We start from the raw sequence: 278,188 nt of genomic DNA, 5'->3' as shown, positions 1-278,188 counted from the left end.
AGCTGTTTGTGTAATTATTTTTTTTGGGGGGGGGGACTACAATTAAACTAAAGGTATTTAATAAATAAAGTTTGTAATTAAAATCTGTTTTTGCAGAGGTCACAGACATGCAAGGGTCTCCGTGTGGAAGTGTATTGGCCTGCCTTCAGTGAAGGGGTGAATGCATATGTAAATATTTACTTGTTGAATATGAATGGAATGTGTAGAAGTTGGCTGTCCCACTAGAAATGCATTGTTAGATGTGTGTGTAAGTTATTTTGTATGTAGGATTTTCTTTCTAACGTTGTATTTATAAGTGTTTTGTTTGTTTGTTAGTAGGCTACCTCATCTGATTTTTGCCTAAGATTTTCAATAAATATCCTTTTTTTTTAAACTTTTATATTCTACTCGTGCTACTTCTAGGGAAATAAATGCCACATTTCAAGCACAGACACGAGGATCCCACTACACTCCCACCTACGGCTGTTTCCTCGATATTAGTTATTACTCTGCAATTGTGGGCCTTTTGTGTGTACACACTCTCTTTTCTCTCCAAGAACACTTTAGCACATCGTAGGCATTTGTGAGGTGTGAAATGAGTAATCCACTCGCTCCTTATATAGGCCGAGTCGACAAATGGATTTTATAACTCCACTAGACGCTAGTTTTAAAATAACTGAGCTCCGTCATGGAAGTAGTCTCTTTATTCGACAGCGTTGCTTTGTGTGAAGTTCGCAGTTTCCCTATTTATATCGTATATTACTCTCCGTGTGTGGATTTCATACATTGGAATTAAAAATAGCTGTGCATGTGAGTAATGACCCACTTGTAAAAGTCTGTACATAACCAGGAGTCACACATTAGATTGTCTCCACTCTCTTCAGGCGTGACCTCTGACCTCTGTGGCCCCGGTGAGGGCCTCTCACACACACACGCTGTTAATCCTTTTCTAGTCGGACGGCTCCTCCGGGGTTCCCGTGATGTCAGAGTGTCGTTTCTCACACGTTCTGAGAAGATCTTTGGTGAAATGACGAGAAAAAGGATTAACACAGTGAGCATCATAGTTTAGCACTTTTTTATCTGGCTTTCAACTCTGGTGTCAAAAAAGCAAGTAGTACAAATACTTTGTTGCTGTACTTACGTAGGATTGTCATGACTTGAGTATTTATTTTTGATATATATTGTTTTATCTTTTACTCCACTACATTTTAAAAGAAATATCTGTACTTTCTACTCCTCACATTTACAGAACAGGCTTGTTACTTACATTTTAATGCATTTGATTTTTTTTAACTGTATTATTAATACGACGGAAGATTCAGTTATTGCTGCAAAGAAAAAAACACCCTGTAGAAAGTTTCTTCAAAGTGATACTTTTGAGTACATTTGTATCCTTCAAAGTGATACTTTTTACGTCATACTTTTGAGTACATTTGTATCCTTCAAAGTGATACTTTTTACGTCATACTTTTGAGTACATTTGTATCCTTCAAAGTGATACTTTTTACGTCATACTTTTTATCCTTCAAAGTGATACTTTCTTACTTATATCAGAGTCTGTACTTTTTACTTCTACTTGAGTAGCCTATATAGGATGTCTGTACTTTTTTTAGCCTACTTGTAGTACTTTTGTGTACTTCCACCACTACTTGGCCTACATTTCAGGGTGACAGCTATCAGTTACTTTGCAGATTGTTCAAACAGAACATATGATAAACGATCAACAAAGTTTAAATGAGCTCTACCTCAAGGAGCCACACCATATGTCATATACTACATAAGTATTCCCACTTTGAGCTACTTAAACATAAATGTTCCTCTTTTTTTACTCCACCACATTTCATTAATAGCTGCAGTTGCTTTGATTGAGCCTTAAACCTTTTAAAACATCTGAACCTGCTCCTCCAGAGTTCACACCACGTGACCAGAGCGACGACGACCTTGATATCCAGCCGCGCAGACAGTCGCGTCTGTGCGGGGACCAAAACCGGATTTGCGGGTCTCCAGAGGTGCAAATGTCCGCTGCGGGAGGGGGCGCTTTGTTCATTTGGCTCAGGTGTGAACAGTGGAAGGAGGAGGGGGGGTCGCTTTGATCCGGTCTACGGAGGCCTGGACCGGAGGATCCGACTGTCTGCAGGGAGAGACTCGGATTACATCCCAGCTATTGTTTCAGCAGGTCGGGACAGACGAGACATTTGCATCGGGAAGGTGAATGTCACGACCCCAGGCAGGAGAACAAATACGTTTTTTTCCTTCTTTTTTTAAACATAAGATCCATATTTTTTTCTTTTTTTAAAGCTGCATTAAAAAAAAAACGTTATTTTCCTCCAGCTCACGTCTTAATGAAGACTCCCTCCTCCATCCATCCAGGCTGCTCATGCAGCTGCACACTTACATGCGTGAACTCATAATTATAAATAAAGATTCATATCTGTAAACTCGGAAAAATGTCTTTTTATTTGAGTACAATTCAACAAACATGACACATGTTCGCCATTGAAATTAGAAAGAGAGAAAGTTGTCAGGGTCTGTTCAAATAACAGAAAGACGAATGACAAAATACAGTTTCAACTCGTCGAGCTTCAAAGTGAAGTGAAGGTCACGTGACGTCTGTCCGAGCAGGTTTATACCTGCAATAACCCTAAACTTCCACTTCTGAGAGGTGACCACACAGAACGGTAATGAGCTTCAGACACTTCCACAGGATGCTCGGGAGGATCCTCCACTCATATTTATGAGGGGGGGACATTTCAAGTGTCACATGACACACTTTAAAAAAACTCTCCTCACTTTATATTCAGCCCCGCCCACCATAAACAACACCACTCTTGTCCACCTGTATATTATTATCCTATTATTTACAGAACAATATTCATCTTTTCCTGCACGTTTTTTTTTTCTTAAAGATGAATTTTCCATCAAATAACTTAAAAAAAACAAACAATTTACTTTACATAGAATCCATTAGTGCATGTAAAAAAAAAATATATATATGTATGTATATACAGTACGTTTGGATTCCAAGACACTTACATTAACATTCACACGAGTATTAAAATGCTTCTTTAAAATGAGAGGCAAGATTCACGGCTGATGCTGAAAACAAAAGGCTGTGTGGAAATATGCATAAAAGAATGAAAACTTAGGAGTTGCATTCTAACATGGGACACAGGCGGCTCAAAAACAATGCAGTTTTAAACATATATATATATATATATATATATATATATATATGTGTGTGTGTACTGTCTCTTTACAGTGAGTGTTTCACCTAATTGTCCTTTTCTCAGTGCAGTCTCAAAGGTTTTCACCACCCCCACCGTGTCTAACATAGGCACCTAGGAATTTCCTTTATACACTTTACACCTCTACTTCATTCGTTTCAGAGTGATTGTACTAGAAATGTACATTTTGCATCATATTGTATTTATGTTCTCCACTGGGGATGGAGGTGACGGAAACGTCAACCTCTGCCGGTGAGTACACGCACGCTCATATACAGGAGCAAGAACTTTTTTTTTTTGCTCTTTCATTTCCTATAAATGGTGAAATTACACTGGTAGGTACATTGGCCCAATACAACAGACGTACATGTGTGTTCTTCCAGTGCAGCCCCCCTTACAAAGTGCCCACGTGCATTCATTTGGTGCTAGACGTCTACTACCCATGATACGAGTGACTGAAACGTAACTTAGCCTCCTCTCACCACACTGCTGCTGTAATAAGAGGAAATCACATCGCTGGATGCTGAATTCGCTCATTTACCGTAAGCAGAACACCACAGAGGCCACTTCCTGGCATGTAGATGTTAGCTGCAGCCTCCAGACGGCTGGTGGGGTTTGACCTCCGACGTGCTGCCTGGTGTTTCAGAGCACGCGGTCCCGTTTCAGTCATGGGTTCTCAGGATGTCCTGATCGCTGCGTACGCGGCGTTTTGTTGAATGCGACACAGAAACAAATGAATGAGTCCGTCACGTTCTACTAAAGTCTTGACTGTTTGCGCCGGTCTATCTAGCTGGCTGCGTCTGAGATAGGGTTTGAGGGTTCCTCTCTGGGCCTCCGCTGGCAGCCCGTCTCCCCCATCTCTGTATCACCGATACCCAGGTCTGGGTGGTCCTCTGCTGCTGCTGCTGCTTTCTCCGAGGCGGCGTCACAGCAGGAACAGGCCTGGGCAGCACAAACAAAGAGAGGGTGAAAGGTCACCTTCATGTATCTAAAACAGCCAATCGTCTAAAATGAATTGAAACTAAAACGCTGATAATCCAAGTATTTAATTTAAAAGCCAAACAAAAATGATATTAGTTGAGCAGAATTCGTATTTTAAATGCCCTCCTACCTTGACATCTATGACCTTGGGCAGAGCTCCCTTCTTAATCCAGGGGTGAACCGCCGTGAGCTCCTTCTTCTGCTCCTCTGAAAAGTGTGGCTGCTTATTCTGCAGCAGCCTCAGCTTCTCTCGGTCCTCTCTGAGCACGCTCTCGATGTCACTGCAAAGACAGAAACCCATTTGATACTCCACCCAACAGTCACATCTGACTAACCTGCATGAGGGTTGCGTTTGCAAATAAGTGGGTTGGATGATAACGGCTATTAAAGTCATTAATAACGATCGAGTGCACCAGGCCCACTCGCCTATTGACTGTTAATGTTAAGGGTGCCATCTAGTGGTCAAAAACTGCATAGCGTTCCCAATTTCTATGAAATTTTCATATAGGCGGTCCCTCACAAATATGGGCGTGCAAGGAAACACCAACGGTTTAACAACTTTTGCCTGAAACTTGTGAGGGCAAAGAGCTGGATTGAGGTTTTTTCGCAGTTTTATCATTCCCCAATGAGTTGTGGTATTTCTAAATGCAGCCACAGAGAAGCTATCACAACATTTTCTGATGTTTTCTGTCTCTAGGCTGCAGACACATCTTCCATCGTCTACAAACAGGACACTTATCTTTTAATGAGGAAGAGAACTTAACTATGAAACACTGGTTTCTGCTGGGCCTCTATTCTACGGCTCACTGGCCACGCTGCCGTCCTCCTACTCACCGCGAAGGCATCTGATAGGTCATCATGACCTTGTCGTCCGTGCTGGCCGACAGCAGCCACAGCGGCTCCTGCTGTCCGTACTTGGTGTAGTGTTCCCTCTGGTCCAGCTCCATCGGCCTTCCCTCGCTGCCGCTCAAGTGACCGTTGACCTTCTTGCTGTTCTGGGACGAGTCCACGCTGCCAAAGTAATTGCTGCTGTTGTTGCTTCCTGAGAAACAAATATCACGGTATTAATACTATGGAAACGCAGATTTTAACTCCAAAAAATGACAATACACCATTTCCATGTGTAAATATTATGATATGGGTTGTTTATTAATAAACCTGTGACTATAAACATGGGCTAAAAGTAAAAGAAGAGCCAACGCTGCTACATAACTGAATATTAAAATCAGACCAAAGCTGTTTCATGTTTTCTTTTTTCCATACATGTATTCTGCTTTTTCCTCCTAATTCATGAGAATGTGTGAACTTGAACTTATTGAATCATATCCATGAGATTGAAACTGAAGTCCAGACCTGTTCCACTGCCGGAGGTCCCGCTGCCCGACGTCCTGCTTTTAGACGTCCCGCTGGCTGAAGTCCCACACCCGTTGGACCCTGAGCCCACGGACCCCGAGGTGGCCGAGCCGGTCCCCGAGCAGGAGTCCTCGTGGAGAATAATGTCCAACATGTCGCTGGACAAAGAGTTGGCGTCGCTGTTGTTTCCGTCTCCAGGTGAACTTGCCTGCAGAAACAAAATATTAAAGCGATACCGTTAAGGTGGAGCGTGACTTCATAGCTCCTCCATATTTACGACAGAGGCAGCAGTATCATTGGCTGTGTTGCATCCAGCCTCAGTATTTTTAGACTCAAATATGAGCATATTTCAGGAGTTAGGGGTGGTTCAAGTCCTGGTTTGGTTCCCTGGTAGATATGTTTAAGTTACCAATTCATTTTTCATTTTTAAAGTTTCTCATAAAGTCTCATACTTCTGTAAAATCAAGGTCACTTGTTGGCTATAGCTTTTACTGGATAAAGTGTGGAGGTTTTCTGATGGTTGGCCTACCTCTTTGCTGTGAGCCCTCAGCCTAGAGCACACTCTGTCCCAAGACAAGCGCTCAGAGACACAGGGCGAGCCCTCGTAGTACCCGGGTCCAGGTGGACCAAGGAGACTGTGAGACGACTAAAGGGTGTAAAGGATAAAACAAAATGTATTAACACTCTGAGTAGTCAAGACTGACTTGATAGCATAGCAATACAATATGATTACTGTGAATAATGTGGAGGGATCACTGTGACGATGTTCTAACAAGCTTCAATGATTACATTTCATTCTTACTAACTCTTCTTTAAGAATGTTACAGGTGAAGAATATTAGTCACAGGCATTGGGGGGTTTAAAAAGGGAATAGGAAAGCAAACAAAAAGGTTTTCCTAGCTCACCTGCTTCAGCTCCCTCTCCTTGGCCTGGATGCAACTCGCTCCTTTCTCCCGTTCAGCTGTGTTGTTCCCTTGTCCTCCAGAGGAGAGCGCTGTGCTGTCCTGCCGGTCCACAGACAGCTCCAGCTCCAGCAAGTTGAGGGGTGAGCTGCAGCGAGACTGGAAGAGAGGAGGAGACGCCGGCGCTCCCCCTCCTCCAGACTGTGGGGTGGAGGAGCGAGACTGGCCCTCCACCACGGGGGCCTTCGAGGTTTCCAAGGACGGGGGGAAGTAGAAGGACGGGGCCAGGTAGCCCGGTTGGAGAGCGTAGTGGTCCTGCGAGTTGAACTGGGGCTGAACGCAGAGGGGAGGCGGAGCCGCGAACGGCACCTGGCCTGGAAACGCAGCCGGACCAAAAGACTGCAGTTGGGTGGGGAAGCCACCAGCAGTCGCTGCGTGGTACACCGGCTGTGGAGGGGGCAGTCCGGGCGCCATCGGAGGGTAGGGCATGGGCAGCATTATGGCCATGATGGGGGTGACCATGGGGGGGTGGATGGATGGGGCACAGGGAGGAGCCTGGGTGACCTGACTGCCCCCGAAGCCTTGCAGAGTGGCGTCTGGGAGGGCAGCGATGGAACCGGCTCCGGGGTAAACCTGGACGGGGTAGCCCGGCATCACGGACGGGTAGGCCATGGGAAAGGTCGACTGCGAGGTGTCGGAGCGAGACCAACAGGTCGGGTTAAGGCCGTGGATGAGAAGAGGAGGCCGCGGGTGTTGCAGCCTGTGATGGGACACTGTGCTATCGGAGGACTCCATCTGTTTCGCTCGCTTCGACTTCTTCTTGTTGCGCGTGCCTCGCCGAGCCGTCGGCTCTGCAGTCGGGACGCCCTGCTTGGAGGATCGAGCAGCCGGTACAGCTGGAGGTTAGAGAGGACAAAAAACAAGAAGTTAAAAAGAATAGAGTGAACGTGGCAGTAAGAGGCAATGTGCGAGTTAACAAAGAGAGAGTATTTAGGTCTGAAAAAAGTGATGTGGTGCAACACAAGCAGGCAGTCGGAGAAATCCCGGCATTTAACTTGGGAAGGGAAATATTAATATCACACATGTAGGTACCATCGCCGGCGAGCTGTTCCCTCTGACGTTCCAGGTACTGAGAGCAGTTCTCTTTGATCGCCGTGAGTCCCCGAATCTCCTTGAAGTGACACAGAAAGGTCTGCTCCTCCTTTTGGGTGTGGGCCGCCAAAACCTGCTTGGTCAAGCCGAGTCTCCTGTAGGAAGACTCCCTCTCCTGACTGGGAGGTGAAACAACAGAAAGAGGAGCCCTGGGGCTCTGGCTGGACTCTACCGTCTCTCCTGTTCCTTGGACATCCTCTATGATCTCTGTCAGAGGGTGAGAGTGGAGAAAAGACTTTAACACACCACTAAAGCAAACGACAGTGACACCAACACAAGTAGCACTAATCAAGCATTGGAAAGACTTGAATTTGGGACACTTATGGACACAGATATTATTCACGTACATATTCCCATCACAAGGAGAATCATTTAGCCGCGAGTCTGGCTCACTCATGGGCTATAATGATAACTCAAATAGTGGTGTTTTGTACAGATTTGTTGCGTCTCTCCGTTCATCGTTGTTGAGAAAACATTAAATAATCCAGTGAGGTTCGAAGTTCTGGAACAATTAAACGTTACATATTCCAAGGTGGTGGATTACTGGTTACACATTCGTTATAAAACAGAGTAGCCATTGAACAAGCAACTTCCTTGATGCTCGCTGATTTGCCGATGCTCGCTGCATCATGTTACCCAGCAAGGTACTCAGCTGTGGACCTGTGGTTCCAATTGTGTCCATCATGATCGTAATCATCATTACCACCACCACTGCAATTATTGTGAACGGGACCCAATAACCCTGCAGACGTTTTGTGCACATTGAGCAGAACTAAGCCAAGCATCCACTGTTTAGACACACACACATATATAGAAAGATACATATAAAGAAGCACGTACACACACATACAGGTGTAAAGTTGAATTTACAGTGCTGTGAAAAGCCATTTGCCCCTTTCCTGATTCCTTCTGTGTCTGCTTATTTGTCACACTGAGTAGTTTCAGCTCTAAAATCGGAAGTTACTGCAGCTGATTGTGTTTGACGTGGTTCATTTTCAAATGGGTGATATGCTTTGTTCCTTATTTAAATAAAATGAGCAGCTTCATTACAGTGTGTTAGTTGTCTAACATCTCTGTGTGATAAATATGCAAACATAGAGGAAATCAGGTTTGAAGCGAATACATTCCCACGGCACTGTACCTGACTCGGGTTGAGGTTTCTTGTCCCCAACGTGCACTATGGTGCTACTGTAGCTACACTGGCTGGTTATGGACACCACACTTTCTGGTTTGTTAGGTACTGGTAAGGGCAGCGAGGTGCCCACCACCGCTGTGGCCGCGTCACTTGACTTTTTGTCTCGATCGTCCAAAGCGGAGGTATCAGAATGATCCTTCAACAAGGCTGGTTCTGCCAAAGAGAACAGAGAACAAGAGATACTGACAAGGAACTGGCATTGTAGAATCTGAGAGAGATAAAGGAAAAGGCCGTAGTTTTGTATCATCAGTTTGACACTGTAAGTGCCTGTGCTATCCTTACTCAATGGAGGTGACACATACCTTCAGACAACTTCATGCGGTTTGGTCCCTTCTGTTTGTCCTCGTCGGAGGACGTGGTGTTGGAGGAAGACTGGCACTTCCTCTTCATTGTGATGGGAACATTACAGCTCTCCAAGTACCTGAAGCACACATGACAAAACACCAATCATCATCAATTACAGTCAAATATAATCGTAATAATAGTCTGCAAGCGTATCATTTTTGGTCTGTGTTCTACGATAACATTTAAGTTGGCGAGGCTGGGTCAGGATCAGGGCTACGAGTCTTCAAGTGTACCTGACAACGCTGTCCATACAGCTGATCTGCTGGTAGGAGTAGGTCTGATCATTGACGGCCGCGTCCTCCTGGAAAGAGGAGCTCCTCTCCTCGCCGCTGTCCTTCCAGTTGAGGGGAGCCGCCGAGTCTTTGGGCCGCACCACTGCCGAGCTCTTCTGTGAAGACTCTACTGAAGGAAAGGCCGGGAGTTAGGAGCTACTCCAGGATGCAAGAGGCCATTTTTACAACAAACGTGACATTATCCCAACACATTTGTGACCGTCTCTACTTTCACAGGAATAGCAGGTCAGCTAAACTTACTGCCAATGCTTTTCTTGGTGTCTAGTTTGGTCGTCTGCTGCAGTTCCTGGCTCTTCTGACGATGTATTCCTTTACAGACTTCCTGAAAAGTCCGCTGGGAAATAGAGACACGGGGCTCTGATTTTAAATATGCTGGTAAGATATTTCAATACCAAAATACCGTCATATAGAATAAATTGAACCAAATTCAACTTCATATCAGTCAGTTATTATAGTTATCTTCTATTGGCGAGTCATGGATGAAGCACCACATAAGCTGGAACACGCTGGACTAGTTTTTGGGTCCTACTCACCGGTCTGACTTTGTCGCTCACTTCCTCCTCCTCCTCTTGTTGGATTTTGCTCCCGCCGCAGTCGTTAAGGCTCTCGCTAGAGGACCTGACGCCCACAAGGTGGTCATTTCTGCTCAGAATCCCGTAGCCACTGTTATGGACCGGCTGATATGAGGAGGGAGAAAAGTCCAATTACCACTCTGTTTCTGTTTTTTGAAATATTAAAGTAAGATGTTTTAATCCCTCAGTTGTATGTATTAGCTTCTAGGATTCATCATGGCTTACATAAACGCAGTAAACTTTCTATACGCTCTGATCCTCACTCACCTGTAGCAGGAGCCGATGGATCTGCTCAGTAATCTCCTGGATGTCAGAGTCCATGGTCTTCATCTCACGGATGGTGGAAACCGGGGCCACAAACACATCTTCATTCACGGGGCCGCTGGTCAAAAAGAAAGAAAGCACATTTAATCATAAATGTCTTTTTTTATGAAAAGGGGACTTATTGAAAGCCACGATGACAGACTCGGCAGGACAGTAACACTCACATGCGCACTTTGTGTCTTCCAATAACGAAGGAGACTTTGCGGCTCCACGGGTCGACGTAACTGGACCAGCTGGTGTCAAGAATGATGTATTCTCCATTTCGAGCACGGAACCGGACGGACGAGTGGTCAAAAGGTTGTCCGGCGAACTGAAGAACTGCAGAGGAAGCCAAGATATCATGGATATTAATGGATTTCCGGGGCACAGACACAGGGAATACCAACATGTATTTCATTTTATAGACTCACTCTTTCTGTGAATGGCCAACATTATTGGTCGGTCGTTGGGATGAAGGTGGAGGAGGAGTGGTGTGCCAATCAGGTCCTGGGGGAGGTACCCGAGGAGAGGAACCGCCCTGAAGCACACCAAAAACACATCTGTTAGTGGGCGAGCAGCAACACCGACATTATTATATCCTCTGATAGTCGGGGAATTTGTGCTCAGGAAGTGAGTAGAATGGCTTACCTCTCATCCACATCCTGAAACACACAACTCGGAGTGTGTGTGGTGGTGAAGATGCGTTTGTCTGTTGGAATTCTGGGTGCTTTAAGGAAGGTGAAAAGATTTGAATTGTTAAGGTCTCTTCTATTTAACATAGAATTTGGACTAGTTTAGAAAGCAGGAGTGAAACCTACACATGGCTTTAAAAAAAAGATATTTATTTAAAAGATAGAGGAATTCTGACATTTTTTGTAAATGTGATTAATCCAATATACAGAAAGTGTTCTTACCATCATAACCGGAGTGAACTCTCTCAGCCAGCAGGAGGCAGCAGAACTGGTCTTCGGTGTGTACGGTGTCTTGGACCTTCATCCTATAGGGCGTCATGCGGAATGGATAGTACTGCAGGTCGCCCTCACACTCCTTACCACCGCTGCAAACATACAAGGATTGTTGGGATTTTAGATTTCAAGTTATTGAACACAAGGGGGCAGTATTTAGCTGTGTCTGTGTACGATTAATGAGAGTGGGGTGTGTTGGTCAGAGTTTGAGGACATTTTGCAAAGCACAATCATCTCTGGTCTGGCAGAGGAAGGTTTGTTGTGAAAGATCAACAAAGTGGATGTAAAGTCCTAACAAGTGGAGTAAGGTGTGTCTGACTATATGTATAACACTGGCCTGGAAAGATTCACAGGCTCACAAGCATATGATGTCATCAGCTAATTCATAAACATCGCGGGTGGAATGACAACATGAATAAAAACTACAAAAACGGGTCCGAGCGGCAGATGGCCCCGACGCCGTGCTTCAACCAACAAACACCCACCTGATGCGGCAGAAGAAGGACTTCTCCTGCATGCAGTCGCTCGGCGATGACTCTGAATCGAGAACAAATAAAATGTGTTAAAACAAAAGCAACACGATCCCGCCGAATGCTCGATGGAGGCCTTGGCTCCAGCAGGCGAGGAAGATTAATTTCCATCAAAACACATTTAAACACAATGAATTTAAACAGAGTCAAGGCTTCCGTTGGTTGGGGCTTTTTTTTGTGAACTTCCAGCACAAAAATCATCATCATGGACAAACATCATCCGGTTTATGAATGAATTCTGAACTTATAATGAACAGCTATCCTTGGATCTCTTATGTACTGTGTAGAACTTGACAGTCTTCCTCCATAACGACTACTATGATCTATTAGTATTACTGTGTACCTGCTCCAGTGCACATGCTCCAGGAGGGCAGGCGGTACGGCGTGGTGAAGCTGTAGAACACGCTAACGTCCTGCGGCGTCAGGAACTCCACAAACTTCCTGTTCTTGAACACCTCTCTTTTGCAGTTGAGGATGGAGGCAGCCTGATCAGAAATGTAGACAATCCTTCCCGTGACCAGAGACACTGCTACTGCGAAGATGTCCTGTTGAGTGGGAGAAAAAAGTGCTCAAACACAAAGCATTTTTAATATTTACAGCAGTGTATGCAGCTAAACATTTCTGTTGGTTTTAAAGTTCAGTGACTCACATTGTTTTTGAGGGTGTATTCAGAAGTAATGCTGTCGATCTCCTCTATCGTATATGAGGATACGTCCATGCCCGAAGGCTGACTGTCACTGGTCATCAGCAGCTGGTAATACTCCTCATTGGCTGCAACACACAGACAGAGACTTTATAAAAGTCAACCCGGGTTAGGAGTCCGACCAAAAGATGACTTCATTATTAAAGTGTCTCAGCAGCTACGCTGGTTTGCGTCATATTTTGTAACAACCAAACTCATTGTGCTGTTGCACCTCAACCCACCCACTTACATCTGTAAACATTCAGGCAGGCACTAATTAAGCTTTTACAGACCATTACCCATAGTTCTGCTAATACAAAGTTCCCTCCAGGATCTCATTTAGCTACCATGCTTCCTGATTTTCAACAACAACAAAAAAAGACATTCTTGATGTGCAAATAACAGCATGTGGTTTATGAACCTACTGACAGCTTAATGAAGATAAATAGGAACACATATATACATATATATATGAATTAACCTTACCTTCCACTTGTTTGACACAGCGCAGTGCGTACTTGAGGGTGTTCACTGTGGAGGACTTGCTATTGTGCCTCTTCTCGGTGGGCAGGAGAAGCTTCAGCTCTTTCAGGATTTTAATCATCTCCTTCTGTGTCTTGGCTTTGGCAGATTCTTGACTACTGCAAGTTGCACAATCACAACGGCGAGTCAGATATCGCATTCCCTAATAATAATAATAGCTAATAATAAACGATGTAAAGGTTTGCACAAACCTGCAGCCGCTGGTCGAAGGGTTGTCCTGCTCTGAGCTCAGCAGACTGAAGGCGTTGGAGCTGCTGGGAGGAGATGGACTGTGAGAGTTCGAGCTAGAGAAGAAGAAGAAGAAGAAGAATGATTAACGGTGTTGGCATCATTTCTGTCCTTCTCACCTGGCTGAGATGTCTACCACTGCTACGGTGTTACCGGATAATGAAAAGCACGAGCACTCAAGCTCCGTGAAAAGTGAGCCATAAAAAGATACGCCCGTTTTTGCCTTCGTGGAAGTGAATGGGGAAGAGTGGAGACGCTGTTGGCTCTCACTTAGCTGCCAGGTTACAAAGGTAAGTACACTGTGAGGTCAGCCTCACCTCTGTAGCACAAAAAGGTCCACAGCAGGAGAGCACCGGTGGAACAAGCATTAGAGGCTCAGATGCAACTTGAAACAGGGGATTGAAAGCATGGGTCTGTTGAAAGCAGCTCTCTTGGTGCCCTGAATCACCTCAGATCTCTGCTGGTCTCAGCCCACTTGGTGGCTAAATTGACCGTTTTGTTATATTTTGTGGTTTCAATATGTCCAATCTGTATCGTGTCTGTTTCTGTATGTCTGTCAACTCTAGTTTTAAAGCATAAAATTATGTATTTATGAATTAAATGAAATAAGCTTTGTGTAGAAGGCCTGAAGAGTGTGTGTGTGTGTGTGTGTGATCCATTGCATTAACCTACAAGCTTATCACTGGACTCAAATCGAAAGCCCTCTGAGACACTGACTCACCACAACTCAGATTGCTATGTATAGCCTGCTTACCTGGCTAAGAATAGAGAACACCTTTACATATAGCCTCTTTAAGCTAATTCTATCAAATCGGTGCTCGGGAACCCAACCGCTGGTTTAAAACTGGACAGACTGAGCCTGTATTAAGAGTGCTACTCAGAAGCAGTTTATCCCAGTAGGCTAATTGGCAGCATGGCAGTAAGTCTGTGTGCCACCTCCTGCAGACATGTATTACAAAACAGGGGGGTTTCCGTTCTTGGTTCTCCTTCGTAACCAAGGTGAGGAGGACTACCTGGCTTTGTTGAAAGACTTTTATCACAATGGTGAATTGTCCAAAACCACAGCGTGGTTTCAGAATATGCTGTAATGTGTTCCAACTGGAAAAGTGACAAAGTCAGGATGTCAGAACGCTGTCAAAGCACACTGTTGTCCCTCAACGCAGTGCACAAAGGAAATAAAGGAGCTACTCACAGCAGCAGCAAAAAAATATATATATTATATAATCTCTGGATTGGCCAGGAAGGAAAATACAAAAGTATTTACAAAGGAGACAATTCAGTTAAAACAATTAAGACATTACTAACTAAATGAGATACTGGCTCACCTGAGCTACAACTCAGGTTACTATGAATAATCTGTTTACCTGCCGTGGAGAGCACCTTTATAATCAGCCTGTCTAAGCTCTAGCAGGCATCTAATTCAACCACATATAGCCTGCAGTGCTTAAGAATGCAACAGCTGGTTTTAGTACCAGTTAACGTGTATTAGCGGCCGATTGGCTAATTCGCTGAACGTAGGTAAGTCTGTGGGTCATGGAAACACTTCCCGAAACAGCTCTCTCAAATTGGCAGAGGAAGTTTCCACTTTAGATTCTGCTTGAGGGTGAAGATCAGGGAATGATGGCTTCTTTAGTGACTGGAAACCTTCCTGTGTGTATATGTGTTGCTGTCTCACTGCATTGAAGAGACACGGATAACTGCAGGGAATCAACTGCATAAATTCATTTTGAGTCAAGAAATGATAATAAAAACCAGAAAAGGAAACCCTACACTGACGATGTTATGAACTCGATCAACAATCCAATAAATGGTTTCTTTATTCAAAACAGAATCTGGTGAAGTTTGTGTATATGTGGCCCATTGTATTATCCTGCAGGTATATCACTGCACCAATACACTAAAATCAGCAGCTCCCAAGAGACACTGACTTGCCTTTCACATACAACATGTTGGCATAGATAACAGGCTTAAATGACTTAGTATAGACATAACATCCACAAAAAGCCTCTCCGAGAAAGGAGGGATCCAATTCTACCAATTACACCAGGGTAAAAAAAAGGGCAACTTGGCCTGTCCCGAGATCCCCGTCTCAGGGATTTGATGGAACTCAAACTTAGGACTGTTTCTTTAAGAGGTACTTCAGCCTACGCCACTTCTGCCTTCCTGCCACATACAAATGCACAGCTGAGCACCACAGATGGGCGGAGCGGGGTCTTTGTGACGCGAGGAAATTACACTTTGGCCTTTGTCCACAAATTAAAAATTAAAAAAAAAATCACAGATTACATGCTGGTTAATGGACTGCAATGAATAGAGATAGTTTATATTGGTGTTTGAAATTGTCTATCAAGAGTGAGACGGGTGAGAGAGAAGTAGAAAAAGTGGGGAAATTAGTTTTAAAAAAGCAATAGAGAGAGACAGAGTCTATTTGGATTTGAGAGAGTAGTTTACAAAACATGGGTATAAAAGGTTAGAAGGGTGAGAGACAGAGGGAATGAGAGAGAGAGCCTAAGAAGTGCGTGTGTGTGTGTGTGGGTGTGTGTGTGTGTGTGTGTGTGTGTGTGATCTATGTTCTATACAAACAAGAAGAGGGAGTGGCTTAAAAAATGTTATGGATTCAAAGGGTCAAGCTAGGTAAGGGAGACTGAAGGAGAGAGAGAACATTAAAATGGCTTGCGGCACCCAGAGACAAACAGAGGCAAACATTGCGTTTCCATGGGAACAACAAGGAGTTGGAGAGCATGACACAACCCGTCTGGCATTGAGAGAATGCCAGCCTCTCTAGATGACATCAATCCAGTCTTCCCACTGGAAGCAACAGTCATATTATTTCTTCCACCCCCCCCCCCCCCCATTGTTTCAAGACCCGCTGCGGTCGTCTCGTGAGTCGACCGCGTCGAGCCTGAGCCTATTTTTGGTATATTTGGCCAGGATGTCGTCACGTCAAGGCCGGATTTCGGAAATGTTCTATCAGCACAGACTGAGTGCAAAGGAGCTAGCTGCTGACAGATGTTTAACTCAGCTAAAATTCTTCAAAAACGCTGGCTCAGTAATGTAAGACACACTAAAAATCCATAATCAAACACATCTTATATAAGATAAGAAGTCTCTCTCACTGACCTCTTGTTGCTTTCAGAAGACTGCAGCAGAGCCGAGTCTTTACTGGTCCCATTGGAGCTGCCCATCGACTCGTGGCCGTGGCTCTCGTTGCCGTGGCTCTCGTTGCCGTGGCTTTCATTGCCGTGCGACTCGGTTCCGCTTCCGCTGGAGCCGCTGCTCTTCATGTCCACGTCCTCCTCGGGGAGCGAGCGGGACCGGGCGTTCTTGCGATGCTTGTGCGGCTTTGTGGGCGGGTCCTGACCGCTGCTGTCGCTGCCCTCTGAGCGGAGGCCGAGGTCGGGCCCACCTTGGCTGTAGCCGGTCATCCGGTGCAGCTGAGCCATGGAGCTGCAACCCGTGGCCCCCCTTGGCATGGAGCTGCATGAGGCTCGGTCCTGGTCCTCCAGGACTGAGAAGCGATAGGGCTTGAGGTCTGAATCTTCAGACATCAGGAAGGGTTTTCGGTGCCGAGCTTGTTCCAGGTAAGTTGTAATTGGATGAGGTTAGAACAATATCACCCCATTTTCACAAGGACTTTGCCAGAAAGAATGGAAGAGGACACGGATTGATCTGTTGAGAGAAGATGATACACGTTAGTCATGAAGTAATGCCTGTCAAATAAGTTTCAAGTCTCTGCAAAATGTAAACTTAACTGAAATCAGTGGCCAAAAGCACACATGACTTGTAAGACATCATTTAAAATATGCAAAAACACTGTGATGGTGGGATTTGCATGTGCATTTGCACACACAGACACCCACACAAGCATGCACATCAATGCTTCTTTGATTCTCCTTCAACAATATGTCTTTATAAGAGCACATAGCAGGATTCAAGCCCAGACCTCTGAAGTTCGTTCACTTTAATGTACAGACAGTGTGGCCTTTGGGAACAGCGGGTCCGTCCCATCTGAGCTCTCCGAACCCTTTCAAAGGATCGTCCACCCTGGGACACAAACACTTTACAGCTGTGATCTGAATGTCACCATAGGTTGCTGGCCGACGGTGTGGAGATTTGGCCGTGTTTTCTTTGGATCCAAGTAGGCTTGACAGGTTTGTCGAACTTTTCCCTCCTCCCACCGTCGAAAAAACAACTCACATTTCTTGCATGTGTGAACGCGAATAAACAGACCACCCATGTGCAGCTTTCTCTGATTCTATATTTAAATATTACTAATAAATGAATTAAAATGTATATATTTCAAGGTGCACTTTTCGATGTTTGCTGTCTTGGTTTTTTTATGTTGGTTATGTTTATGTTTTTAAAGTGGTTGCAACCGATGGCAACCAAAGATCAAGAATTGGTTGCCAATGGCAACCTAGCAGAAAAACAAACAAACACAATTTTAATCAAGTTAATTTCAAGTTAATTACAGGGATATGCAGTTCAACCATGACAACAACTATGTATTCATAAGTTTGGTTAATGACGAACTAAGGAACAATGGAGGAACGGTAAATGGACTTTCTCGTCTTCCAACCAAGCCAATGTCAACATGCACCCTCAGGATCAGCATCTAAACACATTCACACACCCACTTTGACATGCGGAGCTGGTGGAGCCGGGGATCAAACGGCCTCAGATCAGAGGACGACCCGCTCTACCACCCAGCATCAGAGAGACTGACAGATTATTCCCAAGAGAATTTCTGGCATCTATCTAGCAGACACCGCATTGAGAGTTACATGTAGTAAAGAGGTCAAGAGCAAATCATTGAGATGAAAAGCTAGTATGAGCTGCTTCGTCCCATAATTATAAAACTAATTACACCATAGATGTATGATTGTCTCTGTTTCTTTGAAACATTATTCTCACCTGATAATTAGGATCAAACTGAGAGGTTTAGAGCGCAGGTGGAACAAAAGAAAGCTCGTCTTCATTCTGCTCCTAGGCAGCATGTGAAGGTTCACAAAGGCCCCAGTGTTGTGAATAGCCTCCAGCCTGGCTGTTATCAGGGATAACCCGACTGCCTTCCTTCCTCTCTGCCTGATAATGGAATAGCATCTATTTCCTCCTGTGACTGAAGAGACCCTTTGCTCTCCTAAATGGCCTTTAGGGGCAGATGAGAATGTGATTATTTTCTCTTACCAGGTTAGCGAAAGCGTCATACGAGCACAGACATTTCTGACGTAGGCTTTTCCTAGTGCGATGCTCACAGATCTGCTAATGGTCCATTGAAAGATGTGTGTGTGCATAGTGTGTGTGTGTGAGTGTGTGTGTGCAATGTTGAAAAGTTAGAAAATGTTTGACAACAAACAAACACGGTTGACTGAAGGGGAACTGCTTTAAGCCTTGGTCCAAACATTTAATATTGTTAAATGTCATTTAATGTCGGTTCTTCTGTGTCAACAACATACTGGCTGAGACATGCTGAGACAACCAAGAAGAAAACAAGTTTGTTTTATATTTTAGAGACTTTCCTTCCGTGTAAAGTGCAGCACTTGAGCTCGGCGCTGTGTTTAAGCCATTTTCTGCAGAATAAAAAACACAAGCCACATTGTAGAAAGCCTTCTCTGCACACAGCGGACCACAGAATAGAGAGACCACTCTGCCAATACTGTTCATACTCAACATTCTGCACAGGAGTGTGTTATCAGGAGCTGCTACTCAGTCTGGTCCAAAGTTAATGACTGCCATTGTACCGATATCAATAAAGTTCAAGAGTTCACGCTAGTTAGCAGCTACAGTCACTGTGAGACAGCAACCTCGTTTGCTCTTCAACGCGGCAAATCTGTTGGCACGGCAACTTCAATTATTTAGACAGCAGGTACAGACGGAGAAGTACGGCAGAGTGACCTGGATTATATGTGGGTACGACGTGTAACAGGTGGCTAACAAGACACAATGAGAAACATAACTCAATCACAGGTTATGTATTACTCCTCTTGGGCTCTTTCAGTCATTTTAATGCAATTTAAAAAACTAATTCTGAGCCATCTAGAGTTGAAAACGAACCTGTTGGGAACATGTTGCCTACTTGGCCTTTTCTGAATCTGAGACTTTTAAGGGAGATCATTTAAAAATAAATCACCTCTTCACTGTAAAAAAGCATGCAATTTAAGATTGTAATCAAGGTTTGGAAATTACATTTAAATTCGGTCCAATTTGTTTAGTCGAGCCTTGGTGAACGGACTGTCTCGTCGTTTCTGTTCTCATCATTAAATATCCTTATCCTCTCCTCTGTGCTGCAAAAAAAAACATTCATGTCACAGCGCTCTGATCACTTTATCTAATGCATCATCTTATACAACAGCTGTAGTTTTATAACTGCAATTCACGTTGGGAGCATTCGTTCCAATTACAGCGTGTGAGCCCCACTCAGTTTGCATGCTGGCTTACATAAGTGCACAGTGAGTGGTTCGTATAGAATAAAACACTGCATGCCTGCAGTTATTACAGCATTAGAGGACACCGGAGAGGGTTTCCATTCACTGAGATTGTGGAAACGCTTGTTTAAGAAAACGCACATGTTCACCAGATTCCAAAACTTGAATAACGTACTTCACAACAACAAAAAAATGTAACATGCAAGCACCTCCTGTCATGCTGTAATCATGGGCGTGGAAATTTAGACCCTGTGAGAAGTCGTATGTTGATTTTATTACAACAGTGAGACGCACAAGTTCAAATGACTTCTCCCTTGCCAGCCATGTGTGCGTCAGCCACCACATCTCCTCCCTTTTCCAGTCGCCCGCTGCCAGATCAGACTCTGGGGGGTGCTGGTCTACTTCTCACACACAGAATCACCAGCACCTTGACTTTGGCCCTGAACAAGCATTCACGGTAAAAGTGCAGGTATACAGAAGTATTAATACACTCGACCAGTAAAGAGGATGTTGATATGAACTCCAGTTTGCTGCTGTCACTTTTGAGGGTGGATTGTCATGCTGGTCGTGGTTGAGACAATAACCACCATTTTAGATTAAAGCTCTTTACATAATGTAAAAAGAATGCATTGTGTCATCAGGCTTAAAACAGGCTGACATGAGATACAAGATATTTTACTGGAACAATGTAATCCATTACATTGCTTGCAGCCGAATACTGCTCTCACATAAAGTAAATACTTGAGCCCCAATATCACAAAAGTCAGGTGACTTTAAATACTAATTTTGCTTTATGATTTTCATTTCTCTGCAGATATTGCTTGGAATGTCTAAATGTTTGACTATTTCGATTTTTGTTGTTTTTTTATTCCTATTTTATGTCTTTCCGATTCCAAAAAGCCATGCTTTCTTTATGTAAGATTTTTTTATTATTATTATTATTTTTTTACCTCATAGACAAATACGCAAACTGCTGCGTTAAACTCATGTAAGGCGACTATATCGCTGCACCGACGTCACTCGGAGATTCCCACCAGTTATTGCTCCCCAGCTCGCTGCAACTTGGCCCACATCGTTATGCATCTCTGCTTCTTATGTAAAAGAGTTCATGTGAGCGCAGGTCACAGGGTGACATTAATGGGTTTACGTCATGTGGGCAGGGCTGCTGTAGTCTACTGACCGGGATCGAGTCTCACACTGACACAGTTATGCAACTTTCACGCTTCACGTTCACAAGGTAGTATTTTACATAACTGGGGCAGGGGCGCGGTAAACGGCGAGGTTGTCTCCATCTCCATTTATAAAACTCAGATAATTAAACAGCGACGCAGATAATACACGTTTGACAAGCTCGAATAAATAGTTTAAATGTCACAAACCTCACACAAATGCGAAAAATCCTCGCTGCGTCCGTGGAATAAGAGTCTGCTATTTGTTTCTTTAAAGGTCTTCGTGGTCCCTGTTAGAGAAAGCGAACCGGGTCCCGTCCTGTGGTGGGATCTGAGGCTGATCTGGTCCGGGTCTGACACACTGCTCTCTGCCGTGCAGGTCTCAGGAAACGCTACTCTGCCCTGGATCTTCAACGAAGGCAGTGTCCTCATTTCAAGACGCCCGCCCGCAGCTCTTCGCCCATTGGTCCAGAGAGCCGTCTTTCTCCGCCCCGTGGCGCTGCGGGCCAATGGGCGGCGTCCGCACCCACGGGGGCGGCAACGTCACCCGGCGCCCTGCGCTGCCATTCGCCTCTCGCGCCGCCACTCTTTTTACATAAGGCTGTCACCGCGTTCACGTGGAAACCCACGGCTCCGTCCCTCATGTCCGAGGCGAGAGCAAATCACTACGACGCAGCTGCCGGTGAATGAAGCGGTGCCGATGGTTGGCTCCGCGCGCCCGACTGTTACCTAAACGGTTATACAAGTGTGTGTGTGGCCAATGTGGGGGAAAGTGTTCGGTGCGCACTGCGCAACCGCGCACGCACACAAGTTCCTTGACTCTGCAAAAATGTGTGATATAACGCTGCTGTCCTTACATAAAAGTAAAAAAATAATAATAATAATCACCGCAGCGTTGTTATTGCAAATACATTGCGTGTATGTTTGTGATACATCAGAGTAGTTAAGACAAATAACACTTCTCTTAATAAAATTTACTCATTTTTAAAAATGTGTTATTAAAGATGTGTTAATGTTGAAACGCCTGTGGTAGATGATATATATATATATATATATATATATATATATATATATATATATATATATATATATATATATATATATATATATATATATATATATATTATATGTATGTATTTGTTTAAATAAGCGTAAAATATATATATACATCATCTACCACAGGCGTTTCAACATTAACACATCTTTAATAACACATATATATATATATATATCCATTGGCCCTCTAGTGGTTGAGTTTGGTTTCACACTATTACTACTACTAGTCAAACCACTGTCAGTGATTAATGCTTTTCACATCCCTCAATTAAACATATTGTGTGGTTGTGTTAATGCACGTATTATGAGATTATGTTAAACTTACCCTGTTCAGAGTAGTGAGGGGCTGAGAGGCGGGGTCCTTGGACAGGTCGCCAGTCTATCATAGGGCTGATACATGCGCACACATCATTTTTGTACATGTACACATTGCAATTTGGAATTGACAATTAACCTGCATTTTTTTAAATACATTTTTCAAAACTTCACCTCTTTAACTGTACATATCCTGCGGGTGGCAGCCGGCCTTCAGTGTGGAGTTTTCATTGTTCTCTGGCTTCCTCGCACTCATCCAAGGACATGCAGGGGAGGTTAATTGATGACTCTCTACATGTGTCAGTGTCCAGGGTGTCAGCTGGCATCACCTCCAGTCCCCCATGCATAATACCTGAAATAAATAAAAAAAACTATAAGATCAATAAAAATATACATCTAAGTTAAATAAAGCAATTGTTAACTGCCATAAACTGTCAACTGCCTCAACAAATACTTTTTCTTTTTACCAAAAATGCACTGGTTAGAGGGTACTTGACCTGAAAATATATAAAAAATTGGTACGTTATTGAAAAAAGTTCTATCAGAGATCAACTGAAAGTGTATCTCGCCCGTAGCCAGTCAACACATTTCCATCCTAACTCACTCATTAACACGTGTCACATTACCGTGACCCCTGTTCACACATTTAGAGACACTGTTGTGTGACACTGTCTAACCATCTGCTCTCCAGAGACGCTTTGCATGAACTGAGCGTCGAGACAAGCCGGATATAGATTTTTTGTTTTGTTAAATTTGCATTGATAAATGTTGTAAATGTGAATGTGGCCTATGTTGCCATGGACAAAAGCCACAAAGATAGTTCTGTATGTTGTATGAGTTTGGTGGTCAATTAAGTCGAATAAAGCAACATAAATATGTTTTTTAAAGCATATTATATTATAAACCAAACAAAGCCAATCAGATTGGATGTTGTCTTCATCACTCCACTGGGTCAACAGATGGAATGGAATCTGCAGTGTGATCTATACACAGAAAAACAAGTTTCCACATAAGGAACCGACCAACACCAGATGGTACCAACAACTAGCCGGTCTTGCCTGGGACTGGTTGCCTTGTGCTCGGCGTCAGGCTGAGCCAATGCAAAGAGAAAAGGTGAGAAGTGTGCATAGCATGTGCAGCTTAAAAAAAACAAGTAGGATGCATGATCGATGTATACATAGATTTAGACTACTGCTACTACATTAAGAGAATACACAGTAATCTGTGCCCCATTTAGATGTTTTTCAGACACCATCGTGAGGTACTGTAAAAAAAAAAAAAAAAAGGAAAATCCTGAATTAAAACTGGTTCTCAGCATTTGAATAAAACCAATGAGTTAACAGGAAATGAATACGTTAGGTGTTTGGAGTGCCACTGGAAACAAGCCTCCGGTCATTACAGCTACTCCACCATTACGCAGCCAGTGACGCAGACATCCTAATATGTCCCCGGACTGGCAATAAGAATATTCATGAAAACCACTGATGGCTAAATAAATACATGATGAGACACGATGATTAAATGCAAGCGTTTCCCCTTGTTTGATGCCTGAAAGTAAAAAGTGTGACAGTGACGCAAATGAGCTCAACGTTGTCATTATTGATTATGAAAGGAAGGGCATCCCTGCTATGAGGAGGTGGAGTGAATCAGCTACCATATAAATATATGATTATCAGTATCACCTCTAGTATCGCTCAAGCCAAATGCTGACGGCATCGAACATCATCTTGCAAGTTGTTTACTGATATGATTGTGTGTTTAAATAAACATTTATCTGATTCAAAAGGTGTAAAAGTCTGGAAAACACATATACCTATATATACATACCTATACATATATATATACACCCTGAGGCCAGGTCGGTGTCTTTCTTGGAGAGGCTGCATATTAAGCTCCAAAGCTGGTCCTCAGTAGCTGAGAATGTGGAGGGCACTGACCCCGGGAGTCATGAGGTAAAAAGAAAGAAAAGAAAGAAATGTGATAATCCAACACATCTTTGTGAAGAGATTAAAGCAATGCAATTTGGTATATTATTGTCAAATAAAAGCATAATATACACCAAGGCTGTCAGTCTTTATATTGACCACTAATGTGCCAAATGATCTCTTTAGTCATTTTAAATCTGTCTGGAAAACTGACAAAAGGAGCAAAACAATATTCACATTCAGTTACATTACTTTCAAGATATTTTTTTGACACTCTTTTAACCAGAAGAAAGAAGAACTGAAATTATGTTTTATTCTGAATTAGACACCCAGGGGCTCAGTGTGCTATCACACGGTAAGACGACGCAAGAAAGGGTTTTTTGACAAAACTGACACACATTATATGGTCAGTGGTAAAAAAAACAAATCTGTATTATTCGTCGACAAATAACAACGGTGTTTGAGCGTGCAGTGGGAGGAAGAAGCAGCGTACGCTCCCACAGATAAACAAAACAAAACAAAAAAAAGTATGGCAGTCTTTCTCCCACTCTCACATGAAGTGGTGCTATTTCAACACGAACGCCAGTTTGAACTACGTCACTAGTAGAGATGCAGAGACTTACTGCCGGATAACGTGGGACACTTATCACACCAGGCTGGAGGTATTAGGAGCTCTAAGGGATGGACCGCTGCCAGCTCCCACTCCTTCTATTCTCACTTTTCAGCAGTGAGGAAAAACGGAGCCTGAACGATGACAAAACAAAAAGAACAATTTACAGATAGTGACAGAAACATATAGATGAACGGGTCGATGCTATATGTCAGATTGTGGCGGCCTGAAATCCCCCCAAAAAAACACACTACTTGGATTAAAAACGGTCTATATTGGGGTTCATGGTGGTCTTAAAGTGTGTCTTTCTTTGGTGACCAAACAGAGGAGGAAGAATTAAACACAAATTCTCCGTATTTTATATGCCATACCGTCTATTTACTATATTCCACCAGAGCAATGGATGCATGCCAATACAGTTGCCTTCGAGTACCAAACATAACGTTTCATAGTGTTTTTTACTACTTGGCACAAGTGCCGGCCAATTAAAGGTCCACAGTCAGTTCCTGTCGCTTCTCTTCCATCAGCATCCCTCCATCTAACAGCCATCCAGCCGGAAGTGACTCAGTTCCTTCATCACGTGTGATGCATGAAGGGATCACCCTCGAACTGACAACTGTGGCTAAGAATAAAATACGGGCAGATACATATGTTTTTGTGTGCGACTACGACAAATGTTGCTTTATGTAGTGAGTGAGTTTAAACCCTTTATATTTCAGCAGGAGTCTGGGGACTTGTTTACTTGCATGTCTATCAACGTGGTATTCTTGGAGCCCAGACAGCCTCCTCCTGTGAACACATTCCCTCCCGCATGTAGTTTTGTCAGTGACTCGTAGGCGGGTGTCAGTACACCTATATGAAAACTCAATGCTGCCTCAAACGTGACGTGTACGCCACAGATGGCGTTGTCTGTTCGTCAGAAGGCACGTTGGGAGCCGTTGCCCATCACGAGCACACCGGAATGCCAACGATAAATTGCGTTAGCCAGATTATTTTTCGTGCCAAACCAAAGCAGGTGACAGCTGATGCATTAGACTGTAGGAAGTGGAAATATGAAACATGTGTTTAGGTTTATTTTAAAAATTGAGAAACCTGTCAATTGAGCAAAAATATTCTCCCATTTTTAAGCCTTTAGCAATGAGCATGTCGATGTACTTTTATGTCAATAAAATCTTCATATTACATTTTTTCACAAGTCATTTGAAAGGCTAAGAGCAGACATTCCTGTGGCTAAATTAAAAGCTTTGATTGGCCAGTGTGCTGAAGGTAGAAAGGTCAGCAGTTCAGAACAGTGCCTTATTCCTCCAACTTCGATTGATGTAACAGGATGTCCATGAACCTTTTATGGCTAATTCCTTCTATTTGATCAGCGCACGTTTTATCAGCATGCGGATTAAGAATGATTTCCACGTGTGGAATCTGGGAGGATCCCACTCCTGACATGGTAGTCGGAATTAATGAAAGATATTAGTCAGCATGCTACAAACGCCAACTCACACCTCCAAATTCACTTTTGTTTAGCTCCTCTTTCCGATGATTATACACATAAAAGGGTTTCAACGGGTACAATGTCAATCATCTCATGAAACAAAAGGTTTGGAATGAAGTCTGGAGCTTCTTTACACACAAAGAATGGGACACTGATTGTGGAGCCACATACTTTTTTATTATTATACCCAAAAGAGCTTTATTCTGTTGTGTTCTTACCTCTAAAACAGAAAATGTATACACATCTATAGATCCAGAATTGGTCCCATGCTGGATAAGCTTCTGGGGGCAAGAGGGCTATATTTCTGGGGTTGCATATCCGAGCCAAGACTTCCCTTACAAGAGATTAGATTCATTTTAATATTCAGTTTAGCATGCTTTTCCTGTGGCAGCAAATCCCCCTCTCCAAGCCAATCACCGGATGGAAGTGATTCAGTCTCTCCATCTTTCCGCGTAGGTGGAAGAGAAGGATAATCTAACCTATCTAACCTCACATCAAAAACTGCCCTGACAACATTTGAATGCATCTACGGGGCTTTTGTGATGTCCAAATGAAAAGGCAAGTCTTTAAAAACACGTAGAAGAGATGGAGCCCACTTTGGGTTAAATGCCCATGTTTCCTGCTCGACTGTGAACTCGGTATGCATTTTTAGCGCTTGGAGCCCAATCTGCCTCCATCTGTGAACACGCTGCCTCCCACATGCAGGTTGTCAGCGATGTGGAGGCGGGCGTCAATAGTCTCAAGTGCTAACTCATGGAATTTTCTCTAAACAAATGTGACCTGTGTCTCCATCAGCAGGTGCAGTCTCTCGCCCACCACACACTTCCCATGACAAATGATGCACTGCACCATTCAGGTATTTTTCAATGAATTAAAACCATCTAATGTAAGAGCCCAGGTGGGAAGGTGCTTCAATCAAATGACACACCAGGTTATGCGGATAACATAACTAGCAAAATGTTCTCTTCAGTTCTGTAGACGAGAATACCTTGTTCTCCTCTACAGGAAGAGAAAGGTGAAAATATTAGGGCGGTAACTCAAGCTATCCCCAGCATAATAATGTAGAATACCTGTTTAGAGTATACAGTATATATATATATATATATGTGTGTGTGTGTGTGTGTGTGTGTGTGTGTATATATATATATATTTATTTATTAAGTATGAGAAAAGATTTTACTGAATCTTTTTTTTTTATACCTAAAGGTTTCTTCCTCTTGCCAAACCAAATCAAGCTATTGATATAGCATATACACACACACTACTCACAAAAAGTTAGGGATATTCTCTAAACTTTTGAATGCACATGGCCAACTGTTCAATGTTTCAGTACTTTTTACTTTTCACAACAGGTGTTTGATCCTTGAATCAACCAATCAATGTCCTGGTTCAATTAGAATTGGTATTTAAAGAGTTCATCATGCCGTTCACATTTTGACGTCATGAGACTGAGACGACACCTGACAAGTGATCAACAGTACATCGCCATTGCGATGCTTCAAACAGGATGTTGTCAGAGGGACTTCCAATGAGCTTAGAGCATCACGGAGTGTCATCAGCAGGTTGCATCAGAGATACAGAGAGACTTGAAGAGTCCCAGAAAGGCAGAGAAGTGGACGTCCTTTGGCCACATGACAAGTTGAGACATTGACATGTTTTGTTGTGGTATGTTCTTTTAAATAATTGTTTGCCATATATGACGCACTAACCCGCATAGGGGGGTAAAAATAACATCTCAACATGTTGCAAAACATGTCAATTCTGGCTTTGAGATATTGTTTAGTCCAGCATGAGAGCCAGACAGCAACAGGTCAACCCTGCTGGTTTATGCTGAGTCAGTGATGGTGGGGCTGCTGGTTTGAGAGACACACACAACCTGTGATGCATCCCATTGGCCTACATATGAAAAAAGCACAGAATCATAGTCATCAACTGGCAATCGCACTATTACTACACTACACCAGCACACTAGAGAAGGCAGACTTCCTGCAGCACTTTAGTGCAGATATGACCACTGGGCATATAGTGCCCTCTGCAGGCATCCAACAGCCAAGACTCAGGTGTGCTTCATTGGCCATCTAAATAGATTAAATTGAATAAATGTATTAAAGAACATCTTTGAAAAAAATACATTCAACTACTGAATAGATATTTGCAGCTCTCTTCTCAACTCTAAATAAAAACTAGAAAATACATTTGATGTAATACAATTAATTTAATACATTTTTTCAGCAAGACAAGTTGTACATGTACAGAAAGACAAACTGCATGGGCCAGAGGATTAGCAGAGGAGTATTCTCTCAGATTTGAATTAAGAGGACTTCCCCCTACTTTTACTCAACATGTGGTATTTATGCATGTATATGCCACTATAGCAGTATCCAAGTGATGACTAAACAGCCTAAAACACTCATCATTTTGATAACAACTAAACTTGAGGTCATCAAATCCACTTTTCACTTAATAAGGGAAATATGAACTGTATAAATGCAGAATGTGTGTGGTTTGTTGTAGAGGTCTGATGTTATTGACATCCTAAATGTCAGGTAAATTAACTGAAGGCACAGTCCCATGGACGAACAAAACCAGATGAGGTTTTTTTTGATGGATTAAGAGTTGATCGGTACATTTTAGAGGTCAGTAGTGACCACAGGAGTGACCCCGTGAATCAGCAATGTTGGGCCCAGGTCACGACTCAACACATCCACCTGGTGCCGGTAGAAACGGTAACAGCTCGTGTCTGCTGGTGGCCGAGGCAAATACAGGAAGCGCACAGCAGGCGGAGGGGCACAGTGCTTGCGAATCAGACCGTTGACAGCGCCGATATACTCATCCGTCAGCCAAGTAACATTATTGGGGAGTGCTTGGATACCACATTCTTCCCCAGCCTCCTCTTCCTCTGGTCTCTCCCTCATCCTCCCCTCATTTTGTGAATTCTCTACCAGATTCTCACTCTCTCTGCTGCCTTGTCTCTGCCAGTGAAGCGCCACCACCTGGTCCCACGCCACCATCTGCACCTTAGCTGGAATCCTTAGCTCCTTGAGCATCACCTGGAGCTTCTTCTCCTCCTTTGCCTTCAGACTGCAACCAGCCTCCACACACAGGAAGATGCGGAGCCTTGCCTGGCTCCAGGCACGATTCTCTTGAAGCACACAGGCCAACTGCAGTAGGAACAGTGAGCAGACGTCGATGTATCCACAGCTGTCTGGCTCAAGCAGATTTAGAGGCCACACGTCAACAAATGGCCCCGTCGTGCTTCGCTGCCCAATCTTTTTTCCTGACTCCAAGACCCCCTCCCGGTTGAACTGGTCGAAGTAACGAGCCAGTGTCACATTCTTCCCCATTTTCACAGCGTCAGCAATCACCGACACATATTCCTCTTCCTGAAGGTCTTTGAGTGCCTCAGCACCCCGCACATTAGGGAAGAAAGGAGAGTGTTGCTCTTGGGAGTCCATGGATGGACTGCCTGAATCCAAGCCATGGTCTGCAGACAGAAACATTTGACCTTGGAGGTGGTCTTGAGGGGCGCAGTCGTCATAGAAACCCAAGACAAGGGTGTTTGGCCTCATTCCACCTAGATGCAAACGGATGCATATCAAATGTGTGTTTTGGATAGGAAGTGTAAAGTGTGTAAGCAACACAATCACTGTTTTGGACACAACATCCTCATACAGCAGTGAAGTAAACTTGCCCACCGAAGCCTGTGATGAAAAGCAGGTTCTGAACGCCGTGTCGGACAGAGTCTGCCAGGGTTAGGTTGACAAATGCCTTGAGGTTTAGATGGTCCACCAGAGACAGCCAGGAGTCATAACGGCTCTGGAGAGGATCGGAGAGCAACTCATCTGCAGAATCACAAAATATTTAGGAAAGACAACAATCTCATACCTTCAAGGGCAGCTTTTGTTCGTTGCAAGTCACAGACATAATCAGCTCCCCGTGTAGACAACAAAAGGCCAGTGCATCAAGGTGTATTTTGGTGAAAGTATGACTGAATGGAGCAGCCGTCTCCTACCTACACCGTTCTTACCCAGTAAACCCAGCTTTACATGTCCAAGCACATAGAGGCCACTCTTCTTCAGGTCATTAATGAACGTCATGAGACCCGTACAGCTGCGAGGGCTTGCCACCATCAGCAGAAGCTGAGGCCTCCAGAACTTCACATGGTCCTTACGTTCATCCAACATCAACAGGTACTTGCGCACCTGAGTGAATAAAGATGCGACAATGTAGGTATTCATGCAATCATACTGCATCCTACTGTTGCTTCAGCGAGACGAGATGGCTTGTTTGCGACACCTGGTGGAAGATGAGAGCCTGGCTGATGTAGCCCCAGTTGCTGATGGGACCGAGGTAGGGGATAACCATCAGTAGCAGCAGCATGAACGCTATGCTGGCAAACGCATAAATGGGACTGATCAGGAACATCATGACCAGGCAGCCAAGAATGCCCAGAGCGCAGGTATGCCATGTAAAACAACGGAATGAGGGTCTAAATATGAAAGGGAAAAAAAGAAAAGAAAAATGAAAATGAAAGAATATGGAATAAAAATCACCTTTTCAACCACAATAAAGGGAAATTCAGCACAGAAAGCCTGCAACGTACCTGAAGTTTGGTGCAGAAGCCCATTCGAGAGCCAAGCAGGCCAGGTTCACAGCAGCATAGACCAACAAGAAGAAGATAGTTACAATACCAGCAATGGTGTTCAATTTACCAGCAAACAGTACCACCTAGTGGAAGAAATACAGAGCATTATTTGGCTTGCACATCATCAATATTTTCTACCTTGTGCTGCTTAAATCTCATTCAGGTTGCAGCTACAGCTTTAATCATTAGAAATCAAAATATGTAATAAAAGCGTGCACAAACATTACTTTAGCGTTACAAACAATACAACTCCCTATATATACACACTACACAATGATGCCCCCTGACTCCAATATGAACCACATTGATAGAAAAGTTTAACCAGTTTAAATTACAGCTACATGCCCACGACTTTGTAGGATTAAAAGTAACAAACCTTGCTATCTAGCCAATATGCTGATGTTAATGGGTGTGAAATGAGAAGTTCACTTACAAGAACAACAGGACAATATAGCTGTCTACCTGCCAAAACCTTTCAAGCTGTCAATGTTCTTCATTTCACAAAGGATCAGCCAATCTGAAGCGCTGCACAAAATCTTCTGCACCGTCGAGTTGCAGGTCGAAGGACCAGTAGATCCAAATCTGACAGTTGTTCATTAGATGGTCAGCTACTTATTTATCCGTCTCCATTCCAGCTCTACCCAGATTTTTTAACTTTCTCCTCAGTGCAGCGGTGCAAGCAGTGGTGATGTATAGTACGATGCAAAATGTTGATTCAAACCCAGCAATTGTGGATGAAAAGATTAGCGCAAGAAGGTTTAAACTTTGTCCACTTTATCTTTCACATTATTGGAATGGAGAAGATAGAAGTAGAAAGCAAAACAGCAACAACAGTTAAAGACAAACAGTAAGGGTTAATATAATAAGAGAATGGTTTATGGTTAGCCAGCAATGTGAAATGATAAAAAATGATCCTGTTAAAAAGTAATTTCACAGGACAAGGGTTGTGAACTTGATCACTTATGTAAAAGAGTGGAGGTTAAGGGCAAGAGAAGTGACTGTTTAAGCATTAGTAGAGCTCAAGCAGAATCAGATCAAACTGATGACACTCTGTTGCTCAGTCAGTGTAATAGCCAACCTGCACAAGCAACCACGAGACGAGCACCGAGGCCCAGGGGTTCCCACTGCCAGACCTTTTCTTTGCCAGAGACAGGACACCACCTGTGGACATTTCAAACATCAACAAAAGTAATAATATCACTCCCGTTACTGCTCATCAGAAAAACAACTGAGTCATCCTACACTCCTCCTCAAGCCAAACACACGACAGGCTTTTCCCCCCCTTTTCTGTCAACACTGCAAGCCATCTGTTGTCAAATGATGCTTTCAAATGAACATGCCTCCACTTGGAAAACGACACATAATGACATTAATAACAAGTGTCAGTTTCTCACATTTGAGATGGGAGGCCCCCCCCCCCTTCAACAGATGGCCAACTATTAAAATGTTGACTCTGCTTTATAGAAGACCAGCTGGAGTTGGATATGCTTTCATATACTCTGGATCAACCATTAAGCCCCGATCATAACCAAAACAAGCAAGATTAGTAATTCAATCCTTCTCACTACAGCAATGATCACAGATGAGGCCACATCAGCTATAACACCACCGTGCCAATAAACAAACAGTAGTTTGCTGCTCTTTGGTATACAATTCTAAATGTCTAAATGGGACAATAATCTTACCAAACAGGTTGTCTAGAGACAGGGCAAACAGGATCCTCGAGGCCCCTATCAGGTTACTCATGGCAGCAGAGATGGCAGAAGAGTAAATCCCAATTGTCACAAGTGGTGGCCATATATTGATGTCTCCCAGAAAACTGTAGTCTCTTTGGAGGAGGCGACTGAGGATAATGGATAAAAACCCAAAATGAAACAATGACAAATCCTTGTAAATTGATTATTTCAGCCACCCATTACATATTTAAGTGACCACAACAGTGTTGGTAATGTTTCTATAGTCAATATAAAGGCTTGTTTTGTATATTTCAGGTCAGGATGTTTGTACCACTTCATATGTTTGACTGTGTGTGTGTGTGTGTGTGTGTGTGTGTCTCTGTCTCTCTAACCGGTCACAGGACCACGCAGCCAGCAGACTAAGCAGGTTGTATGTGATGAAAGTTGTAAGAACAGCTGCAATCGTTCCTCTTGGGATGGAATAGCTGGGATTTTTCAGGTCACCTGCAAATAACATGACAAAAGTTACATCTTCATTCTTGAAGTGACACATCTACAAAAAAAAAAGGACACCGTGTGTCTTACCCGACATGTTGGAGCCTGCCATGATTCCTGTGCAGCCGTTGAACATGACAGCAAACACTGTGGCAAAGCTCATCGTGGCGCCGGTAGTGTAGTCTACTGTGTAACTGGCTAGAAGGAATAACGGGAGGCTTGATTTTTCATACACATCAGGGATGACCAATACAAACAGGGATATCTTAAATAATCGAAGTCCTGAAGTTACACACCGAGGCTCATATAATGAAGGCTTTTTCTACAAGTCCAACATTGTTTAAAGTCGAGCTGACACGGCATTTCAAGAGTATCTAGCTTCGGTATGGTGACATATTTCCCCGTGAATCAGGATCTAATGTCGGAAGGCATTTGATTGTTCTTCTTCCGTCTGTGCAGAGCTGTCGTGCAGATTGATTGATGGAAGGCTGTCATGAGATTATTCAAAAGAAGTAAAAATAGGTTATTTGTAGCTGATGGAAGCACGCATTATTTTATTTTTTTCCAGGAAGAATAAATCATTGGATTTTGATATTTAAAAATGTGGCAGTTTTGGGGGGCATAAATTGTTGGATAGATCCACAATATGACTGCAGATGATCTAAAAAGGGTAAAAAAGGAATTTTCCTTGCAGCTCGACTTGATCAAAGCATATGAAATCCCTAATTATCGCATCCAACAACATGTCAAACACTTACGCAGTAGGTTTTCCTCCAAGGTGCGGAGCTGGAAGCCAGTAAAATTGGCGGTGCTTAAGCCGGTACCGTTTAAATCAGCACTATTAGGCAGTGTGACCACAGTGGGCCCCACAATGAAAAAGTTGATGAAGATAGTAGCCAAAACTGCAATGACTATGATGACAATGACGAAGGTGGCTTTGGCATAGATGTTGGCACCCACCTGTAACGACAAGCCATTTAAATGTAAAGTTCGTCAAAACTGCAACCCTAGAGGAAAGGCCACAAATAATTAGAATTTAAAAAGTCAATCTTCTTCAGAGCATGACTGCCTATATTAACATTATATTAGCACCACTTTCAAGTCCAATTTTCTCGTCACTGTCAATTTGGCACAAGTCAAGTTATCTAGCAGCTATAAAGTCTGCTTGCAGAGAATCGCTGTCCTCAGCGGATTACTTATAAAAAGTCATGACCTTGTTACCGTTCCTTTAACACCATTATCAGGCCCGAATTTTCCAGTTTTACACAACACATTTAACCGGAGGGAAATTGTTGGAATTGATTGAAACATCTTCCTCTTTGGGCACCATGAAGCAGAGAAAATTGCACTCAAGATTTCTCAGCTAACAGGCAGACTGCCATGAAATGTATTGAGCACAATAATGCTCTGAAGAAGATTTACTTTTTTATGTTCTAATTATTTGTGGCCTTTCCTCTAGGGCTGCAGGCATACTTATTACCAATTAAACACTGGAATTTGATCGGTCCTCTGTATCAGCTCAAAAAACGACCTCTATTTGTATGGCATAGATGAGCAGACAATAACAATCAAGTCTCACCAAGCAGACAATGAGACACAGGAAGAGCAGCCCAGTGCCATATAGCAGAGACCACCAGTATCCTGAGGGCAACACCTGATGGAGACTTGCAGCACCCTCTGGGGACAGTAAAACAGCGTCAATACATGTAATCAGCACACTCGCATGCCAAAATGCCACGTCCTAATGCACCTTACCGTCTGGGACGCCAAAGACAGACATGATAGCCTCGACCAGACCCAAAACATAGAGAGCACAGCCACACACATTGGCAAAGAAAAACATGATCCCAATGCTGCCGCCAAACTCTGGACCCAGGGCTCGGCTGATCATGTCTGGGGATCTGAATTGAGGAATTTCTGTCTCCAGATTTATAAATTTAAGACTAAGATGAGACATAACAATATCCAACCTAAACAAAGGCCTTTAAAAGCTCAACTATGGGTCAGCTTTAAAACCAAGATGTGGGGGGGGGGGTGCCATTGGTGGATAAAGCAACTCATGGGGAGGAATTACGAGAAGTGACATTTTTTCTCAATCCATTAGTCAGGCTTAGTCACAGACAGACATACTCCCAAGTGAGGATATAAAAGCTACAGCACAAGTCTCTCTCAGAAGTAACATACTCTTAATTATTGGGCCTGGGCTCACTGATGGGCATCAGAGCACCATCTAGTGGGTCATGGAGGGACTGCAAAACTGTTAGATTAATTCATAATTAATTTCATTCGCAATTTACAGCCATCATCAAGTAGACAATTTTTTTTGCCTAACATTCCATCGGATTAAGAGACAAAAAAGCAGATTATTATAACAAATGCACAGTTCGGCATAAAATGAGCAAACAGGACTCTGAGTGGGAGAAATACCTCATCTCCTGCTATACTCAAAGTAAGAATTTTTCGGAAAGTAGGGAAAGTGTGTAGTTTGTCATTTTGTCTGAAAGCCTACAATGTCAAATGTAAAATACAGTCGTCAGCCTTGCCATGAAGTTCACAAAGACACTGAGACATTTAATGATTCTTAAAAATCAAGGAATATTTAAATAAAATGTAATATAATCAATATTATCTTCTAAATGTATTTTCGCCATTACAGCTGAAAGAGGCTTAACACATTAACAGCCTAGTGTGTTTTCTTGTTAAACCTTTTTAGGAACGTGAGCCTCAGAATTGTTTAAACAAATCAGAATTGGGGCCTCGAGTCACAAAAGGTTGAGAACCCATGCCGTAAAGGATACAGTAGGCACCTCCAGCGTCTAAAGCCCCATTGGTGGAGATGGCACAGATAGACAGGACGGTCATCGTGATGATGAAGTAGGCCACTAGGAACATGGCAATGGACTGGTAGAGCCCTGCTTGGCCCACAACAAAACCTGTGTCCAAGAGGTAGAAGAAAATATATAATGTTAATTTACACTGTTCACCTCAGGGGAAATTAACACATGGGGAACATTGATTAACAGATTTATTTAAATATACATTATGAGAAAACAGATGTAATAAAAATAATTATTGTAGTTAAACGGAAGTGCCATGTGCTGCTTTCAGCTCCCTCTTTAAAATAGAAATAAAAATCTGACTTGTTTTACTCATTATAAACTGAATATCTTTGGATTCTGAACAAACTTGGACCAAAGTAAGGAGGTCACCGTGGGCCCGGGGAAACTGCCCCCCCACCACCACCACCAACTGCAATGGGGCCCACTTGTTAGCATAGCATCCAGCTAACCACAACCTAGCTTAAATTGAACCGGAAGGACATTTCCCTCCCCTCCTTCCCGAAGATATTTTATTTATTTATGTGTTTTTTTAAGCAACTTTACTTTATTTGCCTGTCTTCCACTCACCAATTCGCAGAAACACGACAATGCTGAACATGGACAGTAAAGTTGGCACGATAACGCCGAACACCACTCCGAGCTTCCGGGCGGCCTTGTCCTTGGTCCGTCGCCCGCCGCTGGCCTCCTTGGCCCCGCCGTGTTCGGACGCATCTCTCGGCTCCGGACTGGTGCTGGCGGTGAGGCGGTAATGAAGAAGAGGAGCCTTTTCTGACATGGTGGTTGAGTTTAAAGCGGGAAATGACGGTAAGTTAAATGAAGCTCGCGCTCGGCGTCCCCGTTTTCAACCGCGCGTGCTCAGTTTAAAAAAAGAAAGAAAAGACCAACGTCTTTTCGGTTGACATTCGAGAACATTCGAATCGGCGTTTAGCTAGTCGAGTGACGCTAGCCGCCGTTAGTCGCCACTCTGCGACCGCCACCGAGCCCGGTTCTTCGCCGAATCAACAGGTAATGACGATTAGCTAAAAACTAAATGACGTCACCTCGTTGACGGGGCTCATCCAATCAGTTAACGTCACCCGTTTCCACCTTGATTAATCCACCAGCGACGTTTATATCTGATGATAGCATTAGCAAATAACAGGTTAGCATGCCTATAAAACCATTTCTAACTAGCTAACCAACTAAGCAAACAATTAGTAATTTATTAAATGGCTATATGAAATGAAAATTGAGTGCATATTATATTGCAGAGGTTTTATATCATAAACAACATTCACAATGCTATACTATAAAGTGTAGTACAAGTTTCCCTGTAAATGCAAAATGTGGATATTTGGCTGTATACAGAAATTCACAGATACCTAAGATAGATTTCCTTAATTGGAAAAAAAAAAAAGCAATACATAGAAACATGCACACATCTATACAACAAATTAAAATGGCAAACAAAAATGTAAACAGAGATAAGATCTAAAAGTGCATTAAGAAGAAAAAAAATGTGGTGCTGACTAAATTCACACCAGAAATATATAGCAACACTTTTCCATTCTACATTTTTTTTCAAATCTGGCATTAAAAATGAATAGAAAACTAAGTTTACTTTTAAGATGGATAACAACCTCTAACGTGAAACATTTATTTGGATTATGATCATTTTGCATCCAGTGGAGACTTTGAGCTGCCTGTAGGCTGCATATATATATATATATATATATATATATATATATATATATATATATATATATATATAAACTGCCTTCCTGTCACACATTCATTTGTCTATGATGCTCACGATTGCACACATATTGCTGTTTTTCATTTCCCTCTACTTCTCCAGCTGAAGTTCATCTTAATTCACTCAATTTTAAACACGTTTTTGAATGACCAATTTTTTTCTGTTTACTCTTTAACAGTCTACACATCACATTCTACAAAAACAGGTGAGGAGTATATCCAGCTTTGGAGTTTTGCTCTGCTGTATTTGAATCCTCTTTTATTCCCATGGGGCCCCATTCTAACCCGTCCCCCAGTTTGTGAAGAGCTTTGGGTCCAATGAAGTTGCACTTGTGTCACTTGTGGGAATTGCATCTGTCTTCCAGGTTAACCATGAACCGCTCCAGCTTGCCTGAGATCAGTTGGTTGTAGTTCAGTAGGACGGTGCTCAGACTCTGTGTGCTTCGAGGGACACAAGACAGTGCTGGACTCACCACTGTCCCCTGCTGGTCCAAACAGAAAATACAACAATGAAGATACTTTTAAAGATGAAACAGAAAGAACACGAACAAAAGAAAAGGAGGGTGACACAACACCCAGCACGGTTTTGATAAAATCACTATTTCCGGACAGAAAAAAAGTATTCTTATCAGGAATTCCTGTAAAACACAGATCACAGGACGTCCAACTTGCACTGTGTCTCACTGGGAAAGTATGCACTGCTATCATCTTCTTGTCCTGAGGAAGGAAGGCTTGGGGTCACACAACATAACATCATCACTCCCAGGCAACAGATACTCCACAAAGCCACAGATTTATGTGAAGCCAGGATATTGCCACACCAGAGGAAATTGATAATGCCATTGGAATCAGATGCAAACCAGTGAGAGAAAAGCTCATTGACACGTTTTGAGGATTTTTCCTGGCTTTGCTTGTGTGTGAGTGATGAAGACAGACTGAGCTTTGATTTTGTGATTTGCAGGTCAATCAAAAGTGAACGTTTCTCAGAAGCGGCTGTCTCAAAAGCATTCCATTGTCTATATTGATGTGCATTTGGGTGCAGTTTGCCAGTGTGAGCACTTCTTACACTCATCTGAAGGCGTGTGAGAATGAGCAGGTAGTTATTAATGTTGTTCTTTAGTCTCTGCAGTAGCGAAGCAGCACATCCTGGCTGGCTTGGAGCCTTCACACCTTCAATAAGAAGCCTCAAGGATGCAACAATATCTCCTCTCTTCTCCTGGTGCTGCAGTAACACACACACACACACACACAGAAAAAGAAAAGCAATGAAATGTTTTAGAGGATGCTATTAAAAACAAATAGTAAGTAACCATTGTCGTGGAGGATTTTGGACTTATACATGTGCCAACATACTGATTTGTTTTCCCAGGATGCAACATGAAGCTCAGTACATGGTAGCTGAACCGGCGTGGAGAGGTTTGTGGAGCCGTTACAGTTACTCTGCAAGGGAGGAGACAGGTTGACAGAAGCCTGGTGGACTGCAGAGAGACAGACTGATGGGAGACTACAGGTAACAGACAAGCTGGAGGATTAGGATCAGCCAGGATCAAGAACAGAAATGTGATCTGCAACAGTCATATTCTCACCAGTGCACTCTCCATCTCTGCCATAATATTCATAGCCCTCCTGGCGCCCTTATTACACACAAATTCTATAGGTTTGGTCTCAGCATCCCAGACCTTACAGGCTACCATACAGAGAAGCAGGAGTCCTGGACACACAAACATAATGCCGAAAGCTGAGATGCCACAAGCCAGCGTGTTCAGCTGATAACACGTGCATTAAATCCACACAAGTGAAACTTTTGAGTCTGGCTACTCACTACTCAAAGCCATGCCCTGCTCGGCCGCTCTCTCCGATTCCACATTTGTTCCATTAAGAAATATGCCAGGTGGAAAGTGCCCCCCCGTATCCAGTGTCGAGGAGCTGCGTGTGTCCCTTTTGTTTTCTCGCCCCTTGATTTCCCACCTTCTCATTCAGCGGTGGGAAGTGCGAGTGTTATCTAGCCAGAGAGCAGGATGCGCTCCAACTTCCCCGCTGCACAGCATGACAGAATATTAAAGCCTGAAAGTGGCATCTCAATGATATTAGCTGGACTACTTTCCTTCTCATTTGGCCAGAGTTGACTTCCGGAGTGTCGAGTGGAATGGTTAATGATTTATTATTGGGAAAGACTTCATTTACACAGCTGACATCAAATCCGGTCACTATACTGCAAGGAGGCTATTTACTTTTTTCCTCAAGGTTTGCTCCAGCCAATAGCGGTAGCAGCTTGGGTTCACATATTCACAAAACTGTGTGTGAGCTGCGTAGCTCCCTCTGACACCAGTGTGTGGGTGTGTTTGTGTAAGCTACACGTGGGTTAATGGTGATTTAACTGTAGTGCATGTAAGCAACTTGTAAAATTCTGTGATTTGGGGATTTCAGGCTCCTCCAATCCCACGTTGAAGGTTGTTAATGTACCAGCAAGCCAGACTGTTCATAGATGCTTATGAAGGTACAAAATGTTCCAAGATTTTTTTTTTTACATTTTTGTAACTTTTGTTTGTTTTGTTAATAATAACATTTTAATTTTTAAAGAAGATGCTTCATGTTTTTCCTCACAGACTTGTGATCTTTGCAGGGAGGACAAGGTGGAAGTCACTACCAACGTGATTGACCTTTTCAAGGATCGTTTAAGAGCCTACAGAAAGAATGGATCAAGTGGTCACACAATCATCCATCGGGTTACGATGCCCGGGGGCCGCATCTGGAAAAGACATGGTGAGTCTCCCAATTCAATTGTTATATGTTCAGGAGGGGGGGGATGGGGGGTCATAATAGCTGTCAAGGACACGGATAAGAGAAAACAAAGGGGAATGCACCATCCATCAGCATTTCAAGCACACACACAGCTCAACCCCATCACCCCAGCCTGGACATTGACTGAGCCCCTGTCCTCTTCTATTTGTGCCCAAGCCCTTTAAATGGGTGCCATGATTAAGACGCACGACGTCTAATATTAGAGCCCAGGTGTGTGTGTGTGTGTGTGTGTGTGTGTGTGTGTGTGTGTGTGTGTGTGATCACATACAAAGAGAGAGAGCGAGAGAGGGGAGGGGGAGATGCAGAGTGAGAGTGAGAGAGCATGCACACACCAAACACATGCTTTCTCGTCCTCCCTCCAAGCCTCCAAGTATCTCTGCAGACAATCCCGTCCGCCGTTAATTAAGACGAATGTGCGCCGCCGCTCCGCAGATAATGAGGCGCATGGATTTCTGCACACAGGGAGAAAACTGCGGGCCATGCCACTGACAGTAACCGCATTGCATCACGGACTCGACACCCCGTTACCCCCCGCTGTCTCCCTCCCACCTAAACCGGAGTCGACGAGGAGACTGTGTGGCATCTTGTATGGTAGAGTTTTCTTTTTGCAGCCGCGCTCTCAGACGGCCGGCTGTTGTCGCTCCTCCTGCTGCTGCTGCTCCGCCGTGCGCTGCTCCGGAGGGGGCGCAAAACCCGGTAATTACGCGCCGCGTTGACAACTTTGGCGCGGTGCTGTATGGATTTCCAGGGGGCCAGTTTCTGGGATCGACTGAGATTTTTTTTTCTCTCTCTCCGGTGGAGTGAAGTGTGATTTTTTTCTCCCCCCGTGCGTCATCCGCTGCTGCTGGATCAGATCATCGTTCAAAGTGTGCGCTGCAACCTGTAGCTGTGTGCCCCTTTTTTTTATTTCTGTCATCGTTCCGCACAATGGAGGAGCACAGCTGACGGTTTTGAATCCGTAGCCCGAGGAGGACAGAATAAAAAAGAGAAGAGGAAATCACACTCGGGGTGGAGGGGGGGAACTGTAAGTATGCTGCGTCTCCTTTCCCCTCTCCAAAGTGTCTGATCCATGTGTGTGTATCCTGAACTTTGTCCATATCTGGCTCAAGGGCAAATGGTAATTGAAGGTCTGATTGGTTCGTGGTGTATTTGCTGGTGTTCTGGTGTCATTTTGTGGTTATTCTCCGACACTTTGGCTCTTTTTCGTCAGCAGAAGCCGGCAGGAATGACTAACAATTGAGAAACTTGCCAATGCAAAACAAAAAGGAACACAGGTGGTTTTACATCATAATGATGCGCACCAAGGACTCAAGGTCCTTGTAATACCGATGATGTATTGCAGTCAAAATATGTGTGAGAAAACATATATTCATGCCTTTTTTTAAATCTCAGATTGAATTTGTTTTTGACTACTTTCAAGTCCGTGTCAAAAAAATAGTAATAATGACAGGTGAGAAATTGTCTCATTATTCCTTTGACCCCACGAAATTCAAGACATAGCTAATTAATTTTGGATAACACCAAACAAAACCAACGCCTCACTTTAATTCCAATGAAAAACATAAATTTAAACTATTTTATAATGAGGATAATTTAGCATTTTTCATGCTTTTACATCATGTGGTCATTCTCTGAATCTTTGTCTTCACTGTCACCAAAGGACATGCTGTTTCTCCCCTTGTATGTTGGTACCAAACCTCCATTCAGAGGTTGGTGGTTTATATTTTTAAAGAGTCCTGCAGAGATGGAAAGATGTGGGTCAGTGTGCTGGTGCTCGGGGCTGCAGAGCACCCAGTTCCTATGCTCCCGGGGCCACAGTACCCCTGCCGGTCTGTGGCTGCCAGCATCCTGATAAAATGAAGTCTGTGACACTCTTTACCCTCACTTACAAGGAGGGAAGGGGGGGGGCGGGTGATGATGATGTGAGGGTCAAGTTGTAGGCACAAAGGTGCATACGAACCTGAAGTGTATGAATAATGAGATTTGTGAATGATGTATTTGTGAGAGAGTGAAATCCCTCCCATCACTTGGCGGTCTCGGAGGCCCCAGGTTCACTCTGGTGCCTGTGGTCCAGCGCTTTGAACTGGTTGCCTTGCCAACAGCCAATCAGCTGCAGGACTGTTTAATGTGTCAGGCAGTGTCAGAGGCGCTGACTCCCAGAGGAGTTAAGTCTTTTAACCTGTATCAGAGATTTTGATATTCAAATGGCACACACAGGCCTTTAACCAGTCAAAGTGTTTCATGTGACGCCACCCATTTCAAAGCGTGAATTCATTACTTTGTTGCTGGATTGGCGGTACAATTTTTAAAAGTGGATTGGCAATGGCAAGCATATTTGTTTGGACCCTGATAAAGTTCTGAACTTCCTGAGTTTCTCCAACCAACTGAGGGCATATTATCCCAACATGACGAATGTTTAGGTCTTGACAAAGCAGAGCGGTGAATCTTTGGAACAGTTGCTATCTTTCAGGTGAAAGTCTGACTTGGCGCCGCATCTTTCAGTGCAATAGATTTCACTGCCAGTGAGTAGCACCTCAGAAAAAAAGCCTTTGGTGAAAGCCCAGAGCGGTGAGCTCACTGTTTTTTTTTTGTAATACATGTGTCATCTGAGAGAAAGGGAATGATCTGAGATTGTAACACACCTTCATGTGTTGGATACAGTCTCTCCAGAGAAGTGCTTCTGCAAGCACAAACTAACACACAAGCTAATTTTATGGCAAATCGTCTCGGCAGTGACTGTTGTGGTGCCCATGAGCCCAGCACTGACTGCAAAATGCTCCTTATGGGGCTGTTTGGAAGCCAATAGTAGGAGACTAGTTCTCCTAAATAAAAAGAATATGAGGTTCCAACAGCTTCAATGCTCAATTGCAGAAATGTGTCCCCTCTTTGAACTAGGGGGTCGAACACCATTCTCCCACGTTATTTTTCCTCTCTCTGTGTTTTGATGATGTCCAAAATCTCCCATGTGTGTTGAGTTGTGTTCAGATCTGGTGTCCGTGAAGACCAGTGTATGCCTGGATTTGTCAGCCATCTGTACTGCTTGTGCATGTGTGAGAAAGTGAAATGTGAGGAAGTTTTACAGTTTCTTCACTTTGGCTTTGTTGTTCTTTTATGTTATCCATCATTGTCCAATCACATATTTTGCCCCCTTAATGCTTTCAGATAAGAATGAATCCCTGCTCATCCAACCGCTTTTCAAACATGACATTCATTTCATTCGTGGAATGTCATCCGGATTATCTTCAGTTCTGAGACTTTAAACTTATTTCTCAAAGGCAGGAGCCTGCAGGAGGGTGTTGTTGAATGCATCGAGTTGCATGATGGGAGATCTAAGATCCCACGTTTTTTTGGAGCTTGACCCATCCTAAGAACTATTAAGTCAGGACATCTTGTATTCTGCGGCAATGACTTTGACCATTTAACATTAATATAGCAGCAAACTATAGTGGAGTGTGTGTGTGTGTGTGTGTGTGTGTGTGTGTGTGTTATCTGAGCTTGTGTTCTCTCTGTGATGCAATATAAGTATTTGCTTCTCAACTAAATGTAAGGTTACAGTGATTCCAGTATGTTTTTTTAGAGTTTTAATCATATTTTGGGGATAATATCGTGAAGCCCAATTGTTTCGGTCGGGATGAAATTCTCACCCCATATCTAATCTCATATCTTGCACCTTTTAAATTTGTTATTTGTATGTTGTGAAAATGACTTTATTCCTCACAAGTAAAACCAAAAAAATGATGGAATACTATTCAGAAGGAATAATACAATGATTATAAATACTACTGGAGCCACTTCTCTTTGAAACTATTCTGTTATGCTACATGACAGTGAGGCACAGAGATGAGGTAAAAGAGCATGACTACTAGAAGTTACTAATGGAAGCTTGGCCACATTTGTTTAATTCACTTACCAAAGACGCAGCACATTAAAAGGCCGTGCATGTCCTCATGACATTGACGGAGCCATAAACCAGCCTCGTGAATTACTCATTACGCGTGTATCAATCCAGCGATGACTCAAATCGGTAGCAAAGGGCAGCTGAGAAATAACCACGCGAGAGTTTAAAAGAGAAAAAAAAGAAAGCCAGGTCCTGCACGTCATCATTTGTTCAAACAGCCTCTCGTTACACCTGAAACGCCATCCTCCGCACAAAAAAAACATCCTCACATCCAGATAGGAGGGGGGGCGGTGTTCTGCAGTAAAAAACGGAGCCAGCGCTGCTGCGAGGCGGCAGCCTGTCATCTGGCACGCGCGCGCACACACACACACACACGCGCGCACTTATATATGCACGCACACGGCATGCAGGAGGGCTCGTGATAAGGAAACCTGTTACACGCTGCGCACGAGCCCGCGTCGAGTCTTCTTCCTCCTCCGCAGATTAATTAGGGGGCGGACTCGGTCTCGGATTGGGTGTCTTCTTCTTCAATGGGGATATCGCGACAATGGTGAAGGACAAGGCCGAGGAGCGCACGCTCCAGTACCAGCAAACTTTGGTGAGTTTGGGGGGGATGAGGTCATGGATTGGTGTTTGCTGTCATGCTGTGTGTGGTTGCCAGGAAGGATGGAGACACAGCTGCCGGTTGATCTACTGTGTGTGTGTGTGTGTGTGTGTGTGTGTGTGTGTGTGTGTGTGTGTGTGTGTGTGTGTGTGTGTGTGTGTGTGTGTGTGTGTGTGTGTGTGTGTGTGTGTGAGAAAACCGGAGGGGATGGTGTGTGTGCAGCTTTATATATATATATATATAAATCGGGTCTTTATTGGCTGAATTTATTGTCTTTTAGTCTGCTTTTCCCTCCAGTAGCCGCTATGCTGCTCTCTTACCTTGATCCACAGGTGTTGCATCACTCTCAGCCATTCATAATACATTCTGATCACTTTACGTGTGGCCGAGTGGGTCATTATTGAGCTGTAAATATCCTTGTAATGTAAGATTAGTAGCCTCACTGTGCTCTGATGTATTTCACTCACGTCTCCCTTATCTCCCTCTCTTTCTCCCTCCTCATGTACGCCTCTGTCATCTTCCCCCTTTGCCCTCCCTGTTTGCTAGAGCGCCCCTTTTTTTTTTTACTTATCAACTAAAAGTGCTTCTGAATATTAATTGCCTCCCACTAAGTGTGGGTATAGTCATACCCCGGAGCGCTCCACGCAGAAATATATCTATATTCGGATAAAAGGGACAGACAAGTGGATTAAAAGTGTCCTTCTGCCCTGATCGGAGAGTCTGTGGCTGCAGTTATCTCTTCCTTTTCCTCTCTTCATTTTGTGCAGAATCTGTCAGTCAGTCCATCATCATGCAGCTGTGTTGGGCTCCGGATGTGTTTTTTTTTTGTTTTTTTTCCCCTGCTCATTGGTGTGAAGATCGATGCCCTGCTGTGTGTCTCAGTAACGATCAATAGTGATGTAAAATGGCAGTCTTAGCCTCTTGAGGACTGGAACGTGCCGCCTGCTCCCGTCTCTCTCCTTTGACCATATAGCACTCAGATCGATTGATCGTTCCCTACCGGCATACTGGACCTCTAAAATAGATCCCCGCATGCTTCTGCATACAAGCGATTGCGCCGCCTTTGTCCCGATACTTTCTACTTACAAAGTGGCAGCACTATTCATCAAATACCTTCCCCCCCCTCTGGTAAAACAAAAGCACCTGCGTTTTTCTCCCAGAACACAGAACGGCACTGAGATAGATGTTAGCCACGCGTTTAAGTCGGATAAGTGAAGTTTATTTCCTGTGCAGCAGCAGCGGTCTAAAATTGGATTGTAATGTTTACAAAGGGATCCTGCGCTTTATTGTTTGCCATCAGCAAGATTCAGAGGGTTTTCAGTCATGTGGCTTGCATGAATTTTTGGCAAGCACAGAAGCACTGGTGCTGTGTAGCAGGACTTAGCAGATGACTCGAAGCAGATAGAGGGAAAAATAAGAGATCTGTCTGATAACTTCTCCACAAGGAAGCAGCACAGAAATGTCATCTCCACATTCACAGCTGCTGTACCAAAAATTGCCATTCCCCCTCCAGTATTTATACATGTCTGGCTTATTTGTTTTTTATAGATTCTGCAGCAGATTGTCTGCTGTGTGCTAAAGACAATGGAACACAAATATCCATTTTAATGTTTGGCTGTTGGACAATAAATAAGCATTGCCATCCGAGTCTATGGAGATTAAAAAAAAAGGGACAGGTATCATAAACTCCTCATACAAATGAGCTGAACGACTGAATAATTGATATCATGAATAATGGATTAAATTTCCTTTGTGCAAAATCCGCATTTAAGAAAATGATTTGATATTTAAATAATATCCATTCATGTATCTTACACAGCAGCAATGACACTTTTAATTTCACCCCACTGCACCAAACAGATTACTTGGAAAAATTCTTAGAAAGCATCCTCACTAACCTCTCCGAGCTCATTATCCAAAGGGAATAATAAAGCAGCGAATAAACAAGCTATTTATAACCATTAAGATATTCATGAATAAAGCTATTATGTCATTTTTCTGGGTGCTGTGTGGAAGATGCAGGGGAGACTCCTTTTGAGCAATTGGAAGGCTGGTGCATAGGTCGACGGCTTCTACTACCGCTGTCAGTTGGAGGTGCATGCTGGGACGGCAGGCAGCGGCTGTGTGCCTCCCCAGCGTCTGGTATCGGGGAGGGGGGGGATGGAGCTGGTAAAGTGGAGAAGACAGATCAGAGACTGAAAAGAGACTTGGTGTTGCAGCTTTCCATCTGAATTCGTTTCAGATGCTTTTTCCAGAGGTGTAGGAGGTGTGTGTGTGTGTTTGTGCGTGAGTGTGTGTGTGTTTGTGTGTGTGTGTGTGTATTTTCTCTTTTTCAAAAGTCCCGGCAAGTTTGCTCTATAGATATTGCGCATGCATTTGATGCGTGTGTGTGCATGTGTAGGTGTGTGTGTGTGTGTGTGTGCCTACACATTTGTGCTTAAATGAGTGTGTGCTGAATCTCTGTTGGAGTGGATGTTTGAGACAACATGCTCATGTCCTTGAAGGTGGTTTGAGGATTTGGCTGCGTCAGGGATCAAAGTCATGATCCACCTGAAGAGGAAAAGCCACCACCCCTCCCATCTCCTCACCCTATCCCACCCATCTTATCACCCCACCCATCTCCCTGCCGCGGGGCACTGCAGCACCGCAGAAACGTAACGCAGCACACAAGCCGCAGGCCTTTCTTAACGTATGCGTGTGTGTGTGTGTGTGTGCGTGTGTGTGTGTGTACTGTCCAGACGATGTATCTCGTTCCATATACGTCTGTGGTTTATGATTATTTAAAGCCACTGCAACAAAGATGAGTGTGCATAAATGTGCCTATATGTGGTGCAGTAGAAGAGAACGCAGTCTGTTCCCTCTCTCACCCAGACAAAGTACTGGCAGCCGAACTGTGAGATCTGTTGCCTTTTGTATTGTTTGGCGTAAAGTGTCACGGACCAGTTGGGTTGGTAAATACGAGCGTGCTGCTCGCAGCTTACTGCACATGGCTTTTTCAGGGTTTTATGTGTTTTGTATTTGGTGCAGAAGCTTTAGGAAGGACACTCGGGTATATTTTGAATAGAATGTGAATGTCATACGCATCTCTGTTGTATCTCAGCATCTCTCTCTCCCTTTGTCACTGTGTCTCTCTCTCTCTCTCTCTCTCTCTCTCTCTCACACACACACACACACACATAAAAGTGCCGTCTCTTCAGGGGGGTCTAGTTCCTGATAGTCAGCATTCTGCCACACAGAAGCTGGCTTGAGTCCATTTCAGCTCCTGTCACTTCCGAATAGTGCTGTTACTTGCAGACCACTGAACAGGCCACCGCAGAGACTGCAGACAGAAGAAAAAATCCATCTCAATTCATTTGACTGTTAAAATAGACGCTGCTCACTGGACTGTACCGACGAGCTAACTGCCAAGATACAATATACTTGTACCCTTGTTATAAAAAAAAACCTTTGGAGGACGTAGGGCCTCATAATTTAAAAATAAACATCAGTTTATAACCACAAATAAATGGGTAGTTATGTGAAATGAACAGCGGTGGATGAAGCATTGAGATCCTTTACTTGAGTTAAAAAATGGAAGTATTATTTTTATATATATGTGTTATGCAGAAAGAACCATTCAAGCATGTTTTATGTCGTCCTATTGTTAGTGTTATAGATGCATTAAAATGTAAGCGGCCTTTTAATGCTGCATTTGGTCAAGGTAGAAATTATTTTAACTACTTCATGCAACATCAGGTAAAGTATTCTATCACAATTCATGTTTAGTCATGTTTTGCATGTAAAATCTAAGAAACAAGTTGAATGTATGTGTTAGCTTGGACTACAACTAGTATTCTCATTATTGATGAATCTTTGAATTATTTATTCTTGTTTAATTCATTTAAAAAAAAGATAAAACATTAGGTCAGGAGGGGAAATTACTCATCACAACACAAAAACAAAGATATTTTCATGTAAGACAAAGAAAAGCAGAACATTTGAAAATCTGGAACCTCTGTGAAAAAAAGCACTGTATGTAAAACTCTATAAATTTGAAATACTGACCTGACTCAAGATTGGACTTTAGTAGTTAAAATGATGAAATACCACCAAGGAAAATGTTTTTTTCCCATTTCTGTACACAGTGTGCATGGTTCTCATTTTCAACCTGTAATCTTTATGGATGAGTGTCATGAACAAGCCCCCCCTCCCCCCCAGTCAAGTCTATTTCTGATCGATGTCACTCTCTCAGCTTGATCCTTCACTCTCTGGCATCGCTCCCTCCCAGCTCTCCCCCATCCTCTGTGCTGCTTTCTACTAATATGATCAGAGTGTGAGTTGGTGCATTTTCACTTGTCTGGGTTGCACAGGGTCTGCTCGACAGCTTCAAGGTTCTTCAGGTTTATTTTTGTCCGTGCGTGTGCGTGTGTGTGTGTGTGTGTGTCTGACTCATAGGTAACCATTCTAAAAGCAGCCTCCCTTACCTATATTAATGCAAATGTAGACTGCGGGATGAGTCAAAATTTGTCACTTCCTCCTCTAATTCAATTGCCGAGCCTGTCGCTGGAGGCTTCGTGGCTCAGATTAGCTCAGAGTGCTTTAGTCCTCCTTTTATTCCCCCTCGTCTCATCAATACACACTCGGCACGCGTTTAGTAAGTAATCATAGGGCCACAACAGTGTGTCGTTAAAGGAGTCTGAAACATCCATCTTTCTCTCCGCGGTGATGGATCCAGTCACACACAAAAAAAGAAGATTAAAATCTGAATTTGTTTGAAAAAGGCAACAAGGGGTGAGTGTTTTAGATATTCAAGCCATCATCAGTAAGCGTGTCCAATATTTGTCCTTGCCGTCTCCTCACAATGAATACATTATCCTGCGGGGCCTTGGGAATAGCTGAATAGTGAATAACTTTTTCCTTCTTTTTAATCTCATGTGTCACGCTCGGCTCTCTGACCGAGAGAGGCGGCGGAGGGAGTGATGTAGCAGTAAAGTGGGGGGTCTGACGCAGTTGAACGTCGGTGGACATGTGGCGCTTTCTTCAAATTTAGCTGGAAGGTTTTTCCATCCGGTAGGTGAACTTGTGCAGTACTTCACTGCTGCTGAGTGACATGTAATGGCTGGTAGTAATGAGGGTGCAGGTCTTGTCAGTACGTAGAGATGGTGTGCAACACAGCACAGATGTTTGGGGTGGATGCTGACAATCGATCTTTTGAAAAGATGATAGTTTCCGTGTAAACATATAACAGTTGTTTATTCTGAGCAAGATCCATGCTGAGGTCAGTTAAAGAAATCCAGTTTTCAGTGCTTCCTAGTGGATGACGTATGTAATGGTGACATCTTCTCTAAAGTAGACCTAACCCACCCAGATACTAGTTTTAATAAGGCTGGATTTGTGAGATATTTGAAGGTCAAATTCACTATTAATGCATATTCTCAGGAGAGATAGTCATTGCCTCGTAGTCCCAAAATATCCACAACGAACAAGCGGTGCATGTAAAAGAGTCTCAGGCTGCAGTTTCCTCACCATGACAAGTTTGGGTCTAAATAGTTCATATATTATGTTTTAAACAAGGCTATTATGCTAGGGAATTATGTGAGTTATGTTGATTTGTTGAAGTTTCCCTCCTTTTTGTACAAATTAGGACATTCTGGATTTTCTTGATTGTCTGATTGAATGAGCTGAATCTGAGTCGGTTTATCTTTCATCGTTTCATGTTGATTTATTGTGGTAAACTGGAACTGTGCTCTCTGTAGGCATTTCGGTTTATGACAAACCAGTCAATAGCAAAACCTGTGGGAAGCAAAAGTTGAACTGGTGTACAGGATTGTAACGTGGGAGGTAAACTGACTAATGTAGATACAGAAGTGTTTCACGTGGGAGGTGAACTGGTTACAGATAACAGCTCATTTAACCCACTGGGTCCCACCTGCTGCTCTCCCAGGGGGCCGTCCATCCAGATGGCCAGTCATTGCTTTCACACAGGCCGAAAGAAACAACCACCAACAGGCCCAGTATATACTCCCAGTGGGTGTTTGTCTGGTGCTGGTGGTGGGATTGTGTGTCTCTATAATGTGTGCGTAGGTGCATGAAAATGTGTTTGCCAAGAGGGAAGATTCAGTGATTTTAATCTCCAAGTGTCGTGATGATAACGCAGTGAACCAGGAAAACTTGTGTCCTCCATAAGTTACTTCATTGTTCAAGAGCTTTAGAAGTTGGGAAATACTAACATAGCAATAGTGGTTTTCTTTTCAGGAAGTGGAACTGCATAATTTCAGTTTCTTTCCCAACCGTGTGCAAAATTAGATTTTTGTATTAAATATATACAAGTTTATTTCTGGCTTTGGGATGTTTGTTGCATGCTTCCTCTTGTTTCCCAGCTGCACCTCAACTATTGCTTTCTAGTTAATCAAAAAGCAAACTATTACCAAAAATTACAGGATGACATTTGAACGCCTTAGTTTTACAAATTACTGAGGTGTGAAGTTTGTCTTTATTAAAAGCTCAACAGAGCTGGAATGCAAAGTTACATTACTTGCAGCTTAAAACCCAACAATCCACCTTAACAGATAGCTCTGAAATACAGACAGTTGATAATTTAGAGACTATACAATGATAAACAGTTTTGCCTCAGTAGTATTAGTCTTCATTTAGCATGCCACACACCCCTCATCCATCAGTTTGATTTAATTGACAGCATTTTTAACTAGTGGCAAGACTTGTTTACATTTCACTCCACTGATACGTTTGTCCTCACTGCAGTTAGTGTTGTCAGCTGATTGGCTGAGCCCACTGGGGGGGAGGGGGGGGGCTGTAGCAGCCTATATGAGGCCGTGTTGTCCGAATGTGATGTACAGTTATGTTTTTGCCGTAGTGCCTCCTGGCAGGTTGGAGGTTAAAAGTGGATGGAGACGAGCTTTCCCTGATGGCGTGCGCCTTTTTTTTGGTGCTCGGCAGATTGAACCTATACAGCTGCTCCGCTTTCCCTCTGCACCGCCTGTGCATGAGAGCAGAAAAGGCGAATCTGGAGGAGTCGTGATGCCCATCTCAATGAGGAGGGGGTGGAGTAGGGAGGTTGTGCACAGTGCAGTGGAGGAGAGATGTTGCAAGTCGTCTCGTATAGAGAACCCAAGAGGGACTAGTGTAAAAATAAATAAAATGGGGGGAAAATAAGGAGCCTGCAGGAGTCGTGATGTACAGCTTAATGCATCATGCCAGAAAGAGATCAGCGTTTAAAGACTTGTAAAAACTGCTTTGACAAAAAAAAAAAAGCCATCAGCTCACTAGTACCTTCTTGAAACCACTAAGTGGTTCTGTGCATGGCTTGCATTGTACTATAGTCACATTTCAGTTAGATTTAGACTGCCAAAGTATTTGTAATGAAACCCTGTGATTACTCAGCACAACAGTGGTTGCATTATATGCACGACTACCACCTCTGCACACAAAAAAAAAAAAAACCACATTTACGCTAAAAGTGTATAGTGTGGGACCTTGAAGCAGCAATTCAAAAGAGACCCAGTTGTAAGCAAGAGCCTTTATTAAAAATTCACAGCCAGTAGATTCATAGCTTAGATGTTGCAGCCGGTCTCGTCTCAGTCAGGATCACCTCGCCACTTGAGACTAGAGCCAGCTGACTTGAGGATTTCTTACTCTCAGTTACAGCTCTTCCTGCAAGAGAAGGATGGGTGGGAAAAATGCAGCAGTCACAATATTTGAAAAAGTAAATCTGATGGCATCAGTTTTGTGACATTTGTCGAGAAAATAATTTGTTGCCGCAGCGACTCACGTTGCCGCTGGCATGGCTGTTCACAGGAGTTTGTGCTGCTGGGATAACACACTGCCGTGGCACAGTGGAAGAACACCTGGAAGAGTTTGAAATAGCACCGTTTGTCAAGGAAGCTACAATGCCACGTCACTTGAGGGGACCGACATGATCGTGTATTGGACCGTACCGTGTCTTGCTGAGGCAAGTAGTGGGTTTGGTCCACGAATGTAAACATTTTAACGACAAAACGTTTGTGGTGTGTTGGGAACTGAAGTCCAGAGGAGCCATCCACAGGGGACACGGTGGTCAGGTAGCGGTCGTCATGGTAGGGACACCTGGAGCCAAAAAGAGCTCATGTTCAACACCAGCATAGGAATGTACACATAAGTGGTGGTGTTGTGTACATACCCGTCATTCAGAAGGTCCCACTGTGGCAGGCTGTTAGGATTGGGGGTGGAGGTGGCCCAGCAGTGCTCCAGGGTCAGTATGAGGTTTGGGTCAGACCTCTCCAGGATTCCGACTTCAACATAGACCGGTTGCCTCAGCGCTTTGGTGATGGGGTAGGCATCTGCAGTGTAGAAGGAGCTGTACGCCACTTTTTCTGCAGTGGAAAAAACAATTTTAGTGCTTCTGCTGTAGTGGGCATCTCCGAGGCTATGGTGCCACTCACCCTCCACACAGCCCTTTGAGTTACACTGTCCGTTGCCCAGTCGGAGCTCCACTCGGAGGGGTCCAGCAGCAGCAACCGACATAGGTGAAGGAACACCGTTCACCTCCATGACAAGAGCTTCCACAGCCGTGCCAGAAAACCGACACTGAAACAATACCCTGTTGGGGGAGGGAGAGACTCAGGAAACCTCAGTGGGCCCGAAACGCCAATAAAAGATTTCAGATTTCACACAAACTCACTCAAAATGGCTGTCTCTGGTGATCGAGCCTCTGGGTCCAATTCCCACTTCATAAGAGGAAGACATGTGGTTCTCGTACACCACATAATCCTCTTCCTCCTGTAGAAGGAAACAGAGCACTCAAATGTTTAGTCAAGCCACAGAAAGACACATTTAAAAAAAAAGGAAAAACATGGCAGACGTGTCAAGCAGATTTCAGATTTAAATAATCTTGTTTTTTTGGCCTGTGGGGGAAACTCAAACTGGGTATTTCACAGCATAAGTCCCAGATTTAAACAATGTCTAACACTTCAGCTCAAGCAGAGAATGCAGCCACCTTGATTGTAGTACCACATGCAGTCACAGGGAACTGAAAGATGGCGAAACCCGAGGTGAAGTCCACAGCGTTGCAGGAGGCGTCGTCCGTCTCTCGCAGGCTGAGTGACTCCACGTCGACGTAGGGCAAAGTGGCACTTCGAGCCAAGACCACCACAAACTGGCCATCCTTGGTACACTGCACAGTCACTGGGGGAGGAGAAAAAACATGGATGCATTACTCAGTTGCAGGTGATATTTTACTCACCATGTAGGATTAATTTGAGGAAGTAGTCAAGCATGGGTACCTCCGTTCCCATAGTGGCACTGCCGCCCGTCGAAGCAGCAGTCGATTTTCTCACACTGCTCGGCGGTGATGTCTTCAGTCCCACACTGGATCTTGAAATGCTGCTCCACCTGGCATTTATCAACGGGAGCTCCATGTTGAGGGTCCTTGACCTGTTGCTGAGGAACAAGAGGAGTTTGGGGTTTCTGCACAGGCCGCATCCACTGATGCTGGGCAGCAACGTCACGAGCCAAAACAACAACCACCGCCAGCAAACCACCAAACAGCCACTTGAAAAGCTCCATTGTCGTATGAGTAACTACACACTGCACCAAAAGCTGCTGTGATTGTAACACCTACAGCACCGACGCAGGCTTTATAGGATGATTGATTACGCAGCCGCTCACTGAGAGTCCCGCCTCTCATCGTTAGGAGTCAATTGGGTGGCAGCCCTTCAGAGTTAATCAGCTGGGTGCTGACAGGTGGAGCTTATTGTCTGCTCATCTGCCTGAAAAGAAGCGATTACACTGATCTGTCTGTAAAAAGACTTGGGATGCAGGCAGTGAATTCCCCGACACCTGGTCTTTTTCACAGTTTGAACGTCAATTTACACAGGATGACCATCTTTACTGTGACACACACTTATAACTATAACTGTCTTTCACCGTCTCCCACTTGCACCACCTGTATAAACGCTGTCTTTTTCTGTCTTTTCATCCACACAAGATGTATGGGCGGTACACCCAGGAGCTGGGTGTGTATGCCAAGGAGGAAGCGGCCCGCCTACGGGATGGAGGAGGAGTGCGGGACGGCGGAGGCCTGCGGAGGAACACCAGCGTTCGCAGTCGTGCTGCCGATCTTCTGGAGTATGAGAAAGACCCCTGTGCAAAGTGCCAATGTAAGTGATGATCGTGGTTGTAAGGGTGGCAAGGTGGGCAGGTAGTGCAGTGCTTGTGTTGTGAAGGTCAGACCAAAGCAGAGCTCATGAACAGAGTTGATCTGGTGTGTGTGTGTGTGTGTGTGTGTGTGTGTGTGTGTGTGTGTGTGTGTGTGCGTGTGCTTGTGTGTGTGTGTGTGTGTGTGTGTGTGTGTGTGTGTGTGTGTGTGTGTGTGTGTGTGTGGAAGCTGTGTGAAAACATGGACTTGTTCAAGTAAAGCAGAGCGCCTACCGGACACAAGGGAGCAGGACAGGATGTGAACAAGATTGAATGTGACTGATCTGAGCAATGACCTCCAGCAAGCAAGGGCTGTCTCAATGTCAGACAAAGACCGCCCCCCCTGCTGGCCGTCCAGCAGCCCACCATGTAAACGGGTGTATGAGACAGTGTGTGTGTGCTTTTGTTTCTCTGAGCAGAACTCTGATCTGAACTGTCAGATTATTTTATGTCTAGTCTTCCCAGATGACTGCAGATAAGGGAGTGGCACCACTTTAGACTTCAGACTGACTCCACAATAGAGGAATGACAGATCTAGACTGTGTGTGTGTGTGTGTGTGTGTGTGTGTGTGTGTGTGTGTGTGTGTGTGTGTGTGTGTGTGTGTGTGTGTGTGTGTGTGTGTGTGTGTGTGTGTGTGTGTGTGTGCTCTCAATTTTCATTAACCTTCATTTATGCAAGTTGCTGAAATCACAGATTGTCTTGCAAGTCAACAAAGCAGCAGTGCATTCTCTTAAAGTTCACCCAAATTGAAACGTTAGAGCTACTTTGTGGTGTCGTAATAATAATCCCCGTAGAAACTATTCACCCTGCCGTCCGGGGGATATTGACAAGGACGCTGCTTTGGTGAGTGACGCGTTGCAAAGTCATTCGATGCTGTGAGCTCCACAATCGCCTGCATTGTGGTGGATTCAACTTAAACCTGATGGAGGAATAATATTATTGAAAATCAAATCTGAATCTTCTGTGATGGTGAACTACATATTTTTTTCTTCAGTATCAAAGTAATTCAGTGATAGTTTGTTGTTGTCAATGCATTGGTGTGAACAGTTAGCTGCTAAGACTTTGTTGCACACACACATTTTTGATTTTGTTGACCCGTAGATGCAAAAATCAACACAAACATCTTCGAACATATCTCGTTTAAAGGGAGAGTAAGGTTTTGTTTTTCCCACGTGGTCGCACCACAGAGCCAATGTGGCCGGTTTCCAGGATCCGTTTCTGCCTCTTTGCCCTTGTGACTGGGGATGTGATTAAAGCTTGATACATTGCTCCGTAGGTGAAAGTCACACTATAGCAGCCTAGCCTCGCTCGCCGTAATGGAAGCCATTTAAAACAATCACTCTCAGATCAGCAGCCAGCCCGAGTGATTTGTGTGCTCGCCGTCTGTGTGCTGTTTGCTCATAGATCAAGCTTTGTGTTTTTATATTTTTAGACCCCGTTTAGAGAGACGGCTCAGGCTGGACGGGCTCCGCTCTTGTCTTGTTAAGTAATGTGTAAAGAGAACACCTTCACATTTTGCACGTGGGAGTTTTTTTTTTAGTGTTTTCCTCTCATGTGCATGTGTGGGAACATCATCTCTGTGGGTGATGTACTATGAGTGTGTGAGTGTGTGCCTCGGGTTCGGATCAGTAACTGGAGCTGCAGTTTTTGAACAAGGCAGCCTACACACACACACACAGCCAAGGGCTCTGCTACCGGTCGTGATGGAGAGCTAAAAGCATGTACTGCCTCGATACCTTCATTTTGACTCCTAGGGTGAATTTTTCTGGCATTTTATAGCTGATGTTACTCCGATCTACTCCGTGGTGCAGCATCCTTGAGCGTTGTTGTGCTACAGCACCTTTTTTATATATGTGGTAAAAAAGACCTCCAGTATTTATAGTGTGATAACAGCTCTTGCAGGCTTGCAGGACTAGCAGAGGTGGAGAACATGTCTCGCGTTGGGTGCGTTTTTTTTTGTTTTTTTCTAACGGGATCAGGAGGTGACATCTGTGATCGCCACTGAGCCTGCGGATGTGAGCCAGAGCCAAGATGCAACGCGGAAGTGTGTGTTATACAGGTGCCAGACGAGATGTGAGAGAGAGAGAGAGAGAGAGAGAGAGACAGAAATAGAAAGAAAATCTTGGAAATCTTGTCCAACTGTAAAACAAACATCTGTTGAAGAACATGGAGGTCTAATTTGCACCGATAAATTTATCTTTAAACATGAGTGCGTTTTGTATGCGTTATCTGTTGGCAGCGTATCCTCCAGCAGGTGTCCCGGGCAGCTCGCCACGTCACACACACACACAGTTGTGATGCATCCGGAGAGTCCACACACACACCCTCCATGACCCAAATCCTGCACCAGAAAGACTTTTTATTCGATTAGTATATCGTTTATCATATCTGGGGAGTAGCAAGATATTTATGATCACAATCCTGAAGGGGGAGTGCTACTTTTTTTCCGATTATAAACACATGGTACAAGCAGCATAGTCTCAAAAATGACAAATTGTAGACAAAGAAGCATACAATCATGATGTATCTGTGATATTTCATGTCATACGTGCATTTTATTTTAGAAATAGTTTGGTGTCGTTATGGAACTCCGTTCAGCCTTAAAGGATAAGTGATATTCTATTTTTTTCTTCTTGTCAACAAATAATAATAATACCTCTTGACTTCCCTACTCGGCCGAAATGTAAACTTTTTTAAAAACTCGGTACAAAGTCGGTACAAGTGAGTACTTATGTCACTGGAGTTGCAACAATTAGTTGAGTCTTAAAGTGTTTCTGGCATGCAGAGGAGAAACACACCTCTTAATGGTAACACCGATGAAGCCCGTTCTCTACTCTTCCATGCCTATGTGATGGATTTGAACAATAACTGACACCAGAGAATAATCTCTTGTCTTGCTTGGCTTCACAGACAACACTCAGTGTTAGTAGGATCAATGCATTGATTACCGATTACCCGTCTTCCTCTCTCTCCGTCTGTCTACTTGATGGATCTCGACTGTCGGGGTTTGTTTTTTTTTCTTTTATGAAATATGGATCTGGTAAATGTGTTAGTAGCACATTTAAGCATCTCTTGGGGCGGACACTTCCACGGATGCTCTGGATGTGAAAGTGAATTCCAGACTCTGGCAGTGTCCGCAGACAAGAGGAAATGAGTCCAGCGACGCCTCTTTTAGCTGACCCAGCTCACAGTTACAGATTTGAATGTAATGGTGGAATTCATAACCGTGACCCAGCTAAGTTTTGTCACTGTTTTCTTCACATCTCTCTATAATTTAAAATTAAAATACATTCCTGATAAAAAAAGAAATAACTTAAAACCTGGAATCTGTTAGTGGAAGTTAGAACGAAACACAAAGCCCAAACAAACTTCCAGACGATGTGTTTTAAGACCTAAAAATAAAATAATATCCATAAACAGTCCGGCCTAAATCCTTCCATACATCCCCTTCTCCTCATTTACTACATATTAGTTTATTTTCTTTTACTTCCAGTCTGACGCAGGTGCTTCTCTTCAGTCAAAAACAACGTCTTTCTCCAGACACTTGTCACACGTTGAAGATTAATTTCAGAGATTTGTTTCTGCGCCCTCAGTGTGTGCGTCTCGCTGCCAGAAGTTCCTGATCTCGCGGGTGGGGGAGGACTGGATCTTCCTCATCCTGCTGGGCTTGCTCATGGCTCTGGTCAGCTGGGTCATGGACTATGCCATCGCCTTCTGCCAAGAAGGTAGGAAAGAGACAAAAGAGCCAGAGGCAACGTATTAATCTACGAGGAGCCGTGTTTTATAGCGAGACCTCGAGAAGGTAGATGCTAAATATTGACACAAATTGCTGCAGAGTTATATTGCTCTTCAGTTGGCTAACAAAGTGTCTTTCATTAATATTTAAAGGATCATTATATATTTACAATAACATTTTTACACTCAGGATCAAATGCATCAATCTTGACACTTGAATTAATCCAGTAGGTGCCGAGGTCCACACTAATTAATTAATAAACATTCAAAACTAAAATTCTCTGCAATGATTAACCCTTAATGAAACGGTACATTCCTATACAGATCATTTTTGATGTTTTAAATGAAGATTTGAGTCCATCTTTCTTTCTCACATCATATTTTTTAATGTTTTAAATAGCAGTCAGTGATTTAGTTTCTCCTGCATTTCTACTGAGATTAAGCTGTGTGTGTGCATGTGTGCATGTGTGTGTGTGTGCAGCACAGAAGTGGATGTACGGTGGACTGGACAGTAACATGCTTCTGCAGTACATCGCCTGGGTCACCTATCCCGTAGTGCTCATCACTTTCTCAGCAGGATTCACACAGATTCTGGCTCCTCAGGCCGTGGGTAAGACGCACAACTATTTATGCATGGATATAATAATATTCACGTGTCGTATACCAGTTTGAATCATGTTATTGGCTCTGTAATGCACCATGATTTCTCCAAGGACATGGCTCTGTGCGTTTCTCAGTGGTCACGTCTGCAGGAAATCCATACAATATACCTCTGATGAGATGTTGGTACAGAAAACTACATGAATACCAATCAGCCACCACCCCCCACCCACCTCCCTCGCTCTTCATTCATCCCCCTCATCCCTCTCTCTTTAATTGCTTTCTTTCAACTCCCCTTTCCTCCACTCTCCATCATCCCACCTGGCATCTCTTTCTTCTTCTTCACCTCGCAGGTTCGGGTATTCCCGAGATGAAGACGATCCTGAGGGGGGTGGTGCTGAAGGAGTACCTGACCTTTAAGACGTTTGTGGCCAAAGTCATCGGTCTGACCTGCGCTCTGGGCAGCGGGATGCCTCTGGGGAAGGAGGTAGAGAGCTCGCCTTCATCACAGTCACAAAAAAATTACACGTGACAAATTGCAAATTGATTGGCAGTTGGTTTTTTTTTAAGTTTCCTGTCTTGGTAGAGATATAACAATCTTGCTTTTTGCTGCAAAAAAAAGTGATTCAGTGCTAATCATGCCTGCATTTTCGACATTTTGGGGGTTATTTTAAATCTGAGTCATGCTTTAAACGTTTTCTGAAAGATGCTCCTGAACAGCATGCTCCACTAAAATGTGCTTTCTGTCATATGCTGCGTACTAACATCCTAATCTCTTGCTCCCTCTCAGGGACCCTTCGTTCATGTTGCCAGTCTGTGCGCCGCTCTGCTGAGCAAATTCATGGCTCCTCTTTTCGGAGGGATTTACATGGTGAGGACTGTGACGGCATTTGAATAAAAAAAGAGAGAGAGAGGCAGATTTTCTGATGCGCAAATTAAAACCGAGTTATACGACTTTTCAAGGCCCTTCACAGATTATGTGTCAACATCACCATCAACTAAATGTTCTCTCTTAACGATTCAATTAGATGTTTTTTAATTAACAAACCATTATATTTACGGTGTGGTGTTTACGATAGTCGCTTATTCACCTCTGTGCTGCACAACAAATACACAAATCCAGCCTCAAATTACAGACTCCAGCTTTCAAGAAATAGTTCCTCTTTTTTATTTAATTCATTTTGAAAAGATGAATCCACTTAAGGTAACAGGACTTTCAAAGTCAGTGTTTTTCCAGACTTTTTTTTAACCTTTTTCGCTTTGCTACTGCTACTTCCCCAAAATCCAAATGATTAAAAGTGCATTTATTTTTTTCAATCAAATTATTATTGAAATCGATATCGGAGTACATTATACAGCACAACATATATACAACATTTTCTTTTTCTTTAAAAAATAATAATAATAAATACATACACACACATCTACATATACACATATACCACGCACACATACACACCAACATGTACGAATACAAAGACGTACGAATACAAAGACATACATACATAAACACATACAGAAATATAAATTAAAGACGAGAATAAAAAATAAAAAAATAGGGTGAAAACAAACGGACCACAAGATACTATTCTTATTTTAAATCACATTTACTGCTGATGATTAAAGTAGTTGTGCTTTCAACATGACGTATCACAGTGTGGATTTTTTTTCACTGAGGCATAAATAGGTGTTGAGTAGAAATGAGGATGGGCAACATTCAATCTTTTTTTCCTTGTCTTCAAAGATGCGAAGCTGAAAGAACATTCTCACACAGACGCCATCACGGCTGCTCTTTAAAAAAAATGTTGGTGTTTTACTCGACTTTCTGCCGTTCCCCAGGACACACTCTCACCTCCATGCATGTGAGACCAGGTCCTGGGCTTCTGTCTATTTCTGCAGTGGACAGTGGGCTAAGCTTCTCCTCCATGCACCAGCAGCAACAGCATCCTCATCAATACGCTGGAAGATAGACTGCTGTGATGAAGAGGAAAGGAGAAATTCAGCTAGACTCAAATAGTCCAGTTACACATAATCTGTCTGGGAAAATGCGAATTCAGTTCACGGCTGAATCGAGACTGTGTTTCTGCTGAAGCCTGTTTGATTGTGTGTGGTTTGGATAATAAGTTGGATGAGACTTTCCTGGAGCAGTCAAATGAAAGGTAACCTCCACACTCACACATATTTCTGTCTCTTTTTTCTTTCTCCCCCCCCTCCCCCCAAATCACTTTCCCTGCTAAAGGAAGAGCCCTTTGAGGGAAGCAAGGTACGAAATGCACGAGTCAGATAGTTTCTTTTATTGCCAATTCCATTCACATTAATAATCCATGCCGTCCATTTCAGAAGCAGACACAGATTGATGCTTTTCCATTTTGTCTGCGCTGTTTGATTCTGTTCGGTGAACCGTCACAGCGGGGGCATCGATCTGTGGCTCCTTTGCCTCCATACAAACATCTCATTCCCCCATGATTTCCACTCTCAGTCCTTGGGTTTTTCCCAATTATGGCCTCCCATGTCCCACCACTCACATATGTAATGTGGTATGTGCAAGGATACAGCTGCAGCAGCAGCTTTGTAGTAGAACTGTTGCATTTGTAAAGAGTTGGTGACTGCTTTTGTTTTGTGTGTGTGTGTGTGTGTGTGTGTGTCTCATCGGACAGAACGAGCTGAGGAACACGGAGATGCTGTCGGCTGCCTGTGCTGTGGGTGTGGGCTGCTGCTTCGCCGCCCCAATTGGAGGTAAGACGGCACGGCTGCAGCCAGCGATTGAATGGTGTCTAATTATGGGAGATAATTAACGGGATAATTAGATGAGGAGAATTTTACCCCGCCAGCAGGAGAGCGGTTGCCAATCTTGGTCAGTCCGTCTGTCTAACTGTATCTGATGGATGGATGGATGGATGGATAGGTAGGTAGGTAGGTATGTAGATACATAGGTAGGTAGGTGATAGGTAGGTAGGTAGGTAGGTAGGTAGGTAGGTGGGTAGGTAGATATGTAGGTAGATACGTAGGTAGGTAGGTAGGTGGGTAGGTAGATAGGTGGGTAGGTAGATGGGTAGGTAGGTAGATGGGTAGGTAGGTAGGTAGATACGTAGGTAGGTAGGTGGGTAGATGGGTAGGTAGGTAGATGGGTAGGTAGGTAGGTAGATACGTAGGTAGGTAGATACGTAGGTAGGTAGGTGGGTAGGTAGGTAGATGGGTAGGTAGATAGATGGGTAGGTAGATAGGTGGGTAGGTAGGTAGATGGGTAGGTAGATGGGTAGGTAGGTAGATACGTAGGTAGGTAGATACGTAGGTGGGTAGGTAGGTAGGTAGGTAGGTAGGTGGGTAGGTAGATGGGTAGGTAGGTAGATACGTAGGTAGGTAGATACGTAGGTGGGTAGGTAGGTAGATACGTAGGTGGGTAGGTAGGTAGGTAGGTAGGTAGGTAGGTAGGTAGGTAGATACGTAGGTGGGTAGGTAGGTAGGTAGGTAGGTAGGTAGGTAGGTGGGTAGGTAGATGGGTAGGTAGGTAGATACGTAGGTAGGTAGATACGTAGGTGGGTAGGTAGGTAGGTAGGTAGGTAGATAGGTAGATACGTAGGTGGGTAGGTAGGTAGGTAGGTAGGTAGGTAGGTAGGTAGGTAGGTAGGTAGATACGTAGGTGGGTAGGTAGGTAGGTAGGTAGGTAGGTAGGTAGGTAGGTAGGTAGATACGTAGGTGGGTAGGTAGGTAGGTAGGTAGGTAGGTAGGTAGATAGATACGTAGGTGGGTAGGTAGATCTTTATGTCATTGCAGGTTATACAACAAAACTTTGTTTGGAGTCTCTAGTCTCTAAATAAATAACAAATATAAATATAAAAATGTAGAGAATATAAATATATGAATATAAAAATACACAAAGAATGCGTCAAAGAATGCGTCAAAGAATGTTTCTTCTTGTTTTCTGTGACCTTTTTTCTTTCGATCTTCTGTCGGGTCCAAATGTCCCTTTTGATCCAAACTAATTTGCGTTCTTGTTTTTCAGATGATGAATCTTAATTGATTAACACTAAGTAGCTGTTATTATGTATCTCACGATCTTCCTCTGCAAACTGAGTTGCTGACCTTTCGTTGAAATGTTCAAACTTTTGCATTTCGGTGATTTATCGTGATGCAGTTTTTTCAAGCCTTTTCTTGAATAATGCCTTTGTTTGTTTGTTTGTTTGTGTGGTGTAGGGGTGCTCTTTAGTATCGAGGTCACATCTACGTTTTTTGCGGTGAGGAACTACTGGAGGGGCTTCTTCGCCGCCACCTTCAGTGCGTTCATATTCAGAGTGCTGGCGGTGTGGAACCAGGAGGAAGGTATTTATATATCAAAGTTCTAATTTCACATTTTTAAAAACAGTTTTCTGTGTTTGTGTATCTGGGATCATTTGTCATTTTGCTTCTTTGTGTTGTTGTTTTTTTTTAACAGTTGGATTGATCATAAATAAGATCTCATAAAGTTAGAGAATGTGATTTGAAAATGTTTTATCACATTATTTAAAGCCCCCACATCTCCTCTTCTTTTTGCCTCAGAGACCATCACCGCGCTCTTCAAAACCCGTTTCCGTCTCGACTTCCCGTTCGACCTTCAGGAGCTGCCGGCATTCGCCATCCTTGGGTGAGTGTGTGCGTGTGTGTGTTTGTGTGTGTGTGTTTCTCTGGACTGACGCCACGTTGAACTGATCCCAGAGCAGTTTGGCACCTGAGTTTGCTGAAAAGATCTAGACTCCGAGTCTCTCTCCTGGTCACATTCACATTTACGCCGGGAGTCTGAAGGTTGATTTTTTTTCTATTGGAGGAATGGGGCATAACTGTATCCACATCGTCGTGTGCCAAATTTGATTTGTTTGATTCCAAAACGTTATTGAATGGAGAAATATAAGAAATGAACATTGGTTGGCTTCCTGTCAAAGAGCCGCAGAAAAGTGAGAATTGTTTTTTTGCAGTTCAGTGTAGCTGCTGGTTTTGTTTTTGCCCCGGGATGCTCTTCTGTTTCACCTCCAACAGACCAAACGGTGCGTCTTTGTCTGTCTGCAGGATCGCTTGTGGTTTTGGTGGTGCTCTGTTTGTCTACCTGAACCGGCTGATTGTAGAGTGCATGAGGAAACAGAAGACTATTAACAAGTTCCTGCTGAGGAAGTGAGTATCCGATTCCCGATGTGTCTCACACTCACAGACGTTGTTGGGAAATGTGTTTGCTTTCTTGCCGATTAGTTAAATGACAGGGATCAATACCGCTCATATCTGTATGCAGGGTTCGTACGGGTGCTGGAAATCCTTGAAAACACTTCTCATTTAATGTGATGAACAAGTGCAACAATAAGTAGACTGAATACCAAGTATTGTATGTATACAAATATGTAGTTTACCACAGCTGGAAGGTGCTGGAAAAGCATGCACCTTGAAATGCTTGAAAAGTGCTTGAATTTAATTTTGGAAAAGGTGTATGAACCCTGTGTACAGTCAGTTTGCATGAAGCTACAGCCAGCAGATGTTTAGCTAAGCTTAGCATACAGACTGGAAGTAGGGGAAAGCAGCAAGTAGGTGGATTAAGTTACTTTTGGGCAGAGCCACGCGAGCTGTTAGCTAAGCTAATTCTCTGGTGGGTGTAACTAAGAGGTCATCTCATCTAACTCTTGGCAAGAAAGCAAATATGCAAAAGAAATATTCAAGATGCATAGAAATCCTGCTAATGTGCTCTTAAACGTGTGTTTAAAATGTCTGGATGTCACATTTATAACGTGATACTGGACTGTGTCGGTAAAGTCGGGTCAGTGTCGGTCCATCCTCACTAGCAGATATCAGGATGTACATGTACAGAGTGACAAGCACACCCATTAATGACCCCACAGTCCATCTCTTCCTGTCAGGCGACTGGTGTATCCCGCTCTCGTCACCCTGCTGGTCTCCACGCTCACCTTCCCGCCGGGCTTCGGCCAGTTCATGGCAGGACAGGTGAGAAAACGCTTCCATGCTCTGGACTCGTTGGGGCGATCAATGTCATTTTTGTTCTCCTCTTCTTCGTTAGCATAAGCTGTTCAATAACTGCCATGTTTCCTGATATGGATAAAGACAAAGGTAAATGGTAAATGGCCTCATTTATATAGCGCTTTTCTCCAAAGCGCTTTACAGGAATGACTGACATTCACTCACACATTCACACACCGACGGCGGAGTCAACCACGCAGGGCGACAGCCAGCTCGTCAGGAGCAATTAGGGTGAGGTGTCTTGCTCAGGGACACCAGGCACTCAGCTAGGAGGAGCCGAGGATCGTACCGGCAATCTTGCGGTTGCCAGCCCAAACGCTCTACCTCCTGAGCTCTACCTCCTGAGCTAAACCCCCAAAGGCAAAACAACAAAACAAATATAAGCTTGATAAACATCTTTGAACAAATGCAACCAACAGAAAACCGATTTTTATTGTTTTACTATAATTTTCCTTTAGAAGTCCTGGGATTTATTGACAATAAAATAATTTAAAAGGGATCAAGGCTGCAGGGCCTTCAACACAGCCGACCTTTGAAGCCTCCCACGCAGGTCTGGGTCAGGTCAGGGGTCAGTGGGGTAAGAAACATTGGGATGATTTCTCCTCTCGTCCTCAGCTGACGCAGCACGAGTCTCTGGTCGCTCTGTTCGACAACCGCACGTGGTGCCGCCAGGGCGTGGCGGAGGAGTTCGACTACATCAGCCACCACCACGCCTGGAAACACCCCCAGGTCAACGTCTTCATCACACTCATCCTCTTCATCATCATGAAGGTAGGGCCCGTCCACACAATGTGGAAACGTTGAGGATTTGATGACCACATGAATGGTTTGATAACTCGGCACTCTGTCTCAGTTCTGGATGTCGGCGGTGGCGACCACCATGCCGGTTCCATGCGGGGCCTTCATGCCAGTGTTTCTCATCGGTGAGCACGATCTACTGTGATTTCCAATGTTTTCTACTGCAGTGAAGAGAATGGACGCCTTTAAACAACCGCTATCTGTGTGTGTGACGGACAGGTGCAGCATTTGGCAGACTTGTTGGGGAGATCATGGCAACTATGTTTCCTGATGGCATTCATGCTGACGGCAGCGTGTATCCCATAGTTCCCGGCGGTTATGCTGTAGTCGGTGAGTTATTTTCATTTATTTTAGTTTTTTTGCCCCCCTCTCTGCGCTGTTTTTTTTTCTTCTTTTTTTTGTCCATAATACGGGGTCGTAACTTTACCTTCATAATTATTGGCCCACTTTTCCCGCATGGGATTGAAGTCGTCCTCGCTGCAAAGCTGCATCCATATTTATCACTTCATGCCAGCTTATGGAAGGTGACTGATGAAAATGGATTCCACTTCACGTTTTTGGACCGGAGTAAAATAGGAAATCGTTCCATAAAAATACAAAATTGCCACGGTGTGTAACTCACTGGTTATTGTGCTGAATTAGAATGACATCCTGCAGAAAATATGCTTTGGATTGGAAACTCTATTCTGATTAGTAACACAGACGCACATTTATCCTTGTTTCTATATCCAAGGTTCTTATGGGTGCTGGAAATCCTTCAAAACGCATGAATGTTAGTGTGGTGTTTTAAAGGTTTAAAAAGTGCTTGGATTTAAAATAAAGGTCTTGAAATGTGTGTTCTATGTGATGACATATATGATAGAACAGAGAAAAGAAGATCTCCATATTTGAGGGACTGAAAACAGCATTTTCTGACATTTCTGCATGAAAAATGACTTTTGATGATGAACAGATGATGAAAATAGTTGGTGATTATATTTCTGTGGATCTGTTAGTGGAATTAGTTTTCCTTTCATTTGTGGTCCTTCTGTAAAAAGCTGTCTCCAAACATCATGTTGGTTGTATAGAGGACAATAACATCTCATTTAATGTGATGAACAAGTGACATAATAAGTAGACTGAATACTGACCATTGGATTGATACAAAGAGGGAGTTTACCATAGAAGGTGCTGGAAAAGCATGGAAATGCACCTTGAAATGCTTGAAAGGTGCTTGAATTTGACTTTGGAGAAGGTGTAGGGACCCTGTATATAAAAAGATGCCTGATCACACACTAAATCATCCTCTTTTAACCAAGTGTAAATGGTTTTAAAGATATTTTTCTGGTATTTTCCAGGTGCTGCAGCCTTGTCTGGAGCGGTCACCCACACCGTATCCACAGCAGTCATTGTGTTTGAGCTGACCGGTCAGATCTCCCACATCCTGCCTGTGATGATTGCCGTGATCCTGGCCAACGCCGTGGCCCAGTCGCTCCAACCGTCACTGTACGACTCCATCATCCGCATCAAGAAACTCCCTTATCTGCCCGAGCTGGGCATGGGGCACCACGAGTGAGTCTACCCGCCTGTTTGTTTTACAATTCATGCTCAGGATGGCTTTTCCGTCCCTCTCTTTGCATCCACATCTCCTCCCATGTTTCAGGAAGTACAATATCCGCGTGGAGGACATCATGGTGAGGGACGTACGCTTCATCACGCTTAACTCTTGCTATCGGGACCTGCAGGAGATGCTGCTTACTGGTCAGCTCAAAACACTGGCCCTGGTTGAGTCCAGAGGTAAGTTAGGGGTTCAACTTGATACTTTGATGAATGCATTACTTCCGGAATATGAACACGTTTTTATACAAATCCCTTTAAAACATTTAGAAACTACAACTGTAGTAACCGAGAATACATATTCTCTCCATTCAGGATAAATAACTCAATGGTTTATCAGTTTTATTATCATCTCAAAATGATCATTCAGTCAACCTGCAGTTTAATTAATTAACCCCACAATAAATCCTATTTTCATGAAGCTTGTTCCTTGTGTCAGTGTGTAGACTAAATATATCAGAAACACCTTTTACTCTCACAGAATATAATTCAGCATCACAGGTTGAATAACTTTAATCCACACCTCTTTTTAGCCATTTAAACAGTGTAACCTTCCTAAAGGGAGGATTTCTTAAAGGGCTGATATATTAGTTTTACTCTAAACGGCTTATTGAAGCTGACACAGCCCCTTCATAACAGTGGTTTTATGTTCCACTGTGACCTCTGTGAGCTTCGTCTCCTCTTCCTCCCCTTCCTCCCCCTCCAGACTCCATGATCCTGCTGGGCTCCATAGAGCGCCTGCAGCTCCAGTCGCTGCTGTCCTTCCAGCTGGGTCGCCAGCGGCGGCTGGAGTACCTCCGCCTGCTGGCCCAGGACAACGGCACCCACGATCCGCTGCCCAGCCTGACCACCGACAGCACGCCCAGCTCCCCCTGCTCCAACACCCACATCAACGCCTCCAACGCCAGCGCTCGCCAAGCGGTCCGCTTCCTGGTGAGCACCCAACAGGTGTGAGGCGTCCGGGGGCGCCAGGGCTGGGGGGTTTGCTTTAAAAGTAGATCAGGCACAGCATGTGTGAAGCATGTAGCAGTAGGTAAAGGCACGGACGGAACATGGTAAGTGTTGACTCCTTAAATGTGCTTTATTTCCACATTAACACGTGTCCTCTGTGTCTCTGTCGTCTGTGCCCTTACCTGTGCTGTCCTTGTGTACGTGCATGTGCCCGTGTTTCCTGTGGACGTGTGTGTGTGTGTGTGCATGTGTGTTTGTGCGTGGCTTCCTCTGTTAATATACTCTCCATGTAGATCTCCACAGAGGAGTCTTCCTCCTTCAGCCCGGTGGTTTCCAATGTTCAACTTCCTCTGAAATCCGCCTTGAAAACTGTGTCTGCCGTCAGCGAAACGGAGACGCCAAACAGTACGTACTTTACAGCGCCGCAACAACACACACACACACACATATCTATTTTGAGATCTATCTCCGTGCTTTAAGCAGCCCCTGTCATCAGCTGTTTCTGATATTTCATATCTAATGTTTATTACTAATTGTATTTGGTGATCTACTCGATGTTCTAATCTATTCTTGGCCTCTGGGCCACCTAGTGGTTGTAATGTTTAGAATGTCTTTTTGTTGTTGTTGTTTTGTTTGCCTGTGTATGTACGTTGTTGTATTGAACTTTTTTTAATCTCTTTTCTTTTTCAAATGTATTATTATTTCCTTTTTTCTGTAATTTCTCTGTTATTATGTAGTAATTGTGTACGAAAACCAGATGATGCATCTCAAGGGGTTTATCCTAAATAAACAAATACACAAAGCAACCCTGAAGTCGAATACTGTACACAGAGAAAAAACTAAATAATCAGATTTCAAATCCAAATAAAAAACAAGATTTTTTGTTTGTTTTTTTTTCCTCTCAGGCTCTCAGACGCTGTCCTGTGCGGACCAAGACAAGGATCTGCTGGAGGTGAGAAAGAGAGAAGGATACCATATATACATGCGTGGGTGCAAGTGTACTGTGTGAATGTGCCACGTATTGTATAGTCCACACATATCGCCGTCCACCTCCTCTTCCTCCTTCCTCCTCCTGCTGACGGGCAGGATCCACCCACGGGCAGCAGGGTTTTCCTTTGTGCACTCATGCTGGGGAGTTTTGTTTGAAAAAGCGCCGTGAGTCATTGCCTCCTCACTACACAGCACATCCACCGTCAGTCAGATGGGTTTTTTGAACACCTGACATAATAGCATTTTTTTTTGCTTACATTTTTAGCAATGCATGATCTACCTTTAACACTGCTGGTTGTTCAAACACACAAAACTTTATTCTAATGCTCGTAGGGATTGCAAAGTTTACAGAGACACCAACTTTGTTGGGATAGACTTTGGGGGAAAATGTGTTTATTTTCCTTTTGATGTAAGATTTGGCTTTAAACATTCCCGTGGTTCTGACATTTTTTTGTCTAAAACAATTTTCTCCTTTGTCCCACAATGTTTCTATTGACCAGTAACTTACACTTGCACTCACAGTTGAACTAAATGAAAAGACATTCTCAAGAGTTCATATGATAATCATGAAAATTTGACATAAATGTCTTTATAGGACAAAATTAGGGGGAAAATGTCTAATTGCTAATTAGCACTAAACAAAAGTACAGCCGAGGTTGATGGTTTTACAGATATTTGGTCTTAAACAAAATTATTAGACGACTTCAAATCCACCTGATGTCATCAATCAATCAATCCAGTTGTTGAGGCATTTCACTAGAAACTAAAATACTGTCAATTAATCTTGAGGGGACATTTAAAGGAAACTTAACCTGCTAAACAAAAATGTTAAAATGTAAAAACAGCCTTTATTCTGGCAGTGTGTGGATCATCCAATGTTGTATGAACACTGAGGTTTCATATCAGATTGTGTGCCCTCGCCTTCGTCTGCATTGAACTAATTGCACCCTTTCAGCAACATTGTGCTCACATCACCGGGACCCCCCCCCCCCTCCCCCCTCCCTCCTCCGGTGGAAGTCACACCGGGATCCAATGTTGCAGTGACGCCGTGTAAAAGGGGATAAAACTGTCCCGTTTGGCTGATGCTCTTGTTAACGTTGTGTGTGTGTTGATGCCTTCTCCCCCAACCTCCCCCCTCCCCCCCCCTCCTGGAAGAGCCCGGCTGGGCCGGCTCCTCCAGACAAAACACAGGACAGGCCCAAACGAGTGAGGATCTCCATGGCGGTAAGACTGTCTGCCCGCCTAGAGACTGTTGCTTAGTAACCGTTGCCTTGCGACACGCGCTCAAGTGAGTGCTGGACCAAAAATATTTGTGGTGCACCGGTCGGAGCGTCAGAGTGGCTTTGCAGATAGAGCGAGCGTCGTTTTTTCGACATCGGTGTGAAACCAAATGTGTGTGCGGCTGCTAATGCTCGTCGTGCGTGTGGTGGTGGCGTTGTGTGTTTTTGGAAAATCTGTTTCATGTTTACTTTTTAAAGTGCTTGATTTTTAAAGTCGTTGGTGTTTACTGATATTGTTACCTGTGAAACTCCAGAATATAAGTGATTGATTGGGGTTACAGCTCTGTATGTTACATGTCACATGCCGCCCTGATGGTGTGTGTGTGTGTGCGTGTGCGTGTGTGTGTGTGTGTGTGTGTGTGTGTGTGTGTGTGTGTGTGTGTGTGTGTGTGTGTGTGTGTGTGTGTGTGTGTGTGTGTGTGTGTGTGTGTCGCCGTGCTACGTCGAGTACACAGTGTGTATAACCGGGGACAAAATGTGTTTTTGTCTTTTAGGACTCCACTGAAGTGGACGACGGCATGAATCCATCAGACGTGAGACCCAAACACAAACGGAAAAAATATAATATCTACAAAAAACTGGGTTTATTGACTTGACGTTGAGACGTTTCACCGTCTTGTCCTCCTTCTCGTTGCAGGTAGCGGAGTGGGAGGAGCAGCAGCTCGATGAGCCGGTGGATTTCAAGAACTGCAAGATTGATCCCGCTCCCTTCCAGCTGGTGGAGCAAACGTCTCTGCATAAGGTATTTAAAAAAACACACGCTGTGAAACACTGACACTGAACTGGCCTGTTTTCCTCATTATGAGATGTCATATGGCCTTTTAGAAGTGGACGAATGAACACAAACAAGACGCTTTACAAAATGCAGGCCAACTCAAAATGTCCTGAAAATGTACGAGATGGAGAGAATAACCCAGCTGCTCAGGTTACCAAAGGACACATTTGACAGAGTCCAGTATTGAGCATATTGAAGCAATGATAGTTTAAAATCACAGATATCCCTCTCTAACCCCCTAGAAGGGAGACATGGGGAGGATATCTGGCATTATATTTGATATTCTAGCATTTTGTCTTTGTGTTTCTATATTCTTTTATCTTATTTTCCCCCTTTTTTTGCTTTTCCTATCCTGTCACATCAAACAATTAGAGCAAATGTAACAAAGTAACAATCTCAAGTGGCAAAAATGATCCTGGTACATTAATTTCCATAACCCTGATCCAAAATGAGTCTGTCTCCAGGCCATGACCCATCTCTCCTCTCCTCCACAGACCCACACCATCTTCTCTCTGCTGGGTCTGGATCACGCCTATGTGACCAGCATGGGACGTCTGGTCGGAGTGGTCTCCCTCAAAGAGGTGTGCATGTGCTTCTTTCAATCCTTGAACCTTTTTGTTCCCTTCTACATACAGGGTTCTTACGGGTGCTGGAAATCCTTGAAAACGCTTGAATTGTAGTGTGGTGTTTTCAAGGTTTTAAATGTGCTTGGATTTAGATAAAAGTGCTTGAAATGTGTGTTCTGTGTGATGACATATATGATAGAACAGAGAAAAGAAGATCTCCATATTTGAGGGACTGAAAACAGCATTTTCTGACATTTCTGCATGAAAAATGACTTTTGATGATGAACAGATGATGAAAATAGTTGGTGATTATATTTCTGTGGATCTGTTAGTGGAATTAGTTTTCCTTTCATTTGTGGTCCTTCTGTAAAAAGCTGTCTCCAAACATCATGTTGGTTGTTTATAGGACAATAACATCTCATTTAATGTGATGAACAAGTAATAAGTAGACTGAATACTGACCATTGGATTGATACAAATATGGAGTTTATCACAGCTGGAAGGGGCTGGAAAAGCATGGAAATGCACCTTGAAATGCTTGAAAAGTGCTTGAATTTTATTTTGGTAAAAGGTGTAGGAACCCTGTGCATATGATCAGTAATGCTCACTCTCTCTCCCCGACTGTCTTTCTTTGCCTCTCTGTTTTTTCGGCTCTCCAGCTCCGTAAGGCCATCGAGGGCTCGGTGACGGTGACGGGAGTAAAAGTGCGCCCTCCGTTGGCCAGTTTCCGTGACAGCGGGAACACCACCAGCGTGTCCGAGGTAACGGAGCTACACAAGCTGTGCATCCGCCACAGGGGGCTCTCGTTGCCACGGGAGCCCAACCCTCCAGACGTGGAGGACCAGCCTGATCTCCCGTACAAAGAGATCCCCATCAACTTCACGGACCAATCGAATTTGCAGTTTGAAGCCGGCCCCGGCGACGTGTCGAGTCAGTCGTCGGAGCTGGTGCTCCAGGAGAGCCCGTCGTTCACCGAGGAGCCGTCGGAGTTCACGTTTGACTGCAGCCCCTCCCACACCGAGGAGTCCGAGCTGGCCTGTGACTATGAACCCCTCGGACACACCCCCGAGCCGGACCACACAGAGCTGAAGCGGGGGAGTCCGCCGCTGAACAAGGACCAATCAGAACCCGAGGGAGAGGGTGTCCCCGCCCACACCGAGGACGAGTCAGAATGACCCGAGGGGATCCACGGTGTCGCCTCGTGAATGTTGATGTTTCTTACACATGTGGAGGTCACTCTCACCTCCGAGTCCAGCCTAGATACCGGGGTTTCTAAACGTTGTTGTGGCGGCGAGTGAGAAGAAGTGACGTTCATCGTTATGTCTCAAACTGTGCAAACGCCTGTTTTAAAGGATTAAGCTGGTGTTATTCCATATTTCTATTGCTGGTGACAAAAATCCCATGAAAAGAACAAAAAGCCACGACGGGGTTTTTCTGTCTCTCACTGACTTCCCGTCATGTCTCTGGTTCTTTGATTCCCATTGAAGATTCAAATCTTTTAAAGCCTCTTTATACCCACACAGATTTTTTTCAAGTTATTCCGATTCGACCTCCGCTGAGGTTGTAGGTGGGCTGGAGCTTTGATGGGATTTTATTAGGTCAGAGGTCTTTATGGACCAATAAGAATGATAGAGGGGTAATTATACCCACCCTAACGGGTTCAACAAAGTCTGACATGAGACTCGGGAATGGATGGATGGAAGGATGGGAGGGTGGATGGATGGATAATGGATGGATGGATGGATGGATGGATGGGAGGGTGGATGGATGGATAATGGATGGATGGATGGATGGATGGATGATGGACGGATGGATGGGAGGGTGGGTGGATGGATGGAAGGATGGGAGGGTGGATGGATGGAAGGATGGGAGGGTGGATGGATGGATGGATGGATGGATGGAAGGATGGGAGGGTGGATGGATGGATGGATAGATGGAAGGATGGGAGGGTGGATGGATGGATGGGTGGATGGATGGATGGAAGGATGGGAGGGTGGATGGATGGATGGATGGATGGAAGGATGGGAGGGTGGATGGATGGATGGATGGATGGATGGATGGATGGAAGGATGGATGGATGGATGGATGGATGGATGGATGGATGGATGGATGGAAGGATGGGAGGGTGGATGGATGGACGGATAGATGGAAGGATGGGAGGGTGGATGGATGGATAATGGATGGATGGATGGATGGATGATGGACGGATGGATAGATGGAAGGATGGATGGATGGATGGAAGGATGGATAGATGGAAGGATGGATGGATGGAAGGATGGATAGATGGAAGGATGGATGGAAGGAAGGATGGGAGGGTGGATGGATGGATGGAAGGATGGATAGATGGAAGGATGGGAGGGTGGATGGATGGGTGGATGGATGGGAGGGTGGATGGGTGGATGGAAGGATGGGAGGATGGATGGATGGATGAAAGGATGGGAGGATGGATGGATGGATGAAAGGATGGGAGGGTGGATGGATGGATGGAAGGATGGGAGGGTGGATGGATGGATGGATGGAAGGGTGGGTGGATGGATGGAAGGATGGGAGGGTGGATGGATGGATGGATGGATAGATAGATAGATAGATAGATAGATAGATAGATAGATAGATAGATAGATAGATAGATTGGATTTGATCCCGAGGGAAATGTCAAACAGTCAGTCAGATGAACTGAAAACAACTGTGTGGATGTTGACGGACTTAAAAGAGGAACACCAATGATTTGACACATCAGAGTGTGTGTGTAGTTGTTGGCGAGGACCACCAGGTGGTGTCGTGCTTCGGTGGACGGGTGGGTTACCTAGGCTTCATATGTGGGGGGATAAAACATGAAGCTCCAGAGGGAGATATGTGAGGTCCAATACGATGAGGTACACAATATGGAATATCACTAACTCTATCTTTTGAAGTGTGTTTTCGTATTTTGTGCACAATTTGAGTCTTCGCGCCGAGAAATCACGTTCTCGTTTCAAGAAGAGGAAAACAAATGAAGGGGGAGCAGAAACAGAAAGCACAGAAGAACAAAGACACTTATTCTAACGAGCACATGATGGTATGAATTCAAAACCCCCACCCCCCGCTACTAATACATCACAGCACAGGGTCAGAGGTAATGTTTCGTAATATTAAGGTTCAGTGGTGTTATATGTTGGCTGAAATAATGCAATACATTTACAGTAATAATGCAGTAAAAGGTGGTTTAATAGTGTCGCTCATAACACATTATCAGTATTTTAGTTTAGTTTTACTACTTAATAGTGGCGTCCCACAGGGTCTGCTCCGGAGAACTCAACCAATCGACTGGGATCTAACTGTTCAAAGGCAGCTCACCGAAGATCCACCAAATAGTGAAGCACATTGTAATTACCATGAGACCGCCTCCGTCGTTGTAAGGGTACGACACTCAAGCTCAGATTGAAAGGGTGTTGTATAGAGCACACACACACACACACACACACACACACACACACACACACGTGTATGCAGTCTGTAGATATTAACACCTTGACATGCGACACGTATATGTGAATGACAAGAGGACATCTGGTGACGCCCCACGGTGATGTTGTAGAGCTAAGTGTGTGTGTCCTTGTTAACGACCCTCAAATGGATGTAAGTATTCTGTTTTTTTTTTAGTTGACTCCATCGCAGCACCACCCGACGACTCCCGGCTCATTTCTTTTGTTTCGTGTAAAACTTTTTTGTGCAAATGTTTTATCAAAGTCTTTACTTTTATTTTTTTTTGCATATAGAATGTGAATTAGTGCTCGCCCTATAAGATAACGTATAAGGAGTTAAATGTAGAGAGTGTATAAGCTAATTTACAGCGTATCTAGTTAAGCAATAAGTCTGTAGTATCTCCCTTTATATGGCACTGGCCTGTATATGCTTTGTACATATGAAAATACACGGATGAGATCTACGTACATGCCGTTGTACATAGGAGAATTATGCATTTGAAATCCAAACAGCCATTGTTATTTTTCAGAGAACATGAAATTGTTTTTGTACATGAGCGAATGATTAAATTAAATAAAAAAACACACCTTTTAAAAAGATGTTTGTGTTTTGTTTGTGAAGAAAAAAAACGAGACAAGATCTTCTTTCAAAAAACAAAATCATATTTATATATATAAGCAGGACATTCAGACATTCAGTATCAAACGTAGCCCGACACACAACACTACAAAAAAGTGATTAGAAAAAACCAATGCACCACATGACTCTTCACGAAAATGTACAAAACTCAGTTTGAACAACAGCTTTACATTCTGGTTGAACTCTCCAACACACTGTATTATCACACTGTTCACAGATCAGGACAGGAACCTGGAGGATGAGAGACGGAAGGCAGCGAGTGGAGAGGAGACGGTCAGAGGAGGAGGAGGAGGAGGAGAGGTTTACAGAGAAAGCAGAATAGATTTTGTCATATCCAGAATCAACACAGACTCAAAGAGACATAGAGATGGACAACACATCACATCAAATACTCTTTTTTCTCCTCTACTTCATCCCTCTCTCCTTCTCCTCCTTCTTCTTCATCGAAGGATGCCACTCCAGAGGAAGCCCGGTCAGAGAAGAAGCTTCTCCGGCTGCAAAGCCACGCTCCAGACTCGTGAAACACACTGCCTTCCTCCTCCTCCTCCTCCTCCTCCTCCTCCCCGGGGGACTCGGAGCGGGAGGTGGAGTAGCAGGAGTCGAACCTGCTGCTCCTGGCCCGGGGCCTCCACTCAGGCTTGTGGTGGACGCAGACCTCGCTGTGCTGCTCCTGCAAAAGAGCCGGCTGCTCCTCGTGACCATCTAGCCTCTCCTCCTCCTCCTCCTCCTCCTCCTCCTCCTCCTCCTCCTCCAGGAAGGGCCTCATGCAGTCGCTGGGTAAAGTAGGTGAATCTGTCTGGGATGAATGTGGGTCATTGGGAGACGCAGGGCTACCACAAAGCAGGCCGCCACTGGAGCACAGGGGGCTGTCGGGGGGCGGGGCCTCGCCGCCTTCAGGCTGGTGCGGCGCTCCGTCGATAGGATTGGACGTGGCGGCGTCTGAGGGAGGAGCAAAAGGTCAGAACACCTGGAGATGGAGATAGATGGGGTTGGGGGTGGATAGATGAGGCGTTCTGGTCAGTGATGATGCAGAAATGAAGACGATGACTTATGAAAGGGACAAGAAAGGGGTGGTCGTGACGGCGGATACCTGAGCTCTGGCTGGTGAAGGTTTCGGCCTGTCGGTTGGTGTGGGAGTCCTCATCGTTGGAGTCTTCCTCGTCTTCGTCGTCATCGTCTAAAGACGCCCAGGCACGCAGCTTGGCCTCGGCGATGGCGAACTGCTCGGCCACTCCTGGCAGGAACACAGGGCCGATAAATGACTGCGTGTGTGTGTGTGTGTGTGGACCAGTCCAACTAAAGGTTTGGAAACGTTTCTAATATAATTTAAAAAGCAAAGATTAAAGGAAAGTCTGAAAAAAAAGCTTTTTCATTCTGCTAATCATCTCGTTACATCAATCTTTGGGAACGTATCATTATTATTATTTTTATTTCTCAGTCTGGGTCCAAAGTTGGGCTTTTTAATCTGTTGATTATTTACTTGAAAAACGCCCAGAGCACATTACATCTACAAATTGCTCATTTTGTTTTACCCACAGTCCGAAATGCAAAAATATTTAGTTTACAATGATATAAAGAGCAAAGAAAAAAATAATGACATTTAAGAAGCTGTAATCAGAAAGTATGCTTTAAAAAGTGACTCAACGTCAACGTTAATATCTTATCAAATAATCGATGCGTGGCAGGAGGAAAAAAAAGTGTATTTCCGAGCATCGATCTGAAGAAGAAAAGAAGACTTTATGACGTACATGATGTAAAGTCATTATGAACCCCCCCTGCTCATTCTCTCTCTTGATCGAAGCACGCTGATGTCACGGGCGCCAGAGAGGATGAGTCATGGCAAAAAACAAACCTGAGCTGTTGTGAGATGAGTGGGCAGAGAAGTGTTCTGGGTGTCTAATAGGCCGCCATCTGCTGCCAAGACGAGCCATCACTGAGTTTCAGGGGATTAGGTGAACGACAGAAGGTGCCAGGAGAGGATGCTGCAGCTAAACCGGGCTAAGTAAGGAGGAGGCACGTGCAAACACAAACAGACTAATCAGACAGTATACCTGCTGCAAAGCGGGCCTCCTTCTCCCCTTCGGTCAGGTGACAGTAGGAGCTGAAGTGGGCGGCTGGCGGCGGGTTGGCAGGTTTGGGCCAACCTTTCCACTCGATGAGGTGGGCGACCCGGCCCTGAGCCAGGGAGGTGGGCTTCGTCACATGGTCCCTCACCACCTGAGAGATACCTGCACACAGGTATATATGTATATGGGTCGGTACATATAATATTTTTTTATTATTATCGTTACCATTTTTTTATTTAAAAAGAATAAGAAAATGATGTATGCATGTTGTGCTGTACAATGTACACCAATTTTTAGAATGGAAACACACACACACACACACACACACACACACACACAAATGTTATTACCATTTAAGGAGGATCGGGCAAGTGCTGCAAACTCATGGATGCCGACACTTTTCCTCGAGTCTGCTGGAGATTTTCCTGACTTTGGAATCATTTCACTCTCCTCGAATTTCACCTGCAAGACAGATCGATTTTTAACTCCAACTCCAATGCACAAAAAGCGACAAATGTGTTGTTTGTCCACATCTGTGTGTCAAATCCAGCACCGGTCCAGCTGTTTTAGTAGTCCACAAAAAACAGTTCATGTTGATGTTGCCAATATTGACGCTGTGAGAAACATTGTAACAGCAACTCAATGAAAAGCTCAAGTTCAAATCACAGGACGAGCCGACAAACACGGGGGCTGTGGCTTCCACGCCAAAACAAATGCTTCAGTCCAAACGGAGATCTATTCTGCATTAAAAAAAAGGGTTTTCATACCTCTTCCTCTCTTTGTCTCTCCATTCTTTCTCTACTACTGGATCTCAGCTTCATCGTGGACATTCAGAGTGTCACACAGCCCGACTAAAAAGCCTGCACAGCTCGGGGTTTACTGGTTTAAACCACCTGGGCAGACAAGGCAAACAGCTATGCCCTACATTTTACTGCACAGATGCTAAAGCCACAGTAAGCCGGTGAAACCAGTTAGAATGGTTGGGGTTGAGGGGAGGGTGAGGGGGTTGAGGGGTAGTGGTGGTGACAGTCTCCAATGTGACGGGGCAAACATATGGCGCGTGACCAGCGCCGCTAAAAGAAGCACCAGCCAGGCCTGCTCACCCCCCCAAAGCTGCTGATCCCTTTAAAAAATCCCATTAAGAGTGATATTGCTATCCAGCTAACTCCACGTCCAAAAACAAATACACACATGGCTGTATTCAGCAGATCTGAGGCCTGTTATGAGCTTTAAGATAGCTATTTTGAGGAGCTATGGCTTGCTGAATCAGTGACCTCTTTTGAATCACTTCTTAAAACACACTTTTATAGACTTGCTTTTATGTGATGTCGCCCGTTTCAACTTTTTATTTATTTTGATCTTATTTATTTATATTTGATTGTCTTTTAACCTCATCGGCGCTAATGTGTTTGTTGTATTTGTGTACCTGACTGTATTTATATTCTGCTTTCAAAAGCACTTTGTAAACTGGTGCTATACAAATAAAGTTATTATTATCCATGACCTTTAGCTATATATTTCAACTGTTTATCCATGACTTTTAGTTATTTCTAATGTTTATGCATGACCATGACCAATTGTATAAACTTAGTCTTGGCCAAGGACTGGGCTTTGAATCACAGGTTAGACTAACGTTACTAGTATGGTTGTTACTATGGCAACAATTCGTTAGCAGATCAGTTATCCATCCATCCATTATCAATCACTGTAAATGACCCTTTAAAATAAATTGCCAATTTGCATTGTAACTAATTACGAATTGGCTTTAAATGAGGTTTAATCCACTTTTGTTATATATTTATTGTTTTAAGTAAATTTGAGACTTTTATTTTGAAGGCGTTTCTTTTCGTTTCTTGACGCTCCGAGGAGTCGTGCGCGTGCAGCGGCGCGAAAAAAAGTAGCTCGCGGGCTTCAGAGAGATGGCGCTGTTGGACAAGAAGAACAGAGCCCGATGCTAGCAGTATGACGACGGACGGATTTGGTGTAAAAATACGGACTAAAAGACGGTTTGCGAACTGACGACCGAAGAGGAAACTAAACGAGAACCGCCCAAATGACTGAAACGTCATTTAACCCACAGCACCGAGCTGATAAGAGAGGTTTGAAAATGTTTATCCATGACGTTTAGCTAATTTAAAGCTAGTTCTAGCCTACTGTGTACATCCAGAACTTTAAGACAACTGTTTATCCACGACTTTGAAGTAACTATTTCTACTGTCCATGACTTTTAGCTAAATATTTCATGTTTATCCATGACGTTTAGCTAATTTAAAGCTAAAAATAGCCTACTGTGTACATCCAGAACTTTAAGACAACTGTTTATCCACGACTTTGAAGTAACTATTTCTACTGTCCATGACTTTTAGCTAAATATTTCATGTTTATCCATGACTTTTAGCTAATTTAAAGCTAAATATAGCCTACTGTGTATATCCAGAACGTTATCCATGACCAATTGTATAAACTTAGTCTTGGCTTTGAATCACAGGTTAGACTAACATTAGTCTAATTAAGCCCATTTGTTGCATAATATCAAGACTGTCTTCATTACTAACTACTAACTAGAAACTATTTCTAGTGTTTATCCATGACTTTTAACTAACTAGTTCTACTGTTTATCCATGACTTTTAGATTACTATTCAACTGTTTTTCCATGACCAATTGTAAAAACGTATTCTTGGCCTAGGATGGGGCTTTGAATCACAGGTTTGACTAACGTTAGTCTAATTACACCTGTTAGTTGCATACATATCAAGACATCATTTGAGGCAGGAAAGTTAGCCACGCCTGAGGTGAGAGATGTGTTGCAGAGGCAACACTTTGTTAGAATGCCCATACATCCATTATCAATCACCACTTATCAAGGTTGTCACAGAAGGGACCTGAACCTGAACCTCTCTTGCTGTGAGGCGGCGTTACTAACCACTACACCACCGTTCAGCCCCAGGTCAGTTATCAACATATTTCAACTTTTCTCCATTACTCTTTTGGATTCTTCTAACATGATCTTGAATTGTTTCTAAAAATTGAACGACTATTGGTTTTAAGCTATTTACATTTTCAGTTATTCCCTCCCATAATATCATCTCATTGGCTTTGTTCTCTTCTATGAAGTGTCTTATTCCATCCACATTGCAATGCTAAGTCAGTCTTACATTAGTCACTCATAAGGAAGCTTGTGTGTCCATAGCGAGTCTGACTAGATGTTATATTTAAGAGCTGCTCTGTTTTTTGGGGGGGGTTTTTTTGCAACTGGCTCCTGGTGGATCAGCTAAATTTGCCAGAGCTGCATGGAAGACGTCTTGTTTATAGGGCAGGTGAATCTGTCAACAAGCAGGAAACATGTTGCTTGAACCCAACTCTTGTGCATGTGGATGACTTGACAGATATGCTTAAGCAGATTGGCTCCGAAAGCAGCTAAGGGAGTGGAGGCTGTGATTAAAGGCTTATGTTGAAGTCAGAAATGACAGTTAATGTGTGTCAGGGGCACACAGGCAGGTAAGGAGCTTGGAGGCAGTGACGTGAAGCCTGGGTGACGTTCAACACCCCACAGAGGTGAGCTTCAGCTGCAAAAAAAATGCACTCTTGCTCAACGCTGATAAACACAGCACATGTTCAGCATGTGGAGCTCTGCACAGCTCCCGAATCCAGTGTTTTTTTTAATCAACTATTTTTAAAAAGTGGTTTACGTCATTCATTCACTGGTTCCAGCTTCTCAAACGTATATTTTTTTGTTATACATGTAAACTGAATGTCTTTGGGGTTTGACTGTGATTGTACAATAAAAGTAAATAGTAATAAACAAAATATTTATTAAATAATTTCACTATTTTCTAGACTAAATGATTAAAAAAGGATTAATAATGAAAATATTCATTAGTTTAAGGTTTTGAGACTGTTCCCTATTATATTTTTTATATTTTCCTTAAAAAACAGTGCACCAGCACTCTGGGCCTCTCAGAGCAGTTAATTGAGATAATTGTGTAATGTTGCTTTTAAAACCTCCCACTTCAACATGCTGATTGCCAGCTGAGGGATTCTAATTGGCATTCATCCTAAAGAAACAACAACAACATGTGTAGCAGCGTTTTGCAGTTGCACATCAAGTTGCTTAAAGTCCCTTTTCGTGTGGATGACTGTCCACTCCCTGCAGAGGCAGACTCCCTTTTATTTCTTTTTTTTTTTTTTACACGAACATGACTAATCATGCCTGACGTGGCAGTGATGTGACTTATAACAACCAACAAGTGGGATCGACTGAAGCCGGTGCGTCTGCAGCCGAGCATGGAGGTTATAGCTGCAGTGCCGATTGTCATTTTCTCTCGCTCTCTGGAGATTCAAGCAGCAGACGCGACGCGCTGAAGGCTGAATAACACATCACCCCGCCATTGACGGGTGCAGGCCTGTAGCCTACAATTATGGGGGGGATAACGCACGAGGAGGGGAGGGGGGGCGCGGATACAGCAGCCGGTTTCCCGGCAACACACTCCATCTGCAAGTCGCCATCTGCATACCAATAGCTCCGTACCTGCATCGGATAAACACCGCGGAGACACCGAGAGCCCTTTTTATTGCACTTTGCACGCGCCTCCTCTAACGACGCGCGTGCGCTTGGTCATGACGACTCTCGGCACCTACCTGGAAGTCGGACCGCGGCGGCGGCTCATGATAATGCGGCTTAATTTCTCTCCGATCCGCTCAACAGATGATACCGCGCGGTTCGTGCCCCTGCAGCGGGCTCTGCGGTGGATCAGCAATGCCACTCCGTCGGCGGAAACATCCCCCCCCTCCCCGAACTCCAGCATCAGGTCTCCGCCGCGCAGACGCACCATTTGTTGCTCGGCGTATGGGTTACATAGGCTGTCCAAATGTCTCCCGATGGCAAGCGTCATCAACGCAAGGCGGTGTCACATCGCCCCCCCTCCCCCCATCTCCCCCACCCCGCTCACCATTCAGCCAAGATAACCTGCAGCTTTGGCCCCAGAAAATTACTGCAGTTGTTTTTTCCACGTGTCTCTGAAAATAAATGAGCATATTTATCCAGTTATATAGCGTGCAACAGCTATGGGCTCGATTACCAACAGCAGGCCCTACATTCACTGTTAATGGTTTTATTCCAATGTAAAAGCTAAACAATTGGTTTATAACGGTATAGTGTGACTTATAAAGACGTGTTTTTTTAATGAACAGTATTTTCAACCAGTAGAACTTCTTCAATGTAGCCACTGGTATATGTGGTTGACTATAATGTCATCTTTTATGTTCACACAATATTGTCCAGTTATGGATGCATCACATGTGGAGTTAATTGATTAAATATATTAATAAAACGATTTAGCATTGTTTTTACATTGTGATAAAATATCATTTTATAAGATATGACAAATTTCATTTACATGGAGCATATTTGCTAAATACGTTTGCGTTTTGTTTTAAATACTACAAACATTTATTCTCATCAGTAGCTACTGATTGTACGTGGACCAAGCAAATTATTAATGCAGAAATGGAGAGCTGATTAATTAAAATGCAAGTATTTTATCAAGAAGAAATGCTCAGCATTTTCTGGTCCTATCATGTATGAGGATGATTTCCCTTTATCAGCATTATGCCATTGTATACTCTGGGCAAATTATACCAAAATGACCATGTAGTCTGCACTGTAGATATGGCATAAATACATTCCCCCCCAATGATTTTAAGTATTTTTCCTATATTATTCTCCATGTCACTGCATGTAACACATTTTTTATTTTATTTGAATGTAAAAGTAACATGAGACCGGGGATAGTGTAAAGCAAAGGGACGCTGTGACTGAAGGAACTAAACTGGTAACAGAAACGTCGCTTTCTTTTATGACCTTGCCCATTTAATGTGCATTGGTGATATCATGGCTGGAAACCAGCCCCCTTAATAAGGTCAGTCGATTCGAAGCTTCACTTTACAACCGTTACCACACATAACCATAAAAATCACCGCAGCATCCGACATGTTTCAGACACTTATGCAAAACTCGGCTCAGCAACTTAATAAGTCCTTTATTTGCAATGCTCCGTTACCTCAGCTTTCCAGTTTCCGATGCAAAAGAAGCAATAATTTCTTAAATAAAGAAAGCAAAAAAAAATATTTACAAAATTCCACAACTAATAATAAAGGATTATCTAAAGCACCTCTCTGCATCTGGACAACTGCTGTTTCAGTTGGAAAAGGATACACTGCAATTAAATCAGCAATTTATCGTTCCTGAAAAATAAAACTCAAAAGAAAAAAAAAAAAAGTATTATATCTTTACAGAACACTCCTGAAATAAGTTTCCACTTAAAGTAGAAAAGGCTTTCGGATCATTTCTGTTTTGTTTTTTTTTATTGTTTTTTTTTAATGTTATATATTTTCATTAAGTCAATTTTCTGTAGATTTCAAGTTTTACCGGTGATTGGGTCATTAAGTGTCCTCTATGACAGCTCAGGTTTAAGTATAGAAGAGGTAAAGATGAAGAGTCAGTCAGTGTGGTTCACTACTGGGGATGGGAGGATGGCTTAGAGGAAGCATTAAGACCACCCCCTAGTAGTCAAGGTCAAAGGTCAACACTAGTCCTCTGCGTTTTTTTTTTTTTTGTCCTTCGTAAGTTCATGATGTGAAACGGGAAGAGAAAATAGACAACCTCTAGCTTTAAAAACTCCATCCATCAAATTAAGTTTAGTTCATGTACATTTGTCTATCGACGTTTCGTCCACTGTATCATTAATAGAAACACACTTCAGTCATGCTGCACACTCCAGTAAGGGACAAAGACATAAGAGCTGAGTTTGGATTGAGCACACATAGCATGACGATTTCAGTGAACCCACTACACCACACGCCCTGCTGTTTATTCTTGCAGATCGGATAGGATGATAGGCATTAAAATTATCTAGAACCATATAAAAAGCAGCCTGTTGAGTTTGTATTATTGTGAGTAAAAGAGTTTCGTAGTGACGTGGGATACTTCACACCTCGTTGACAAGCAGTCCTGCTGAATCAGTTTAAGTTTATTTCATGAGGACACTTGCTGTGACAAGCAGGTGGGGCAACAATGAGGAAGCAAGAGAGGGAGGGTAGAGAGAAATGATTGTTTTCCGAGTCCATCCCTCAAAGAAAAGAAAAAAAATAATAAAGATTTATCCTCATTGAGGATTGATTTGAGTCTGCCTCTCTGGCAATATTGTCCATGACTCTCTGCAGCTGCCTGCAGAGCCCCCGCCTTGCCGAAGGGGGGTGGCAGCTTTCAGTTTAGTCTCTTATTCCTTGTCGGACTCCTCCTCTGCCTCGCGGAGCCAGGTGAAGAAGGCAGTGACTGATTTCAAGGCCACACCTTTGCCCGTTTGCTCCGCAGGGTCTTTGCTGGTTTCCCATTTGTAGAAGGCCTCCTCTTTTATAACGTCCTCGTCGTACAAGGCGTCGAAAAACATCCGCAGTAGGTCTGCAGAGACAGGATACACAGGTTAATATTGATGTGGCATTGAATGTAATGTATGCAGCATTCAGAGAGGACTTAAGACAATTTAAGATCACATCCAAATTCACTATTTGCATATTAAATTATCAATAAAAGTAAAACAAGTATGAGCTCCACCAACTTTAGCATTTGTTACAAGGCTTCTGTATGGTAAGGTATTTGTCATTTTGTCCACCTCTGTATGTTGAGCCCCAACACATGACTGCTGGCGCTCTACAGGTAGATTAAAACTCACTCGCTGGCTGCTCCATGTGCACCATCAGAGCCTGGAGGGCGTAGAGGGCCTGCAGCTCTTTCTGCTCATCAGACAGGTATCTCTGCAGCAGACTGGCCCTCTGGCCGATCTGCCGGGCATCCACCCTGTATGGGGTATCACCTGAAATGAGGAGAGGAAAAAGGACACAAAATCAATCACATACGTGATTAATTGTAGAAATGCAAATCGCAGTAACATCGATATATCACTAATATGTAAACATGGAGAATTCAATCTGCTGCTGGGAGATGAACAGTTTAACAAAGACATAGCTCTTTCTTCTACATGCTGCATTGGTCATACGCACATATGATGGCAGATTGACACACTGATGTCATCAATGCTCGTACGAACTGGTTGGATGCAGTTTGCTGCTCGTCCAAGTTAGCCTGAAAAAACAAGGTAACGGGAAACATATTCAAGTACCTTTTATATTGATTAAAAAAAAAACACATTGAATATTCAAGTTCTCATAAAACATGAGCTATGATCACCAGTACATTTACCTCAGCCCAGTCTCTGATGCGCTGGTTGTTGGCCTTGTCCTGCATGAGTCTTTCCAGCTGTTTGCTGAGTTCCTCTCCAGTTAGGACCTTCTTATCATCAACTTTCTCTGACCCAATCTCCTGTCCTGTGGTAAACTCCACTTTCTAAATTACATAACAGAAGAAAGAACATTAACTAACAGAATAAAGAACATTATAGATAAACTTGTAACTTATCAAGTTACAAGTTGTTTGCTTTGAATTATTATTTATTATTTAAAATCAGCATAGGTTTATTAGCATTGGGTGGTATTTGTGTTGATAATTTGCATGTTAATTCTCAATTATAGATAGTTGAGGCAAATATTGGCACATTAAGTCTGTTTTCTATGAGATTGTATGAAGATATTTCATTATGGAGTGTGCATTTTCTTTATGAGAACTTACAAACACTCCTTATGTATTTATTATTATTTCCCAATGCCGCCATCAAACTTGATGGGGAAAATGAAATGTAGTCATGTTTACAGTTCATGTTTCATTCGCCTACAGACCTGCTCAGTGACAAACTTGTCGACGTCTTCATCCTCGGGCAAGAAATCACTCCAGTTCAGCCCACCCTCTGTCCACATTGCCTGGACCTTCTTTGGGGTCTAAAAAAAAAACAACAAGAAACATTCAACCAAGTGAATCTAAAGTGTCAAAGTATGAAACAGATGTTTAAGTTTTGTGCATTTATGTAGGACATACCATTTCTTTGCAGAGCAACCAGAGGATCTGTACCAGAAGCACGCCGGCCTGCCCGAGAGGCACGAGAGGCTTGGAGATGTCCCTGAAGACACAACAAAGGATTACGCCCGACTCAGGTTTGATGATTTTGAACTTCATGTGTAAGAAAGAAATGTTCTGACATGGGCCAGAGCACTGCTAAACTTGCTGAAAATGTTGCTTTGCATCTAATTGACTTACATCATCCAAAGTAATTTAAATGGAGATATCAATCTTGTTCAATTTATGCACAAAAAGAAAGGATCAAAAGGTATCAGTTCCTCGAGCTCAGAACGTTGATCCGAAGCCTGTGATGCACAGCAACTTCACTTGTGGTCAAAGAGTTGTGTAAATATGATGAGCAGTTTTCATTGTTGTTTTGATGCGCTCGAGCTAATCTGATTTCCGACGCTTATTTAAAAAGAAATATGACACGGCCACGGGCGATACTGTGTTACGTCACCGGGATGTTTTGTAAAAGGAGACACCGTTGCGGCGATACGCTGCAAAGCAAAGCGCTTTAAAAACGGTACGATCGTGGCATATTTTTGACTCTCCTTTCTGTGATTATGGCAGAATCTTAAAAACTCATCTGATTTAATTATTTTCGCTGACTTCCAGCACCGTAGCTCACCTGAAAAGCTGTCCCATAGGGATGCCTCCCTCATGGAGCACGGGGGTAATGAGTTCAGCCAAGTAGAGCCAGATGTGAGGTATATCTATGGCTATGTCTTCCGCAGCCTCCAGGGTCTCTTCTAGCCTATGGCCCCAACAAACACATAGCACTCATGATCACTTTTAACACAAATTAGTTCAGTCTTCTCAACTCTATGCACTAAAAAGGCAAATCAGACTGTGGAAACGCAGTGTCATGTTTTTTTTTTTACTGTTCAAGCTCACCCTTTGTAGTACTGCTCTGGGGACAATATCCCTGCCTTGACGAGTTGGTGCAGGAACATGCCCATGTGCTCTCTAGCAATTTTGCTGCGCTCAAGTGTCGACTCAACACCGTTCCGCACAAACACATAGAGCAGCGAGGCACTGTTGAGTTCTGTCACACACTGCAACGCTTCCTACGGCAGCAAAAGATGAAGAAGAAACACAAGATGTTGGCTTCATATTCCAAGCACCTGCTGGTTGACCCCGATATTATGAACGTAAAATTCACATTGTTGAATGCAATTTTAGCATGGCCTCATGTTTGTAGTACCTTCAAGTCATTAATGTGGAGGTATTCTTCAATGATTGCGTTCGACTTCTTCTCCAACTCCTCTTCACTCAATGCAGGTTTTGGAAGAGAAGGAGTGGGGGTGTTGTCACGCTTAACTGCAGGGGGGGGGGGGGGACAATAATAGTTATAATATCTTTTATTATTATCTATCTTTTTTGTTAATATCATCTCTGCGTGTACACTGCCTATATCCATGACAACTTTCTATTATTATATCAATTTGAAAATCTGTGTGCATTTCACCTGGGAGATCTTTGCTTGGGCCCCTGTCCTTGCTTCCTCGGTCTCGGCTTCCTCGGTCTCGGCTTCCTCGATCCCGGCTTCCTCGGTCCCGGCTTCCTCGGTCCCGGCTTCCTCGGTCCCGGCTTCCTCGGTCCCGGCTTCCTCGGTCCCGGCTTCCTCGGTCCCTATCGTCGGTCATGCTGGCCACGCGACGCACAGGCTCAGTGGAGGCCCGGAGGTCTCCGGTCCTCCCGCCACGCTCTTGAGACTCTCTGCTGAAGCTTCTCTTGGTGATTGGGTTTTGGGTCCCCCTGCTGTCACGACCTTCCCGTCCCTCGCTGCGATCGAATCGGTCAAACCGATCCCTGTCACGATCACCCCTTTCTTTGTCGCCACCACGCTCTCGACTGGAGCTTGACCTATAGGTTGCAAGTGAAAAAGGTTTATTCATCCCAATGTTGTGCCATCAAGTTTGATCTTAAACCGTCGTTATCAGCTATTCAAGCAGAGAAATATCTTATTTACTCTTGTAAACAGTGAAGGAGGACCGTAGGAGCAAAGCACAAGCATCTGAAGCTGCTGAATACCTTTGAGGAGCTCTGCGATCAGAGTCAGTTGAAGACACCAACGAGCCAGACTGTTGCAGGGCTGAGAAGCGGTTGAGGGTGCTGGTAGCTGGACGACCAGTTTCTACAAGAGGAAAAGGATAGATAAATATTCCAACCACTGAAGCACCTTAAAAACCACACTGTCTTTGTGAAGAAGCTGTTTTACCTGGCTCTCCACTTGCTGGTTTTGCACCAGTACCTCCACTACTGCCTTTGCCCCAGCTACCCCACATGCCTTTACCCCCTGGAGCCAACAGTTGATTGTTGAAGTCCAACGAACCAGGCTGAAGGAAAGACAATGACAAGCAAGTTACATACACATGTAGGCAAGTCCCAAATAATCCGGTTAAACTGAAGACTTGTGATTTAGCAGAATAAGATTGCTTATAATGGACCCAAAAATCACTTCACAATTAAAAACTTCTAAAAGTATATTTGATCATAAGAACAAGCATGAATGCCTTGAATTAAAGAGAGTGCAAACCTGAAGCGGGGGGCAATAGATGTTGTGAAAACTTCATTGTTAGACTTGGACGTTACCTTTGTGATCTTGCTAAGGCGGGTGGCGTCGATGGGTCTGTTCTTGGAGATGGGCACCGTGTTCCAACCCTCATCCTGAGGCTGGCTAGGCCGGCCACCTCCTGGTGTGTGAGAGCCTCGGCCCCCCATGTTCCCACCCATCCTGCCGCCGCCGCCGCCACCGCCCCCTCCATCTTTCTTGGACAGTAGTGCCTGCTGGACTTTGATGTGTTCCCTGTGCTCCTCCAACTCTGCATCCTTGTGGATCTGCTCGATTGTTTTAGGACCCTGTTCTCCTCTACGAGGCACCCAGCCACACTGCAGATCAAAGATGGAAGATGGTTATAAAACAGTCCCAGCACCCGATATTAATGTCTACATTCATAGTTCCCATGCGACTCATAAACCTTGTGGATTACTTCACACATGGTATATAACAATTCTGCTCATTCAGTAATATGTCTTAGCATTAATCACCACCATAAACGCTTGTTGCAGACTCTTTATTGCAATATCCTGTTATGGATGAATTCCCATTTACCCTTCTGAGGTCCAAGACGTCTTGTAGCATGAAGCGGATTCTGGATGAGGTCTTTTTCTCTTTGATGATCTTGTCCATCTGGTTGAAATACTGATCCATACGAGGCTAACAGGGACATAGAAAAAAAAAATGCTTTTATCAGTCACTGAGAGGGCTGAATGTGTGAATGTGTTCACATTTTACTTACCTTGGCCTTCTCAAAGTCCAGGTCTTTGCCAATTGTGGAGAGCAGCCTACAGAGACACTCCAGAGACTCTTCATCATGATTCTTCAGTAGTTTCACTACGCAGTCATGCATGATGGCCTCTGTCAGCATCTTCAACTTGAAGAGCTCACCGATGAACTTTATATTACCCAGTGAGCGGCGGCGGGCCTGATCCCTGGAATCCTGCAGCTCCACCCTCAAGCGTTCGCGCTCCTCCTATAGGGCAGATATAAGTGGGAGTTTGTGCTTAGTGGTGGTAATATGATCACTCACGTCTAAATAAACAAATCACTGTGGTGGTTATGAAAGTGAAATCTCCTCCTCCTTACTTCTTTGGCAGCCTCCATTTCTTTCTGCTTTCTCTCAAAGATTTCATCATCATCCTGGTCCTTCTCAAACTCTTTCTGGCAGCGGTTGAGCAGCAGTTTGCGGAAGTTCACAAAAACTCCTGGCTTGTCTGAGGTGGGGACTTTCAACTGAAGGAGGACGACAAAGTACAATTAAATATTTTTGTTCATTTTGCGGATAAAAATATGGCTTAAAAATGAATGAACACTAATGAAAGTGTGATGCATCATGAGCAATCAGTCGCTCAGTCAAAAAGATCCAGGCATAAATCACATGACTTACCCCCATAAGGCAGCGGCACATGTTGGCGTAGGCCACAGAGAAGTTAGGCTCCGAGATGGCCTTCTCAAAGATGAGGTCAATTGCTCCTTTCAGCCTCTCTTCTGTGTCTATCGTCAGATCTGTCACTTGTTTCATAAGCTCCTGAAACTTCTGAGGGGTCAGCTTGTTGAGGATGCTGCGCAGACGCTTGAACAGCTCTCGAGTCCTGCCCTGTTCGGAATCTTCTTCGGTTTCGGCTTCCTCCGCGGCGCGGCCTCGAGTGGGCTTCTTCACTGTGGGCTTCCAGGCCTTCTCAGCCTTGTTGAGTTGCACGTCTTCGCCGAGGGACATGCTGCTGATGATTTTCCTAGGCTCTTTCCTCTGACCCTGCTGGGAACGACGTGGCCCAGGTGGCTAAAAGGAGTGGAAAGGATGCATATTTAGGAAAGGTAGAAAAGAAAACTTGTATAACTAAACAAATCCAGTGCCTTGCAAAGTTTTCACCCCAAGAAAAACAACTTCCAATTGTTTCAAAAGTGGTGAGTGCACATGTATTCCCCCCCCTTTGCCATGAAGATCTGGTGCGCCTTTCGGCTACTCAAGGCGCTTTACACTACATTTTACACGTCTATTTTACCCATTCACACAAACATTCATACAGTGATGGCAGAACAGCCGCCTGCACATCAGGAGCTACACATTCACATTATGAGTATTAAAATAGGCAAGAATTTCCTTTAACAAGAAACCACCTCAGGAAGAGAAGAGATAAATTCACTCACCGGGCCTCTTGGCCCCCCCACTGATCTGCTCCCAAGGTTCCCCAAATACGAAGGAGTAAAATCAGGTCCAACATTCATCATTCGAGCTGGGTCAGGGGGCCGCATTGGAGTCTTGTTCGCCTGAAGTCAAAGAAAGAGGTCAAATGTCCTTTGCGTCAATACAAAGAGACAAGATGAGATGGATGCTCTAAAATAATCACCATGATATATTCATAAACTAGTTATATTACTAAGTAATATACTTGACAAAAACCTTTGGATTTCAATATCCAATTATTTGTCATCAATGTCACACATTAATGACATATCGCACTCAACACCAAAATTATGTTAAACATATCCTACCTTGTCCAGGACCACATCACTGATTGTAGGCAGGCCATCAGGTTTGTGCATACTGGCACTGATGAACTGGAAGCCCAGGAGGAACTCCCTGTCGTACCGTTTCTTATCTTCTGGGTCTATTGGCTTCCATTGTTCTGAGAGTTGTATGAGAAATGTTTTTATTAATTTATTTGCTGGATTCATTTTGGATTGGAAGTGAACATCCAAATAGCAGGTGTTACTGTTCATGTACACACAAAAACAGGCATTTCTGGAGAATCTTAGTCACAACATACCTTCTTTGTACTGGTATTTCTGCTCAGTTGGCTCAGGTGTGGCTTTCGGTTTTGCATTCTGTTTGTCCTCTTTCTCCTCCCAGGTCTCATCTGGAACCTCAGCGGGAGGTTCAGGTGGAGCAACAGGGACAGGGTCGGCCTGAGTGGACGAGGGTTCAGGAGCAGGCTTGGCTTCTTGCTCCTGCAGCACACACACCCCCCCCCCCAAAAAAAAACAAAAAACAAAAAAAAACGAAGAGATGAAGTAATATTGTGATAACCCACTTACTTCACAGAGAATGTAGTGTTTGTTTGAAAACTAAATATCCTAAAATATTATTGATACAGCTGAAACTGCTGAGACACTTAAACACTATGACCTTGTGTTAATTTCTATCTTTCATGTTGTCATCTGGACTGATAACACACCTCTGTGAAGGCATCTAGGAGGTCACCAATTGCCTCTTTCGTCTTGAAATCCTTCTTGTTCTTCCTCTTCTTTGGCACAGACATTGCAGCTTAAAGAAACAGACAGTGTTGACATTAGAATCTAGCAGGACTCGTGACAATCACGAATGCGGGCCAGAATCACCTCTGCATACCTTGCATAGTAGATTCCTCTGTAGGGGAGATTACAGAGGCAGGAGGGGCGTCTTCACTTTTCTCCTTCGTCTCTTCCCCTTTTATCTCCTCCTCCTCTTCCTCCTCTTCCTCCTGCTCCTCTTCCTCCTGCTCCTCCTCTGCAGGCATTGATGTTTTAGCCACAGGTGTGGATTCCTGAGATTGAGAAGCATCAGGCTTGTCAAGGGGCGTAGTGTCTGAAAATGCCACATCCTCAGATAGTTCCTCGGTATCCTGAGGAAGGCCATTGGAGAGAAGAGGCTCTGCCTCTTCAACCGGTGTGGTTTCAGGTGCAGAGCTCGGGGCAGAATTCTGGGTCTGTGGAGCAGCAGGTTCCTCTGCAGAGGGTGAAGGCGGAGAGACTTCAGGTTCTGTGTTTGGAGCCATTTCTTCTATTGTCTCGTTATCAGGGGAAAATGTTGCAGCAACCTCAACTGCAGGCTCCAACTCAGCGCTGGCCACCTGCTCCTCCTTTTCCAATTCCTGCACTTCTTCCGTTTTCTTCTCTTCCTTTTCTGGTGCCGTCTCTGCTTGAGCTGGGGCATCCTGTGGTTCTTCCATTTTGACAGGCGCCTCTTGTTCTGCTAATGATGCTGAAGGGCCGACGGGAGCGTCGACAGTGTCACCAACTTTAGCATCAACTTTACTTTCTGCTTCAGCAGGTGTAGTAGATGCTGCTGCTACTACTTCAGGGAGGCAAGAGGGAGACGGCAGGTCCTTTATTAATGGGGATGGCAGGTCCTTTATTAATGGGGATGGCACCTCAGCAGCAGCTGTAGGGGCAACAGATTGTGAGGCTAACTCAGCAGGTGGTGTCATCTGGTTGTCCGTTTCTTGTTTGGCCTCCTCCAAAGACTCTGTATTTTCTGTGGCAGGAGGTGGTGGGGTTTCAGCGCTCGCTGGGGGCTCAGTGTTTTCATCTGTGCAATAAAACGCATGAAATAATCACAATAAGGAAAATGTGGAACACAGCCATCTTGCATGTTTTATGTGAACTAAAATTGAGACATTGTACTCACCTCTTCTAGCCACGGGAGTGGCAGGCTGCGTAAATTCACCATTGGTCTGCGCAGGATTTACATCTGCTGTGGAAGCCTAAAGCCCCCCAAAAAAAAGCATTTTTAAAAAGGTCTGAGGATTGAAATACACCGATTTACTAACATTTTTCAAATTGAAATATTTTTTACTTTTAGTTTAGACTGCATCTAAGACATGTTGATTATGATCTATGGTCATTTCATTAAGACTATACTGGTTCTGTGTATTGCATTTTCTTTCAAAGTCTTGCTCTAATATTTCGCCCAACTCAACTGGTGACTCAATGCATAAGTTCAAAAGATGCATTTGCTTTGTATCGTCTCTTTGGTGAGACTGTGCCAGATTTTGCCCTCCTGATTATAAGATGTTAGAAGAAATTTGAACACATCCCATCCCCATTCACGAAAAATTAAATAAGTGTGTAAAGATATCTCAGCACCACTTTGTCTCTGAAAATGTGTCTTTTGTTCACATGAACCAACCAAACATAATTTTTCTTCAAAATCAGAGGAAAGTAATAATCTGTTAGTTGTTTTTGTTAAAAAATAGATATGTTCTTATGTGCAATTAAATCATAAGACATTACATTGTAAATAATACATTTGTTTAATTTTGGAAAGATTGCTACACTGTCAGATAAAGCCAACTCCCAGTGTAGACAAAGTCCACTTTTTTTTTGCAGGCTGATTTTCATATTATTATCCATCCTTTAATTTCTACACAAACAGTACCCTTAGTCCATTCTAAAATATGAAGAACACCTTTATCCCAAAATATCACAAACATGATTGTTAATTAACAAGACTTGCAATCAATACCTTCTTTCAGGATGATCATAACCATGCTCGCTTTCCAAAATGCAAAAAACAAACAAAATGTTTCTACCTGTGGGGGATTCGGTGTTGTGGTGGACCTTCCACCTGACATGATCTCCTCTGTGATATCACGCCCGCCCTGGTTGGGGTCTCGTATCCTTATCTGTAAGATGACAGGGGAAATTTTGGTTAGGTTCCCACCAAACATGCACCCAACATTAAAACACAGAGTATGCAACAATGCTGTCACTATTGATCTATAGCCGCCAGCCATCATGATAAATACTATTGTTATTTTCAGGTAAAAGGGAAAGTTCCACATTGAAGAGACAATACTACTTTCTGTCCATTCAATTTTTTTTTGACCTCAGACAAGAGGCACGCTGCCCTTTTGTTGTGACACCCTACCGGTATACGTTCCCTCTTTGGTGGCCCTTGTGACTGTGCCGGTGGTTGCTGAGGAGGCGGGGCTTGTTGCTGTTGCTGGGCGGGGTTGATCATGACTGGTGCCGGCTGGACAGACGGAGAGTATTGCGGCTGAGCTGGATAGTATGCTCCTGCTGTAACAGTAAAATGAAACCAAAAAACATGAATGAAAAAGAATACAACAATCAAGCTGCAACTTCACACTAAAGCAACAGTTCATCCAGGAGTAAACTAACCAAAGATTCTTTCTTCGCCATTTATTTCTAAAACCCTGCAAGGCTGTTTTGTGGGTGTAGACCATATTCCTTCACACCAAAATAAAAAACATCTTGAATAACAGAGTTAAGCTTCCTGTAGGATCCACACGGTGCTTGTATGAGGTGTGTGAACAGGGCTCCAGAGTGCAACAAAACATTTTCCTTTATAATAGCAATTGAGGTTATTGTGATTTCTTGTTTGCGTTGAGATTTAAATAAAGGAAAACATTTATCTGCACCTTTATGCCTCTTTATAGCCATTTACATAATGTGTTAATAAGTCACCAGTGTATATGGGAACTGTAAAGAAAAGGTAAAGTAGATGTAATATTGCGGTGCCCAAATTTTGGGTTCACCTAAATTGTGTGCTGGTGCACCTAAATTAAAAAGTTAATGTAAAAACTTAGTCTGGCACCCTGATGAATCAGAATCAAAGCATAATATGAACTTATATATATACACTATATACAAATAGGTTGATCTGCAGGGTGATTTATATGTTGTGCCACACCCATTAGTGCGGTGGAAGAGTGTTCTGAATGAATGAAACCATGGACGTTACGGGTAGCCTGTGTGAGCCTTAAAGTTACTCAAACACACTAGTATGAAATTAGTTATGACAGAGGCTTTTGAAGTAATAACCTTCACATCCAGACTGAAGGTCAGACAGAAGCAGTATGTTTAAGTGCTGTGTAGCAGATGAACGCAGACAACATTTCTTGCCAGCTTATGATTATAAAAATCAAGAAACTTGCAATCCATGATTTATTTCATTGCAATATTATGAAATACATTTAATACAGATTTGAAGCACATAAAATAGTAAATCCTTTCCAACAGCAAGCAAGATATCTGCAGGCTGGCAGGGGCACAATGCAGGCAGACTTTTCAGCTCCCCATCGGCCTTTTGTAGGCAGGCTGCTTGTCTTAAGCAGTAAATTAGGGTGGGGTTGGTTTCAGGGGCTAGTGTTTTCTTTGCTTCCAGCCTTCATATAATTGGCAACTATATTGTTCACTCCTGTCTACAACCTAATTTAACCTATACTACACTGACACAGTGTGCATGTTTACTTTCATGTGGTATGATCATCATTAAAAGAAAAAGAAATCCCAAATTTGTTTTGGTAAGGCATCACTAAAATATTTATAGTACAATTAATGTTGTATTTATGTATGCAATCTTCTCTTTACAGGCCATTTGCATATTGAAGTAAATCTATGTATTACCCCCCCCCCCCCCAAAAAAAAATAACCACACAGTTACAAAACTATCAGAAACAGGAAGTGCCACAGAGATTTTTGCGACTAAAGCCTGCTGACCAAGACACAAGCACACACTACTCACCAGGGTAGCGCTGGGAGGTGAGAGGAGCACCGTGGAGAGAGAGACGGCCATTCTCTCGCCCGCCCCCTCTCCCCCCACCACCCCGCCTCTCCCTCGCAGCAAGAGAGGGCTCTGAACCAACGCAGCAAACGAGAGGAAGGGAGTGAGGGACGGGAGAGGGAGGAAAGAAGACGGGAGAGGGCAGGAAGAGACAGATGCAGAATGAGTTAATGAGAGGATTCAGAGGAAGCAGGGTGTTAAGAAGGTCCCATGAAATGAACAACAGATTTAACATGCGTTTATGGCTGCTTTTTATCATTTAATATCAACTATTTTGGCATATCTTTAAATTAAAAAAAGTCCTAATTTACTTTTTGGAAAGTTTTTAGTTCCGTTCAATGAATAATTTCACACTGAGGAGTGTGTATGAGCCAATAAAGTGGGAGGTTTTAATTTTACTCTCCCAATGCCTAACAATTAAGAAACATCTGTAGAACAATATTTGACCTTCACCAAATGGGAATTTGCAGCAGTAACACAAGTCAGAAGTTTTCAAACAAAAATTGCAGATGTGCAATGGTTGCGGCCATTCTTAAAATGTTTTCCTCCCATTTTGGAGTGTCTGCCCTGGAAACTTTTGAACCATCATTAAAATTTAAATCAGATCCAAGCAAATATTAAATCTCAACCTAACAGTTTATATGGACATGCATCCAGAATTTTTTTTTTTTCTATCTGAAAGCCATTTCATGGAACCCGTAAAGCAGTGTCAGGTGAGACTGCAGATAGAAAGAACACAGGCCAAAGCAGAAACAAGCCAGACCACATGCAACTGGCAGTTCACCACATACAGCAGTGTTCTGACCCAGAAAGACACAAACCATCCAAGCAAAACCACAACACACCCAGCAATACCTTATGGCCAAATAGGTATGTAAATGGACTAAAACAACATGCTTCAAGTTAAAATGTTAAATTTGGGCTCCTGGTGTTTGAGATTTCACCTCCTTTAACTGACAATCCTCATTCATGGTTGTGCTTGGTTGCTGATGGTCTTGGTCCAAAAAAATAAAACCCTTACCATAAGCAGAGTATTCAGCAGGGCTAGTTCCCGGATAGAAGCCTGCTGTGCCGCTGGTCACAGGATACTGCTGAGTAGGAGGCATATATGGGGCCCGGTACTGCAGAGACAAAATAAAGAGTCGGAGACAAAAACGATAGACGGAACAATTAAATTGGAAGAGAATCAGGTCAATCTCTGCCATCTCCACAGTAAAGTACAGTTTTATCCCAAAAAAGATGAGACTCTTTTTCTAACACATGTTTTTGGAAGATAACAAATGCAGCTAATTCTCCATTGTGTTTATCAGTCACATGCTCACACGATCTCCTATGGGAGGCTCTTGGAAGCAGACAGAATGAGTTTCTCTTTTTAACCGTACATTAAAACATTTTGCGACACGGGTAATTCATGGCTGCTTGACAATCTGGAAAAGTGTCATTTCTCCATGGCAGCAAAATAAGCTACACGAGCTATCAGAAACTCCAGTCGGTTACAATGGGCTCCCTTAACAATTTAGTTTACTCTGTAAGAGCAATTGTTAACATGTAAAACGTCTCAGACGTTTACCCCCACTGTTGTACTTAAGAAAAAAAGAAAAACACTGTTATATATGGGCCAGTGTGACAATATGGTGAGCATACACTCGGTATCATGTCGACAGGTTGTTTGTTAGACCAGTATTATTCATGCCATTTTAACAAATGGGTGATTACTAATGTGAACCAACCTGTCCAGGAGGGATGAAGTAGCCCTGAGGGGAGCCAGCAAAAGACAGCTGTTGCTGGGAAATCATCATCATCTGCGAGCTGGGTGGGTAGACATGAGTAGGTCCAACCGGTCGTGGGCCACTACTTGCCTGTACCCTTGGAGCACTGGTAGCCATGGCTGGTCGGTTCTGATAGTAACTCTATAGAGAACAGAGGGAGAATGAAGGAAGATTGATGAAGAGTTTATCACAGCACAAGCAGTCCTGCTGCTCTGTGTGTTAATTTAGTGTCTTGACTACGGTGGTGGTCCTAACCCATGTGTTTTGCTTGTGTGTGTCCAGTCACACACACACTCCTAACCTCAGCTGGAAGCACGTACAGCAAATGCCAATGTGTACAGCAAGTTCAGTTCTTGGGTTACACCGAGTCTAAGTTGTACAGAATGTCAAGTCTCCCTGCTACACTGAGGGTAGCCCAAGTAAAGGGGGGAGGGGGAGGGGGGGGGGAAGAGAAAAGCCGTTACCTGTAATGCTCTGTATCCACCCTTCAGCCGCACAACACACGAGCAGAGAGCAAGAGAGGGAGTGAGATTAAGGTGAAAATGAGGACAAGAGACAATGCGGAAGGTTGAGATCACAAGGTGGAAGAAGGAATAGAGTATGAGAGGCAGCAGCAAAATATCTCTCAGCCATGAACGACAGTACGCTCAAACACCCCGCCCCCCGGCGCACATGCAGTAGTGAAACAATGTTAGAATGCTGCAGGCACTAAAATCCATTTACTTTGTTAATAAACTAGTTTGTGCAGGTGTAGGGTCGCGGTTATTAAAACATTGCGACAACAACTTTAAAAAAAAGAAGAAGAAGAAATAAAGAAATATGCATTTCTAGAATAGAACTCAATATTGCTGGAGCACGAGAAAAGTTAACTCATCTAACACTACAGTTTTTAATCCAACTCTTCAGCATGTGACTGAAAGCATGCATTACTCTAGGGAGACGGTGGGGATGTAAGGAAAAGTGATGGGTGTTAGTACCTGTTGGTGTAAAGTACGGGGGCCTGCAGCAAACTGGGAGGATAGCAGAAGAGAGGAAAGAAGTCAAGATTGACATTCAAGAAGAAACATCACTCAGAGGCCAAAACGCACAAACACACACAGATTTAGCCAAAGCCTTATAGGAGAAGAAGCTATGTCCGAAATTCTTTGTGAAGGAGTAGGAAAGGGAGGGTGCTCATGCGAGAGCAAAATATTACACCCTTGGACACAGATTAATAAAAACCTTAGCAAAAAGAAGAAGAAAAAACATGTTATGACCAATACCTGTCTTGGCTGTGGTGCAGAGTTCATTTGTGGAGGTGGAGGGGCGGCAAAAACGAGAGAAGGGGGCTGTCCAGAACCGTAGGCAGCCTTAAGAGGAGAGAACGGAGGGAAAATATAGATGTTACCAAACTTTAATCTAGCAAAAAACACACGCAAAAAAACAGATTCTACAAGGTCAGCTGCTCTCACCTGTGTCAATCCGGGGGAGGGGGCAGGGTTTGGGACAGCAGTGGGTCCCGATAGAGGCTGTGGTGGTTTGTTCATTTCACGTTCTTTTATGGTTCTGCATTAGGGTGGCCTTGTGTTGCCAGCCTTTCTGGGGAGGAGATGAGTAACAATTACAAAAGCATTAGGCATTACCCCAAACAAAAGGCATTCATTCAAAGTTGATCTCTGCATATAACAATTGCAGTCATAGGAGGTAAGATATTACGCAACACTAAGAAATAGTAGGCATGTCATAGTAAGGCTTCATCTAACCAAGCAGCGAGGGTGTGGTCTGTGGTTTCGCCTATGATAACGCCACCACCACCCCACAATGTTGCTGTATTGCGTGGCCCAGGCATGCAGTCTTCTGAGCAATTACTGTTAACGCCACTTACAGATTCCTTGCTAAATCAGATAGCAATGGACTCATGTGTTTTAACTTCCATTCCAACCTGAAGTTTGAGTAGAAAAAGGGGGTCATGGTGGCAATTAAATCACATTTAAAACTTGTTTTACTTTGAAAAAAGAATAATCATTCATTCCTAAAATGATAATGCCCTAGTCAACAAAAAAACAGCTAATGGGGATTATCTATAATGGTTTGGAGATCTACTTACAGTTCATACGTGCCTGCCAAACCACTTTGACAGTACGGGTATTGAGTGAATTTAAGAAAATGGATACCTCAGGTCAAAGTTCATTTACTGTGTTAACAGTGACTTCAATGCCCCCTGGTTGCGCTAGCTACATGTGCAAAATAGTCCCAATCAAATGACGTTAAAAACACGATACGAGTTTTAAAAACAGACAGGCAGATTTTTTTCGTGAGGATATATGTGTGGTTGTGTCGATGCCGGAATAACTAAAAGACAGGACTGGAATTAAATACAATCTGATCTGAACAGTACGAGCAGACGTGTCATCCACCTGCTGACACAGGAACGTATCGTTAGCTGCTAGCTAATGCCATGCTTCTTTCAGACAGGGGCATCGACGTGAGAAACCGTGCCATATGGCACTGTCGGCAGAGATGGCTAACAGTCTCCTGAAAGGTCAACAAAAAAAATGAGACAGTTCGTCCAGGAAGATATCACCCGCCGCCCTCTTAGTTAGGTTATAGGACGAAAGGGCATTTTACTGGCCCGCTAACGAGGCAGCCGAAAGCAGGTTACTTCGTTAGCCAACCGCCCGGCTAGCGTTAACGTTACGTGTCCCACACCATCATGGACATATTGCTTAGTTACGCTACGTGGCTGAACGTTGGGTCCACATTTTTTTTAACCTTAAAGTACATGGAGCTCAGTCCGATGACTTTGCTGTGCTGATGGGACGATTATGTTGTCGACCGATCAAAACCTAGAGAACAGACAAATAAGCCGGTCCCATAGCAATAACGTTGCCACACTTGACACCGATCATGTTACAGTTAAGCTAACGTCGGGTAAACGTTTAGTTGGGTTTTTTTTAAGCCCAACCGTGTGCTGTGCTGTCCTGCGAGGTGTATTTAATTACAGGCCCGGCAAAAGCCCAGCGAGCAAGTTAAACCGTCAACCTGACATTTAACTTAAGACAAAATTACGCTGACAAAAAAACAAATAACGTCAAGGTTTTCACTAGAAACCTGTACAATGGAGACATCGGCTCTAACACCAGTGCAAATAAAAAAGCCGTATTTAAAGCACGACCGGCTAACTAGCGTTACCTCGCGAAGCCTTCAGTGATAACGGTAACCAAGATTAGCCACTTGCTGTCATTTCAGCTAACGTTAGCTCCCCCCCCTCCCTAAAAAAAACACATAACGCCTCGAGATTAAGCACCTCACACTTCAACAGACAATTAAACATTGCAATTAGTTTGTTTGTTTTAAAGGCGTTATCGCATTCTGGACGCGATTAGCAGGCGAGCTATCCCAGTGTGAGGACTTGACAGCCGACAGGGCCCCGTTCAAGCGGCTAACGTTAGCTAGTTAAGTCTGTGTGCCTTTGACGAAGATGAAGATCGGGTTGTACTTCCAAGCTAGTAATTGCTACAGTCAGTTGGTTTTATTCTTACCAGTAATCAATAGTGAGTATGTTGGGAACACGGGGAATCAGCCTCTGATCAGTCTTCTTGTTAATGAAAAGTAGTGGTGTTGTAGTTTCCTTGTCCTTTACTCCAAAAAGAAAAGTGATGCCCTTCTTGGCTATTGACTTAGCGAGCTAGCTAGCTGACCGGCAGATGGGGGTGAGTGCTACTACTGTCACTTCGGTTTAAATCCCCGGGCGTGCAAAAGTGACAGTGCTCAAAATCAAATAATATAGTACTTCGGGAGTACTAATGACAACTCCGATGGCCCCGAAAAAAGCCTCTGGACCGGAGGTCCATGATCAAGGCGTCGATGGTGACGGATTGCCGGTTAGGTATGTACACAACTGTCGCATCAGGAGGCTCAGAGCGAGGCCATAATGCGATGTTTCTGGTCTATGAAGCCGGTGCGCCTCCAAGTCGCATGTGTTAACTTCCGGGAAAATTCAACTCTGAGGCCGTTTCCTTGGTCACGTGACACGGGAGCTCGAATCAATTTATCAACCCTTGCCTCACGATAATCTTTTTTTATATAACGGAGTGTACTCACGCTACGAATTTCACGAAGTCTGTGGTGGGCCTTGCACAATAATCCCAAATGTATTGAATGAAGTTCTTAGTGGTTGTTGTCATTTCCATCATAATTGAGCAAACGCCATCTGAGATCGATTTTGTCTCCTGACAAGTTGGGTCTACTGAAAAAGACAAGTTACCTTTTGATGAGTGCTAAAAGTCTGTCAATTATCATATTGTCAAGTATCACCTAGCTTATGAAATGCCCTATAATAAATAAGATGTACTCTGCTTTTATATAAAGAAATCTTATTGTTTTTACAAAAGTTAATGGTTAGGAGAATATTGGAATTTTCTGTAATATGTAAGAAAATAGTAAATTAGATTTTCTCAGAGCCCAAGTTTGCATGTTCAAATAACTTGTAGTTTCAACAATTAATTGTAAATAATTCTCAAATATTAAATTAACCATCACTTATACCTTGAAAAGCAGCAACATGCCACCTCTTCAAAGCTAAAAACAATGACATTTCTCTTATTTTTATTTGAAAAATTACTGTAAAGATGAATTGATTATGAAAGTTTGCTGATGAATTTTCAGAAAATGCGTTTGGGAATGTTCGCTACTAAAACTGAATGTCAACTGAAAGGATCAACTGTGCGGTCTACATAATTTAAAGAGAGGGGTTGTGTGTCAAAATGTACACTGCATGTTTCTAAATAAATTTGACTTGGGCAGATTACCACAGACGGGTCAATGAGGGCCCAAAGTTAATTTTTTATCTCTTATCATGGCGATTAACCTCTTACACAACCAGTTATAATGTTTATAAAGTCATTTCAGAGTCCAGGAGTGTTTTATAACAAAGTTCAATTACAGCCAATGAGTCACAGCATTTGCCACAGACAGTTTTTGGCGTTGGAAAGACATTTGATAGTATCCCTTTTACTCTTACAATTGCGATACTATTTTGCAATTTTTTTGTGATATTTGATAAATTCTTTAACATTATTCAAAAACAGTACATATGATCACCACAAAAGAGGCTTTATTTGATTCAAAACCATTGGTCACAGGATAGTTGATTTGTAAGTAATGGTAGTGCAATGCATCGTTTGTTGGATGTACTTTTGAAAAAAAGAACGGCTCTACAACAGATCAGTAAGAAAATACACAATGTCATTTTTGGGTTGAGTGTGTGACGTGGAGGTAAGGTGCTTGAATCACTGAGGGCCCAACGAGGCACCAACACAGTTCCTGGTTTCCATTAGTTGTTTTGCTGGCAGGAATGGAAAGTGCAGGAATTCTCCAGATCTGTTGGGAATGGAAAAAGACAAAAGAAATTTGGGAATTCAGACTTGATTTGTCTCAGATACAACCATACAATTTAATCTGCTAACTGTCCAGTTTGTCTTGACCAACAGCAGCACAAACCTGGAGTGTATTCACTGCAATCTCTAAGTGAATTGATGGTATTCATGTAGTCCGGTCCCAAAAACTGTTCATAGCTTGTTCCATGTGGAACCTCCTGGAGACAATTAGTGGAGTCCTTGAAGAGGAGGTTCAGTCCTGAAAATGACTGGAACATCCTGAATGATGGATCGCTCCCGCTGGTACCAAACAAAATCTGATAAAATAAAATGAAGATTTAAAACAGACATATTAATTTGATTTAGTTATTTATACATCCATATTATGGCCAGAAATCATTGAGATCGGGGTAAAAAATGCCGTTTAAAGTGAGGAAACTGCTTATAAAATTGAAAACAAGTGTGCAATATATCCCAACCCAAAATGCCCTTTTTGAATTTGAGCCTGTATCTTATGCCTTATGACTGACCTGCTGTTCCGTGAGAATACGAGCAACTTCACTCTGGTGCTCAGGACGAGTCACCACAGCTCTGGGAGGCGCGACGGACAGGTGACAAGAGGCATAATCAGTGACTGGCACTGGGGCTTTCCCAGGGCAGATCAGCTGGTAGTCAGCAGAGTTCACACCTCTAGCCCATTCTGGCCCTTTGCCTTTAAAAAGAAGAGGTGGAAGAATGTTTGAATTTTATAAAAAAAACAAAAAAAACATACACATTTGTTGTTGAAATGAAGACAGGTCTGCATCAGTCTCTTACCGTCACTGTTTTCTGCAACGATTGTGTGCTGGATGAAGGCAACATCGCCGCCACCCTCAACTAGACATCTATAATGATATCAAAAACATAACTCGGGTAATCTGTAGATTTTTCACCCTGAGCAGAGTGCTCTGGAAGGAATAAGGAATAGTTTGTCTCTTTTTGGAAATGCATTGTTTTGTTTCATTTTGAAATGAAAGTCCAAGAACTTGCTTGGAGTTCTCAAGCAGTTAGCTTAGCGTGAAAAATGAAGCCAGAAAACAGCTAGCCTGACTCTCCTAAACATCAACGATATGCACATTAGCCCCCCTAAAGCCCGCTAATTAATACAATGCATCTTGTTTGTTTAAGCCATAGACATATATAAGTGTAAAAGCAATACTTCAACAGTCTTTTCTAGTTCTCAGAAAGAACGCAAATGTGCATATTTCCCAAAATGTCATACTGTTCTTCGAACATACATGCAAGTAGATATTGTATGCAGATAATAATGGCACGGTTGGGTCTTACCTAAAGGCGCCAGCGTAGCCGTAGTACCGCTCTTCTGCACTAGCTTTGCACTTGTAGTTTTCTCCCACAATGTTGCCATTGCCGACACACTGAGTGCAAAATGGAGAGCTGGGGTCTGCTCCGGGGGCACAGCCACTACTGAAGAACTTGGCTAAAGAGAGGAAGAGACATATTGTGCTGGTGTTATAGTCAGAGTGGGGGGTCAGGGTGGATATTGGGTGCACAGAGCGCATCATTTTGACACTTTGGTTTAGGTTAAGAAAAAATTGTGTTTCATGTTAATATGACCTAAACTCAGTGTTTTGAGTTGCCTAAACTGTCTATTCAATGAAACAAGTTGATAGAAAATGTCATCTGAGCATTTCTTTCTTGACAAATCTGAGATTTCAAATAAGTAGTGTATGAGTATGTGTACTTACTGAAGTCGCAGTCATTAGTCTGTTTGTGGATTAGACCCATGGGGATGTTCCAACCGGCACTTCTGCCCATGCCTGTGTGGCAAGACCTCTTGCCCTTTAGGTTTTCCCAGGTCAACCCTGAACCCTTCTTTATCACAGCAACAGCATAGTAAGAGGAGGCCGGGGCTACAAGAGTACAGAAGGAGGAGGTGATTCAGAAAACTATTATTCGAAAATCAAAATTTAAACAGTAAAAGTGTTATTGTTATTTAAATGTAGTGAAAGCAGTATTTTAACATTAAATTAAGTCTATATTACCTCCAGAGGTGCTGCAGAGGTCTGTGAAGAGAGACAGGGAATCAAATATTACTCATTCAGAAAAGGTCAAATCAAACACGGGCTTATATGGGTTGGTTTCTGTGCTATCCAAGCCTCATACCTCTACTGCATTGCTCAACCATAGCAGGAACCAGACCACACTTCCCCGCTGTGTACACCTCTCCTGCATCCACTGCCATTGCATCAGCTTCCTTACGCTACAGGATTATTGAGATAACAGATAATCAGACGCAAACGCCACAAAGGTAAAGTCAGTAAAAATATCGGCAAGCTTGTAAGGGACCCATATTTTCAAGACTGTTTTACCATAATCTTTTTCAGGCACTCTTTGACTGAGGGGGCATTCTGGCATTCAATGGTCATGGTGTCGTCAACCAAGCCGGCGATGCTCCACGTGTCACACTTGGCTGTCTCAGCGTGGCCCACAGCGCACCATCTAATAGTGTTGGATGTGGTGCCTGTCGGCTCTGGAGAGTGAAGTGCAACCATAAAACAGCGTCTGCTGTCTGATGTGTGTTAATATGAGTGTTTTATCTGCTCATATTTCACAGTACCTTTCTTAAGGGAACGGACAATGCTCATGTATTTGGCACCCAAATACAGGAAGGAATCTGTGTTTTCTGGCACCTTCACCAGCTTCACTGTTGAGTCTGTGAACATTAGGTTCTTGGCAGGTGCATAGGCTTCAGAGGAGAAGAGGTTAAATTGCTGGAAAGACAAAACGTAAGCTCATTCATTATATAAGCACTTGGATATATTGTGACGCAACCAAAACACAAAATTATATGTTTAAATGAATCCCTCTATATCATCGCTTATCCAGGGTCAGGTCGCGGATGTCACATCGGTATGTCAAGTGGAGTTATTTTGTCCTGTCTCCATGTCTGTCTTGTCATTTCCTGTTTTATTTTGGAAAGTAACTCTCCTCTCGTTTCAGGTCACTTGCCTTTCCTCATGTGCCCCAGTCTGACGGCATCCCTGATTCCTGATTGTCTCCACCTGTCACCCATTACCCTCATGTGTTAAATAGTCTGCGTCTCCCTTTGTCCTGTGCGCGTGTGTCTTGTCGTGTGTCGAGAGTCACCAGCTATCAAGTCAAAGTCTGAGAATTCCAGTAGTCTGCCTCATTAGAGGGTTTTTTGTTGGCCTTTGCCTTTGTATTATTTCATAGCCTGTTTAAGTTAGAAGTCCTCGTATCTAGTTGTAGTTTTTCCCTCCCCGGAGGCGTTTTTAGTTTAGAACTTTGTTTTGTTTTTTCCCCTTAGCTCATAGGGTTTTCATAGCCATCCCTCCTTTGAGGCGTCTTCTGTTTTGTACTCCTTTGCGGCCTGAATAAAGTCCTGTGTTTTTGAAATCTCTGCATCCGAGTCCTATCCCTGTGTCCTGGGCGTGACAGCGGAGGCAGCAGCTCCAGCAAGGGACCCCAATCTTCCCTTTCCCAGGCCATATAAGTCAGCTCTGACTGGGGGATCCCAAGATGTTCCCAGGCCAGTGTGCAGATATAATATCTACACCTAGTCCTGGGTCTTTCCCATGGCCTCCTCCCAGGGAGGCGCCCAGAGAGCATCCTTACCAGATGCCCGAACCACTTCAGCTGGCTCCTTTTGATGCAAAGGAGCAGCGTCTTTTACTCCGAGTACCTCACAGAGCTTCTCACCCTATCTCTAAGGGAGACGCCAGCCACCCTCCTGGGAAAACCCATTTCGGCCGCTTGTACCCGCAATCTAGTTATTTCGGTCATGACACATTCCTCATGACCATAGGTGAGAGTAGGAACAACGAAGATCTCTTTTCGTCACAACGGTGCGGTAAAGCGAAAGCAATACCACCAGCTGCTCCGATTCTCCGACCAGTCTCACGTTTCATTGTCCCCTCACTCGTGAACAAGACCCCGAGGTACTTGAACTCCTTCCCTTGGGGTAAGGACTCATTCTCTTTCCAGAGCAGGCAATCCACCGGTTTCCTGCTGATAACCATGGCCTCAGATTTAGAGGTGCTGGTCCTCATCCCGACTGCTTCATACTCGGCTGTGAACTGATCCAGTGAGTGTTGGAGGTCACAGACTGATGATGCCAGCAGGACCACATCATCTGCAAAAAGCAGCGATGAGATCCTCAGCATACCGATCTGAAAACCGTCCTTCCCCCGACTACGCCTTGATATCCTGTCCATGAATATCACAAACAGGATTGATGGAGGACTTGACCAGGGAGCCTGAGTAGTGTGATGCCCCTGCAGTTGGCACCGCTCTCTGGTCTCCCTTTTTGAACAGGGGAACCACCACCCTGGTCCGCCACTCCATAGGCTATCTCCCTGAATTCCACGATTAGAGACGTATCATGTGGAACTATATTTCTCTGTCTTCTAACTTCTGAGTCAGTTTCTTTTGTGGAGAACTAATATTAAGTATCATACCTGTACTGAATTGAGAGTAGTCCAGATAAATTCAGTCAGCTGTGCATCCTTGCGGCTGACAACAGCATGAGCTGGTACTCTGGCCAGGTGGCAGGTTCTATAGTTGTCAATAGGTGCTCTGGTGTTATCCGGGCACAGCAGCTCATAGTTGGCCTTTTCTGATTCTGAAAGTGTGGCACAACAGTAAAACTAATGTATTTGTATTTCCTCTTAACAATCTTCAGTCAAATCTTAGCAAAGGTGAATTTGTCCATTTAAACATCAAATTCCACATATATTATATAAATTATGGCAATTATAACCAAGAGTGTATATTTTATTAAATTATTTTTTTATATTGTTATATTGAATCCACATTTAATATATCAGCAAAACAGGACCTTATATACATATTTGATAAACACAGCAGCAGATATGAGATAATTACTTACAGATTGATCCACCTACAGCAGATGATTGGCTTGATTTTAAGATGAAGATTAGTTGAATTGTATCTTCTCGTAATAATGTGTTCTACTGTCCATAAAATTCAGTGATATAGATGTGGTGATGCCTATCAGCAGTGCTGTTGCTTATTTGTTGACAGTGTGATACTGACCAGGTACAGTGAGATGATGCACAAAAGCCACATCTCCAGCGTCTTCCATTAGACACCTATTAAGAAGCCCAGGCGACATCAGCATCAGAGGTTTCTACCAGCAGTATAGTATATTTGCACCAGGTTTAAGAAAATTAGATAAAAACGTGGACATATATGGAAGATACACGCATAGAGGTTGATAAAGGACGGTAAAAGTCATAGCAGAACTGTCAAGGATCAGAGATACTGACCGGAAGGCCCCATCGTAGCCGTAGTAAGGCTCATTGTGGGACCTGGAGCAGTCTCCTTTGCACTGCTGACACAGTTTGCTATTCCTTGTTGCCCCCGGGACACAGCTGGCCGAGAAGAAGTCACTCACCGCTGCAAACAAACAGCAGGCAAGGATTTCAGTAATATCCATCCATCCATCCATTTTCTACCGCTTATCCTGTATTTAGGGTCAGGGGGGGCTGGAGCCGATCCCAGCAGTAATTGGGCGAAGGCAAGGTACACCTGGACAGGACGCCAGTCTATCGCAGGGCCGACATGTAGAGACAGACAACCATTCACGCTCACATTCACACCTTTAATTTGTGCAATTTAGAGTCATCAATTAACCTGATTTCAGTAATATTGAGGATGTAATTCCTTGCAAGGCATCTCTGTCAGTTATTACAATAGATTAAACTACAGGTGTTTAAAATGAAAATAAACATTTCCAGAAAAAGATCACTGCAGCTCTGACCAAACATACACATTTTATTCTTAATTGTCGAACCTTTGACACAGCTAATGCGCAGGTCACACTGTGATCAGTGGCGTATGTACAGTAACTGTTATTTGAGGACTGTGCCGAACATTTAGTGTAACTCACCCTCCTCCACGGGTCTGTCTTCAATGCCTGACCACTGAATCAAATTCATGGACACCAGAGTTCCTATGGGGATATTCCAGCCTACAGATTTGCCCAAACCAGTGTGGCAAGATTTCTTCCCCTGGAGGTCTCTGATGCCAAACTGAGTGCCCTTCTTCACCACAGCAACAGCATATGAACAGGTTTCTGAGGCTGGGTGTATGCAGAACAATTGTGAGTAAAAAGATTACAAAAAAAAAAATGTGCTCATACAAAATGCTATATGATATCTTCTTGCTAATGCTAATATCAGTAAAGGCAGCTGATTAGTAGACATACAGGTGCCGTAGTGCTCAGCTATGATGGGCTGCAGGTTGAAGTGGTTCAGTCCAGCAGTGTAGATGTCCCCTCCATCCAAAGTGATGGCATCGGCCTCACCAGCCTGATGGGAAAAAAACCCATCAACATGATGTTTGAGCTCTCCAACAGCTCCCAGATATGTGGTGAATGGTTTCATCACTTGAATGCTTTAATGCAACTTATTCCACCACATATCAAGGGGGAATATTGTACTTGTTGCTCTTCTACATTCATTTGATGGCAAAATATATGATCAATGTATAAAACTTCCCTTGCCCGGGCCACATCAGCCAACTCTGGCACTGTGCCTGACTTCCACGCAATGTTGAAGAGAGTATCATCCAAACCCCCCCCCCCACACCCAAAGCCTTCGACATTTCTGGACGGATCTCAGCAATTGTTGTTATTGCTATATAAATGTACTTTTGCTCATTACAGATTTGTTGTTGTTATATTTTGCTGTTAAAGATCAGAATCCTTCCTCCTCCACTGGTTAAATCATCACTCAAACATATTTTCACAATTGCTATAGTTTGTTATAGACTAAAAGATGGAATTAAACTGAAGACAGGGCCATGAAGACTACTTTCTGATGACGCCATATCATTGAGTGCATGCTCTGAATAATGTTACTCCTCTCCTTACCTTGATTGCAATGATGCAGTCGATGGCGGTGTCTTTCCTCACGCAGGACAACACACCAAGGGCCGCGCATTTCTGCTGTTCTTTGTCCGATATGACGCACCATCGCACCTTGACAGCGGGATCCGCGAGCGTGGTTGCTGCAAGGTACACATGGGTAAATGATAATGCAGAGTTTAGGTTAATCTGTCGTTAGAAGTGTTAGGGTTAAATGTGCAATGTCGTTACCGAGGCATCCGAGCAGCGCCGCGAGGAGGAGAGTCTGCATGTTGGACGGCGGGGGTCTCCAGGTCAGCAGAGCAGACCGTCCGGGAGGCGCTCCGGCCTTTTATAGCAAACCTCAGACAAGAAAAAGTTTGCTCAGGTTTCCTAATGCGTGCATGCAAGTGTGTGTGTGTGTGTGTGTGTGTGTGTGTGTGTGTGTGTGTGTGTGTGTGTGTGCGCGCGCGCGTGTGCCATAACCTCCAGGTGAAGGATTTATCTGCTCTAACATTTATACATTTGTATGTTACTGTCAGCGCTTTGTTCTGAGGCTGAGGTTAAATACTATATAGTAGAACATGTAGAAACTGGATTCAATGATTAGTAACATTTTGTAGTGACAGTTTGTAGTTTGTAGACATTCTGTGGTGTGTACTTTTTCCAGCTAAACGGTCAAAATAATAATCCTGAGACTTGGAAAACATTGCAAAATAGATACTTGTTGACAGGGAATACTCCAACAGTGTGCAACCATCCTCAAATTGCTGGATTCAGGTTTTTTTTTTAAGCTACAGGTGGTAGAAGGCATATAAGTGCATGTCACAAAATGCATAAAAAGTCATGTTTTATGCATTCTGATCAGCAAAATTGAAATGATGAAAGAAAAAAAGGGGGAAGAATCAACACATTGCCCAACATTTTTATTTGCATAGCTGAATGTTGATCAGGTGCTCGTGAGGTAGACGACACGTCCCACAATATATTTATTTTCCCGTCTGTCCGTCCGTCCGTTGACTGAGATAAATCTGGCACGTACACACAAATCTCTTTCAAATCACGAGTCATTCCTAGTGACATGGGAGATCACAGGAGGGACTGAGGCACACGTGACAGGTGAAACTGACGTTCAATCAGCAATAAAACTTACAGTCAATCCTTAATTTCATGCTTTTCTCAGTCCCCTGCACGGTTCAGTGTCATTCCTTTCATATCATATGCTGAGAACAAAACTGACATTGAAATGTAATTGTCTGCTGCCTTTCTGGTATACTGCCCTTTGACTGATTTCAGATACCTCGTGAGTTTGGGTTTGTCTTTATCCCCGGGCCACTTTCCTGAACAGATTACCGTGTTTTTATCATTCCTCTTGATAACACAGCAAGTCAGTAACATAACTATCCTGTAGAGCACAAGCTGACATGCAATGCATGCTGTATTTATACAAAAATCATCACAACTTTACTCTTGTACTGTTCAAATATGCATTTAATAATAGAAGTTTTAGAACACCTCATGAATGTCAACATGAATATGACTATTTAATATTCTGTGTGAGAGGGTGAGCCTCCAGCTGTGAAATGCACGTATATTTTCTGCGCTGTAATTTACAAAGGCTTTCTATGAAGATTCCTGTAAAGAATCTGCAATTTGTTACTTATACAGTTTTCACTTGGTATGTTTCCATATTAATCAATATAATCTAGAAAGTCTATTAGCCAGTGCACAGCAGGAAAGCTGAACATACCAAAAATGTGAAGTCTGTCTCCAGTGAAGCCTACAACTCAAGATATATGGAGAGTAAAGTTTCCAATAATACATTTGTAATGGATGAATAGTTCATAGAATTCAGATGAAGCTTCTCTTTAAAGAAAATTCTTATTTTTCTCACAATGAGCACCAAATTACACACTTTCCAGGAAACTTGACCAAAGATTATTAGAAAATGAACAGGTAAAGAAATTGTCAACTTAATCGACTAAATGGTGTCTAGGATTTTTGCTTTTGTCATATAGTGATATAGATAAACAATTTCAGAGTCCAGAAGTGTTTTATAACAATGCTTAAATTACAGCCAATAAGCCACAGCAATGTGCAACAGACCGTTTTTGGCGTTGGAAGCACATTTGATAATAATATCCCTTACTCTTTCAATTGCGATTTTAATTGTTTTGTGATATTTGATAAATTCCTCAACATTATATTACAAAAACAATACATACGATCAACACAAAAGAGCATTGAAAAGGCTTTATTTGATAAAAGTCGGGTTGTCAACAATAGTTGATCCAATAACACATTATGATTCAAAACCATGAAAACAGCTACATGTGGACACGATTGGTCACAGGATAGTTGATTTGTAAGTAATGGTAGTGCAATGCATCTGTTTGTTGGATGTACTTTTGAAAAAAAGAAAGGCTCTACAACAGGATCAGTAAGAAAATACACAATGCAATTTTTGGGTTGAGTGTGTGAAGTGGGGGTAAGGTGCTTGAATCACTTAGGGCGAAGCACCAACACGGTCCGTGGTTGCCACTGGTTTTATTGCTGGCAGGAATGGAAAGCGCAAGAATTCTCCAGTTCTGTTGGGAATAGAAAACACATATTTGATTTGTCTCAGATACAACCATACAATTGAATCTGCTAACTGTCCAGTTCGTCCTTATTTGACCAACAGCAGCACAAACCTGAAGTGTATTTACTGCACTCTCTAAGCGAATTGATGGTATTCATGTAGTCCGGTCCCAAAAACTGTTCATAGCTTGTTCCAGATGGAACCTCCTGGAGACATTTAGTGGAGTCCTTGAAGAGGAGGTTCTTTCCTGAAACTGACTGGAACATTCTGAATGATGGATCGCTCCCGCTGGTACCAAACAAAATCTGATAAAATAAAATGAAGATTTAAAACAGACATATTAATTTGATTTTGTTATTTAGACATCCATATCAAGGCCAGAAATCGTTATGAGATTGGGGTAAAAACAAAATGCTGTTGAAAGTGAGGAAAATGCTTGAAAATTTGAAAACAAGCGTGCCAAAAATCTGTAGCAAAAAAATGACTGACCTGCTGTTCCGCGAGAATACGAGCAACTTCACTCCGGTGCTCTGGACGAGTCACCACAGCATGGGCAGGCACGACGGACAGGTGACAAGAGGCAAAATCAGAGACTGGCACTGGGGCCTTCCCAGGGCAGATCAGCTGGTAGTCCGCAGAGTTCACACCTCTAGCCCATTCTGGCCCATTGCCTTTAAAAAGAAGAGGTGGAAGAATGTTTGAGTTTTATAAAAAAAACACACATTCGTAGTTGAAATGAAGACAGGTCTGCATCAGTCTCTTACCGTCACTGTTTTCTGCAACGATTGTGTGCTTGATGAAGGCAACATCGCCGCCACCCTCAACCAGACATCTATAATGATATCAAAAACATAACTCGGGTAATCTGTAGATTTTTCACCCTGAGCAGAGTGCTCTGGAAGGAATAAGGAATAGTTTGTCTCTTTTTGGAAATGCATTGTTTTGTTTTGTTTCATTTTGAAATGAAAGTCCAAGAACTTGCTTGGAGTTCTCAAGCAGTTAGCTTAGCTTAGCTTAGCGTGAAAAATGAAGCCAGAAAACAGCTAGCCTGACTCTCCTAAACATCAACGATATGCACATTAGCCCCCCTAAAGCCCGCTAATTAATACAATGCATCTTGTTTGTTTAAGCCATAGACATATATAAGTGTAAAAGCAATACTTCATCAGTCTTTTCTAGTTCTCAGAAAGAACGCAAATGTGCATATTTCCCAAAATGTCATACTGTTCTTCGAACAAACATGCAAGTAGATATTGTATGCAGATAATAATGGCACTGTTGGGTCTTACCTAAAGGCGCCAGCGTAGCCGTAGTACCGCTCTTCTGCACTAGCTTTGCACTTGTAGTTTTCTCCCACATTGTTGCCATTGCCGACACACTGAGTGCAAAATGGAGAGCTGGGGTCTGCTCCGGGGGCACAGCCACTAATGAAGAACTTGGCTTAAGAGAGGAAGAGACATATTGTGATGGTGTTATAGTCAGAGGTGTAGAAAATGCAATCTTGTCTGGTTTGACCACATACATTTTGTCATAGGGAGGGGGTCGGGGTGGATTTTGGGTGCACAGAGCACATCAAAAAATTTGTGTTTCTTGTTAATATGACTTATACTCAGGGCTTTAAGTTGCCTTAACATACTGCAACCATAAACAAGTCTATAGTGAAACATAGTGTGTTCAATGTGCTTAATGTGATTACCTTTAGCACCACTGTACGACATACTGTGATATTTCCCCGTTAATAGTCTGCAGTTTACGAATACTGGTGTCGGACATACTAATAAGTGTCACTCAGTGTTGTGGTGACTGAATATCATGTTGGTGATGTCAGGCGAGTGTTATTAAAATGCTAGTATCATCACAGAAAAACAACCAAGTTATCTCCAACATAAAACTTATCCAACGAGCCAATTAATCACGTAAGCATGTTGATAAAGTTGACGATGCTTCACTTAGAGATTTGCTGTTTATCAGGGGTCAGTTAAGATTGTTTAAACGCCGCCTGCAGGCCAGCTAATGCTAGCTACGGCTAGCTACAGCTGCTGTGGCGGGTTTAGCTTTCAGGCTCCGATAAACGGTGAACTCTTTGGCTTGTAGATGATTCACCGTATTGTACGTGGTGACTTCTCCATGCGACTGTTTGTGATGCTCTCTGATGACTGTGAACGCAGCTTCATGAGCAACGGCCCTTGGTGACGTTGTAGGGCTATGTCACTTGACTGACCAATGGTGGCATTTTGATCACTCAGTTACTTACTTGGCAGATATGGCTGGCCCTCTGGTCCAGCCAAGAAAGTTGATAGAAAATATCATCTGGGCATTTCTTTCTTGACATATCTGAGATTTCAAATATGTAGTGTATGAACTGAATTTGTAGGATAAAAAGCACACAGTAACTTACTGAAGTCGCAGTCATTAGTCTGTTTGTGGATTACACCCATCGGGACGTTCCAACCGGCAGTTCTGCCCATGCCTGTGTGGCAAGACCTCTTGCCCTTTAGGTTTTCCCAGGTCAACTGTGAACCCTTCTTTACCACAGCAACAGCATAGTAAGAGGAGGCCAGGGCTACAAGAGTACAGAAGGAGGTAAATCAGAAAACTATCCACCAGATAATGAATAGTTGCATTTCATTTCATATAAAAGTCTTTGTTGAAGCTGTGAAATGCCCACATATTTTCTGCTCCGTAAGTTTCCAAAACTCTGAACTGTGTTATTTGAGAAATACAGTGTTCACTTGATATGTCTCCATATTAATCAATTCCATTTAACTGTATAATTTAGAAAGTCTATTCGCCAGTGCACAGCAGGAAAGCTGAACATACCAAAAATGTGAAGTCTGTCTACAGTGAAGCATACAACTCAAGATATATGGAGAATAAAGTTTCCAATAATACATTAATAATGGATGAATGTTTAATACATTCAGATGAAGCTTCCTGTTTTTCTCATAATGAGCACCAAATTACAAAGCTCTTTCCAGGGAACTTCCCTAAAGCTTATTGGAAAATGAAAACAAACTAAATATTATCGACTAAATACTGTCTGGGATTTTTGCTTTTGTCATAGTGATATAGATTTTTTTTTTCTATTAATAAAGCTGCATTACAGCTAAATCACACACTTTCCAACCTAATTACTTAAATGAAGTGAAAGCAGTATTTCAACATTAAGTCTATATTACCTGCAGAGGTGCTGCAGGAGTCTGTAAAGAGAGACAGGGAATCAAATATTACTCATTCAGAAAAGGTCAAATCAAACACGGGCTTATAGGATGGTTTCTGTGCTATCCAAGCCTCATACCTGCATCGTACTGCTCCACCATAGCAGGAATGAGACCACACTTCCCTGCTGTGTACACCTCTCCTCCATCCACTGCCATTGCATCAGCTTCTTTACGCTACAGGATAATTGAGATAACAGATAATCAGACGCAAACGCCACAAAAGTGAATAAAAAAAGAACCGTCAAGCTTTTGAGGGATTCCCATATTTCCATGTTAGACTGTTTTACCATAATCTTATTCAGGCACTCGTCGACTGAGGGGGCATTCAGGCATTCAATGTTGGTGGTGGTGGCATCAGCAATGCTGGCGATGCTCCACGTGTCACACTTGACTGTCTCAGCGTGGCCCACAGCGCACCATCTGATAGCGTTGGATGTGGTGCCTGTCGGCTCTGGAGAGTGAAGTGCAACCATAAAACAGCGTCTGCCGTCTGATGTGTGTTAATATGAGTGTTTTATCTGCTCATATTTCACAGTACCTTTCTTAAGGGAACGGACAATGCTCATGTATTTGGCACCCAAATACAGGAAGGAATCTGTGTTTTCTGGCACCTTCACCAGATTCTGTGTTGAGTCTTTGAACATCAAGTTTTTGGCAGGTGCATAGGCTTCAGAGGAGAAGAGGTTTGGCTGGAAAGACGAAATGTAAGCTCATTCATTATGTAAGCACTCGGATATATTGTGAGGCAACCAAAACACAAAATTATTTGTTTAAATGAAATTAAAATCACGAGTCACTATATTTCTCCCTTTTCTAACTCCTCCAGCAGTGTTTTTTGTGCAGAACAGATTTTAGTACCATACCTTTAATGAATTGAGAGTAGTCCAGATTAATTCAGTCAGCTGTGCATCCTTGCGGCTGACAACAGCATGAGCTGGTACTCTGGCCAGGTTGCAGGCTTTATAGTTGTCAATAGGTGCTCTGGTGTTATCCGGGCACAGCAGCTCATAGTTGGCCTTTTCTGACTCTGAAAGTGTAGCACAACAGTAAAACTAATGTATTTCTATTTCCTCTTAACAGTCTTCCATTTCTAAATAACTCGCAACCATCTTCTCCATACCACATTTTGAATTCAAAAGTCCAGATTTAGCAAAGAATTATTTTACAAATATTATATAAGTTATGGCAATTAAAACCAACAGTGTGTATCTTATTTGAAACTAATGACCAGCTTACTTGCCTGACATTATTAGGACATAATTCAACACATATGAGAATAGATGACAGCGTGATACTGACCAGGTACAGTGAGATGTTTCACAAAAGCCACATCTCCAGCGTCTTCCATTAGACACCTATTAAGAAGCCCAGGTGACATCAGCATCAGAGGTTTCTTGGTTATTAGCAGTATAGTATATTTTTTAGAAGGTTTAAGAAAATTTGATAAAAATGTGGAGATATATGGAAGATACACGTGTAGAGGTTGATAAAGGACGGTAAAAGTCATAGCAGAACTGTAAAGGATCAGAGATACTGACCGGAAGGCCCCATCGTAGTCATAGTAAGGCTCATTGTGGGACCTGGAGCAGTCTCCTTTGCACTGCTGACACAGTTTGGGCTTCCCTGAGGCCCCCGGGACACAGCTGGCCGAGAAGAAGTCACTCACCGCTGCAAAACAAAAAAGATTTCACAAATATTGAGGTTATAAATCCTCGCAAGGCAGCTCCACCACCCGCATCATTTGACTGTTTGACCGGAATCCATAAAGAAAGTCTCAACAATGTATTTTGTTCATTTAACTTTGCTTACTTATTAGTCAGTAGGTCTTTTCCATGTAAAGCTATTTTGAATAACTAATATGTGGCCTTACATTGAAATATATTGGGTATACAAATACTTAAATGAGCTTCTGAAACATCACAATGTTAGATTTGGATACTCCACTCTCAGATCAGTTGTGGTGAATATGAAGCTACAGGCAGCAGCCCCTTAGCTTAGCTTAGCTTATTTTAAAGACAGGTAAGACTTAAAACAGTGGGTTATGTGCCAGTCTGTTTCTTGGATGGGCATGGTAATAACTTTGTGTTACATCCTATAATTTCAACGTGATGTTTTTACACTTTAGTACGGATTTTAAACAAACAAACAAACAAACAAAAAAAAAGTGTAAATGAGTTTTAGAGGGGCTGATGGGTGAATTTAGCTTGATGGAGCCGTTTCCCCCCTTTTCCAGCCTTTATGCTAGCTGGCTGCCAGGTGAAGCTTTATATTTAACTGACAAATATTACATTACATTAAAAAACGTGTTTAAAAATGAAAATAAACATTTCCAGAAAAAGATCACTGTAGCTCTGACCAAACGTACACATTTTATTCTTAATTGTCGAACCTTTGACACAGCCAATGCACAGGTCACACTGTGATCAGTGGCGTATGAATAGTAACTGTTATTTGAGGACGGTGCCGAACATTTAGTGTAACTCACCCGCCTCCACGGGTCTGTCTTCAGTGCCTGACCACTGAATCAAATTCATGGACACCAGAGTTCCTATGGGGATATTCCAGCCTGCAGATTTGCCCAAACCAGTGTGGCAAGATTTCTTCCCCTGGAGGTCTCTGATGCCAAACTGAGTGCCCTTCTTCACCACAGCAACAGCGTAGTAACATGTTTCTGAGGCTGGATGTATGCAGAACAATTGTGGGGGAAAAATGATTACAAAAATAAATATTTAGCTCATCCAAAATGCTCTATGATATCCTCTTGCTAATGCTAATATCATCAGTAAAGGCAGCTGATTAGTAGACATACAGGTGCCGTAGTCCTCAGCAATGATGGGATGCAGGTTGTAGTTGTTCAATCCAGCAGTGTAGATGTCCCCTCCATCGAAAGTGATGGCATCGGCCTCACCAGCCTGATGGAAAAAAAACATCAACATGATGTTTGAGCTCTCCAACAGCTCCCAGATATGTGGTGAATGGTTTCATGGAGTTTTTTGTATAGCTGAATGCAATGGTGGTGCAAAGTAATGTTCTTTCTTCCAATGTTGACATACATTTTCTTCTCTTGAATGCTTTAATGCAACTTTATACTAATTCCACTACATATTAATATAATATAAGGGAATATAGGATTTATTTCTCTTCTACATTTATTGGTTGGCAAAATATATGTTCAATGAATGAAACCAAATGCAGCTTTGATAATTAAGAAGTACATTAATCAGTAATCTCCACCCCAACCAGCTAAAACATTCAGAACCAGCTTACATATTACTGCTATAATCATACAAATACTATAGTGCTATGATAAAAAGTAATATAATAATTATTCTATATTATTTATACTGCTATATTATTGTTTATTAGTATTATAATTATTATGATTCATATTATTTATAATAATAATAATAATAATAATATTCTATAGAACTGTACTTTTCTCATTAAAAATTCTAATTAAGTATTTTGCTGTAAAAGATCAGAATCCTTCCTCCTCCACAGTTAAATCTTCACTTAAACATATTTTCACAATTGCAATTTGCGTGTTATAAACTAAAAGATGGAATTAAACTGAAGACAGGGCCATGAAGAATACTTTCTGATGACGCCATATCATTGAGTGCATGCTCTGAATAATGTTACTCCTCTCCTTACCTTGATTGCAATGATGCAGTCGATGGCGGTGTCTTTCCTCACGCAGGACAACACACCAAGGGCCGCGCATTTCTGCTGTTCTTTGTCCGATATGACGCACCATCGCACCTTGACAGCGGGGTCCGCGAGCGTGGTTGCTGCAAGGTACACATGGGTAAATGATAATGCAGAGTTTAGGTTAATCTGTCGTTAGAAGTGTTAGGGTTAAATGTGCAATGTCGTTACCGAGGCATCCGAGCAGCGCCGCGAGGAGGAGAGTCTGCATGTTGGACGGCGGGGGTCTCCAGGTCAGCAGAGCAGACCGTCCGGGAGGCGCTCCGGCCTTTTATAGCAAACCTCCGACTGAGCTGGGGGAAAAAAAAAAAAAAAGTTTGCTCAGATTTCCTAACGCGTGCGCGCGCGTGTGCACGTAGAAAGACCGACATTGCATATCCGAAATTTCCACATAATGGGTTTTCATAGACTCTGAAACTGTTCTCAACCAATGTTTGAACTAGCCTATACCTGAAATCATCCAGATTATATATTTGAATTCGAATTTTAACGTATTTAATAACAGTGTATTGAAGTGAATTGCTGCTGTGATCACGTTTAAACATTGTAATTTTCTAAATGCAGAAGCAATTAACCACTGGTAGAAGAAGCATTCCACTGTATATCTCGCAGAACTCCTGTCAGTGACATATTGTTATATATACACTAGCATTATTACTAATATTTCATAAAAATGTCAGCATCACTAGTCCTGCAGTTTGTCATGGTGTAGCTCATCTTACTTACACATGATTAATGAGTTTAAATTACAGCTATGCATTATCTTTCATTAATTAATCATATGTTTTGTAAGTAAAACAAGTCATTTATTAAATAACCAGTAACTGCAGCTGTCAAATAAACAAAGTGGGGTAAAAAAAAGGACAATATTTTTTTTTTGGGGGGGGGGGACTACTAAGTATTGCAAAACCTGAAGCTACTATAGTTACTAGAAGTAATTATTCAGGCACTTCAGGGTGACAGGTGGTCACATCAGAAGAAAAAAGGCAAACGCTTGTGAAAATGAGCATTTTCAAAGCATTTAACACAGAAAAGCTGCAGTGTGACCCACATAAGAGTCGTGTTTACAGAGTCAGCGTTTCCCAACACCAGAGCAAAGGTTCGCGTTGATTTCTAAATTGAACCAGTGACACCTCATTCTTTGCTCCCATCGACCAAATATTTAAATATCAGCCAATACATTTCACAACAGATCTCATGGTTCATGGTGCTTTGCATGATCCTAGATGTGATACAAGAAACTGACATTGAAATGTAATTGTCTGCTGCCTTTGTTATTATTGGTATTATTGCTCTTTGACTGATAGACACTTCTTGATAACACATATGGCAAGTCAGTAACATCACTATCCTGTAGAGCACAAGTTGACTTTTAATGCACGCTGTATTTATACAAAAAAAAAACTCTACTTTTGTACTGTTTCTGTTCAAATGAGCATAATTTCTGCTGGAGGAGGAAAAAAACACCTGGTAATATGCATTAAATAATTGACAATTTAGAAAAACTAATGCAACATGAATATGACTATTTAATATGAGCCTCGAGTTAATTTTTGGGGGGGCTGGCTCATCATATAAGATAACTGCCGCTTCAGATGGACAGAAAAATATAGTAAAAACCCTGCAAATGTGCTACGACATGAAAGAAAAGTGTTTCCAAGGGAAAGAGGGTTGTGTATTTTGCAGTTGAGTAAGATGTAAGAGCCGGTGATGATTCATCTCGATACCCACACATGCCGATAACACTCTTGATCAGTGCCTTTTTCAAACTGTTTCTGGGAAAACACATCTGGCTGATGAATCAGGAAACACAGACACTGTTGGTGATAGCAGTGGACCTTTCACCACAGCAGACATTTTGATTTTGTCACAGCAGGAAAAGTTGAACATGTTAACAATGGCTCAGTTCCACAAAGTGTCCCAGTATGCTCCTCCCGTGAGCAAGCTTGCATAATAGCAGGGCCTCCCCTAAGTGGAATGCAGCCATTGTTGCAGTTATTAAACACACCTGTGCTTTTCCTATAACATTACATGTCGCAATGTTTGCTGTGAAAAAGGTCCATTTGCAATGGTGGAAGAAGTGCTCACACACTTTCCTTCAGTAAAAGTACCAATACAACAACGTAAAAATACTCCTATATTCGGAACCCTTAAGCAAAAGTACAGAAGCATATCACCAAAATGTACTTAAAGTAGTAGTAAAAGCATGTACTATAATAAAACATGACACATTATTTGTAAAGTTGGTATGTTAGCAGGTGGAGGCGGATCTAGCTGAAATAACTTCATTACCAGTTTGAGATAAATCTGAGGGGTTGTAAGATGAATAATGCTAAATGAAGGACGATAAATTCTGCGCATTTGTGTACATTATTTGTCGTGACTACCTTTTGCTTCTTTCTTTCATCAAATATTGGATTGTTTGACCTTTTAGGCCCTCAAACAAATCTCTTAAGATTGGCTCTCTCTTCGGTGGAACAACTCATTGACATTGTTTTTTAAACAGTGTTTGTTTTCAAGCGTAAAATGGTATTTTGTTAGCTTATCAAAGTGTTTATCGTGAAAAGTATCGGGGTAGCCATAGGCGTCAAATAAGTATCAAATAGAATTAATCAAGTCAAGTACAAGTATCTTAAGTGGCGTTGAAACTTGAGAGACGGTGAAATTAATTTAGCTTATTTGACTTTGAGTACAAAAGTGATCCCATTTTATTTGTAGTTACATCCAGCGGGTTTTTTTTTCTCTGCAAGATGGACTATTCTGGTGATTCACTCTTCCATCCATCATTACACATTAACTTCAATTGACTTCTTTCTGAGAACTGGCTGACAGGTCCATCGATGACTGGGGTCAACATCCTTCTTATGCAACAGACAAAAAAAACATCAAACCCAGGCACGTCGTGAGGGGCCCCCTGTCCTGGTGGTGACCTCATTAAGCTTAAAGCACTGATGAATACATTTAGGATTCAAGGGACATTAATGCAGGTTGTCGTTGTGTATGTGTAACATTCAACCTCAAACTCCAACTTTTGCAGGAAATTATATCGGCCTTTTTTTTAAGCTCTCCCGTATTTCAGCTGGTTTATTCAGATTTATTTAGAACCTAAAAGCTTCAAAAACATTTTTTAAAAGTGTCACGTGTAAACTACTCAAAGCATACTTGGATATTGCTGTATTTAAGGCAGCTGATCAAAGCAAATGCGGCATTCCTGTTGGTTTAAAGCTAGTGGGGAGAAGGGTACAGTATGTTATCCAATGCTGCCCTTTGCCAGCACATTTCCCCTCACCCTCCTTTTGTCCATTAGAGCAAAAAAAGGAGCGGTGAAGGAATATCCTTCGGGTTCTGTAATAGAAACAGAGCGAGGAGAGTGACACAGATGTCCTCATCTGTTTGTACAGCTGCATGTCCTTTTCTTTCACCTCTGACCTTTGCCCCGTACAGACGCTGTTACCATTAACAGTTGGGGCCCTTATTCAAAAGGCAATATGAAAAGAAAAATAATAATTTTTAAGATTATGAAACAATGGCTTTAAGGGCTTGAAACTAAATGTGATCCACAGCATGAATCACAGTGATGTACTGTGACAAACGAACTAGGAGCTGAATATGTTTTGAAATACTATGGCATCATCACATATTTTTATCTCATTATAGTTTTCAATATTTATCCAGTAGATGAGTGATTGATATCGCTCATTATAAGTTATAATACGCCTGCTTATATTCATCATAACCAAGTCGGAAACAAATGAACAAGTCCTTTATATGGGAACTTCTGTTAACAAAAATTGTATTTGAATGGCATGTGATTCAAACGGACATTTTACCACATGGCTTGTTCTAATACTAGTAAGCCAACATGGCAGCACAAACCCCCTCCGCTCTTCCAGGACCGGAGTACTCGGCTTTTCGTTTTTTTTAAAATAGAGAAATGTTGAAGAGAAAGGACAACAGCGACTCTCCTGGATCAACTGCAACAACTTGAAGTTAAACCTTTTTGTTTATGTCCCCCCCCCCCCCCCCCCAAATAAAGCATCCTAAACTAACATACTGTATTTAATTCCTACTTCATAAAACTTTTGTGAAACTCATTTAAATATTTTTTAAGTTTTCTTAAACTGGCTAGTGGTCTTCATCATCATCACCTTATTTATTGCAGTTATTACGGTTTAAGGCACTTTACTGCCACCAAAGGCCCAGATTTTAGCTTATTAATGCCAACTTGATATCTTATAAAAAACAATATTTGTAAACATGAGTTAATCAGTCCAGATCTTGTCTCGAATATCCAGTTAGTTGAGGCATTGGTTTGAAATCTCATCTATCATCATCATCATGTTTCATTTACTTAACACTGTCTGTTTTAGGCCTTGTGCCAGCAAATCAGAAAAAGCCTGGCTAGTAACCAACAAGGAAGCATTAATATGAAGTTGCTTAATGCGCCCTACTTACATAATGTGATTAAATGAAGTCACAGGGTTATACTGAAACAAATTGTGACAGAATACACATTAATACACGTTTGCTTTCTAGGTTGTTGCAGTTGATTCTAAAGAGTTGCCGATTTTCTCTTCATAGAACATGTTTTGCGATGTTAGTTTTATGATACTGGACACTTTTCTCATGACATAATGCCTGCAAAGATCATTTAAAAATGTGACAAAAGACCAAGCAGAATCTCCCTTGGTTTTGGTGGTTATATTTCAACATCAGCATATTTTCTTGGCAGCATATAAAAAAAGGAAAAAGAAAGGTAACAGTGACTACAGCTAAATATCAGTCTCTCTAAGCCATCTCTGTACAGTGTAGGTCCGACTGATGAGATGTACCACCCTTCATTCATTCCCTTCTGTATCAAAAGTTGAAATCCAAAAACGATCAACTAGTCTCTAATTAACCAATAGAAACTTGAGTAAAAATGTGCAGATCCACCCAAATCCTCTCAGATTAACACAACCGTGTCACAGATGTCCGACCTGTCATTTTCAGAGCTTTTCTCTCGGTGCCCCAGCCTTCCACATAGTTACAACTGTTCAAACTATGACCGTGTAAGAGACCAAATTTGGGTCAAAATAAACAAGAATGAGCCTCCTACCTGTCCCCAGGTACAGAAAATAACAACAGGAGCAAGAAAATAAACTCTGACATTAAACATCCTTTCTGGAAGGTAAAAGTATTTTTGTACAAGTCCCTGGTGCCTCATCATCAATCAGTGATCCATTACTGGGGTTTTATTTTTATTATTTATTTGAATATGAGCTATCATATATATTCTATTCTGATGTGCCTCAGCGTTCAGAACAAAATGAAGCGTGCATCAGAAAAGAATAAATCACATTAAAAGTGCCGGCATCCGTACACCTTACTGGCCAATTGTAGAGCAGTAGAAAGGGATTAGGCTGTCAGTAGAGATGTCAGTATTCAGACTAGTGGAGTGGCGGGGGAAAGTAGTCCATCCACTAAGAGTTGTCTTGGCAAAAAACTGAGCCCAATTCCCAGAGAAAAGATGGTTATGGTATCAAGGCCAGTGACATCGTCCCACATCATTGGTGAAAGGGTGAGGTCTATCAGAGAGATACAGACAAGCAAAAGTGAGTGTGTCTGACAAGGCTAGTTCCTCTCCTGAACAAATACAGTCTCCTGTGGACAAAGCCCCGCCTCCTGCAGCGTGATGTCATAGTCCAAGTGGGCGAGCTTCCTTCTGGGAAAGTTGGTGACGAGTTCAAAACGTTCGTTAGGGTAACCTTTTGACTGGACGTGTCTTACCAGGGCCTTGGGGAAGAACGAGAAATATACCAGAGATGAGACATTTTATGAAACAGTCATCATAAAGTTTTGTTTCACTAAATCAACAGTTTCACATTCATACACTTGTATGCTTTGTTGCCAAGAGATGAACAAGGAACTGGGCCAGGATGTGGTGCGACACTCCGTCCTTTTATAATAAAACTGCCAATCTGTCAATCAACTTGCCCTAGTGCGGGTGCACCCTTACTATACAAACACGAAGGTGGCATCGACCTTCTCACCTGACTCCTTGCAACAAAGCAAAGAAGTGCATTTCCCCCCCTAAAAAATGTTGAACTATTTCTTTAAAGCAGAGGTCTCACCAATAGTTTTGCTTTAGAAGACAAGGAAATTTGCTCTCTCTGTCCGTCCGGGTAACGAAGCATCAACCTGGCTTTGGGACCTATGTGTAAAAAAAGAAGAAGACAATTTTCAAACTCTCACATACCTTAAACATCATCGCAACGGTTTCAGGCTGAAAAAGACATGTTGACATACCATTGTCGTCAGGACAGTCCACATCAAAGGTTTTGGCGGTGCCGGGCTTGGAAGGCCCAGCGCTTTCTGCCGTTGGAAGACAATGGTTATCTCCAGAATTTGCGTCAGGCTGAGGATGACGAGGACCAGCAACTGAGGGCTCCAGGTGGTTCTTTTTGCTCTCCTCCTTCTTGTGACTGTGGTTGTTTTCTTTGTATGGAGACTTTCTATGGGAAGAAGTGGAACTATCGGGATGTAGACGCTGCTGGGCTGCAGTTGTCGGAGGGAGCGGGGTGTGTTTGCTGGTAAAGCTTTTCTCTTCGTGGGGTACAGGCGTTTCGCTGTCAGAGCCATCAACAGAGATTGGACCCTCGCTGTCAGAGAAAGGCTCTGCATCCGATTCGTCATCTGATCGGGGGGAATCTGGGGCTTCTGGGGCATTTGAGGACTCATAGTGGGTCTCCTGTAGAGAGGCTCGGATTGCTGCCTCCAGCTGGCTGTCTTCACTGGCATCAATCAGACTCTCCTAGAACAGAAAACAGAGTGTGCAGCTGTAGAAAACAAATCAAAGAACCGCGTAAAACAACACAAACGTGTTATGTAACTACATAACATAACAAGAGATTGATAACCAAGCAGAAAGGAGTGTTCGCTGTCTTTCAGATAGTGGAGTTCACAAAACTATTACATGTAATGCAGCCTTTTAGGGGGAAAAGGAGAGAGAGAAATGAAACTCACATAAAATAATAACCAAAATGCCAGATAACAGCTCTACAACTGATAAGTAATACTAAGTTGTGACATTCCAACGGAGTCCCAGAGAGAGAGAGGGGGAAGATAGCGCTTATTAGCAGAGAATTAGAGGCAACATGAGTTGGGAGACCCACAGAACGAGCTCGTTTGGCTGGAGGTGCGTGACAGGAGGGCCCATCCAGCTGCCCATGCTCTGCCAGGAAGCCAGTCGTTTGCTCCAGGAACGATGCCACATCCAGCTGATTCCACTCCACCATTTTTTGACCTGAAGATGAACATGTTTTGAAGAATAGAGATCAATAACAAAAATAATTTATAGAACATTTAAGCAGCAAACGCAGATTCAGTGTTCGGCTGAATTGACTTAGACCTACTTTGTGGTTGTTTACTGTGCTGTTTACATGATTACACAGATGACAATGCAGTTAATTTATCTTCATTATTTATTTAGTGAAAACCCTATTGTTGGCCTGTATTGATCCCATCACTTAATCATACAAGGGTCTCCTGCTCAGTAACGCACCATTATCATGGGTGTTGTATAACTCTTCTAATGCTGTTGCGTTGTCTTCTAAATCTTAAGCATGAAAAATAGATCTCATAGATCTTTCTCAAATAGAAACTCATCTTTAATTTGTAAGATCTGTCTGGTGTCCTAAAAATATACAGAAACTGAGATGGTTCAAAGAAGAGCTAACAAACTAATAGCAGGTCTGACCAGGAGAGGTTTAAAACAATGACCTGCTCTAGTATACAGGAGACTTAGAGGTGACTTAGAGGTGACTTGATTGAGGTCTATGAGCTTGCTCACAGAATACATGAGCCTTTTTTCCACTAATGTCTTTCTCTAAAAAACAAAGATTATTTTTGTACAATTATAAAAGTGAACGCGTACTGTTTTGTTGTTAGCAGGGAGAATTTCTATCATGTTTTTTAATCATTGAAGATAAACCGTGGATAACGCTGTGACAAACTTCCCATACACGCTCACCTGTGCGGGGATCGAGGATGGAAATATAGGGAAACTTGTTCAGCTTATAAAACTGGATGTATCTTTGTCCCTCTTCACTATCATGATATACCTGTAATAAAAGAAAGAAAACGTACAATATGAACCTCACACCAGTTACACTTGAATTGAGAGACATATACATAAATATTAGGATTATGAGAGTGATGGATAAAGTGAGATTTCTTCTGCTGATTCTAAGGGTTTTTTTTCATACAGCAGAAGAAGAAAAGGTGGATAGTAAAAACTCACTGTAACTGAAAAACACAACATGAAGGCATCACATTACCTTGGATTTAAACCTAACACACCTGCCAGAATATGAAGTGCTCTCTGATGATGGTCTTCACTGCATCGTTACTCCAAACATCCCTGTTCAGACACTGGCAGGCAAAATCCTGAACATTTTGAATGTTGATCATGAGCCACTTGTTCTCCAGTTGTCCACAGTCTTTTGCCTGGAAGCACAAAAAAACACAAGAAATCAAGTTGGATTTGGTCAATTAGTGAGTGATATGATTGTTAAATCAGAAAGTCTATATGAAGACAAAAAGGGAAATATTAAGTGTTAAATGTAAAGATAAAGCTTGAAGGAAGACAAATAATGAAATATAGTCTTACGTGTAAGATAGATAGATAGATAGATAGATAGATAGATCATTCATAGAACATTATCTAGTGTGTAGACTATATTTTCCACTCCTCTTACATGTTTTTCTGTCCAGCACCTTGTATTTATCATCTGGATGTGCGTGCTGCTAAACTTTTTCCATACAGAATTCATGATGTAAACAAGTCGACCCGGTTTTCTACCTGTGATCTGCAGTCACCATCTGAAATTTCACTGAAACTTCCCACAAACTGAATAGAATCTGGTGATTGACTCCTCACCGTCTCAAAGCTGCCTTTGTGCATGAGTTCAATGGGAGGACGGAAAAGGTCTGCCAGGGTGCTCAGTTTCTTATCCACCGTTCCACCGTTACGCAGCTCCTGTTCCTGGCGAACTAGGAAAATATTCATAGTCATTACAGGAAGTTAAGACACAGTGACAACAACTGAGACAGGTGAGAGACAGGTGACAGATTGGGTGAAACTGCAACATAAGTTCATTCACTAGCCACCAGATTCTTGAAGATTGAATTTACTCACTCGTTTCTGTTTGGAAGTCTCGGAAACCATCAAATATAGATCGAGCGGGTCTTCTTCTCTTCGGCACTGCAGACACAACAGACGCATCCAAAGTCACATTCAGCAGTAAACTGGGACAGCACAGCCAAAAACAAGGATTTAGTTTAACATCAGCATGAGGTCAAATAAGAAAAGGATAATACCTCCAAACAATGGTTCAGGTTCCACCAATATGTCCTGCTTCTGGGGAATGGGTGCTCGTACTTCACTGAGACGTAAGGCAATATATACGGTATTATTGTAAGAAGCAAAGCAATCTAGAGCAAAACATCTGGTATTTATTAAGCACTAAACATCCACTCTTATTTTGTTAGCAAAACAAATCACAGTAAAACAGCAAACAATAATAATACAAAAATAATAATTAAAAAAAAAAAAGGAATAATGTGATCGAAAAAGGTTTTAAATGGCATTTTTCATTTCAGCTCGACTTGAGGATACTAAAATGTGGCCAAATAAATAAATAAATGATTAATCAGCAAACATGAGCTTACTCTGAAGGGGGAGCTCTGCTGCTTGAAGCTGCTGAACTGGAGCTGGTGCTGGGTTCCTCAGCAATCCCTCCTCCATCCAGAAACATGGTCACTGCCATCTCCAGGTTGTTGTTGCATGCTTCCAACATATGTTGTCCTACACTCTCTGTGGCTCCTAAAAGAGTGTTGAACATGGTGAAAAGCATTAGGGATAAACCTGTAACAAATAGCTGGGTGTGGGTGTGAACAACTTATAGATTTTTGCACTTTGTAACTCGTTTGCTACACATTGTGTTTATATTACCACTAACTTTACTTTTTCAAAACATCCCATATTGTTTTAATTACTTGCCTTTAAGCCTGTGACTTCAGATAATGATACTATGTTGTGACTGGAGCCTGAGCAATGCTTCAAAACTGATGATCATTATACCAGAATTTAAAAAAAACAAAAAAACAATATAATGATATATTGGCCAGTGTTTGTTTTAAATAAATAAACAACAATATGTGACATGGATAGTTTTTTTGCTAAAGAATTAGTTGGGAAAATGACCATTTCATGTATAATTGGGACACTGTGGCTGGCACACACACACACACACACACACACACACACACACACACACACACACACACACACACACACAGTTGTTAAGTATTGTGTTTGACAAAATCACGTTTAGTGTAAATGCAAAAAAAGCATCAATCTTTCCCATTCTGGGCAACTCTTAAAAAGGCAGAGATGCTGCTCGCTGTGATGATGAATTACCAACAAGTACTTGCAAGTTGACTGCAACACCTTACTGAGATGAAGGAAAGCCAAACAACTGTCTGAAAGTTAAAATCTGCTCCCAAACATAAAGGTTTACGGTTTGGTTGGCGGAGTAGTAGGCAGTAAGGTAGCTGAAGTCACGTTACTACGTCATTTCAAGGCTACAAACAGGCTACAAACACCAGAATTGTTCTTAAATAATGTAAGGTCACGGTTAATAAAACGATGGTTATACTCTATGAGAGAAAAATGGTTAACTTTAGTCCTTTTATTTAAGCGAACAGTGCCGTTTGGCTACACTGATCTTCCCGTGTGTGTACTGCGCATGTCCGTTTCACTTTCCAAGTGTTAGCAGCAGCAGCAGCCCCGAGTCTCCTCTCCCCCCCCCCTCCCTCCACCGCTAAATAACTTAAAAACCGAAACGCTGTCCATCGTGTCAAAGCACACAAACTACCGGAGACATGTGAACGAGTAGTCGGGAGACACTCGGGTGAGCTCGGTGGACGTGTGGCCGGCGAACACGGCCAGAGTGAGGAGTAACACAACGTGTAGCCCAGCCGGGGGATGAAGAAGGGAAATGTTGCACAGCCGACGTCCATTCCACATTATCAAACAACATGCAATGGAGGAGGAAAAAACAGGAGCAATAATCAGCCCGAGGCGAGCGAGATAGTGTCTGTAATGAGCACCACAAAGAATTGGTGGTATTTTGAAGTGGTTGTGACAGGTTATATTAAAATCGGGTCGTTATATGGTCCCTTTTCTGAGTATTTCACTTGAGTTTAGCACACGACTGGATGTGCTTTCCCCCCCTCTGCACAGCATTGACAGCGTAGGGGCCAGGGGAAGACTTAACGTCCGTTTTTCTGTCTACGCACTAATTTCGTGGTTTGTTGGACAATGGGACTATTCCTGTTGGGTAACCAAAACCTGCTTAATAGATGAAACGTTAAATAAAATGTTATTTTTACCTGTTATTGCTGTGAATTGCTGTATTAACCCATTCGCCCCCGGAGCTGAGGTGTCTCCGAGCGCCGCCATCTTACCGCCACAAACAACAACATAAATGTGGCGCATGCGCTACGCCGTCCTTGATGGCCTGCCTGGCGCGGCGCGAGCCCCCATACGTCACCGAATGATTGTGCTGCATTGTGGGTTATGTAGTTCAGTATACATAAAGTCGCGAGTGACTTAGATATTTTTGGAAATGTGAGTATTTCAGGGATTTCCATGCAGTTCCTGTACGTTCTCTTCAGTTTTTAAATGATTTAAATTGGAAACTAAATTCATCCACTAACTATTTTATAGGAAATATTTATATTAAACCATGCATTAACGGACTCATCACAGTTTGTTCCAATGCTCTGTACCCTGTTGCAGTTCCTGCAACAAAAATGATTTCGGTCTTCTCTGTTTCTGAACTTTTTACACCACATTTTCTAGTATATTTTCTAGTATCTAGTAATTTCTGAATCACTATTGTTGCATAGGAAGGTCAATTTCAAAATCGGTCTGTTACAGTCATGTCATTATACCTCTCAAATTAATACTATAAGCTTACTCTTTAAGTAGTGTAATTTTATTATTTGCATAATACATTCAGTTTGAAAACAGCATCAACCAAGTCCAGCCCTTGAAGACTCAGTTCTTACAATAATCAGCAACTAGCAATTTGAATAATTGCTCCTTCAGTGAACAATCAAGGTCAAGTCATCTTAATTACAGTATGTCACATAAATCTGCTGTGCTGCCTGCCATAAACAAGAACGAAGAAAAAAAAATAGAAAAGGATTTCACGTTACAAAGGGAAGGTGATGATGGCACTGACTTTCTACATTATGATATGTCCCAAACGTAGTGATACTTCCAATCCCACTGGCCAATTTCAAATATATTCAAAGCTAAATAAACCAAAATTATCACTCAAATGAAATATATGAACAATTTTGTCAAAGTAAAAAACAAGATGCTGTAATCTGTGATGTGTTCAAAGTAAAAAATGATAACAAAACTACCTTTATGGACACATTAAATTAGTTTTACATTCTCATGAGCTATTTTTTTAATGCAGAGGTCACTCTTATTAATAATAAAATGGGCTGTAAATATCTGGACAAGGACAAGACAGACAAGGCTGCTGGACAATGATAATGATACCAGTTTACTAAAATGATTAATCAGTTTGTTATACTTAAAAAAGCAGGTATTACTTTACTGAATTTGCTTTATATCACTGTGGCATTTTAGGCTTCATTTGAGATGTTTCTGCATCTGTGAGGTGTGGTTACTTGTTCATCCTGAAGAATTAAAATATGTAAATTATATTCTATTATGTACTTTCCCTTTAACGTTTAAATGTTCTTTTACTCGCTGTGTCTCAACCTGTCAAACCAAAAAGAATAAACTTGCAGCAAATCCTTCCAACAATAAGAACGCCACCTTTTCCTCTTGAACTTCAACAACGTGATAAATAAGACAATGATATCTTATTTTAATATAGGTCTCCATTCTTTATCTCACATGCAAAACAATAAAATAAGCGCAGAGGAAAAACGAGGAAATGGGAGTCGGGTTCTTCTTGAAATCCTTTTCACAGTTCATATCCAGCTTGATAAATAAATAAGCTTCCACCCAATAGCGTAGATCCTGGCGTGGATGAGTGCACACATGCATACATGTATGTTGAGTGAGCCACGGGTGAGAGTGAGAGTGAGGGTGGTAATGTGACGTTGTGTACGGAGTGATGATGTGATTCAGTGACGCCAGCTTTGGTCGGGCGGGCGAGCGGGCAGGCGGGGTGGTGAGGGAGAACACTGTGAAGTCGGCAGGTGAATTTTACACTGCAGTTTAGAAGCGGATGAAGGTGGCGTCGATCTGGCGTACGGTGGGCAGTGCCAACATGATCTTTCGCCGGTACTGTGGATCCTTCTGTAGCGGGTTCCTTTCAAGGTAGACCGTCTCCAGAGACTTGGCGTTCTTCAACTCATCGAGATCCGACCAGTTATCTATCTGATTATCGTTCATCTGGGGAGGAGTTAAAGCACAATGTAGCCAATAAGAGCACAGAGTGAGTTATGTCAGCACAAACACCTGCTTTTAGCTCTCACACAAACATATAATGAATGATAACATAGTACAACATAGTTGTAATTATATACAGTACGTCTTCGAAGAACAGGTTGTATCTATATATAAATACTATACATTAATATACACATAAAATGTACTTATACCTGCTTTACAACTGCATTATTGTAGAGGGACTGAAAGTAAGATTTAATTTCATTAAACGGTTTTGTCCCTGTGTTCATACGGCACAGACATTTCTGATGCATTATGGGTAATGGGTAAGAGCTCCCCATGGCTGCACCCAGAAATTGCAGATGATGTTGAACATGCAAACTCAATTTTGATTTCCTTCTTACGTACATCACTCTGTGAATGCAGCTTTTATATTTTCCTTTGAAAACTCTCAAACACACAAGTTCTTCCAACTCACCACAAACTACTACATTCTCTTAAAATCCAATTTCATAAATCTATCAATTGATTGCAGCGATTTATCAATAAATTTCAAATTAGATTTATATTATGATCCATTTTAACCTATTTGATTTATCACTTTAATATAAGTGATTAAGTTGCATGTCACAGCAGGACAAGCAATGGTGTAAGTGATGAATAATGTAATAATAGCTGCACTCCATTTAGGCGAGCAAGCTCCCGAGAAAGTGTTACGTTACTAGTTTTTATTTATTTCATCCGCTATGTCAAGTAAAAATGTCTGTAAATATCAGTAGAGCTCTGTAAAAAGGATCGCATAATAATAAACATAGTAAAAAAAAAAAAAATCATTCACATTACATTGTTGTTTAACAAACTATCCGTACCCAGAACTCCTGCAGGTCCGTCAGATGGCTGATGTTTTCAATTTTCTTTACCCGATTGGCTGCAATATCCAGGGTTGTGAGCTTTTTCTGTGAGGGAAATTCAAAACAGTGTTGGCAGGCACAGAACAAACTCTGTTCCACATGTTCGCACAGTTAGCAAATTACACGATGGACTGTTTGGCATTCAGTCCATTCAGAAATCGGCTGTGGAATTTCTATAACTCACATTGTTTTCCAAGCCCTCGATGACCTCTATGCCATTGTGACTCAGATAGAGCTCTCTCAGGCTGACAAGATTCTGCAGACCCTCAATTTTAGTAATCCGGTTACTCTGAAAATGAAAGTGCACAAAAAGTGATTCCCTAATGTTTCCATCCACACATTTTAATTATATTGCTGTAACAGTTCACACAGGTGTTGAAGGAAATGTGTGAATTACCTGAATGCTTAAAACAGTCAGGTTGTGTAAACCCTCCAGATTCTGAAGTGTAGTGATTTTATTGGTGCCAAGAAACAAACTTTGCAAAGATGAAAGTGTATCCAGGTTCTCTATGACCTGTGAACACAACAGAATCAAACAGACACAGATAAACACGTGGTTTAATAATCATCGTACTGATATCCTATAATGTATAATTTGAAAAAGCATGTATTTGAATGTGTAATATTTAAGTTTGAACATTACTCTCAGGCAGAGAGACTCGTTAATATCATACCCGGATGCGATTGGAGCCCAGCTCCAGCATGTCCAGGCCTGTGAGGTGTTCCAGGTTGGTAATGCTGCCAATTTTGTTGTGAAGCAGAAAAAGTTTCTTCAGCTGAGTCATTTGCTCCAGACCCTCCACCTTCCTCAGCATATTGAAGGACATGTCGAGCTGCCTGTGGATAGGTCAAAAAACGCCCGGCCATTAGAATGAATCGTATTTGAGCTGTGGATTCTTTGTTCCATGTCAGCTATATTAAAAATACAATTCAGTGATTTTTCTACATGGCAAGTTGGACTCGCCATAAATAACTTCACTTGCTTTCTCTCAAAGTAATCTTGATGTAATTATAGAAAATCCATTTGTTTCCTTCAGACTTACTCTATCTCTGTGAGGTTGTTCAGGTTCTCCAGTTTGCGGATCTGATTGTCATAGAGATCTAGTTCCCGCAGCAATCTCAAACTGTCAAGGTTTTCTATCTTTTTAATGAGATTCTGTCGTAAGGAGAGTGTCTGTACAAAGAGATGGATAAAAATACAAAAAGATATGATTAACAAAGAAAATAGAACATGTACAACATGACTGCAACTACAATTCTGTCTGGTTTCTCTAGTAAACAAAGGAATTAAGGAATAAAGATTCTGCATAGCACTCTGCCACCATTACTTCATCACTCACTGACAGTCGCTGACTTACTTTAGCTTTCTGTAGCACCTCCAATCCTTCAATCTTTCCAATACGACAATGAACAAGATCAACATCCTAGAAAGAAAACAGACAGTTTAGGGTGACATACTGTCTATGAAGTAAGTAGTAGTTTGAGAGATAATTAAAGTGCACTGAAAGACACAGACACAGTTGCAGTGGTGAAACATAACAGGTTTGTTTCTTTTAACATTAAAATGCAAATAAAGGACTCCAATCCCAAGCTCTACAAATAAAAATCTACCACAAAAATGTTACCTCTCTAAAAGACAACTGATGTCAATAGACTGGGGACATTTTACTTAAAAAGTCTGACAAGATGTACTTTGTGACAGTAGCTACAGCAGCTGTAATTCTATATCTTCTAACCTCTTCCTCTGGGTCCAGAGTTATGGTGTCCATGTCAACAGGAGACTCTTCTTTACCTTTAATTAGAGGAAGAATATATCAGATAAGTCATATATTTGCATTGAGTCAGGGGATTCATAAAAGACCATTTTTTTTATGACCATCCACTCATAAACATCACAGCTGACTGCCCATCAAAGTGGCCATGCTGGGAGGATGTGGGGATTTTTACTTGTTGTGGCGGGCTGATTGGGGTCCACATTGCCATTGATACTCCTCCTCCTGGTCTCATCGTCACCAGACTCCTCGGACTCGACCCTTCGGTCCACTACAGTCAGCAGACAAACAGAGAAGGGAAGCTCAATTTCACCAGAGACACATTTCAGCTAATGCACATAATGTAATCAGGGTTGTTACAGGTGCTGGAAATCTTTGAAAACACTTGAATTTTAGTGTGGTGTTTTCAAGGTTTGAAAAGTGCTTGGATTTAGAATAAAGGTCTTGAAATTTGTGTTCTATGCGATGACATATATGATAGAACAGAGGAAAGAAGATCTCCATATTTGAGGGACTGAAAACAGCATTTTCTGACATTTCTGCATGAAAAATGACTTTTGATGATGAACAGATGATGAAAATAGTTGGTGATTATATTTCTGTGGATCTGTTAGTGGAATTAGTTTTCCTTTCATTTGTGCTCCTTCTGTAAAAAGCTGTCTCCAAACATCATGTTGGTTGTTTAGAGGACAATAACATCTCATTTAATGTGATGAACAAGTGACATAATAAGTAGACTGAATACTGACCATTGGATTGATACAAATATGGAGTTTACCACAGCTGGAAGGGGCTGGAAAAGCACCTTGAAATGCTTGAATTTGATTTCGGAAAAGGTGTAGGGAACCTGGAGGAGGGGGGGTCGTGCCGTGGAGCTTCCGGTCTCTGCCGGACTCTCACAAACCCAGGACTTTTTTGAATAGATAACGTTGCTGCTCTGTGCCAATGTTGCTGAATGAAATAGTGTCAGTTTTCTAACTTGCTGTGTGTGATATCACATTTGCTTTTTTTACCCCCGATCACGCCCGGTTAGCTTACTCACGTCCACACACGTAAACACCGCTAACCGTGTTAGCTCACGTCGCTAAGTAGCCGCCCCGAAAACAGCTTTACGAGCTTAAATACCTGCTACGATGACACATAAAATACGCTGTCGGGCGATTCGACTGGGGCAACGCAGATGTTAAAACTGAAATTTTAGATGTTGACTAGCAAGGACGGTGCAAGGTGGACGTTGGACTGAATACGCGTCAGCTAGCGGTGATTGTTGTTAGCATGTTAGCTGGCAAGCCAGTGATGGAGGTGTGGTGGGTTACGCGGGAAACTAATTTCATATATAATAATAGATACATTCGCCTGGATGAATGCCGGTTCACACTGGCTGCTACGGTCGCGGCACGGCTTCCAATCTTTCACACATTTACCTTCCATCTCCTGGAGCTCTCCAACGGACCGGGACGCCATGTTTTCCTGTGTGTAAACAGTCCTGACAACCCGCTCAGCCAATCCGGTGGACGCTCATACCGCGGACAGACACGAGAGGGCGCTGTTGCCGCACACTTACTGAAAACATGTTGAGCACATGCTGAGCACATGCTGAGCACATGTTGTACTGTGTATTCATTTTAATATGTGTAAGTAGGCCTACCATTCCCCCTCAAGTATTATACAAACAGAAATCTACCGCGTCACTAAATTTCAGATTTAAATGCACTTATTCGATGAGATTTAATATTATATGATGGATCGTTATTGATTCAATCCAATCCACTTTATTTATATAGCAATATTGTAACAAACACAAAGTAAGTGCTGCACAACAAGATAAAACACAATAAATAGATAACACAATAGAATCACAATAAGTAAACAATAGAAAGATAAAAGTAATAAAATAAAATAAATAAAATGCACAACCCGCACAAGATAAAAATATGCACGTATACACATACCATCATAAAAGCAACACCCTACAAGTGAACAGCCAAAAGAAAAGCCAAACAAATATTGTGTAAAGCTCAATTCAAGATTTTTATTGCCACACACACACACAGTAGAAACATAGTTTTCTGCAATGACATTTTTTTTTTTTTTTTTTTTTGCAGTTTCCCTTCACACAGTGACCTCAAATAGAAAATACGATAGTAAGTATAAAAATGATATACTAAAAACTAAAGGTATAAACGTATAAAAATATGTACAAAAAAACAAAATGAATTCACAGTACGTGCCGTTTAGCAGCTATTTTTGTATAGGCCCTGAGAAATATATAGTGCAAATAAGAAGATGATGAGGATGGATTTGTATGCCGCTTTTTTCAAGAGACCCAAAGCACTCTGACAGGGTTCCAGGTTCCATTCATTCACACCGGTGGTGGTAAACTAACTATAGTAGCCACAGCTGCCCTGGGGTAGACTGACTCACTGCCCTGGGGCAGACTGACGGCAGACTGACTGAAGCGTGGCTGCCATTCTGTGCCTTCACACGGGGCAAGCTGGGTGAGGTGTCTTGCCCAAGGACACAACGATCATGAGTGACAAGGGTGGGGATCGAACTGCCGACCCTCCGAATATTGGCCAACCCGCTCTTCCACCTGAGCCACAGTGTATATAGTGCAAATATGAAGATATGGATAGAGTGCAAAGACATGGATGTAGTGAAAATATGAAGATATGGATATAGTGCAAAGATATGGATATAGTGTAAATATGAAGATGTGTATATAGAGCAAATATATGGATAGAGTGCAAAAATGAAGATATGGATAGAGTGCAAAGATATGGATCAGTGCAAATATGAAGTTGTGTTTATAGTGCAAATATGAAGATGTGTATATAGTGTAAATATGAAGATGTGTATATAGTGTAAATATGAAGATGTGTATATAGTGTAAATATGAAGATGTGTATATAGAGCAAAGATATGGATATATTGCAAATATGAAGATATGGATCTAGTGCAAAGATATGGATATGTGCTATGTGCAATTGTCCCTGCATAATGAGTATATCCTGTTCTTTATTTCACTGATAAGATGTTTGTGTGTATTTCTCTCAAGTCAAATTTTTAATGTCTTTAACTTGCTGTGACATTTTTTTTTTTTTTTTACATGGTATTACTGCTTAAAAGGTTGTGAGTGATTAATACTGAGACCAAGAACCAGAATAACAATAAGGGATTCTAGGCAAAAAACCCAAATCCGTAACCCCCACTCCCCCACCCCCTCCAACCCAATGCAGATATATATGCACATGTCACAACTTCCTATGATTATAAAATATTATAAAACACTATTTTAAGTGAACAGGAATGCGTGGTCTACGAAAGTGTGTGGGTACATAAGTGATTTTATCATTCATCACTGTGAAGCCAGACATATTGGATTACATTAAGCATAAAACAGCCTGACTCCTAAACCCCCCTCTCTCCCTCTGAGTCTCTGAGTCTCTGCTACTGTTTATACAATCACTTCCCATCTGTCTTTCATACCTTTCATTTTAAGAATCCGCCAGTGCAAGATTGAGACACTTTTAAAGGTCTGGTGACAACTTCCAACACATAACACAGCACAACATGTACAAGACACCCGCACACACAAGACAGACATAACCTAGATACCAGCTCCACATATCATATCATCCGTGTGCTCTACGTCATTCGTTGCTGAACTTTTCATGTGGAGCATCAGATAACTGATAATCAGAATGTAGCAGTCACACTTGACCTCCCATTAAACTGGGACGCTGATGAGATAAACAACATCTACCATATTTTTAGAAAAAACAGAGTGTGTCAGCCAGGATAACGTTTAAATGTTACTGGCAACATGCAGGATCATGATTAACTCTGAGAGCACGCTGAGTATTTTTTGGAAGCTGCATGTCCCAGAATCATTGACAAGGCAGGCAGCAGATAAATTCACTTGTTAACTTTTTCTTCTTCGCCTTGTTTTCTTTTCTTTTGTCTGTCTGGAATATATAAAACGAGTGATAGGCCTCAAACATGCATTTAGTTCTTCTATTGAGTGTAAATAACGTAAAGTCACATAACTAACAACTGATAAGAATTTAATACAGGCATGCAGACTGATACTGTCCGATGTGGTCTGACCTGATACAGATTAAAGGGGCCTATTCCACAGTGTGTTTACTAGAAACTCTGAGTTTGTTAGCTCTGGGTTGACGGCTTCCAGAAGCACAGATCTCTTAAACACTTGTTCAGTCACGATGGCAGCTTGCACCGTAAAACTTGAACTTGCCGACTGTCAGATTTACTTCAACTAACCCCCTGAGTTTATCGTCTCCTGGAGGAGTTTTTGTGAGCAACCCGAAGACATGCAGACTGAGAGACCAGCCTGGCCGGTGCACGCAGACAAACCTGACCACCCGGAGAGACAAGATTTAGAAACACCACTTCCTGCTACATGCAGGCTGGAGAGAGAGGGAGAGAGAGGGAGAGAGAGGTAGAGAGAGAGAGGAGAACTAAGCCCTTCACCAAAATAACACAAAAATGCCAAGTATGCCTCTCGCTCTCGGACCAAAACAAAAAAACGTACTTTAAGTCTGCAGTGAACTTCCTCAAAATCCAGCTCCACTTTCATGTGTTTCCTTTCTTTCTTTCTTTCTTTCTTTCTTCTATGATTTATTTTGTGTGTGTGTGATGGTGTAGTTGTCAGTGGTGGTATGCGTATTAAAATAAAAAATAAAAAATTGATGATGAAAATGTACAAAAGAAAACATACTCATTGTGTAGAAGAATGGGTCCTGTTGGTGTTAATTTATTATATATTATTGGATTATTATCCCTGAGCATTAACATGTAAGCATTTGTTACTTTAGTTGATGATATGATGGAGCTAATTTAATATTTAGTAAGGAAAAACATAAAATGTTTTACTTACTAAATGGAAATAATCAAGTACAAGTACATTAAAACTGTTACTCTAGAATACTTACCTTTCATTATTACCAGATGATGAAGAGTGAGAGCTAACATTACCGTTTAGTAACACCTTTAATTTTCATGTATATATTGTAAAGAGATGTTGTCCTCATCTGTTGCCATGGTGAAAGACTACTCATTGCACTGCCAGAGTTGCCTTGGATGGTCACCCCTGACTTCAGGTGTCTTGTTTGTTTGTTTAGCTTACTTTTCTGGAGCACAATCTCGTTATACTGGATCTAGGGTGTGGATACTCATACTCACAAGACACAGACACTAAAGGTTAATACAGTAATACATAAATGAATAGTTATCCATTTTCCCCAGTTGTCTTAGTTGACCCTGAATCTTTACTTGAATGGTATTTATTACAATTTTGTTTAGTATTGCAATTACATTTCAGTGGAAATTGTTACAGTATTTTTACTTATGTATGCAACTTTCTTACACCACCAGGAACTTTACTCAACATCTTCCTCCTCTTCCTCTTCCGTGAGTAGGAAGTTTCCTCTGTTCATTATGTATTCACCAGAACAGGTTCCTCCATGTTCAGATATTGTGGTTATTGTGTCGTCGTGGAGCTCAGTAAATATGTTTTTCAACAGCCGTATACTCATGAACAGCAACTGTCAGCTAAGTGGAGATAATGTGTGTTTGGTTGATGTGTGTAGTTTAATGGACAATTGTATCTGTAATGACTTACAGGTTTTACATGTTGTAACGTTCAAATTTTAGTTACATTTTTAGTTTAGTTTATTTATTTCGAACATCCATCCATTTTCTACCACTTATCCTGTATTCAGGGTCGCGGGGGGGAGCAATGATAGCTGATCCCAGCTATCATTGGGCGAAGGCAGGGTACACCCTGGACAGGATGCCAGTCCATCGCAGGGCCGACATGTAGAGACAGACAACCATTCACCCTCACATTCACACCTACGGGCAATTTAGAGTCATCAATTAACCTATCCCCATCTTGCATGTCTTTGGACTGTGGGAGGAAGCCAGAGAACCCAGAGAGAACCCACGCTTACACGGGGAGAACATGCAAACTCCACACAGGGAATCGAACCCAGGACCCTCTTGCTGTGAGGCGAGAGTGCTACCCACTACACCACCGTGCAGCCCTATTTTGAACATGTAAAATAAATTAAAAGAAAAGAAAAGAAAAGCATAGTCATAAATAAAAGACATTCACAAGTCACAGAAGTCATGATACACACATTCAACTACACGAATAATAATAATGCTGAAATTAAATTGTCCAAAAAGGAGTAGGAAGACGTGTAAAACGTATTAACTCCTTCCCCCTGAAAAAAATATTCATTATCAAGAATTATTATTCATTATTCAAGAAAATATCTGTAAGAAAAAACGTCTGGTATCGTCCATCCCAAGTCACGTGCCATCTGTATAAACCAATCAGAGGCGAGACGAATGTGCATTTAAATATGAAAGTAAAAGAAACAAAGGGGGAGGAGGGAGGAGGAGGAGGAGGAGGAGGAGGGAGGAGGAGGAAGGGGGCTGGAGTGGAGGAGAGCTCGTGCTGGTGTCCGCGAGCGTTACAAGTATTCGTGAAGGTCTGTCGTCGAGGATGTATCAGCCGCGCGCCTGTCACGCGTCCACGGCTTAAAGAAACCAAGCCTTCCTATTTATAACTGAGATCGGTGTTTCCTTCACGGCTTCGACGCTTCAAGCAACAGTTTCCTGCAGAGATGCGTTCCCTCGGCGTTCTGGTGCTCATGCTGTGCGACCTGTCACTGGGGGTTCCTGTCCCAGTAGGTAAGAGTCTCTCTACAGCTGCTTCCCCGTCTACTTTAAAGAGTTTAGCACCGGAAAACAACACGAATCTCAAAGTGATTTCTGTGCGCTAGTCAGCGTTTGCACGCCTGTAGTTGATACTCGGATGTTCACAGATCGTTGCACAGCTGATTTTTAGTGTCAATAGAGCAGCTCCGCAATAAACCCGTCTCTGTGTTGACAAAAGTTCCACCCTATGGATTTATAACGCCATAGTTGGTTGTCTTTTATTGGACTATATTACCTTTTTAGGGGAACATAGTCACAGTTAAATCCGTCAACAACAAAAATGTTTCTTGCAGGACACTTTGCATTAGATTACACAGGTGTGCCTGGTTTTAACAACTGGTGTTCCGGTTTCAGTTCCTTTTTTTATTCCACCACAAATGCAGTGAATTCATATAAAGAACCATTCATCCAAAGCAAAATTGCTTTTACTTGTTGTAATTTATATATGTTTATATAAGTAAAGATACAACACGTCTGGGGAAAATCTAGAAAATGATTCATATCTGCTTTTTAAAATGAGTAACCTGACATTAGACTTTAAAGCTTTCTGTCACATTAGTATTGTTCACTGTTAATGTGTGTATTTCCTGTTATTATTAGACACCATCATAGTGCAGGTCCAGCAGTGGGGGCTGGCCGGAGCTCACCAGGTCGTGGAGCAGGTCCTTCTCAATGGGGTCTCTCTTATGGGCAAAAGCCAGGAAGTGGACAGCATTATTCAAACCATGTCAGCTGATGCTCCCCTTCCAACTCTCATCAACCGGACTTCAGTCCTGAGTAAGAAAAATCCTCCTGCACCACTAACGACTTTATGACGCTATGTTCATTAACGTCCTGCTCGTCTTCCTCTCCAGGAAACCACACCGTCCTGCATTCCCGTGAATGCATACTCGAGGGCTCTGAGATACACTGGAGCGAGCGCGTGCTCTACGATGGGAAGGTCTATCTGACTCTGGACCACACCGACACGTGGACCGCCCACGGGCCCGAAGCACGGGACCTCAAAGTGCTGTGGGACCAGGAAGAGCGCCGCACGAAGGTGGAGAGGACCCACCTTCAGGGAGGATGCGTCAAGCTGATAAAAGAACTGATGCTGTCCGTGGAGCAGTCACGTAGGTTTTTCTTTTTTTTTTTCTGGCATTTCACAAAAAAAAAGCTTTCAAACCTAAACCTAAATAAAATAGCCAGAATCATATCGGTAAGAATAAGTCACCGTAATCCCCTCCTAATGGCATTTTTAATTTTAGGAATGTTATTATTATTAATATTATATGGCAGGACCTACATTATTCATTCATTGTTATTTTCACTGCAGTGTGTGTGTGTGTGTGTGTGTGTGTGTGTGTGTGTGTGTGTGTGTGTGTGTGTGTGTGTGTGTGTGTGTGTGTGTGTGTGTGTGTGTGTGTGTGTGTGTGTGTGTGTGTGTGTGTGTGTCTAGTGGTGGAGGCAGCTGATACCACTGCAGGACATATTTAGGTCATTAGGACATATGACACAAAGTTTCCATAGAGAGAAGAACAAAAATAAGGAGACATTTTTCTAATCCCAGAAATCAATAAGTAAAAGTAAAAAGTGAGAGGAAATGTGTTCTTATATCTCTCTATGAAGCCATTTCTGTTTTAAGTGTTACACGTTAATGCAACAGTCCACCTCCACATTGTGTTTGTTCTTCCAGTTCCAGGAGTTCGTTTGTCTCAGTTTTTGATCCCAATCTTGGCAACCCTGGCATTCATAGGACTCGTCATCACCAGCCTCCTCCTCTTCAAAACCCAGGGTGAGTAAATAAGAGTTGGGATAATAATAATAAAACAAGTTGCACAGCGTGTAAGCACAGCTGCATACTCAGAGAGCAGCCTTCACGATGCAGTCAGCAGTCAGCTGTTTTACATCACTTTAATCCAATACCTAACTCAGCCTCCAATAAAAATGCAGTATAACTTATATTCTGAAAGGTCTGATCACATGCTGTTGCTGTGGAGTCTCGTGCTCAGTGGGACATACGAAGCATAATCATGTGCTTTGTCTTTTTCACATTCTCTTTCTAGGTTTGAGGCACCCAGGAGGTAAGACGACAACAATCCTTATGTGTTCTGGACTTCTTAGTTCACCATCCTGGTAGAAGATGGATCTTGTTAAATATTAAATGAACTCTAAAACACATATACTTCGGATGGAAACGTTGTTATAATTTTTTTATTTTTTATCCATCCTGATTGGCTCGTGATACTTCTTTCAGTATGTCCCTTTTTTTGTTTTAATTATGACTGAATATGACGGCAATTTCTTGGGTCAAAGGGCGACGCAGGGATGATGGTGTCTGACATTTTATGATGATAATCTCAGAGTGAAAATACGCAGCTCATTATGTCAGCATGAATGTCCATTTAAATCTGTGCTCTTTGACTTCTTTGCAGGTGTTGTTGGCTCAATTATACATTACCCCGTAGACATGGCGGAGACGGCTCCCGACATGAAAGACAGCGGTTACCGTACGCTGCAGTTCGAAGCTCCAGCTGATGAACCGGGTCACGTTTGACCCCTAAACTCTTCCTCTACTGTCGCTCCACGAATGTACCCGAATGTTTTATGCACTTTAATGCATCCATCACATATTGCATACAATTTTTTATAGATTTGTTTTATATATACACACCAAGAAATGTCAATGTTCACTGCAGCTAGGAACAAGCTTCTTTTTGTACAATTAATGACCAAGGCCAGAGGTTAAGTCACTTCTGGACGAAGCTTTTCAAGTAAACAACTTATGTGGAAATGTACATAAAATTAAAATGTTCTATTTCGTGTAATTAAGGTGAAGACGGAGAATGTCACAAATTGTCTTCCAGTCTGTAAATAAAGTCCTGTTGACAAACAAATCACACTGAATCTGCCAAACGCTGAGTGGGTCCACTTATCCAAAGAGTCTTGACTGTTCTTTGTTGTTTAGTTTTGAGGTACCACCTTTATGGTTTTCATTTTCCTTCGTGATACTTGTTGTGCCTGTCTGTATTGTGTTTCCCCTATTGTTTGTTCATTTAAAAATGTGTAAATGTCCAATTAAAGATACTTTTATGAAACGTTTGTATTGTCTTTCTTTTCTTTTTTACTCTGGAGATGATCCCAGCGTCAGCGTGGATGAAGACATGGTACACCTTGGACACCCTTACTGATATACTGTACTTCATAACATACTTAAAATGTGGTGTAGCTGCTGTTCAATGATGACACGTTTCTTTTATCTTCATTACGGCCACATGACCTGTTGTATAAACAAAGATATATCTGCCTATTACACTATGAAACATGTACATGCAACATAAACACTTGACTAAGTACTATATTCCTCGACTGTGATGGTTTCATGATGGTTTAGCAGTTTAAATATTTGGTGCTACTTTCCATAATTATTGTTCTAAGTCTAGAAATAGACAAAAGTCATTTGTGAGATGGTCTGCTTTTCTTAATTTAATCATTTAACTCCACAAACAGATTTGACAGATAATCTTTAAGGGTGACTCTTATGAATTGGCCTAATTTGTGCAGATATGCATTTAAATATATCAAATAGTCTTCTACTATAACCAAAAAATAGATTTACCTTCTGCAGATTGTCTCCTTCATTTGATTCAAGTTACGAATTCAAGCTATTTTTTCTTCTCAGTTTAATCGTTTAACATTCATTCCCTCTTTTGGCCACTAGATGGCGATACCGTTTTCTGCGGAGCGGGAGGGAGAGAAGGACCGTCGTCGTCTGTCAGGAAGTTTCCTCATCCAATCAGATGATCGCATTCGTAAACGTTACTGCAGCAACGCCTCGCGATAACGTCCCCGCTCCTTGAACGAACCAATCGCGGGAGCGCTTTCGGGGATTTAAACCGTGTGGCGTCATCGTCACGAAAATTCAAAAATTTTAGAAAGCGACGGAAGAGAGAGAGAGAGAGCGAGAAAGAAAGAAAGAGGGAGACGGACGGACCAGCGCAGTTCTAGTGTGTTCCACGTTGTTTTCTCGAAGAGGGTGAGACCATGTTGGTTATTTTGAAGTTGTATAAGTGACGATAGTTAAACTTTTAAAAAGCGGTTAACGCACCGGAAGTCAATGCTAACGTGTTTACTTCAGCTTCGGGGCTAGCTTCTGCGCCTTTAGCCGAAGTGTTACGATTGTTTTTTAAATTATTTTTATTTCTGCCACCACCTGCTAACATCAGATAACTGCCAACGTTGACTTAACAACGTATACGTCACATTTGCTAGCTAACTAGCTACCTAGCATATCCGAAACTCGCTCATACGTTAATATTAGCCGATGTTTCCAGGTGTGTGTGTGTGTAAACCGGGATAACAATGGCGCAGTTCGGCTTTGAGAACGACATCCACAGCATCCTGAAGCTGGACATGCCCATCACCAACGCTCCCATGGCGAGATGGCAACGGAAGGCCAGCTCGTCCAACGCGTCGGCCGGCGGCGGGTTGTCGCCCGGGAAGTCGGCCAACGCGTCGCTCAGTTCGTCCAAGACGCCGAGCAAAACACCAGGTACCGTGTTTAATTAGTGTCGTTATATCACCACACTTATTAACGTCAGTGTATCTTTGCATGTTGACCCTCGTGATGTCCTCTTATTCTGTATACAGGTTGGTACGGGTGCTTGAAAGTGCTTGAAATGTCTGTTCTATGTGATATGTATGATATAACGGTGAAAAGAAGATCTCCATATTTGAGGGACTGAAAACAGACCCCACTCGTTTCTATGACAGTCAATTGTATTTTTTTTAATGTATAGATGGTCAACAATATCTTTTTAAAGTATTTCTATAACCTAAGAAAATAGCACAAATGTGCAAAAAGTATTTTTTAATGCATTTTTCAATGTCCCCCAAAGACAATATTGGTACTTTTTTGTTTTGTTTTTGTTCAGCTTACATGGAAATTCAAGATTCAAAGGGTTTATTGTCATATCCACAGTAAAGAAACATGTTTTCTACACTGAAATTCTTCTTTTGCTGTCCACAGAATGCCAACAATGTAACATCTAGTATAACAAAATAGATTTATTGTGTTTAAAAAAGGGGGCAGCATAAAAACAGTGCACATATGAATAACGGCAAAATTTCACTTTTTCTAATGTTGGGGTCAATCTAGGAAAAGTCATAAAATTTCAAGTTGAACAAATATAATTTAGGGTATTTTTCTCTGCTGTTAAACACGGTGGTGGGTCATTTTGACCCAAGGGCAACATGAACCATTTTTTAATAAAATTTTTTGTATCCTCCGTAGGCAAAAATAAAAAGCAGACGCCCTCTAAGATGGGAGGCGACCGCTACATCCCCGTCAGAAACAGCAAACAAATGGATGTGGCAAGTTTCCTGCTCTCAAAGGAGAATGAACCGGTGGACACAAACAATCCAACAGGAACTTCGGTAAGGCATTTTGATCAATCTCCTTTTTATAATCCGTTTTTAGAGACTTTAGGATTTTTATTGATTTAAGGCTATTTGTGTATTTTAAAGGAAAGCCAGAAAGCCTGGTCCATGTCACTAAATGGCTACAACCTCGAGGATGCAAAGATCCTGCACCTTGGAGGGAAACCGCTGAATGCTCCAGAAGGTAAGGGTTAATGTGGCAAGGGAATTTAGCATGAATAGACCGTACAGTGAGGGTTTCTTTTAATTAACAACCATTTTGTTCTAATTTACAGGCTATCAGAACAACTTGAAAGTCCTCTACAGTCAGGGTGCAACGCCTTCCTCTGTCAAAAAGTCAAGATACATATCCTCTACTCCCGACAGAATCCTGGATGCTCCCGAGCTCCGAAATGATTTCTGTACGTTTTCTCTTTTTTTTTTTTTAATGACTAACGGAGTTACTGATTATTTGACAAACCATTCACATCTTGGTGCAATCCACTGAGGGTGGATATCGATCATTATTTTAGTCTTGACACACGGAACATAAAAGTGCAGGTTCAAGTATTTGCTCTTTATGCAGATTTGAATCTGCTTGCGTGGAGCAGTCGCAACGTCCTCGCTGTGGCGCTTCACAACAGCGTTTACCTGCTGGACGCCTCGCAAGGAGACGTCACGCTCCTCATGAAGTTGGAGCGCGAGGAGGACTTCATCTGCTCCCTGTCCTGGACCAAAGAGGGGACCTACCTGGCCGTCGGCACCAGTGACTGCAAAATCCAGGTGAGTGTGTGTGCTGATGAAAATACCACCTTTTTTTTTAGTTGAAGAGGACTCATGGCAATGAACGAACTGAGAATTGAAGAAAACGTATAAATATACACACAGAACGAGTACATCAGACAGGGTCATCTACAGCAAAACACAATGGCAGGGTTTGTTCAAAACAAAGGGCCGCCATGACTCGGACTGATGGATCGGGTCCAGGGGCTTTAAGGCACCCACAGTGCTCCATTTAAGTCCACAGTGACACAAAATACCTTCCTCTATGCAGTCCACAAGGTCACTGGTTAAAAAATAAATAAAGAGGGGTGAAAAAAGCATAATAAATGGAAATGAAAGAAACATATTTATACAGAGAGGGAGAAGCTCATGAGCCGAAGCAAAAATTCCAATGTCCCGGTGCAGAAAAATACAGTACAAAATACAAATTTCCCACACAGAAAATATACATCCAGTGGTAGGATTACCTCTCAATCATTTCTTCCAATATCGGTCTCCTTTTTCAGTATTGTATCTCAGGGAAAATGTTAACCTTTCCATGTTGTGAATTTCTTCAACTATTCCTATCCAGTGGGAAATTGTCAGACACTCCTTGCTCAGCCATTTCCTGGTTATTGCCTTCTTGCTACCTGCCAATAATAGTTGTTGTAATATGTATCTGTCTTGCTTATTTATTCCCCTCATCTGTTTTTTTTAATGGCACGTTTTTTTATTCTTAGTTATGGGACGTTTTCGCCCAGAAGCGCCTGCGCACCATGGCCAGCCATACGTCGAGAGTAGGCAGCCTGAGCTGGAACGAGCACGTCCTCTCCAGGTACACTCCTTTTCTGAGTCAACAGATGGACACTCTTAAAAAAACCAGCAGTGTGGCGTTGGGACTTAAACGTACGTTTCCTCTCCTCCCTAGTGGCTCAAGATCGGGACACATCCACCATCACGACGTGAGGGTGGCGGAGCACCACCTCGCCACGCTCACCGGTCACATGCAGGAGGTGTGCGGGCTGCAGTGGTCCCCCGACGGCCGCTACCTGGCCAGCGGCGGCAACGACAACATGGTGTACGTGTGGCCCCGCGTGCAGGAGGGCGCCGCCAGCCAGTCGGTCCGCTGCTGGAGCGAACACCAAGGTGCCGTCAAGGTGTGTAGCCTCATGCATCACTACACAGGATACATTTACATTAAGGGCATTGAGCAGATGCTTTTTATCCAAAGCTACTCGATATTCACAAAAAAGTGGAACATTTGCAAGTTTATAAAGAGGCAAATTTGCAGGTATATTACAGTGCTAACAACTGGCATCTTTCCATGAATGTACATTTATTTTTCCAATGAATCAACGTGTGTCAACGCCTCGTTAAGGTCCTTAGGGTGATGATGTTGATGCTTATTGTTTTTTTATTTATGAGGACAAATTGTCATCTTATGGGTGTTTATTGATCGGGACGGTTGGGCTAAGATGCTAGCGGTAGCTTTCACTTGTTGTCATAGCAACGTCAAACAGCCGGTGTTAGCGGAACCAAGCGACTTAGATACGACTATAAATATTGTCTTTTAAAGTGTAAATATTCGTCCGATGTTTCTCCGTGGTTGTGTGAAGCTTGAAGTTGCTGAACGGTGTGTTGCCCTTCTAGGCTTTGGCCTGGTGTTCGTGGCAGCCCAACATCCTGGCGTCCGGCGGCGGCACCAGTGACCGTCACATCCGCATCTGGAACGTAAACAGCGGCTCCTGCATCAGCTCCCTGGACACCCAGTCCCAGGTGTCGTCGCTGGTGTTTGCACCGAACTACAAGGAGCTGGTCTCGGCCCACGGCTACTCCCACAACAACGTGGTGATCTGGAAGTACCCGGCGCTCACCAGGGTCGCCGAGCTCAACGGTACGTTGTGGGCGTATTTCAGGGGAGCCGGCTGTACGTCATGCTGCCGGTCCACACCTGTTTGACGTGTGTTTTTTCCTCCAGGCCACGAGGACCGGGTCCTCAGTCTGATCCTGAGCCCGGACTGCACCACCGTCGCCACGGTCGCCGGCGACGAGACGATCCGTCTGTGGAAGAGCTTCGAGCTGGACCCCGTGAAGAAGGCCAAAGAGAGGCTCAGCAAACCAACCAGCGGCGTCATTCATCAGTCCATCAGATGATTTGCTTTGTCATGATTATTTTTTGATAGTTTTTGGTTCATGTGTTTTATTTAATCAACAATAAAGATATCTACCCAGTGTTTTAGCTGTAACTGGCAACTTACTGCTGCTGTTGGCGCTGTAACGGATATCACAATCGTTTATACGTCTGCTGCTGTGGCGACGCACATGTGTTGAGTCAGGGTTTTTTTAAGCAGCAAGTGTATTTATGACCTTCACTTTGCTTTTTATTTTATAAATAGGATGCATTGTATAGAGCCGACTGGGTTATAAATAAATGGTTTGACTACCGAATATGCTTCCGTCTGTTAATTGGCATTAATATGCTTACTGCCTGTTAAACAGTTGGGCTTATTTAAGAACATAAATTCCGATGACACATGCAGAGATGGCCATTTTACATTAATGTAAAGCAACTGTCAATGTCAGTGTGTCTCGGAAGCTGCAATTAAAACGTCACCTGTATATCCATCTGAACCTAGAAACCACCTGAAACCTCCTACCTGTATCCCGCTGGGGTTGAGGCTCTACTACGCCTGCGTCAGGTGACGCCTGTATGTCCCCGATGCATAGTCTGTCAATGCACACGCCCTAAATACCAGCATGTCTCGCTGCATCACACATTCACAAGTATGAAAGCCAGTGTGACCCACAATCCTCCTGCAGCAGCTACATGAGCAAGAGGTCAAAGTTCATACTACCTCCATGTTACGGAACTGCTCTGAACCAAAGGCAGGACATCACTGAACATTTGTAATCGGAGATGTATATATTTTCTGTATATTCCCAACATGAAATTCTGCTAAATGGTGTTTAATTGTCCTAAAAATGACGGATATTCTAAATATTCTATTTGATTCTATGGAGGTGGAAAATGTGCACTCTGGTTAAGACGCATGACTCCAGCTGATTGGCTTAAAAACAAATCTGCAACATCTGCTTTACAGGAATGTAGTTTATAAACCAGTGTGAGGATAAAGAGCCACACATGCTCATCTTCTTCCCTAATCTTTAAAGCCCACCTGATGTAGAATCAATAAAAAAAATATATAATTATCCACTTCTATAGGTCCAACATTTGAAAACACAAAAAGAAATGAACATTTATAGTGTTTTATTTCTGCTTAAGTCAGAAACAGGTTAATTGTGACACTTTTTTTTTGGTAAAAAAAAAATCCAATTCTTAAAAGTTAGTCCTTCATAATTAGATAATCCTTCAATGGTCATCAAACAGTAAAAACACTGGTGGCGGATCGATATATAGGTTTTTATCCAAGTCTAATTTAATGGAAATGACTATTTGCAGTGTGCTTGGAATAATGTGTAACAATGTAGTCACTACCTAATTCTGGGAAATGAATACTGTAATATACAGTATAACACTTCTTTTCCACAATTCTTTAAAAATAAAATAATGGCGGTGCGGTATGTTTCTTATACACCATAACGGCTTTCCAAATAACAAAGACCTTTATCTAAAAAAAATGTTTTATTTCAAAAGATAAATAAAAACAGAACATTGACATTTACAGTGAAAGCTTTGTTTTGCATAAACGTTGAAGCAGTTATTTATATGTCCGGGTCTTTCAGTGGAAACCGTGCGATGATGCTTCCCGAGCAGCCGTGGGCATGCCAGAAAAAAAACAACATAAAATAATAATAAAAAAAGGTCGATAGGTCAAGCTTGCGTGGGTTCAAGCCTGAGTTTTAGAATACGTGAGAAAATGAGCACCAGTTTTTCATACAGTGTTCATCACAGCTGATCGCCACAACAACACACACACAACGTGGTAGAGATCACCATGGTAACACATATCCCAACAAGTGTGCTTAAGAACATTTGATTTATAACATTTATGAAGTTTAGAAGCAACATATTGAAATCTGGGGCCGTTCCAATATGCTACTATACGAATGACATTATTATTATTATTTAAAGGTTGCGCTCGTCACAGGTCAGATGTCCTTCTCTTTGCCCAGGATGATTTTGCCGTTGTCATGGTGATGGTGATGATGGTGGTGGTTCCCGTTCCCGTTCTCCTGGTGCTTCCCGTTGGTCGTCGCGGAGCCGGCCGAGCCGTTCCGTCTCAGCTTGTCCTCGGCGACGGGAAGACGCTGTCCCTTGATGTACGCCTGGATCCAGAAGTTGGAGAAGAGGAAGAGGAAGAAGACTGCGTACATCCAAATCAGGTGGATCCACAAGGGGATCTGGTAGTCACACTTCTCCATGAAGTAGTACTGGCTGATGTGAATGCAGACCAGCACAAACTGCGTCTGCAACAGGAAGCACAGTGGTCAGTATCCATTTATTATTATAAGCATTTTTTTAAAATGGTAAATAAACAAATACACAAAACATAAAATTCAAAATATAACTATAATGGCAATAATTCACGAGTCATATGTCACAGTTCAAAAGGTCGCAAATCCTGCTGCAGGAGAACACGTCACAATATATATTATTAATGTTATACATTTAATCCATTTCTCAAGTAAATTCATTAGATTTCTAATCCTCATAATCTCCATTTCCTATATTTAATTCACCAGATCTTTCCATTCATGATTCCTCATTATCCGTTTAATTATCGTGACTCATCGTTAGAAACGAGTGAGATTAATTCATGTTTAATGTTTAAAAAGGATAATAAAAAAAAGAGCACATACAAGCTGGATGGCCGTCATGTGCTTCTTCCACCACAAGTACTTCTGGAAGCGAGGTCCTGCGGCGGAGAGCAGGTAGTAGAAGTACATGATGACGTGGACGGTTGCGTTCACCATGGCGTGGAAGCAGCCCATTCCTCCAGCTGCAAAGGGAAGAACAAACATTAGAACGTCATCGTTCTGGCCTTCATTTCACTTCTTTGGATGCACAAATATTAAATAAGGAGCTCACCGGGCGTGTGGGTGACACCCCACCACCACGTCCAGGGCATGAAGGAGTGATGGAAGACGTGGAGGAACGTGATCTGGCTTTGTTTCTTCCTCAGCACAAAGAACACCTCGAGTACAAGAACATTAAAAAGGAGGTCAGACAAAAAAACCACGAGAAGAAGAAAATGAGTGTTTGGAGAGATGGAAACGTCCTTACTGTGTCGAGGAGTTCGATGTATTTTGATATATAAAACAACCAACACGCTCGAATCATCTGGGGAATGAAGAGGAGGAGAAGGGGTCAAACATCAAACTGTGGATATTTTGTTTTTCTGTATGTATGTATGTATATATATATATATATATATATATATATATATATATATATATATATATATGCAATTCCATTTTTTGTGTATTCATTGGTGTAACTATTTATTTTCTGTGGTACTTTCTGTATTGTTTGCACAAAATTTTGAAAAAAAAAAAAAAAAGGATATTTTTCTGTATTAACTAGCTTTACTAGCATAGGAAGCTAATATATTGTACTTGTGTTACTTGGTAATTGTAATTCCATTTTTATTTTATTTTTAAGTGTATTCTACATTAGTGTACCTATTTATTGCGGTACTGTCTTGCACAAAATTTGGAAAAAAGTTTTAAAAATAACTGTGGAAGTGAATGTGTAGTTCTGTGCCTTTCGGAGCGGCTCCAACCTGAAAGTCAGAATCCGTCGTCTGTACAGAATATTTCTGTTGCAGATTCAGGGACTTACCCGTAAAGTATCCGGGCGTGTCGAGGTGTCGATGAGGTCACATCTCCACGTGTATGTGGTTCCCCATCCGGACGCCAGGAACTAAGAATAAAAAAAACACACATCAGCAGCCGTTTACTCTCTTTACTGGGATTCTAGTCAGCAAATAACTCAGTCGGGTCACGCTGTCGTTTACCTCGTACACAATGAAGGCGTTGAGTAAAACCATGCAGAGGTTGTAGACAATCATGGCTGTGTTGAGACCGAGGGGCTTGCGGTTGGCCATCAGGCGAGGGCCGACGTACATGGAGAAGATGACGTAGCCCAGCAGGATGAGGGTCATCTTCACGGGGCCCTGCATCAGCAGGTAGTCTCTGACCCGGACGTCTGGAGAGAGGACACATTTCTCAGGGTCAACACAGATAGAGGCATGGCAAACACAAAAACACCCTTTTCCTTTAAGTCATACATTCATATTGTTAACAAAAGCAGCGTGCAAATCTGTAAACGAGACACTTACCAGTCCTCATGTCTATATAATTGTTGAATTTTAAAATGTTTGATGCCACTTCTTGCAGCATGGTGACGAGTTAGCCGTTTCTTGTCCTGAAGAGAAAATAAAACACTGAAAAAGACAAAAAGAAAGGAGACAAAAAGGGAGTGAGAAAGCAGGAGAGTGAAGCTGAAAGTGAGGTGGGTTTTTTGGGCCTCAATGCGACTCATTCACCTGCTTCCTCCACACTGACTGAACAAACAGGAGACAGCTGCACCGGCTCATCAAACAGCCTGATTGCCCCGGTGAACACACACACACACACACACACACACACACACACACTCACACACACTCACACACACTCACACACAGAAATCTGTAGCAGCTTCCAAAGCCTTGTCCAATGAGTAAGCTACAAATCCTCACTGTTTTAGCACTAAATGAGCTTCATTTAAAGAAAAAAAGAAAAGAAAAAAGCTTCATTTTATCTTATAAAAAGAACTGTATTAATTTATACAATAAATCTATGAATGTTTCATGGAGGATTGTGAAACATCCGAGTGCTGCCGCCAGTGTGGAAACAATGAAATACTCTCTTGCTGACTAACAGAGCAAGTCAAACAGGTGAGGCAAAGACGTTACAAGCCGAGCCAAGCTGACGCTCTCATGGAGAAACACCACCGAGCACACTTTTATTCAAACTTTTCCTCGTCCTGACTCGGACAAAACCTCAGTGAAATGGAAAACTAAAAGGCACCATAATGAATTAAAAAGAAACCCACAATCAAACTTTGTTTCCCTACAGAAGCAGCACAGATACAAATCTCTGAGTGAAACGGCTAAAATACCTGCTGTTGTATCAGCAGCAAGAAGACTCACCGGCTGATCAGGAGTCAGCTGCACAGCCCAGACCAGCAGCACCCAGTCCAGAGACCAGCAGCACCCAGTCCAGGGACCAGCAGCACCCAGTCCAGACACCAGCAGCACCCAGAGAGGGGACACCAGGTAAACCACACTTCTTTTCCTTTGGATGAGAGCTTCCAGCCGTCCTCAAGTGTCTGTGACTCTCTCTTTTTTATCCAATGAGAGCTGAAAGTTTCACAGGTAAGAAAAAGGGAAAAGAAGCGAGAGGAGAGAGAGAGAGGGAGACAGAGGGGTGAAATGAGTAAAAAGCAAGAGGCCAGCTATGACAGCTATGCTTCTGGGCTCATTCAACTCAATTTAAAGCCCGGGGCACTACTACAGTCCCGGCTGGTTTCAGGACCACACCCTGTTTCAGCGCTGGGCTCCGCCCCCCTATCCTCACATAGCCTGTTAGTGATTGGACGGTGTCATCAGTGGTGCTAGAGGAAGGGGATGGCGTCATGGCGTTACAGCCAAACATATGTGTGAAAGGTGACACAATTATTATTATTATTATTATTATAAGAAAGAAAGTCAGACAGAACTTTAAAGTAACGTTGTTCCTCGTGCCGATCATATCGATCATATCGCTTCAAAAAAAAATGTGTCGACGTGATTTGGGCTGAAGGTGAAATCAGATTTAGATTTGTGAAGCTGACGTCAGAGTCGCCCATCCCTCCGGGTTACCGGCCAACCCTCGCTGCTATTAAAGGCTCACTTGTAACTCTGGTTTTACCTGTTTCCCCCGAATCACCATGGAGACGATGGGCGTGATGGAGGCCGGGACGGAGGTTTGAAATGTGTGTTTCAGACTCAACTGTTGGCTGGAATGAAAAGAATCTGTGAGGGAGGGGGGGAGGGAGAGCGTCCAAGTTTACGTATCATGTCAATGATTGGACGTGTGATCAATGTAACCTCCATACAAAGCGATGAGGTTGAATGTTAAGAGATTAAAACACATTCCTGCAGACGTTTGTCATAAAGTAGATCCTGGAGGGGGGGAGGGGGTGGGGGGGGGGATTGCATGAATGCTTGTGTGTCAGCTTAGATTTCGGCACGCTGACATCACACTTGGCCTAAAAACCCGCCCAGTAACGACCACTTGAGATGCTAAATGGGAGAGAAACCGAGCTCATTAACATATTCAACAGGCTGGTTTCACCCTGAGGTCACACATGTGCTTGACCGTGGGCTCACCGTGAAGGGAGACAGGTGATATTTAGCTTTTGGAAAAACACTGGACTTATCAGGCCCCGTTTACACGAAGGGAAAACGCAGATATTTCCACGTGGTTTGGCTTCTCATTTCCACGAAAACGTTGGTTATGCCCATAGGTTTGGCATCGTTATAATGGCGCTCGACGGTGACATTTGTTTCTCTAAATACCCTGCTACGTGTAACCGTGGGCTGGAATACCAGAAGGAGGCAGTAATGCTGCCCTAAACCACTTAAGAAGAAGAAGAAGAAGAAGAAGAAGAAGAAGAAGAAGAAGAAGTTTCACCCCGATGATCTCTGCAGGCCGGCGATGATGCAACCATTCACACAACAAGTGTTTCTGCATAGCAGACGCTGCACTGGAGGAATTCCTGCAGAGGCAGCAAGAGTCAGCCCATGCATGAGTGGTTGCCGTGACGATGGTCAATCAAATAAAGCTTAATCACATAAAACATGTAATTGGTCTAACCCAGCGAGGAGATGGAGGAGAAACGTGTCACTGTTCCTGCACACGGACATGTTGTTGTCTGGAAAACCGCACACTCAGCTGTTTTTCACCACAACACGACAACACTGTTCATGAGAGAGAGAGAGAGAGAGACACACACACACACACACACACACACACCTATACACTACTGTAAAGAAGGAGAAAAGTCAGAATGTGCATTATTGACTGCTTAATATGTACAAGTATGAGAGAGATACAACACACACACACACACACACACACACACACACACACACACACACACACACACACACACACACACACACACACACACATGATATGAGAGGTATAATTCATAATATATACTGTTTATATAAGTAATATAAATCAATGTTAATGTTCATAGTACTGTTTATTGTGTAATCTCCTCATATTTGGATTAATGATATATATTTTGATGCTTTGGCAACATTGTTACCGAAACTTTCATGAGAGTAAATCCCCTTTGAATTTGAACTTTCAGAGAGAGAGAGAGAGAGAGAGAGAGAGAGAGAGAGAGAGAGAGAGAGAGAGAGAGAGAGAGAGAGAGAGAGAGAGAGAGAGAGACAGGCAGACAGACAGACAGACAGAGGGGGGAGGAGCCTCTGGATGTGGAAGTGCTGCTGGAAATGAATGAACTTACATTTGTGGAAGAGTTGCTCTCTCAGTGTTGCTTGTAAATGAAACTCTAGGTTCCATGTGGGCGGTGAGCTCATGTCATGTAGCGCTGTGCTACATGTGCTACATGTCTGCAACCCTGCCGTGGTTCATTCACTGCCGTGTTCCCGATCTATCGTGTAAAACAACTCCATAATGTACCCTTATATAGTTTGTATACGAGCTGCTCCAGGGTCAGCGTCGGATCCTAATCTGAAAGATCAGGTTTGTCATTTCAAACAAGCGGAGGTGGAAAGTGAGCGGAAGGTGGGCGAGGTGTTCTTTCAGAGCCGGATCACCTAGAAACTCACCCTTCAACATGCCAACGCCGTTTCTCCTGACTGCACCGTGACTGCTGTCACTTTAATAGTCATTTAACCTTGAACTCGCCTTAATTAAGACACTTGAAATGTACATTAATTCATTCATTCTGGACTTCTAAATTAAGCACTCGCCTATAATTATAGCAGGTTATGGATTCTATAGAGAACAATCAGCAGGTTTAAACTTCTATATTAAAGGTTGAGAGGGTGATTGAGTGACAGTGAATACGTTAAATGCTCTGACATAAAAAACATAAAAAAAAAAAAATGTCATCTGTAAAAAACCCGTCCAATCAAAAAAGTCGGGCCGGAGAAAATGATTGGACGGCCTGCCTGCCTGTCTGTCAATGCTTACTTCCTGATTGCGAACTCTGCCATCTCCAGGGGTGCAGTCGAATAGTCAAAAAGTAAGGTCCTAACTCCTATTCCTATCTCCTATTCCTTGACCTCTGGGGAAAACGTCACGGGGTTAAGGAAAGGCGATAGGAGAACTCAAAAGGATTTAGGAATAGTCGACCGCGGTGCTCAGAGAATCCGACCGGACTTTCTCTAAGCTACGTCATTAAAACGCGGCCGCTGATGATTGACAGCTGATGATCGGCACCGCCGATTGACGTGCGTCTGCGCTGGATAAACTACAATAATGGACTACAAAAAGCGCATCGTCCACTTCTCCTCATGTTGGTTTTATCAACAGCTGGTTCACTGACCGGCTTCAGGTCCAGCAGCTCCTCCTTCCTGTTTGACCGGTTGCTTTATTTACGTTTCCTTTGTGGTTTTAGTTTCGTTTTTGTCAAACATTTGTAACATGATTGAAATAAATTAAAAAAAAACATTCAATTATTATCACTGTCCACACATTTATTATCACTATTCCAATTACTATATGTCGGCATGAAAGTCATTGTTAAATATGTAAATGCACCTATCGTTTGTTTTCATTACGGCCAAGGTGTGCGGCACTTTAAATGTTGCTCTCGCAAAGAATTGTGGGTCGGCGTAATCTCCTTTCCTTTCGCATAGGAAGGTCCGTTGCATCCTATGCTAAAGGAGCTCTGAAAGGAAGCATTGGAGCTCCTTTCCTTTGCATTTTGAGAATCCGAACGGCTCTTATCATGGCGGCCACTTGTTTACTTCCGGGTCACTTCTTCAGTTAGGAACCTTCCTAAGCAAAAAAGACTATTCGACTGCACCCCAGCACTCGTTTGGCGTTCTGGGGGCGGGGCTTTAAACAGAGGTCTGAAGGAAGGGGGCGGGACTTGTTCGGTTCTGCGATGCATTCAAAGTCTCTGGTTCTTCCAAGTGACCAACTCTGCCTTTAACCTCGGTGAATTTATAATAATGTGTCATTATTTGCAGTATGAGTCACAATGATTCACTTGATTTTGGAAAGGGCAAATTAATAAAAATAATAATAATAATAATAATAATAATAATAATAATAATAATAATAATAATAACAATAATAATAATTCAACGTCATGTTGCTTTCTCAAGTGCTAATTACAGAAAGTGTAGCTCCACAAAACATTTCCACTGTTCATCATGCTGAATGTGAAATCTAGTCAGTGTTGTAAAGGCAATGTGTTTTTAATCAGGAACGTAATTAGTTACAGTATTTAATTAGAAGGTTTATAGTCCAGACGAGCTGCTGGAGACCAATAAGGTCAATCTCAAGGTTATTGGAAAAAAAGTGACTGATTTAAAACTGATTTAAAGTCACATTGTGTTGTAAACATCTGTCTGTATTGATAAGAAGCTGAATCTGAGTCAGACTCCGAAAGAAACAACGTCGACCAGTAAAGTGAGTAACAGCGACACCCAGCGGCCAAACACATAACTCCCATAATGAATAATAATAGGTGATACAAGGTTCATGCCATTAATAAGGAGTAAAATAAAATGATTACTATTAATAATAATACATATGGTAATAATAATAATACATATAATAATCATAATAAATATAATAATAAAAATGAGAATGGTACTTTGGCTGGTCTGTTTTTAACAGTTATAATTTAATTTGATTTCAAATAATTAAAAAAACTGCCCCCAATGGACTAACTTAAATATATTTTGATTTAATAATAATAATAAATATATATATATATAATAATAACAAACAATAAAAATAATAATATTAATAATAATCACCATCATAATAAAAGAGACAATACAATAACAAAACCATTAAAACCGCTCCATACGTGCTACGTCATGAAGCCGGTGGAGGCTGCGTCGGTCCTGTCCGTTCAGAGGAGGACGTCTATATTTATCTGATCTGCACCGGATTAAAAGCTGCGACACTTTTGGCCCCGACAGGAACACTTAGGGAGGGAGGAGGTCACCTGTGGAGCGGTGCACCTGACCCGGGAATGCCCGCTCCACTCACCGGGAGACTTTTACGCACAGTGGACGCATTTATGATATACATAAACATGTTTATATGACCAGATCTGTGAATGAGAGTATATAGATGATAAGTGTCCTCGTTGTGAGGCTCGTCTGTAGTTCAGTGTTAAACTCCTCCTCCGGGCTTCTCCTGCCTGTGAAACCAGCGCACCGCAGCGAGCGCGCCAATGGGAAGGTGGAGCAACAGGTAGGCGTCCTGGATCCGCGTCCCCTCCTCCGGTCTCAGTCTGGGGAAACAAGTGGACCGGCGAGCACGTTATGAGCCTGGTTCGGGACTGAGCCGTCGCCTCGGTGGTCCCGTCGGTGGTTCCTGAGGTGGTTCCGTCGGTGTCTCACAGCTGTCTCCATGCGTCTTTCCGGTTGAACACCGCGGAGAGCTGCGACGCGTTTTCTGCCGACTTGATTGGAGCGATCACGTTGCCAGATCAGAAGAGAGGAGAAATCTCACAGCGTTGAAAGTAAGCGTCCAACCTTCAATCATAAAACACATCTTAAATATCCTCTTTATGTAGATTACAAACAGCTGCACTGACAAGCAGGCCTTGTGCGTATTTTTTTTATGATTTGTATTTTCTTACATGCATATCCGTCGTAAATGTTTCCTTGTCATGTTGTGGTATCAGCTCGGTGTTGCATAAACCAAGAGATGTAGCAATATCTCGACTGTCCCACCATGTGACTCACAACAATAACGCCTCCATCATTATTCTTATGTAAGTTTGGAGTCTGATTTAGATTCCCAGAGCCTGCAAACACACACCCAGAGATTTTAATTTAACAAAGAGTAGGGATTCAGTCAAGATGCTAACTTTGTTGTTGTTGTTTCGTCTTCCTGATTTCAAGATGAAGGGATTTAATTCACACCTAGAAAAAGAAATGGGTGTGTTCTCCTCTAAATAAGGCTCGTCTGTCCTTCACGGTTTTCTTTGTGGTTAAACTTTGTTCCTCTGGGATTAAGACACTGAGATTCAGCTGATTGAGAGGTCAGACACTCTCTGACCCCCCCCGACCCCCCTCCTTTGCAGGAGGACATGGAGGTCCTGCGGCGGTCCTCGGTCTTTGCTGCAGAGGTGCTGGATGTGTTTGACCGCTCGCTGTCGGAGAAGGAGCTGGTGTCCCAGTCCAAAGCCTTGTGCCGAGACTTCATCCTGTCCAGGCTGAACCAGAGCGGACTGGGATGGTCCAAGACCGAGCTCCACCTCTCTCCCTCCAACGCGGCGCTCGCCGAGGTGTCTCTGGTGCTCCTCTATCTGGGTAAGAGAAGCCTGAAGGAGGGGGAAGAGTTAAACCTGGGGCTGCAATTACATCTTATAGACAACAGGAAAGGTTAAACGATCAACGTCTAGCTTTATATATTTACATTTATTTATCCTTTATTTATGACCTTTGGGTGAATGGTTTACCTTCTTTAAGATGTCTTTCTTTGACAAACTGGAAGGTAAAGTGATGTATGTTTAAGTGCCATTTTGCATTTTTACTATCAGGATAATTGCAATTATTTTGGCCACGATAATGGTGATGCATTCAAGGCCATGGTCGGTATTTATTTTTAACCTCGTATACCCGGGAGAGGAGAGCTCAAATAAGACAAACTAGATCAGAAGTGTACAAAAAAACCCAGCAAACACTGCACAGTCCTCACACTGTATTTCTCTGTATTTTAGTGGCATTTTCATACGTTTAAAAAATATGTTGTCGAGACAGAAGAGCGATGACAGGAAACGAGAGAGATGCAGCGGGCGTCTTGTCTTCGCCCCCGACTAAAGATTAAGAGATAAACTATGCATGTGTGTATTATATTATTATACATTATTTCATCTGCTCTGGATGTCCTGCAGGTTTAGTGACGATGATGGGCGACGTGGCAGAGTTTCTTTCATGTTGCTAAATGCAGAAGTTCATGAGAAAACACCATCACCATGTTGTAATATTTCCATTTTTTAAGATCCAAATCTGTAAAAAAAAAAAGCAAGAGGAGCAGCACAGATGATGACGACGTAGTGAGATTTAAATGATTGCTTTAAACTGCGACCTTCCTGACAGTCTCTCTCCCTCCGTTACCAAGGCGACGAGCTGGAGTGTATACAGCCCGGCCTGTACAGGAACGTGGCGCGGCAGCTCAACGTCTCTGTTGCCATGGAGAACATGGTTTCAGATGCCTTCATCGGCGTGGCAACGGAGATCTTCTCAACAGGTACGATGATGATGATGATGATGATGATGCAACACGCCGAACGCGGTCCAAACTAAGCACAGGAAGTGATTCACACTTCCACAGCGTCTCACACTACTGACAAAGGCCGTGAGTGTGATTAAACAGGTGTGACTCTGCACTTTCCGCCACAGAGAGCGAGAGCGAGTGGGTGTGAATCATAAGTAGGTGGAGCGATGCTTCATCTAAAGAAAAAACCACAAAAATGAACAACTTAATAACCAAGTGGAGATGGTTACCGAACACGTTCTACCTCTGAGAGCCTGTTGTTTCATGTTGGAGTCACATTGTTACATAAGAGGATACATATAATAATAATAATAAGTATCGCACAGTTTCAGTCTGAGGTCTCAAGGGAGAAGGAGAGAGGTCTTTTTTGTCATTCTTGACTTGGACTTGTTTGTGCTGGCACTTGGACTTCTTTTACGTTGCCATGACAACAGGTCTGCTTTGTACACCATACAAACCAGTATCCAAATAAACACCGGGACATAATGTCCTCAGAATGAGCCTTTGGGATAGATAAGGTAGCCCCGCTGGAGTGTGGCGGGCAGCTTTAAAAAAAAACACACAAAAAAAACATGAGAAGACTCTTTCATGTTTCCGGGAAAGATAAAAAATAAAAAATAGACTTTCATGCCTGTGTTCCCGACTAAACTTGCTTGTTTGGACGTCACAAGTGTGTATTTTTGGAAACGGCGTGGGATTCCTCCTGAAGAATAACAAACTGGTGAGCCCGGGCCGCCCCTGCCTTCTGGGACGGCGTGAAGCTCCGATATATAAATAGAAGAATGCCTTCAAGCCGTCCTGGAATTTGTTTTATAACGGCCCGTTTAGTTTTACGTCAGTCGCCGTTATGCCTAAAAAGCTCATGTTTTCATGTTTTTTTAGAAGTGCTTTAGCAGCCATCTGTACTCGTCTCTCCTCCATCTATCTTCTTGCCTCCCACTTCTGTTCTTCCGCTTTTTTTTACATTTGTTTTTTTTTTATCCCTGAGCGTCTCGTCTCTATTCTTGGCCTGTTCTCAGGACGGGAGTGAGATGTGACATGCTCTGACAGCTTCCACAGACGGTTATCTCATGGAAGCTTACCCAGAGCTTTTATAGCACACAGTCAGACGCTGCAGGTCGGCCGTGACAAGCTGGCCTTAAGGAGGCTAATGCCATTACAGCCCCCCCCCGCCCCGCTGCCCTGGAAACTCAGCCTAGAAATGGCTGCATGCCAGTAATTGTCAGACTGGATAGTTTTTTTTTGTTATAGCTTCTTCGTGGTGAATGCAAAAAAAAAGTGAAAAAGAAACCTGTTGACGCAGTAGAAACTACGTCACTGTTCAACCACTTCCAGGAAAAACCGCTTTAATTGATAACTTGTCTGCAAGACGTCTTATCAGCTGCATTAATGCAAATGCACTGCTTTGTTGACTTAAACCTGGTATTCAGAGTTTATTTCAGTGCAAGGTCCACCGACTGCCTCCACGTAGAGGAGAAACTGTGGAGAGAGAGAACGGGAAAGGGTAATTCTGCCGATGTAGAGGATCGAAGCAGAAGTTTTCATTTCTAAAGTACTATATAAAAAAATGTCCCCTGTGCAAAGTTATCTGGCTTTTCTGCTTAGTTAGCAGTCACAGTCTTATGTAAGCTGATGGGGCTCTACTAATGAAATAAGTGCTGCCTTTTGGCTGAATAGTTGCACTAGTATCTGAGGGAAAGCCCTCAAGTGTTTGGGGTCCATGGGTAACTTTGTGTCCTCACCTTCTCCACCCTCACATGGGACGCCTCAGGGGTCACTCCTCGGTCCTCTTCTATTCTCTTTGCTTCCGTTTGTGCCTGATGATCACTCATTTTTTGGCGTATGATAGCTATGCGGATGATACTGGGCTGTATGTTTCAGTAAAACCAGATACCTAACCTGACCTCTGCCTGGTTGTTAGCCGTGTAACAGCGAGGCATGATGAATAAACATTTTCAAACCGGTCTGATACGAAGCCAAAGACCGGACCGAACCGGTTAAAACGTCGATGTAAACAAACAAAAGGTACTTCGGCTCGCTCGGCAGCTGGGCGGCCGCATTTCACCCACCGGGCGACTCGGATATGATCTGTAAATAATCACAATATTATTTTGGTTTTAGTTGTTGTTTTAGTTGTTCCAGTTGTCATTATTGCTGCTTTTTACTAATTGGATTTATTTGTTTGGTTTGCATTAATCAAACCCTGCTTAGCCCCGTACACCGAACTAGTCAAACCGGAAATCGGCCCAACCCTAACGATGAACATCTGTGCTTGTGTTGTTGCTGCCGTAGGTGTGACGTGGGGGAAGGTGGTCTCCATGTATGCGGTGGCCGGCGCCCTGGCGGTGGATTGTGTCCGCCAGGGTCATCCAACCACCGTCCACATCCTGGTGGACAGTTTGGGCCAGTTCGTCCGCAAGTTTCTGGTTCCCTGGCTGAAGAGACGGGGCGGATGGGTGAGTTCCTTTCTCATTTACAGTAACGACACGATGTTTGTTGTTTTTCTGCTGCATGGTTAGTGTTAGTGTTGAGAGCCAGAGGGGGAGAGAGGCCTACGTGGTTTTTGCTGAAGCTTGATGAACAGTTATGTTATCTTGTTTATGGACCAGAGCTCGGTTTGCATTCTGATAAGAGCTTTGATTGGGGAGTTTAATATGGAGCTCGCTCAGAAAGTCCTCTTCTGAACAACTGCTGCTTCCTGTTCTGATGCAAATATTTGCCGTGGTGGAATTTGTTTTTGTGGCTCTCTCTTGTTTAAAAAGAGAAGCACAAATTACATTTTTGAATATATATTTATATATAAATGCCAGTCAAACATACTAGGAATGTGTTTGTTTCCTCAAAGCAAAGTCAGAAAACCTCAGTGAGTTAAAAAAAAAAATAGGAAAATTTGATTATCCTACTCATTTTTAAGTACATTTACTACCAAATACCTGAATAAACGAATAACATTCCCCTCAGATTCAGCTGTACTTCATGTTTACTGTTAAAAATCACATGTTAGACACATTTAATCTGCTCAAGTCTTGTTTTTATCACTTGAGGGCTGAATTTGTTGCTGTTTCCTCGAATTATGATGTACTTGCCTAAAAACATCTATTAAAGATAATCCTTGATGTTTCATTGTCATCATTAATATCTTAAATCTTCACTGCTCGTTATCAGGCAGAGATCACGAAGTGTGTGGTGAAGAAGGATGTGACGGCGGAGCATCACTGGCTGTCGTCGGTCATCGAGTCCCTGAAGTACTTCCTCACGACGATGTACGTCTACATCATGAAGGAGCCCTGAACACACACTCCGACATCCAGAACCTCGGACTTGTCAATACTAATATGAATGATCGATGGAGTGGAGATGGCCGCCGTGCCTGCCAGCGCTGATTGGCCCGTCAACCAAAATGTTCTCGCCGCCTCCGTGTCTGAAACGTGATCGCCTTCATCCAAAGAGCGGTCGCTGGGACGTTTTACATGTCGGTGGTCGCTCCGCCGTTTCTTCTACGTGCTGCTTCCTCCGCCCGCAGTAACCCGGCTTCTCCGGCGTGTGTGTGTGTGAGATGGTGTGTGTGTGTGTGTGTGTGAGATGGTGTGTGTGTGCGTGTGTGTGAGATTGTGTTCAGGCTTCGTTTGCACTCCCTGAGATAAATCCGTTTGATGCTTTTTCAGTTTTTTTTTGTTGCAAAGACAATAAGAGGCTCAGCTGTCTGGGTCTGGTGGTCGGACTTCCATCACATGATGGTGCGTCGGTGTTTTACGTCTCCACGGAAAAGAAAGCACGAGCAGTGTCTACCCGAATGTGACGTCACTTTTCCTGCTGCCACTTCTTTTGAACAGCCATTAGAAATAAAAGGTCTGAGCTGCATTCACATTATTTTTTGGTGAAATTGATTTTTTTTTTTAAATCTGTACATTTTTTTTTTGGATTTGTTTATTTTTCTATTTGCATTATGCGTTCATGAACTGAAGCTTGTCTGGTGTGTTTGATGGAAGTCACTTCACAGTAATTTATTAATGTGCGTCTGAATGTTTTTTTTTTAATCCATAATAAACTCAAAATCATCACATGTACTTTTAACGATGATTCATCCCACTTTCACCTCAGAATCACATGATGACGTCACATTTTCATGCATCAATAACTGGTGAATTTTATTAAGGTGAACACTCAAAACATGAAATCCATAAGGATGAACCCAGAAACATTAATACAAAGTGTATTACATAGTGCAATGGAAGTAGAAGACGCTGTACTTGGCATTAATCCTTCAGTGCTTTTTAAATACGTATCTGGACAATAAATATTGAGGCAAGCAAGCATTCCCATTCAGTACTTTTCATAAAGCAAAGGTTCCCTGTGGACTTTGAGACTTCCAGTCGTGGTGATAAAACGGCTCGTAAACATGGATTGGCGAGTAAAGAGAATGTAAACAGAACTTTTGTTTGTTTACAAGAAAACTCCCTTTTTTTAATTTGTTTAATCCGTCTCCCTGTAGGGCCTTAAATGAGTGTATGTGATGTGTTAATATACGTCATAACTCAAACTGTTTCTATACGATAGTCTTATTGAGGAAGAACATTTATCTGCTGGCCCGACGGGTCAAGATAGCCGCCGGTAGGTGGTGTGCAAGTGCTGCATCAGTGGCTGGTTGTCTGTCGCCATGGAAACCGTCTGCTCCAGCTTCCCATCGGGTCGGAGCTGAAACACTCTAGAAATCTGAGAGATGGAAAAGGGCAGGTGAGGTCATTGACACTAAAAAAAAAAAAAAAAAAAAAAGATTTGAATTTGTTTGAAACCAGTTGATGTTTTGTGGCGTTCCGGTTTTTTACCTTCTGTACGTGCGGCTCTCTGGCGAAAGAGACTCTGGCCAGAGTCTGACTCTGCAGGCTCAGCTGCTGCGCCGTCAGCTCGCCCTCCTCAATCTCCACCAGACCTGCACATCAAACACACAGTGGACTCAAAACGTGTTCCAAATGGTTTAAAAAAAAACAAAAAAAAAAACAGTATAAATCTTTTGAGAACGATTTACAACCTCAAATGCAAAATGAAAGACAGCAACAAGTAAAGCAAACAAAACAAAGAGTTGTGCCACTGCCAAATATTCATGTTTCACAATTAGCAGTGTATTCTGGCGAACCAGAACCAGAACATGTGCAGCTGCAGTGAAAGTAAACTACCTGAGTTCTGTGCGATCATGAACGCCACCCTGTTGGCCCCCGGCTGCATTCGGATGAAGCCACACTCCCTGTGCAGAGGCTTCTTGGTCTCTGCGTGGAAGGCGTTGAACCTGTCAAACACAACAACAGCATGGGATCAGCTGGAGACCGTCGACGTGAAAAGTTTTGACCAGCCTGGTGTTAATCTTTTTAAAAGGCTGCTCGCTCACAGAATAACCTACATGAAGTCGATGACCGGTTGTCCCACATGGCTGAAGTTCAGTGTCTCTATGAAGCGGAAAGGTTTTATGGAAGCGAAACAGCCCTCTCCGGGTTCATCCGACTCCCAGGTACCCAGCAGCCAGTCCAGAGGGAGGAGGGCTGGGTTCAACTCCACTGTTGGTAAAACACACAAACACGTTTTATTTTTCTCATAAAATCTGCTTTCTAAATAATAATTATTATTAATGCCTTTGTTTGTGTTTATTTTATTACATTTATATATTGAATTGTATTTATCTATTTTCCTGTCAATGCACTGATTCACACTCCAATCCAGTAGGTGGCGGTAATGCGCCTCTAAGCTGCTTTGCCAACCAGCCATAAAAATCCAAAGAAGGTTGCTGCTCATCCACCAGCAGGTGGCAGTAGCGTCACGGCGAACGTCAGCAGGAAGCCCCGAAGAAGATGACGCGTCAGAAGAACGTAGACCGAGAGGAAGGTGACTGGTTTACATAGTACTCTCACAGGAATATTGAAACTTTGCCAACAAAACGCAGTTACCACAGCGACATTTGAGTATCGATTAGCTGATTAGAAACATTACCACCATTCAAAAGCCGCAGCACTGGCGCTCACAATCTCCGGCGGCAGCCATTTGTTTACCTTCACGGAGGCTAACGTTAGCTAACTTCCAAGCTAACTTCACACTGCAGGCCGTTTTAACGTGTAATTAGCTACACTATTCATATATAAATATTCATTACTGACATGTGCAAGATCACTTTGCCTCTCCGAAGCTCTTCCTCAGGATGTTTGCGGTCACATTTTTGACTGACGAGCCGGTTTTAACCTTTTTATTAGCCAAGTTTGACTTTCCGGAATCAACATTACATTACATTATATTACTATTAACAAAGGAAATTAGGCTTCAGGACACATTTTATTAGTTTGTAATTAAATCAAATTATTTAGCTACAAGCTTGTACATACTTCAAATGTAGCGTTATAAATATAAAGTCACTGCGACGTCGTATCTCACCTAGTTGACACTGATTTAATATTAATATATATACATATATATATAAAATTTAAAACGTAATCGCTGTCCTACCTGTGTTGTTGACGGGGCACGTCATTTATGCACCGAACCGCAGTCGAGCAATTAGAAATGCATCAAAATCCCACTGAAGTACAACATTAATCTACGAGAGTTTGTGACGTATTTTATATACGAACGTCGCAGTAGGGAATCCTGGGAAATGTAGTTCAGACGGCCAAATCCCCTTTTCCAGCTCTTTATCACACATCGAGGCAGGAGGAGTGTTTTGATAAATTAAAGCAAACTTTATTGACATTATTTTCAGCGCACTCAGCATGGACAACACCTCCTTTATTTAAAAACGAGCCTTGTACAAGTTTTTTTTTGTTTTTTTGAATAAAATCTCTGAAATCAAAAGCACAAAAATATTCCTAAACATTATGCACTGATCCAGGTGTCCATCACATGGACTGTTTACTCTTTATTATTCCCTTTAATGAATGAGTACATACTGAGTGAGAGAGTGAGTGAGTGAGTGGCCCGGGAATCTGCTCTATCCTAAGCCTTGCTTTTTTTGCAGTTCTTAAGAGCGTCTGCCAGGGCGTGCAGCGCCATGTCAGCATTCGTCTTCTCGCAGTTGTAGCCCATCAATCCGATCCTCATCACCTAATGAAGAGAGAGAGAGAGAGAGAGAGAGAGAGTGAGGTGGAAAGTACAGAGCCGGCCGTGACTCAGCAGCATGACTCGGAAAGCTATAAAAACACCAGACTGATTAAATTTGGTTTTGCTTTGACCGTTTGAATCAGGTGTCTGCTTTGATTAGTTCATTGAAGGAAAGATTTTAATTGTTATATATGGGTATAATTTGTTATGGAAACAAATTATTTCACTTTGTTTTTTCCTCCCCGTTGTTAAGTGTTTATTTTAGGGGGAATAAATATAATTTAAAATATAGCCTGCTGCTGCGAAGATCCTGAGACTGATGATCACATCTTGAATAGCTACAATAACTATATCATAACGATGACCACAATGTTAAAGGCAGAAATGTGTTCACTGTTCAGGTTTGTGGGTTTGTGGTGGGGGGGGAGGCAACCCACCATGCCGATGGAAGGGCCCAGGCCTCCGGTCATCTCCATCTGGTGGTGTCTCATGATGTAGGCCAGCATCTCCCTCCAGTTGTAGCCGTCTGGGATGGCGATGGTGGTGACGGAGGGAAGCCTCAAGTCCTGCAGGACGTGTCACAACACCACAGGTCACCACAGGTCACACGGTGATGTCATACATGATAACTCTCCGGACTGTAAGACTGTGTTGGTAATCATTTGTATTCTTTGTTGTCCTTCTGCATTAAACACCCAGCATGCCGTTGTGCTTTACGTCCACCTTACCCGATCAGCGATGAAGACCTTGAGGCCCAAGTCTTCAAGTCCTCGGTACAGGTAGGCAGCAACCTCCTTGTGTTTCCTCCAGGACTCCTCCAGCCCCTAGAGGGCGACAAAGATAGGAGCTATGTTAGAACAGAGCCAACGCTGCCAAGTCAAAAACTACAGAACTATGAGAGGTAAACTCAGACAGCTATCTCCATTAACGACATGGCTTCTTTCTCACATGAGATGTACTGATGTTTTGGATATCGAAGTTGTCATATTTGTAGATTTATATAAGCCTATCTTAAAAAATATGTGACAATGCATTAATACATTAATGTTCATTTACATGTAAATACATGAGATTATAGCCAGGTGACTAATTTCCATCTCTGGTTCCAGGTATTCCTGCCAATAAAAGAGATTTTACATAAATAAACAAAGTATATGAAATACCCAGAGCCTGCTTAGCGAGTGTCTTTTAGTAAATCGACTACAAAAAGTGGAAAAAAAGGATGCTTTACCTTCTCAGCCAGAATAGCCAGACTCTCTCTCAGGGCAAAGAATCCCGACACCGGACCAGTGTGGTGGTATCTAAATAAACCAGAGCACAGAATTAAGTATCCAGGACAAACTCGAAACTTAAATGATATATTATTTTAAAAAAAAGCATTCTGAATTAAAGTGTATATAGTATCAGTTGGCTGTATTGGACTTACGCTCGGGCTGGTTGGCCATCACACCCCCAGTAGTTGGACAGATGTGTCATATCAAAGAGGTAGGATACTGGCTTTGTTTTCCTGTTAAACATCTTGTGGCTGTGAGGAGTTCAAGAGAGACAAAGAGATGGTTGCTTGGTCTGATGTCTTATGCAGTTGTGACAAATGAGCTCTTTCTATATGGGGAAAAAGTCACCATGCTCTGTCATTAAAGGAGACGGGTGCCGTGCCAGGCGGTGCATTCAGAGCCTTCTGAGAACCGCTGTACAGGATGTCAATATCTGGGTGCACAATGACAGACAGGTTATTTCAAGGTCAAGGTGGGGGGGACTTTAATCTGTCGTCACCGCCTTACTTTGCTTGTCCATGAAAATCGGCGCCGCACCAAGAGACGCCACCGTGTCCACCAGGAAGAGGCAGTTATGTCTGCGGGAGAGATGACATCACATCACATGATATTCAACATATAAAAAAATATAGATTCTTATCTTCTAAGATAAATCTAAATCGATTCATGACTTCTAAAAACTTTGGTCTTTGATTTGCATTTGTGTATCTTAATTTTAATATTGTAATCAATTTCCCTTTTTAAATAATGTTATCATCTTATGCTCTCATGCCATAATTTGACACACCGCCTTTATTAGCTCACAGAGGGCCGGAGTAGAAACCTGAAGCATGCACCGATTTAAAAAAAAAAATCGATTTTGAAACCCGAATCGCTTTGAATCGAGAATCGAATCGTGACCTCAAGAATCTGGATTGAATCGTGAGAGATCCAGAGATTCCTAAACACTAATATGTAGTAGGTACATGACAGTAGATACACTTGGAGGCTCACTTTCTGCAGATGTCTCCAATGCCGTCTATCGGGTGGCAGAGGCCGGCGGAGGACTCTCCATGTGTGAGGAAAAACAGGACAGGCTTGTGTTTTGCTACGGCCTGCAGAGAGAGGTAAAAAATAAAATAAAATATGTTTAATGTTTTTCAGCCAGTTTCTGCGGCTGACAGAACGTTTTGTTAGTTACACGCTGCCTACCTCTTCAATTTCCTTATTGCTGAAATATCCTCCAGGGGATTTCACCATCCTATGTACATTTGCACCTATAAAAATAAATATAAAATAATGTATATTCTCTGAAGGACCAAATGGATTTTTGCGTAAAAAGTTTGCGTAAAAAAACGGTGCGTAAAGACGTACCCATCCTCTCTGCTATTTCGGCCACGCGCTCTCCCCAGATGCCGTTGATGCCGACGAGGACGCTCTCTCCGGGCTCCACCGTGTTGAACACCGCGCACTCCATGGCCGCGTGCCCGGAGCCGCTCATCGCTATAGTCATGTTGTTCTCTGTCTGGAAGATGTACCGGATCCCTTGCTGGATGTCGTTCATGATCTGAGAAACACAATCAAATGCGTCAAACCACCTACTTTGTCCGGTCTACGGTCACCGATTACTGCCATGATTTCAGGACGTGAGTACAACCTAATCCGTGCGTAATTACGCACAAATTACGCGTGCTTGATACCATGGAAATATGGATTTGGTCTGTTTATAATTTGGTCTGTTTATAATAAAATCGGAAAACAATGAATATTGAATTGCTAACATTAGGAAATTATTTGTATTAAAAGCAGCCTAATGATAATTCTGTATAAGTTTTACCAGACTGACATGCGTTCATGTATTACGCACGTGGGAGAAGTTTGCCTATAATCCTTTAATCCAAACAACTTTCCCTAAATTTAAACAAGCCTGTCTGTTGTCTAAACCTGAAACTGCACAAAACGCACACACAACTCCAAATAGAATCCTTCTGAAACTCAGGATTTGAGTTTAAAAAAAGAAGAAGCTTATTTTCACCTTGTCTGGTAGAATGAAATATGTAATAGAACTCTTTCAAACAAAGCGTTTTACCTTATACATTTCTGGATGCAGGTGACCGATGATCGGCCTGCCCTGCGCGGCTAACACACGCGGAGGAACGTTGGAGGGTCCGGGTCCGAACAGGTACCGCAGTGGCGCTTCCAGCGGCCTGAGCATGCACGCCGGCGGGGGGATGCTGACGGACGACATGGGGCGGTCCAGTCGCTGCAGCAGAGGCGCGCTCCTGGCGGCCAGCGGACCGTCGAGGGCGCCCGCTGCTGCTGCTGCCTGCTGGGCGAGCACCGCGCTCCGGCTGAACAAAGCCCGCTGCATCACGGGTGTGTGTATGTGTGTGTGTGTGTGTGTGTGTGTGTGTCCCCTGGTTCCTGAGAGTAAGCTCACCACGGAGAGACTGAACTTGACTGCGAGCTTTAGATGAATATTTAAAACAAACAGGTCTTTGACCTGTTGCCCACAGGGGCGGTGTGCATCACACCAACCCTCCCCTGACCTCAGGGCTGGCAATAAATCACATAATGACAATTTAAGTAGAGTGAAAGGTGTGTGTTATACTGTACATGTGCATATAACACACACACATTGATCTTTCCAAATTATAAAACACTCAAATAACTCGAGAAAGTGCTTCTCAAGGTCTTTTTTTCTAGTTTGGAAATTTTGGAAGAGTTGTAGAAAAACGATACAAATCATGGTGAATTATTTTATAAAATTAAATGAATTAAAATGTCCACAATTCAAGATGTTTCTCAGCCAGTGTTTGAATTAACAACACAAAGAGTTGTCGGTGCTTCTGTTACAGTTTTGGATCCACAGGAAGTGTTTTTGTGTCGCAGTCACGGTCGAGGGTCACATCAAACTTGACTCTTGAACACTTGTGGAAAGGTGAGGATACCTGGCAGCTTAGAACCGGTTCAGGTTAGTTTGCAGGTGGCTTGTTGATTCTGTGCTCACTCCCAGCAGAACTTACCTCGGTAGAGAGGAGTCTCCTCTCAGGGAGCCAATCTGCTCTCTGAGAGGAGGAAGAGGGGCAGGCCAACATACACACCCACACACACACACACACACACACACACACACACACACACACACACACACATACATACACACTCACACACACACACACACACACACACATACGCACACATATACATATCATTGTTCTGTTCTGTTGTCTTTTCTAGTTTGATTATTCAAATGTTCCAATTTTATTATTTTAATTTTCACTCAAAGGTTTTATCTACAGCTAGAAAATACATTTCTAGAAATACCGATTGTGTCTCGACATCAGCGTGTATCTCAGATATTAGATCTGTTTCAAGTATAGAACAATAAAACATGCATATCTGTTGAGGTTTTTGTGTTATTAACCAAACAGCAGCGAGGCGGAAGCACTTTATATCTTCAATATTAACAAAAATAGACAGAACTTGAGATATTTTCTCAGTTTTATGGTCAAACTGACACCAGGCAACAGGTTTTAGTAAATATTCAGCCAGTTGTTATGAATGTAGGAAAAGTTATCAAGTACGAGCTTGATATGATGTTTTTCAGGGACGTTAAAGATTGAAAGGGGTCAAGAACTCCAAGCTGTTCAGGTCAAACATTTACATTGACAAAGATATCATGATTGAGGTTTTCTTTTTAAACCTTTACTTCTATGAATATCCTGATAATCTGACCGGGGAAACAAAAGCCACTTTTTGCACCATATGATTGAAGAGATTGTGTTTATTCTTCGCCTTTAGTTTTGTAACTGTAGAATAATTTATCTGTATCTGCCCCCTCTCTGAGTCCGGCCGGGTAAATAATTACACCGGTGGTAAATAAGCTGGACTCGCTGTTATCCTCGTGGTCTTTGCACTGGACTGAACGCTCTGAATCTACCCAAACGGAGCAGGAGGAGGAAGAGGGGAGGGACGGGGCAGACAGACAGGTAGTCAGACAGACAGACAGGCAGGTAGACAGGCAGACAGGCAAACAGGCAGACAGAAGGAGAGAGGCATGTATTGTACAAGTTCTTCCACAGGGGGCGTCATACAACTGTCTGTCATTAAAATAATAAAAGTGTGTGTGTGTGTGTGTGTGTGTGTGTGTGTGTGTGTGTGTGTGTGTGTGTGTGTGTGTGAGAGAGAGAGAATGGTAAATAATCCATATTTAACAGCAGTTCCCCCCAAAATAAAAACATATTTTACATCTATTTCTAGTCAGACACATTTCTGTCTCTCAGGATTATTATTATTATTGTCGTGGTCCATCTCTGCCCCACACGGCCGCCTGCTGTTGATGATGCTGATGCTGATGTCATCACCGCCTCTCAGCATCCACAAGCAGCAAGCACCGCCATTTCCCACCCTTTACTTCCTACTACACCGAGCTGACTGACGGACAGATGGGCGCTGGAGCATCCCGCACCCATCCTGCTGTTTATCCACCCGTCCCTCGCTCCTCCTCCTCCTCCTCCCCCCCACGTCTCTCGCTGTCTATCTGACGCGCCGCAGCGCTGCTGAAGCTGAGGCGGACTCCCCTCCTCTCCCTCCCCGGCGGATTCTCCATGTATGGGTGCGCCGAGCAAAGGGATGCTGTAGGCTGACCACAAGACGGAGCACCAAAAAACGTATCAGGAGACTCTCGAAGGAGGCACCGGAGGAGGGAGAGCCGGCCTCTGGCTTTGAATGGGCAGAAGCTTCACCCCGTCTGCGGTCGTCGAGTAGCCGAGGTAAGACGCCGCTCCTCCGGGTTTGTTGTTTTTCCACAGCGTCGGCGCGGATGCGTGTCGGGCCTTTTTTTTCTCGGCTTCACGCGGGGAAGAAGGTCGCTGCGTCAGGCTGTCTGACTCCACCACCGCCCGTAGAAAAACATGCATGATCTCACACACGCTGTAAATGTCATGGAAGCGGCTCGGAGGAGCAGGACGCGGGTCTGACGCAGCGCTGGATGGTGATGATGATGATGGGGTTTTTCGGGGGGTTGTTTGTGTCGTTTGTGTTTACGCGGCCTGTTGGTTGAGGCGCGGCAGGCGGAGCGGGATGGAGGAGGCGATATTTAATATATATATATACCGAGAATGTGTGTCAGACTTGTAGAGCTGCGAACTCAAGAAGGTGACGCATACATGATGATGCTGAGGAGGAGCTGTGTTTTCATCGATTGAGGTGATGGATGTGCGCGGCGCTGCCCTGAAACAGCCTTAAAAAAACACCCTAAAGCATTAAAGCCGTCATTATGGTTGAGAAAACATCAATAATAACGTGTAAATAACTGTAAATACGCGGTTTAAAGGCTCCAGCTGATGTGTTGACGTGCAGGAACGTGTGTTGTGGTCTACAGTTTCATCACAAGGCCTTCAGCCTCACAGATGAGGCCAAAGGGGGATGATGATGATGATGATGAAAGCAGCCATTTTACTATAGAATATCAGGGGTGGTGATGATCCTCATGCCCAAAATAAGTCAGCCGTTCAGAGCTTTGTGCCTCAAACTGACCTGAAAATGGAGGATGTGGACTTCACCCTCTCCTCAGTGTTTCATCATCATCTTAGCAGCAACACAGAGGATTCAACCTGTCGTTTTTAAACCTGTGTTATTTTAATTATGAAAGGTGTAATGAAACATGAAAAAGGCACCCAAACCTGGTTTTTACATCCCTCTCTTCCTACCTGTGCAGGTGCCGAGGTGTGAGCCCGAGTCGCCACACAGATCTTCTCCTGCTCACTTGCCCCTCCACCCCTCCACCCCCCCCGCCCTCCTGCACCATGGCGGCGGCTTCAGTGAAGGTGGCGGTGAGGGTCCGACCCTTCAACTCCAGAGAGATCGGGAAGGACAGCAAGTGCATCATCCAGATGACGGGAAACACCACAAGTGAGAATAAACTTTGGAGTTAAAGTGGAGTTCAACGTTGCTGAGAGATGCAATAAATAGTCTCTGCACATGTAATGGGAGCTAAATACATAAAATCCAGATCCTTAAATAAATCATGATGTTTGTTTGTTGATCCTATATTTTGGTTAAAGCCACCATTGAATTTGAATGTTACTTATTGTTACTTCGCTTTAAAATGTCAGAAAACAGTGGAGAAGTTCTAATTGTCTGTCCGACTCTCCAAGACACACGATGATGATCATCTCGCTTTCTCTGTGAATCAACATAAACTTTAAACCTCCGGTAAACAAACACTGACCGACTTCTCACTGAAGGAGGAAACTTTTACAAAATATCTGCATATTCAGAGATGATGGGTTTCTTTCAGTGAGGGAGAAGGGTTTATGTAAACGTGAGGATTTCTATTCACAGTTGAACACATTTGTAAATCTATATTAGACATAAATAAGAGTATTATTACATTATTTTATGTTTTGAAAGAAAGAAAACATTTTCTTTTCTTTCCTGCAAGCAAAAAGGTCATAAAAGTTCTAAAATAAATCTATGCATGTGGTGGAAAAGAAAACATACATTTGGATGAATGCATCAACAAATATGATACATGATAATAACATTGTAATCTTTAAAATGGTATATATTAACGTCACGTTTTTCTTTGATACCGTCTTAGTCTTAACTCTGAAGGATGATAAATTGACTTAAATGACGGCCACAGGGCACAGCCTGCTTCCTTCAGGTGTCAAATGGAGCTCAAACGGTATTGACATATTCTAGAGAAGCCCTTAGTCGGGTAATTCTCCGGTGTTCCAACCAGAATCACAGCGTCGTCGTGTAAACAACGGAGACGAGCTCACAGCAGGCGTGAGGTCAAACCCAGAAATGCAGCGTTCGCCTCAGTTATTTGTCTGCTAGGCAGCTTCGCCCGGCGCCGACGGGAGAGTGGGCAGGGACATGAGCAGGGAGACAGGCAGGGACATGAGCAGGGAGACAGGCAGGGACATGAGCAGGGAGACAGGCAGGGACACGAGCAGGGAGACAGGCAGGGACACGAGCAGGGAGACAGGCAGGGAGACAGGCAGGGAGACAGGCAGGGACACAAGCAGGGAGACGAGCAGGGAGACAGGCAGGGAGACAGGCAGGGAGACAGGCAGGGACACAAGCAGGGAGACGAGCAGGGAGACAGGCAGGGAGACAAGGAAACAAACAAAAGCTCCAGTCAGGCCTGAAGCGCTGAAGTGTGTGTGTGTGTGTGTGTGTGTGTGTGTGTGTGTGTGTGTGTGTGTGTGTGTGTGTGTGTGTGTGTGTGTGTGTGTGTGTGTGTGTGTGTGAGAGATGCAGCGACCGTCGCAGCTCTCCTCTCTCGCCAGGCGACCAAAAAGACCTCGTTGTTCTGGTTGACGTGGGATCAGCTGGTGTTAGTGTGTTTGTGTGTGTGTGTGTGTGTGTGTGTGTGTGTGTGTAAGCAAGCCTGTTGGTCCTCATTAAAGGCCAAGATTCAAACCTGCGTTGTTTCGACTCTTCATCTCCAATAACCCTCTGGAGGATTGTCTACGGGACGGACGATCACACGCTTGTTTTGGGGCCCGGTGCACCTTTTTCAGCATGGACGTGAATGTGCTGCTGTATCGCACTTGGCCACAGGGGGGCGATGCAGTGTGTTCAGAGCAGCTGCTTAGACGTCGCTCCTCCTCTCTTAAACAAGAAGATGCGTGGTGCATTTTAAACTGCAGCTTTTCATAGTTACGGCAACAAGTCCTCTTTGTTCTTTCTCTCAGCCGAGTTCAGACTCATGTTGTTTAAATGCCACACAGACTACTCATGTTTACAACCCGCCTGTAGGGGGCAGCACCCACTGAGACTACAGACCTGTTACAGACCAGTGGTGGGACATACTGAGACTACAGACCTGTTACAGACCAGTGGTGGGACCCACTGAGACTACAGACCTGTTAAAACAGACCAGTGGTGGGACCCACTGAGACTACAGACCTGTTACAGACCAGTGGTGGGACCCACTGAGACTACAGACCTGTTACAGACCAGTGGTGGGACCCACTGAGACAACAGACCTGTTACAGACCAGTGGTGGGACCCACTGAGACTACAGACCTGTTAAAACAGACCAGTGGTGGGACCCACTGAGACCACAGACCTGTTACAGACCAGTGGTGGGACCCACTGAGACTACAGACCTGTTAAAACAGACCAGTGGTGGGACCCACTGAGACCACAGACCTGTTACAGACCAGTGGTGGGACCCACTGAGACTACAGACTTGTTACAGACCAGTGGTGGGACCCACTGAGACTACAGACCTGTTAAAACAGACCAGTGGTGGGACCCACTGAGACTACAGACCTGTTACAGACCAGTGGTGGGACTCACTGAGACTACAGACCTGTTACAGACCAGTACTGGGACCCACTGAGACTACAGACCTGTTACAGACCAGTGGTGGGACCCACTGAGACTACAGACCTGTTACAGACCAGTGGTGGGACCCACTGCGACTACAGACCTGTTACAGACCAGTGGTGGGACCCACTGAGACTACAGACCTGTTACAGACCAGTGGTGGGACCCACTGAGACTACAGACCTGATACAGACCAGTGGTGGGACCCACTGAGACTACAGACCTGTTACAGACCAGTACTGGGACCCACTGAGACTACAGACCTGGTACAGACCAGTGGTGGGACCCACTGAGACTACAGACCTGTTACAGACCAGTGGTGGGACCCACTGAGACTACAGACCTGTTACAGACCAGTGGTGGGACCCACTGAGACAACAGACCTGTTACAGACCAGTGGTGGGACCCACTGAGACTACAGACCTGTTAAAACAGACCAGTGGTGGGACCCACTGAGACTACAGACCTGTTACAGACCAGTGGTGGGACCCACTGAGACTACAGACCTGTTACAGACCAGTGGTGGGACCCACTGAGACTACAGACCTGTTACAGACCAGTGGTGGGACCCACTGAGACTACAGACCTGTTACAGACCAGTGGTGGGACCCACTGAGACGACAGACCTGTTACAGACCAGTGGTGGGACCCACTGAGACGACAGACCTGTTACAGACCAGTACTGGGACCCACTGAGACGACAGACCTGTTACAGACCAGTGGTGGGACCCACTGAGACTACAGACCTGTTACAGACCAGTGGTGGGACCCACTGAGACTACAGACCTGTTACAGACCAGTGGTGGGACCCACTGAGACGACAGACCTGTTACAGACCAGTGGTGGGACCCACTGAGACTACAGACCTGTTACAGACCAGTACTGGGACCCACTGAGACTGCAGACCTGTTACAGACCAGTGGTGGGACCCACTGAGACTACAGACCTGTTACAGACCAGTGGTGGGACCCACTGAGACTACAGACCTGTTACAGACCAGTACTGGGACCCACTGAGACTACAGACCTGTTGTGTCTCCTGTTCTGAAAAGAGCCAAAAACAATCAAGAAAAAGTGATCATGATGGAAAATTACAAAACCTATTTGTGAAATCCGGCTCCAGCCCCCCCGGGACCCTGAATACAGGATGAACGGTAGACGATGGATGGATGGATATTTGTGAAATTGAATTAAGGTGCAAATGGTGTGAGAGATGCGACGTGTAGAGTCATAACTGGTATTGATTGAAGTGTTTTAACACTTTGCATTCTCGCTGGAAATGGACTGAAACGACAGGAGAAGCAGGTCATTAGAGGAACTCAGGTTCTGATCCTCCTGTTTTGCTCCATTTCAGCGATCCTGAACCCAAAACAGCCGAAAGAAAACAAGAGTTTCAACTTCGACTTTTCCTACTGGTCCCACACCACGGTGAGAACTCCAGTACTTCATCTGAATATTGATCTGTTACTGTTGAAGCAGCCTGTGTGATGTCTATCAGAGACGTCGGTTCATGCTGTGATGTGGTTCCCTTCTGTCCTCTCTGCAGCCGGAGGACATCAACTATGCGTCCCAGGTGCAGGTGTACCGGGACATCGGAGAGGAGATGCTGCTCCACGCCTTCGAAGGATACAACGTCTGCATATTTGCATACGGCCAGACCGGAGCGGGCAAAAGCTACACCATGATGGGACGGCAGGAGCAGGACCAGCAAGGAATCATACCTCTGGTAATCATAATACATTATTATATTATATTACACTCATGTTCCAAAATCAGCAAAATAAATCAAAGATGCAACTTTGACCACAACGATGATCTTCTTTTTTAGCTGTGTGAGGATCTTTTCACAAAGATCAGCGGCAGCAATAACGACAACAACAAGTCTTACTCTGTGGAGGTGAGCTGTCTGTCTGACTGTCTGTCTGTCTGTCTGTCTGTCTGTCTGTCTGTCTGTCTGTCTGTCTGTCTGTCTATCAGTCTGTCTATCCATTCATTCTTTCTTTTGTTCGTTCGTTCGTTCCTTCCTTCCTTCCTTCCGTTCGTTTGTTCTTCCTTCCTTCCTTTCTTCCTTCCTTTCTTTTTCTTTCTTTCTTTCTTTCTTTCTTTCTTTCTTTCTTTCTTTCTTTCTTTCTTCCTTTCTTTCTTTCTTTCTTTCTTTCTTCCTTCCTTCCACCCTTCCATCCTTCCTTTCTTCGTTCCTTTCTTTTTCTTTCTTTCTTTCTTTCTTTCTTTCTTTCTTTCTTTCTTTCTTTCTTTCTTTCTTTCTTTCTTTCTTTCTTTCTTTCTTCCTTCCATCCACCCTTCCATCCTTCCTTTCTTCCTTCCTTTCTTTTTCTATCTTTCTTTCTTTCTTTCTTTCTTTCTTTCTTTCTTCCTTTCTTTCTTTCTTTCTTTCTTTCTTTCTTCCTTCCTTCCACCCTTCCATCCTTCCTTTCTTCGTTCCTTTCTTTTTCTTTCTTTCTTTCTTTCTTTCTTTCTTTCTTTCTTTCTTTCTTTCTTTCTTTCTTTCTTTCTTTCTTCCTTCCTTCCACCCTTCCATCCTTCCTTTCTTCGTTCCTTTCTTTTTCTTTCTTTCTTTCTTTCTTTCTTTCTTTCTTTCTTTCTTTCTTTCTTTCTTTTTTCTTTCTTTCTTCCTTCCTTCCTTTCGTTTGTTCCTTTCTTCCTTTCTTTCTTTCTTTCTTTCTTTCTTTCTTTCTTTCTTTCTTTCTTCCTTCCTTCCTTCCTTCCTTTCGTTTGTTCCTTCCTTCCTTCCTTCCTTCCTTCCTTCCTTCCTTCCTTCCTTCCTTCCTTCCTTCCGTTCGTTCTTCGTTCCTTCCTTCCTTCCTTCCTTCCTTCCTTCCTTCCTTCCTTCCTTCCTTCCTTCCTTCCTTCCTTCCTTCCTTCCGTTCGTTCTTCGTTCCTTCCTTCCTTCCTTCCTTCCTTCCTTCCTTCCTTCCTTCCTTCCTTCCTTCCTTCCGTTCGTTCTTCGTTCCTTCCTTCCTTCCTTCCTTCCTTCCTTCCTTCCTTCCTTCCTTTCTTCCTTCCTTCCTTCCTTCCTTCCTTCCTTCCTTCCTTTCCACATATCTCAGCTGGCATTATAATGATATCGTAGCATCAGATATTCTGAAGCTCATTATCTTGAATGTGATCTTGTATTGATTATCTTGAATGTGATCTTGTATTGATTATCTTGAATGTGATCTTGTATTGATTATTTGAATGTGATCTTGTATTGATTATCTTGAATGTGATCTTGTATTGATTATCTTGAATGTGATCTTGTATTGATTATCTTGAATGTGATCTTGTAGTAACGATCACAGATTAAGTGACTCTGTGCCTCCTCCAGGTGAGCTACATGGAGATCTACTGTGAGCGTGTGCGTGACCTGCTGAACCCCAAGAACAAAGGAAACCTGCGTGTCCGGGAGCATCCTCTGATGGGACCCTACGTTGAAGACCTGTCCAAGCTGGCCGTCACCTCGTACAACGACATCCAGGACCTGATGGACTCTGGGAACAAGGCCAGGTAGCAGAGTGAGACCGTGAGATGATGGAGTGTGAGTCAGTGATAAGGACCTAACACAGCGTTGTGTTTCCAGGACTGTAGCCGCCACCAACATGAATGAAACCAGCAGCCGCTCCCACGCCGTCTTCAACATCATCTTCACTCAGAAGAAACACGACATGGACTCGGAGAACACGTCGGAAAAGGTTTACACAACGAGCCCCGCCCCGTTTTATTTCTGCTTCTCAGACAAAGAAATCAATAAGAGGAATATTCTGGTTTCACCTCAGCAGAAATCATTTTTATGACCTGTTTATGACTTGAGTGGAGGCCGTCTGTGGGGAGGTTCTGATGAATGTGTTGTTCTTATTGATTGATCACATTTTATTGCCAAGCTCTCCCAGTTTTTTTTCTTTTTGAGAGAGAGAGAGAGAGCATTTTATTTTGAAAATCTTTTGTATCGTCACAGGTCAGCAAGATCAGCCTGGTGGACTTGGCTGGCAGCGAGAGAGCCGACTCGACCGGAGCTAGTGGAACCAGACTGAAGGTGCTTTTACTTCAGCATTCATAAAGGAGATGCAGACAAACTGAACTGTTTTAACGCAACATTTCAAGTTAAAAAATGTACGAATAAATGAACAATACTTTTATCTGCAGGAAGGAGCAAACATCAACAAATCTCTAACTACATTGGGGAAAGTTATTTCTGCTCTGGCTGAACTGGTATGGCGTTTTCACACTTTTATGTTACATATACATGCATATTATGTTTTTATTTCATGTTTCTAATACAAAATCGTTATTTCTCTTTTAACTATCAGGCTTTAGTTCCACCAAACAAGGTCAGTAATATGCTAATTTACTTATATAGCTACTATTTTAAAACAAAGTGATGAGAGAATGAATGGTGTTTTTTATTTTGTGTACAGAACAAGAAGAAGAAGAAGGTGGAGAGTTTTATTCCCTACAGAGACTCCGTTCTGACTTGGCTGCTGAGGGAGAACCTGGGTACGCACACTTCATCATAAAACTTCCTTATATCCAAATAAATACACGTCCTCTGTCGGCTCATCTCTTACTCTACCTTTCAGGAGGAAACTCTCGTACGGCCATGGTGGCTGCTCTCAGCCCGGCTGATATTAACTACGACGAGACCCTCAGCACCCTCCGGTGAGAAAAACCTCAAATACCTCTCTTAAAAAATAAAAAAAAAGATCATTCAATTCATCGTTTTCCATGTAAATTTTACATTTATACGACCTGACGCACTGATTAGATATTGCATCATTTCCTGCACATATTTGCATATTATTGAGTCATGGAGGTTATTTGTGGACTCTCACAAATGCCTGCTGACCTTTTGCACTTTGCAATGTTTTTTTTTTAGCATCCTAACAATTTTATGGCACTTATTTGAAGTCAGATCACTTCTCTGACTGGTCCTTTTTGAAAAAAAAATCGTACCAAAGCCCCCCAAATCCGTGCTGTTTTCATTTTCACTGTGTGCTACATTCCTGCCAATTAAAAAGCTTTGCATCAAAGATGAGACTTAAATTATTGAGGTATTTTTTCATTTTGCATGTAAAACACTGCAGGGTGCCTGCGCTGACATATCATTGGTTGTTAGCTTAATGGCTTGTTGACCTCCATGACCTCTCTCCCCCTACAGGTACGCCGACCGCGCCAAACAGATCCGCTGCAACGCCGTGATCAACGAGGACCCCAACAACCGTCTGGTGCGCGAGCTGAAGGAGGAGGTGGCTCGCCTCAGAGACCTGCTGTATGCTCAGGGCCTGGGAGACATCATAGAGAGTGAGTCCACACACACACTCACACACACACACACACACACACACACACACACACACACACACACACACACACACACACACACACACACACACACACACACACACACACGTGTGCCGTTTTGTGTTCCTGACTGTACGTGCAGGGCGGAGGTTGACAGTTTAACGTGGAGTGTGGGTGTGTCTTCTCTCCTCTGTCCTAGCAGCGTATCGCTGCACCGGCCCCGCCGTCGCTGCTCTGAAATGTGTGTATAACTTTAGCAAGCCTGCGCTTTGCAACCAATAGAAATGAGTCTCGAGCCGGCCGTCCTCCTCCGACCACACTGGAGACCCAACTACCAAAATCCAAGAGACATAAATGTCATAAATTAAGTAAAACATTCAAACCTGACTTGAATCTTTAAAGTAACACAATTGTCATCTATTAAGTTACTCTTTTCTCAGGAATTCTGCAAAATGGCCTCCTTTTTTCTTTCCACTAGTGCTGGTTTCCATATAATATGTGAATCCCCCCCCCTTCCTGATTTAATATCAGAAGTCCAAGCTCTTAATACTTTCATCCTTATAACACAAATTGGCTGTTTTGCCCTGTGATCCTGTAGCTGTTCATTTAGACTCTTAGTTTCTGCAAAGAAAATGACAAAAATAAAAAGCGGACAGAGTTGAAGCATTTTGTTTTCCACTCGTGTTCATGGAAGAAAGGATTGACTGGGAGGACGCCATTTCAGATTGCTGAGGAACTCCTTATCTTTGCATCCTGATGGTCTGAGTCTGAGTTAATTGAAGCTTTGAGTCGGGTCCTGCTGAGCTGAACTCTTCCTACGCATTAGGACATGCAGAACATGATAAAAACAAAAACATCAGGCTGCACTCTTATTGCATTGCAGTGATGTTTTATATTTTTTGGTTTTATTTCTCATGACATTCTCATGCATACGTGTATTTCAGCATCGGAGAGAGAAAAAAAAAAACAGCTTCTGGTCTCTAGCTTTCATTCTGTTTGGCATTTTTTGCTCAGTTTGCTCCTCTCTCTCTGCGATGGCTTTGGTGAAATGACTTCTGCTTCTTGGATCCATTATTTGAGCTTTCTCTTCTTTTTTTTGTACTCCTCCCCCATTGTTCCCCCTATCTATTTCCTTTTTTTATCTGTTTCTCTGCGTGTTCCTTTCAACCCCCCCGCCCGGTGTCTCTCCTTAACTACCCGGCGTCTGCTCCGTCCTTTCCGTTCCTTCCTTCCTCGCTCACTTCCATGCAACGCCTCTCTCTCTGGCAGACCTGTGCGATTACAAGAACTTTGAAAATAATCGCCAGGCTGTCAATCAAAGGGGTGATCTCTCCGCAGTGTCCAATGCCATGACAGGAATGAGTCCCTCCCCCTCGCTCTCGGCCCTCACCAGTCGCGCCGGGTCCATCGCCAACCTCCACGACCGCATCTTCAGCCCGGCCAGCGAGGAGGCCATCGAGAGGCTCAAGGTAGGAAGCAGGAGGAGTTCAGGGTGCTGGGAGAGGGAATAATCAGCTTCGTGTTGAATCCAAGATTTAGCTAAATGAATAATTCTTATTCGTGTGATGTTTAGATCTTCATCTTATTTTGACCAACAGGAAACAGAGAAAATCATCGCAGAGCTCAATGAGACCTGGGAAGAGAAGCTGCGACGTACCGAGGCCATCCGTATGGAGAGGTTGGTCAGACACATTCAGGCCTGATTCATGGCATCCGATCAGATCATCCTCCCCCAAGACATTTACAAGACATTTAAACTCAATGAAAACAAATGTGTGTGCGTGTATAATCATATTATATAATCATCCCAAACCTTAAAATCCGTAAAATGTTCTTTGTTGTCATTTGACCAAGCGATCATCACTTCATAGGAAGCGTTATCCATCATCATGTCAGTCAAAATCATTCTCACTGTGGTGCTAAACCCAGATTCTTCTATCCCAAGTGGGTATGTGTCGTATCTGTCGTTTACCAACATGTTGCTTCCTGCAGAGAGGCCCTGCTGGCTGAGATGGGCGTCGCCATGAGAGAAGATGGAGGCACTGTCGGCGTTTTCTCCCCGAAAAAGGTACGACGCTCGTCGCTGCTGCGCGGTTTGATCCGTTCACGACATCCGACCAACACATGTGTCGTTATCCCCCTTTCAGACGCCTCACCTGGTGAACCTGAACGAAGACCCGCTGATGTCAGAGTGTCTACTGTATTATATCAAAGATGGCATCACCAAGTAGGCGTGTTTTCCTGTTCAGGTTTAATCCAGATACTAATCCAGCCGTTTCTCTGAGCTGTGTTAATTGGATTACCGGACCTCTCCCTCAGGGTCGGCCGTGAAAATGCAAAGACCCGCCAAGACATCGTTCTCAGTGGCCATTTCATCCGAGATGAGCACTGCACCTTCAGCAGCACCACAGGCCCTCAGGGGGAAGGTAGAGGCAACAAAACTCTTAGTGAAAGTGAAGACGGCCATGTTGTATACGTGTGGACGACTCATCGTAATAATGTAATCTTCTCTTGGACAGGATGCGTCACCATGGAGCCGTGCGAGGGGTCGGAGACGTACGTCAACGGGAAGAGAGTGAGCTCCCCCACTGTTCTGAGATCTGGTACGTGTGGTGTTTCATCACATTTTTATTTTATTTAATATAATAAAGGCTTAAAATGAAGCAACTGTACCAAAGGAAGAAATACGATAAATTGATCAGAAGAGTCACATTTTTATAGCCGATGTGGGAACAAGTGTATGAAAATGCTACCAAAGAAATAGAATACATTTTATTTCGAACATTTAAAAAAATAATCAATATAATAGATTTTACAGAAAAAATAATATCGGAAAACAACATAAATGTGTAAATAAAAGGTTGAAAAAGGAGTAAGAAGAAGCACTATGCTTTCCTGGTCCTACTCCATACTAATACAACATCTTCAATACATTAATTACATAACCCCACCTCTCCCCCCCCCCCGGGTCCATCCAAGAATAAAACACTATATTTCTACTTTACATGATTGCATTTTCTTAGCAAAAAAACAAAACAAAAATACCAATGATTATCAGATTGCTTTACATTCCTTCCTCCGTTCTATACCTCTTGAAAATTATTGTTTTCTGCATCTTTTCCAGTATAACAACTGTTGTGTTTTCCGTGTGCTCCTTCTAGGGAACCGCATCATCATGGGGAAGAGCCACGTGTTCCGCTTCAACGACCCGGAGCAGGCTCGCCTGGAGCGAGAGAGGACGCCGTGCGCCGAGACGCCGGTGGAGCCGGTGGACTGGGCGTTCGCTCAGAGGGAGCTGCTGGAGAAACAAGGCATCGACATGAAGCAGGAGATGGAACAGAGGTGTGCCTTAGTTACTATTTCATTATAGTGTTTATTGTCCATTAAAAGCATCCCCATTAGCTGATGATCTTCCCGGGGTCTGACTCCCAGGAAAACATTACAGGACAAACAACGAAACGGAACAGAGCAAACAAAAAAATAAAGCTGGAGGTTGTCTATTAACAATTAAATATTCATAAAAATAGTTCGTTTTTTGCACTATTACCACAGACAGAAACTTTTGCTGCTACTTTCTTACATATACATAGTAGACTCTTATATTCTATTGTTTATTTTTAGTATTAGTGAATGTCTTTATGTGTTTGTTATTGTTTACTAAGGCGTGGGACAGTGACAGTGACTCCTTTGTTAGTCTGGTACATGTGAAGAAATTGACAATAAAGTTGAGGAACTCACATTGTTCCAGCCTCCCACTACCGAGTCTCTCATCTGCATGCCAACAAACACCTTTTAAATAAGGATTTCCTTTTGATGTAGTGGATGTTTTAGAGGTATGGTGTTCCAAAATATGACTTTTCTAACACGTCGTTTTGAATCGCTTTCAGGCTTCAGGAGCTGGAAGATCAGTACCGCAAGGAAAGAGAGGAAGCCAGTAACCTGCTGGAACAGCAGAGGCTGGTGAGTGATTAACTATTCAAAATCTGTCATTTAAAAACACAAAAACATTCTGTTGTTGATCTGGATCACGTTTTCTTTCAGGACTATGAGAGTAAACTGGCGGCTCTTCAGAAACAGGTGAACTCTCGGTACCTGGAGTCTCCTGAGGAAGAAGAGGAGCCCGAAGAGGAAGGTGATACTGTCACTTTAACTCGCTGACTCGTGCCAACAGGCTTTCCTTTGGTGAGAATGTCCTCTCATGTATATGGCGTGTCCCCTTCAGTGCCGTGGACGCCGCGTGAGACCGAGTTGGCTCTGTGGGCCTTCAGGAAGTGGCGTTTCTACCAGTTCACCTCTCTCAGGGATCTGCTGTGGGGCAACGCCATCTTCCTCAAAGAGGCCAACGCCATCAGTGTGGAGCTGAAGAAAAAGGTGGGGTCATGTGACATGTGTCATTATTATGAGACAGATTTTTATGACTCTACTTCCAAATATGCTACATTTTGCTGTAAAAGTCTTAAGATTGACTCAAATCTCTCTTTTTTTTTTTGTTGCCTTGTTTTTATCGCTGTCTAAAATCACAATACTCTTCTTGCAGTATAAGATTAATCATTCGTTTTAAGTGGATATTTGGCACCAATACTGGATTTCCACCATGATTTAGCTCAGTGAGTCATCACAAAGTCATACACAGGATGCTGCATATTGAATGTAAGCTCTGCCCAGACATCCATTTAATAATAGGTGCATTTTAGGCCAAAATGAAACTGTACTGCTTCGTGTCTCGCATAGTTTTTTATTTTAATAAGCAGAATATCACACTCTTACTTTTATAATGAGTATTGCAGCTTTAAAAACCCTTCTTTAAATCTGTTGTTTGTAGACTGTTTATAGTTTAGAGAATGTTTTAGGTTATAAATCTGTCTGCTACTTCAGCACCACGGACAGCGGCATGGATTCATCATAGACCCGGCTGCTGACATGTGATCGAGGCCGTAGATTCAATTTTTTACAACCCCTCAGTTCAATAAAAGATCAATGAGTCATAGACTAGAACAACACATTCAATAAACAGCCTCTCCGCCCCTCTAGTCTCTCTGCTGCTGGGGGATGGGAGGGGGATTTGCAGGTTAACAATCACCCCCCGCTTGTAGAAATGATGTTGTTTAATGAAGACAAATATTACCATATCAATCCTCTTCTTTATTCTAGCAATAGGAATTGATTTTGCATGTATATTCAAATTGAGGTTTGTATTTCCAAGTCTCTGCTGCAGTGACTTGCTATTTTAAGAATGGTGAAATCCTCATTTCATACTGCAGATGTGACGCACTCTGCAGGGTATAAACCTGCAGTCACTCATGTTTTTTATGTCTCCTGTCGTCCACAGGTGCAGTTCCAGTTCGTCTTGTTGACGGATACGCTCTACTCCCCCCTGCCCCCCGACCTGCTGCCCTCGAGCGCCGCCAAAGAGAGGGAGAGACGACCTTTCCCCCAGACCATCGTCGCCGTCGAAGTGCAAGATCAGAAGAACGGAGCCACACATTACTGGACTCTGGAGAAACTCCGGTACGGTGGTTATGTCAGATCAGGACAAAGTGGGAATGAATGCTGATACCATGGTGCATGTCTAGGTAATCCCATATGGGACACATCTGATGCATAATACTAAAAAACAAACTATGCATATTGCTACATGCAAAACAAATCCAAATGAGGTTTAAAAGAACCACAAGAATACTAACTATTCAGCTTTATATCCCGTTTTGGTCCACACACACTCACAGTATAGAAAGGCAGGCCCTTTGTTTGAATGTTGCTCTCTCTACACGCTGCCCCCTGCAGGCAGAGGCTGGACCTGATGAGGGAAATGTACGACCGAGCTGCCGAGCTCCCCAGCAGTGCCGTGGAGGACTGCGACCACGCTCTGACTGGAGGCGACCCCTTCTACGACCGCTTCCCCTGGTTCCGTCTGGTCGGCAGGTACGTCGTCTCCCCGTCCTCCCCGTCGGTATTAATTTAAAACGCTTCTTATTGCACATTTCATTGCCTAACTCCTCCTCAGGGCGTTCGTGTACCTGAGTAACCTGCTGTACCCGGTGCCCCTTGTGCATCGTGTGGCCATCGTCAGTGAGAAAGGAGAGGTGAAGGGCTTCCTCAGAGTGGCTGTGCAGGCCATCTCAGGTACAAATACAGGTCTAATGTCACATTATCACAATCACAAGCTGCTGAACGTGTTGTTGAAGTTGTCTCGCTGTCTTGCCTCCCTTCAGCTGATGAGGAGGCCCCTGATTATGGCTCTGGTGTGAGACAGTCCGGCACCGCCAAGATCTCCTTTGAAGACAAGCAGTTTGAGAAGGTACTGATATGCTATTAGCATTGAGTTTGAGAGCTGGAGCTTCTCTCTGAATGTTAATGTTTGGTGTAAATGGGAGTGCTTTTTTATCTGGTCCCAGTTCCAGACCGAGTCGTGTCCTGCTGGTCTCTCCCAGACCAACACCTCCCAGGAGGAGCTGCGGTTCGTGGAGGGAGAAGGACAGAGCGCGGAGATAGGAATCTCTGCCGATGAAGTCAACAACAACACCTGTCCAGGTGAGGTGTCGACACCAGAACGCTCCAGGTTTGACCCGGTATTGTATTTTCCACCCAGCTAATGTTCATGGTATGTCATCAGTAGAGGAGCCCTGCAGCCCAGTGAAGAGTTCCAGTCTGGGTCTGGATCTTCCTCTGGACCTCTCCCCGGAGAAAGCTCTGTCCCACCTGAGGATCGGCAGCACCTTCACCTTCAGGGTCACCGTCTTACAGGCCTCCAGCATCTCAGCCGAGTACGCCGACATCTTCTGCCAGTTCAAGTGAGTTTCACCCCCGTCTCCACCAAAGTCCTGGAAATGGACATGTTGTCTCTGTAGTTGTCTCTCTCTATACTGTGGAAAAAGTATTTTAATATCTTACAATTGGACTTTCTACTATTAAAAAATACTAGTACATTAATAAATGAGCACATGTTATTAACACTCAATCTGCAGAAAGATTATCTCACTAAGATGCAAATTGAGTCGTCAATGCTTCATAGTTTATTCACCAAGTTGTAGAAATCTGTCGACTGACTATGTTTTCTATTTGACAATAATATTGACTTAATGTGAGAGAAATATCAGTCTGATATCAGTCTGATAGAATGGCGTTTCTTCTCCAGCTTCATCCATCGCCACGACGAAGCTTTCTCCACCGAGCCGCTGAAGAACACGGGCAGAGGACCTCCGCTGGGCTTCTACCACGTTCAAAATGTACACGACATTCACACCCACTGTTACCAAACGTTACACATTACCAAACGGTGAGAGCTGAATTTCCTCTCGTGTGTCTCAGATCACAGTGGAGGTGACTAAATCCTTCGTGGAGTACATCAAGACTCAGCCCATCGTGTTCGAGGTGTTTGGTCACTATCAGAAACAGCCGTTCCCTCCGCTGTGCAAGGACCTGATCAGGTGAGCACCCGTTACATTTACGGTAGATTCATACTGGGCTCCTTTTTGTAATTTACATATTTTAAATATTATTTGTTTAATTATTTTACTTTTTTTAAATTAATTCCAGTGGTATTTTACTTTTATTATTTTTATTATTATTATTATTATTAGTAGTAGTAGTAGTAGTAGTATATATATATAATAATACATTATTATTACATATTATATTATATTATATATTATATTATATTATTATATATATATTATATTATTATATATTATGTTTTAAATCTTTTTAATTATTTTACTTTTTTCAAATTAATTTTCAGTGGTATTTTACTTTACTTTTATTTTATTACTATGATTAATTATTATTATTATACTACTACATATATATTCAAATAATAATGTATTATTATTATTATTATTTTATTATTATTATAATATTTAGATGGAACTAACGTTTCCTCATGGTTTTGTCTTGTGTTTTCAGCCCACTGAGACCCTCCAGGAGACAGTTCCCCCGCGTGATGCCCTTATCCAAACCAGGTTAGAAGTTATATTTCATTATGAAAAAAGTTTTATTTATTCATAATATAATTTTTGGTCATGGTTTCTTCTTGTCTTTTCGTTGACTCCAGTGCCGGCCACAAAGCTCAGCACTCTGACCCGCTCCACCGCCGGACCGTGTCACGCCAAATACGACCTCATGGTCTTCTTTGAGATCTGTGAGCTGGAAGCTAACGGAGAGTGAGTGGCATCTTTGCATCTCGTAGATCATCCTGCACGCACAAAGAATACTCTTTTTCTGTTTTCTGAATCTGCAGTGAATATAATATAAACATGAACTGGTTATTTCCCTTTCCTGCAGCTACATCCCAGCTGTAGTTGACCACAGAGGAGGGATGCCCTGCCACGGCACGTACCTGCTGCATCAGGTCTGACCATCACCCCAAACTACCTGCTGTATATTTATGTCCCATAGTCTAGAGTGTCCAATATCATTAGCTGTATATGTGTGTATGTATGTGTATATATATATATATATATATATATATATATATATATATATATATATATATATATATTAGGGGTGGGTAAGAATATTGATACAGCAATATATCGCAATACTTTGCCGCCCAATACAATATCGATTTTTCAATTCCAAAGATCGATTAAAAAAAGATTCACGTTGAGACGCGTTGTGAATGCAGTACTTTAATTTGTCCTCTGATCAATATCATCTGATGTACGTATACAGGTACTTGTGTTTTCATCTTTATTTATATTGCGATATCGTGATACGTATCGTATCATGACCCAAGTATCTTGATACGTATCGTATCGTGACCAAAGTATCGTGATACGTATCGTATCGTGACCAAAGTATCGTGATACGTATCGTATCTTTCATATATATATGAAGTGGTTTTACGTTTCTCTCGACTCCACAGGGCATCCAGAGGAGGATCACGGTTACCATCGCTCACGAAACAGGAAATGACATCGAGTGGAAAGAGGTGAAGGAGCTGGTTATCGGTGAGTAACGAGGACCTTAAAGGCACCTTTTGTCCGAGTTGATTTAGATGAAATCACCGGAATGAATCGTCTGTTTGACTTCAGGTCGTATTCGAAACACGCCGGAGGCCGATGAGACCATCATAGACCCCAACATCCTCTCCCTCAACATCCTGTCTTCTGGATACTTCTGGCCAAAACACAACGACAAGTACACATTCACACAGATTTTGAATTTACTGCTTGATTTCTCTCTCTGTATTTGTTATTTCATAGCAGATTCCTCTTTGAATTAATTAATGCTACATCTCAGTTGCTTTGCTTCGTAGTTCCTCCACGTCGCTTCAGCGTGCCTTTTTTATAATCCCGTACTATTTGGCTTCGATGCGTTTTTCCGTTTGCATGTATGGTTTGCTGAGTTCAAACTTTTAACGGCTGCAGTTAAAAGTTTCTAACTCGTGTCCTGTTTCTCTTTATCCTTTGCTAATGCCAGCGTCTCCTTGGGAGTTGATCATAGGTATAAATTACTCATCTTTTAAAATCTTTAAAAACAATTATTTGTTCTGATAACAAATGTGCTCACAGGCTTTTTTATGAGGTTGACACTTTTCTTCTTTAAAGATGTGCTAATTGATGTTTTTGCACATGGCAGAACATTCTACCGCTTCGAGGCAGCGTGGGACAGCTCCATGCACAACTCCCTGCTCCTCAACAGAGTCACTCCCTACGGGGAGAAGATCTACATCACCCTCTCCGCCTATCTGGAGGTATCGAGACCTCCCTGAGAATAAACTCCAAAACATTCAGACTCTCCTGGATTCTGACGTGTTGCTGTCTTTATATATTCAGATGGAGAACTGCACTCAGCCAACGGTGATCACCAAAGATTTCTGCATGGTGTTTTATTCCCGTGACGCCAAGCTGCCGGCGTCTCGCTCCATTAGAAACCTTTTCAGCACCGGCTGCCTCCGGCCGTCTGAGAGGTAGATTCACGGATTCATACGTCCGTCTGAGAAACGGGTTCAGTTACATGTATTATAAACCTTGTCTCTCCCTCTCAGTAACCGTGTCACCGGAGTCTATGAGGTCACGCTCTGCCACGTGGCGGACAACGGGAGTCCAGGTGAGGCCCAAATCAATCAAGAAAGCCTTTCAACTACAGGTGCTGGTCAACGAATTAGAATAATTTGAAATAGTGCAATCATTAAATTCTTTGAATGCATTTTTTGTGCAGAAAGCAAATCAGGTGTTCACCGCACCTGTCCTACTCGTTAGACTAATCACAGAACTCGTTACCTGTAAAAAATTTGCTCAGCTGAGCTTTCCAAAAGGCCCATTTAGGCCATTTAACTGTGACACTGTTGTTTTATTGAATTAGAATAATGGAGAAACCGTTTCATTGAATTAGAATAAATGCTTGAATTTTTGTTTTCTGTGAAGAGTGTTCACTGTGCAGTATAAAGTCAGGGTTGAGTAGAATTTCTAAGTTGTAAAATCAATCATGGGTAAGCAGCGCGACCTCTCAACCGGAATAGTGGCTCAAATTCAAGCCCTTCGCCAACAAGGCTTGACCCAAACTAAAATTGCTGAGCAGCTCGGCATCAGCCAGTCTTCCGTCTGCAAAGCTCTCAAGAAAAACTGCAGCAAGCGCACCAACTGTTCCGGCGTCCGAAAAACTTCTGCTCGCGACAACAAGCAGCTGAGAAAGATCGCAGTCAGCAACCGGTTCAAGTCCACTTCCGAGCTCACCGACTTGTGGAACAAGCAGACCGGCGCTGACGTCTCCAGATCAACCACTTACCGTCGTCTGCGCGAACTCGGCTTCAAATCTCGCGTTCCAGCAGTAAAACCGATGCTGAACAAGAAACAAATGGAGAAACGGCTGAAGTGGGCCAAAGAACACGTCGAGTGGACTGCTGAAGACTGGCAGAAAGTGGTCTTCAGTGACGAATCACGCTTCTGCATCTCCTTCGGTGACCAAGGTCCTCGTGTCTGGCGTCGTGGTGGCGAAACCTACAACCACGAGTGCATGAAAAGATCCGTCAAGTTTCCCCAGAGCGTTATGGTCTGGGGATGCATGTCCGCTCGAGGTGTAGGGAGACTCTGCTTCCTCAAGACGACTGTCAATGCTGCCGTATATCAAGATGTTCTGGAAACGTTCCTGATTCCGACTGTTGAGGAACAGTTCGGCGAAGAAGACTTCATATTTCAACAGGATCTTGCACCGGCTCATGCGGCAAAGTCGACCAAAGATTGGTTCACTAAAAAACAGCTTGAAGTTTTGGCATGGCCGGCCAACTCGCCTGACCTCAATGTCATTGAAAACCTTTGGGCCATCGTCAAGCGGAAAATTCGCGACAGAAAGCCTACTACGCTGGACCAACTGAAGCAGAACATCGCCACTGCCTGGGAAGCTGTGAGTGCGGAAACTTGCGACAAGCTGGTCAAATCGATGCCGCGGAGACTTCAGGCAGTCCTACAAGCCAAGGGGGCAGCCACAAAATACTGAGAAAGTGATGATTCTAATTATAATAAAAATTATTCTAATTCAATGAAACGGTTTCTCCATTATTCTAATTCAATAAAACAACAGTGTCACAGTTAAATGGCCTAAATGGGCCTTTTGGAAAGCTCAGCTGAGCAAAATTTTTACAGGTAACGAGTTCTGTGATTAGTCTAACGAGTAGGACAGGTGCGGTGAACACCTGATTTGCTTTCTGCACAAAAAATGCATTCAAAGAATTTAATGATTGCACTATTTCAAATTATTCTAATTCGTTGACCAGCACCTGTAGTTTGTTTTTTTAATTTAAAATACTCACTGAGCATCTTCTTCTTCTTCTTCTTCTTCTTCTTCTTCTTCTTCTTCTTCTTCTTCTTCTTGTTCTTCTTCTTCTTGTTTTTCAGGCATGCAGCGGCGTCGCAGGCGTGTGCTGGACACGTCGGTGGCGTACGTCCGAGGGGAGGAGAACCTGGCCGGGTGGAGGCCTCGCAGCGACAGCCTCATCCTGGACCACCAGTGGGAGCTGGAGAAGCTCAGTCTGTTGCAGGAGGTCAGTTTGTAGCCTGAACCGGTTAAAAACAGAATAAATAAGATACATTTTATTGTTTCAGAACAGTTGCTGTCCCGTGAAAACCATGTGTATCCAAGTTTCATCATTTCCCAGCTGGTCCACGAGGATTTTAATGGTTTCTCCCACAGGAGCACTTAATCTTCCAGATATCTGAAAACATTTAAGATCACATATTCAAGGTTTTCTCTGGACAGGCAAATGATTATGGGTGGATTAGACGATGACATAACTCACGTTTCAAATCTCCCCAACATTGAGAACGGTTGTTATTCAAACCAGATGTTCAACAATGAAGGATAACTCTGCAGCTGCACTGCCTGATACCACATTTACCATCTACAGATACACCATAGATACGCTTATATGTTGACATTTGAAGAATATTTTAATTAGTTCTGCACAATTCATCAATACACCTGCCATTTTCAAATCTCAGGACGTGCAGTTTTTTGTCCAAATGTCAGTTTAAATGAAACCGTGTCCTGGCCAACACATCGTACTCTGCAGACTTAGACACACTTCTTTGTTGGGTACAGATCTCTGCTACAGACACCATAATCATCAAAAAATGAGAATAATGATGTAAAAATGATGATGTCTGCTATTATCAGATAATCACAGGCAAGATGAGCATATTTATATCATTCAACCCTGATTTTAATTTGAAAACCAGGACTGCTGACCGTTTGTGTGTTTAGGTGGAGAAGACCCGGCACTACCTGCTGCTGAGGGAGAAGCTGGAGGCGACGCTGCAGGCGGGACAGGACGCGCTCTACAAGGGCGGCGACATCAGCGATTTCACAAAGAGTCCCGTCCTGAGCCTCAGTCCAGGAGGCGGTCCGGCCCTCGACGCCGCCAACCAGAGGCAGAGGGAGCTGGCTGCCAAGGTGACTGCTGCTCCCGAGGCTGACCGAGGAAACCTGTTTTTATTTTTAACTATTTCAATCAGACACAGAGTTTTTATTTCAACTGTTTTCCTTTGCAGTGTCTGCGTCTGCTGATGCACACCTTCAACAGGGAGTACAGCCAGGTGAGCAGCAGTGCCAGTGAGAGCAAGGTGAGCCCCAGCCTAGACCCTCTAACCGGCCCGCTAATCCTGCTGAACCTAGAGCTAGATCCTAGAGCTAGAACCTAGAGCTAGATCCTAGAGCTAGAACCTAGAGCTAGAACCTCAAGCTAGCGTTCACCGATGTACTGCCACTAAATATTTAAGCCCCGCACTTCAACCACTCCGCATTCATTCATTCATTATTCAGTCATTTCTTTTCAGCACCGATTCCTTCCTCTACTTTCATAATATCACTCCTTTGTTTTAACTTGATCAGTAGACCGTGTTAATATTAATATTATTGTTAATATTATTAAATAATAAGTCTTCAGCTTCAACAGGAAACCATCTTTTTGGCATCCAAAACCCATTTATCCATATTTCATACCATAAAATAATTTAAGGTTTCCCCTCCTCCCATACCCCTTATTGCCCCCCCCCCCCTTTAGAGTCTGCAAGGCTTCCAGTCACCTGATTTAACTCCTGCATGTCCTCTTTAACATAATAATCAGCGAGGGGCTCTAAGATAATGAAGATTAATGGTGAAGAGATGGTTTTTGTTAGAAAATGACAAATATTCTGATTGAATTGTTCTCTGAATGCATGTCTGTGTCGTTTGTGCTTAATTGTTTGCCGATATGTTTTGTCTGTATCTGTATTTGTCTCTGTGTGTGTGTGTGTGTGTGTGTGTGTGTGTGCTTCTCTGTGCACGATTTGTTGTGAATGTGTTTTCTGTGTGTGTGTGTATGTGTGTGTGTGTGTGTGTGTGTGTGTGTGTGTGTGTGTGTGTGTGTTTTAGCTCTCTGAGATGTCCGCGTCTCTAATGAGAGACTCCTGCTCGTCAGGACTGAGCACGCTCACTCCGTCCTCCACCTGCCCCTCACTGGTCGAGGGACATTATGACATCAGGTGTGTACATTATGACATCACACTCGTCTCAGTGTCAGTTTAACACACAGGTCGGGTTTTCAGATCCTTCGCTCCACTGTACACGGAAATACAACAACTTCCCTTCAATTTACCAGATGAGCTCCTTTTTAAAAGTGTTTTATTATTATGAATAACATATTGTTGGACTATTATTGCTGATGCAATAACATGTTAGCATCTTTTTAATCTTGTAGCAGGTCACATGGACCTTTATAAAGTAGTATAACATTTAAGTACTCACTCACTTTCTTGATAAAACATTGTAAATCCAGAATTTAAAAATGTTTACTTTCCTTTTTTTAAAAGTAAGAGTTACAGGTCGAGACGGCGCATTGAATCAGTTAAACCTTGTTCCTTTGATCAATAAAGTATCTATCTATCTATCTATCCATCCATCCATCTATTTACAACATGTTTATGTTGTGTAGACACACTGAACCCAGCTCCGAAGCGTCCACACCAGATCTGGACCCGTACAGCCCCGTGGACAGGAAGAAGGTTCTCCGAGGATGCACCTTTGTGCCCGACATACAGGAGATCCGTGTCAGGTCAGTTAAAGATAGCATCTCTGTCTCTACTGTCTGGGGAACAAGCGTCGTTTCAGTAAAGGTCGTAGATTCATCTCAACGTGTTTCTGTCATCGTCTGCAGCCCCATCGTGTCCAAGAAGGGCTACCTGCACTTCCTGGAGCCCCACACCAGCGGCTGGGTGAAGCGCTTCGTGGTGGTGCGCCGGCCCTACGTCTACCTGTACCGCAGCGAGAGGGACAGCGTGGAGCGGGCCGTCATCAACCTGTCGTCTGCCAAGGTGGAATACAGCGAGGACAAGCAGACCCTGCTGCGGGTACGACCACGCCTCCGTTCGGCAGTAATCTCCAGATTTAATAAGCGATCTAAATGACGTTAAGTCCCCTCGTGTCTGCAGACCCCCAACACGTTCGCCGTGTGCACGGAGCATCGTGGGATTCTGCTGCAGGCCACCAACGACAAAGAGATGCACGACTGGCTGTACGCCTTCAATCCTCTCCTCGCCGGCACCATCAGGTGAGTGGAGGAGGGGCTGGGAAAACCACCGGAGCCCATGTACGTCAGCCTTGTATTATTAATGTATTATTATTATGACATGATTGGACTAGGATGTTGCAGATAGCCTCGAATTGACAACTATTTTAGGTTTGTGACTCCATAAGATAAAATCTCATGTACCTGGTTATGTTTTCATAAATAACGTGCATAAAAGTCGGAGCACCTCTTGTTCTTTTTGAGCCCTTCAGCTGAATATCCAAACATTTTAAATACTTCTACTACTATACTACTACCAACACCAAATGCAGTTGAAACCCTATTTTTAGACTTACTTCCCCTTTGTCCGATCTCCGCAGGTCGAAGCTCTCCCGGAGAAAGTCGGTCCAGTCGGTGCCGTCGGCTCTGAGGATGTGAGAGGTGAACCGGCCCGGTGGGCAAAACAACAAAACAAAAATGTACAAAACAATACAATCTAAACGCTCCATTCTCCGTCCTGCTCACTATAAACAAACGTATACATGAACCACGTAAATAACCTTCTGTATGACGACCAGTTCCAAACATCGCTCCATCCCTCGTCCCTAAACCCAACAAAACCATCTTTTCTCGCTCTTTATTCATTTTTTTTTTCCAGTTGCCACCTGAAAACTCTGCATGGTGTGCCCCCCCCCGACCTTTAGAATAAATATAGGACAAACTAACCCGTTTATAAACGCTCCTCTCCTTTGGGTTTTCATTAGCTTTCATGTTAAAAAGAATCTGTCATCTGTGAGAGTCATTATGTGGTCACTTCATAATAACTGACTATTAGTCCCAGATTTAAATCAGCCGTTATTTCTAACACCATCAAGGTGAGTGGGGGGGCGGGGCGGGGGGGGGGATGACCGCTCCATCATACATACTGTACATTACCTAACGTTTGGATTGGCTAGAGCAGAGGCGCCTTAATGCACGGGCTTACCTGGGCTTCAGCCGGGGCCTCGACCAATCAGGGGCCTCTTAATAATAATAATTATTAGTAGAGTGTTTGGTTCACACAGCAAAAAGATCATTTTAACATTAAAGTAGCATGAGGGGTTTTGTGAGGACGAAAGGGTACGTTGTTGTTGTTGTTGTTGTCGTCGTCGTCTTCTTCTTTTCTTTTATGAAAACTGAGTTTGTTGGCTAGATTAAGGCAAAATTCATCTACTATCTGGAGAGATAACTCATGTCCTTGCTTTGTTCTCATTATGAGCTTCTCTTGCTGTTATGAATAATCCCTTGTGCATAGAACCAGAGAAGGTAACGTGACTTACCATTAATATTGTAGGTTATTTATTTCTATACAGGAGCACTGAGCGGTTTAGTTGCATGGCACTTTACTGTCTTTATTGAGTTAACGTATCGTATCATTGATGTTTGAACCAAAGCGTTATTTTGCTTGTTTCTAATTGCTTTAAATCACTACTGTGTTAACAGACGTTTAAGATGTTGTAGAAAATGACGCTGGACATTTTGGGGAATATGATTATTTGCTTTTTTTTAAAAGAGTTAGATGAGAAGATTGATCCCAATCTGTACTGCTGCAGTAAATAAGAGGCTCAGCTAACTTAGCTTAGCTTAGGATAAAGACCAAAAGTAACAATATTTGCTGACTGGCACCTCTAAAGCACTACAGAAAGCAATTAAACATATTTCCCCAAATCGTTTAAATATTGCTTTACACTAGTCAATGCCACCTTAATTAACCTAAGATGTTTTACATGATATAAAGGCGACACCAAGAGGATAATGTTCTGTATGTGGGTCGTTTAAAGGGCCAGTGTGCAGCATTTCGGGGGTTCTCTTGGCAGAAATTGAATACAATAATTAATAATAATTTTGTGTATAAACACCTGAGAGTGAGAACAGTACAGTAGCCCTGAATGGACAAACCAAATCCTAGATGGGGAGAAAGTTACAATCTGCAACCTCGCCACTAGATGCCGCCAAATCCCTACACACTCGGCCTTTTAACCCCCGTCCAATCAGCACTTATTTTGTCTGTCATGGGCCAGCGGAGTCACTATTCAGTCTCCTCTAGTAGCTAAACGTAGAGTCGGCGTGACCTTGGACCTGCAGGGCTGGCGAGGGCGGTCGCTTCGAGTGGGCAAGAGCGTTGTCCATGCACCAGATAGTGCCTCCCCCTTTCTTCGCCTCCTTTTTCTCCTCTTCATCGCTAGTCACCAACACAAAGCTTTTATGTCGAGTCAAAGTAGATGCTGTGAATCTTTTTATTCATTTCTATCTGTATTGATGATCTATGTCAATGTTTTGGAGAGTGAATATGATCAATGATGCTATAGAGTATGTTGGTATAGCCCGTTTCTGTACAGCGTATATATAAATATATATGTCATTATCATGAATTGTAAATGTTTCAAAGCAACCCCACTCTTAGCTTTTGTACTGTCGACATATTTAGATGGCTTGATGCTCGTTTCAGAAACCAGTACAGTATAATTAGGTGGTGTTTACTTTTATGTCCTTTTATGATGGTTTCCAGGTGCTTGTCTGGTATTTTTTTTTTTTTTTTTTGCATTATACCAAGATGACCCCAAATGTTGGTTTGAGATCAATGTTATCAGCGGAAGGAAAAAGGTGACTAAAATGTATATTTGAGGCAGACATAATTAAGAATTTATATTCTATTATTTGAATTTAAATGGATTCTATCCACATATGATTTTCACGGTGAAGACGTGGTCAGCCAACCATTCTGTTTTGTCTGATTCCGATCATCTTTTTATACTTATAATCATATAATAATATACTAATAAATATAATATTATAATCGTATATCAGAATGTATTCAGGAGTCTGCATGCCACAGGCCAACCAACCTGCTGAGCAACGCAGCCCAATGCTTCTGACCTATATTTCCATTCAACTTTAGATTTGTTGCTTGATTGTCCGTCATTCTTTTTTCAATATTATTCCACTAGGTCTTTTTGGTGTAACCAACGTCGTTTGCTTTTTATTTATATTTATATATATATATATAGTCTGCTGGAACAGAAGGCGAATGAAACATTTTATTTATAAAGTTTAGAAGGATAGATTATATTCTTAAATGATATTGCACTCATGCACAAGGCATCTTTATTTAATATGATTTTCGTACGATTTTAAGAATGTATGAGGAAATACATGTTATTTGTATTTAATTACGACCCCACCCTTTTTGCTTCAGCAATCAAAACCACCAACAACAACACTGCAACTGATTGCATTGATTGTGTTTTTTGTGTGTGTTTCTGTGTGTACTGGCAGATGACTTGAGATGCTTCCAGCCTAGTAGTTTAAGGGAATCATGTTTTCGTGAGTTTCAGTGCACTGGCCAATAATTGTGGAAAGGTTGATTCATTTATATTTGGCTGCTTTTTAACTGTCATAGCTCTGGATCGAAGCATGCAGGTCCACCTTATCTTCTGCTGTCCTCTCTCCTGCCTTACGCTTGCTAATGAAAACAGCTTTCTCCCCCCCGCCTCCCCCCCCGAAGTGCTGCTTGTAAAGTATTGTCATTCATGATCCTGTAATGACTAACTGGAAACCTTCCTCTTGGCTCTGTCTTGTATATAAATGGAGATCTGTCTGTCGTGTCTCGTCACACAGATAACTCTCTCTTCCTCTATACCATGATGAATAATAAGAGCAACTTTAAGTGTCACCTCCAGAGTGAAGAGTGCTGATCGGGGATCAGTTTTGCACATTTCAGTACAGTGTGGGGGGGTGAGGTGGCCGGGTAGATGATCCCAGGTCTGCCACTCTTGCTCTGAGCTGACTGAAGGAACAGGTCTGGGACCCCCCCCCCCCCCCCCCGTGATGAAGTCCTGATCTCAGTTTATCTTTTTGAGTGTTCTGGAGTTTTCTCATGTCTGTGGACACGTAACAAAAGTTGTCAAGAAAAAATAAAAACAACCCCCCCCTCCCCAAGGCAAATAAATAAATAAGTGTTGAAACTTATGCAACATCTTTAGTGTTAATGTGTTTGATTGTTGCCTTATTTTTCCTATATTTATCGATGTGGCTCAGGAAACTTCACAACCTTACAAATCTGCACTATTTTCATAATCTCGTAGGACTGCTGGTTGATTATTTTGTCCAAATGACCCACAAAACTTCAGCTGTACCCGACATCTAAGAAAGAGGGAAAATAACATATTGGTCATATTGGTCATATATGCTGTAAGTGTGCTATTATTTCCCCAATTTAAAAAAAAAAGATATAAATATATAATATGTTTTAATTGTGGAAATTTTATATATATATATACACACACACACACACACACACTAGCCATGAGATTTACATATATAAATAAATAAATAAGACTTTAGTGCCCTGTTCTCATCAGGTTTCTTATGTAAAGAGAAAAAACACCCCTGACCCTGACAGTGTTTTTGCTGACTCGGCGCCCTGATAAACGGAGAACACAACATCGTGCTCTTCTCTCTTCCTCCGTTGCGTAACAGTTTGTACTTTTGCTCAGGGTGAACGCCTGTGTGAGACGGTTCTTCTACATGCTGCAGCCTTCCATTATTGATTATGTACTACTCACCATGTGCTCAGCTGCAGCAGGGCCGCTCACACTAATCCCCTAATAATAGGCAGAAATACTGGACTCAACAGAGTCTCTCTGGGCCGAGTGACACTGAGGTTACTCTATCCACCAACAATAAGTTTGGGAAAGATAACCGTCAGTCTCTTCTATGTGACGACTGTTGAATATTTAATCATGCACTGTGTGTCGTCTACCTGCAGCCGGCTGTACCATAAAAAAAAATAGTTAATTCAAATATTTTAAAATAGATAGAAACAAGGAAACTGGTTTCACAAAAAGTGGGGAAAAAATATACAATGAATCAAAGAAAAGTATCACGAATGAAAGATCCTGATTAACTCCAAGAAGTACAATATAATAATAATTAATCTAGCAAACGTATAGTTCACAACATCATAAAGTAAAATACAGTAAATGTAAGTGAATGTGTGTGTTTGCTTAGTCACGTTGTCACGATGTCAACCGCGATGGATCTCTGCCAGTGGGCGTTGCTATGGCGACAGAATGTTCATCTGAAACCAACCACCAGAATAATTAAACATTATCATGAATACACAACCGTGGTCAAGCAGCTGCGGATGTCGTGTTGACTGTGTCATGGGTCACATACTAACACACACATGAGTGCAAGCACACACACACACACACACACACACACACACACACACACACACACACACACCTGCCTGCCCTATCCTCTACAGTATGTCGTCTCCTACATACATCGGCAGAGCTATTGTTCTATACTTCCAGGTGCAGGTCACCCTATCCCCCCCTTTAATTATGCACACTAAGAAGGACCCCCGTCTGAGGTTCTGGTCCAGGTGATGCGGCTCCTTATTGGCTGCTCCGGACTAAAGACACAACACCTTTCTGGATTTTCTGCCTGATGATGATGATGATGATGACGACACGGTTTCTGGACCATCTTGTGAGTACTGCATGCATACTGATGCTATAAACTGAATTTATATATAGTTATGCAATCTGTTTTTAGACATATTGTAACCTGTCATTTAGCAGCAAAGCCGAACAAAGATCAAATTAAATCTATTTTTCAAGAACAAGACAAATGACACAATGTTTTAGTTAAGTTACAGGTGGAAATATGGACGAATGCACTATATGGTCGACTATGAAGTTTGATGAATTTGCAAATGTCTTGTCTTTTCAAGCGCCAAACAAATGTGATGCATGAATTAAATTCACCTGGACACATAATGAAATCATTGCACCTGGTCAAACGTGATGACTGATGCATTTAAATAGGATTGTGTCTGAAAACAAAATATTCCAACTTTATGGGCAGCAGTGTATGCATTTACAGGATCACATTAAAGTGATCCTGTAAATGCATACACCCCCCTCCTCCCAAAAAAAAAAAAAATTCAAATATCAAATATGTTTAACCCTCTCTGGTACGCATTATAATATAATTGAGGAAAAAAATATGATATATTTTATATATATGTATATATAAACACACACACACAATTTGGGAAGTTTTACCTGCTTTAAATTGGAAACGTTAACAATATCAATATACTTTTTTTAAATTAGTTTTATATTTATTTATCTTTTAAACGTTTTTTGCCTCGAGGCAACATTGTACCGTAATGGACAAAATGAAACATTTTATATTTTGATGGAGAATTTTTTTTTTTAATTGAAAACATACATTTCTTTAATCAAACTTGACCAAACAGATGTATCCGTTTTTTAAAAATGCATTACTCATATTATAAGCTTCCCCTCTCACAGGTGGGATTAAGATATTAAGATGCATTTACAAAGCCAGCTGCCACTAACAATGCACCTGTATTCTTATAGAATAATTAGGACACTAATTATCTGTGTAGTATTCGGCGGTTGAGTGGCGTGGAGCTGCTGAGAAAGTCCCGTGAATCAGTGAGGTTACCTGAAGCAGGATATCAAGTCTCACCAAAACCCCGAACACACTTTCTCCTGCGCTCGGCGGGGGGTACGCTACCTCACCGGCCGGAGTCCTGTTTCACCACCTCGTGTTTTCATCCCGAGTACTACGAGCTGTGGCTTGTGTTCTTTAGACTGAGCAATGCGTGGCATCACAGGGTCTCTTAGAAGATTGCTTTGAAATGGTTTCTACTCACGGCTGTGTGTCACGTTTCCCTCCAGGAGGCGGGTCCTCCTCTTCTTCTTCTTCTTCTGCTTGTTTGTTACCGGATTGTAATCTCCTTGTCATTTTCAGAAAGAGGAGCTCCGGCTGCTTTGAACGTCCCGGCTGTGAACGAGGACGAGCCGACATGGAGAACAGCAAGGTGACCCATCATCAGTGCAGGGACTCTGAAATGACAGTAGGAGGCTTTAAGCTATCACACGCAGGTGTAGCTAGAAAGATTATCTCTAGTTAGATCTCCGACAGGTGTGTCTGCAAAATACACACCACGATGGGACACCAGGTGTCGTAAAACATACTTCATTCTCACTCAGAAACACGATGATGCAGAAACGGGAAGTTGGTGTATGAGACACGTCAGTGGCAGAATAAAACACACAACATTCGCAAAAGGTGTTTTGAGAAAAATGTGAGTCACTGCATCCACGAGAGGTCCTTCAGAATGAAGCCATAACTCACCACCTAAAATATTATGCAGTTTGCTGCAGCAGAACGTGAGATTAGCTGTGGACGGACACAGCGGAGTCATTCACGCACGCACACATGACACAGATCACATGATCCTCCTGGTGTAGACACCTCTGGTACTAACTTCACTAATTATTGCATTCTTCTTCTATTATTATTATTATTATTATTATTATTATTATTATTATTATTATTATTATTAATAGTGATAATAATAATAAAACATCAACATTATCAAGAAAAATAACAAATCCCTACAAAGATGGACTGTTCCTTTAAGCACGGCTCGTCCCTGTGTGTGTGTGTGTGTGTGTGTGTGTGTGTGTCCAGCAGCCAGTAAAGGAAGTGCTCCCCCTCCCTCGCCACCCTTCCCCACTTCCTGTGACCTCTCCCCCTCCGACCGCCGCTGCCTCCTCAAAGAAGCCTCCCTCCGGCTCCATGCAGCATCTCCAGGTGGCCTCGTCAGGTGACTCACCGGGACGCCACACGTTTACATGAATCACAACACTTGACACATAACTGGTACTTTGATGATATAAACTGCATTATGTGTGTTTGCAGTGGTGACCTCGTTCAGCCATCTGAAGCCTCCGGAGAGAGATCTCACCCTGATGTCCCACATCAAGTCCATTAAGTCTCTGAGGCACGCCGGCTTCACCGCCGTCTTCACTGGACAAGCGGTGAGCCGGTGGGAACGACGTTTTAGAAAGTGCAGAAGAAACCACACAAACAAAGAGGGCTGATAATGCCTTTGAAAATGCAATGGGATTTTTATCTATTGTTTTTGGTCAAACGTGATTACAGATGCATTTAAATAGGAATACACAGAGGATTGTGTCTAAAAACGAAATATTCAGGCTTTGTTGGCAACAGTGTATTTACTAAATTTAGAGTTTTAGGACCACCGGTGCACAGTTGGTGATAATACAGGTTATGTGTTTGAGATTTTCATGTCAGTGATGTTATTTTCACAAATCCATGGCTGACAGAAGCTGGATGGCGAGGAGACGCTGGAGGAGCTTCCTGCCGTCGATGTGATCCTGGCCGACATCGACTGCCTGGTCCCGACCCACGACCAAGCCGGCCGGCCCATCGCGGAGTGGAAACGGCAGGTGATGGTGCGGCAGCTGCAGGTCCGGCTGCTGGATGACGAGGAGCAGCGGAGAGAGGTAAACGAAAATCAAACAAAGGTCGCTCAGCAAAGTCCAGACTCTTCTCCGTTCTGGTCCTCAGTGGTGGAACGAACTCCCGACCAAGGTCAGGACAGCAGAGTCACTGCCATCTTCAGAACTTCTATGTTCTTTTCTATAGCCCTTTGATCATAGCACTGTTGTTCTTAAGGTATGTTTGCTGAACAGCTACTCAGACGAGGACCTAACACTTGTTCTATTTTTTAGCTCTTACTTTATCGGCAAAGTACAAATGTACTTATTGTCAGTCGCTTTAGACAAAAGCGTCTGCTAAATGCCCTAAATGTAAATGTCATGGGCTGTGTGTGAGTTTGTGTCAGGCGACGACCTCTGCTTCTGAAAAGTGATGCATTCTTTGACAAAATCACCTCTCAGGACTCTTTGCTAAATGAACCTCTTCGTTCCCCAGCAGGACCTGAGTCATGACTGCACACCAGTGGACGGCTGGAAGTATTCCCAAGCCCACAACGCCGTCTTGGGGCCGTTTGGCGAGCTCCTGACGGAGGACGACCTGCTGTACCTGCAGCAGCAGATCGAGACGGTTTCCCTGCAGGAGCGCTGCCGGGCCTACGAGCTGGAGCTGACCCGGCTGACCGAGGAGCTGAGGGCCATCTTACCCGATCCCATCGTCAACATCTCTCTCAACAAAGAAGTGCTGCAGAAGATGGACGCCGAGGGGGGGATGCACCTGGCGTTGCCCGGCTGGTGCAGCCGCGTCTCGGAGATCGTGAAGAGCATGTCGGTGCTGGTGGCCAACCTGACGCCCACCACGGATGAAGGCGGGGAGAGGAGCACGGTGGAAGGCATGATGGAGGAGATGAAGGGTGTCAGAGGTGGGGGTTTAGGCCAGGGATCGGATGGACCGGGACACGAGACGGTGCATGGCGAGTCCTCCGGTGGATGTCGGATTCCTCATATAGGGATGGCGTCTGCTTTTAGCCATCGCCTGGAGACCAACAGCTACAGCAGAGCGCGGCGGGAGAGGGCGGAGCAGGAGATCCAACGGTCTGGGGTGTCGGTCAGAAACCTCCGATCCAACTTCGAAGGTCAGATGGGTTGTGTTTATCCCTTCGCCGGCGTCGTGATCGGAGGCCAGGGTTCCAGCGGCCCGATGAGGTTCGGAGGAGTAAACGAGCAGAATGCAAACACAGCAGGCCTCGGCCCCGAGCTGAGCCCCTGTGACGCCTCTAAACAGCCCGTGATGGAGACCACCAGTCTGAGGAAAGAGCGTATCGTGGTGCTGTTCCTGAGCCACTGGAAGAAATCTGCCTACGCTATTTCCGTGAGAGCGGTGAGGCGGAGGCAGGGGCAGGAAACGCCGTCGGAGGGAGTGACGGGAGAATCGCCCCGGCAGAAAATCTCCTCCATGTTTCAATTCTGCAAACAGCGAGCGGCTGTGGACAAGACGCTGAGCTCCTGGAGGAACAAACTAGCAGTCAAAGAGGCACAGAAGTCCCGTCACTCCTCACAGAATCCACCGACCTTCTCCCCGGAGCAGTTCCTGCCGGACGTGGACGGCGCCGCGGTGACCCACGACAGCTTGACCCTTGACCTCTTCATGCTGGGATACTTCCACATCTTGGAGCAGGAGCTTCCGCCCGAGGAGAGGAAGATGAGGCATCTGCTCTGCTTCGAGGTCTTCGACCACGTCGGCGGTTTCTCCTGGGAGATGGTGCGGGACTTCCACAAGGCGGTCCTCCAGGAAATCCGGGCCGGGACCCGGCGGTGGAGCGACGGCTTCGAGGACATCAAGTTCCGGTTCTTTGGGGACTCGAGACCGTGTCGCTGTCCCTCATCATCACCATCGCTGCTGTCGGACTCCAGACTCGTACCCAAAGTGATCGTTGAAACTGCGACTCCAGACGAGGGCAGCAGCGACACGGACTTCTCTTGTTTCAACAACGAAGACATTTGTAAATACATCGACCGCAGCTTCGCTTTCTGGAAAGAGAAGGAGGCGGAGCTGTTTGATTTTGAACATTAGTACGTACAAAATCACGACATGTTGGTGTGTTTATTTTTGGTTAACGGAATAAAATTCTATTGAGAATGCATTATTATTGTAAACCTAATTGATAAATACAGTTTTATAGTAGTTTACATCCATTCATTTTGTTGCAGACACATTTTCATTGATTTAAACAACTAATCATACTAATTCTAATAATCATACATCATATTAATATATATTTATATATATGATGAAATGTTTTGTCAGAACATTTTCAATCTGTCTAGCTGTCAAATAAAAATAGAGTAGAATATTTGTGGTGAAATATAAGTATAATGTACTTAATCTACTAAGTAAATCCAATGATAAAGTATAAAACTCGTATACATGTAGGCTGGTTTTACGTCACCAAACCTCCATCATGCATGTTATCTTCTATCGACATAAACATCGGTGTCGCTTCGTTTCCTCCACAAAAAGGTGACGGACTGAAATAGGTGAGGTCGCGCAGGCGCACAAGCTCCCCTTGAATTGACAGGAGGATGCTGAGCTGCATTCCCATCATTCTGTGAGGAGAGGAGGATCCCCCCCCCCCCCCCCTCTGCGCACCCACAACGCAGAAGACGACGAGCGATAAGAACATTATCCCAAAGCAAGCGTCCACGTTGAAGCCCTTTATTTCCGCCACCATGTCAGCTGGAGGAGACCTGGGGAACCCTCTGAGGAAATTTAAACTGGTGTTTTTGGGCGAGCAGAGCGGTGAGTCACAATCTCGGGGAAGGGTCGATGTTATCCTCCATGCCAAACATGCGTGTATGCAGAAGGAAGGCCACGGAGGGGATCCTTGTTGATTTGAAAGTTTTAACCGGATCTTCCTCTTTTCCCTCATCTGACGCCCATGCACCTTTTTTTTTCTGTGTAGAAAATCTGTGTTGAAATCTGATTAACCGAGGAGGAAGAGAGAAAAAAAGCGCATGCATGTGAAATTAGGTTAAATTGAACGTTCACTTAAAAACACGATGTTTGCTAGATATGCTGGATTATTGCTGCGTGGATCATAATTCGCATTGTTTTAAATGGGGATGTTTTGATGTGCTGCAGTGACCGACACAGCCTGTTTCCACATAACCGGTTTATTTCCCCTCACGTCGCTTATTTTTCTCCCCCCAGCCGTTATTATCCCATCGCATGACACGCGTGTGATCTTTTCTGTCCACCTCTCGTCTTTAAATGCGGCTGTTTGTCCTTTTCTAAGCGGAGAGGAGATAATAAACAGTCCCCATGTGTCAGCTGGGACACACCCTAGGCGGCCGATGTCTGTGTAGCATCTCCGAGCCTCGCAGTCGCCGGTTCGGTCCCCGCACATAATCATAGAAAAAAACCAATAGAAAACGGGCTTGACAGCGCCACAACATGATTTTATGTATTCAATAAGCCAATCTGTTCGGGGGTGAGGATGACTGTGTGTGTGTGTGATTTGACTGTGATGGCACACATTGGGGAGGGTGCTGCTGATCGATAATGGTTTAGCGCTGTGAAGCTGAATACGTGTTCAGACATCAGACATCCAGAGTGGCAGCAGAGAGGCTCTATCCCACCAACATACAGCAGCATCTACATCATGTGTGTGCGTGTGCGTGTGTGTGTGTGTGTGAGGAGGCTCTATGTGGAGCACAAGCCTTCCCTGTGTGTGTTTGTGTGGCCTGCACTGCAATGTTGCTGTCCGTGGTGCTGAATCTGAGGCCTGGCTGGCCACTGCCCATCGCTGGCTTCAAAAACGACTGCTGTCTGCACACACACACACACACACACACACACACACACACACACACACACACACACACACACACACACACACACACACACAGAGCCCGGGGCCTGCTGGAGGAAAGTCCGCTCCTCACTCACACATATGTAGATGCCATGTAAGATGATGTTTAAGGTGGGTTCACCTTCACGAGAAGTCGCCATCCGGCTTTTGAGCTGCTGCTAAATGTGTTTTTGTGTCCGCTAAAGAACGGCCTTGTGCATTTATATATTATATATAGGGAGGAGTACGTATGTATACATGGGCTAGTGTCACATAACGCAGCATTCGTAGCCTAATCAGTGTTTGCAGTGCACCTCCATGATGGGCCTTCAAACAAATACAAAACAAATCATTACTCACTAATAATAATCATCAAAGTAATTTGATAATCGTTCAAATCATTCAATTTGAGGTGAAAAGGTCAAATATTTGGAGGGTGGATTTATTATTTCTGCTTTTCTATCTTGACTAAACGAGATGTTTTCACGACGCATCGCAGACCAAACGCTGAGTCGTCGCATCGCAAGGGGACCGATGGATCATTTGATTATGAAAATGACGTTGTTGGTCACCTGACAAACCGTTTCACATTGGTTTGGTGGGGAGGAACATCTGTTTCAGCAGTGTGACAAAATGCTTTTATTGAATCACTGTTAAATCTATGATTGACATGCCTGATGTTTGCCTTTAGCATAGAAAATGTATGTATGTATTACAGAAGAAACAGAGACATTTATTACATTTTGAGGATTTTTATGGAAAATGTACTGAATTATGAGGCAGATTCTGTTCTTCCGTGCATGATATGGGTTTCCTTTCAGTGGGTTTCTGTAGTCTCATAGTGAGGGTTGAATGTTACATTGTCATTCTGTCACACCAAGGAACACAATGGACACCCATTTTTATGAGTTTATACGTCAAGGAAATGATGTTTTTTATCATCTGTACTATCTTCTATTCTAAAATATTCCCCCCTCTGTTCTCTCTTCTAGTGGGGAAAACATCTCTCATCACTAGATTCATGTACGACAGCTTCGACAACACGTATCAGGTGAGACTCCAGAATCATAAACATCAGAAAACATCAAAGTTATAGATGTAGAAGAATGTAATGCATGACATGATGATTCGTTGTGGTTATTAACTGCACCTAAAGGAGTGATGGTGGATTCTATAAAGTCTATTTCTATATTTCTCACCATATTTATGAACAATGTTTTAACTTATCATCGTCAAATGTTAGATATTAAGTCTTCTGGGTGATGGGAGAGTGACTGAATAATGTTTTAGGCCAAACATTCCGGCTTGATATACAAATAACGAATCAGGATCCAAATAAAATCAGTTAATTTGAATGTTGTCAATGCGACGGTCAAAAGGAAATGTTATTACAGCAAAAAGAGAATCCCCATTATTCCGTCCCTTAGTTAGCTACATAACAAGTCTGAATGACTGAGCCCAGAGGGCGATACAAATGAAATTAGTTTTTCTGTCTGATTCAATTTCGGTTCTTATTGGCTGTTTTTTTTTTATTTTTCGTGTTTTTGCTCCATTTAAACAACAGTCAATCTGCGAGGAACGACAGATGGTGCAGAGGACGTTTAGCTCTTTAAAGTCTGGGTAATACTGATTATTCCCCCTTTTCTCTTGTGTTCTCTCTCCACTGCAGGCGACCATTGGAATAGACTTCCTATCAAAGACAATGTACCTGGAAGACCGAACGGTAGGAATCCTTTATTACTCATTACAAACTCACAGGAGGAACTTCCATCCGGAGTCAGAAATGTCCCAACTTTCCCTCTCCTTTCACTAATCTTTGATTTGATTTGCTTCATTACTTCTCTCTTCACAGACTAACACGATTATCCTGTAGGTTTTTTTTCCTGCTAGTAATAACTTTGGGTTTTCAGGCCCTAAGAAGTGGAAGCCTTTCCCGTGACTCATCTGCCTTAGCTAGTATTAATACTGCTTCTTTGTCAGGATAGGATGCTCCGTCAGCCCGCACACAAGCTGATTCTGGCTTATCCCACCCCGTTGGATGTGTACTTACGAGGCATTACGCCTGTATAGTGTGTGTGTGGGGTATGATGCTTAATATGTGTGTGTGTGTGTGTGTGTTAATGCAGGTAAGGCTGCAGTTGTGGGATACTGCCGGACAGGAGCGTTTCAGGAGTCTCATCCCCAGCTACATCCGAGACTCTACAGTAGCCGTGGTCGTCTATGACATCACAAGTGAGCAGCGACCTGCCAATTCACCTACGAGCATGTATGTGTTGTGTGTTTTTATCGCCGTCGGACGCCGTGAAGAAGCTCTATTTGCACGCAGGCCTTTTTAACAGCATTCAATCCCCCAGAAGAGATCGCCTTTAAAATACGAGTCTGGTCTCCGCAGATGTGAACTCATTCCAGCAGACCTGCAAATGGATCGACGACGTCAGGACAGAGAGAGGAAGTGACGTCATCATCATGCTCGTCGGCAACAAAACGGATCTGGAGGAGAAGAGGTGAGCCGCGGCTGATGCGCGTCTTTGACGTCATATTTGTGTCGTCAACGGCAACATGGCATATGATGATGTGATGCCCCCCCCCCCCCCCCCGCAGGCAAATCATGATCGAGGAGGGGGAGCAGAGAGCCAAAGAGCTGAACGTCATGTTCATCGAGACCAGTGCCAAGACGGGCTGCAATGTCAAACAGGTGATCCCTGCAGTTTCCACACATTTCCCAGCGAATCTGATTTATTTATTTTCTTTGGCGTGCCTTTCCTCGTGTGTCCCTCCAAGGTGATCGAGTCACCGGCGTGACAGTGTGCACATCCAACCCTCGTGGGAATACCGGACAAACGTAGCAAACACACTCAAGACTGCAAGCTCCACAAAACGGCTCCGTTATTAAATTAATCAGGAGAGAAAATGCATTAAAACATATTTGCACAAAGGGGCTGTTATACGTATATAGGACACATTTAATCTTTGCACATTTCCAACCCTCCTACTCGGGTTATCCTCTCTTGCATGCTCTCCTCCCTCTACTCTGAACCCTTAACTCTCCCCTCCTCTGCTCCTCCCCCTCCTCCCCCCTCCTAGCTGTTTCGTCGGGTTGCAGCAGCCCTACCTGGGATGGAAAGCTTGGACGACGCAAACCCTGAAGGCAGTATCCTTTACAGCCTCTTTGACTCACTGTGCCGGCAGCCACACGGCTAAGAATCAGGCAGCTTATTTTTTTTTTTGTAATCTCTTAGTTGGTTGTTGGCGCTCGTACAAACGGATCGCCCGCCCTCCCGTCTGCCGAGGCATCGGCCATTAAACCTTTTTTTGCTTCATAGAGAGGATGCACATTGTGGCACTGAATCACGGGTGTCTGGAAAGTGATGGCAGGATGGATGAGGGACTAATAAATTAAATGCAAATTCAATATCTTCTATATTCTCTACATCCATCTGTTTAAGCATTTAATGATGCAACTAGCGTTTGATAACAGCAGAAAATCACAGAGTAAATATTTAGTATATATGGAGTATCATTAAAATACTCACCAGGAAAGAGCTCAGGGAATACCAACATTGTGTTTAAGAGGAACTAAACATAAATGATGACTATTTATTTAATAGTTACACACTGCAGTGATATTATTACTGGGTAACAAGAAAAAAACATTTGGTAAACAGGGGTGACATTGTTAATATTGCAAAAAGTGAAATATTGTAAAAGATAAAATAAATATATTTAAATATAATATATAAAAATAATAAGTAAAAATAGTTTTTTTTTAATTCCAAAAAGTAAAATATTGCTATTATCATTATTCCTATTGTAGGAATTATTATGGATTGGCAACAAAACATTAGGCAAAGCCTTAGCTATTGAAATAATTTTAAAATGATAAATAAAATGTATTATTTATTATAAGAAAAATATTATAACAAAGATACACACATTTTGTAAAAATACTAAAAAGAAACTACACTACCCGTCTCCCAAGTGTTTTAAACGGGCTTTAAATTCACAATGAACACAAAGAATACATGCACGTCATTCTGTAATCGGTTTGAAGCAGCAGAGAATGACGTATTGGATTGATAGATGAATGAAATAGTAGTTAAATCAAATATAATACTGCAGAAATGATCTTTGGGATCCCATGTTCTAAGTATTTAATTGGTGACCTACCAAATCATTACCTCACCTGACTGTGACATCATAATATTTGACTTTCATCTCTTCGACCCACCTTTCCCTTAACGGGCCGATTCCCAGTGATTGACATCAAGCTGGACAAGCCGGCGGAGCCCACCGTCCCCGAGGGCGGCTGCTCCTGTTAATGCAGAGCTGAGGTCGGACAGCTCCCTTCACACCATAGGCTTGTTGTGTTGCTTACTACCGGTTAGCTTCCAGTTGACTTCTCTGATTGGATATGGGACGCGGGGCCTTGTATCTGATTGGACAAATCAAATGTTATCTTTCAGCTTGTTCAGTTGTAAAATATTGTATACTTTGTCAATATGTAAGTGACTGGAGGAGAAAAAGGGAAAAAAAACAACAACCCCAACAACAACGACAACAACAACAACCAAATGTTGAAATGAAAACCAAAAAAAAAAAGAAAAAAAAAAGCAGTTTTGGAAAAATTATGAAGGAGAAAAACAGGACAACCAACGGAATTCTTTTCGCTGTTATGTTTTGTATTTTTTATATATAAAAAAAGGGAAAGCACCAAAAATGATGCCTAAACAAACATAGAAGGAGAAATAGTTGGAGGGGAGGGGGGGAGGGGAGGGGGGGTCGGCCATTATTCTCGATGGCCCCCGAACACGTCTGAATGTCTGCAGCACGCATGCACGTTGATCTGATCTTTGACCTTTGACCTTTGACCTTTTGGCCTGCCTCTCCAGGGTGTTCCACGCTCTGGAAGGAAGGTCGACTATCTTAGAATGTTTTATAGCATCTCTCTCTCTCTCTCTCTCTATCGCATCTCATGACAAAAAAAGTGTATCTCATTTGATATTCCCACACAAGAGTCAACTTTCAGTAGGTTCACTAACAGTAGCTGTGAAAAATGTGGCACTCTATCTCTCTATGGGTTTAACTTTTATAGAACAAACTGTACTGTGGTTTTAAAAAAAGCAAAAAAAAAAAAGAAGTTATGAAAACTTACTATCACACCCCCTCCCTCTGACCCCTCCTCCCCCTCTCCTCTTCTCCCCCGAACCCCCTCCCCCCCCCCCCCCCCCCCCTCCCTCCCTCCCTTCATCCCGGTAACCCACATATAACGATCCACTGTAATGCACTGCACTGTATATAATAATGTAATATGTATGTTGTGAACGTCCCTCTGTAGAAGTGGTCCTTGTTCACCAGTATGAATAATGTAATAATGTTTAATGATTAATAAATTACAGATTAAAGGGCTTCACTCTCCTAACCATCATCATGTACCTGCTAGCACAACGGTCTGCTCTATTCAGTCCTGGATTTCATGTCTGCTTTTACTAAAAGTGTTGCTCCTTCCACGGTTTTACAAAGACCAGTTACTTTCCACAAAAAGTCATTGATAGAAAATGTTTCTTCAACTCTCTCTGAGTAAAGTTGCACAACGAGAAGGCAACGCACCTGCTGGCAGCAGTATTTCTAATTGCATGACATAAACATCATTGCTGTTGTTTAAAGAGGACCTATTATGCTTTTCTGCCTTCGCCCTCCTTTCCCTTAGTGAAAGATCTCCAGAGTAACTCTCCCCCAAACAAACACCACTCCTGAACTCCTTGAAACTGGATTGAAATATAAACTTTTCCTCTGTAAAAGTGTGTGAGCTCACAAAAGTAACACATTTGCATAATATCCGACCGCTAGTTTGACACGCCCTCAAACACAGCAAGTCATAGTGGAGCTGAAAATGCCCTTTGTGTAGGAAGAAGAGCTGAAGAAGAAGGAGAAGTGGCTTAACCTCATTTTTTATCAGCAGCTCCAGTTATCCGGTTATGGTAAGGGGGCGTGACATTGCTCACGAACACACTAAGCGGTTGACCAATCACAAGAGAGTGTGCAAGCTGGCCAATCAGAGCAGACCTTTGGACAGTGTGTTGAGAATGGGATCTCAAAGAAGAACTCACAGTAACGGAGGTTACAGAGTTTTTGGGCCAGGCGGAAACCTTCTGGTGCTCAGAAAAAGATAAAAGAAAGAAAAATGAAATGCCAAAAACTGCAGTTCCTCAAACAACCACTTGAGAGCATTAGTTTCTCTGTAGGCGTTTTTACACAGAGAATCCTCAATAATCACAGAAGACTCCTCAATATGTCGCAATCGGACCATTTATACTCAACGGTGTCTCCTTTGATACATCATACACTTTTTAAAATCCCCCTGGTGGCGGGTCGCGCACATTACATGTCATCAAAACGTCGACCTTCTGTTTGTGACCTTTCCGCCGAGGCCGTCTCACCTCGTTTCGCCTCTGTGACGGCCTTCGCTGCTGCTCAATATTTAGTTTAGAGTCTTTTTAAGCGTGTACGTCTTTAAATGAGAAAACATGTGACAGCAACAGCAAAATGAGGAAAAATGGTCGATCAACCAACCATATAATCAATCCGTCAATCAGGTAATTGTTCAGCGTGTTAATCATGGCGCTGGTCCTGAGCTCCCCGCTCTGAGACCGAGTCTGAGAACCTGATGGCTGAGGGGAAGTTGTGGTGGAAAGAACCTTTTTCAAGAAGGAAACTGCCACTGTGACGCTGACTTACACTCAGCCGGTCCGAATGTAAGAGGACAGGTATTCCCCGAGACGGACGCCTCGTCATCCGATCCCCCGGAGGACAGACAGGCAGACAGACAGGTGGACGGAGACAGGTGGTGCTGCTGGTGGACACATGAAGTCCACAGAGACGAGAGGCCGACGGTCGAGACCTTCGATGGGGAGTTTCTGAAACCCCCAAAGTGTGTTGAACATAGTGATGCTGTATTGACATGGATTTAAAACCTTACACATAAAAAAAGGACATGAAAGATGGTGACGATCCAATATGGAGATGTTCCTGCCTGAGAAGGACACGCCTCCTCCTTCGGCCAAATACCATCAAACCTCCTTGCGTGACCTCGGGTCCTCTGAGGATCTGGATCACTTCGGATCTGGTTCACACTCCAAGCGGATCATGTCCAGAGTGGAAGCTTTTCGGGAGACGAACCTTCGCTCCCTGCTGAGGGAGCTGAGGACCGATATCGCCATGGCGATCGATGACCCTTTCCCTCTGGTTTACGGCTTGGTGGACAGAAACGTCATCACCGACCAACTGCTGAAGGTAAGAAGACGTTTAATAGAACCTTTTTTATTCCATCTCATCAACCCCACGTTGTTCTCAAAGTCATTCAGATTATAATCCTGGAAACGGGAATATTTAGTTTTATTCAGACTTCCTAGTTCACATACTTGTCGTTGTTTTCACAGGAGACTCTGCAGAAAGAAGGCACAGAGGGGATCCACAAGGCCATGTACTCCCTCCTGTCCTGGGTCCTGGAGCAGAGCAGATCCACCATCCAGGCTTTCTGGAGCAACTTGTCCAAAGACTACAACCTGGACAGCTACCCCAAACTGCAGACGCTGCTCTCCAACCTGCACTCCAGTCTGTATTTCAAGTCTCACTTTAATGTTTTTATAGTATGTTAATCATTTCCACTTGATTGCCGAGTATTTTCTAGGTTGCATCCATTATTCTGATGTATAAAAGCGATATTGATACATAGTATAGAAATCTACAAATTGAGAAATTTTGCTGTAAACTCAAGGAAGATGTTTCATTTAATAATAGGTGGTTTAAAAAAAATCTGAGCAGTTTGGAGTTTGTCAATGTGTAGGAAGTAATTTGGTTGGAAGTAGACTTTACCAGGTCTGTATGACTACATTTAGACTTTACAGGACATCACGCTGCAGCTTCCAGAGGTGAGAAGAGATCTTCCGGAGGCCATAAACCACGTCACCTCAAGAAGAAGAGCCGGGAGGAGAGAGAGACAAAGTCTTTTTCTGCTCTGCATCCACAGTATCATGCAAAGACCAGCGATGGACCAGGTTACTTCCTGCAACACATCCATCTCACCTTCTCACCTAACTAAAAGAAAAAAAATACTATAAAACGAATGTCTTTCCTCCAGGTGGTAAAGTGAGACTGTACAGAGTGAAGAGTGAAGCTGCTGCAGCACCGCTAACATCTGGAAATAGTAATCACAAATCAATAATATTCCAACAATATATACAGTGTTATATATACAGATGTTGATGCATTGAACCCCACAGGTGTTCAGACTCCGGTCCAGAGACCAGCTGCTCTGTCTTCCTCCTCCTCTGCTTCCTCCACGGAGCTGCCGGTCAGCCAGGAGGCTGCAGAGGAGATCCACATCAAACACATGCTTGGCTCCGATAGTAAGTGGTTGTATATCAATCATACCGCCCTGCATCATTAAGGCATTCAATATAATAGTAGAAATAATGATGAATATGAGTATTACAGTGCAGACAAAGCGTAATGTGGAAATGATCAAATTCTTCTATAAGAAAACATCTATTATTCAACAGGAAGTGCCGGAACGTGCCTTCAGGTCGGCGGGGAGTTTTACTCTTCAGAGGAGATGAACGGAGCATCCACGACGGAGCAAGCTGTTACGAACACGTTTCACCACAAGGGGGAGACAACCACAGGCATGGTAGAGGAGCCAGAGCATCCATGCATTCAGCCACCTGCCCTTCCTTTTGTCCTGTGGTGGTGAGTTTATTTGCTTGTGTCCATTTTGTGCAGGTTCAGTACAACGAGGACGAGTGTGCGGTGTGCAGAGACGGAGGGGAGCTCATCTGTTGTGACGGCTGTCCTCGAGCTTTTCACCTCGCCTGCCTGGACCCTCCACTTTCATCCATACCAAGGTGACGAGGCAAATACATAAATCACCGTTCGTCTGTGTGTTATTCTTTCAATACATTAGCTTGTGTGTGTGAGTGTATGTGTGTGTATTACGTTCTTGCTCTGAAAAGATGTCAAGATTCAAAGAGTTCATTATCATACGCACAAGGCGTATAAAAGTATAGTGTAAAAGTATAAAAAAATGTGATAAATAGTACAAAAACAAAGTAATATAAAAGGCAGCATGTAACACAAATAAAACAACAATAAAACCATCCTAATGTAAATGTAAACTGTGCAATTATGCATGTGGAACCGTGCAGTTATAAATATCTTAAACATATCACATTGCACCTTTAATCTGCAGTGGGACTTGGCGGTGTGAACTGTGTTGTGGCCACAGAGTGAAAAGAGAGAACGCCCAGCTGCCTTTACAAGTAAGTGCAGTGTAAGTGCATGTGCATTTTTTGCAATTATTTTTTTCATTCAAAATCTTAAGATTTTCAGATAACAGTTATTGATCTATGACTTACCAAGTTGCAAAGGTGTTGGAAATAACGATTAATGATCTGCTAAATAAACCTCATATTTCCAGTAATTTCCACGTCTTTAATGTTACTCACCTCACGCTCTAAATTTTCATGATATAACGTCTGTCTGGAAAACCTGTTTTTACTCTGCAGGATTTCTTTCAACACTTTAATATTTCATATCACAGCCTCTCATTGCCCATCAGCATCAGCATCCGCAGCAGCAGCATCAGCAGCATCAGCAGCATCAGCAGCATCAGCAGCAGCAGCAGCAGCAGCAGCAGCAGCATCATCAGCAGCAGCAGCAGCAGCAGCAAACAAACACGAGCTCCATCGTGGACGTCTCCTTCTTCTCCTCTCTTTCTCACAAAGGGGTCGCTGCTTCCATGGATGACCTCGGTGTTAGAAACCAGGTGATGATCGTTTGGTCTTTATTTTATAAACCACCTAATGTTACCCCCATTCATTTGACCCCGTCACTGCCACTTGTATAAACAATCGTGTTTTTCTAAAACGTATCCATCCAGTGCTCCGGCGGCGAGGCGTTCAGGATCAGGGAGGTGTGTGGCGTTTGTCACCTGGAGGGAGGAGACTTGACTCACTGCCTCCAGTGTTTGCAGCGCTTCCACATTCACTGCCACTTCGCCAAGTAAGACATCATCCCATCTTCTCTCGGCATCCGGAGGTCACGTGTATACTTTGAAAGATCGACAAACTCTGATCTCAGCCTCGGATGTGATCATCTGTGCATCAGCGTGCACATACAGTACATTAGTATTGATCAACTAACCTGCATTTAGGGTGTGACCATTGCATAGCTAATGGTGACTAATGGAGCAGAGATGCTGCAGCAGTCGGTGTACAGCGTCGAGGAGGTGGAGATCAATGATTTTGCTAAATGCTACCAGAGATACACATGAGAAATGAAACCTGTGTATGTATCTATGTATGTATGTATAGATAGATAGATAGATAGATAGATAGATAGATAGATAGATAGATAGATAGATAGATAGATAGATAGATAGATAGATAGATAGATAGATACTTACATTATTAAACCTGAGGAAAATTCAAGTGGGTAAAGACAAACAATATAGAAAATGACACCACTTCATCCCAGTGCAGGCTTTAAACCAGGAAAAGACAACCATTATGCCAAATTCTGATATTGTGATATCCAATATATGATGATGAGACAATATCGATACATATGCCCTTGTAGCGCCTCTTATTGATTCTTTTTTTCCTCAGTGCTTCTAAGTGATACATGAATGAGGGAATCTAAGCTATGCTTCACCATGTTTTAAATATGAAACCTTCCTCTAACAATCCTCCCGAGTGTTGAGAAGTTGCGTATTGATTGACGGTAATTTGCCACGGAAGAGCATGTCTGACTCAGCCACGGTGTGTTTTGGTGTTTGTTAGAGGGCGATCTGTCTGCTCCTCCTGCTCCCGGCCCTGGGGCGGCTCTGCAGAGACGGAAGCTGAATCATCCAGAGGCTTACAGGTGTGTCTGCACACGTATGTGTGTGTGTGTGTGTGTGTGTGTGTGTGTGTGTGTGTGTGCATCTTCATTATCTGAATACGATGGAGTGTAATCGGTGTTATCTCTCTCGTGTGTCTCCAGATCGCCCCAGCGGTTCAAAACACACTCGGCCACGATCAGAGCTCCTCCGTCCCCCCCGAGCCCGTCCTCCATAAAGACGAGCTGGACTCCATCCTGGGAGACGTGAGTGAGGCTCAGTTACATATAACACAGATGTAGATGTCAAATATAACCGCCATGTCTGACACAAGAGAGCTGCACACAATTAGTGTTTGGTGTCATGGTGGTGTTTGTTTTGTAGTCTACTTTGAATTTCCAGGAACCAGCATCTCTGTATCCACATGAAAATGTTACCACATTATAGAATATGAATGTTAAAACAGATTAAAGATCAAGGAAGAGAGGAGTCGATTCATGACAATCAATACATTTCTTGATTTGTGTGAGGATAGATGGATGGATGGATGGGTGGATAGGTAGGTAGGTAGGTAGGTAGGTAGGTAGGTAGGTAGGTAGGTAGGTAGGTAGGTAGGTGGATGGATAGGTAGGTAGGTAGGTAGGTAGGTGGATGGATAGGTAGGTAGGTAGGTAGGTAGGTGGATGGATAGGTAGGTAGGTAGGTAGGTAGGTAGGTAGGTAGGTAGGTAGGTAGGTAGGTAGGTAGGTAGGTAGGTAGGTGGATGGATAGGTAGGTAGGTAGGTAGGTAGGTGGAAGAATGGGTAGGTAGGTAGATGGATGGATAGGTAGGTAGGTTGTTAGGTAGGTAGGTAGGTATGTAGGTAGGTAGGTAGGTAGGTTGTTAGGTTGTTCTGCTCTTAACAACACAAGAAACGTATCATTTATAAGGAGCAGACTCTACAGCATCCCCTCATCCTTATTCTTTTTATTTTTCAAAATTGTTGCTCACATACGTAACACATTTACAAACTACGGTGAGACGATCCAAGGAGATATATTTCACTTTGTTTCCTGGCTGCACATTTCAGTCGACTCCTCCTGAATCTGCACGTGCTCAAAAGAGTGACCTAAAAAAACAGAACCTGATACATAACGCCGTCACTGCAGTAATAATCTGGTAAAGATTATTGTCATGTGATACCATCAATGTCGCTGACATCATACAGTACATGTTTGCCAAATGATGTCACCAGGACTTTTACTGTCTCAAGATTGATCCTCTGTTGTTTGGGCTCTTTGTTCCTCAGCAGGGCTCCATCGACGGCATCTTGCAGTGGGCGTTCCACAACATCTCCCAGCCTCTCGCAGACTCTCAAGGATGCTACAAGTGACGGACGGATGATCTCCACTCAAGTATGAGCTCTCACAGTCGGACAATATATTATAAAGTATCAATGATGACATGAACGTATAGTTAAATGAACACCATCGACATAGTGGAGATTATTTTCTTGTTTTCTGTCGTGTCTGAAGTATGAAACTGGCTTGATTTTAGATTGAACAAATTCTTTATTGCCTCTTTTCAAACTACTGATTTTAAAATGTGCTCAAATGAACGTTCATGTTAAAACAAAAACGGTAACTGAACTCATTCTTCAGACTCAAATATCTGTGTAACGTGTATGTTCTCCGTTGCTTCCAAATTCCTATTAAGTTCAGTGCAAACAGCCATCCTGTGTTGAAATAATTATTTTATTTTGGAACATGGAACATATGAGCATATGAGCATATGAGCAACGTCTAAGCTAAAATAAAACATCTCTTAAAACAAAAAGTTTACCAGGCGGCAATCTCCAGTTCTGAGAAGTGAAGCCAATGCTGAAGTGCCTTAAACTTGCATTCTCTCTCTTGGCCATGAGGGGGCGCCTCCTCTGGTTGCAAGAAGAAGTCTGATTGCATGGAAAATATCCCTACTTCTCTGCTTATTAAGCACGTTGTGACTTTTGTCTGTATAAATAAATTGTACTTCGCTAAACATGAGTTTATGGTTTGAATTGCTCGTTTCAAGGATTCTGCAATATGCACGATGTTCATATTGTAAATTATGGTCCCATTTAGAGTCGAATAGACGATAACGCTTCAACGTTTTAGGGCGGGGCGACTTGTGATTGACAAGTCGCTGTCACAGCGTCGTCCCTTCTGTGTTTTTGTGTTACAAGTTTACTGTTAGCTCTAAAACTTTTGTCTTAATGTCTTATCAAACATTCAATTGTACTTTAGCCCCGCCCTCTTCGGTCACTCCTGGTTGCAAAAAGCCAAGATGGCAACTGCCAAAATGCCTCAAGGCATCAATACGGCATTCCCCAAATCAATGGGAGACGTCACCTTGACTCCGCCCACTTCTTACAGTCTATGAGGATGCAGGACATGCTTCTCCTGACAGAGTTGCCATTGTTACTAGCGTTGCTGTAGCAACCATCCTTCACCCACCTCAATCTTCAGGCCATCCTATTTGTTTATCACATTGTGAAACACGTGTGTTTATATTTCGAGGACAGCGGTGTTGGAGGAGATGGTGCACCCTCTGGTTTTAGGGGACCAACACCGATGTCTGCGGCGCTCAAATAGAAGAGACGACGAAAACTTCAACATGTGCACAAAGTGCAAACGCACTCCCGCCGTGTGGTTCCGCAGAAGAAATTCACATTCACACGTTAGACCAGATGGTTTCAATACAATGGTATTGCATGCTGCGTAAGGTATGCATGCTGCGAAATGCCTCTGTTTAACAGGAATTCCTTGAAGACTATCACTTAGATGTGGAATGTTGTTTTTGTCATGGGATTCAGGAGTTTTAGCATGACTGCCAGACGGATGGAGCTCGGCCAGGCAGATTTTTCTCCCTTCGGTATTCAGTTGCCATGGCTCTCGGCCCCTACAGGCCCAAAACAGAGGATGAGAAACATGTTCCAGTGTGTGTGTGTGTGTGTGTGTGTGTTTCCATGCATGTGTGTCCCTGTTTGTTTATGAATCCATTTTCTAAATGTTCATGAAACATCCTGCATACTTGAGGCTCCGTGTCCCTGCAGGCAAAGCAACAGCGCCGACGGACAGACTTCTCTTTGACTATCTGCAAAGATAAGAGATGCAATGAGAAAATACACAAGTTGTGTGTGTGTGTGTGTGTGTGTGTGTGTGTGTGTGTGTGTGTGTGTGTGTGTGTGCTCCATTCTGATTGCCTGTCCAAATTGCAGTCGTAATGATTTTCCTCATCCTGGCCGGAGTTTTATATTTTGCATGAAAATCTGATTTCCTTTATCGTGTTTCAATCATGACTCCTGTTTTATTTTCACACAGCGTTTCTGGTTCTAGTTGCGGAGACCGAACCCTTTAGAACAAACTTCCTCTTTTCAGAAGGGGAACATCTTCTCACCACTTGGTGGCATCCATCTGTAATCGTTTATCCTGCTCAGTATCTGATTAAACTCGAACAGCCATCGCGACGTGATAAGAGGAAGTATTTCCTTTTACAAAACAACATTTGTGTTCGTAGAAAAAGAGGGAATTGCCCGGATTTTATCAGAACAAAAAGAATTCATCGCACCTACATATTTCTACATCAGAAATACCAATAACATAACACTCAAACGGGCCATTCAGCCGTGTTGCCAGAAGTACTTTTACGTTTTGCTGCTTATACTGTTGTATTTCCTTTTAAGTGAAATAATGAACGCAGAATTCTGAAGATCTGGACACAGGATATACCTGCCAAATGATCTCCGCAAACACTTTGTCTGTGAACTGCTGCTTCTCGGATCAATTTACAAAAACACGAGTTATCTGGAGAGTTATCTCGTGTCTAATCACATCGGCATTTTGTTATCACTTTCAAGTTTGCCGTCGACCTGCTTCTTACTCACCATCTCGGCCGCAGCATATTTTTCTCCCTAATTTAACATATCTTATTTCCTGCTGCGCTGCATTCCCATATGATGTCTAATGAGGCAGATAGGTCACAAAGATTGTGAAGCGCGTTAGTAATGTGTTGTGCAAGGCCCTCGGCCATCATGGGCACACATTGGCCAGATGCTGTTTTAAAGAAATACTTTGACATTTTGGGAAATATGACGCAAGAAAGTCTGTTTGGTAATAAAAAAATACTTTCAACATTATTAGTCTAAATCTGTTAACATGTCTCACTGTTTCAGCAGTGAACATATATATATATTTACTTTTGGATTGTTTCCCAGATGACTGCTTTGGAACGAGAGCGAGTTAAAACACCATTAGTGAGACACATATGAACTGTTTTCTGTGTCAGTGTGAAGGTTAAATTCCTCGAGCAAACACACATCCTGTTACGACTCCGTTGCTCACAGGCCGGGCATTCTTTAGAAAACGATGATAGGTGAAATTCCCACGCTTTGGGCATCCTCTCTGCACAAGTGCGGGCCGGCGTCCAGGTCGTGTTCCTGCCGGGCCGCGAGGCTTCCAGCGCGGCGAGGCTGCTTCCAGTCAGGACCCTCATCGGTCACACTATTGTTGTGGGCAGGAAGCGAGGCGAGGGGCCTCCGTCGACTCGGTTTCAGAGCAGAAAGTGTTACTTCTCTGAGTGATAAAGGCACTGAAGGAAACTTCGGGGTAGTTCTACATTTTGTATACAGAGTTTTTCAGGTATTGGGTTGTTTCCTCTTGAGCTACGGAAGGCTAAATACATAAATACTTTTACTTAACTGCATTTATCGTTATTTTCCAGTTAAGATCAATAATATTGCAATTATCATTTAATTAAATATGACACATTGTTTGAGGATAAACTAGCCAATTAGCTGCTGTATTGAATGAATACAACCCACAACTGCCCCCCCCCCCCCCCCCTCATCTAGATCACTAATGACCTCTAAGGCGTCGTAAAACTTTCTCTTCATCCTAACTCAAAAACACGTGGCGATGAACGAAGTTATGAATGAAGTTATATTTTGCACATAATGTACTGTAATACATGATAGTTCTTCTTTACCTGTAATGGAGTATTTTGCATTGCGTTCATTTACTTTCAGTACTTTGATTTGATTCTTTTTTCACATCTTGCTAGAGGGGATCTAAATAAGCAAACACAATCTTCAAAGTTATTACAATAAAAGTTTAAGTTTTCCAAGTTTATTTTTGATTAGAGCCCCCGTAATATAATTGAGATTGTTTGCTTTGCGATGTTTTTAATCCGGCGAGATGGTCCGGGTCCAAAATTCCTGCGTTGCATAAGAGTGGTTTAAAGTCAATAAGGTCGGAGTTCTTATTTGTGTTTCCTGATCTCACTGAAGTAGATCAGAACATACTGTTAGCTGAAACACACTGCCAACACTCCCACACACACACACACACACACACACACACACACCACCAACACAGTCAGGTCACATGCTTTTCCCCATTCTGCCAAGAACCATTTACCCTCTCCTCTGCTCTCCTGACATGAAGTTTCCACTTTTAGTGAAATGTCAGGCTCACTTTTCCTTCCTGGTTTGAGTGACGCTCCGTCTGAAACCCGACACGAGGCGTGAGTCAAAAAAAAAGATCACTTTGCTCAGCTTTAGGATGCATAAATGCCTTTTTTAATTTATTTATTTTCACCGTGCAGCTTTGAACTGTGACACCGAGCAGCCGCGAACGCAGCCCGGATTAATCCGCCGTGACAGCGGCTCCCCAGAATCTAGCTATTTGTCTAGACGTCTCCCTAATTTGAGGTGGTTTACAGCGATTTATTAGAACTCATGAAGTCACTGTCTGTGGTCGCCGCTTGTCTCTCTGTCTTTCCTTTAGCTGTTTAGAGCAATACGGTCAGCTCTGAAGACAAACCTCTGCAATCTGGGGAGAAAAGTCCAACTCTCTCCCCGTGAGGAGGCCGGATAATGATACGCTGGCAGGGCAGATTGCAGGGTTGCCATCGGGCTGGAACTGTAAACAACGGCGGAGAGAAAACCTCGTTAGGACATTCCAGAAATGTCCTCAACTGGGAATTCTTGGAAGAGCTTCTCTGGTGTTTGCATTCTTCTTCTTGGACGGCAGCGTCTCCTGTGATCGCTGCCTGAGTGAGAACTATACGAGGAGGGACGGAGGCCGGCAGATGTTCAGCACTCCTCTGCAAACTGTCGACTTTGCAGATCCCGACAGTCGTCTGTTAGCACAGTAGTTGTTTGTCCTTAATGATCATGATCAGTTTGACAGTTTACAGAAGATTATGCTCCTTCAGACAAAGCATATAATCTACGACGTTGTGCCGTGTACTGTTTTACTGCATTGAGCTAACATGCTACACTATTGTAACAGTAGCACAAGTGGAGAAAAGTCAATAAAGTGACCCAGTTATGTACATTTAGAGAGCAATATGTAATGAGCTGATATTAGCTAACATTTACACAGTTAAGTAAGACCAAGTAATCGGAGGTTGCTGTCGGGTATAAACAAAAGGGGAATTGATCAAATTGATTATTCCAGTGAGCCAGCCTTGCCAACCTAAATGGAACAGGGCCATAATTAATGTTATTAACTACCTTTGTGTTTACCCTGCAACAATTATGTCAAAATGGATGTGAGCTGCTACATAAGAATCCAGCTTTTTTTTATGTGTTTTATTTCTTCTCTCAAAAGTTTTACATCAACACTTCAAAGCTGCGTTTGTGACCGCCGAGTCGTTGTGTAAATGGAGTCCCTCGTAGTGACAAACCCACAGCATATTATCACCCACTCTGCAGAGCATTTTTAGCATCTTTCTGATCTTTGTTTTGGTTTCGTAGCCTTCAGCTTAACGGTTGGTTCAGTAAGCATCGGTTTCCAAGGTTTGCTGTCAGTATTTAGCAGCTAAAGAGCCGGATATTTCCTTCAGGAGGTGGTGGAGACCAAAACAGTGAACATCGGTGAATATTGGACTAATGTTGGTCAGGTGGCGTTGCTCCGTGTCCGTTGGAGGTGTTTGCTAACGTGTATTATCTTTTATGAGGTGATAATGTAACAGCAAAACATCATTACAGCCATAATTTGGCTGACTGTTAAAGGTGTCAATCTCTATTTATTTTACCCACTTTAGATCACTCATATGTACGACGGCATATGGGGGGCAATATTCTAAGAAAGTCGCAAATTTGTCACTTTGTAAACATAACATCGGCACATATAGCCGATATAATAAGGTTGCTTGGTTCCGCTAGCACTGGATGTTTGCCGTTGCTATGACAACAAGTGAAAGCTACCGCTAGCATCTTAGCCCAACCGCCCCCGATCAATAAACACCCATAAGATGATAATTTGGCCTCATAAATAAAAAATAAAGCCAACAATAACCAATCAACATCATCACCCTAAGGACCTTAATGAGGCGTTGTCACGTTTTTATGCACTAATTAGAAACGTAAATGTGTAAACTGCTTAATTAAATGTTACAGTGGCCCTAATACGCCGTCGTACATATCTGCTTCCCAAACTGCAAAGGCGGCTTTTAAGTTAAAATAAGGTCACAAGTACAAAACTGACCTCGGCGTTTGGAAACTTTTCACAACAATCCTCTCCACGTTGAACGATTGTAGGGCACCGGAGCACTCTGAAGCGATCACAACAAATAAACAGTGATTACGGTTGTGAGTCATCGTCGCGTGGTTTCGTTATAAAAGCGTTGCCACTGAGGAGAGTTTTGGGTCGGTTGTATTGGGTTGTAATAAAGATTTATGTTTGGTTCGGTGCCAGATCAGCGACAGACATAAACAAGGAGAGAAAGTTGTTTTCCAATAACAGGCCCAGCTGATCCACTGACTGCTCTACCCAACCACCGCACAATGGCACTTTTCATTCACTTTAAAGCAATTCAAATTATTTTTTACCCTCCCCATTTCACATTGGTGGCTATTTGAATTAGTCTCAGAATAGATATTTTCCCCCTGGCTTTCCATCCCAGCTTTAAAAATAGGCAGTCTGTGCATAATAAGACAATGCCCTTCCTTTAGTCGACACAATAGTGTCTTTATGTGTCAGCAGACACCGGCCTTCAGTCGCAACCATTAACATATCTCACAGCTGAATCATCACCACTTACTGGCACTGACTGGAAGTCATCTACAACATAATGCATTTTTACAGTTGGCACTTTTAGAAATTGTTTGATTTTCACAATAGGCTTAAGTTGTGCCGACAGAATTAACTATTTGGAGACGCCTACGATACCGATTCCCACTATTTTACCCATTTTACAAAATAACCACAAAAGGGTTTAGCTTAAATTATACAAATAAAAAAAAAAAAAAATGAAAGAGACAGAATTATAATTATTGGTTTGAGTGTAAATCTTGTTTGTGAGGACTGAAAGGAGAGTCAATACTGGACTGTCTGGATCTAAACCATATTGTTATTTGAGATACAAATAAAACAGCCGAACATTTATTTTTGACAAAACCTTCCATGACAAGGATTCCTCCCACTTAATCCAACATGAGTCTATTGGCCATCCCACTGTACTGTTTGTGCTCTAGTATTGAACCAAAATCAATAATATCCAGTATAATATATCCAATACTCATTATCCAAAAGTATCATGGCAGAAAGAAATGTGCAGGAACTAGCATGCATACTTAGTCTCAGTGCAAACTCAACTTTTGAAACGCAGCAATAAAAGTACAGGAGTTACAAAAAAAAGTCAAATAAATAAAATTACAATTACAAGCATAAATTTAAGCAAATGGTCAAATGGACCTTGTTTTTGTGCTGCCGTCATGTCCAGACATCTCTTCAGCCTGCGATGTCCAACACCTACCTGCTCACCCTCGACTGACCCCCCCACATTCCCCTCATAGCTCCTGCATGGAAAGCCCCCGGTTCATTTTCAGAGCTGCTGAGCCCGTATACAGACACAGAGCCCCCCCCCCCTCTCTCTCGCCGCTGGCCAGCCATCAGATCACATGCTATGTGCAGCCTCAGCACCGAGGGGAGCTATTTGCTGGAGGGGGGGGGCACACATGCTCCCGAATGAATGACTGGCATTCTGGTGACCTCCCAGGATGGCAGCCGACCGGGCGGGCTGGAAACGGAGAGGTTGTTTTAGGACGGGGAGGGGGGCTTGTTGCTGTGTCATTTTGAATGTTTTCACCCCTCCGAAGAAGGGTCGGCCGGTATCTGTGGAGGGCCCTCGGGGGCCGAGGCCTCAGAGTAACGGTGCAGTTCTGCCACGGAGAAACCGAAAACGCTAGTCACGCCGGCAAAATCAACAAGCGTCTGGCTTGCAGCCCTGCGGCACGGAGTCTTGGTTGTACGACTTAACAGCACTATTTGCATCTTGACCTTCGACCTGTCGCGACCCCTGTCACGTACTTGGAATACAGTTAACTGTAGGCGACTCTCTGTTAGCTCAAAGAGAGCTGACGGGAAGGAGACAGGAGGAATCAGGGGATGGGAAGAAAATAGAAAAAGGGGAAGATCATGACAGTGACTCTCAGCTATTTGCCCTCAGCGCTGTATGAGTAATATGTCTGAGAGCAGAGGCCAAATACTCTGAGTGTTTTGAGACAGTAAAGAAACCGTCAGGTTGCCATGGTGACGTCAACATGTAAACAACATGCGTTAAAGTTGCAGCACATAAGCGTTTTATTAACCACGAGCACAAAAGTCTCATAAAATCAAGTTAAAGTCAAGTAAAATCGAGTTGTTGATGTTGCAAAAAACATAAAAAACAACTTTACTGTGTTGGTTGATGTCACGCTGCCACTACGTTTCAGACAGCGTTGTTCTTTAAAAAGTCGGAGCACGTGGTTTTATTCTTCTTCTTCTTCTTCCACGCAGCTCAACACATGAGGCTTCTCGGTTTTCACGGCTCGGGGGGAAAATGTGGATTTTCAGGTTCTGCAGGTCTCCCGTGGAAACACACATCACGGTCGGGTTCAATTGAGGAAATTAAAGAATTCCCCTTTAAAATCACGATATTAATGTTGTTGTAACAGCCACTTTCGTTTTATCACACGTTGAATAAATTGTTTGTTATTTGGGAAAAGGCGTTTTCATGCTGAGAGTTTGATGAGAAGATTGATACCATGCGTATTAACATGTGTATGTTTCTACATCCTAGAAAATCACATTTCCATACAACAAAACTGCATTCTCAATCATGTTTTGGAAGGAAATATTTATTCCGGTTAACAGCTGCAGTTTTAAACATGACAAGAAAAACAAAACACAGCTATGTGGTATTAAAAATGTAATTATACATTTAATTTAAAATTAGTTTTGTTATGTAAGGCGTAAAGTAAAGAATAAGTCAACTTTGACTTTTGCTTTCATGGGACAGGAACAGCAGTCTCCTGGGTGAAAGTCCTGTGTTCGCTTGTCCGACCATTCCACCTTAACAAAGTATAATTAGAAACCTTATTCAGGATTTGTCATAATCCAGGAGGAAATATGTTTCCCTTGAAACTTCATGGACGATGCAGTTTCTGGAACCAAAGGAAGCTAATAGCCTGACCGCTCCAACAACGGTTTTAAACCAGCACCTCTACAGCTCAGGTACTGGCACTTTAATTCTTGTGTGATTAATCGGAACAATAACTGAAGTGTTGAAACTTAACGTTGTGTTTTCACTGGGAGGTTGTAAGCTATTTCATCCTGTCTTTTTGCTAAGCTAAGCTAAGCTAAGCTAAGCTAGGCTAGGCTAAGCTAAGCTAAGCGGCTGCTGGTTGTCCCTTTATATTTACTGAAGTGATCTTTTCATCTAAGGCTACGTTTACATGATGACGGTCTGAACAGAAGACGCAAAAGTGGCGTCGCGTCTTCACTTTGTATTCCGCGTTTAGACGAGCGTTTTCGGGAGGAAATCGGCGTGCATACGGTGACACAAAAAATATGTGGAGTTCGATTGGGTATGCATGCCAGGCGGCTAGGTGGTTCCGTGATACACTATCACACAACACCGCCATGTCTGAGCGCATGCATAGAATCTTCCTCCTTCTCTAATCTGCGCCGCGAAAACCAAGACATGTGACGTAAACGCGACGTGAGCAGATCTGATTTTACGTCTTGGCAGTGTAGACGGAAACGCTACGGCGGAGCGTATTCAAGTTAACACACTCTGGAAGGTGGTTTTAGATTTTTGCGTTTTTAAGCCCCTAAAACGCCGTCACCGTCTAAACGAAAGGCATTTCCGGTAAAATATTTTGTCATTTTTAAGTCCTTGTGTAAACGGGGCCTAACTCTCGGGCAAACAAAAGTGTATGAGCGTTTTACCCAGAATGCCGTTTGGACGCCGGCTCGATGATTGGCCTCATCTCACCTTCTATCAGCCATGGAAGTCAGAACAACAGGACCTGCACATCTGTTCTGTCAGCTTTGCACCGGACAGATTCATGTGTCGTGACTCACGTCTGAAGTCTGTTTGCTATGAACGTCTGGAAATTCCCTTCGAAGCAGCTCGACCTGCAGCGACACGCCGAGTTCCTCGCCTCTTCACTTACAACCAATTTTATTACTTTTGCTCTTCACAGGTGTCCTAACAGATGAATGAGGTCATGTGACGCGTCACCTTGCTTGCCTTGTCACAATCTAAGGTGTTGGGAAATCGTGGGAAGCTCGTTGTCAGTGTTTTCCTGAGAACCGGATCCCGCTCTTCCCTGTCTATTGTTGCCGTGTGAATGAGGAAGCCGCTCCGTGGATGTGAGAGCCGAGGAGACGAACCCATCCCACTCCTTCCAACGCTATCGCTTACATTCCTCGCCGATCCCGTCCTATCGGATGACCTTGTCTGCTATTCTGTGTCATTCTTTCCCACAGCATCCTGTCCTATCCGGACCCCCCCTTCACCTCTCAGATAATCCCCGAGTCCGGAGTGATTTGCTGACTTTTAACGTAACGAAGGAGCAAAAAGGAGATAAAGAAATGATGTAATCACTTATGTGAACGAAGGGAAACAGCCTTCAGCCCGTCTGACACCTCCTGATATATGTAGACTATATAAGCCGAGATGACTCCAGCTCATTCTCAACTGTCCCAGAGTAGAATACATAAAATAGATCTTAATTACAGTGCGGTTGTGGGTTCAATTCATCACCAGCCTGTTGAGTCGTTGTCTCCGCTGGTTAGAAGATGGATTGTGTTCGATATCTATATATAAACACCCGACGTGACAAGAGGAAGCTCTCCTCATCGTGTGCTCCACGGCAAATAATGTGACAGCTTTAAGTTAACCTCTTTCATTTGCTTTTTCACTCCAGGACATACAAGTCATTCCCAGACTCTACGTGTGAACTCCTGTGTGAGGCCTTTATGTCAACCGAAGAACAATTTTCAAAGCAAAATCAGAGATTAGGTGGAAAATACATATATTTTTCTGCTCTCTCAGTGTCTCCTCTTTTCTTGAACGCTCAGTTTTATTTTGCATTCCAGTTTGAAAAACATCGATCTCATACTTGGACACTCAAACTGAACATTTTCCAGTCTTATTCTTTTAAATATTAAACAGAAACAATATCGTAAACACTGGCAAAATGTGGATTTTCAACGCTGCTCCTGTGAAGTTTGAACAGTTAAACGCTCAGAAATATATCGTTAAAGCTTCGGTTACATTGATGGACATTCAGTTGCACTTTTGTCTGTTTCTGTTGCCAAAAACTGTTTCATACGGGATCCAAATGGGCCAAATGTTTGCCTCTCAAAAGCAATCCATTAATCAATTTGTAAATATGAATAGACTTATTAATGAAGAAAAGAAGCTCGGGGCATCAACACAGTCTGTGTTCACCCTGAAATTGAGGAAGTGGAAAATTCAGTTTGTGCATGTCTGAACATGAGTGATGAACTCATTATTTACAACTCAGTTAAAGCTGGGAGGCTTTTTGGAAAACCGTCAAATTGGACTTTTAACTATTAACCTGCATGAAGGTGGAACTTCAGAACCAATAGCAGAAAATTCACATTATGCAATAATTGCAATATGATATGCACAATATATACTTTATATACAATGTGTCATTTGATTGTATCATTATTATGTACTTTATGTAAACTGTGTACTGGAGACATATCCGTTCATTTGAAATGAATTAAGTTATGTAAAGTTTGATGAAAGAGCTTATTACCAATAACAAACAGTAGCTTGTACCTTTAAGGAACCCACACACACACACACACACACACACACACACACACACACACACACACACACACACACACACACGTCTTCCTGTCTCCCTCCCTTTCACAAAGACATTTTTATTCTGACTTTAACACACGGCCCAGATGAGTAAATTTAGAGTCTGACCGTTTCCAATTGTGTAACCGGTAGTTTGGTTTCTCTCACTGTTGCCTCATTCGTGCTCATGTTTCCACCAAGAAAACTTAAAAAAGAGCAATATGATTCTCCTGTTTTCATCTTCTCTCTTTCCTCTCTGCACAAACGAGGAACAACTCATGAAGACGTAAAGGTTTGAGTCCACAGACGCTCACTGAGGAATGTTTTTTAGATATTCATCTCCTCTAATGAGATTTTTTTTTTTTTTAAGCGTTATAACTTCCAAAGGGGTCAGCGTTGCATTCCTTTGGAAGTTCACAGGAAGTGTGGCACAATGGAGGACAAAATGGCCAGAGGCGTTGTCCACCAGCACACACACACACACACACACACACACACACACACACACACACACACACACACACACACAGAGGGAGTAGAGGAAGTAGCGAGGTGGTGTTAAATGACATGAGCAGACTTTTTTAAAAGGTGGAGGCCGTGCTGCTTCACTGTGGATCTGAAGGGAAATGCAAACATGTTCCACTTTGCTGAGCGGTCGCCTCCGTGTGAGCGCCGCCCACGGAGACGCCGTGTCTGCGTGTTTTTAGAAAAGGAGCCTGTTTTAAGAGTACGCAGCATCTGAAACATGAAGGGAATGTGTGTGTGTGTGTGTGTGTGTGTGTGTGTGTGTGTGTGTTTAATTAAGGAGGAAATAGTCAGACGGATGATGTGGACACAAACCCTCGTTGGTTCAATACCATCTCATTGTTGTGTATAGATTTTGAGGCTTTAATGAGATAATCAGCCCGAGGCCGGCGGCTCCACATACTGTACGATAATCAATGACTGTCGTGCTTTGATTGCACTCATTTCTTTAACGGTTTGCACCAGATGTTTTTAGTGCCATCAGCTTCTAGAATAAACTTTATTTTGAACATTTAAAAACATTTAGAATCAATAAAATAGATTATAAAGAAAAAACAACAACAAAAACAAGATAGCCCATAATAACGGAAAACAAATAATCAACATACATCTGTAAATAAATGCTTTTCTGGTCCATCTTCAATATATTAATAACATAAACCAACTCTCCAAAGGAGAAAAGGTGGATTAATGGAGAAGCAGCAGAAGCATCTGACCCTGTTTTGTTTTTTCTTTCTCTCCCTCCAACTAAGTAATTAGTCTGTTATGACTAGAATCTCTGCTATTTAAAGCCCCCCCCCCCCGTCTGAAGTCCTTTAATATAGTCACATTTCAGGTTAATAATAACGGGTGATAAATAGCTCTCGTGTTTGGCTCGGGCAGAAATAAATCCCGCCGTAAAAGCGCTTTGCTTTCTCCCCCGAGGCGGGAAGTTAATACCTTCAAGGAAAGAAAACCACAGAGTTGTGGTCTATCATCTGGAGAGCACGCAGGAATGAATCGAGTGGTACCACCGATTAGATGACTTAATATGTGAACGAAGGGAGAGTTAACTCCAGAGTGTCCAGCCATCCCTGTATGCTGTGACTCTGTGTAACCCCCCCCCCCCCCCCCCCCTGCATGTTTGAGATGTGTGCCCATGTGTAGCATGTGTAGCATGTGTAGCATTCTCCAGGCTCCAGGCTCCACTCTGCACCATGTAGTTGGTGTTTGGGTACAAAGAGCCACTGTGTTTGTAGTATTGGTGCACAGCCTCAGATTCCAGTGGACAGCTGCCACACACACACTCACACACACACACACACACACACACACACACACACACACACACACACACATACGCACACACACACACACTCTAACACAGACAAGAGGAGCTTCTACTCGTCTTCGTGGTGTCCAGACAGGACGGTTCTCTCTCTTTGAGCTCGTTGACATTCAACTACGTCAAAGTTTTGATGATAAAGATCAAAGGTCACACTCATATAGACGAGTTTTTACTTTTTTATTTATTTATTGCAAGACAAGACAACATTGACACGACAACAGCAGGGAAACAACACTCGTTGGATGTTACGTGCGTTAAATTGTACTCTTATGTCAACGTTTACATGTTATTTCCTGCTACATATGAAGACGTTCAATTTATTTTGACAGTTGCTTTTCAGATTTTTTTCAGACGTTTTGTCAGTTTAAGATATTATTTGTTTTAATGGATTCAAATATTAACAGGTGTATCAACAACACATCCCAGAAGTTAGCATTGACATAAAGCTTTACATTTTGAATTATCGGAAGGAAATACAAATCTGTCGGTAACAAGTTTATAATCGGAAAAAAAATGAACACCACTTTTATAATTCTGGAAGCATGAATGCAGTAAAAAGCGTAGCGTTGTGCTACGATCGAAGACCGTGGTGGCGACGAGAGTGAGGCGGGTCCGTGCGATGACGTTTAGCCACTCGTTAGCAACCGCCCTTTTATGGCACGTAAAAAGCTTCAAAATTAACGAAGCTACATCCCAGAAGTTAGCGTTGGCACAAAGCTAATAAAGCTGTGCTACGATCTACTTCGAGGGGGGACGTTCTGACATATTTTATGTCATAGAACAAAATAAAAAAATATATCTTGACCTAGCTTTAACCACGTGTCCAACATCTAACCAATAACCCATTTAAAAAACAAACAGACTTTGAGACGAAGGGAAACGGAAACACAAAAATGAATTCCTCTGGTTTTTACTGATACCTCTGTACTTTTCCCTTAAAGGCAAAATAGCTAATATGGGAAAAACTGAGACTACGACAAAGTCCCGCCCCCTTCGTTTCAGACCTCGGTTCAAAGCCACTCCCAGATCGGCAGAGTGCGAACAGGAAGTGAGCATTTACAGACAGGCAGGCCGTCCAATCATTTTCTCCAGTTCTACTTTTCTGATTGGACGGGGTTTTTTACAGTCCGAGGCACAGATTACATTTATTTATCTATTTATTTATTATATCAGATAATTATAAAAACGTATTCACTGCTATCCATATGTTATGAAGACTTCAGTCATCTGACAGAAAGTGTTTCCGAGTAGAATCACCTACTCAACCTTTAAGTTGTGTTTTTAACAATGTGCTCCAAAGTTGAATACTTCTCAAACTTACCCTAAACTTCTTTTTTAACTCCTCGGTGGTAATGCTAAAGCGCGTTGCACCCCCCTCCCCCCTCCTCCCCCTTCCTCCCCCCTCCCGTGTGGTTTTACGCGTTTGATCCCAGAGGGAACTCGCGTTTTACATTCCTGGCATTCCGACCTCAGTCCCTCCTCGGTTACTTATTATCGCCGCCTGCTCGCTCACAATCATTTCACAGCAGCGGAGGCAGCAACATGAGACGCGTTTGAGTCCAGAGAAAGAAGAAGAAGAAGCCTCATGGAAATAGTTGGGATTTCAAACTTCGAGATCGAGAACAGCGTTTTGGTTACGATGAGCGCGTGAGCTGGTAAGAAGCGTCTTTTTTTTGTTTTTTACTGAACAGAAACATGAATATGTCGCTTCATCGGGACTCTCGGTTCAAACTGTTTGTATTATAACGTGTTGTGACGACATTAAAAGCCTATTACGGTGTTTTGACGACGGTTGTGTTGTTCACACTGAGAGATTAAGTTATTTCACGACGCGGTTTTGTGCGCTTTTGCTCCCCGTGAGATCGGAATTCTTGGCCCGAGCTTTTTTTTTTTTTTTTTTTTTTTTTGCCTGCTATGGAAAATGTCTCCACATCTCTGTGTTGTCGCTGTTGGTGAAGTGCACTGTTTCCAAAATCCTACCGGTGTTAAAGTTATTTATTTATTATGAAAGTAAACGTGACGTCATATTAAAGTTGATGCCTTATCTTCTGTGTGTGACGTTATGAGTATTTATTCAGTTGTCTCACTGATTTTATTCTCTCATTCTGTTCCAGCAACTCTATTTAAATATTTTCAAAATAAGAGTCCAACTGACCTTTTGACAGAAGACAAAACACACACCATGTCATCCACCGAAGAGCCGTCTGGCACGGTCCTGCACCGGCTGATCCAGGAGCAGCTGCGCTACGGAAACCCCACGGACACCCGCACCTTACTCGCCATCCAGCAGCAGGCCCTGCGTGGAGGCAGCGGGAGCAACAGCGCACCCAGCAGCGGGGGGGACATGGGCCGGAGCCCGCGCTCCTCTTTGGAGAGCCTCACCCAGGAGGACCCTCAGTTCCCTCAGCTGTCTGCCAGGCAGGAGCCCCAGGGCCAGGAGCACCAGGCCGACTACCACCACTCGGAGAGCGGCTACCAGCTCTACCAGCTGCACGGGGAGGAGCTGCCCACCTACGAGCAGGCCAAGGTGCACTCTCAGTATCTGGCCTCGCACTGGGCCCCTTCAGACCCCACCAGGCAGCTGCACGAGGGGCTCCTGCACGAGGGGGCGTTCCACGAGGAGGCGGACCTGATGGAGCTGAAGTGCGGCCACGTGCGGTCGCTCAGCGAGCATCGCATGCAGATATCTCTGGAGAGGAACGATGCGGCCGTTAAAGCCGAGGCCATCAAGTGCAACAGCTACCCGGAGCTTCCTTACTACCCGCCGCAAGTCCTCCAGAGCACGAGTCAGACCCTGGACAAGCGCAGCCCGCCCCCAGAGTACTCGGCCCCCATCCAGGGCCAAGGATTTATCCCCCATCAGGTCCAGGAGCCAGTGCAGGCACAGCAGCACAGGTACACAGAACCTCAGAGGGTGCAATCATGTGTGTTTTTGTTCCCTTTTCAAACTTCCTTTAACATGAAGTCATATTCTGCGGTGTTGTTGTGCAATCATCTCTAACAGACACTGAGTCACGGCGTAGCATGCATACCGATTTTTGCTTCTTGAAATCCTCTGAAGGAGAACGAGCCCGGCCCTGCAGGCTGTTTGTAATGCCTGGCATAGTGGAGCGGGATAGTTTCACATGCTTTTGTTGCCTTCGGATGCTTCTACTCAAAAGCATGCGCCTCATATAGGCTTTACATTCTTTTACCCTGGAGCCGGCTTGTCTGCTCGCTGGGGATGGAGTGATATTTCAGGAAAGAAAAAAAAAACATTTTTAACTTCGGCCACGCCACACGGTTCGATTTCAGCCACAAATCCAGATGCACGGTTGAGAGTTTGTATTTGAACTCAGCGACGTCTCCCCCTCCTCGTAGGTATGTCCAGTCCGCTCAGCCAGCCGAACTCCCCTGCTACAGCGCATTCGCCAGCCTGCCACCTGCTGGCCTGGAGGAGCCCAACCAGGTGGAGCTGCTGCTGATGGAGAACGAGAGGCTGAGGCAAGAGCTGGAGGCGCACAGGGAGAAGACGGGCCGTATTCAGAAGGTAAGGAGCCTCATCTCTACTCTCACACCTCAACATAGCTTTATATCTCATTCAGATAAACACGTTACAATACGAGTCGCTCCAGAGTTATTCAGTCCCCCGACACCACCATCCTCCGTCCCAGCCACCTGTCCCTGAAACCCAACCCTGGTCCACAGTTGCCCCCCCAACACCACCAGACTCCAGGCACGTTCCCTCATCTGGACGGGGCAGATGAGATCAGCAGCTGCTACCTTCCGTACCACAGAGGCACAAACAGAGGTCACAGCCTGCTACTGTGTTTACACACTCCTTTCATTGTGGAGCTGACCTTGTGGAGGCTCGAGTGTGTGTGTGTGTGTGTGTGTGTGTGTGTGTGTGTGTTTTAGTTCCAGGGAGGCCATAGATTTTCAGCCTAATCTAGGGCTTGTCAGACGGCAGTCGATTGGGTTGTGACCTGCACACACAGCTGATGGGGGGTGGGTGGGGGGGTCATCCGTGGCAGGTGGTGGGGCTGCTGGGTAAAAAGTGAAAGGTCTCTTCTGCCCCCCCCCCAAACAGCATGTTTTCCACCTCTTCTCTCTCCTTTATGGACTCTCAGCTCAACACGAGGAGGTTTTTCTTCATCAACGTGGTGGAACAACAGCTTCAGAGACATTTGACACCGATCTTTGTAAAAAAAAAAAAAAAAATCCACTCTCCGCACTGGAGTTATGTCACATGGCCGTCGCTTGTCTCAGCCTTAAAGAATGATAATTGCCGGGGTTGGAAAGTTTTCTCCGTCAGGCCGCAGCCCTGAGTAAACATGCCTGTGTGACTGCTATAATGGTGGGTTTCTCTTTGCCGTTTCCACAACCCAGGCACAGGCATGCACACCTTCCCTGGGCTGGCAGCCTTCCCAGACCTCGCTCTGTGTGTGTGTGTGTGTGTGTGTGTCGGGGCCTTTGTGTGCACGCTAACTCGTGCTTTGTGGTGCGTTGTGTACGTGCACGCTCCTGTGCGCTCACACACCTGGAACTAGAGCTATCAGCCCTCAGGAATGTAGATATAAATCAGTCCCACAGGGAGTGGTGCGGGCTTGAATTCCTTCTCAGAATTATACCACACACACACACACACACACACACACACACTGAGTGGACTGTATCCACACAGCCGCATATGTACCCATGTCACACATAATGTATATCTATGTACTGTAACAACATCAATCAACATTCCAGCTCCTCCTAACCCAAGTAGGCTAACCAAAAAAATCCTCTTCTCCACCTTCCCTCTCTCCCTCTCTCTCTCTCCCTCTCCCTCTCTCTCTCTTTCTCCCCCCTTTTCCAGTTGGAGCAGGAGATCCAGCGTATTTCGGAGGCCTATGAGACGCTGATGCAGGGCAGCTGTAAGAGGGAAAACCTGGAGCAGACCCTGAGGAAGAGGCTCGTGGCCGAGATCAGGAGGCTGCAGGATTTCAACAGAGACCTTAGAGGTATGCACTCCGTGGCACACAGTGTAATATACCACATGGAAAAGTATTCTACCATATTGTCAGACCGAGACATATTCTACAGGGTGGGCTAATTCTAAAAAAAAACGTTTTCGCAATTGCAGAAAGCTTGGAAAATGCCAGAACGCACGTCGCAAAAGAAGTGGAAGCGGCTGACCATAACCAGCACATCATGGCCAAACTCCTTGAGCAAAGTGAGTATGTCACCCGTCTCTCTGTTACAGCCGACTCTCCTAATCAGCATGCATGATGGGATCGGAGCGTCGCGTAGCTGTAGCTGCAGGAATTCCACTTGCATAACCCCTTGGCTTATTTGGTGAGAAGGCTTTAATAATCGGGAATTCAATCCATGCACCAAAAAAAAAAGGGAAACCGACGGGCCGGGCTCTAAATCACAGAGCAGCAGTGGAAGTGGTGGAAATGAGGTCCCACCTGTTGTTAGTGTGATTTATGTTGTCTGTTTAAGGAACTGGACTCAAGCGGAGTGGTGGTGTTTGTATGGCCTTGATGAGGAATGCTCTGTGCTATGTGGGTCAAAGGGATAGGGCGGCTTTCTCCCCCCTTCCTCCTCCTCCTCCCTGCTTCCTCTAAGCATTCCTCTGCTAAAAGAGGAACACCGGCCACCATGTAGCAGCTTAACACTGTGGTCCGACTCCGGGGGGGGGAGACGTGATGGATCGAACCTCAGGCGTCGACTTTATACATCAGCTCACAGGACTATCCAAACTACGAGGATGAACACGTGAAATTAACCTTCCCACCTTTTGTTTGCTCTCCTTCCCTTCAGACGAGGAGCAGAACCTGGAGCGGGAGCGTGCCGAGCGGGAGCTGGAGCGGTTGCGGTCCACGGCGGAGGAGCAGAGCCTCCGGGCGAAGCGGCTCGAGGAGGCCCTGGACTCGGCTCGCGGGCGAGGCCGCCAGCTCGAGGAGGAGCTGAGGAGGAAGAGGGCCTACGTGGAGAAGGTGGAGCGGCTTCAGAGCGCGCTGGCTCAGCTGCAGTCCACCTGCGAGAAGAGGGAGACGCTGGAGATGAAGCTGAGGACACGGCTGGAGCAGGAGCTGAGGAGTCTGAGGGCGCAGCAGGTAAACATCCGGAAAAAAAACGTCAAAAAGCTCTGATTCCTGTGATGCATCATTGAAGTTCATCAAATCCTCCTCTCCTCTCCACCTCAGAGGCAGACCCAGCCTCCGGGAGTGACCATGAGCTCCCTGCAGGAGCGTCTGCGTGAGCGCGAGGAGCGGATCCTGGCCCTCGAGGCCGACATGGTGCGCTGGGAGCAGAAGTACCTGGAGGAGAGCACCATGAGGCAGTTCGCCATGGAGGTGGCGGCCACAGCTGCTGCACAGAGGTGAACATCTTCACATTTGCCCGGACGTCTTACGTGCATTTGAATTTGGAGTTTAACGTTCATCTCTGTTGCAGAGACACCACCATCATCAACCACTCGCCGTGCCACTCGTCCAACAACAGCTTCAACGAGGAGCTGCCGGCCGCCGACTACAGGAACCAGGAGATGGAGAACCGGATCCGCGCCCTGTACGCTCAGATCCTGGAGAAGGACGCCGTGATCAAGATCCTCAACCAGCGGCTGCATCAGGACCAGGGGCGGAGGGACGAGCAGAGTCCTCGCACCAACCTCCTGAATACAGCGGGGGCGCCGCTCCGCCCGGCCTCCTCCACCCCCTCCATCAGCACCGCCAAGAGCAACGCACGGAGCAGCGGTGAGGAGCTGAGAATACATCTTCTATTGTCATGGTTGGGACAATGAAACACCGTTTAGCAGTACTCAGCTTCAACATGTACAAAATCTACAAGCATAAGATCAAATATAAAATACAAATACTTTAGTCCAGAGGTCTTAAACCTAAAACCTATTATTTGAATGTCTTAGCATTGTATCCATCCATCATTACAAAGTACTTTTATGGAACTATAGGCTGCTCTACACATTATAATTGGCCGGTTTAATAAGGAACAGCATTTTATACCATATATAATAGGGGGTCCACCGGGTCTATACAACGTTGAAGACCTCTGATTTAGTCCAACATCATGTTTCTCTTTTTTCACTTTTGAGTTTTGGTGATAAGCGTGCTGACAGATGCTGTTGTCTTTTTCAGGGAAGAGTCTCTCCGATGACCAGACCTTACCAACCCGTCAGTTCTCCACTCAGTCCGAACCTGGAACGCTAGAACGGCTGGCGGGGGGAACGAAGGCCAAAGAGGCCGCCGGCACGACGAAGCTCAGCAGCGGTGAGTGATCTATCAAATACGTACGAGTGGGTTTGAGAACCCGTCCAAAAAAATGCTCTCTGTATAAAAGGTGGACAGTTTGTAGGATTTGAGTCGACGCTTCATGAAAGGAGTTTTTTACTCGACTTAATGGACGTTCAGATTGATTAACTGCGCCGCTGCTCAACCAGCCAATCAGATCCCGTCCACCCGGGTCATGGTTCATAATGTGGGCTTTGAGGAATGTGCACGGTTGGGAAATGATGTGTATCTGTTGACTGAGCATATTTACCAGAGTGATCTGTGTGAGTGTGGAAAATCTTCGTTGACCTTTAGACGTTGATAGCTGAGCTGTATCCGGGACACTGTTTTACCCTTAAAGCATTTTATGTAATTATTCATTCTCTTTTCTTTTTTTTTTTCCAGACAAGGCAGCGCCCAAGAAGTTGCTCTTAAACCCCTTCCGAGGCCTGGATGAGCTGGAGTCGGAGGCGGTGGAGATCTTCATTTAAAAAGGAACTGAGAGGAGGAAAAAAAACAATCCTGAGAATCTGTGAAGAGTGCAAGTCTTTGAATAGAGAGTGGATTAAATATTGGATGCATGAATGTCGTGGAAAGAGGCCAACGCACGAAAAAACAAAACATTTTGGAGAGACGGAGCTGTGCTCCGACTCACTCCCTCTCACTAAGCTGGACAGCTGCAGGCGGTCGGCCCAGCCGGGAGAAAACATGAATCTTCTGAGGTACTTGGACAGTATTGTGGATTGTAATAAGGCAAACATGTCCTCAGAGAGTGTATGCCAAAATATTTATATAAATATATAATTGCTGCTTCCCCCCTACACCCCTTTGTTCCCCCCCTTTACCTCCTCTCCAGCCCAGTGAATTAAGAAGCTACATATTTATCTTATCTGGTTCCCACATTCCCCAAATATTAACTTAAAGATAAATATTCAATAAAAGGTTATCTATGTGACATCCTCCCCCCCTCCCAAGAAAAGTCTATCTGAGTAACCTCATTCCCATCACGTGCATCTTATCTGTTTGGAAGACTTCCCTTTGTTCAATAATTTAAGCTTATTATTATTATTACACACTGCTGATTGAAATGCTCTCACTGTCTCCGTGTCTCTTGAAGCCCGAGCAGCTGGTTCGGCAAACGGCTCGGCGGTGTGTGAACGGTGAGACGCATAATATATGAAAGAGACAAACTCATACGGACACGGTGTTGTTTGTAACCTTGGAAGGGTGTTGCATCATGGTGTTGATTTCATCATCTGTTTTTCTGATGATTTTTATTTTATTTTTTTCCCTTCTCAAAGTATGTTTGCATGTGTGATATCGGTATGTGAGTGTGTTTCCTGATGTGGTGATTCTGCTGGTTTGGTCACCGTTGTGGGTTAAAAGTTGAAAACTATACCGTTTTGTGTGTGTGTGTGTGTGTGTGTGTGTACTGTGAGCTTTGAACTAACAAACAGGTTTATTATTATTATTATTATTGTTATTATTATTATTATATTTTATACAACTGTTTGTATCGTTAATTTAGATATAATAGTGCTTTGAGCAGGACGCCAAAGAGTTTTGTGTATGTTTGTTGTAATTTATGTGCCGACAATCACGGTCATGTCAAGCTGTACACAAACCAACCAAGTGTTGACTTCAAAACGGACATTTCTGTGAACTTCAACCAATATGAAGGTCTTTACAGTTGAATTCATGCAACATTTCATAAAGCAATAAAATATTCTAATATACATCGCCTGGCTCGGTGTGAATCGTTTCATCTTGCGATCACGAGACGTCCTTGAGCATGCGGCCATCAATGAGCGCTGAAAATATAACGGCGGTCGGTGCAGCGGTTTGTGATATTAGTCGTGGACAGACACGGAGATTCACATGATTAAATCACTCACACAAAGACACTGCCAATCTCATTGTCTTGACTGCATGCATAGGGCCACTCTCGGGGGAAAAAAACTAAAAAACGGAGACGAGAGAGGTGGGCAATATTCAGAGGAAAAAAGCGTCTTTCTAAACGTTAGAAAGTCGCAACTTTCTTCCCGGGAATATTGCCCACCTCCCTCCCTAATAAACTCGCAAATTTGCAGGTTTGTTATGATGCTAACAACCAGCATTTCCTGCTGGTTTTATGCAAGGCATTGTCACATGTGATGTATTAGAAGAAAAAAAAAGAATGGGAAGTTAGCTAGCATAATGGACGGTTGTTAGAATTGTAAAAAACTTTACCTTTTCTTTTTCTCTCTTTTTCCTGGTAAAAAAAAGTAAACAAAGTTCTATTTTCTGATTTAAAGATGACCTCATATATGCTCATAATTATTTTGAAATGAGTCCCAGTTATTCCAGTCCTAAGGTTGCCTTCCTGTTTGCCCCCACCTCCCTCTCATACCCCCCCCCCTCGTTCCGCCACAGAGAAGAGTCCTCTTCATTAATGAATACCAGAGCTGCATTCTTTTGGGTTCAACTTTCTCGGGTGGCCTGCTCTCTTGTTCGCCTCGATGCCATGAAGAGCATGCTTGACATAGATCACATTCTCGCAGGGACACGTAACCCTGTAAGTGACAAAGACAGGTTTCTCCCAGATTAGCCGCTAATGCCTTTGGAAATTCCTCCGGGCCTTCATCAGCCTTTTTTTTGCCAACGTGTGTCGCATTCCTAAACGCTTTTATTGCCTCCGAACCGAACTCACACCCAAAAGGTGTTTATGAACTATATCAGGACATGCGATCGGATATGAAGACGAGAGTGTAGAGAGCTCTGTTGTGTGGTGTCTGTTTCAGGATGGATCTTTCTCTCTCTCTCTCACACACACACACACACACACACACACACATACAGATATCTACTTGTCAGCAGCGTTGACAATGAGACTTCACAATGCATCAGGACAATAGCAACGACAATGACATCAGTGTGCACTCGCATGTTTCAGCCATCGTACTGCATGTGTGCAATTTCAAATATGGCATTTCACACCATTTCATTCTAATAATAATAACAATGTGGATCCAGTGAGACTCATTTGACCTGCAGCTGGGTTACATGTTTGCTTTGTTGAAATGAAAACGTGTAACCTTTGCTCGCTTTGTGCATCTGTTTTCAGCCATATTGGTTGGATTATTTAAAACATTTGATATATTTATTAAAAAAAATAGACATTAGTCATCAATGACAACAAACTTTGGGTTGCCGGGTTATAAAAACTATAAAAGGCTTTGAAATTGGCTGCAGAAGAACTGAAAAAACACAATCCATTCATTACAAACATCCAGTTTTAATAGATACAATATGACATGATAAAATGTTTGGGTCCATTTAAAGTATCACACAACCTTCTGCACCTCTGTCCATTTAATATGATTTTTTCACCCTTTTTCCTTTCAGATGACAGTCATTGCATTCTCTCTACTGGCCATGAGGGGGCGACTCCTGGTAGCAATAAAGAAGACCAATTGCAGGGAAATCTATGAGTCTCTCAGTAAACATTGTAAACGTGAGTTTATGGTCTCAATCTCTAGTTTCAAGTCTTCTTCAATCCAGCATGATGTTCATTTAGTACATTATGGTCCATTTAGAGTCCAACAGACCAGAAAGCAGGGGATGCTTTCACACTTAGCTGTGAAATGTACCATGAATGACGGAAGCTAACTTTGTTAGCAGCGCCAATTACAGTTAAACTGCTGCTCTGAGATCGTCAGATCCACCCGTCGCTCCTCCACTGTCCAAATATGGTCACGACGAACAAAATCCACAAAGACACTGAATCTCATTAACTCCAGATGTTCCCGGCTCGGTGCTCTGAACTCTAAAATAAAACACTAACATCTCCGTTAGGACGACATCACCATTTCTTTTGCGTTACTCCGGTTGAGACACAACAAACCGAGAGACACAAAGTCGCACTCACGCCCACGAAAACGCCCACAGAGTACGCAAACATCCCAAGAATACAACAGAAAAACATCTGCAGGCTGGAATGTGAGCTGATTGGAGACGTTTGAACTCATCCTCGGACAAAGAGACCAGTGTTGGGTTTAAGGGTGCTTTTATACCGTATTCACATAATAAAACATGTCAGATGCATCAGTCAGGTAGTAACAGCATCAAATAGAAAAGATTAGAAAGAAAAAGGACAATGTTGGTGATTTATTAACAAGGTTTCAGCATGTAGAGTTTCTTTTATGTGCTGTTTTTCTCCTTTTGATCCCATAAACGCCGTCAATAAAACAGTTTATCAAAGCAGAGATTTTTTTTTGTGCATTTCTAAATGATGAAGCCTCTTAATTTTTTCCGGTGGAACCAAGCAACTTGTTTATATCGGCAAGATATATTTAAAAAATCACAAATTTGCACGTTTTTTTTCCAATTTTCCCCCAGTGGCCGTGATACGCCGTCGAACTATTACACCATCCATTAAAAAAAACATTTTATATTTCTGGGCTGGGATGCCATCTGTCATCATCAGTGGATACGAGATGCCATCAATCTTCTTTATGAAGTGAGCGCGCTCTTATCTGCCGTACTGACTGACAACATTGTGAAGACTCGCCAACATTCCTCTGCGATGTGAAAGGCAGCTGACATGTTTAGACCGCTATAGCTCGCTCGCTTTTCCCAGAATTCATGTGACGAAGGAGGATGGGACGATGAGTCGTGGAGGTCAAATTCCTCGTTGTAGTCCAAAAAAATCTCTTTTTCTCACATGTCCATGAGGGGAACGGGGGTTTGTTGCTTTGTTAACAGTGGAGATGATCTTCTCACGGCGGCAGGTTTAATAATAATAATGTTTCCAGTGTAACAGCACATTCCTACTGAGCGTCGACCCTTTGAACTTTCAGCACATTCAGCAAATACACTGATGGCCAATGATGATATCAAAGTCAGGGAGCATAGCGAGAGTGGGGGTTTTGGAATGAATACACTGCCTATAAAGTTGGAATATTTCGTTTTCAGACACAATCCTCTTGTTTATTCCTGTTTAAACGCATCAGTCATCACTTTGCAATGATTACATTATGTGTCACCCAGGTGAAATTAATTCATGCATATTTCTTTGCCATTATAAAATACAACTTTGTGTGTATATTCTATTTCTGAACAAGGTCTCATTGAGAAACAAAAACTATAGGAAATAGCTTCTGATGAGATATGGATCGCCTCCTCAGGGCAGATATATGCAACACTGATTAACGGACACATGGAAGCACTTGTCAGATATACAGGAAGTAGACATCCTCCCCAAACTCCCGGCGGGGAAACAAGTCGATCCACGAAGCCCGGGTTCATCTCTCTCTCTTGTCATGAGGCCCCTGTATGTTTTTTGGACATTGTGATACATGCGTCATTTCAACGTGTCGCCACCTGTTTGTGTTTGTTCAGGGGCCTTATGTTAAAAACCACAGACGTGACCCGAGCACACCTCAGCTACAGGTTCCTGCTGTGCATGTTAGTATGTAATGGCAGGCCGGGACTCCTAATGATTAATAAAAAGGAAGCAGGACTCCAGCAGCTCTAGAGCGTTTTAAAAGTTAAATATCACGTCACCGTGGACTTTAAAAATCAGGCCCTATGATGTTTATAACCTTCACATTCTCATATGTAGGCTAATTATACATTTCAGGGATCTTAACTAGTTCATTAGTGTCGAAAGACTTAAGACACGTCATTGCTGGACATATGGAAGGTGGACCATGTTCTTTCATTTAAGGAGGGATTAGAAGGGTTAACTTCTAAGGGAATGTATGTCTTTGTGTCATCTTATTTATCAGTAATAACATTTCACAAAATCCATAGTATGGCATCGTTGTGGTGTTTCCGGGGCGTTTTTAAATGTCACTTGTTTTAACTGAATGAGGTAATTACTCATTTCTAGTATTCATTCAAATTAAATTTTGTGTTTTATTTTAATATTCTATTTATTGTGTATGTATTCTTGTTCTTCATTGAGTTTAATATTTAATGTTTCATGGGAACACCTTTAATTCTTGTTCATTCTAATATAAAGGGGAAAAATATTAACAGAAGCACACAAAGTTACCGGAATGAAAATGAAGTTTAACTCCCCACGTCATGAAGCTAAACTTTAGAAGCGGAACAGCACCACCTACTGGTACCTCCTTAGACCTACACTTACTCTCCTCATCTCCACTTGCCTTTATGTCTGTTTTGTAAAACTTTCATGGGACTTAACTGATTTGTTTCTCATATTTTCCAGTCAGTAACTCCTCGAGATTTATTTATTTTTAATTATTTTTAATAAATAATGAATATATTGATGATAGTGAGCCCACAGGTAAGGCCTACTTCCCAAAACACCACAGGGTTTCATATTATTGTCTTATTTTTGTCTTGTTACTAGGCAACACTCTCCTTGAGTATGCTAGGTTAGAGAAATACCTCGACTCGCATTCTGCGAACCGGATTCACACAGTAGCTCCGCCAGCCGGTGTACGCCTGACAACAAACCGCGCGCACTAGTCTGTGAAAAGCCACGCCCACTCGGTCCTCTAGTAGCAACACAAGCTAGCTGAGTTAGCTTGGCGTCAGAAGTTTAAAGCCCGTAGTTGTGTCCTTCTCGACCCCATTAACCCCCGAGGATGTGCTCCGTGGACGGCTGTGATTCGGGGCGTCGCGGGGCGCAGCGGTTCCGGTTACCGGCGGACCCGGAGCGGAGACTCGAGTGGGTCCAGTTCCTGGCCGCGGTCAACGAGCAGCGCTTTAAAGAGGCGTCCTGGACCGACATCACGATCTGCAGGGAACACTTCGAAGAGGACTGTTTCGAGGACAAGAACCCGGTCCTGCACGCTCAGCTGACCCCCGGTGCGGTCCCGTCGCTGGGTCTCCGGTCAGACGGGGAACCGGGGACCGGACCGGAGAGACCAGCATGTGTGGTGAGTCCGAGAGCTGAGACCACCACAGACTCCATCTGAATTAACTATTATTAGCATGATTATATCAATACACCTATATATATGTATGTATATATATATATACACACACACACACACACACACACACACACACACACACACACACACACACACGAGGTTGTATGTCTATTAAATAAAGTTAAGACACTTAGAAAAACAATATTGCACCATTTTGTCATCAAGTATTTATTTTATCTCTAATATGATACACAAACACAGATAAGAGAGATGTACAGGTTAGGCTGATTTTTATATTTCTTAATTTCATATAATTGACTTAATTGCATTTATTACAAAAAAATTAAAACAAGATAAAACTAGCTTCTTCTAGCAACTTCTTCACTCCTCTTTTTCTTTTCAAAATCAGTGTTTTTTAGCCAGCGATTTGTTTTTGGCTCGATGTCCACATAATTATCAGCTGCAACATCCTGCACACTCTATCACGGCTCAGTTATTGCTGGTTGCATTCTGAAAATAAAAGATCAATTAATTAAATATGTTTTTTATATTGTAGTACATAACCTGAAGGAAAAGATAGGTTGGTGGAAGTGCTCAGGGAAGAAAAGTTTTCCAGACAGACGATACTGTCTGCCTATTGTAAGTTACTTTGGACAAAAGCATCTGCTAAATGCCCTGAATGTAAATGTGAATAGCTTAGCCTATGCTCTCTTCTTTTCATGCTAAATGAAACCTGCATCCCAATCACCAGCCATACAGTCACACAATACTGCCTTGACATAACAATGCTGCTTGTTACGCTCTCTAATTATCATACTAAAAGGAAAACATGCATACCCCCACTTACATCTACACCCCACATTCAGGAACATGTTCACCTTTCCTAGAACTGAAGTGTCTGTTGATATCCTCATTGTGGACAAAGTCATGGGATTTTAGGTCCGTCTGATCAAATTAACACAACACATGGGTAGAATGTAAACTGTCCATGTATAAATTAAATACTCTGTTTCAGGCAGTGGTGTAGTGGAGGGAATACAACCTGTTGCAACAAGCCTGTTATTTTGACTACCACACTCACCCAGTGTTGTATAATTGCAACAAATATATAACAAGCTGCATCTAATAACTACATATGTACATGCTCTAGACATTGTAATAACAACAACAAATATATAAAATACATTTTACTTACTTGAATCTGATGAATCCAGTCCAATGAAACAAAGAGGTGTTGTTCGAAGGAAACCTTGAGAGGTTGTGTGAGTTCATGGCCATAAGACGGGACTAATAAACAAATGTACGATCCAATAACATTGTGAGACTGAACAATAGGACCCAATGATTATGTATATGTGTTAAAAAAATACAAATATATACCAGATTGTTTTTTAGGATGGTTAAAAGTAACGTAGTTTTACAACAAGGGGTGTTACAGGGTTTAGCTGGGTGGCGATAAGCACTAATAAACAAAACACTGTGTAGTAAGAATGTGCTTTGGGCTAGTACCCTTAACGTGTTCTTCTGTGTGTAGAAGCTCGAGGAAACCGCAGAGGATGCATATCAGTGTGATCAACGCCATGGCCCTACTTCTGGAGAGTCGACGGGTAAAATGTTTTTGATTGTGCGATTTAAAAAAAAAACAAAAAAACATCAAAGTGAAGGATTTCCTCACACTCTCATCTTGATTTGCAGCTGCGAGAGGAAGCCTGATCCCGGGAGGCGTCTCGGATGCTTTTATATCTACATCACACCGGATGCAACCAAAACGTGTGGATTTTGATTTGATCAGAGAAAAGTAAGTTTTCTATCTCGGCTCGCTTCGACTACTTTTTTTAATACATTTAATTGATGTTGATTTTCTTTTTCTTTTAGAGCTGTGCTTCTGCAGATGAAAGGGATGTATGTCGTGAATGAAAAACGTCTCCTGCAGTTGATCGGCCACAAGTGTCCGTCCTGCGGCTCCACAGTGACGATAGAGAAGGTCACCCGCGGGGTGCTCGTGGTCTTGAACCAGCGGTGCCTTCAGTGCGACTACACGAACCAGTGGAAAAGCCAAGCGGACGCCGGCGTCCCGACAGCTGAGGAGCAACATCCGCCGGAAGCAGCAGGAGTGACAAAACGAACCCGACAGGTGGGAATCAAACAGGCGACGTACCGTAAATCCTCTAATATTGGCCTGTATTCCTTTAGCGGTCTAATAGAGGCTAGGCTATTATTAGAACCAACGCTTTTCTGGGCAGGCCTCAACATGATGCTTGTGATGGTAACATGCAAGTACCACAGGGGGGCAATGTTTGCTTATGAATCCAAGCCATAGCTACGGCAGCCTGGTCATGTCAATCACCTCGCTCTTGACTCGCACATGAGACTTCAGTCACCGCTAGGCTAATAGGGCTAACGTTGTTGAATATGGCCGCTGCGGAGCCAAAGAGGAGACGAACATTTGACATCAAGTTTAAAACCCTATAACACCAAACGTATCATATGTGATACATGAGTTTTTGAGCCCCCCACAGTGTGACAATTTTTTCCCTGAAAAACCCCATGTATACAATTATATACATGCAGTACACAGATAATCCACCAGGGGTAATCTGCTCACTAGAGGGCTTTCCAGCCATGCTACAAGACTGCCATTAACCAGGAAGTGGACACGTGGTTTTTGCAGAAGAACTTTGCCAATTTTGAAAAGGTTAAGGTAAGAAAAAAATTAAAATGTTTTGTGACTGGGTTGATGCAATGTGAAATTACTTAATATTTCATAATCTATGGTTTAGTAAAACCATGTTAAAAATGACTTACAGCGGGTGTATAAGGTCATGTAACTCTAAATCAGTCAATTGTCATTTTATTGTATTACATGCATTATAAAAAAAACATCAAGCAACATACAGTCTTTATTTTTCAAGTAAACTAATTAAATGTTTAAATTACATTATTTGGTGCATTCAGAGCAAAAAAGTAGATATGCAACTTGCTGTATCTGATGATTGATGACTACTTGGGTGTTGCAATGGTATGATTGATAGCAACTTCATTTTGCTTACTGATTTTCACTAAAAACTGACCAATTCAAAGAAAAAATACACAATAATCTGTTTTTTTGTGTGTTTTAGATGGCAAAAAAATACAGTGTTGAAGATGCTCTGAAGATGTTTATGGATGGAAATTCAAGTGACATGGAGCAGCTCGGGGAAGATGATGATGATGAGGAGGATGAGGAATGGACTCCTACTGCAAGGATTGGGGGAAACCCAGATAGCAGTGATGATGAGGAAGAGGAAAACCCAGATGGTGATGATGATGATGAAGTCCCAGAAGAGGACACAACACCAGAGCAGTTGGCAAGGGGCAAAGTGAAAAAGGAGGAATATCAGTGGAGAAGAAAACAGTTTGAACCTCCATCTGTTGAGTTTGTGGAATGTGTTGAGGAAGACTCTAAAGAGAGGCTTGGCTGGACACCATATATGTATTTCAAAGATTTTGTGACTGAGGAAATGATACAGGAAATTGCAGAAGAAACAAACTTGTACAGTGTGCAGAAAAATGGAAAGTCGGCGAACACAAATGCCCAAGAAATTGAGCAAATTCTGGGTATGTACATGCACATGGGGTTGGTACAGATGCCCAACGTACGAGCTTACTGGGAGATGGAGACACGGTACCCCCCAGTGTGTGATGTGATGTCACGGAGTCGATTCATGAATTTGCTGTCGCTGATTCACTTTCGGGACAACCTCAATGTGTCTGAGGATGCAAAAAAGGATAAAGTGTGGAAACTCAGGCCATGGTTAGAGAAACTACGCCAACGATTTCTTTGCATACCTCCTGAGGAATGTCACGCCGTTGATGAAATCATAGTGCCTTTCAAAGGAAAATCACATCTACGATGCTACATGCCAGGAAAGCCTCACAAGTGGGGGTTCAAGATGTGGGGACGTGCCGGCCAAAGTGGCTATCTCTATGACTTTGACGTGTGCCAAGGGAGAGAAAATCCAGACAAAAAGAAATCTGATGCTACAGGAGATGTTGTCCTGAAAATGACCTCAACCCTTCCACCAGGAAAAAATCACAAAGTTTTTGCTGACAACGTCTTTACATCAGTTCCATTGGTGGAGCATTTGAAACAAAGAGGAATCTACTACATAGGGACAGTCCCAATGAACAGGGTGAAGAACTGCAAACTGATGGATGAGAAAGAACTGAAGACAAAGGGAAGGGGCTCTCTGGATTTCAGAGTAAATCAGGAAGAAAACATAATTGTGAGATGGTATGACAACAAAGCTGTGAACCTGCTCTCTTCTTTTGTTGGTGTTGAACCACTGGGCAATGTGAAGCGTTGGGATCGGAAAGCCAAAACCTACATAAGGGTTCCCAGACCAGCCATTGTTGACACATACAACAGGTTCATGGGAGGCCTTGACCTTCTTGATATGCTATCTGCACTGTACAAGTACAACTTCAGATCCCGAAGATGGTACATCTACATTTGGTGGCACACCGTTACAGTGGCAGTAATCAATGCATGGATCCGCTACAGAAGAGACCTGGAGAAACATCAGCCCAGGCAGAAAGCCCTGCCCCTTCGAAGGTTTCAGGCTTCTGTTGGCACCGCCCTCACAAGCGCAGGGAAGGTCAAAAAGTGTGGCAGACCACTGTCCTCTCCAGAAGCAACGCCAGCCCCTCCCCGGAAGAGGAAAACCCCTGAGCTGCCCCCTGATGTGAGAAAGGATGGCCTTCATCATTTCCCAGCATGGGGAACCCGACAGAGATGCAAGCACTGCGTCGGCCGCTTTGCCCATGTGTACTGTGAGAAATGCAGAGTGCATCTTTGTCTGAACAAGGGCAGGAACTGTTTTCAAGGCTACCATCACTCAAAATAAAAAGGCTGTGAACTGCAAAATGAGTAAAAATAACTGAAATGTTATGTCTTCCAGACTTCCACCCTGCCAGTTCCATTGCTGCATTGTTTTTGTTGGATTTGTTTCTGTATTTTTTGTTCAAGAAAAAACAGAATCTTTGAGCATATTGACCTGCTGTATCAAATTCGATACAAATCAAAACTCCTGTGTGGAAATTGATATTTGAATTTTTTTTGTTTTGTTCAGAAGGACCAATAAAGGCTCCAGTTTCAAAGAATTGGAATTTTCTGTCAATTATTTAATGGTTTGGGCTTTACAGGGTTTAAAGAGAACGTGCTGGAATATGCTGTAGAGCACTCCGAGGAGCAAGCTGCTAAATAAGCCTGTTTTGCTCAAATAGAAATAGAGGCCTGTCTCTAATTCTGGCCTCCTTCCAATAAAGGCCTGGGCCGCGATGCGCTTGAGTAGAATAAAGGCATGGGCCTATATTAGAGGATTTACGGTATTCACCTTTTAGATCGTCTGTGCCATATTTCGTGGGTTTTATAGACTCATTTAGTTAGAATCAAACATAATGCATCCTCCTTTTTTGTTATATTTAAAATACTCTGCTGCAAGGGCGTCACATTTCCACTCCTGCACTCTCTTGTCATTGTGTCACAGGCGGCGCCGCCCGTCGTCCCTGAGATCGACGCCGCCATCGCTTCGGAGACCGACTCAGTCGATGAATCGAGCGATCAGGGCCACGCGGATTCAGACGAGGATTGGAAGCCAGTGGACGAACTTCACACCGGAGCGCTTAAAAAGAAACCCGAGTGGGAAACCGGAGACAAAGAGGAGGAGGAGGAAGAGGAAGAAGATCATCCCCAACTTCTCCGCAACCGCAGTCGGCTGTGCACGGAGTGCGGGACGTTTTTCAACGAGGAGAAGCCTCACGAGTGCGAACACAAGATCAAACCCTTTTCCTGCAACATCTGTGGCAAGAGGTGCGTCAGTGAGTTCGCTCTGAACGTCCACAGCAGAGTCCACAACGAAAACTACGAGCACCGGTGCAAATACTGCCACGCTACGTTCAACACGAAGGTGGACAAAATGACTCACGAGCGGATCCACCAGACTCAAGGGAAACCGTACAAATGTCCCGACTGTTCGGAGACGTTCGCCTCAAACAAGCAACGCAGGATCCACCTGGATGAGCACCGAGGCCCCAAACAGTTGAAATGTCACATCTGCGGCATCGACTTCCTCTGGCCGCTCTCTCTCCAGAGACACCTGGCCGTTCACACGGGCGCCAAGTCGCACAGGTGCTCCGTGTGCCAGCGCGGCTTCAACCAGGCCGGGCACCTGAAGTCCCACATGCGCCTGCACACGGGCGAGAGGCCCTTTAAGTGTCGCCACTGCGACCAACGCTTCAATCACAACGTGAGCCTGAAGAGTCACATGCAGCGGTACCACTCGGCGAGCGCCGGACGCCAACGGGACAGAGAGGAGGCGGGCGAGAGGGCGAGCGACGCCGATGCTGATGGGAAGAAGAGAGGTGCAGATTCTGGGTTTGACAATGTGGAGGAGGAGCAGGACACGGAAGAGGAGGAGAAGGAGGGGACTAAAAAGAAGAGGAAGAGCACGGGGCGGCCCATAGGAAGGCCTAAACGCTACGAGCTAGACGACATGGCGGAAGGGAAGCGTTCAAGCAGCAAGGCGGGAAAAGGGAAGTTAAAGAGAACGCAGAGCAGCGACGAAGACAGCGAGGCGTCCTTCGACTCGGCCGAGGAGGAAGAGAGCTGCAAGGAGGGGATGAAGAACACAGCGAGGTCGAGGGGAGGAGTTTCTGACAGCGACTCTGATTTTCATCCCGAGGAGAGAAAGAAAAAGCGGCTTGGTAAAAGCTCGGGGAAGACTAAAGAACAGCATCGAAGGAATGAAGGGAAATAAATTAGGAATTCAGTTTAGTTGTGAAAAGAAAAGAGCCATCAAGTCGACGATCATGAGAAACGGGTCTCATTGGATGGATATTAATAATTAACGTGTGATGGCATCGGACCTCCTAGAGGAGTCTTAAAGGAACTCATGGTGGTTTAAATAACCTCTTTATTGGAGAGAGAAAATCAAGAAACATTCATGAGACCGAAAAATGCAGTCTGAAAGAATATTTATCCTGTAATCTCTGCAAGGGAAATAGGAACTTCTGCATATTCACCCAAGTTATTAGGCCTAATCTGAAGAATATACAAACTTGGATATGGTGGAAGGGTGAAAATGCAGTCTGAAGGAATGTAAATCCTCCTGTCACATGGAAAAGAAAAGGTGCCACACTCGGTTCTTTAACGGGCCGACACAAAGGCTTGGTGGTCGGGCAGAAACGGCATCATGGAGGTCGGGTTCATTTCTGGTCAACCTTTATCACTTTGTGTTAGTAAAAGAAGCGGCACAAAAGTAATGCGTTAATATACTATTATATATTATATTATTAAACTGCATTCGGAAGCTTTTACAACAATATCCAATTGGAAATGTGGATTTTAAAGGTCCGTCATAATGAGTAACAATGCTGCATTCAGGTTTCATGTACATTCTGAGTAAGGATGATGGAGCAGAGGCAATCGATCAGCTGATCACAGTGATCGGCTGATTACAGCTAGGTCAAAAAGTAGAATCAAAGCTTGCAATAATACTCAAACAAGAAAGAAAGTCCATTTACATTTAGGTCATTTAGCAGATCCACATGTTGCTTTACATTCACTCACAGCACAATAAAACACAATAAAACAGGAGTTTACCAAACGCCTTGTGACGTCATGTGATCACCATGTTTGCCTGTATTTATCCACGTGATTGTGTGTTACTCTTAACTTTCCTGAGGGGGGCAGCAGTGGTATTACAACCGCTACATGACAGCCGGGATACGCCGGATATCAAACCATGCGACCCCCCGCCGTTAAACCCCGCCCACTCAGCCCGCCCGCCTAGAGCAGAGCGAAAGTAGCTAGTTAGCTGTTAGCTTCGACTGTTTTGGCACAGAGGAACTCCAGTCCAGACGCGGGTCTACCTCCCAGTCCCGGACTGAACCCGGACCCCCTTACAAGGATGTGCTCCGTGGTCGGGTGTGAGTCGGAGCGTCACGGCGTGCAACGGTTCCGGTTACCGGAGGACCCGGAGCGGAGACTCGAGTGGGTCCAGTTCCTGCTCGAAGTCAACGGGCAGCGGCTCAAAGAGTCCTCCTGGACCGACATCGCCGTCTGCAGGCTTCACTTCGCGGACGGCTCTTTTGTAGACCCGAGTCCGGATGCTGCTGCTGCTGGCCTGGTTCGGCTGACGTCCGGCGCGGTCCCCTCGGTGTACGTCAAGTGCGAGACCGAGGTAAGCGTCAAGTCCGAGCCCGAGGGATGCGTCAAGTCCGAACCCGAGGAACCAGAGGGATGCCTCAAGTCCGAACCCGAGGAGTGCGTCAAGCCTGAGCCCGAGGAACCCGAGGGATGCCTCAAGTCCGAACCCGAACTGTCTGTGGTGAGTCCAGAGTATATATATGCGTGTTGTTCTGACGTCACATTTTACGGTTCTCGAGTACACTAGAACATAGAAGTTACATTCAGCCACAGAATAATAATATTGACGCCATGTTTTCTCTCGGGTTTGTTTGTTTTCATGCACACGTCCGTCCGCCTGAGTGGGCGGAGTTGATTCTTAATTTTTGTTTTCTTATTAAATTAATACATTATTATTATTATTTTTAAATGGGCTGGAGCCACAGAACAAATTGTTTGTTTTTAGGCTTTAATTCCTCTCTGTATCAAGGAGATAAATAAGAAATGAGTGTTTAATCCTGAAGATATTTCTACCTTTCTTTGATTACAAGCAGATTAATCTGATTATATACACACACACACACACACACACACACACACACACACACACACACACACACACACACACACACAGTCTATGCTGCAACTGCAAGCTTTCTACTTGTGTTACTTTATTGCAGCAGCCTGAAGAAACCACACACGAGGTGAAAAACAGCGACAGTCCTCCCTATTCTGGAGAACCACAACCGACTTCAACGGGTGAGAAACTGGAAAAAAGTAAAAAATATAAATAAAGCCGGTGTGGATGTGAATGATCATGATCGTTAAATTCTCATTTTCAGCTTCCCAGGAGAGCCCCGCCTCCGATGCCTCCTATCATTCTGATGCCTCCTATCATTCCGATGCCTCCTATCATTCTGATGCCTCCTATCATTATGATGCCTCCGATGCTTCCGAGTCTTCTGAGTGCGATTATGGCGAGATGCTGCAAAAAATCACAAACATTGACGTGATCAAGAAAAAGTGAGTTCATCTTTCATACACCAGCTTGAGGTTCTGCCTCGCATCCGTTTACATTCAACCCCCAACGTTCTTTTTCTCCAGAGTTACTCTTCTGCAGAAGAAAGGGATGTGCGTTGTGAACGAAAAACGTCTCCTCCAGTTGTTCCGTCAGAGTTGCCCGTCGTGTGGCTCCGGAATGAAGACGGAGAAGGTCACCCGCGGGGTGCTCGTGGCCTTGAACCAGCGGTGCCTTCAGTGTGACTGCGACTACAAGTGGAAAAGTCAACGGGGATGCAGCGTCGACACAGCTGAGGAGCAACCGCTGACGGAAGTCGTAGAAGTGGACGTCGCTCCGGAGACCCGACGGGTAAAAATCATACGCTTTTGCTGCTTTTCTCCTCGTCGTCGGCCTTGGGACTTTCTGGAAGATGTGATCTGCATTGTTATACGATTTCACAGACCGGATGGTGAATTGATTAATCACCCTGCATCGTTATGGACAATATTAATATTCATAGGTGTTCATATTTATATTAATATCTGCATCGTGTTAGAATTGGGGCGCCACCTGTGGGTCAACAGGAATTTACAGTTCAAATTAATGATTCTAATAACAAAACTAAATAATAATAATAATAATAATGATGATAATGATGATAATAATAATAATAATAATAATAATAATAATAATAATGATGATAATAATTCAATAGAAAAAAAAAGAAGATATGTACACACATTTGGGTAACATAGAAATGTCAGTAGCTGCCGTGCCTTCTACAAAGGAAATAAATGGCTGCCAAATGAGATAAAAGTTTCTAGTGGACCTTCTTACAGTGTATCTTTTTTTTTCTAAATGAACATGACTCATGATCCCTAATCCATTGGCTTTTGGCTCTTTGTTATTATGTCTTTCACAGCCGAAGTCGAGGGACGACACCTGCAGCACCGACGCAGACGTGTGGGATACGGTCCCCTTCATCGAGGAGGAGGAGGAGGAGGAGGAGAAGGACCCCACGGATGAGTCGCCGTCATCGAGTGATGTAGATAACATGGATTCAGACGATGATTGGTTACCGGATGAGACCGTTTTACTGCTGAAGGAGCTTGAAGACGAAGAGTCTGAGGAGGAAGTCGAGGAGGAGGAAGATGGCGATGATCCTTCTCTGCCTCTCAATCAAAGTCGGCTGTGCACAGAGTGTGGGGAGTTTTTCAACAAGCAGAAGGGTCACACGTGCGTGCACAAGATCAAACCCTTTTCCTGCAACATTTGTGGCAAGAGGTGCGTCAACGAGAGCTCTCTTACTCTTCACAGCAGAGTCCACAATGAAAACTACGAGCACCGGTGCAAATACTGCCACGCTCCTTTTAAAACAAAGGTGGACAAAATCACCCACGAGCAGATCCACCAAAATCAAGAAAAACCGTACAAATGTCCCGACTGTCCGGAGACGTTCGCCTCAAACAAGCAACGCAGGATCCACCTGGTGAAGCACCGAGACTCCAAACAGATAAAATGTCGCATCTGCGGCATAGAATTCCGTCACAGAGGCATTCTGCGAAGACACATGGTCGTGCACACGGGAGTGAAGCCGTTCTATTGCTCCGTGTGCCAGCGTGGCTTCAACCAGGCCGGCCACCTGAAGTCCCACATGCGCCTGCACACGGGCGAGAGGCCCTTTAAGTGTCGCCATTGTGACCAAAGCTTCAATCACAACGTTAGCCTGAAGAGTCACGTGCAGCGGGACCACTCGGCGAGCGCCGGACGCAAGAAGGGGAAAGTCAACAAAAGTGTTAGCGACGCTGTTGGCGCTCAGGAGAACGACGGAGGCGCGGACTTTGGGCTTCTCGGGGAAGAAGAGGGGGTGGAGAAGAAGAGGAAAGCTATGCCGAGCAGGAAGAGGAGCACCGGCAGACCCATAGGAAGGCCGAAGAGGAATTCAGAGGTCAACGTGGAGGGAAGGCAAGGCCAGCGGTCAAACGCCAAGACTGCCAAAGTTAAAGGGCAGAGGTCAAAGAGAAAGCAATGCAGCGATGAAGAAAGCGAGGACGAGCCGATGGAATGCGACGCGTCCTCTGACTCGACAGAGGAGGAAGTGGAGAATAGTGAGACAGGCACATCGAGGGCAAGAGGACGGGAAAAACATTCTCACGATGACCCGGATTTTGACCCGATGGAAAGCGAGGAAAAAGAGGGACCCTGCCAGAACACCATTAGAAGCTCAGGGAGGCTTAGAGGAAGACGAGCAAAGAATCAAGTTGTCGAAGACACTGAACATTGAAGGAAAAATAAAAAAGTTTGAATCCTGTGTTAAAAATAGCAACCAACAATGTGACTACATGTCATATTTTTGAGAACTAAAATTTAGAGTGTCCTACAGAGTTGAAATATTTTCTATGATATTTGAACAATTTAAGTTTTATGGGAAAATAAACATGAGGCTGGGATATTTTCTACTTTTCAAGACAGAGTGTAACTTTTTTTTTTTTTATTTCAAGCTAATTTTGAGTCCTGTTAACTGATGTTTATGTTTTTTGAATCAACATTAGTAAAAAAACATAATTATATGTTCTCATCTGTGGTACAAATGTTTAATATTTATGTACTTTAAACAAAGCCAAAATGAACCAAAACAGAATTATATACGCAGCTTTTTTTTCTAATTTGAGTGAACTATCCCTTTTAGAGTGGACGTTCAACGTTTTGAGTCCAACATCGACATCTGCTGGTGTCATCCGGGATCTGCGTGACGTAAACGCAGTCATACACCCACCAACGAGCTCCTAAAAAAGTGAATCTATAAATAAAGTTTCTATTGAAAAAAAAAAAGAGCTCCTAAAAAAGTTTGTAAAAACAAAACAACTTAAAAAATGGTGGACACATCGCAGAGCTACGGTGGCCGGGAGGTGCAAAACAAATTTACAATATGAGAAACACTTTTACAAAGCTGGAGACAAAGTTACATTTCAGAAAACAAAATTACATTGCCATAACACATTTACAAGTCCTGAGACAAATTTACATTTGAGAAAACAAATTTACAAGACGTGAAACACTTTCACAAACGCCGAGACAAATTTACAAGTAACTCTTGCAACCGGAAAGGGAATGTACCAACTGGCGAGTAGAACCGGAAGTAATAAGGTGACCCAAGATGGACGGCGGGCAAGCAGTCTTTTGCCCGTTTTGTGGCGAACATATGAGCCGATTAACGCCGTTTTGTTTTTCGTGTGGTCGGTCTTTGGAGTTTTTGAATGCCGCAGCTCGGACGGAAGGACCAGCCGCACAGGGGACATCTCAACTGCCGGATAATGCTAAACAAAGTAGTAAGTGTAGCATAGCCGTAGCTATCCGTACGTCTAATAATCCGTATCCGTAATAATCGTAAATGAATCAATCAACGTAAACAATGTTATTGATTAGCGGCTGCTAACTTTCTATTACTTTGGTTTTGTTAATTTTAGCAGAAAAACCTTGCCCATCATATAAGCAGTTTCTGGAGTGCAGAAGTTCCAAGTCCAAGGAGCGTCAGTCTTTTAACTACGGGCCAAGAGGAAGACAGCGGGCTAAAGAGCGAAAGGTAGGCTGTACTGGCTGTATTAGCTTATCAATACTCGACGGCCTGACTCGGGATAACTCAAAAATGGATCTATATAAGAGAACTTGTATATTTGACACGGGTTGTTTACAGTTATGTTCGGCTAACTATGAAACTGTGGTGGCATAAATTAGAACATGGAGGGACATCGCATTCTCCATAATCAATGGGACGTTCCTCCATGTTCTCCATAATTAATGGGAAACACTGGTGTATGTATACTCTTTTATATTACTATGTGTAGTACATGAAATTAACCTTACCTTTTTTCATTTTTTAGATAAACATTGGATGGATGGTGCCAAATGGGACTGATCTAAAACCTCTAAGAGGGAAAACACTCCCATTATTTGTAGACCCAGAGATAGAAGCGCCTGATGTCCTGAAACAAGCAGTCCAGAAGATGAGAACATTTAACAAGGACATGCCAGAAGGAACGTATGTCCTTTTGTATCCAGACTGCTCGGAGGTGATCCATGTGCCTGGGTCAGAAAAGCCATTCAAATTGGCGGAATATAAAAAAGAACTCGGGAGGCCATATTGCAGGATCACCTTTTTCATTTGCCTTGAAAAACATTTTAAAGGAGGTTAGTAGATCTCATGATTCAATATTTTTTATATATTTTAGACGCTGCACTGAAGGATATATCAACATTAGCAACATGATCTGTGGAATTCTTTTTGTTTTTACAGCCGTGGATGATACCTCAGACTCTGATTGTGAAATTGTCATCACTTCAAGGAGCACAGCTGAATTCGATCGAGCTGACACTGTGGTAGGAATTTTTTTTTTCTAATTATCAATATATACACGTGAATTAATGTATTTGTCTATGACAAAACTGACAACCTATACTGACAACCTATCACCATTAATATATACTGTATATGATAAGGGGAGAGTTATGGAAGCTATTATAAATTGTTGATAAATTTGTTTTCCTGTCAGGTTTTTGAACCACAAAACCAAAGTACTCCCAAAAACACACTTGAAGATGAAAGGTCAGTACATATTTGGCACCCAGCCTTTGTCAAAGAGTGAGTCAAAGAGATTTCATGAGAGGTCCTTTCTAGTGGTAATCAACCACTAGTAATCTGGAATTCAAAATAGTCCAGGATTTGGCTGTTTATAAGCCATATTGGATGAACCCTGGAGCTTGGGCTCTAAAAATGTTGTTTGTTCTGCTGTTATGCCGTTGTCATTGGTGCACCTAAAGGTGCACTTGCAGGTGCAAGTGTTTTCATGGTGATATGCGAGCGTGTTTTTTTTTTTCTCAGTTTTAGATCCATCATTCTTAAACTGTGCTCTGTTCATGAATCACTAGTTCAAGATTTTATCGATAAAAAAAATGTAATACATGCTCATTACTTATTTTTATTCATATTTCCCAGTTTAAAATAATTAAGTTGTGGGCAACAAATTAAGACACTTTGTGTACATGTTACATCTTTATTACAATTCGCAGCAAAAGAACTACGTTCTTGTTCAACATTCTTGCTGCCTGGAAGCCACATCGCGATACATGGTTTAATTAAATCGATTCAGATCCTATTTAAAAAAAATAGATTTTACTCTTTCTTTTAGTTTCAGATACAGTTCAGTTGCAGACTGCCAGTAATCTGCCTTCTGTAAATGATTGCTCTCCATGGCCAAGTCCAGGTACTCCTGCATGTTTGCATCCCCACATGGAGCTGTTGTCAGGTGAGCCTCAGGAAAGGCATCCAGTTCAGCCTGGTCGATTTGAAATCCACAGTCTCTGGAGTCAAACCTATGTTAAAGAGAAGACATAATTACATTTATTTGAGAAAAAAATAAACAAATACAAACTATACCACCAAATATTACCTGTGTGGTAAGTAGTAGAGCTCATTGGGCACTCTTCCTGGACATGATGCTGTTTTGGAGGGTCGGATCCTGTGACTGTTCCATAATTGTCTCGGCGTTTGTAAAAGTGTTTCACGTCTTGTAAATGTGTTTTCTCAAATGTAAATTTGTCTCAGGACTTGTAAATGTGTTATGGCAATGTAATTTTGTTTTCTGAAATGTAACTTTGTCTCCAGCTTTGTAAAAGTGTTTCTCATATTGTACATTTGTTTTGCACCTCCTGGCCACCGTAGCCAATCTTTTAGTGTTTACAAATCGCGCACGTGGTAGCTTGTTTTTTTTTTTAATTCCCGAGAGGATCTGAAAGGATGCCTAGTCCAGGTTTGACAAGTCTACGTAAAATATCCCCCTTTTTCATAGACTTGAAAGCGGATTTCGGACGTTATCTTTACCGACACGATTATGCCTCTAACGTTCCTCTTAACATGGCCGAATCTGTTGGTAAGTGAGGCGTCGTATTTCCCTTTTTGTTTTTTTAATTAGTGTATAAGTAAGTAATTATGATTTCACAAAGCCGGGATACGCCTTATAGCAAACCAAGCGACCCCGCCAGCCACTAGCTAATGTGCTAGCCGTTAGCTCGTCACCACGGATTGAACTGTCTGGAGGCGCGGAAGGATGACGTCATAGAGAGGCGCCAGGTAGCTTCTGTGTTGTTACTTCATGTGTTCCTGAAATCCACACAGGCGCCGTGCTAACGCTCCCAGAGGTCCCTGAGTTTTTGTACCGCTAAAGAAGATCCGTAAAGCCCGTACAAGTCGGACGTTACGTTAGCTTTCGGAAGGTGCAGCTTCCCGCCAACTGCCGGAGCACTTTTAAAACCTACCCCCTCCTCTCCTCCCTCCCAACCCTCCAGGATGTGCTCCGTGGTCGGATGCGGTTCGTGGCGTCGCAGCGCGCTGCCGTTCAAGTTACCGGAGGACCCGGAGCTGAGACTCGAGTGGGTCCAGTTCGTTTTCGAGGCCAACGAGCAGCGGCTCAAGGAGTCTTCCTGGACCGACATCACCGTCTGCAGCGAACACTTCACCGATGACTGTTTCGAGCGCCCGAGTCTGGGGACCAGCGTGCCCGGCTGGGTCCAGCTGAAGCCCGGTGCCGTCCCGTCGCTGTGCGTCAAGTCGGAGCCCGAGGACGGCTCGGGATGCCGGGTGAGTCCCCTTCCACAGAAACGCCCACACGCAGGAGGGTAAAACTTTTCATCCACGAAGGCTGCTTCCAGTGGCTATTTAAGTTAATAAATAATACAACACAGCTGAATGGCATGAATAAAACAGGATAATGGCAGAATGTCATGTTTGCTTTTCAGTATGATATCATATAAACAATGTATGCACACTACAGGTAATCCCGCACATCGCTATTCCATGTAATTAACTTGATTCCACCAGAGGTCCGTAGTTGAGATGCATTAAAATAGCTGTAACTATAGCAACCATGCACCTTTGCGCATCCCCATAAAGCAGCACGCAGCCTATATATAAGTTAAGTTAAAGCTGGGGTATGTAATGTTGGAAAGCTAGCAAGAGAGCTAGCAAGATTTGACAAATAGCACCTCCTCCTGCCTCCTCTGTGTCCCCCACACCCCCTCCCGTCACTGAGTCCGTCCAAGCTGATTCTTCCGGCATCAGCGAGACGTGAAGGCTGTGCACTCCGCTTAGGCGGGGAGGGCGGGTGCAGAACTAGACGTGAAGGCATCTGATTGTTTTTTTACACCGACCAATCCGGTGTTTGATTGGTTGTTTGTTTTCAGCCCCAAGGCAGCCACAGAGCTCTGTTTAATTCCATTCCTTTTCCTGATGACATAATGTACTGATCCCTCTGAAATTAGACGGGCCATTTCACCCAGTATAACAAAAAGTGCTTCTGAACAGGATTACATACCCCATCTTAAGCACTGCATTTTTTTAATCTTCACAAATCACTGTGTTTGCCACACTTGTGCGGCCCAAATGAAATGTTGCTTGTACTTAAGGGAGCTTAAAGGAATACTTCATCCCCAAAGGGATCATTTGTATATAATCATCTCACATTGGCTTGAAATTTGTGAATAAAAATTCCTTAATCGATCCGCACTTGCACATGTAATTACGTGCCATGTGTCCACATTGCACTAAATTGGACTTTTATTGTGTAGGAGCCTTTGGAAACCAAAGATGCTACTTTTCAGTGTGATGACATCAAAAGTCCAACATCTTTAACAGGTAAGGACACACAGACACAGACAGTTAATCCTTTATTCGTCCCACAGCAGGTAAGAGTGTGAATTTGTTTACATTTGTAGGTTCACCTGCGAGGCCCGTGTCGGGTGCCGGATCTGACCAGATGCATCAAAAAGTCCCGAATGCTGATTCAAACGAGAATAAGTGAGTCACACTACCTCAACAGTTTTTGCTTATTTTGCTTTATATCTGGAACAAACTTCCAGAAAACTGCAGGTCAGCTTTTAAATAAATCCTGAAGACTTTTCTGCTTGTTGCTGCCTTTCACTAAACTATATAATGCATTCATTATTTAATTTTTAATAATTATTACTTTCCAATGCTTTTAATGTTTTATGAAAAACACTTTGAATTTTTGTTGAAAGGTGCTTTACAAATAAAATGACCTTGCCTTTTAAAGCTTACATTCAGTCAGCTTTTAAAATATTAATTTAAATGTATTTATTTGTTTAGAGCTTCACTGCTACAGACGGAGGCGTGCCCGTCGTGTAGATGCAAACTTGAGACGGAGAAGGTCACCTACGGGGTGCTGGTGGTCTTGAACCAGCGGTGTCTTCAGTGTGACTACAAGTACCAGTGGAAGAGCCAAGTGGATGCCAGCATCCCGACAGCCGAGGAGCAACACCTGACGGGAGAAGTGAAAGTAGTAGTCGTTCCAGAGACCAAACAGGTAGGACTCTCTCATTTCTGGAGTATCTGCGGAGCGTTTTCCGCACACTGGCAGCCTGGACTTCGTTTCCACATGGGCTCATCGCGCCTGTAGAGTTTAGTTAAATAGAACAGCATAAATCATCCGGTTTTAGAAAAAAAGTGCGCCTCTACGTGCACGTAGAGCCTGTTGTTTGTTTTGCAAAGATCCGACAGCGCCCAGATCATCCTGTCCAATCAGCACACAGGGCTGTGTTCGTGCACGCACAGAGCCCCTCCCCCCTCGGGTCGTACCACTATCACAGGGGGGAGGTGGAGGGAAGTAGCAACAAGCTTCCAATTCCTCGTTAAAAACCGAAACGAGGAGGTCCAAAACAACCAAGGAAAATAAAACACCGGTGGAAAAGAAGGAAAAAAAGAGATTGCGACGGTGCCCGTGATAAAACCAGAGTCAACATTGGACCCGCGTTTCAAAGGTGGCGTGATCTAAGGGAGTTCAAAGGGCACGACGTTGAGGGGGAGGAGCTCGGTGGTCGTGGGGGAGGAGCGTGAGAGTTGGAAACATTCAAAATCTGACAGAGTGCCCTCCATCCGCCCGACTTGCCGACTGGGACTTTTAATAACCTCCTTTTTTTTAATCATATTAATATAATATTCTGTGCTGTATAGACTTCTAGGTTGTCATTGTAGTCGTTGTATCGTTGCCAGGAAACTGATGAAGAACCCAGCGGTAGCATTTTCCCCACAATAGTTATTTATAGCGATGAAGACGGTGATGCGTCGGATGGAGAGAAGGGAGGCGACGGCGTCGGGGTGAATGCAGACACAGAGTGGAATCCAACAGAGAGAGTCTCGCTGGCTGAAGAGCCCAAACGGAAGTCTGAGGAGGAAGGATCTGACCAGCTGCATCAAAATGCCCCGAATGTTGATTTGAACAAGAAGAAGTGAGTTTTTGCTTAATTTTGCTTTACAGCTTACATTCAGTCGGCTTTTGAAATTGAAACATTTTTCATTTTTTATTTTTAGAGCTGCGCCGCAACAGAAGAAGAGAAAGCACATCGTGAATGAAAGCTGTCTCTTCCAGTTGTTCCGTCGCAAGTGCCCGTCGTGTGGATGCAAACTTGAGACGGAGAAGGTCACCTACAGGGTGCTGGTGGTCTTGAACCAGCGGTGCCTTCAGTGCGACTACAAGTACCAGTGGAAGAGCAAAGTGGACGCCAGCATCCCCACAGCTGAGGAAGTAACTCCAGAGACCCGACAGGTAGGACTCAAACAGTCAGACATACATAGTCACACGTTCTGACAATTTGTCCTCTGATCAATATCATCTGATGTACATATACAGGTACTTGTGTTTTCATCTTTATTTATATCGCAATATCGTGATATGTATTGTATCGTGACCAAAATATCGTGATACGTATCGTATCGTGAGGTTCTTGCCGATACTCACCCCTAGTTCTGAATGTAGTTGTAGAAATGTTGCATCCTCTGATTAAGAGAGAGGCCGAGTTGTTTTATGATATTTTATGAGATTTGGTTATTAATATTACGGCACGTGAGTTTGTGTGGATGAGAGTCGAGAATCGAAGCCCCTGTTGTGTTTTATCTTTCTTTATGTGACCCGGGCAGAGTGCTCAGTCTTCTACCATCTCCATGACAACGTAGATCAGACCACAAATCTGAACTCTTAGCAACTCTTAGCCAGCCAGACCGGGCGGCTGCAGCCTTGCTCTCGGTGGCCGTCTGCTCCCGAGCTCGTTCTGTTGTGTGATGAGTGATGAGGAGTAAATGCATCATGTTAAGCGTCCCCTCATCTCTCATTTTTGGAGTATCTGCGGAGCATTTTCTCAAAGCTGGCAGCGTATTACTGCCTGGACTTATTTTTCACCTGGGCTGATCGCTCCGATAGAATTTAGTTAAACAATAACCTCCTTTATTGATCATTTTAATATAATATTCTGTGCTGTGTAGACTTCTCAGTTGTCATTGTTGTCGTTGTATTGTTGCTAGGAAACGGATGGCAACTCCAGAGTTTTCTCCGAGATAATTACTTTTAGCGATGAAGACAGCGATCCGTCGGAGGCAGAGGAGGAAGGCCACGTCGTCAAGGTAATTTCAGACAAGGACTGGATTCCAAGGAAGAAACTCTTGCCGGCTGAAGAGCTCCCAGCTGAGGAGTCTGAAGATGAAGAGGAAGACGAAGGCGAGGAGGAGGAGGAGGAGGGGGAGGAGGAAGAGGAGGAAGGCCGTGATTTCCGGGGCCGCCAAAAACTTACTGAGCTTTGCACCGAGTGCGGCAGCTTCTTCTCCCGTCGGAAGCATCACACGTGCGAGCACAAAATAAAACCCTATTCCTGCAACATCTGTGGCAAGAGATGCGTCACGGAGAAGTCTCTGAAGAGTCACAGCAGAATCCACGACGCCACCTACGACCACCCGTGCAAATACTGCCACGTGACCTTCAAAACGAAGCTGGACAAAATGAAACACGAGCAGTTCCATCGAGACAAAGAAGACCATTACAAATGTCCCGACTGCCCGGAGTCGTTCCGCACCTTCTTCCAACGCAGGATCCACCTGACGCAGAACCACAAGACCGTGAAGGAGCACAAGTGCGGCGTTTGCGGGTTCACATTCAAGGACGTGAACGGCCTTCGGAGACACTCGGCCGTGCACACGGGGCTGAAGCCGTTCCAGTGCTCCTTGTGCCAGCGAGGCTTCACTCAGTCCAGCCACCTGAAGTCCCACATGCGCCTGCACACGGGCGAGAAGCCGTTTCAGTGTCGCCACTGTGACCAAAGCTTCAATCACAACGTGAGCCTGAAGAGTCACATGCAGCGGTACCACCCGGCGAGCTCCGAGGAGGGGAAGACGGACGAAAGGCCGAGCGCCGAGGACGGCGGGAGTGGGAAAGGCTCGGACTCGGAGGTCGACTGTGTCCAACAGCCGGGAGAGGAGGAGGGAGCAGAGGTGGGAACCAACGCAGAGAGCAGCACGGCTCGACCCAAAGGAAGGCCGAAGAGGAAAGCGTCCGGGAGCTCGCCGGCGGCGCGGCGAAGAAAAGGCAAGCGTCCAAACGCCAAGAAGGTGAAGAAAACGGGTTCCAGTGAGGAGGAGCAGTCGGACGCCGACGTGCCCTTCGACTCGGGGGAAAAGGAGGGGGTGAGGAAGAGAACCGCCAGATCAGGAGGAAGGAAGAAAGATGACAGTGACACCGATTTTGACCCAGAAGAAGGGAGAAAGAAAAACCCAGAGAAACGTCGGGGACGACCGACAAAGAAAGTTTCAGCCAGAAAACAGTCAAAACGCACGGAGACGCAGAGTTAATTAACTGGATCCATTGTTCTTGAATATATATATCAACACAATTATGAAAACCAAACATTCACATGGGTTTATAACGGGTGCTTAACGAGAAAGGGAATGGAAGGAAATTGCCTGGAAAGTTACCTTTTTGTAAAACTTTGGGGTCACCAAATGTTTGAAGAAAGCGTAACACTCTTACACTGAAATATGTTATATATTCACGTCTTGTAAGAATAGTTTGAAGCTAAGAATAAATGTTTCTACTGAGTACAAAGCCCGGTGGATCAGCCGGTTTCTATCTTTTCTTATTCACTTTAAAGCTGTTTAATTACAGAAATGTATCAGTCTTTAGAGAATCATTGGATCTGTTTTAGGAATCATCATTCCACAGTTATTCTCCATAACGAAACATAATTATGTAACTTCAAAGGTTTATCAGGGAAATAATTGGTTCTGTTTTAAAAATCAATATTGCACAGTTTGACCTAAATGTATTATATAACATACAACAGTTGTATGTTATATAAATCTCTCTGTAGTTTCCATGAGTCAGTGTGACCTCAGAGAGAAAAAAGACCATAACCACTGGGTTTTATATTGTTTACATTGCTGCTGAACATTTTTGCATAGATTTACTACTTTCCAGCTAGAAATGGTTTTCAGTTTTCCTATAAAAAAAAAAAAACGCCACAAAAATCAGCTTGCTGAGGCTTGAAATTAGTTTGAGATGCAGCAGCTGATTCATCGCAGCAAGGAGAAGTTAGCTTCCGCTTATTGTTTTCAAACTCAGATTTTCCCTGAGACGTCTCCACTTTGCAACTCTTATTATACGACGAGGGAATAAATGTAGAAATACATAAAAAGCTGGAGAATTTTCACTGTTTTTTGTTGGGTTTTTTTGCTTTTATTAGCAGTGGATAGATCGGAAACATAAGAGAGAGAGGGGGTGTGACATGCAGTAAAGGACCTCCGGCCGGGATTCGAACTGGGGTCGGCTGCGTATGTACGTTCATACATGGCATGCGCTCTAACCACTCCGTCACCTGCGTGCCCTTTTCACTGTTTTTGAATAACCTATCCCATGGTTGTTTAAAATAACTGAGGCTTGAATTACAACATAGTTGTAAGATATGTTGAAAGTCATGGAATTTGTCGTGTAGTGTAAAATATGCAAAATAACCACTACCATTGCCAAAAATAAATGTGTCCAACTGCCATTTTTGAGTGTGTCGTCTTATCTTGTTAGCTTCGAAAGAGCGGCGGTGGAGGAAGATTGTCGGATTTCCCACGTTGATCAAAACCCCTGAATGTATCAGTGCTTAAACTAGCTTCAAGGCCCCATCAAGTTTTTTTGAGTGTCGGTCAAACCTCTACAGGGAGTCGGCCTGTTGCTAGGTTACAGATTATATTTGACAGTTTGCAGGTCGGAACAAAGACTGATGCTCGGAGAAGCGAAATAAAAGTAAAGAGTGCTGATACATCTCAGACCCACAAACCTTTTAACGAGGTGTGTGAATCAGATATGTGATGGAGTTTGTTTTAAAGGTCAGCTGCAGTTTTAAATAAAAGGTGAAAAGACCCTGTTTGGTCTTATCAGTTTGTCCTGAATTGGGAAATGTAAGACTTCCATTTCGTTTTAGAAAATAATGCATTTATCAGATTTGGCACCTTATCACAAAGGTTGGAAACTAAAGCCAGAAACTGCTGATAAAGCAGTAGTTGGCTCGGTGTGCCATTCTATTTTCTTTATTGTTTTGAATGATAGTCATCTTTAACGGGTGATTTGCATCTTGTTTAAGACGGCCAGGCCGCTGAAAGCAGCCCATCCAGGTACAGATTTGGCTTATTGAGGCGGTTACATTCATTTGAGTTTATTAGGTATTAAGGAATCCAGATGAAGCCACTTTCTTTTCCAAAGCACCTTTGTAACAGCTGTGTGTCCCAAAATATAAATGGGTTTATCATAAGTTCAATATAACCATGAAGCAAGGCCAAAACATAGAGACGGATCCAGCTGCTGGAGACGGGATCACCACTAGATGTCCTCCTTATACCGTCAATAATGACTCACTGTGTTATTTCTGCTGCAGCACTTGTTCCGCCTGTTGAATATCTCTCTTATCGCTCAGTGTATTCTCCCAGGAGAGTCTCCCCTCTCCCTTTATACCTTTATAAGCGTATTAAATAAGAGCTGAGACGTCGAAGCCGGCTGCTGAAAAATCGATGTTCTCTGTCATTTACTAATGTCACAAGGATAGATGTTTTCCTTATTATGTTCTGTTTGTCTTGTTTTTATTAGGTCATGGCTGTACACAGATTATTTCCCTCTTTTATCGAATGTAGCTTTGCCTCTCAGCCTTTTTTTAAAGAATATCAGTGAGATAATCCGAGTTGACAGAAGACTGGATTGATGCTGTGAGAAGGCTTGAGATGGAGAAAATAACTGTCTCCGCGCCGTCAGCATGACGGTAATATTTATTCGGCACCGATAAATTCACGCCGTGAAGAAAGAAGGGAGGTAAAATAACATGAGCTGAGATTAGAAAAGTTAGGAGTCAATCCACCATCGGCTAGAAGACACTGTAATGTCTCTAATGGTTTCTGTGTGTGCTTAAGAAATCAGATTTTCAAATGGGTTTCCCCCACGGGAGCTCAAGTGTCTCCCCACGAATGTTATAAGGCAAACAGATGGGAGTCCACCTCGGCTGAACGACCTTCTCTCACGTACCAATTCCCAGACCAGATCATCGCTCGGTTGTTGTATTGATATTCACTCTCCTTTTCCCATCTTCTGCTCTCCACGATTTGTTTTCAGGAGTCTGTGTGTTTGCCCAGAAACCTTTTCAACCCCTTCGAAACTTATGAATATAGTGTAATATGTTTCTTATTAGGCATTTTTTTAGAAGTTAAAAAAACCTCTTTAAATGTATGGATGTATTTGCGTATTCACTTTCCCTGCGAGAGTTAAATGAGACGATTGATATCCGAAGCTACAACACAGACACGCGGTTAGCTTAGCATCAAGATGGGGAAACAGCTAGCCTGGTTCTGTCCAAACAAAATGCACCCAACCTGCACCTCTAAAGGCGCACATTTCAATACCTCTACACAGAGCCTGGCTAGCTGTTTCCAGTCCTAATGCTAAGCTAACCAGCTGCTGGATGGAGCTGCATATTTACCGTACAAACGTGGTATAACTCTCGACAAGAAAGCAAAGTTTTACTTTCTTTTTTTGCTAGGATTATCCACCTGAACTGTTCAAAGATCCGACGATATGCAAACGATGTCCTGCTGTCACTCTTCAAAGTTTTGTTGCAAAGATGTTCTTCTTCACATCGCAGCGGATTTCATTGTCATTCATTGATTCAGAATTGCCTCCTTTTCTGCCGACTCACTGTGTTGAGTGCTGTCATGTCGACTTCATCCATCACGCAGCATTTGTATTCCGTTATTTATCGTATCCTTCCCTTCACGGCGCAATCACTCGTCTCCCACTATCCAGCCTGGTTGAATGGCAAGTATTAGCTTTTCTCTCCCTGTCACAGCGTGCATCGTCAATCCAAAAACAGCGTGGGGCCGAGTAGTGTGTCAAGGATGTCTACTCAAGGATGTCTACCGGTTTCCCCCCTTGATTTGGGAGTTAGATCTCAGTCAGAGCCGAAGCATTATGTTTGAGGGGAGAGAGAATCCATACTGTTG

At 43.3% G+C, this 278,188-nt stretch overlaps 25 protein-coding genes across 50 annotated transcripts in view; 13 read left to right on the top strand and 12 right to left on the bottom strand.

Moving 5' to 3' along the window:
• hes6 (hes family bHLH transcription factor 6) overlaps positions 1–379 on the top strand; it is a 2,046-nt gene extending 1,667 nt beyond the window's left edge. Inside the window, exon 4 of the mRNA XM_084008928.1 lies at positions 1–379. This exon is cut by the window's left edge and continues 533 nt beyond it. The gene's annotated coding sequence lies outside the window, so the exon portion shown is untranslated.
• A 3,009-nt stretch (positions 380–3,388) lies between these two features.
• On the bottom strand, positions 3,389–21,228 carry per2 (period circadian clock 2). Of its 4 annotated transcripts, none has more exons than XM_084008094.1 (24): positions 21,052–21,228; positions 16,368–16,916; positions 13,211–13,303; positions 12,963–13,117; positions 12,444–12,565; positions 12,138–12,339; positions 11,750–11,801; positions 11,214–11,356; positions 10,948–11,026; positions 10,731–10,837; positions 10,485–10,638; positions 10,264–10,378; positions 9,958–10,101; positions 9,665–9,758; positions 9,365–9,533; positions 9,089–9,207; positions 8,733–8,939; positions 7,532–7,798; positions 6,443–7,335; positions 6,067–6,183; positions 5,538–5,745; positions 5,019–5,226; positions 4,315–4,465; positions 3,389–4,145 (listed from the first exon to the last, which is right to left on the bottom strand). In XM_084008094.1, exons 2-24 carry the CDS (start codon positions 16,793–16,795, stop codon positions 3,990–3,992), a joined length of 4,383 nt encoding a protein of 1,460 aa, XP_083864220.1. In that variant the 5' UTR covers positions 16,796–16,916; positions 21,052–21,228; the 3' UTR covers positions 3,389–3,989. The 4 variants fall into 4 exon arrangements, with proteins under 4 accessions (XP_083864220.1, XP_083864221.1, XP_083864222.1 ...); XM_084008095.1 differs by having other exon boundaries at positions 9,365–9,530; XM_084008096.1 differs by lacking the exon at positions 6,067–6,183.
• Positions 21,229–28,494: 7,266 nt separating this feature from the next.
• Positions 28,495–36,740, bottom strand: LOC311012492 (solute carrier family 12 member 9-like). Its single transcript, XM_084007952.1, has 14 exons — positions 36,460–36,740; positions 35,851–35,985; positions 34,808–34,945; positions 34,632–34,729; positions 33,811–34,012; positions 33,143–33,250; positions 32,950–33,061; positions 32,567–32,724; positions 31,960–32,042; positions 30,840–30,964; positions 30,533–30,725; positions 30,264–30,438; positions 29,932–30,078; positions 28,495–29,810 (listed from the first exon to the last, which is right to left on the bottom strand). Exons 1-14 carry the CDS (start codon positions 36,665–36,667, stop codon positions 28,867–28,869), a joined length of 2,826 nt encoding a protein of 941 aa, XP_083864078.1. The 5' UTR covers positions 36,668–36,740; the 3' UTR covers positions 28,495–28,866.
• A 913-nt stretch (positions 36,741–37,653) lies between these two features.
• On the bottom strand, positions 37,654–39,663 carry thpo (thrombopoietin). Of its 3 annotated transcripts, none has more exons than XM_084007451.1 (5): positions 39,449–39,663; positions 39,213–39,337; positions 38,980–39,066; positions 38,693–38,848; positions 37,654–38,111 (listed from the first exon to the last, which is right to left on the bottom strand). In XM_084007451.1, the coding sequence occupies exons 1-5, from the start codon at positions 39,600–39,602 to the stop codon at positions 37,962–37,964; spliced, it is 672 nt and encodes a 223-aa protein (XP_083863577.1). In that variant the 5' UTR covers positions 39,603–39,663; the 3' UTR covers positions 37,654–37,961. The 3 variants fall into 3 exon arrangements, 2 of the variants coding, with proteins under 2 accessions (XP_083863577.1, XP_083863578.1); XM_084007452.1 differs by having other exon boundaries at positions 37,654–38,108; XR_014596985.1 differs by lacking the exon at positions 39,213–39,337 and having other exon boundaries at positions 37,654–38,108.
• A 1,771-nt stretch (positions 39,664–41,434) lies between these two features.
• clcn2a (chloride channel, voltage-sensitive 2a) lies at positions 41,435–74,111 on the top strand. Of its 7 annotated transcripts, none has more exons than XM_084008102.1 (25): positions 41,435–41,452; positions 54,892–55,063; positions 58,695–58,826; positions 59,318–59,446; positions 59,790–59,923; positions 60,227–60,307; positions 61,676–61,699; positions 62,094–62,172; positions 63,631–63,756; positions 63,973–64,057; positions 64,477–64,578; positions 65,292–65,394; positions 66,043–66,198; positions 66,281–66,350; positions 66,445–66,555; positions 67,563–67,776; positions 67,868–68,001; positions 68,528–68,769; positions 69,066–69,177; positions 69,678–69,724; positions 70,918–70,986; positions 71,537–71,575; positions 71,680–71,784; positions 72,312–72,398; positions 73,043–74,111. In XM_084008102.1, exons 2-25 carry the CDS (start codon positions 54,892–54,894, stop codon positions 73,556–73,558), a joined length of 3,069 nt encoding a protein of 1,022 aa, XP_083864228.1. In that variant the 5' UTR covers positions 41,435–41,452; the 3' UTR covers positions 73,559–74,111. The 7 variants fall into 7 exon arrangements, with proteins under 7 accessions (XP_083864228.1, XP_083864226.1, XP_083864225.1 ...); XM_084008100.1 differs by lacking the exon at positions 41,435–41,452 and adding an exon at positions 44,870–44,924 and having other exon boundaries at positions 65,310–65,394; XM_084008099.1 differs by lacking the exon at positions 41,435–41,452 and adding an exon at positions 44,870–44,924 and having other exon boundaries at positions 68,528–68,754.
• On the bottom strand, positions 52,474–54,470 carry LOC311012475 (zona pellucida sperm-binding protein 4-like; the record flags this gene model as incomplete). Its single annotated transcript, XM_084007936.1, has 8 exons — positions 52,474–52,580; positions 52,699–52,774; positions 52,865–53,012; positions 53,086–53,278; positions 53,348–53,505; positions 53,587–53,684; positions 53,902–54,089; positions 54,188–54,470. The coding sequence occupies 8 exons, from the start codon at positions 54,468–54,470 to the stop codon at positions 52,474–52,476; spliced, it is 1,251 nt and encodes a 416-aa protein (XP_083864062.1).
• Positions 74,112–76,528: 2,417 nt separating the features above from the next.
• Positions 76,529–83,411, bottom strand: fam131aa (family with sequence similarity 131 member Aa). 2 transcript variants are annotated; one of them, XM_084007445.1, is made up of 5 exons: positions 83,190–83,411; positions 78,901–79,012; positions 78,536–78,712; positions 77,575–77,718; positions 76,529–77,423 (listed from the first exon to the last, which is right to left on the bottom strand). In XM_084007445.1, exons 2-5 carry the CDS (start codon positions 78,989–78,991, stop codon positions 76,864–76,866), a joined length of 972 nt encoding a protein of 323 aa, XP_083863571.1. In that variant the 5' UTR covers positions 78,992–79,012; positions 83,190–83,411; the 3' UTR covers positions 76,529–76,863. The 2 variants fall into 2 exon arrangements, with proteins under 2 accessions (XP_083863571.1, XP_083863570.1); XM_084007444.1 differs by lacking the exon at positions 83,190–83,411 and adding an exon at positions 79,318–79,459.
• A 1,160-nt stretch (positions 83,412–84,571) lies between these two features.
• Positions 84,572–103,153, bottom strand: eif4g1a (eukaryotic translation initiation factor 4 gamma, 1a). Of its 4 annotated transcripts, none has more exons than XM_084006828.1 (32): positions 102,703–103,153; positions 100,633–100,759; positions 100,444–100,530; positions 100,159–100,191; positions 99,646–99,666; positions 99,143–99,322; positions 98,434–98,533; positions 95,754–95,905; positions 95,416–95,508; positions 94,512–94,587; positions 93,474–94,412; positions 93,301–93,389; positions 92,893–93,073; positions 92,618–92,751; positions 92,273–92,392; positions 91,512–91,904; positions 91,211–91,357; positions 90,864–91,097; positions 90,677–90,781; positions 90,157–90,453; positions 89,783–89,900; positions 89,596–89,698; positions 89,030–89,427; positions 88,766–88,881; positions 88,456–88,628; positions 88,190–88,315; positions 87,538–87,619; positions 87,342–87,440; positions 86,809–86,952; positions 86,610–86,691; positions 86,282–86,422; positions 84,572–86,010 (listed from the first exon to the last, which is right to left on the bottom strand). In XM_084006828.1, the coding sequence occupies exons 2-32, from the start codon at positions 100,705–100,707 to the stop codon at positions 85,829–85,831; spliced, it is 5,220 nt and encodes a 1,739-aa protein (XP_083862954.1). In that variant the 5' UTR covers positions 100,708–100,759; positions 102,703–103,153; the 3' UTR covers positions 84,572–85,828. The 4 variants fall into 4 exon arrangements, with proteins under 4 accessions (XP_083862954.1, XP_083862955.1, XP_083862956.1 ...); XM_084006829.1 differs by having other exon boundaries at positions 100,633–100,755; XM_084006830.1 differs by lacking the exon at positions 99,646–99,666.
• A 1,254-nt stretch (positions 103,154–104,407) lies between these two features.
• tfa (transferrin-a) lies at positions 104,408–121,256 on the bottom strand (the record flags this gene model as incomplete). Its single annotated transcript, XM_084006913.1, has 32 exons — positions 121,109–121,256; positions 120,884–121,020; positions 120,039–120,141; positions 119,715–119,906; positions 118,768–118,897; positions 118,529–118,584; positions 118,093–118,256; positions 117,768–117,918; positions 117,517–117,680; positions 117,307–117,403; positions 117,188–117,208; positions 116,407–116,571; positions 115,298–115,448; positions 114,773–114,840; positions 114,498–114,679; positions 114,121–114,313; positions 112,715–112,767; positions 111,680–111,776; positions 111,455–111,591; positions 110,789–110,891; positions 110,471–110,662; positions 109,848–109,977; positions 109,615–109,670; positions 109,017–109,180; positions 107,156–107,309; positions 106,908–107,068; positions 106,702–106,798; positions 106,284–106,448; positions 105,865–106,015; positions 105,355–105,422; positions 105,069–105,250; positions 104,408–104,542 (listed from the first exon to the last, which is right to left on the bottom strand). Exons 1-32 carry the CDS (start codon positions 121,146–121,148, stop codon positions 104,408–104,410), a joined length of 4,059 nt encoding a protein of 1,352 aa, XP_083863039.1. The 5' UTR covers positions 121,149–121,256.
• Positions 121,257–125,621: 4,365 nt separating this feature from the next.
• ubxn7 (UBX domain protein 7) lies at positions 125,622–132,503 on the bottom strand. The gene is made up of 11 exons (XM_084007455.1): positions 132,374–132,503; positions 130,649–130,802; positions 130,298–130,362; positions 130,116–130,181; positions 129,858–129,970; positions 129,278–129,424; positions 128,949–129,039; positions 128,092–128,222; positions 127,226–127,730; positions 127,051–127,130; positions 125,622–126,712 (listed from the first exon to the last, which is right to left on the bottom strand). The coding sequence occupies exons 1-11, from the start codon at positions 132,477–132,479 to the stop codon at positions 126,551–126,553; spliced, it is 1,620 nt and encodes a 539-aa protein (XP_083863581.1). The 5' UTR covers positions 132,480–132,503; the 3' UTR covers positions 125,622–126,550.
• Positions 132,504–132,969: 466 nt separating this feature from the next.
• Positions 132,970–138,585, bottom strand: ppp1r7 (protein phosphatase 1, regulatory (inhibitor) subunit 7). Its single transcript, XM_084007456.1, has 10 exons — positions 138,531–138,585; positions 137,282–137,377; positions 137,071–137,126; positions 136,693–136,758; positions 136,378–136,508; positions 136,009–136,171; positions 135,732–135,848; positions 135,519–135,623; positions 135,293–135,379; positions 132,970–134,426 (listed from the first exon to the last, which is right to left on the bottom strand). The coding sequence occupies exons 1-10, from the start codon at positions 138,568–138,570 to the stop codon at positions 134,250–134,252; spliced, it is 1,038 nt and encodes a 345-aa protein (XP_083863582.1). The 5' UTR covers positions 138,571–138,585; the 3' UTR covers positions 132,970–134,249.
• A 4,974-nt stretch (positions 138,586–143,559) lies between these two features.
• On the top strand, positions 143,560–146,937 carry LOC311012700 (uncharacterized protein). The gene is made up of 6 exons (XM_084008314.1): positions 143,560–143,829; positions 144,457–144,633; positions 144,711–144,968; positions 145,532–145,630; positions 145,902–145,919; positions 146,271–146,937. Exons 1-6 carry the CDS (start codon positions 143,763–143,765, stop codon positions 146,390–146,392), a joined length of 741 nt encoding a protein of 246 aa, XP_083864440.1. The 5' UTR covers positions 143,560–143,762; the 3' UTR covers positions 146,393–146,937.
• Positions 146,938–147,767: 830 nt separating this feature from the next.
• Positions 147,768–152,457, top strand: cdc20 (cell division cycle 20 homolog). The gene is made up of 10 exons (XM_084007248.1): positions 147,768–147,871; positions 148,170–148,387; positions 149,129–149,271; positions 149,362–149,458; positions 149,550–149,675; positions 149,840–150,036; positions 150,756–150,850; positions 150,944–151,172; positions 151,666–151,909; positions 151,994–152,457. The coding sequence occupies exons 2-10, from the start codon at positions 148,198–148,200 to the stop codon at positions 152,167–152,169; spliced, it is 1,497 nt and encodes a 498-aa protein (XP_083863374.1). The 5' UTR covers positions 147,768–147,871; positions 148,170–148,197; the 3' UTR covers positions 152,170–152,457.
• A 1,190-nt stretch (positions 152,458–153,647) lies between these two features.
• elovl1a (ELOVL fatty acid elongase 1a) lies at positions 153,648–157,514 on the bottom strand. 3 transcript variants are annotated; one of them, XM_084007105.1, is made up of 8 exons: positions 157,142–157,514; positions 156,318–156,422; positions 155,994–156,184; positions 155,819–155,899; positions 155,261–155,317; positions 155,066–155,171; positions 154,837–154,976; positions 153,648–154,443 (listed from the first exon to the last, which is right to left on the bottom strand). In XM_084007105.1, the coding sequence occupies exons 2-8, from the start codon at positions 156,376–156,378 to the stop codon at positions 154,126–154,128; spliced, it is 954 nt and encodes a 317-aa protein (XP_083863231.1). In that variant the 5' UTR covers positions 156,379–156,422; positions 157,142–157,514; the 3' UTR covers positions 153,648–154,125. The 3 variants fall into 3 exon arrangements, with proteins under 3 accessions (XP_083863231.1, XP_083863230.1, XP_083863232.1); XM_084007104.1 differs by having other exon boundaries at positions 157,173–157,514; XM_084007106.1 differs by having other exon boundaries at positions 156,318–156,403; positions 157,173–157,514.
• Positions 157,515–162,272: 4,758 nt separating this feature from the next.
• On the top strand, positions 162,273–168,478 carry bokb (BCL2 family apoptosis regulator BOK b). The gene is made up of 6 exons (XM_084008593.1): positions 162,273–162,754; positions 163,322–163,550; positions 164,362–164,490; positions 166,810–166,973; positions 167,683–168,102; positions 168,137–168,478. Exons 2-5 carry the CDS (start codon positions 163,328–163,330, stop codon positions 167,806–167,808), a joined length of 642 nt encoding a protein of 213 aa, XP_083864719.1. The 5' UTR covers positions 162,273–162,754; positions 163,322–163,327; the 3' UTR covers positions 167,809–168,102; positions 168,137–168,478.
• A 239-nt stretch (positions 168,479–168,717) lies between these two features.
• thap4 (THAP domain containing 4) lies at positions 168,718–171,157 on the bottom strand. The gene is made up of 5 exons (XM_084008594.1): positions 171,004–171,157; positions 169,913–170,066; positions 169,692–169,801; positions 169,344–169,447; positions 168,718–169,230 (listed from the first exon to the last, which is right to left on the bottom strand). The coding sequence occupies exons 1-5, from the start codon at positions 171,026–171,028 to the stop codon at positions 169,114–169,116; spliced, it is 510 nt and encodes a 169-aa protein (XP_083864720.1). The 5' UTR covers positions 171,029–171,157; the 3' UTR covers positions 168,718–169,113.
• A 58-nt stretch (positions 171,158–171,215) lies between these two features.
• On the bottom strand, positions 171,216–175,280 carry agxtb (alanine--glyoxylate and serine--pyruvate aminotransferase b). The gene is made up of 11 exons (XM_084008592.1): positions 174,937–175,280; positions 174,222–174,414; positions 174,060–174,124; positions 173,862–173,962; positions 173,376–173,446; positions 173,217–173,301; positions 173,021–173,119; positions 172,826–172,895; positions 172,323–172,418; positions 172,032–172,160; positions 171,216–171,597 (listed from the first exon to the last, which is right to left on the bottom strand). Exons 1-11 carry the CDS (start codon positions 175,216–175,218, stop codon positions 171,490–171,492), a joined length of 1,299 nt encoding a protein of 432 aa, XP_083864718.1. The 5' UTR covers positions 175,219–175,280; the 3' UTR covers positions 171,216–171,489.
• A 2,193-nt stretch (positions 175,281–177,473) lies between these two features.
• Positions 177,474–204,483, top strand: kif1ab (kinesin family member 1Ab). Its single transcript, XM_084006827.1, has 49 exons — positions 177,474–177,622; positions 178,570–178,763; positions 182,553–182,626; positions 182,745–182,924; positions 183,027–183,095; positions 184,527–184,705; positions 184,779–184,890; positions 185,154–185,231; positions 185,342–185,407; positions 185,506–185,526; positions 185,614–185,692; positions 185,776–185,854; positions 186,354–186,496; positions 186,699–186,737; positions 187,835–187,965; positions 188,095–188,174; positions 188,489–188,564; positions 188,644–188,723; positions 188,816–188,922; positions 189,016–189,099; positions 189,658–189,838; positions 190,384–190,456; positions 190,538–190,628; positions 190,719–190,867; positions 191,826–192,004; positions 192,281–192,418; positions 192,501–192,619; positions 192,709–192,794; positions 192,892–193,027; positions 193,110–193,287; positions 193,632–193,722; positions 193,805–193,923; positions 194,399–194,454; positions 194,547–194,655; positions 194,777–194,843; positions 195,360–195,444; positions 195,529–195,634; positions 195,917–195,940; positions 196,076–196,190; positions 196,273–196,406; positions 196,485–196,546; positions 198,331–198,476; positions 199,196–199,384; positions 199,483–199,554; positions 200,345–200,454; positions 200,904–201,023; positions 201,126–201,318; positions 201,400–201,518; positions 201,857–204,483. Exons 2-49 carry the CDS (start codon positions 178,658–178,660, stop codon positions 201,912–201,914), a joined length of 5,088 nt encoding a protein of 1,695 aa, XP_083862953.1. The 5' UTR covers positions 177,474–177,622; positions 178,570–178,657; the 3' UTR covers positions 201,915–204,483.
• A 3,799-nt stretch (positions 204,484–208,282) lies between these two features.
• Positions 208,283–211,880, top strand: espnlb (espin like b; the record flags this gene model as incomplete). Its single annotated transcript, XM_084007650.1, has 5 exons — positions 208,283–208,380; positions 209,040–209,172; positions 209,268–209,386; positions 209,696–209,875; positions 210,309–211,880. The coding sequence occupies exons 1-5, from the start codon at positions 208,366–208,368 to the stop codon at positions 211,878–211,880; spliced, it is 2,019 nt and encodes a 672-aa protein (XP_083863776.1). The 5' UTR covers positions 208,283–208,365.
• Positions 211,881–212,448: 568 nt separating this feature from the next.
• Positions 212,449–219,063, top strand: rab6bb (RAB6B, member RAS oncogene family b). The gene is made up of 8 exons (XM_084007225.1): positions 212,449–212,606; positions 214,650–214,708; positions 215,327–215,380; positions 215,784–215,889; positions 216,050–216,161; positions 216,259–216,352; positions 216,742–216,808; positions 217,912–219,063. The coding sequence occupies exons 1-8, from the start codon at positions 212,537–212,539 to the stop codon at positions 217,974–217,976; spliced, it is 627 nt and encodes a 208-aa protein (XP_083863351.1). The 5' UTR covers positions 212,449–212,536; the 3' UTR covers positions 217,977–219,063.
• A 1,137-nt stretch (positions 219,064–220,200) lies between these two features.
• Positions 220,201–226,535, top strand: aire (autoimmune regulator). Of its 6 annotated transcripts, none has more exons than XM_084007266.1 (13): positions 220,201–220,947; positions 221,094–221,268; positions 221,553–221,711; positions 221,795–221,860; positions 221,937–222,062; positions 222,216–222,343; positions 222,436–222,557; positions 222,902–222,971; positions 223,253–223,477; positions 223,592–223,713; positions 224,493–224,574; positions 224,695–224,796; positions 225,820–226,535. In XM_084007266.1, the coding sequence occupies exons 1-13, from the start codon at positions 220,672–220,674 to the stop codon at positions 225,901–225,903; spliced, it is 1,737 nt and encodes a 578-aa protein (XP_083863392.1). In that variant the 5' UTR covers positions 220,201–220,671; the 3' UTR covers positions 225,904–226,535. The 6 variants fall into 6 exon arrangements, 5 of the variants coding, with proteins under 5 accessions (XP_083863392.1, XP_083863395.1, XP_083863394.1 ...); XM_084007269.1 differs by having other exon boundaries at positions 221,937–222,069; positions 222,220–222,343; positions 223,310–223,477; XM_084007268.1 differs by having other exon boundaries at positions 221,937–222,069; positions 222,220–222,343; positions 223,292–223,477.
• A 14,489-nt stretch (positions 226,536–241,024) lies between these two features.
• Positions 241,025–248,512, top strand: LOC311011983 (angiomotin-like 2a). The gene is made up of 10 exons (XM_084007237.1): positions 241,025–241,172; positions 241,632–242,412; positions 242,878–243,046; positions 244,358–244,502; positions 244,625–244,714; positions 245,308–245,603; positions 245,694–245,869; positions 245,944–246,242; positions 246,642–246,773; positions 247,179–248,512. Exons 2-10 carry the CDS (start codon positions 241,700–241,702, stop codon positions 247,262–247,264), a joined length of 2,106 nt encoding a protein of 701 aa, XP_083863363.1. The 5' UTR covers positions 241,025–241,172; positions 241,632–241,699; the 3' UTR covers positions 247,265–248,512.
• A 4,777-nt stretch (positions 248,513–253,289) lies between these two features.
• On the top strand, positions 253,290–261,212 carry LOC311012228 (piggyBac transposable element-derived protein 3-like). Of its 3 annotated transcripts, none has more exons than XM_084007601.1 (5): positions 253,290–253,663; positions 255,195–255,267; positions 255,356–255,458; positions 255,536–255,794; positions 259,189–261,212. In XM_084007601.1, exons 1-5 carry the CDS (start codon positions 253,370–253,372, stop codon positions 260,455–260,457), a joined length of 1,998 nt encoding a protein of 665 aa, XP_083863727.1. In that variant the 5' UTR covers positions 253,290–253,369; the 3' UTR covers positions 260,458–261,212. The 3 variants fall into 3 exon arrangements, with proteins under 3 accessions (XP_083863727.1, XP_083863726.1, XP_083863728.1); XM_084007600.1 differs by lacking the exon at positions 259,189–261,212 and adding an exon at positions 256,780–259,121; XM_084007602.1 differs by lacking the exons at positions 253,290–253,663; positions 255,195–255,267; positions 255,356–255,458; positions 255,536–255,794; positions 259,189–261,212 and adding exons at positions 255,912–256,361; positions 256,780–259,121.
• Positions 261,213–261,248: 36 nt separating this feature from the next.
• Positions 261,249–265,405, top strand: LOC311012229 (uncharacterized protein). 2 transcript variants are annotated; one of them, XM_084007604.1, is made up of 6 exons: positions 261,249–261,912; positions 261,952–262,029; positions 262,508–262,586; positions 262,670–262,850; positions 262,932–263,196; positions 263,750–265,405. In XM_084007604.1, exons 1-6 carry the CDS (start codon positions 261,610–261,612, stop codon positions 265,109–265,111), a joined length of 2,268 nt encoding a protein of 755 aa, XP_083863730.1. In that variant the 5' UTR covers positions 261,249–261,609; the 3' UTR covers positions 265,112–265,405. The 2 variants fall into 2 exon arrangements, with proteins under 2 accessions (XP_083863730.1, XP_083863729.1); XM_084007603.1 differs by having other exon boundaries at positions 261,249–262,029.
• A 2,900-nt stretch (positions 265,406–268,305) lies between these two features.
• LOC311012167 (uncharacterized protein) lies at positions 268,306–275,700 on the top strand. Its single transcript, XM_084007506.1, has 7 exons — positions 268,306–269,461; positions 270,448–270,514; positions 270,595–270,676; positions 270,986–271,202; positions 271,889–272,124; positions 272,207–272,441; positions 273,194–275,700. The coding sequence occupies exons 1-7, from the start codon at positions 269,171–269,173 to the stop codon at positions 274,508–274,510; spliced, it is 2,445 nt and encodes an 814-aa protein (XP_083863632.1). The 5' UTR covers positions 268,306–269,170; the 3' UTR covers positions 274,511–275,700.
• The last annotated feature ends 2,488 nt before the right edge of the window (positions 275,701–278,188 follow it).

Source organism: Eutrigla gurnardus (genome assembly GCF_963514095.1).
Source record: "Eutrigla gurnardus genome assembly, chromosome: 4".
Taxonomy (NCBI): domain Eukaryota; kingdom Metazoa; phylum Chordata; class Actinopteri; order Perciformes; family Triglidae; genus Eutrigla; species Eutrigla gurnardus.
This window is presented reverse-complemented; position numbering and strand designations above follow the sequence as displayed.

Excerpts from the sequence above, each read along its gene's own strand:
- per2 (XM_084008094.1), bottom strand. The coding sequence starts at position 16,795 with ATGTCTGAAGATTCAGACCTCAAGCCCTATCGCTTCTCAGTCCTGGAG. Across the intron at positions 13,304-16,367 it reads TCTTCTGAAAGCAACAAGAG|CTCGAACTCTCACAGTCCAT; the intron begins GTCAGTGAGAGA and ends CTTCTTCTCTAG. Across the intron at positions 9,534-9,664 it reads CACCAAGAAAAGCATTGGCA|TAGAGTCTTCACAGAAGAGC; the intron begins GTAAGTTTAGCT and ends CCTTTCCTTCAG.
- LOC311012492 (XM_084007952.1), bottom strand. The coding sequence starts at position 36,667 with ATGTCAGAAAAGGCTCCTCTTCTTCATTACCGCCTCACCGCCAGCACC. Across the intron at positions 34,946-35,850 it reads AGACGCTGGAGGTGCCTACT|ACATGATCAGCCGAGCCCTG; the intron begins GTATCCTTTACG and ends TCAGATCCCCAG. Across the intron at positions 30,079-30,263 it reads TGTAAAGCTGGGTTTACTGG|ATGAGTTGCTCTCCGATCCT; the intron begins GTAAGAACGGTG and ends GTGATTCTGCAG.
- thpo (XM_084007451.1), bottom strand. The coding sequence starts at position 39,602 with ATGAGAAGGTGGGAAATCAAGGGGCGAGAAAACAAAAGGGACACACGC. Across the intron at positions 39,338-39,448 it reads GCAGGGCATGGCTTTGAGTA|GACTCCTGCTTCTCTGTATG; the intron begins GTGAGTAGCCAG and ends TTGTGTGTCCAG. Across the intron at positions 38,112-38,692 it reads TCACACGCCTTCAGATGAGT|CAGGGGACAGTGGTGAGTCC; the intron begins GTAAGAAGTGCT and ends TGTTTGGACCAG.
- clcn2a (XM_084008098.1), top strand. The coding sequence starts at position 44,874 with ATGGTGAAGGACAAGGCCGAGGAGCGCACGCTCCAGTACCAGCAAACT. Across the intron at positions 62,173-63,630 it reads CTTCGCCGCCCCAATTGGAG|GGGTGCTCTTTAGTATCGAG; the intron begins GTAAGACGGCAC and ends TGTGTGGTGTAG. Across the intron at positions 69,178-69,677 it reads CGAAACGGAGACGCCAAACA|GCTCTCAGACGCTGTCCTGT; the intron begins GTACGTACTTTA and ends TTTTCCTCTCAG.
- fam131aa (XM_084007444.1), bottom strand. The coding sequence starts at position 79,380 with ATGTCCACGATGAAGCTGAGATCCAGTAGTAGAGAAAGAATGGAGAGA. Across the intron at positions 79,013-79,317 it reads AGAGACAAAGAGAGGAAGAG|GTGAAATTCGAGGAGAGTGA; the intron begins GTATGAAAACCC and ends TCTGTCTTGCAG. Across the intron at positions 78,713-78,900 it reads TGCCCGATCCTCCTTAAATG|GTATCTCTCAGGTGGTGAGG; the intron begins GTAATAACATTT and ends ACCTGTGTGCAG.
- eif4g1a (XM_084006828.1), bottom strand. The coding sequence starts at position 100,707 with ATGAACAAACCACCACAGCCTCTATCGGGACCCACTGCTGTCCCAAAC. Across the intron at positions 93,074-93,300 it reads TCCTAGATGCCTTCACAGAG|GAGCAAGAAGCCAAGCCTGC; the intron begins GTGTGTTATCAG and ends TGTGTGCTGCAG. Across the intron at positions 90,782-90,863 it reads TGGACTTTGAGAAGGCCAAG|CCTCGTATGGATCAGTATTT; the intron begins GTAAGTAAAATG and ends TGTCCCTGTTAG.
- ubxn7 (XM_084007455.1), bottom strand. The coding sequence starts at position 132,479 with ATGCGCCACATTTATGTTGTTGTTTGTGGCGGTAAGATGGCGGCGCTC. Across the intron at positions 130,803-132,373 it reads GCAATTCACAGCAATAACAG|GAGCCACAGAGAGTGTAGGA; the intron begins GTAAAAATAACA and ends ACACTCTTTTAG. Across the intron at positions 130,363-130,648 it reads AGCAGAGCTCCCCCTTCAGA|TGAAGTACGAGCACCCATTC; the intron begins GTAAGCTCATGT and ends CTTACGTCTCAG.
- ppp1r7 (XM_084007456.1), bottom strand. The coding sequence starts at position 138,570 with ATGGCGTCCCGGTCCGTTGGAGAGCTCCAGGAGATGGAAG. Across the intron at positions 137,378-138,530 it reads AGAGCTCCAGGAGATGGAAG|TGGACCGAAGGGTCGAGTCC; the intron begins GTAAATGTGTGA and ends TGCTGACTGTAG. Across the intron at positions 134,427-135,292 it reads CGGACCTGCAGGAGTTCTGG|ATGAACGATAATCAGATAGA; the intron begins GTACGGATAGTT and ends ACTCCTCCCCAG.
- LOC311012700 (XM_084008314.1), top strand. The coding sequence starts at position 143,763 with ATGCGTTCCCTCGGCGTTCTGGTGCTCATGCTGTGCGACCTGTCACTG. Across the intron at positions 143,830-144,456 it reads GGGGGTTCCTGTCCCAGTAG|ACACCATCATAGTGCAGGTC; the intron begins GTAAGAGTCTCT and ends TGTTATTATTAG. Across the intron at positions 144,969-145,531 it reads GCTGTCCGTGGAGCAGTCAC|TTCCAGGAGTTCGTTTGTCT; the intron begins GTAGGTTTTTCT and ends TTGTTCTTCCAG.
- cdc20 (XM_084007248.1), top strand. The coding sequence starts at position 148,198 with ATGGCGCAGTTCGGCTTTGAGAACGACATCCACAGCATCCTGAAGCTG. Across the intron at positions 150,851-150,943 it reads AACGAGCACGTCCTCTCCAG|TGGCTCAAGATCGGGACACA; the intron begins GTACACTCCTTT and ends TCTCCTCCCTAG. Across the intron at positions 151,910-151,993 it reads CAGGGTCGCCGAGCTCAACG|GCCACGAGGACCGGGTCCTC; the intron begins GTACGTTGTGGG and ends TTTTTCCTCCAG.
- elovl1a (XM_084007105.1), bottom strand. The coding sequence starts at position 156,378 with ATGCTGCAAGAAGTGGCATCAAACATTTTAAAATTCAACAATTATATA. Across the intron at positions 155,318-155,818 it reads CACGCCCGGATACTTTACGG|ATGATTCGAGCGTGTTGGTT; the intron begins GTAAGTCCCTGA and ends TTCATTCCCCAG. Across the intron at positions 154,977-155,065 it reads GGGTGTCACCCACACGCCCG|CTGGAGGAATGGGCTGCTTC; the intron begins GTGAGCTCCTTA and ends TTCCCTTTGCAG.
- bokb (XM_084008593.1), top strand. The coding sequence starts at position 163,328 with ATGGAGGTCCTGCGGCGGTCCTCGGTCTTTGCTGCAGAGGTGCTGGAT. Across the intron at positions 163,551-164,361 it reads TCTGGTGCTCCTCTATCTGG|GCGACGAGCTGGAGTGTATA; the intron begins GTAAGAGAAGCC and ends TCCGTTACCAAG. Across the intron at positions 164,491-166,809 it reads AACGGAGATCTTCTCAACAG|GTGTGACGTGGGGGAAGGTG; the intron begins GTACGATGATGA and ends TTGCTGCCGTAG.
- thap4 (XM_084008594.1), bottom strand. The coding sequence starts at position 171,028 with ATGACGTGCCCCGTCAACAACACAG. Across the intron at positions 169,802-169,912 it reads CAACCGGTCATCGACTTCAT|GTTCAACGCCTTCCACGCAG; the intron begins GTAGGTTATTCT and ends TGTGTTTGACAG. Across the intron at positions 169,231-169,343 it reads GAGAGCCGCACGTACAGAAG|ATTTCTAGAGTGTTTCAGCT; the intron begins GTAAAAAACCGG and ends TCCATCTCTCAG.
- agxtb (XM_084008592.1), bottom strand. The coding sequence starts at position 175,218 with ATGCAGCGGGCTTTGTTCAGCCGGAGCGCGGTGCTCGCCCAGCAGGCA. Across the intron at positions 173,447-173,861 it reads ATTGGAGACATCTGCAGAAA|ACATAACTGCCTCTTCCTGG; the intron begins GTGAGCCTCCAA and ends TCTCTCCCGCAG. Across the intron at positions 173,302-173,375 it reads GATTTTCATGGACAAGCAAA|ATATTGACATCCTGTACAGC; the intron begins GTAAGGCGGTGA and ends TTGTGCACCCAG.
- kif1ab (XM_084006827.1), top strand. The coding sequence starts at position 178,658 with ATGGCGGCGGCTTCAGTGAAGGTGGCGGTGAGGGTCCGACCCTTCAAC. Across the intron at positions 185,693-185,775 it reads GCTGCTGAGGGAGAACCTGG|GAGGAAACTCTCGTACGGCC; the intron begins GTACGCACACTT and ends TCTACCTTTCAG. Across the intron at positions 192,620-192,708 it reads GGCTGTGCAGGCCATCTCAG|CTGATGAGGAGGCCCCTGAT; the intron begins GTACAAATACAG and ends GCCTCCCTTCAG.
- rab6bb (XM_084007225.1), top strand. The coding sequence starts at position 212,537 with ATGTCAGCTGGAGGAGACCTGGGGAACCCTCTGAGGAAATTTAAACTG. Across the intron at positions 215,381-215,783 it reads TGTACCTGGAAGACCGAACG|GTAAGGCTGCAGTTGTGGGA; the intron begins GTAGGAATCCTT and ends GTGTTAATGCAG. Across the intron at positions 216,353-216,741 it reads CGGGCTGCAATGTCAAACAG|CTGTTTCGTCGGGTTGCAGC; the intron begins GTGATCCCTGCA and ends CCCCCCTCCTAG.
- aire (XM_084007265.1), top strand. The coding sequence starts at position 220,672 with ATGGAGATGTTCCTGCCTGAGAAGGACACGCCTCCTCCTTCGGCCAAA. Across the intron at positions 220,948-221,093 it reads TCACCGACCAACTGCTGAAG|GAGACTCTGCAGAAAGAAGG; the intron begins GTAAGAAGACGT and ends TTGTTTTCACAG. Across the intron at positions 222,344-222,435 it reads GGGAGACAACCACAGGCATG|GTTCAGTACAACGAGGACGA; the intron begins GTAGAGGAGCCA and ends CATTTTGTGCAG.
- LOC311011983 (XM_084007237.1), top strand. The coding sequence starts at position 241,700 with ATGTCATCCACCGAAGAGCCGTCTGGCACGGTCCTGCACCGGCTGATC. Across the intron at positions 244,715-245,307 it reads GGCCAAACTCCTTGAGCAAA|ACGAGGAGCAGAACCTGGAG; the intron begins GTGAGTATGTCA and ends CCTTCCCTTCAG. Across the intron at positions 245,604-245,693 it reads GGAGTCTGAGGGCGCAGCAG|AGGCAGACCCAGCCTCCGGG; the intron begins GTAAACATCCGG and ends TCTCCACCTCAG.
- LOC311012228 (XM_084007600.1), top strand. The coding sequence starts at position 253,370 with ATGTGCTCCGTGGACGGCTGTGATTCGGGGCGTCGCGGGGCGCAGCGG. Across the intron at positions 255,268-255,355 it reads TACTTCTGGAGAGTCGACGG|CTGCGAGAGGAAGCCTGATC; the intron begins GTAAAATGTTTT and ends CTTGATTTGCAG. Across the intron at positions 255,459-255,535 it reads TTTGATTTGATCAGAGAAAA|AGCTGTGCTTCTGCAGATGA; the intron begins GTAAGTTTTCTA and ends TTTTTCTTTTAG.
- LOC311012229 (XM_084007603.1), top strand. The coding sequence starts at position 261,610 with ATGTGCTCCGTGGTCGGGTGTGAGTCGGAGCGTCACGGCGTGCAACGG. Across the intron at positions 262,030-262,507 it reads CCGAACCCGAACTGTCTGTG|CAGCCTGAAGAAACCACACA; the intron begins GTGAGTCCAGAG and ends ACTTTATTGCAG. Across the intron at positions 262,587-262,669 it reads ACCACAACCGACTTCAACGG|CTTCCCAGGAGAGCCCCGCC; the intron begins GTGAGAAACTGG and ends TCTCATTTTCAG.
- LOC311012167 (XM_084007506.1), top strand. The coding sequence starts at position 269,171 with ATGTGCTCCGTGGTCGGATGCGGTTCGTGGCGTCGCAGCGCGCTGCCG. Across the intron at positions 270,677-270,985 it reads GCTGATTCAAACGAGAATAA|AGCTTCACTGCTACAGACGG; the intron begins GTGAGTCACACT and ends TTATTTGTTTAG. Across the intron at positions 271,203-271,888 it reads TCGTTCCAGAGACCAAACAG|GAAACTGATGAAGAACCCAG; the intron begins GTAGGACTCTCT and ends TATCGTTGCCAG.